This window comes from Saimiri boliviensis, chromosome 8, assembly GCF_048565385.1.
Source record: "Saimiri boliviensis isolate mSaiBol1 chromosome 8, mSaiBol1.pri, whole genome shotgun sequence".
Lineage (NCBI taxonomy): Eukaryota > Metazoa > Chordata > Mammalia > Primates > Cebidae > Saimiri > Saimiri boliviensis.
The window spans coordinates 128,912,596-129,200,953 of NC_133456.1; the positions used below are offsets into that span (position 1 = coordinate 128,912,596).

A 288,358-nucleotide genomic window follows, 5' to 3' on the forward strand; every position below is an offset into this window, starting at 1 on the left:
GAATAACAGAAGTTTTAAGTTAACACACTTGGTAGATAATTAACATGGTTGAAAGAGTGGTTTTGAATGATAAAAGCTTTTGGTTTTGGGCCCAGAGAAAACACCCTTCACTTGTAATTTCCCTTTGACCTCCTGCTGATAGGGCTGTTCAGCATAGGGTTTACATGAGTGAATAGTTAGAATAGAGACAAAGGGATGTGGGTAAACAGGCCACTGGGGAAGCTTGATTGTCCCTATCTTTCACCCTACGACTTTTACAAATTTTACGCTAAAATTTTAGCGTAAAGAACTGGTTGCCTTTAGCCCATTCCATTAAAACCTTTCGGCCTGCCAAAAGGTTTGAGACTATAAATTTCTAACTTTTCCTAATATTTTCCTTCTATTTTGCCAGCCACCCCGGGTAAATCCCAAAGCATGGTGAAAACCACATTTGGAATATTTTAGCTGCTGGCTGTGTGGAAAATCACTTGCATCCCCAGTGTTCAACTATAAAAGGGCAAGTATTTATACTGAAGGGCACAGAATTTTGCGACTATAATAAAAGATAATATGAGAGACTCCTGGCAAGATTTGATGCATGAAAGTGCTCATACATAGATTGCAGACAAACATCTGTACATGTTAATGGAAGTGCCAGCCACACTTTGGATCTTGTAATCAGGAGGCCGTCATCGCACCCTGTGAACGTGAGAACCTAGTTCCAATTCAGCTACTGCTGACAAAGCTTGGGTCATGTGCTTGGTCACAGTCTCCGCTAGCCTCATAATCTTTGTCTTTTATTTTTATTTTTGAGATGGAATCTCACTCTGTTGCCCAGGCTGGAGTGCAGTGGAGCGGTCTCGGCTCACTGCAACTTCTGCCTCCCAGGTGTTGAAAATTCTCGCTTTGTGCTGGGCGCGGTGGCTCACGCCTGTAATCCCAGCACTTTGGGAGGCTGAGGCGGGTGGATCACAATGTCAAGAGATGGAGACCATCCTGGTCAACATGGTGAAACCTCGTCTCTATTAAAAATACAAAGAACTTAGCTGGGCATGGTGGCACATGCCTGTAGTCCCAGCTACTCAGGAGGCTGAGGCAGGAGAATTGCTTGAACCCAGGAGGCGGAGGTTGTGGTGAGCCGAGATCGCGCCACTGCACTCTAGCCTGGGTAACAAGAGTGAAACTCCGCCTTAAAAAAAAAAAAAAGAAAAGAAAGAAAATTCGCACTTTGAATGAAGAGACTCCCCAGACAGGCTTTGTGTGGGCAATGCAGCTGTTTATTCACCTGGGTGCAGGTCGGCTACGGCTGAAAAGAGCGTTAGCAAAGGGCAGTGGGATGGGAGTTGGTTTTACAGGTTTGGGGCGGGCAGTGGAAAGTCACAGAGTAAGATCAGTTACAGCGGTGGGGTAGGGGCAAGGAGTGTACATGACCCCAAGTTCAGGTACAGTGGCGGCTGGGTGTGAGGCAGAAGAGCAGTTAAGATGACGGGATGGGTGAGAGGCATTCACATTATCATCAGAACAGTTGAGATGGCAGGGTTGGGTGAGGGGCTTGTCTGGGGAAGCTCCGCTGGGCACTCAGAGACAATGGCAAATGCAGGTGAGGGGGTGGGAGACGATCAGCCCAGGCCGGTAGGACTTCAGGCTTGCACATGGAGACCTGACATACCTGTCTTTTTATATATAGAGAGAAAGAATTAGAGAAGAGGGGGTGAGCAGATGTGCCTGACAGGGGACTGTGGGGGCACGTAAAATATTTTTTTTTTTGAGCGGGGGAGACAGGCTGGAAATGGGAACAGGAGAGGTGTGCAAATAAGGAAGGTCTGGACAATACATTCTGCCTTACGAACGCTTAAGCTGCTGGGGGACTTAGAGGCACTGCGCGGTTCTGTGGGTCGTCCAGAGCAGCATCTGCCAACTTGTGATCGCCTGCATGCGGTTTTGTATGAATTGGGAGACTAAACAGAAGATATAGGGTCTGAACAGTAGAAGAAGAAAGATGGGTTTAAAGGAGTAAGGATTGGGAGGAGCCGTGACTCCAGTTAGGCAGTGTCCAGCCCATCCAGCCAGGTCCAGAATAACCATTTGCCTGATTTGTGCACTTTTGGGTTCTGTCTCTTCATTTATTGATGGCATTAGATACAAGGCCAGGCTGCTTTACATAAAAACATTTTTTCTGGAGCTTTGAACCCGAAAGCCAAGGGAACCAGCAAGGGCTGCTGCTGTTACAGGGCTCGGTGGGGTAACTGTGTGGAGCGAGAGCTTTTGTTTTCATGGTGTGTGAGGAAGCGTGAGGTATCTATAAGCAATTGCTCACTTTCATTAACAAGATTGTGTTTGAGAAGAGAACGGGAGCCAGATGAAGAGTGAAATGTCAGCTGTAATTGCCTGGAGGAAACGTGTAAACCGGCAACTTAAAGAAAAGCAGGGCATGTAAAGGTAAATGAGTGCTGTGAATTTGGGCTCAGTGAGGAATAACAGAAACAGACATTTTGAGGTGTGGTTTAAGCAGTAGGGGCGACTGCTTAAAGCTGGAGAAGGCGAGGGGCTGAAGGTAAGTGTGTGAGGTGTAAAGACAAAACTTTGGAGGGGGTGACAGCTAGAGGGTAAGTGGGGTGGAGCCTGTGATTTTGAGGGATTCTAAGAGTATCAGGGCAGCAGCTGCTGCTGTATCTTGTCATGAAGGCCTGCCCAGGGCTGTGAGGTTAAGTTGTTTGGATAAAAAGGCTGCAGGCCATGGGCCCGGCTCCTACGTGAGAATCCTGACCGCACAGCCCTGGACTTTAGCAGTATAGAATGAAAAAGTGTTGAGACAGGTTGGGGAGAGCTAGGGAGGGAGCTGCTTTTAGAGCTGTTTTTTAAGGAGCAAAAGGAGGAGTGAGGAAAGGATTTAGGATTAATAGGGTTGGATAAGTTTTCTTTAGTGAGTTTATACAATAGCTTAGTTAGAATAGCCAAACCTGGTATCCTGAGGTGAAGTAGCAACCACACCCAGACAGGAGATAAGATGTTGTTTGGTGGAGGGGGTTGGGGTTTGGGAAATTTACTGGATGAGGTTAGCAGGGGGAGCGCTTGTATGCTGGTGAAGGATTAGAACAGATGGGAAGAAATTTGGGCTTTGGAAGAGGATACGTGTTGCCCCTTTGAGTACAGATGCCGAAGAAGCAGGAGGGTGAATTAAAAGGCCGTGTTTCAATAGACAGGTGATAACAGGCTTTACTTTTAAAGGCTGGGGTGGGATGGGGTACAGGGCTAGGCAGGGTAAAGGTGGTTAGGTTCTAAGGGGATGAGGGTGAGTGACTTGTAGCAACGGATGGGAAGGTGGTGTTTTACACCATAGGCTTAAGGTTGGGGGACATAAGGGGAGCTGCTGAGGGAGGTACGGGTTTGGGGAGCAGGGCAGCAATGAGGCGTGGCTGTAGCCCAGGAACAGTCAAGGAGGCAGACAATTTCCCCAGCATATCCCGGCCTAACGGGGAACCGGACAGGTGGGGCTGATTAGGAAAGAACGTGGAAGGGAGTGCTGGCCTGATGGACACCAGACGTGGGGAGTTTTGAGAGGCCTGGAGGCCTGGCGGTCAATTCCCACAACAGCACGGCGGCCAAGGAGCCAGGTCCTTAAAAAGAAGGCAGCGTGGGGTGGATGCCTCCGTGCTGATTAAGAAGGGGATGGACTTGCCCTCCACGTAAGAGTTACCCGAAGTTTGGCATCTGTGAAGGTCCAGGGGGCTTCTGAGATGGTCGGGCAGCGTCAGTCTTTAGCTTCGAAGCCGAGGGTTGGAGCTTCAGGAGCTCTGGGAGCAGCGACCTGAGTTGGACAGTCGACTTTCTGTGGGGGCCCCACACCGACGGGGCAAGGCTCACGAGGAGTCCCAGGCTGCGGGCATTCCTGGGCCCAGTGGCCAGGTTTCCGACACGTGAAGCAAGGTCTGGGGGGTCGGCTGGATGCGCTGCAGTCTGGGTGCTCTGAAGTCTCTGTGAGCCGGTGGCGTGGCTCGAGTTTGTCTTATGGAGGAGGCAGCGTCTGCAGTTCTGAGATGTGCAGCCGGGCAGATTTCTCCGTGTTATTGAACACTTTGAAGGTAAGGTTGCCTAATTCCTGTAGCGGGGTTTGAGGGCCAGATTTTAATTTTTGTACCTTTTTGTAATGTTGGGGTTTACTGGGTGATAAAATGCATATTAAGCGTTTTTAGGGGTGAGAGTGGAAGTAAGGATGGCATTTAAGTCACTCCTGTTGAGATTATTGGACTGGGTGAAGGATCTGATGAAAAGGAGCCTAACCAGTGGTCGATTTGGGAAAGGTCAGATAAAGGGAAGAAACGTCACCCTAACTGTGCCTTTGGCTCCAGCCACCTCTGGAAGGGGGATTGTCGAGCAGGGGTGCAGGAGGCAGCTGCAGGACTAACTGTAAGCCGGCCGCGTACGAGGTGGGGAGGTAACAGGAGGGGCATGAGGAGGCGGGTTGTGGGCAGAGGAAGAACTCCTGACCTCATGATCTACTGCCTTGGTCTCCCAGAGTGCTGGGATTACAGGTGTGAGCCACCGTGCCTGACCACCTCATAGTCTGTCTGAAATACAGGGGCAGAAGTATTCTTCCCCGGGCAGTCCAGGGTCCAGTGAGACGAGTTATCAGGTCCCTCAGCAGAGTGACTTGGACAAGGGAGAGGCTCCACAGCTGTCCTCTTTCCACAGTTGCTCAGAGCGATTGTGAGTGAGACTGGAAAGTAGCCCAGGTGAGAGAGTGGCCGTGTGCAGGGAGGAGGTGACCTGGTGAGAGACCTAAGCATCTAAGATCAAGGCCCCCTCGACTTCCAAACTGCATTTCAATAGAAGTAAAGGCTGGCTGACCGGGCGCCACCTTATAGATAGCAGGCATGGCGTGGGGGAATCTTTCCGGAGGCGTTGTTTTGACTTAAACGAGTTCAAGTCCCCACCTCACACCTACTCCATGGACCAAGACCCTTGGAAGTTGTCTTTCTTTCTTTCTTTTTTTTTTTTTTTGAGACAGAGTTTCACTCTTGTTACTCAGGCTGGAGTGCAATGGCGCGATCTCGGCTCACCGCAACCTCCTGGGTTCAGGCAATTCTCCTACCTCAGCCTCCTGAGTAGCTACGATTACAGGCACGCACCACCATGCCCAGCTAAGTTTTTTTTATTCTTAGTAGAGACGGGGTTTCACCATGTTGACCAGGATGGTCTTGATCTCTTGACCTCGTGCTGCAACCACCTCGGCCTCCCAAAATGCTGGGATTACAGGCTTGAGCCACCGCGCCCGGCCTGGAAGGTGTCGTTTTAACTTACACGAGTTCAGGCCTCCACTCCACACCTAGTCCATGGACCGAGACCCTTGGCAGGTGTCGTTTTAACTTAAATGAGTTCAAGCCCCCACCTCACACCTAGTCCATGGACCAAGACCCTTGGCATGTGTCGTTTTAACTTACACAAGTTCAAGCCCCCACTCCACATCTACTCCATGGACCAAGATCCTTTCCCATGTAATTTCCAGAACTGTAACCCCAAGACCCTTTCACGTGTCGTATCTGGAGTTGTCAGCCTCTGTAAAGCCGGGCTTCTGATTGTTAGACGAGCTTGGCCATCAGGCAGTTACGCCGCCTTGCTCCAGCACGCCCTCTGCTGGTGGCCGGGGCACTTCAGGGCCCTCGCACTCACAGCGCTGGCCGAGGCCGCGCGCCCTCTGGTGGCCGTCCCGCTGCACCACTTGAAGTCGGAGCGCGGAGTGTTCGGCGCCCTCCTTCTGGAAATGCAAACTGACGCGGAGCCCACTAGCCCGTGTGTTTCCAAAAAGGAAGAAGGGACAATTAACTGGAAACCATAGGAATGAGATAAACATGGATGCACGTTTTACAACTGACGGAAAAATTCACTCAACATAGTCTTTGCACTTAAAATGCAAAACCGTCAGAGGCATCTTAACCACAGTGACTTTATTTTAAATAAAAGCTTTAGAAAAAGCTAAATCTGGGCAGGGTGCGGGGCTCACGAATGTAATCCCAGCACTCTGGAAGGCCAAGGCGGGAGGATCACTTGAGATCAGGTGTTGAAGACCAGTCTGGGAAAATATTGAGATCCTCATGCCTACAAAAAATATAAAAATTAGCTGGCGTGGTGGCTCCTGCCTGTGGTCCCAGCTACCCAGGAGGCTGAGGTGGGAGGATCGCTTGGGCCCGGGAGTTTGAGGCTACAGTTAGCCAGCCATGATCACACCACTGCACTCAAGCCTGGGAGACAGAGTGAGACTCTCTCTCTCTCTCTCTCTCTCTCTCTCTCTCTCTCTCTCACACACACACACACACACACACACACACGTTAAATTTGTTGGGTTATATATTTAGGGATTGAGCACCTTTGGTTATAAAATGTTTATGGTTGCAGGAACAAGTTAATAACTAAATAAAAACCCAAAACTTATAAATATATACCAGTACTTTAAGCAAAAAGCATTCTTAATTTAAAAATAAGTTTTACTTTAAAGATAATAGTACACTCACAAATTATTGTTAAAATCAATAGTGACATAGAAAACTAACAATACTAATAGCCTGACACAAACTGATCACAATCCTTTATAAGAGACAACACTGTTCTTAATAACCCATATAAACAAACATTAAGTAATCCTATTTGTACGTTAATGTGCTGGCATCACAGGTGTGATTACTTAATCCCAGCACTCTGGGAGGACAAGGAGGGCAGATCACTTGAGGCCAGGAGTTGGACAGCAGCATGGCCAACATGGTGAAACCCAGTCTCTACTAAAAATACAAAAATATAGCTTCGCACAGTGGCAGTATCGTAGCCAATGAGGTTTATCCAAGGAGCGATTATTGCTAATTGAAAACTTTTCCCGATACCTCGCCATGATGACTGGAAATGTAGTCGGCATTGGCAATTTTTGGCAGTCTCTATGGGGATGGAATAAAATAAATTCAATAACAAAAATAAATTAAAATGGAATAGAAATACAAAAAAATTAGCCGGGTGTGGTGGTGCACACCTGTAATCCCAGCTACTTGGGAGGTTGAGGCAGAAGAGTTCTTAAACCCAAGAAGCAGAGGTTGTAGGGAGCTGAGATCGTGTCATTGTGACTAGAATAAAACTCCATCTCAAAAAAAATTTCTTTTCTTTGAAACAGGTGCGTTCCTCCTCTTGCTTTCTGAGAACTCCCTGCTCTGTCACTTAGTAGTGGCTAATAAACTCTCTTAATGTCACTAGACTCTGTGGGTCACCATAAATTCCATTTCGTGTGAGATTCAAAATCCTGTTGTTGGGGTCTGGGACAAGACCCCTTTGCTGGTGACAAAACTATACTAATTCTTTTGTTTTCTTTCTTTCTTTCTTTCTTTTTTTTTTTTTTTTTTTTTTGAGACAGAGTCTTGCTCTGTTGCCCAGGCTGGAGGGAAATGGTGTGATCTCAAATCACTGCCTCCTGTGACTCCCAGGTTCAAGTGATTCTCCTGCCTCAGCCTCCCGAGTAGCTGGGATTACAAGCACCTGCCACCACGCCTGGCTGATTTTTGAATTTCTAGTAGAGACAGTGTTTTCCAGTGTTGGCCAGAGCAGTCTCGAACTCTTGACGTCAGGTGATCCACATGCCTCAGCTGCCTAAAGTACTGGGCTTACAGGTGTGAGCTACCTTGCTTGGCCGGCTTGTATCCTTGGTGATCGCTTGGATATGGAGGGTGGAGGAGGAGGGGTGTCGCTTGGATATGGAGGGTGGAGGAGGAGGGGTGTCACTTGGATATGGAGGGTGGAGGAGGAGGGGTGTCGCTTGGATATGGAGGGTGGAGGAGGAGGGGTGTCGCTTGGATATGGAGGGTGGAGGAGGAGGGGTGTCGCTTGGATATGGAGGGTGGAGGAGGAGGGGTGTCACAGATATCGCTCTTGGATTACCACCTGGGATATTAGGCTCAAGGCTCTATTATTGGTTCAAACCCTGAGAGCGCCAGCAAACAGCTCAAGGTGGTGTGGAGCAACATGCTGTTTTCATGAGCACCTGGCTGCAGATGGGCTGAGGCCTAAAACGGTGTCAGCCCCAAGTGAGGGTGAGGCTGGGGTTTTCTAGTCTCCTGTAAATGGGACGTGTTCCAGTCTGATGTAACTGCTCCGTGGTACCTAGACGGCCTCTATCCTGATCTTCAGGGGCTCCTTGTCTTCCGGCCTGCCCTTTTCTGGCTTCTGCTCACTTGCTGACCCATGCTGCTGGTGCATGTGGTCTTGTACCTTGGGACCAAGCCTGAGGAGGGAGGAGTTACCCCCAAGTTTTTGGGCCCCGGGGAGAATCTTTCATTAGGGAGAGTAGGCTGGCTGATTCTTCTTTGTTAGGCACAACTTGGTTTTGCAGGTGCAGTGGGGTGCTTCAAGCTGAAAGCCTGACTCCTTGTATGGGCCAGACCCCACGTGGCCATTCCTGTGACTGCCGGGCCACTTTGAGGCTGAGAGACAGTTTTATCTGGCCTCTGTCCTGCACATGTCTATGGATGCCTTCTCTGTGTTGGCAGATCTGGGGGTCCCCCAGATAGGATCCCGTGAAGAGATCTCAAGGGTCGTTAGTCCATTGTGTTTATCACATCACTTCCACAATCAAAGATGAATAAAATATAGAGGAGTATTTAGTGATAAGTCTGACAGTGCACCTGTGCTAGGCAGTGTTTTAGTTCTTGAGACACCAAGGAGTTGAGACAATCCTTTGCCTTAGAGTTTTGCCTCTGTAAGTCCTGCTATCGAGAGCTGTGTGTGTTAAAATGCCTGATTTATCAGGCGGGATCTGGGCTGTCTGTAAGCTTAGGTGAGGGCAGGCTGGTGTCCAGCAAGTATCCAGTACCCCTCAACATCCCAGTTCTTCTCCACCAATCTTCCAATTCTAGGACTGATGCGGAGGCCCTCAGAGCTACTTAAGAGGGGAAGTAGTCAGTGTGCTCTGTGGCTAGCTTGTTTGGGAGCATACATTGTAAATCCTCTGCCGACAAAACGTTGGAAACAAGTAGTGTTTCAGCTTGAGTTTCTCGTAAATGGCTTGCAGTCGTACAAACCAGAGCATGCATCCACAGGGCAACATGAGGGTCCCTCTACCACCCTTTCTCCCAGCGGCCTAAGTGGGCATCTACACAGAATAATGTGTGCAGCCTCACTATGTGGAAGTCCAGTGCTTTGTGCTTGGAGTGTCATCAGGGAAGGCCACTTACTTGGAAGGTTGCCGAGCTGCCGCGGAGGGAAGGAGGGGGCGTGCCGTGCTGCTGGGTCTGCGTCTCGCTCTGTGACAGGAGGTGTGATGGCCTAGAATTAGAGCCTAAACAACACCATTGTATAAAAGAAAAAGCTGATTTTCAAAAATAAGTTGTAAAGGCTGCCCCATTCTCCTCACAGTGACTGCGGGCCTTGGCCTCTGTAAATACAGCTGCTAGTTTACTTTGCAAAATGCAAAAGGTAAAGCTGCTTATCAGTAACTGCCAGAGTTGCTAGTCTTTGCTTACCGGTAATAACCAGAATAAGCATCCCCATCTAATTCCATCCTGGCTCCTGCAGCTTGTAATAAGTGAGTAAGATCTGTTATTTCTACCTTAACTCAGACAATGTGCAAACTAATGCTTATCTTGACTTCTGTAAGCCACTTAGGTAACAATCGAAGTGACAACAAGTCCTCTGGCCCTCAGAATGTCTGAATCCCTTCACCTCCACCCCTGCCCCACACTCTCACCCCCAAAGGTGGGCATAGAAAGGTCTTGTCACCCTCCTTTCATTGCCACAGGTTAGAGAGATGTGAGTCCTCCGTGGTCGCTGGCATAATAAACCCTGTAATTTGGCATAGTTTTGTCTTGGTGTTGACTTTCTGTGCTCAGTCCAGTATAACAGAGGCATGAGAGAGCCTTGGTCTTATGAAGACCTTGGGTATCCCAGCTCACTTCATCCCTGATCAGTGTGATGCAGGCACTGGGCCCTGGCTCTGGAGGTGAGAATACACCCTGGGCTTCCACTGCATGGCTGGCACAGTGGGCATTCAGGTGCCTATTTGGGGACTGCTATGGAGTCCTGTGCCAGATGCAGTGGTGCACAGCTGGGAGCCAAGGGTCCCTGCTTCTGCTGGAGAATCTGGGCAGATGTAAAGGGTTAAGGTTAGTGGTAGGGTTAGGGGTTAAGTTTAGGGTCGGTGTTGGGGTTTTGGGGTTGGGGTCAAGGATCAAGGGTCAGGGTTAAAGAGTAGGATGAGGGATTAGGGTAGGGTTAGTGTTTAGGGTTAGAGGTTAAGGGGGTGAGGGTGAGGATAATAAGCAGATTACTAACAGCAATTCTGCTTTACTTCAATAACAACATTCTCCAACTCATTTTGTCTTGACAAACTTATTTTTCCAAGAATTCCAGGCTTCTTAAAGCACCCAGGGACTTTTCACACCTTAAATCTGTGAAATTCTGTCTTCTTCTGCCGTATGCATAGTTCAAACATACAAGGAGAGACAAGGCCAGACGCCTTCCTGAAGGGACCCAAGAAATTCTTCTCTTTCTCTCTCTCTGGAACGAAATGAATTCTCTGGACCATCAGTGCTAACCTTCAAAAGCCAAACCCGGGGTGGGCGCAGTGGCTCGATCCTGTAATCCCAGCACTTTGGGAGGCCAAGGCGGGTGGATCATGAGGTCAAGAGATCGAGACCATCCAGGTCAACATGGTGAAACCCCGTCTCTACTAAAAATACAAAAAATTAGCTGGGCATGGTGGCGCACACCTGTAGTCCCAGCTACTAGGGAGGCAGAGGCAGAATTGCTTGAACCCAGGAGGCAGAGGTTGCGGTGAGCTGAGATCGCGCCATTGCACTCCAGCCTGGGTAACAAGAGGGAAACTCCGTCTCAAAAAAAAAAAAAAGTCAAACCCATTTGTGAGATCTCCTTTAAAACTACTGTAGACCCAAGTGTTTATATTTATATGACATTAATTTAGTATTTATATTAATATAAGGGAGAACACTTAAATCTGTCTACGCCACATGTGCCTCTGGCTCATTGCCCAGTTAATTGTCACTTCAGGCTAAACTTTGGTTTCTGTCTCTAATTTTTGTCGGAAAGAATATAACTGATCTCAAAACATCTGCTATTATTTTAGGGACTCGTGCTGCCATCTCCATTCCTCCCTCTTTTCTTGCAGTCTGTGTGGAAGTTCTTTAATTGAACATTTTGACCACCTTCACGCTCCCATGTCCACTGTGAGCACATTCAGACTTACCCAGCCAAGGCTGTCATCTTAGGCCAGGGATTTTTTAGGGATCTTTATTTTGCTGTGATACGGTTGGCATTCCTTTGACTCACTGTATCAGCCTGGAGGTCTTTTCATTTTAGGAGCCCAAGAGGGCAGAAAAAGAAGCAGGTGAGGAATTAAACCTTCTGAGTCGCGAGAGAGTCCCGTTGTGTTAAGCAACATTGCAGAGCATCGTATGTAGTAATCTAGCAGATGAGCCACGTGGCTGCTGAGCACACATGCCCGCTTGCTGCTGTGAGCTCAGACTCCCTCATCATTAGTCTTTTCTATTTCTGGAGGGAATTATAAGGGCCACTTGTTAACCTGTAAGTCAGAGAGAGTTAAAGGTGTTTCCCCAAAACACTGAGGACAGAATGAAAGATGAGGAGTGTTAGCCACAGCTCAGAAGTGCAGGAAAGTCAGTGTGGGTTGTTGGAGAAATGCAGGTCTTTTTTCTTTTGGAAGTCTCCCTAGAATGGGGTCAAGGACTCTGCCCATTCTAGGATGAATAATTGGTATATTAGACACCCTCGGATGTTTATCCCAAGCCTTCATTTAGGGATCTTAATGAGTTTGTTCAGCCATCACAGTCTCAAATGCTAAGGAGGACATTGGAATCTCTCCACAGTCCAAACTGGCACTGTCTTTTAACGTTGAGTCTCTCATTATTCTCACCTGACATACCTTATGTATCCCACACTCATGCTAATAACACATCGTGCTCACTGTTACCTTTGCAACAAGACTTGAACTTTACTTAGCCTGGAGGAGTGCACTTCACATGTCCAGACCCAGTTCTGACTCATTCTTCAGCCCTGCATCAGTCAGTGGGGGCTGGTTAAACCACGGTGACAAACAACCTCCAAGTTTCAGTGGCTCAAAAATCTTCTTCCTCATTTATTTGCATCTCATCATGGGTCAGGTGAGTGGTCGCTCTGTGCTGTGTCGTCCTAACACAGGAATCGAGGCTGAAGGAGGTACCATCAGTAAGATCCCCATTGCTCTAGAAAAGACAAAAAGCATGCTGGATAGTGTTTCTTGGAGATTTCTCCTGAAGAAGTCACATATTATGTCTTCTAACCTCCAATGGCAAAAAAAAAAAAAAAAAAAAAAAAAAAAGTCACGTGGCCATGCAAACATTTAAGTAGGTGGGATGGAACAGTCAGAATGCGTTGATAAAAAATGAACTGAAAATATGTGGAGAACAGCGCCAATGACTATTGTGAATGCCAGCATGCATTCCTGACAACCCAGTGCTGCTACCCTTCACACTTCTTCTGTCTTACAAAGTGTTAGAACTTCTTATCTGAAGCCATACCACTCAGAGGGACTGCAGAATACATAATGACATCTCCTTTAGGATGTCCTTAGAGAATTCAAGGAAAAGAAGTTAAATAATCAAAAAGTACTTTTGGGTACAGCTGTTTGGCACTAGAGGGTAAGATTAGAGAGAGATTGTAGTGATAATAATAGGGTTAGAATTGGGGTCTGGGTCTGGGTCAGGGTCAGGGCTGGAAGAATGGTTAGAGGTGGGGTCATGGTCAGGGTCAAGATGAAAGTCAGGGTCAAAGTTAGGGTCAGAATTATAGACCAGGGTATGGATCAGGGTTTAGGGTCAGGGTCAAAGTCTAGGGATGAGGTTAGGATTAGAAGCAGAGCTTTGTTCTCCTCAGGACCCACCTGAGGAGAGACCATGTCTTTGGAGCACCTGGTAGCATGTCCACCGTGAAGACCAAAGTTTTATTCTCCTCAAGTCTGACCTGGGGAGACGTGACTGCAGGCCACATGAGGAAGGTGAGGCAAAAGCTTCCTGTCTGCTCCCCGTGTGCAGAGGAAGGAACTCTGACACTGGCTTTACTTCCACACATTATATTCTACAAATCTTGTTTTCAGAAACATCCCTTGCCTGAGGCTTTGGCTGCTCATCATCTTCGCGTGCCCTAACATATTGTAAGATTTGGGTTTGTTTTTGGGGTGAGGTCTTCATATAGAGAAAGGAGAAATGCTTAGAGCCACCATCAGGACAGCTGGGATGAAAGCTGGGGATGGGCAGGTGCCTTTCAAGTCACCCCGATCCTGAGGCCGGAGGAAACATGTCCACTCCCTGTAAACACTTTTATTCATGTTTTAATTACTCATTTTTCTTGTAGCATTAAAGTAGTCAAAACAGGCATATTAAATAATAAAATGTAGGCATATGAAAACTTGCAACATGATTTAAATGTCAATATATTATTTGTACCTCAACATTTTTATTTTGTTGAGAAAGTCTAAGGTTAATTGGCAGTATAGTTTTAATAGTAGATAGAATAATGTGTGTTTTACAAACATTAACAACCTACATTACATGTATGAACCCCAAACATCTGAGACAGGTCTTAGATTTCTTAGGGAGTTAATTTTGCCAAGTTTGAGGATCCCCGCCCCTGTGATGTATCCTCATGAGGTCCCGACAACATGTGCCCCAGGTGGTAGGAGCACAGCTTGGTTTTATACATTTCAGGGAGACATGAGACTTCAATCATTATGTGTAAGATGTACATTGGTTCAGTCCAGAAAGGTGAGACAACTTAGAGAAGGCCAGACAGGGGGCTTCCAGATCGTAGATAGATAACGATGAATGGTTTCATTCTTTTGAGTTGCTGATTACCCTTTCCAAATGAGGCAACCAGATATGCATTTATGTTGGTGAGCGGATGAGTGACTTTGGATAGAACGGGAGGCAGGTTTGCCCTAAGCAGTCCCCAGCTTGACTTTTCCCTTTAGCGTAGTGATTTTGGTTCCCCAAGATTTATTTTCTTTTCACAAGGTCAAACGTGTTTTCCTATGAGCATTAATTATTCATTGTTTATTTTATTACACAAATAAGGCAGAGATTTAAAAAAAAAGTATCAACTTCATGACTAGCTAAATAGACAGAATTACATAGAAGTTCAACTAAATTTGGAAACATTCCAGAGTTTGGGTTTCCAGTAATTCTTTGTGATTATTTTAAATGTAAAGTATTTTTTTCCCTATAAAACATAGAAACATCTAAAATCACCCATAGGGTGTCCTGACAATTTTGTTTCTCTAGTTTCCTCATTTTCTGCAAAGCCTTATTGAGGAAATTGACTTTGAATATCCTTTTAAACTTTTCTGTTTTAGGAAGTGTTGCGGTGAGACATTGAATTATCATGGTCACAAGTTCAGTTCACATTCTTTTTTTCTTTAAATATTTTTTCCCAGTGGCCAATATTTGATTCTGGTGTATTATGGCTAAAAGGTAGACACTGGAAAAAACAGACAAGAAATATTTGGAAAAGTGATCCAGTCACAATGAGTCAATCAGCCATTGGAGCATATTTTTACAAAGTCACTCTTGTTAAAATATCCTTGAATTGAAATAGAATCTGTAAGGTTATTATTTTTTTTTTCCTGGTCTAAGGTGAACAGCATTTTAGAGGATGAACCCAGGACACATCCACAGCACAAGAAAAAAAATGTGAAAAATAAGTTCACACATATGTAAAGCCCGTATTCAAGGAGTGAGGCGTTAGCTCCACCTTCTTGATGGCTGAGTGTCTACATTAAGTATTTGGAATTCGTTTGCAAAGGAGATTTCTATTCAACCCCATTTGCTTATTCATCTACACATACAAATGGAGACACCTAGATAATTACTTGAAGCTTTAGTTAGTATTAAACACTGCAGCAGTATGTTGAACAGTTCATTCCTGTGTTGGCCAGTGGTAGCTCTTTTTATTGGCTCCAATTTTCCTTTGACATATTTCAATTTTGTTTTAGTACTTACTTTCTGATACTTCAAGATTATCCTGGCTCATATATTTACCTTCCCGGTTCTAGTATCAGACATTCCTTCAATGAGCCTGATTCCTTTCAGAATGGTAGGAAAACTTGTATCTGGCTGCTGAATGAGCACATTGTGTCTTGTCTCTCATTAGCAATGCTAGGAAGTATGCGTGTGTATGTCACCTACCTATACACACCTAGTTAGGAAGGTTTTGATGTGGAACTGTATGTATCTGTATTAAACTAAACACAAGTTTATGTTGATGTCTTCACCTCTGATCTACTATCACATGAATCTACCCTTCTCCCTTTGCTAATTTATAACCTCCCACTTCAACAGTGAGGGACCTGGTTCCTACCATCTGCGACTTATATAACTCATTGTTTGATTCCAGATACAGATACTGTGGTTTTACAATTGTTCACCATTACCCTGTTGGAAAGAACTTTATAAAATGGAATCCAATGATGAAGTATAGTTTATTTTCCTTCAGCCTACGGATTCTGATCATTGTTAAAGAGACTTAGGTCAGTACCGTTTTCGCTACACCTTCAGAGAGTTGTTTCCCACATTTGTGTCTTAGTCCATTTTTTGCTTCTGTAACACAATACCTGAGGCAGGGTAATTTGTTTTTTTTTTTTTTGAGATGGAGTTTTGCTCTTGTTACCCAGGCTGGAGTGCAATGGCGCGATCTCGGCTCACCGCAACCTCCGCCTCCTGGGTTCAGGCAATTCTCCTGCCTCAGCCTCCACAGTAGCTGGGATTACAGGCACGTGCCACCATGCCCAGATTATTTTTTGTATTTTTAGTAGAGACGGGGTTTCACCATGTTGACCGGGATGGTCTCGATCTCTTGACCTCGTGATCCACCCGCCTCGGCTGCCCAAAGCGCTGGGATTACAGGCTTGAGCCACCGCACCTGGCCTTCATTTATTTTTTGAGACAGAGTCTCACACTGTCATCCAGGCTGGAGTGCAGTGGTGCAGTCTTGGCTCACTGCAACCTCTGCCTATCAGGTTCCAGTTATTCTCCTGCCTCAGCCTCCCGAGTGGCTGGCATTACAGGCATGAGCACTGGGTAAATTTTGTATTTTTAGTAGAGATTGGGTTTTACCACGTTGGCCAGGCTGGTCGTGACCTTTTAACCTCAGGTAGTCTGCCTATATCAGTCTCATAAAGTGCTGGGATTACAGGCATGAGCCACTGTACCTGTCATATTTATTTTTATTTTTATTTTTGGAGGTAGATTCTGGCTCTGTTGCCCGGGCTGCAGTGCAGTGATTCCATCTTGGCTCACTGCCTGCAACCTCTGCCTCCCGGGTTCAAGCACCCTACCACACCTACCTAATTTTTGTATTTTTAGTAGAGACAGGGTTTCACCATGTTGTCCAGGCTGGTCTTGAGCTCCTGAGCTTAGGCAATCTGCCCACCTCAGCCTCCCAAAGTGCAGGGATTACATGTGTGAGCCACCCTACTCGGTCCGCAAATGCATGTAATACACCTACCCTGCCAAGCATTGGATGTTAGCCCAGCCGACTTTAGGTTGAGAACAAACCGAGCAGTACTAAAAGGAGAACAAAACCCACTCACCCTTCCCCACCTTGGATCATGACTTTGACATTTCAGGGGTCCAGCCTTCATGAATGTTTGTAGAAATAGATAATAAACTTGGATAAATGTACCACCTTTAAGTGTACAATTCAGTGGCGTTTGGTAGCTTCACAATATTGTGCAACAATCACTACCATCTGTTTCTATACTTTCTCATCATCCCAAACAGAAATGCTGTCCTTGTGAAGCAATAGTTTACCTACTTTTAAATTTTTATTTACTTATTTATTTATTATGAGACCGAGTCTTTCTCTGTCTCCCAGGCTAGAGTACAGTGGTGCAATCTCGGCTCACTGCTACTTCCACCTCCCACGTTCTAATCAATTCTCCTGCCTTAGCCTCCGGAGTTGGGATATTACAGGTGCATGCCACCACATCCAGCTAATTTTTGTATTTTTTGTAGAGATGGAGTTTCACCGTGTTGGTCATGCTAGTCTTGAACTCCTGACCTCGTCGCGATCCAGCCACCTCAGTCTCCCAAAGTGCTGGGATTACAGGCATAAGCCAAAATTTTTTATTTTTTAAGAGATGAGGTCCTGCTCTGTTACCTAGGCTGGAGTGCAGTGGCATGATTATAGCTCACTGCAGCCTCAATCTCCTGGGCTCAAGTGATCCCGCCTGCCTCGGCCTCCCAAGTAGATGGGACTACAGGTGCACACAATTGCATGTGGCTAATTTTTATCTTTTTTCTAGAGACAGGGTGTCACTATGTTCCCAGGCTGGTCTCAAACTCCTGGGTTCCAGTGATCCTCCCACCTCAGGCTTCTGAAGTACTGGGATTAAGGGCATGAGCCACTGTGCCTGGCCCTCATGTAATTTATTGAATACTATGCTAACAGTGAAAAACAGATTGTATGGGTACTGGAAGCACAGTTTCTACTGAATGTGATCATTTTTGTGCCATTGTAAAGTCAAAAAGTTGTGTGACCATCTGCACTTGCAAGTACTGGTAGGCTTAGACACTTGGATTTTAGATCCAGAAACATCCAAACACCTCCTGCTGGGTGGGAGAAGGCTGTAGGGGTCAGAGCTCTTAGCTGCTAGTGAGAGAAGCTCACTCAGGCTGAGTTTAAAAACTGAGGCTGGGCACTGTGGCTTATGCCTGTAATCCCAGCACTTTGGGAGGTCGAGGTGGGTGGATCACCTGAGGTCAGGAGTTTGAGACCAACCTGACCAACATGATGAAACCCTATCTTACTAAAACTACAAAACTTAGCCCGGCATAGTGGCACGTGTCTGTAGTCCCAGCTACTTGGGAGGCTGAGGCAGGAAAATTGCTCAAACATGGGAGGCAGAGGTTGCAATGAGCCAAGATCATGCCATTGCACTCCAGCCTGGGTGACAGAGCAAAACTCCATCTCAAGAAAAAAAACAAAAGAAAGAAAAGAAAATGAATTTGTGGGCAGCTGAGAAAAATCGAGGAGACACAGAGACTAAAGATGACAGGCAGCCAGCTGGACAGCCACAGCCTCCTCAAGCCCAAACATGCAGAGGCTGGCCTAGGGGGATGACACATAAAATGGCCGGGCATGGTGGCTCATGCCTGTAATTCCAGCGTTTTAGGAGACCTAGGAGAGCAGATCACTTGAGACCAGGAGTTCAAGACCAGCCTGACCAATATGGTGAAACCGTTTCCACTAAAAACACAAAATTAGCCCGGCATGGTTGCAGGTGCCTGTAACTCCAGCTACTTGGGAGGTTGAGGCAGGAGAACTGCTTGACCCTGGGAGGTGGAGGTTGCAGTGAGCTGAGATCACACCATTGGACTACAGCCTGATCAACAGATCGGCTCTTTCTCAAAAAAAAAGAAAAAAAAGACACATAGAGACAATTTCTATGCAGAATTGTGAGTGAGTGTCTCTCCTTTTGGGGGCAATGTCAGGGGATTTCTAGAATCTAGGAGCGGGCACCGAGCATGTGGCTGAGAATCCTGGACAGCTGCAACATCCAGATGTACTTAGCAGAGGAATCCGGGATGTGCCTGACTGGGGTATCAAAAAAGCTGTCAATTCCAGCTGGCTGTGGATGTTGATGCTATACATCCTGTATATGAATTCTCCCATCAGAAGCTCTATCTAGTTAGAAAGGCAAAGAAGAAAGAAAATCATGGTCCCGTTCCCCAAAGGAAAGGGCAAGGAGGCGGGAAGGTGGAAGGGAACTTCCTGGTGCTGTGGCCTGAATCTCCACTTGTGCTGCTGTCTTCCCCACTAGACTCTGTACTTCCAGAAGGGGCTGGAGATGGGCACAGTGCCAGCCCCTCCCTTCTCTCCAGAAATGTTCCGCAACCCTGACATTCACAGTAATTGCTTCTTTCTGTTTGTCTTTTTTTTGAGGCAGGTTCTTGCTCAGTCACCCAGGCTGGAGTGCAGTGGTGTGATCATGGCTCACTGCAGCCTTGACCTCTTGGGCTCAAGTGGTTGTCTCCCCTCAGCCTCCTGAGGCCAGGACTATAGGCGTGCACCACCATTCCTGGTTAATTTTAAAAAAGCTTTTTTTTTTTTTTTTTTTTTTTTTCCTGTAGAGACAGGGTCTTACTATGTTGCCAGGCTGCTCCCAAACTCCTGGGCACAAGCGATCCTCCCTTCTCGGCCTCCCAAAGTGTTTGGCATTACAGGTGTGAGCCACCACACCTGGCGTCTTTGTGTTTCTTTAGAGTAGAGCCGTCCTAGTATGCATCTCTAGCCCATAACTGTTCCCCAGCATTGTTATGTCTTTTAAGCCTCTTTCAATCTCCCAAGTTTGTTGGCTGGGTGAGTGCTCACACCTGTAATCCTGATGTGATAGGATCATTTAAGTTCAGAGGTTTGAGACCAACCCGGACAACACAGGGAGACTTCTGTCTCTACAAAACCTAATTTTCTTCTTTTTTTAAACTCTACCCAGGCTGCAGTGCAGTGGTGTGATCTCACCTCACTGCAACCTTCGCCTCCTGGGTTCAAGTCATCCTTCTGTTTCATCCTCCCAAGTAGCTGAGATTACAGGCACATGGGACCATGCCCAGCTAATTTTTGTACTTTTAATAGAGCCGGGGTTTCACCATGTTGGCCTGGCTGTCCTCAAACTCCCGACCTCAGGTGATCTGCCCACCTCAGTCTCTCAAAGTGCAAAGATTGGGATCATAGGTGTGAACAACCGTTCTTGGCCAAAAACTAAAATTTTAAAAAAGACAAAATCTCAAGTTTCTCCTCTATTCCTTTTCCTTTTTTGTTTTTTTTTTTTTTTTTTTGAGACAGAGTCTTGCTCTGTCACCCAGGCCAGAGTGCAATGGCACAATCTCAGTTCACTGCAACCTTCGACTCCCAGGTTCAAATGATTCTCTTGCTTCAGCCTCCTGAATAGCTGGAATTACAGGCATGTGCTACCACACCTGGCTAATTTTGGTATATTTGGTAGAGATGGGGTTTCTCCATGTTGTCTGGCTGGTCTCAAACTCCTGACCTTGTGATCTGCCCACCTTGGCCCCCCAAAGTGCTGGGATTACAGGCGTGAGCCTCCTTGCCTGGCCTATCCCTTTTCTTTTCTATGGATTTTGGAAGACTCCACACTGTGGAGCCTGTAGCATTTCTCAAAGTCTGGATTTCCCTGGTGCAGGTGAACCCATTCTCTGTCTTTTGTATTTGTGGCATATTTGCAGCTGGATTTATGCTCACCCCATTAGATTAGAGTTTGATCGTGTTGGCAAGATTCAGTGGGTGATGTGATTGATCTCTGATTGGTGATGAATACTATCCTATTGTCTCTCTTATTTTGTTAATTTTTTATATTAGTTTTTTAGAAATAGGGGTCTCATTTTGTCACCCCGTCTGGAGTGCAGTGACTCCACCATAGCTCCCTGAAGCCTCAAATTTCTGGGCTCAAGTGATCTGCACACTGCAGCCTCCTAAATAGCTGAGACCACACACCACCACACCCAACTTTTTTTCTTTTTTGAGATGAAGTCTTGCTCTGTCGCCCAGGCTGGAGTACAGTGGCATGATCTCAGCTCATTGCAAACTCTGCCTCCCAGGTTAATGCAATTCTCCTGCCTCAGCACTCTGAGTAGGTGGAATTATAGGCAACTGCCACCACACCCAGCTAATATTCATATTTTTAGTAGAGATGGGCTTTCACCATGTAGGTCAGGCTGGTCTGGAACTCCTGACCTCAAGTGATCTGCCTGCCACAGCCTCCCTAAGTGCTAGAATTACAGATGTGTGCCATCACACTGTACCTGGCCAATGCCCAGCATTTTCTTTTTTTAGACTGAGTGTTGTTTTGTCACCCAGGCTGGAGGGCAGTGGCGCAATCTCGGCTCACTGCAATCTCCAGTTCCTGGGTTGAAGCGATTCTGTTGCCTCAGCCTCCTGAGTAGCTGGAGTTACAAGCACCCACCACCAGGCCCAGCTAATTTTTGTATTTTTAGGGGAGATGGGGTTTTGCCATATTGGCCAGGCTGGTCTTGAACTGATCTAGTGATCCACCCACCTCAGCCTCCCAAAGTGCTGGGATTCCAGGCGTGAGCCACCACACCTGGTACCTAATTCCTATTCACTGGTCATGGATGGGAGCTATGGAACCTTTCCCCAGAATACATGCTGGCCCCATCAGAATTTCAGGGTTTGGTCTCCTAAGAGATGTTCCTCTGTTTGTGCTACACACCCAAATAATCCATCTCAGTCCACTGTCAGACAACTTCCAGGAATGACAGTGGCTGTAGTCTAGCTGAAGAAACACTGAAGTAGGAGTCAGCAGACCCCAGGACTCTTTTGACTCAGCCACTAACAACTTAATGTGGCCTTGGGAAAAAAAAAAAAGCTGGAGCGACTATGCCTGTAATCCCAGCACCTTGGGAGGTCGATGTGGGAGGATTGCTTGAGCCCAGGAGTTTGAGAGCAGCCTGGGCAACATAGCAAGACCCTATCTCTACAAAAAATTTCAAAAATTTTTCCAGGTGTGGCAGTGTCCCCCCTGTAGTCCCAGCTACTCCGGAGGCTAAAGTGGGAGGATCACTTGCGTCCCGGAGGTCAAGACTGCAGTGAGCCAAGGTCATGCCACTGCACTCAAGCTTGGGCTTCAAAGTGAGACACTGTCTCAGAAAAAAAAAGCTGGAGCTTTTGTTTCACATTTGTAAAAGGTAAATGATATTATCTCCTTCATGGAGTTACTGTGAGGATGGAAATACAATTATTTTTCTTCCCTTTCCTTTTAGAAATGAGATAGGCATAGTGGCCAGGTGAGGTGGCTCATGCCTGTAATCCCAGCACTTTGGGAGGCTGAGGCAGGTGGATCACCTGAGGTCAGGAGTTCAAGACCAGCCTGGCCAACATGGTGAAACCCTGACTCCACTAAAACTACAAAAATTAGCCCAGCGTGGTGGCATGTGCCTACAATCTCAGCTACTCCGGAAGCTGAGGCAGGAGAATTGCTTGAACCCGGGAGGTGGAGGTTGTAGTGAGCTGAGATCATCCCACTGCACTCCAGCCTGGGAGACAGAGCAAGAATCCATCTCAAAAAACAAACAAAAACCAAAACCTGGTGTGGTAGCTCATCCCTGTAATCTCAGCACTTTGGGAAGCCAAGTTGAATGGATCACCTGAGGTCAGGAGTTCAAGACCAGCCTGACCAACATGCAGAAACCCCACCTCTACTAAAAATACAAAATTAGACAAGCATGGTGGCATGTGCCTGTAATCCCAGCTACTTGGGAGGCTGAGGCAGAAGAATTGCTTCAACCTGGGAAGCAGAGGTTGCAGTGAGCTGAGATTGCACTCCAGTATGGACAACGAGAAGGAAACTCTGTCTCAAAAATAATAATAATAATTAGATAGGCATAGGCCCTGCGCTTCGGTGGGATTCGAACCCCTGCGCCTTGGGCGGGGGAGACACTTGGAGAGAAAAGCTGAGTCCCAGGCTTCGGGACCTCCGGAGACTGAAACCTGTCCTGTGGGTTATTGGGCCAGGTTGGGGAAGCAGTGCTCGGAGGCCTCCCGCCAGGGTCCCGGAAACAAAGGCCAAGTGTTTGCTCTGTGGCTGAAGGGACAATGGCCTCGCGGATCTGTCACCGCGGGGGGGCGGGTGTGCGCTCCTCCCCAGCGCGTTTCCTGGTTCTCTGGCCAAGTCTTCTGAACTCTGAAGTAGACCCTCGTTAGGAGGGGCCAGGGGACAGCACGAGCTCCCCGTGGGGTGTCTGCCAGCCCTGGGTGCCATGTCCTGTGGGGTGTCTGCCAGCCCTGGGTGCCATGTCCTGTGGGGAGTCTGCCAGCCCTGGGTGCCATGTCCCGTGGGGTGTCTGCCAGCCCTGGGCGCCATGTCCTGTGGGGTGTCTGCCAGCCCTGGGCGCCATGTTCTGTGGGGTGTCTGCCAGCCCTGGGCGCCATGTCCTGTGGGGTGTCTGCCAGCCCTGGGTGCCATGTCCTGAGCAGCTGTGCTGTCAGTTACTTAAACGTGTGTGGCACTTTCTGGTTGCCAGGCGCTCAGCAGCATGCAGATAACCGAAACGGCTCCGTAAACGGCCTGTGAGGGAGGGGCAGCCGCGCGGAGTCGCCTGCTGGAGGCCGCACAGCTGGGAGGTGCCGCCGGGGTGGGGTTGGGTGTGGCTGCTACGTGCCAGGGGTGGCGGCCAGGCCGAGGGCACCTCCATCTGGAAGCTACGGCCCGTCACGGTGCAGTCCACAGGTTCCAGACGGGGCTGTGGGGGCAGCGTGAGGGCGGGAAGGCTCCCGGGGGTCAAAGGAAGAGAAGGTGCCTGTTCCGGGGACCCCAGGGTGAGCTCTCCAGGCAGAGGGAAGCCCGGGGCGGTTGTCATGGGGGTGTCTGAGTCTCTAGCTGGAGTTACTGGGGCAGGGAGGTCGGAAACGGAGGCCAACCGGTGTGAGGTTCCGCCTGCTGAGAGCCGCGGGGAGGGGCTGGTGTCCTGTGACCCTGACCTTCCACCGCGGGGCAATTGCAGGAGCCTCCTCCTTGGTCTCTGCCGTCACTCACAGCGGCGCCAGCCGCCCTTGCGCCCCAGCAGAAGCTGGGCTCTTACAAGGCATCCCGCTCTGCCCCAGCGCTCGCCTCTCCAGGCACCGTCCCGGCTCTGGGCCCCTGCGCTGCCCGTTCTGTTCTGCATTCCCTCCGCCTTTTCTGCCCTGTGAGGAGCTCTGCTGTCTTCACTGCTTTATTTCCCCAGACTCAGCCAGCATCGAAGGCGTGCCGTGTCCTAGGACCCTTGCAGCTGGCATGCAGGGAGGAGTGTGAGGCTCCCTGTCCCTCCTCAGACTCTCAGAATTCAGAAAAGCCACGCTTTTTTGTCCTTGCCCTGCTGGGCCAAAGACGCCCTGCCTTCGTTATTCTCTGGGGTAGACACCCTGCGCTTTTGTTGTGCACCTGCCCTGTGGAACAGGGAGCTGCCCCGGGTCCTGCCCTCTGTAGCTGACTCCGGCTTCCCTGGCCACCCTCAGCTCAGCAGGGCCCCGGGAGCCCCAGTGCTGTGTGACACCTTCCGCAAGTGTGGAATTGAGAAGAATGTGCTTTTCGTCCCTGAGTTACCGTGTGGCTGGCATGTGCCCTGGCACGAGGGTCAGTGGCGGGCAGAGGTGAGCATGAAGGCACCTCCGCTGTGCCCCTGCTTTTGCCTTTCCTGAATTCTCTGGCCAGCTCTTAGGTTGAAATAAGTCCTGCCTGTTTTAACAGATGTTTATTAAACATCTGCGCTGGCCAGGTTCTGAGCAGCCTCCAGGGTCTCTGTCCTGAATACAATAGGCCCCTCCTGGTGCTGGCGGGTGGAGGCGGGGAGATTAAGTCCAGCGTCCCACAGGTGACTGCGTAATTCCACATGGGGCAATAGGGAGAAAGAGCAGACCTTCCTTCTTATTTTTATTTATTTATTTTCTTTTAATAAATTGAGACAGAGTCTCGCTCTGTTGCCAGACTGGAGTGTAGTGGCACGATCCCGGATCACTGTAACTTCCATTTTCCGGTTTCAAGCAATTTTTCTGCCTCAGCCTCCCGAGTAGCTGGCTTACAGGCACACGCCACCACGCACGGCTAAACAGACCTTTCCTTTTGTGAGAGGGATGCTGGTGGGGACAGCCGGGAGGGGAGATGAAACTGAGCGGAAGTGAGAGTCACTTTGGTGCCCGGCACGTTGTCTCACACCTGTAATCTCGGCACTTTGGGAGGCTGAGGTTGGGGGGTCGCTCTAGCCTGGGAGTTTGTGACTGGCCTGGTCAGCATCAGACTCCAGTCTGTACTTTTAAAAATAAAAATAAGATATTCTGGGCAGAGACAAGTCCCTGTGCAAAGGCCCAGAGGTGAGTGTTTGCCCAGTTTTTTTTTTTTTTTTTTTTTTTGAGACGGAGTTTTGCTCTTGTTACTCAGGCTGGAGTGCAATGGCAGGGTCTCCGCTCACTGTAACCAACGCCTCCTGGGTTCAGGCAATTCTCCTGCCTCAGCCTGCTGAGTAGCTGGGATTACAGGCACGCACCACCATGCCCAGGTGATTTTTTTGTGTTTTTAGTAGAGACGGGGTTTCACCATGTTGACCAGGATGGTCTCGATCTCTCGACCTCGTGATCCACCCGCTTCGGCCTCCCAAAGTGCTGGGATTACAGGCTTGAGCCACCGCGCCCGGCCTTGCCCGGTTTTTCAAGGAGCAGAGGGAGGGTGTGAGGGGGCGAGGGCCTGGGGAGTTCGTGCTCATCTGAGGGTGATGGGAAAGGAGTGTCGCTTGGGCCTCCCACGTGCTGTGAGAGAAGCTCTTCCTTGTTGGTGGGAGCAGGCCTCGAGGCCAAGGCGGGTGTGGGGGCCCCATGGCCCAGCTGGTTTGAGAACCTCACAGCTCCCAGGCCCTTCTCCCCCTCCAGCCTCCCTGTCCTTCCTTTGCTGTCCTGTCGCTGGTGAACACCCCGTATAACCGAGGATTTGACTGTGGGGATGACTCCATCCGGTACCCCTACCGTCCAGACACCATCACCCTTGGGCTCTGGCCGGGGTCACCATCACAGCCACCGTCTTCCTTGTAAGGCAGGAGGGGTTCAGAGGGACAGGGAGGGGAACAGGATGGGGTACAGCCTAACCCTGGGTTCCTGATGGGGGCCTGGAGGTCTGTGGGGGGCTGGGGGACACAGCCTTGCCCCGAGTGATACTTGTGGGCAATAGGAACCCCCTTTTGTGTTTTGAGATGGAGTTTTGCTCTTGTTGCCCAGGCTGGAGTGCAATGGCAGGATCTCCGCGCACTGCAACCTCCGCCTCCTGGGTTCAAGTGATTCTCTTGCCTCAGTCTCCCCAGTAGCTGGGACTACAGGCGTGCTAATTTTTGTATTTTTGGTAGAGACAGGTTTCACCATGTTGGTCAGGCTGGTCTTGAATGCCCGACCTCAGGTGATCCTCCCGCCTCAGCCTCCCACAGTGCTGGGCTGGCAGGTGTGAGCCACTGAGCCCAGCTAGGGCACCTTTAGAGTCCCCAGCTCTGCAGCAGCCTTGGGGAGGCCCATGGGGAGGACTGAGGCCCACTAAGGGCCCATGGGCTGACCAGGACCTCCGCTGGTCGCTGCGGCTGCCCCACACGCAGGTCTCGGCGGGAGAAGCCTACCTGGTGCCCACAGACCGGCTCTATTCCTGCTCTGACTTCAATAATTATGTGGCTGCCGTGTACAAGGTGCTGGGGACCTTCCTCTTTGGGGCGGCTGTGAGCCAGTCTCTGACGGACCTGGCCAAGTGCACAATCGGCTGCCTGCACCCCAACTTCCTGGCCATCTGTGACCCCGAGTGGAGCTGGGTCAACTGCTCGGTCTACGTGCAGCTGGAGAGCGTGTGCAGGGGAAACGCTGCTGGCGTCACCGAGGCCAGGTGAGTGTGGACGAGCAGCCTTCACTCTGGGGGCAGTGGGAGCTGAAGAAGCCACAGAAGCCAGATGATTAGGAGCCAGCAGGCAGGGGTCAGGCAGGAGCGGGGCCTCAGGGCTCCAGGCACCCCACAGACAGCAGGAGGCCGCGGGGAGCGTGCTGTCTCCCTTGAGTCTCAGCCCTGCCCTCTTCTGCGCTGTCTTCTTCTTTTTTTTTTTTTTAAAGATGGGTTTTCACCATGGTGGCCAGGCTGGTCTTGAATTCCTGACCGCAGGTGATCCACCCACCTTGGCCTCCCAAAGTGCTAGGATTACAGGCGTGAGCCACCGCACCGAGCCATGCGCTGTCTTCTTACCATTTCTACTGATAGGTCCTTACACGTTTCAACTCATCATTGTCCTTTTTAAAAAATCAAAATATTGACTGACAAGCCTAGAGGCATGTCAGACCAGAAAAAATCAATCAATCAAAATAAAATTTGTATAAGTCACCATTTCTTCCATTGTAATGTGTACAGTTCATTTTTAGTACATTCACAATGCTGTACAGCCATCTCCTCTACCTAATTCCAGAATATTTTCATCTCATCAGAAGGAAACCCCGCAGCATAGGTAACATGGCAAAACCCCGTCTCTATGACAAATCAAAAAATTAGGCCGAGCTAGGTGGCTCATGCCCATAATCCCTGCACTTTGGAAGACTGAGGCGGGCAGATTACCTGAGGTTGGGGGTTCGAGACCAGCCTGGCCAACATGGGGAAATCCTGTCTCTACTAAAAATACAAAATTAGCCAGGCATGGTGGCACACACTTGTAATCCCAGCGAATACCACACCATGAGCGAGAGAACCCTGCAGTGCTCTAGTTCCTGTCACGGGAGTGTTGCCAGGACGCTATGGGCAAGAGGGTCTTGCAGTGCCCCAGCGGCCAGCCGGGGGTGTGACCCCACTCCACCGAGAGTAAGAGTGCCCAGCAGCACAGGCACCACACTGTGAGCAAGAGGATGTAGCACTGCGCTGTTTGCCAGCAGCGGGCATATTGCCACTACACTGAGCAAGAGGGCCCTGCAGGGCTCCAGCTGCCAGCAGGTGATGCCGGTCACCACACTGTCAGAGGGCCCTGCAGTGGACCTAGCCAGAAGGGGGCGTGGGCACAGCATCGTGAGCAAGAGGGCCCTGCAGTGCAGGCCCCCAGTAGGGGCCCCCACACCCACCTTTCAGATTCTTGAGGCTCCTCCACCGGTGTGCATCCTGTCACACCACCAGCGTGCATTGAGTCACAGCGGTCTGCAGAGTTGCGTTCTCCTCCTTACAGAACTGGGGGGCATTGTGAGGGAACTGCGTCCTCCTCAGCACACACCTTGGGGCGGGGTTCTTACTGCAAGAGGGGCTTGCGGTGGCCCCAGCTGCCATCAGGGGGGTGCAGACACAGGACCATGAGCAAGAGGGTCCCGCACCGCCTGGCCACCAGCAGGGGGCGCCCGAGCGTGCCTTTTCAGTGGGCGTCAGGGCGCCGGCGTGCATCGCGTCAGGGCAATCTGCGGAGCTGCGTTCTCCACGGCACAGACGTAGCGGGCACGGCCTCGGTTTGGGACAACTCTGGGCCGTGTCCACGGTGAGTAAAATCCTTCCTGTTTGCATTCCTGACTGCTGAGGGTCAGAGACTAGTACGAAGAGCTCTGTGTGGGAAACTGGACACGAAAAGCCCCTCTGAACCCTGCGCACCTGGGTTCTCCCGCCCAAGGCCAGGCGGCTGCGGTGTGAGGGGCACCCAGCAGCCTCAGAAGACAAATGGAGCGTTCCCGAGGCAGAGATGGCCTCTGAAATACGGATACAATAAGCCCAGTGCTCAGGTAGGAAACACCGAATGCTGATGCAAGGCCTCAGTCCAAACATGTTGCTATAAAATCCGCACTAGTCATACGGCCCTGCCAGTACCGCAGTTTCAATACTCAACACGGACATATCAGTGCAAACGTAGAAACTAACGTATGGTTAGGGTTTAGGGTGAGGATTAGGGCTAGCGGGTAGGGTTAGAGTTCGGGGTTACCAGTTAGGGGTTAGGATACAGGGGTTAGAAAAATTTTAGGCAAACTTGAAGGAATGAATGGTGCATGAATCACACCTGAAGCACCAGAACGGAAAACAGGGCTTGGGGCTTCGAGCTCTTAGCGGTGGCAGCTGAGTGAGGTTTCTCATGGGCTCCACCTGGGCGACCGCCGGTTGTGGGGATGGTTCCCTCAGTGTAAGTCATACAGCCAGCTGGCAGCTGGGCTTTCTCTCATTGACTAATTGGTTTATTCATGTTTTTAAGTCAGTTTACATGCCTCGAAGTTCGGTTTCCGTTTGCTTAGGCAAGACCTCAGGGTAACGGCTTCCTCCTTTTTTGCTTTAACATATCAAAACCATAATTCGTTTTCATTTTATTTTCCTGGCATTAATAAAAGTAAGTTCACATTTTTGTTGTCATTCAGAAAGTCAGTTTAATTGGCAGCCTATTTGTGATGTTGCATAAAATGATGTCTGTTAATTATTAGCATCTTAGATTAGATGAGATATGTTAACTCTATTAAGCTTTGTTATGAAACCATCACAGGAGTTCAGTTGCTTTTTTTTCCTCCTAGGCTTTAACCAATTAAAATACACTCAAGCATCTCCTAACAATGTGGATACTGTCTGAGAAATGTGTCCTTAGTGATTTCATCTTTGTGCAAACACCATCGAGTGTCCTTATAAAACCTGGATGGTGTAGCCCCCTTCACACATAAGTGATCTGGTATAGCTTCTTGCTTTCAGGCTACATACCATTCCTTCATAGCTCATCTCTGTACTGAATGCTGTAGTCAAATGTCACACCATGGTGATTGTGGATTGTGATCCCAAAATATCTGAGTCAGGTCTCAGTCAAGTAGAAAGCTTATTTCGCCAAGGTTAAGGACATACCCATGACACAGCCTCAGGAGGTCCTGACAACATGGGCCCAAGGTGGTCAGGGTAGAGCTTGCTTTTATATCTTTTAGAGAGACATGAGACACCAATCAATATGTGCAAGATGTAAAGTCATTTGGTTCAGTGAGGTGGAACAACTAGAAGTAGGAAGGCGGGGTGGGGGGTGGTTCTAGGTCAGAAGTAGGTAAAACAAAAGTTGCATTCTTCTCAATTTTTTGATCAGCCTTCCACTGAATACAATTTAGTCTGGTTCAGTGAAGTTGCATTTTTACATAGACAGTAGGGCAGAGGAATGGTGTGATCTTGGCCCAGCATACCCGCCTCCGCCCTGGTTTAAGCAATTGTCTTGCCGCATCCTCCCCAGTAGCTGGGATTACAGGCGTGCACCACCAAGCCTGGGTAATTTTTGTATTTTTAGTAGAGATGGGGTTTCTCTGTGTTTGTCAGGTGGGTCTTGAGCTCCTGACCTCTGGTGATCTGCCTGCTTTGGCCTCTCAAAGTCTTGGGATTACAGGCGTGAGCCACCATGCCTGGTCAGGAAGCTTATTTTGATTCTGATATTGTCAACTGTATTTCAGGTATAACTTGTTTTCCTTGGAGCGTTAAATACTGCGTTGGTATTGTATTACACAAATAAAACAGAGATCCCTTTTTATCACATTCATTGCTAGTGATATTGACAACTAAATTTAGATACATTCCAGAGTCTGGGCTTCCAGTAATTCTTAGCGATCCTCTAAAGGTAAATTACTTTTTCTCACAAGACACGGTGACACCTAAAGTCACATTGATTGTCCTGCCACTTTTGTTTCTCTAGTTTCATCGATTTCTTCAAAGCATCTTTGGGGGAATAACTTTGACTATCCCTTTAAACTTTTCAGTATTAGAAAGCATCGTCATGAAACATTGAATAATTGTGGTCACAAATTCCCTTTACAGTCTTCCTTTGAATATTTTTTCCAATGGCAAATATTTGCTTTTGTTGCATTGTAGCTAAAAGGAATGCTGGGAAACAAAACAAAGAGAAGCATTCATTATAATAAGTGATTCAGTCACAATCAATTGCTATTTTAATTTTTTTATTTAATATATATAAATTAAATTAATAAACCGGTCACCCCTCATTGGGCCACCCATGGAGGCACTCAGGGACACCTGGGAAAGGGAGGGGTGGTCTTTGGCAAGAGGAGGAAAACCAGAGGCGCCCCTTTCCCTGCGTGGGAGGGGTGCACCTTGCTTGACCACCTCGACGACCCCCCGTCCGACGAGCTGAGCTCCTCCTCAGGACCCACACGCAGACCCCACGGCAGCAACCGGAGGAGGGGGTCCCAGGGGCTGGAACAGCACCACCGCTCGGCCTCGGGCACCTGAGGGACAGCCCAGAGCGCTCCAGGAGCACCGCAAAGGCCCAAGCAGAGCCAACGCTCACACCACCCCGGCAAGGGCAGCACTGGGGGCTGGCGGGACAGCCCCCCACCGCCGCGGAGAGGGGCCCGCCCCCGCAAGGCAATAACCACAGGAGGCAAGAGCGAGGGATGCCTGCCGCATCAGATGACCCCGCCGCCACCGCCCCCGCCAGGCAGAGGATCGGGGAAGCACAGTGAGGTCGAGCCGGATTCCGTACCCCCACACCTCTCCCAAGGCAAATCCCACAGGCAGGGAGACGAGAGGCAAGGGGCCCCCGCGGGCAGGACGAGAAGAGCGGTCCCATTCACCATGAATGGCCGTCCCTCGTCTGCCACGGATCGGTCACGGCCCGGGAGAGCATGACGTCACCACATCGATCGGAAGAAATTTTTTTTTTTAAAAGTTATATTTTTGAAAACGTCCTGCTGTAAATTGAAATAGTCTCCAAAATCTGAATTCTTTCCTTGGTTCTAAGGTGACCAGATTTCCTAGAGAGTGAACCACACCACAAGAAAAAAGATACGATAAATATGTTTACATGGATGTGTTATTTTAACATAAATCTTGTAAAATAGGCATTTCATTGAAATTATATGTTTGCATAAATTACTTTGCAGCATCATGAATGCCCTTGTTTTGAAAAGTAGTAGTGTCAATTACTACTTATTATTAGTACAAATAAGTAAGCAGATATTTTAAAAAATTTATAATTTTTAAATAAAGTTTTTATTTTAAATTGGTTTTAGATTCACACTGAAATTGGGAGGAAAATGCAGATTTCCTGTGTAGACCCAAACTAGTTTCCCCTCATATTAACATATCAACATGTGTCAGATACATTATTAACATTTTTTTTTTTTTTTTTGAGATGGAGTCTTTCTTGCTCTGTAACCTAGGTTGGGGTGCAATGGCACGATACTGGCTCATTGCACCCTCTAGCTCCCATGTTTAAGTGATTCTCCTGCTTCAGCCTCCCAAGTAGCTGGGATTACAGGTGCCCACCAGCACGCTTGGCTAATCTTTTGTATTTTTAGTAGAGATGGGGTTTCGCCATGTTGGCCAGGCTGGTCTGGAACTCCTGACCTCAGATTATTTACCCATCTAAGCCTTCGAAAGTTGTGGGGTGACAGGCATGAGCCACCATGCCCAGCCTACTATCAGTATATTTGCTTTGGTTAGGTATCTGTTCAGATATTTACCCAGTTTTAAAATCACGTATGTATTTTGTAATTATCTTCTCACATCTCTCTTTTCTTTTTGTTCTCTGAATAGTTTTGCACAGTAGAATACTTAGTTTTATAAAGTCTGTGTTATCAATATTTTCATGAATTGGCATTTGATGTTTTATGTTACAAGTCAACACCAAACTCAATGTCATATAGATTTTCTTTTAGATTTTTTATAGTTTTGCATTTAAAATTACAGTCTCTGGGCCGGGCGCGGTGGCTCAAGCCTGTAATCCCAGCACTTTGGGAGGCCGAGGCGGGTGGATCACGAGGTCAAGAGATCGAGACCAACCTGGTCAACATGGTGAAACCCCGTCTCTACTAAAAATACAAAAAATTAGCTGGGCATGGTGGTGCGTGCCTGTAATCCCAGCTACTCAGGAGGCTGAGGCAGGAGAATTGCCTGAACCCAGGAGGCGGAGGTTGCGGTGAGCCGAGATCGCGCCATTGCACTCCAGCCTGGGTAACAAGAGCGAAACTCCGTCTCAAAAAAAAAAAAAAAAAAAAAAAAAAAAAAAAAGAAATTACAGTCTCTAGACTATTTTGAGTAGGTTTTTGTTTTTCTTAATTTGTGTATTTATTCATTTTATTCTACATGGCTTCCAAAGTCTTCCATCACCGTCTTTGGGAAGGAATGGCTACAGCAGGCTTCATTTTGGTTTGAATTTCTAAAATTATTACATTGCATAAACTCAATATTGAATTTTATAGGTATTTCAGGACAGCCAGGTGGGGTTGCACGTCCACCTAGAAACTGAGCAAGAGTGTCTGTGCTGAGCTCTGGCATCACCAGAGGGTGCACGAACCCACCCCTGACCAACTTCCCTCTGAGGTGCCAGAAGTGGCAAGGAGCTTTATCTTCCTCAGGGCAGCATGAAGGTCGTGTCAACTTGGTGTTATTCATTGGTGAGTAACAAACTTCCTGTCCAAAGCCCTGACTGCAGAGGAGAGAGTCTTTAGAGAGTACTCAGCAGAGGAAGGAATTCAGCTAGACAAAGGAAACCATCAAATCTACTGTTTTGACTACACTCTGATCTTGTCAGTGTCCAAGACACAGTGGCTGCTAATAAGTATTCTCACAGTGGTCTCTAATATAGTAATCACACCATGCCCTAACACCAATATAATATTCACAACATGCCCTAACACTGATATCCACATCATGCCGTAACACTAATATATCCACACAGTAGCTTCTAATACTAGTAAACACAGTAGTATCTACTAAGTGAACTCTGTTGACATGGAGACTTTTATAAGGATTTCACAGCTTCGGTTGAACTATAGCCTCTATAATGGATTTTGATGAGGTCTTTGCTTTCCTGGCATGGTATTGATATGGTTGTTCTAAAAAGTAGTTTGCTTTCCAATAATGTCATACTTCTAGGAATCTTCCAATAGCAGTACAAAGTATAACCTGTTTCTTCTCTTAGATTTTGCAGCAGTTGTTGCTGTACCAGATTTACAATGTCCCAGAAAATACTTCAGTATATTTTGCCCAAAGTACACTCTCCCAGGTAACCACCACATAACCCCTAGATCAGGAAATTAGCATGGTTACTACATGATAATTCAGTCTACAAACTCATTTCACTTTTACCTTCTGCACCACCTGGGAGTATGATGTGTTTTTCATTGTTCTGATCCAGTTTTCTTTTCCTGGCACTGTTCCCCAGACTTTCCTGCATATTTGTCACTTTGACACACTTAAAGAGCATACAAGTTTTTGTTTGTACACCTGTCTTCAGTTCTTTGCAGCATATGCTGAAGAATGGAATCATTGAGTCATATGGCAAATCTATTTGCAAGTGTTTGAAGAAACACCAAATGATTTTACACATAGGCTGGACCGTTTAATACTGTCAGAAGCAGTGTTTATGGGTTCAAGTTTCTGCACATCTTTGTCAACTCTTTTTTTTGTTTTGTTTTTTAGTATAACTATTCTAGTGTGAAATTATTTGAATTTTTTTTTTTTTTTTGAGACGGAGTCTTTCTCTGTCGCCCAGGCTGGAGTGCAGTAGCACCACCTCGGCTCACTGCAAACTTCACCTCCCTGGTTGAAGTGATCTTCCTTCCTCATCCAGCTGAGGAGCTGGGATTATAGGCACATGCCCCTATGCCCAGCTAATTTTTGTATTTTCCATAGAGACAGGTGTTCTTCATGTTGGTCAGGCTGGTCTTGAACTGCTAACGTCAGGTGCTCTGCTCACCTCAGCCTCCCAAATTGCTGGGATTACAGGAGTGACCCACTGCACCCTGCCACTCCCAGACATTTTGGTTTTTTTTCTTTTTTTCTTTTCCAGATGGAATCTTGCCGTTTCAGCCAGGCTGGTGTGCAGTGGCTCGATATCAGCTTACTGCAGCCTCCACCTTTTGGGTTCAAGCAGTTCTCCTGCCTCAGCCTCCCAAGTAGCTAGGATTCCAAGTGCATGCTAGCAGGCCTGGGTAATTTTTGTATTTTTAGTAGAGACAGGGTTTTGCCACACTGGCCAAGCTGGTCTAGAACTCCTAACCTCAGGTGATCTGTCTGCCTCGGCTTTCGAGGTGGGTGGATCACGAGGTCGAGAGATCGAGACCATCCTGGTCAACATGGTGAAACTCCATCTCTACTAAAAACACAAAAAATTAGCTGGGTATGGTGGCACGTGCCTGTAATCCCAGCTACTCAGGAGGCTGAGGCAGGAGAATTGCCTGAACCCAGGAAGCGGAGGTTGTGGTGAGCCGAGATCGCGCCATTGCACTCCAGCCTGGGTAACAAGAGCGAAACTCTGTCTCAAAAAAAAAAAAAAAAAAAAGAATTCAAATATAACTTAATCCGTTATTACTAAAAGAATGCTCATCTCAAGGGGACACAGGTCACTCATTTTGACTTTATCAGCTGTGGCACTTAGAGACAACTTTTTGAAAATACACAGCTTCAACAGTCCGTGCTTTAAGTGCTAGATAAGTTTTTAAGAATACAGAGCTAAAATGGTCCCCGCTTTAAGTGCTTTAGGAAAATGGATTTCCGGCAAGGGCAGGCACGTCGATTTCAGAAAAGTCGATTTCAGACAAGGCATGTCGATTCCAGAGAAATTGATTTCAGGCAAGGCCAAGCAAGTCGATTCCCAAAAAAATGTATTTCAGGCAAGGAAAGTCAATTCCAGAAAAATTGATTTCAGACAAGGGGAGGCAAGCAGATTTCAGAAAAATCGATTACAGGCAAGGCTAGGCAAGTCCATTTCAGAAAAATCGATTTCAGACCAGACAAGTGGATTCCAGAAAAGTCGATTCAAAAAAAAAAAAAAAGGCAAGTCAAATCCAGGAAAATAGATTTCAGGCAAGGCCAAATAAGTCGATTCCTGAAAAATCAATTTCAGGCAAGACAGGTCGATTCCAGAAAAGTCTATTTCAGACAAGGCACATTGATTCCAGAGACATCGATTTCAGGCAAGGTAGGTCTATTCCAGAAAAGTCGATTTGAGAAAAGGCAAAGCAAGTCGATTTCAGACCAGAGAAGTAAATTTCAGAAAAATCGATTTCAGGCAAGTTGATTCCAGAAAAGTCAATTTCAAAAAAAGGCAAGGGAAGTCGAATCCAGGAAAATGGATTTCAGGCAAGGCCAAATAAGTTGATTTTAGAAAAATGGATTTCAGGCAAGTCCAGGCAAGTCGATTTTGGAAAAGTCGATTTCAGACCAAGTAAGTGGATTCCAGAATAATCGATTTCAGACAAGGCATGTCGATTCCAGAGAAATGGATTTCAGGCAAGATCAAACAAGTCATTCCAAAAAAAATCGATTTCAGGCCAGGAAAGTCAATTCCAGAAAAATCGATTTAAGACAAGGGGAGGCAAGCTGATTTCAGAAAAGTCGATTTCAGGCTAGGCAAGGCAAGTCAATTTCAGAAAAGGTCGATTTCAGACCAAACAAGTGGATTTCAGAAAAATCGATTTCAGACAAGGCAAGTGGATTTCAGAAAAATCGATTTCAGACAAGGCAAGTCAATTCCAGAAAAGTCGATTTGAGACAAAGCCAGGCAAGTCGATTCCAGAGAAGTCGGAATGTAATATCACAGGATGGGTGTACAGCCCCAGTCACATTGTGAGTAGTATTATCTGTAATCCCTTAGTTATTAGGAACAATATCACTGGGGGTTTGTGCGCTTCCTGAGATACTTGGAGTAATATCCTCTCCGTTTTTGGATGTGTTAGAAACAATATTACAGTGGTGGTGTACACTTCCTGTGATATTCAGGGTACTCTCCCCAGGATATTAGTAACTACATCACAGAAGCGTTGTACACCGCCTGTGATAATGGAACAGTCACAGAGTGTACACTTGCTTTCACAATGAGAGTAATACCTACTTAGGATATGATGGATAATATCACAAGATATACACACATGGGTGTATAACCACCCTGCTATTAGGAATAATTTTTTATCTATTTACTAAAAATAATATCCCAGAATATACTCATAATGTGTACGTTTATTGGGATATTACAATAAATGTATATAATATGTACCATATGTACCTTTACTGTGATGTACATATGTGTACACAAGACATATGTACAATAAATGTACATAATCTGTACAATATGTACATTTATATGCACATGTGTATGATATATACATTGTAATATCAAAATGATATATGTAATTACAATAATATATATACAATATGTAATATCATGGTAAATATTACAGATTGTACACATTATGTACTTTTAATTTATTTTGGTATTACAATATGTAACCATGTACATAATGTACATATGTACTATATGTACATGTGTACATATGTGTGCACATTATGTACATTATGTACAGCTGTACAATATATACACGTTTACGTAATGTGCACATTATGTAAGGATGTACAACATGTACACATATACGTAATGTACACATGTTCACATATACATAATGTACACATTATGTACATATGTACTATATATCCACGTGTACATAATGTGCACATTAGGTAGAGAGGTACAGTATGTGCACATTTACATGTTTACCTTATGTACAGATGTACAGTATGTATGCATGTACATATAGGCGCACATTGTGTACATATGCACAGCCCCCTAGCTCAGTGAGCCAGAGGATGCTGCATTGCCCTAGTTGCCAGCAGGGAGCATGTTGCCACTGCAGTGTGAGCAAGAGGGCCCTGCATTGGTCTGCTGCCAGGAGAGGGCGCCCAAGCCCGCCTTTTCAAAGTCCCGAGGCTCCGCCCCCCGAGGAGCATCACGCTGCCCACGCGGTCTGCAGAGTTGTGTTCTCCTCAGTGTTGACCTGGGGGCACTTGGAGGTGGAGCACAGACCCTGGGGCTCGGGTCTCACTGTAGTAGGGCCCTGCCGTGGCCCTCGTCGCCGGAAGAGGGCGCGGGCACATCACCGGGAGCGAGAGGGCCCCGCACTGCCCGGCGGCCGCCAGCAGGGGGCGCCCGGGCCGCCTTTTCTGACGGCGTCACGGTCCCGGCGTGCCTTGCGTCATGGCGGCCTGCGGAGTTCCGTCGTCCTCAGTGCAGACCTGCGGGGCCCCGTGAGGGCGGAGCTGCGTTCTCCACAGCACAGACCTAGCGGGCACAGCCTCACCTGGGGACGACTCTGGGCCGCATCCGCAGTGAGTAAAATCCTTCCTGTTTGCAGCCTGACTGCTTAGGGTCGGAGACTAGTAGGAAGATCTTGGTGGGGAAACCTGGACACCAAAAGCCCCTTGGAGTCCTGCGCGCTGAGGTTCTCCCGAGCCAAGGCCACGTGGCGGCAGTGCGAGGTGCACACTGCAGCCTCGGAACACAATGGCGCGTTCCTAAGGCAGCTGTGACATCCGGAATGTGAATACGACACCTGCAGTGCTCGTGTAGAAAACAGCTGTGATGCTGATGCAAGGCCTCCGTCCGCGCGTTACTCTAAAGTCCGCGCTGCTCCTGCGGCCGCCACACAGCAGTTTGAATCATCAACAGTGACGTATCAGTGCAAACGCAGAAACCAATGTATGCTTAGGGCTTTGGGTGAGGATTACGGCTACGGGTTAGGGTTAGAGTTTGGGGTTACCGGTTAGTTGTTAGGATTTAGGGGTTAGAGAATTTTAGGCAAAATAAATTTAGTTTATTTAAGCAAAGGAATGATTCGCGCATCACACCTGATGCACCAGAACGGAAAACAGGGCTTGGGACTTCGAGCTGTTAGTGGTGGCATCTAAGTGAGGTTTCTCCTTGGCTCCAGCTAGGCCACTGCCTGTTGTGGGGATGGTTCCCTCAGCATCAACAGTCATGAAGCCAACTAGCAGCTGGGTTTATTGTCATTGACTGGTTGGTTTGCTCCTGTTTTAAAGTCAGTTTTAAAGCCTCCAATTCGGTTTCCATTTGCTTTGCAAGACCTCAGGCTAACGGCTTCCTCCTGTTTTGCTTTAACATGTCAAAACCGTAATTCATTTTCATTTTACTTTACTGGCATGAATAGCAGTAAATTCACATTTTTGTTGTTATTCAGAAAGTCAGTTTAATTGGCAACCTATTTGTGATGGTGCATAAAATAATGTTTGTTAATCATTAGCATCTTAGATTAGATGAAACATGTTAACTCTATTAAGCTTTGTTATTAAACCAAAACAGGAGTTGAGTTTCTTTTTTTTTTTCTTCTAGACTTTAACCATTTAAAATACACTCAAGCATCTTCTATTGATGTGAATTCTTTCTGAGAAATTTGTCCTTGGTGATTTCATCCTTGTCTGAACACCATAGAGTGTCTTTTTAAATCCTAGATGGTATAGCCCACTCCACACATAAGTTATATGGTACAGCCTATTGCTCCCATGCTACAAACCTGTATAGCACATCTCTGTAATGAATGCTGTAGTCAACTGTCATACCATGGTGACTGTGGATTGTGATCCCAAAATATCTGAGTCAGGTCTCAGTCAAGTAGAAATCTTATTTCGCCAAGGTTAAGGACATGCCCATGACACAGACTCAGGAGGTCCTGACAACATGGGCCCAAGGTGGTCAGGGTAGAGCTTGCTCTTATACACTTTAGAGAGACAGGAGACACCAATCAATATGCGTAAGATGTACAGTCATTTGGTTCAGTGAGGAGGAACAACTGGAAGTAGGAAGTGGGGGTGCTTCTAGGTCAGAAGTAGATAAAACACAAGGTTTCATTCTTTTGAATCCTTGATCAGCCTTCCAGTGAATGCAATTTAGTCTGGTTCAGTGAATCTGCATTTTTACATATACAGTAGGGCAGAGGAATAGTGTGATCTTGGCCCACCACAACCTCCGCCTCCCAGGTTCAAGCGATTGTCTTGCCTCAGCCTCCTGAGCAGCTAGGATTACAGGCATGCACCACCATGCCTGGGTAATTTTTGTATTTTTAGTAGAGATGGGCATCCACCATGCCCAGCCTACTATCAGTATATTTGCTGTGGTTGAGTATCTGTTCAGATATTTAACCAGTTTTAAAATCACCTATGTATTGTGTAAATATCTTCTCACATCTGTCTTGTCTTTTTGTTCTCTGAATACAATTTTCCACAGTAGAATATTTAGCTTTATAAAGTCTGTTATCAATATTTTCATCAATTGGCATTTGATGTTGTGTGTTAAAACTCAACACCAAACACAATGTCATCTAGATTTTCTTTTAGATTTTTTTATAGTTTTGCATTTCATATTACTGCCTCTGGACTATTTTGAGTAGGTTTTTGTTTTTTTTTTATTTTGTGTATATATTCATTTCATTCTACATGGCTTCCAAAGTCTTCCATCACTATTTTTGGGAAGGATATGGCTACAGTGGGCTTCATTTTGGCTTGAGTTTCCAAAATTATTACATTGAATAAACTGAATATTGAATTTTATAGGTATTTCAGGACAGCCAGGCGGGGGGGAACATCTGCTGAGAAACTGAGTAAGAGTGTGCTGAGTTCTGGTGCCACCAGAGGGTGCGTGAACCCACCCCTGACCAACTTCCCTCTGAGGTGCCAGGGCAGCACGAGGGTTGTGTCAACTTAGTCTTGTTCATTGGTGAGTAAAATGCTTCCTTTCCATGGCCCTGAGTGCAGAGAAGAGAGTCTTTAGAGTACTCAGCAAAGGAAGAAATTCATCTAGAAAAATGAAATCCCCAAATCTCATCATTATGACTACACCCTGATATCATTGTCAATATCCAGACACAGTGGCTGCTAAGATATGTTCTCACAGTGACCTCTAATATAATAATCACAGCATGCCCTAACATTACTATGATATCCATACCGTGCCCTAACACCAATATATTCACACCATACTCTAATGCTAATCTGATATCCACACCATTGCTTCTAATACTAATGTAATACTATCCACATGGTTCCCTGATGTTAATGTAATATCTGCACTGTTCACCAACACCAATATAGTATGTACACCATGTCCTAACGCTAATATCCACACTGTGCCGTAACACTAATGTATCCACACAGTAGCCTCTAATACTAATAAGTATAATAATATCTACTAAGTGGAGTCTGTTGACGTTGAGGCTTTTATAAGGGTTCACAGCTTTGGATGAAGCATAGCCTCTATAGTGGATTTTGGTGATGTCTCTGCTTTTCTGGCGTAGTATTGATATGGTTGTTTTAAAAAGTAATTTACTTTTTTTTTTTTTTTTTTTTTTTTGAGATGGAGTTTCGCTCTTGTTACCCAGGCTGGAGTGCAATGGCGCGATCTCGGCTCACCGCAACCTCTGCCTCCTGGGTTCAGGCAATTCTCCTGCCTCAGCCTTCTGAGTAGCTGGGATTACAGGCACATGTGACCATGCCCAGCTAATTTTTTGTATTTTTAGTAGAGATGGGGTTTCACCATGTTGACCAGGGTGGTCTCGATCTCTTGACTTCGTGATCCACCCGCCTCGGCCTCCCAAAGTGCTGGGATTACAGGCTTGAGCCACCACCCCTTCAGTAATTTACTTTTTAATAATGTGATACTTCTAGGAAACTTCCAGTAGCAGTGCAAAATATAACCTGTTTCTTTTCTTAGAGTCCCCAGCAGTTATCACTGTACCAGATTTGCAGCGTCCCACAAAATATTCCGGTATACTTTATCCAGAGCATGGAAACTCTCCTAGGTTACCACCACATAACCCCTAGATCAGGAAATCAGCATGGTTTCTACGTGATAATTCAGTTCACAAACTCATTTCACTTTTACCTCCTGCCCCGCTTGGGAGTATAATGTGTTTTTTCATTTTGATCCAGTTTTCCTGTCAGTGTTCCCAAGACTTTCCTGCATGTTTATGATCTTGACACATTTAAAGAGCATACGAGTTTTTGTTTGAACACCTGTTTTCAGGTCTTTGGGGTATATAGCTAGGAATGGAATCACTGAGTCGTATGGTAAATCTACTTGCAACTGTTTGAAGAAACTCCAAATTATTGGACACATATGCTGCACCATTTCATATTGTCACAAGCAGTGTTAAATAGTTCACGTTTCCACACATATTTGTCAACACTTGTTTTTTTTCTTAGTATGACTATTTTAGTGTGAGTTAAGGGGTATCTCTTTCTGGTTTGAATGAGGACAATGATGTTAAGCATCTCTCAAGTGCTTACTGGTGAAGTGTGTATTAAAGTGCTTCATTAGTTTTTAGATTGGATTGTCTTTGTTGTTGAATTGTAAAAGTTATTTATACATTCTGGATAACAGACGCTTAGGAAGAATCTACTGTGCAGATTTTTTCTTCCATTCTGTGGGTTACTGGAACATAATAAGTGTTTGTGTGTGGTCTCTGCCCCAGTGTCCTGAGTGTAATGTATGAAATGATGTGTCTTTTGTATGCTAATGAGATGACTGATGGCTGGGGGCACCTGGACAGCCTCAGTGGGGCTTGTTGCCAAAGAAACCAACCTTGCCATTAGAAGATTTGAAATTTCAGCCTCCCTCCCATCTCTGTGAAAGTTAGAGGTGCTGATGGTTGAGTAGAATACCTGAGGCACTGTTGGGAACATGCTAACACAGTGGTCTGCAAGCTTTTTGGCACCAGGGACTGGTTTTCTGGAAGACAGTTTTTCTATGGCCCAGGGTGGGCTGCATGGATTTGGGATGATTCAAACACATTACGTTTATTGTACATTTATTACACTGTAACATGTAATGAAATAATGATTTCAGATTGCTTCTTGCAACTGGACGGTCCCATCTGGGGGTGATGGAAGACAGTGACAGATCATCAGACATGAGATTCTCATAAGGAGCATGCAGCCCAGATATCCCACATGTGCAGTTCACAATAGGGTTCATGCGTCTATGAGAATCTAATGCCACTGCTGATCTGTCAGGAGGCGGAGATCAAGTGGGGACGCATGTGATGTGGAATGGATATGAACACAGGTGACACAATGCTCGCCTTTCCTCCTCTCACCTCCTGCTGTATGGTCCAGTTCCTGAGGCTGCAGACTTGTACCAGTCTGTGAGCTGGGGGTTGGGGGGACTCCTCCTCGAACAGACCAGGTCTTGTCCTCATGCAGAAAGTCCAAGATGATAAGCATGGCAACATTTTGGTCAAGCTAGAAAAAAGTATCACTGCAAGCTCAGCACGGTGACTCATGCTTGTCATCCCAGCACTTTGGGAGGCCGAGGTGGGTGGATCATGAGGTCAAGAGTTTGAGACCAGCGTGGCCAAACTAAAATACAAGTATTAGCCAGGTGTGATAGCGTGCACTATAATCCCAGCTACTCAGGAGGCTGAGGCAGGATAATCACTTGAAGCTGGGAGGCGCAGGTTGCAGTAATCCAAGACCATGCCACTGCACTCCAGCCTGTGCTACAGAGTGAGATTCCATCTCAGAAAAAAAAAGAAAGAAAGAAAGAAAGGAGAAAAGAAAATAGCATCATTGCAAGCCTTATTGCATGATGAGACTCTCCAAACTCAAGTCACTTGGGCTTGCCCCTCCAGCCCATCCTTTTGTCACCCCACAGACCAAGCCACTCTCCCCCTTGTTGTACTGAAGAACCTGGGTAAACTGTGTACCTGGAAAACACTCACCTAGTGGTAAAAACCTAGCCGATGGCATTGGACTGCCCAGGTCCAAATCTCAGCCCCAGCACTGACTAGCTGGTTGATCCTGACAAGTAGATCATCTCTCTCAGCCTCTGTGTTTCCATCTGCAAAATGGGCATATTGATCATCACAGCAGCTGGTTGTGAGAATGGATTTAATGGATCTGGGCTGAGCCATGAGAGCTTTGATTTTTAGAAAATCTTTCAGGAGATTCTATTTGTTAAGGATCAAGAACCACTAATCTAATTACACTTGTCACAGTGAAATATTTATTACCGATTATAATGGTTATGATAATTATTGCAGTTATGTAATTAAAAATAAATATATAATATATATTCTAATAAGTATTTGCTATTATTTGAGATGGAGTCTCGCTCTGTCTTCCAGGCTGGAGTGCGGTGAATGGTGCAATCTTGGCTCACTGCAACCTCCCGGGTTCAAGCAATTCTCCTGCCTTAGCTTCTTGAGTAGCTGTGATTACAGGCACCCACCACCACACCTGGCTACTTTTCATACTTTTTGGTAGAGATGGGGTTTTGCCAAGTTGGCCAGGCTGGTCTGAAACTCCTGGCCTCAAGTGATCCACCCACCTCAGCTTCCCAAAGTGCTGAGATTACAGGCGTGAGACACGCGCCCTGCCACAGTGAAATTCATGGCACCCGACTCTCCGGGAAGACTGATGTAGATGATAATTTATATCAGAAGTTCATTAACTTTTTCATAAATGACCAGTTGTGTATATTTTAGGCTAGTGGGCCAGACAGTTTCTGTCACAACTGCTCAAAACATGAAATATAGAAATAAATGGATTTGGCTGTGTTCCAATAAAACTTTATTGATAAGAGTAGGCAGTAGGCAGGATTTGGTCTTTGGGTCATGCTTTGCCTTCCCCTGGATTATTAGCTGTGGGACATGTAAAGAACAAGATCCCTGCAGGGTCACACAGGAGCCAGCGAGCAGCAGGACGGTTTGTTCAGTAGGAGAGATTTCCTGTTGCAGCTTCTGCCTCTGGCCTCCCCGATGCAGAGGCTGGCCAGGTCAGGGGGCTCCTGTAACTGGCTCCTTGTGCCCCGCAGCTGCCAGGAAGGATTGCATCATGATACACAGTGCCACCTCTGCCTGGTTCCAGGAAAGCCCTCCCTGCCTCCACAGGTACAGAATGACACCCATGGAAACCAGCCTCATGTTTTCAGGGAGAAGCTGTGTAGGGCTCCAGCTGACTTCCACCTGAGGGGTGGTGCAGGTTTCCAGCCTGGGATGGGAGGGTAGGTTAGGTTGGGCTGGGCCTCTGCCAGGAAGGCTCCCAGGATGCTCCTGTACCTCCTGCAGGTGGGGACCTGGACAGCATAGACCTGCACTTCCTGCAGATGGGGACAATGGCATTTGCTTAATCGGCTTTGCTCAATTCTGTGCCACATATATCAGTCCCAGATCATTATCATCTACAGCCCCCGATTCCATGGCTTGGTCTTTGTGGCCAAAAAATCTCAGCCAGGCCTGAAACTCCATAAGAAGGGAGAGAATATGTCCTGGGCAGTATTTGCATTGGCTGTCACTCAGTCACTTCATTGATGGAGCACTAGCTCTGGGCCATGCTCTGTTCTGGGTACTGGGGATTGGGTGAAAGAAACAGACAAGGGCCCTGCTCTCTTGGGGTGATGTGCTGGTAGAGGTGAGGCCCAAACAGGAATCCAGGGCAAAGGGACAGAGCACGATGGCATGCCTAGTGAGGGAAGGCTTGGCATTCAAGCTGAGACCATAAGGAAAGACAGTGAGCCGTGCCGTTGTCTGGGAGAACAGTTTTGGGGTTTTTTTGGAAACAGTCTTGCTCTGTCACCCAGGCTGGGGTGCAATGGCATGATCTTGGCTCACTGCAACTTCCACCTTTGGGGTTTAAGCAATTCTCTTGCTTCAGCCTCCCGAGTAGCTGGGATTACAGGTGTGCCCCACCACACCCAGCTCATTTTTGTATTTTTAGTAGAGATGGGGTTTCACTATGTTGGCTGTGCTGGTCTCCAACTCCCAACTTCAAGTGATCCACCTGCCTCATCTCCCATAGTGCTGGGATTACAGGCATAAGCCGCCATGGCTGGCATGGGAGAAGAGCCTTCTAGGCAGTGGGAATGGCATATGCAAAGGCCCTGGGTCAGGACTATGCCTGGACTTGGGTTTTCCAACCTCAGCATGGTTGATATTTTGGGCTGAAACTTCATTGTTGGGTTCTGTCCTGTGCATTACGGGATGTTTAGCAGACTCCCAGTCTCTACCCACTAGATGCCAGCAGCACCCCCTACCAGTTGTGACATCCAAAAATATCTAGATCTTGCCAAATGACTCTTGGGGGATGCAGTCATCCACAGTTGAGAACCACTGACCGATTATGTTCAAGAAACAGCAAGGAGGTCAGCATGGCCAAGAAAGAGCAGCTGAGGCACAGAGTGGACGGAGACGGGATGTTGTTCATGATCATCAGGACTTTAGCTTTGACCCTGAGTGAAATGGGAGTGCTGATGGGTTTAGCTGGGAAGTGTTAAGAGCTGACTTGGGTTTTTTATTTGTTTGTTTGTTTTTTGAGATGGAGTCTCACTCTGTTGCCAGGCTGGAGTGAAGTGGTGTGATCTCAGCTCACTGCAACCTCCACCTCCTGGTTCAAGCAATTCTCTTGCCTCAGCCTCCCAAGTAGCTAGGACTACAGGCATCTACCACCACACCCAGCTAATTTTTGTATTTTTAGTAGAGATGAAAGTCCTCCATATTGGTCAGGTTGATCTCAGGCTCCCAACCTCAGGTGATCCACTCACCACAGCCTCCCAAAGTGCTGGGATTACAGGCATGAGCCACTGCTGACTTGGGTTTTAACAGATCCCTCTGGTCACGGGGTGGAGGATGGGCTGTGGGATAATGGACAGGAGTGGGGCGGGACCAAGAGCAGGGGCAGGGAGGGGAGGAAAGAGCCTATTTATTGCAGGAGCCAAGGCAGGAGGCCAGGCTGGTGAAACCCTCAGGCTACTGCCAACTCTGTGTGCACGTGAGTGGACGTGCATGCATGTGTGTGCACACATGTATGCATGTGAGCATGGATTGCTTGGGTATGCGCATGTGCGTGTGTGCATGGATGTGTGCCTACATTGTGTGTGTTGCTGTGCATGCTAACATGCTTGTATGAGTGTGCAAATGTGCATGCATGTGTACCCACTTTGTGTGTATGCGTGTGCACATGCACAGATGTGCACAGGATGGTTGCTCAAATAGCCAGACAAGGACTGGGAAAGGAACAGCCCCACAGGTGCTCTTAGAGTCCTGGAGCAGGAAAGCTCGTCTCCATCTGAGGCTCACCCTTCCTCAAAGATGAGGGCTGGGCCCTAACCAATGTCATGTCTCCTTTCTTGCACTCAAAGAATAAACCTCACCATGCCCCAGGGCTGTTTCCTGGCTTTAGTCAGTTCAGTGGGGACAGGGAAGTCCTCCCTGCTGTCCATCCTCTTTGGGGCGCTGTCAAAGGTGGAGGGGTTTGTGAGCATCAAAGTAAGGCCACCCCCTGCCTGTGTGCTAGGATGTCCCCATCATCCTGAAAGTCCCCCTTCCTCACTGCCTTTCCACCCCTCCCCATCTCAGCCAAGCTCACTTTCATTCTCTCAACCACCCACCCACCGAGAGCCCAGCTCCCACTGCTCCTCAAAACCTGTCATACGTCTTTCCCCATCATCCTTCTGTGACCAAAGTAAGTCGTGCTTTAGTGTTCAGTGACCTATATGCTCCAGGAGACCTGGGTGCAGAACACCTCTGTGGTGGAGAAAGTGTGCCTCAGGCAGTAGCTGGACCCAGCCTGGCTGGGGAGAGTCCTAGAGGCCTGTGCCCTGTGGGCCAGATGTGGATAGCTTTCCTGGGGGAGTCCACACTTCAATTAGGGAGAAGGTGAGAGTCTCAGGGTCTTTTGGGTCAGGGAGGCATTGCAGTTGGGGGTCATTTGGGTCTCTGACTCATCATGGGCACCGTGATGGAGAAATGCAGGGAGTGGTCAGGGAAGTGGGGAAGAAGAAGGGCTCAGCTCATGGTCAAGCACATACTAGGTGCTCAATGAATAATCACTAATCAGGAAATAGAAATGGACACAGAGAGACTCAAGGAGTCGTGGTAGGGATTGGCTGTGAGGGTCTGTTCGGCAACTGAGAGTGAGATGACTAGAGTCCTGTCTTACTCTGCCCTGCCTTGCTGGATGACATTGATCTAATTGCTTCCCCTCTCTGGGCCTCACCAAAGGGTCTGGACAGAGATGTCCAAGACACAGAATATATGCATCTGGAGCTATGGCTTGGGCAGGAGCTGGCAAACTGTGACCCCCAGGCCAAATCCAGTCCTCCACTTTTGTGTGCGTGTGTGTGTGTTTGAGATGGAGTCTGTTGCACAGGCTGGGGTGGTGCAATCTTGGCTCACTTCAACCTCCCCCTCCCACATTCAAGAAATTCTCCTGCCTCAGCTTCCTGAGTAGCTGGGATTATAGGCGCATGCCACCACACTTGGCTAATTTTTACATTTTTAGTAGAGACAGTGTTTCACCATGTTGGCCAGGCTCATCTCGAACTCCTGACCTCAGGCCATCTTCCCATTTTCCTCAGAGTCAAAGCCCAAGTCGTGATGATCCCTGGCAAGGTCACTGTCACCTTGCTCTGGTATCTGTCATCCCCATCTTCCTTCATCATCTGGCTTCACTCCAGCCTCCAGAGTCTGTGATGTTCCCTGATCCCCTGCAGCACACTCTGTCCCCAGGGCCTTTACAACTGCTGTTCCCACTGTGGGAAATCTCTCCCCAGGAGTCCCCAGGACTCATCCCTCACTTCTGTCACATTCGCAGAGAAGGCTTCCCAGATTACCTTATCCACCACCACCACTGCAACCCTGCTCATGCTAGTGCGCCTTACACCCACACCTGCTTCCCCTCCCCTCCCCTCCCCTCCCCTCCCTTCTCCTCCCTTCCCTTCCCTTTCCTTCCCTTCCCTTCCCTTCTCCCCTTCCCTTTCCGAGACAGAGTCTTGCTGTGTTCCCCAGGCTGGAGTGCAGTTGTGCAATCTCGGCTCACTGCAACCTCCGCCTCTCAAGTTCAAGCAATAGTCCCGCCTGAGTAGCTAGGATTAAAGGCAGGTGCCACCATTTTTGTACTTTTAGTAAAAATGGGGTTTCACCATGTTGGTCAGGCTGATCTCGAACTCCTAATCTCAAGCGATCCACTCACCTTGGCCTCCCAAGGTGCTGAGATTACAGGCGTGAGCCACCGCACCTGGCCGCACCTACTTTAGAATTTATTCTTCATAGCGCTTTCCACCTAATGTGCTGTCTGTGTTACTGGTTTGTTTGTGGATTGCCTGTCTCTCTCCCTCTCATTAGAGTGATGGATCCATTCAGATAGCAGAAACTTTGTTTCGTTCACTGCTGTTTCCCCAAAGACTAGAACCCTGACAGGGATATGATAACCAGGCAGTAGTTAATGGAATAAATTAATGTAAGAATGAATGAATGTGTCATCCGAGTCTAGATTATAGACAGAAAAAAAAGAATGAATGAATGGCCGGGTGCAGTGGCTCATGCCTGTAGTCCCAGCACTTGGGGAGGCTGAGGCGGGCAGATTGCTTGAAGTCAGGAGTTCAAGACCAGCCTGGCCATCTCTACTAAAAATACAAAAATTGGCCAGGCATGGTGGCACACCTGTAATCCCAGCTACACAGGAGGCTGAGGCAGGAGAATCGATTGAACCCAGGAGGTGGAGGTTGGAGTGAGTTGAGATCACGCCACTGCACTCCAGCATGGATGGAAGAGCGAGACTCTGTCTCAAAAATAAATAAAAATAATTTTAAAAAGGAATGCATGAAAGACAAGAAGTCCTAGATATAAGGAATAAGTGATAGTAATCAATACTATACAAGGGAAATCATAGTGAATGAGAATTTATTTGTAAATTTCAAGACAGCTAGAAGACAAGGATTGTGGTGTACTCAATACAAAAGATAAATATTTGAGGTGATGACTATCTCAGTTACCCTGATATAATCATTACATACGCTCTACATCAGGGGTCCCCACACCCTCTGGCCACGAATCAGTACCAGTCTGAGGCCGCTTAGGAACTGGACAGACAGCACAGCAGATGAGTAGGGGGCAGGTGTGTGAGGCTTCATCTGTGTTTACAGCCACTCCTGTTTGCATCACCACTTAAGCTCCACCTCTAGATCAGTGGCAGTGTTAGATTCTCATAAGAGCACAAACCCTAGTGTAAAGAGCACATGTGAGGAATCTCGGCTGCGTGCTTCTTCTTCTTCTTCTTTTTTTTTTTTTTTTTGAGATGCAGTCTCACTCTTTGCCAGGCTAGAGTACAGTGGCACATGCTTGGCTCACTGCAACCTCTGCTTTTTGGGTTCAAGCCATTCTCCTGCGTCAGTCTCCTGAGTAGCTGGGATTACAGATACATACCACCACACATGACTAATTTTTGTATTTTTTTAGTAGAGACAGGGTCTCACCATGTTGGCCAGGCTGGTATCAAACTACTGACCTCGTGATCCACCCACTTTGGCCTCCCAAAGTGCTGGGATTACAGGCATGAGCCACCATGCCCTGCAGCTGCATGCTTCTTATAAAAATCTAATGCCTGATAATCTATCACAGTCTCCCATTACCCCCAGAGGGACCATCTAGTTTCAGCAAGACTAGCTGAGGCTCTCGATGATTCTACATTGTGGTGAGTTGTGTAAGTATTTTGTCATATTTTACAATATAATAATAATAGGAGCAGGCCAGGCACAATGGCTTATGCCTATCATCCTAGCACTTTGTAGGGAATGAGGCAGGCAGATAATCTGAGGTCAGGGGTTCAAGACCAGCCTGGCCAACATGGCCACTAATTCAATTCACGAGGAAGCTCTTCCCTAACGACTTAATCAGCTCCTAAAGACTCCACCTCTTAGTACTGTCTATATTGGAGTTTAAGTTCCAGCATGAATTTTGGAGGAGATACAAACATTCCAACCATAGCGAATATACTTTACTAAAAAAGGAGAAAAAAAGGAAAATCCTGTCTCTAAACATGGTATTTTAAGAGTTATTTGTAGCCCCATTTTCTGCTTGCTTAGCTTCATATTTGTGACCATGAGTGTCAGCTGAGAAGTTTCAGCAAATTTAAAAAGTTTCATACTATCTATTAATATCTTATTCAGATAAGATCAAATTTCTAACCTAGATTTTAGGTTAAGACAGAGACCCATAGTAATTTATTGCAATGTGAAACTGACAGAGAGATATTAACTAGCAGAATCCAGCTATAAAAATAAATTTAAGGGCACAGTTCTCTGCTAATGACTCTCCCAGACAAATCATTCTTTGGATATCAATGAATCAACTAAAAATGGAAGTGAGAACAGTTTGAGTTCTTTTTGCAGTGGATGGATGTTTATGAGACTATTAAGTGAAGAGGTTCCAAAACAAGGGGATAAATGGCATGCTAATTTGGGGTTGAATGGAGTAACGGGATGATCTTGAAATATAAGAATCCTGCTTAATGGGGCTTGTCTACTTGCAGTTCGATAAACTAATATACGTCAATTCAAAGAGACAAAGGCCAGGAGCACTCAGAACAAAATTACAGAAATGCATTTAGCAAAGAGGCACCCCAGTTGAGGCAAGGGTCACTGTGCCACGTCTGATACTTTTAATTCCCGAGTCCTGGGGATGGTAAGCTGGGGAGCAGAGTCTTCCGACTGGAAGCTAAATCTACCTGGGGTGGGTTCAGCGCGCCTGTTCAGGCTCAAGAAGCGAAACAGATGTTGTGTGGTTGAAAACATCCCGATGGCAAGGGCGTTTTCAAAGACCATGGTGCTTGGGGAAAACAGAATGCTGCGTGTTTTTTAGTAAATAAAAAGAATTAAAAGGAAGAATGGGACAAGGAAGGAAAGGCGACCAGCGGGCAGGGCGACCACGTGTTCTGGTTTGCAAGGTGCAGCTGAGGTTACGTCTGCGTCCCGGTGCAATTACGGTAGTGCCCGTTTCGCCCTCCGAAGTGTCTGGATTTGGACGATCAACCTGCTGGAGAGGAAACCAGCCGGAAGGCCCCGCGTCCACCGCGGGCGCTGTGCACCGACCCGCAGCCCCGCCGCGCCCCGCGCCCCGCCGCGCCCCGCGGGGGTCTCCGGCAAGGCCGGGCGGGCGGACCCTCGGCTCCCGCGCCGCTCTGCTGCCGCCTGCAGGTCGTGCGCGGAACTGCATCTCTCCGCCCCGCCCCGCCCCGCCCCGCCCCGCCCCGCCGGGGTCTCCGGCAAGGCCGGGCGGACCTCGGCTCCCGCGCCGCTCTGCTGCCGCCTGCAGGTCGTGCGCGGAACTGCGTCTCTCCGCCCCGCCCCGCCCCGCCGGGGTCTCCGGCAAGGCCGGGCGGACCTCGGCTCCCGCGCCGCTCTGCTGCCGCCTGCAGGTCGTGCGCGGAACTGCGTCTCTCCGCCCCGCCGCCCGCCCGGACCCTGCGCAGCGCTGGGCTGGACCGAGAGCCGCTCCGGGAGCGGGAAGCCGGGGCTGGGGCGTGCGCTGGACCCGGCCGTGAAGCCCGCATGGCGCGATCAGACGCGCCCAGCTTGAACCAACAGACGCGCCTCCTCTTCCTGCCCGCTCCTGTCTGGGCTCACGTTGCGGACGGGAAACTGAAGCCGGATTCAGAATTTTCGTTGACAGCTTGTGAAGCGCGCAGCTGGAGTCTCCCAGGCGCCCTTCCCCACGTGCCTGTCTTCCCCTAATACATCTGGATGGCGGAAGCAGGAGAAGTTAAGCTTGCTAAGCTCCTACTGTGGGCGCTTTTCTCTGCGGCCCCCCGACTGGTGGAACGTAGGTGATCATCCACCGGGGACACAGGATCCGAGTGGGCTGGTGGCGTGCTCACGGTCTCTCAGCTGAGACCGGAACCCCGGGGCCTAAGGCTAGTGCTCTTTTAGGATCTCCAGCTTGAGGAATAGTTGCAAAATGCAAAGAGCACCATGAAAATCTAATACTGATCCATGTAAGACTACATTGCAAACCAAAACATGGAGTGTCTGTGAGCGTGGCAGCGAGGTCGGGAGATTATCTCAATTCTGTGTGACCTGGGAGCTCTCCAAGGAACAGGAACGAAGCACGAGGGAGTGCAATTTGTCTGACAAACAACATCTGTCAGAACGTGGGGCCCTGTGGGTCCCGGGTCGTGCAGAGGAGAAACCACGGTGCCGGAATTTCCTGAAGTCTTCTTTATGAAATTACTCAGGGCCTCGGGGCCTCCACTTTCTGCGTGACCCCTAGGCAGTTTCCCCTCTGTCTTCATCCGACCGCCTGCCCTCCTAGTCGTCAAACTGTTGGAGTTATGTCTCGATAAAATAAAAATCACGGTGGAAGTCATTTACACCCGATGAGAGTTTGTGAGACTCCCCTTTCTTCGCAGACCTTTCAGCTGAAGTTGGTTATGAGAGAGGACGGGGCGGGGAAAAGGGTTGCGGTGAGCACTCTTGGGACTTGCACTGTTTCTTGCGGCCGCCCTGGCTCAGTGTGAATGTCAATCTGAGTGGAGAGCGCTAGGGATGTTCCTCTCTATTCCCTTTGTCGCCAGTGCTGATTCCCAAGGCAGATCCGGGAGGGCTGGACTGAAGAACCTGGCGGTAACAGACAAGGCTTGGCTTTGGATTTCAGGTCAAGTTCTGCCCGTGACTTGCTGCGTGAGATCAGACAAGTCGGTTCACCTCTCTGTACTTCACTGACCTCATCTGCAAAAGGCTGGTCTGAACTAGATTATTAATTATTTTAGGTTTTGCAACTTTTTTGGTCTTAACATTATATTCAATTCTTCCCTCATTTTTATTAAAGTATAATTGACAACTAAAAATTGTTTATATTTATGGTGTTCAGTGTGATGTTTAGATACATGCGAACATTGTATAATGATTAAATCAAGTTAATTAACATTTTAATCACTTCACATACATTTATTATTATTGTTTTCGTGTTAAGAACATTTAAGATCTGTTTGCTTCTAATAGTGTTTACTAGAGGTGAGGAAGGGTAAGGGGGAGAGGGTAGCCGAAGGTTGGCCAATAGGTTAACAGATACAAAAGCACATGGCTGAGGATAGTGGCTCATGCCTGTAGTCCTAGTACTTTGAGAGGATGACTTGATCCAGGAGTTTGAGACAAGGCTGGGCAACATAGGGAGATCCAATCTCTACAAAAAAAAAAAAAAAATGAAAAATTAGCCAGGCATGGTGGTGCATGCCTGTGGTCCCAGCTACTTGGGCGGCTGAGGTGGAAGGATCACTTGGGCCCAAGAGGTCAAGGCTACAGTGAGTTGCGATTGCACAACCGCATTCCAGCCATGCGGACAGATTGAGACTCTGCCCGGGGAAAAAAAAACAAACCAAAAAACAGAGTACAGCTAGATAGGAGGAACAGTTCTGGTGTCTTTATAGCACTATAGGGCGACTATAATTAATTACGTTTTATTATATATTTTTAAATAGCTAGAAGAGTGGATTTTGAATGCTCCCAGAACAAAGAAATAATAAATGTCTGAGGTGGTGGAGATTCTAATTACGATTTGATTATTACACATGATATACATGTATAAAAATATACTGTACCCCATAAATATATACAATTATGTGTTGATTAAAAATAATAAAAGCAGGCCTGGCGCGGTGGCTCATGCCTGTAATCCCAGCACTTTGGGAGGCCGAGGTGGGCAGATCACGAGGTCAGAAGATTGAGACCAACCTGGCTAACACAGTGAAACCCCATCCCTACTAAAAACACACACACACACAAAATAGCCAAGCGTGCACCTGTAGTACCAGCTACTCGAGAGGCTGAGGCAGGAGAATTGCTTGAACCCAGGAGGCAGAGGTTGCAGTGAGTTGAGATCACACCACTGCACTCCAGGCTGGGCCACAGAACGAAACTCCATCTCAAAATAATAATAATAATAATAATAATAACAAAAAATCTACTGTCTTGACAATTTTCAAGTATACATTATTATTAGCTATAGTCATCATGCTGTACAAAGGTCTCCAGAACTCACAACATTATATTTAATTCCGATCAAAATCATAGATACAGAGTTAAGAACAAAATTGTATCTGGAGCAAGAAATTCTCAGTAAAACAAGAAGAAGAAGTAACAAAATGGAAATAAGAGGTTTATATCAAAAAGCATTTCCTCCGCCCGTTCCTTTCTTGTCTCTGAGTTCTAATTCCCAGAGGCCGTCACTTTAAACTCATTTGCTACTTCCTCTGGTATTTATCAGCTTTTTTTTTTTTTTTTTTACCAATTACCGACTTTTTCAGATGCTCCAATCAATTTATCAAATGCCTAGTGGTCATTATCCAAAGGCTAAGAGGCCCTGGGTGCTCTTTCGGCTCTGTGTTTTCCCCGGAGGCTTCCTTCTCTCCCTTGCCCTCCATCCTTCCGCTCCAAACTGGACTCAGCTCTCAGCCCGCGGCAGGGCTGGCATCCTGGCACGTCTGCACCGCCCTGTGAATTTCCTGCTGCCCCTGCTGCGTGCATTTCCTGTTCCCCGGCCCCAGGTGGTCTTTCCCTGCTCTACTCTCTCAGGCACTGCAGCGGGTCTTCCAGTGGCTTCCAGAGAAAGAGTGAAGGGAAGTCAAGCTATCTGACCCCTCTCGTATTTTAGAATGTCGTTGTTCTGCCCCTACTCCTGATGAATAGTTTGGCTGGAAATCATGCTCTAATTTACACGTAACTTCTCCTCACTTGGGAAATGTTGCTCTATTATTTTCTAGCTCCCAGTGTTGTTGGGAAGAAGTCGGTGTCATGCTGAGTCTTGATTCTTTGTATATGACCTGTCTTTTCTCTCTGGAAGGTTTCAGGATTTTCTCTCTATCCTTAATCCTTTTCCGCAATTTCCTGATGTGCCTTCTTGTAGATCTGTCTTCATTCGCTGTGCTAGTCACTTGGTAGACTCTTTTGAACTAGAAAATTATAGCCTTTTATTGTAGGAAGCCACCAGCAGGTTTGTGTGAGCTGCGTCATCGCATTCTGTTCTTGCAAGGACAGAGGTCGGGAACCTTATAAGTGGATGGCGGGGAAGCGGGGTCTGAGGTGAATTCAATAAAGCGGCAGCACCCACTGAGCTCATGTCCCAGGGCCAGGCTCTGCCTGAGGACAGTAGACGTGGGTGAGACCCACTTCCTGCCCAGTCCCATGTGGGGCTCAGGACACACATGGTCCAGGAGGCCCCCAGCCCCCGGCTACATTTACATGCATCTACCTGCACCCAGCATTCAGTTTCATTCAAATTGAACCCAGAAGGAGACTGCGGCTTCAGTCTTGGCTGCCTGGAAATTGGGCTATGTAGAGTGTTTGTGTGCTGGAAATTGTCAGACATGTGCAGACTGACCCAGTAGATACAGCAAGTACACACAGGGTGTGTATTTCTTGATGTACATGTGCACACACACACACACAGCATACAGCAAGTACACACAGGGTGTGTATTTCTTGATGTACATGTGCACACACACACACAGCATACAGCAAGTACACACAGGGTGTGTATTTCTTGAGGTACATGTGCACACACACACAGCATACAGCAAGTACACACAGGGTGTGTACATGTATACACACCAGTGTGCACATGTATGCACATGCACACACACACACACACACACACACAGCAGAAAATCTAGAAATAAACTATTTTAATTTCAGCTGTCATGGAAATTTTATGTCATTTTCCCAAAAAACACAACTTTTATTTTATGATTTAATCTTTTTTTTTTTTAAGAATTATTTAAGAAAAGGGGGAGCTGAATGTGATGGCCCATATCTGTGATTCTAGCAGTTTGAGAGGCTGAGGCAGGAGGATTGCTTGAGCCCAAGAGTTCAAGACTAGCCTGGGCCACATGGCACAACCCCATCTCTACAAAAACTACAAAATTAGCTGGATAAGGTGGTGCACGCCTTTGGGAGGGATGCCTTCCTCAGGCAGGGGCTGCCCCTACTGCAGACATCAGGACACGGAGCTGGGCCAGGTGTGGTGACAGAGATGGGTCTTTGGACGGGAGCTCTCTCACCCACTCCTCATTTCGGAGTCCTAAAGGCAGGGGATGGTGGAACGTTATAAAACCCCACCGCACCACGCCACTCTCCTGCCCTAAAACCCTTGTGGCTTCTCCTTGGCCAACAAGGCATAGGCTGTGGGCTTCATTTTGCCATTTAAGGCTTCCGTGCTCCAGCCCAGTGGCTCTCCCTGGCCTGTGCTTGAAATATGCCTCCCAGCCAGGCTGCTGGCCTTCCTGTCTCAACACCCCTCTGCTTACGCCCACCTGGTGCCTCTGAGTCAGTGCCCCTGCTTGGAGTACTGACTCCCTTCCCATCCACCGACGCTCGGTTCCAGGACCACTCTGTGTCCCACCCCAGCGTGCCCCTGACTTTCTCCCCGTGGTACTTTCCATCCGCATCTTTGCTGTTTGAGATCAAATTTGCCTTTCTGCCTCCTGAATGAGCCTGAGTTGAGCCTCTCGATTTCCTCGTGCCCCTGAGAGTCCAGCACCATGACCGCGTGTTGTCGGGGCTGAGAAGGGATTTGGGAATGGCTCTCAGTTGAAGCCCAGGGAGGTGGGAGCGTTGGAATCCCTCCTTGGCTGGAGGCTGGGCCTGGATGAGCTGACCGCCCCGGTCACCCTGGTTGCTCCCTTCCCATCTCCCTGGAGGCCCAGCCCTTCCCTCAGGCCCTGAAATCTTAGGGGATCTGGTCCCTGCAGACAGGAACGGGGAGCCTGGGGATCCAGCACTGATTCACCCCGGGGGGTCCTCCCTTGACTCACTTCCCTTCCAGGAACCCCGTGATGCCCTCTCTGAGAGCAGGCTGCTCCATCTGAAGGGGAGAAGGGTGTGGCCTGGGCCCCGGTGAAGGAGGCTCAGGCCCGTCCTCGCTCCACGTTGCTCTTGGGAATGGTCCCCAAGAGGAAGCTGAGGCACTGAATCACGCATGGGAGGTGATGGCGGGTGCGCCCTGAGGCCGCAGTTCTCACGGCATAACTGGAGCTGCCTTGGCTGAAGGAAGAAGGCTGTCATGTGGGGTTTCTGGCATCGGGACAGAGAGGGGATGTATCCCTGCACCTCTCCGAAAGCAAACTCCTGGGGTTGGAGGTGGGGACCCAGCAGGCCCCAAGGACCATGTAGGGAAGGTGAGACCAAAGTCAGCTCTTAATTAACCCAGAGTGTCCCAAGGGTGGGGGTGGGGAGGGTCCACACCCCAAAACCCTACAATTCCTTCTCACAGCATTGCTGTGGAGTGAGAAGGGGGCTTTCACCCTCTTAGGGGGCTCCGTGCACCAAGGCCCCTGACTGCCAGGGAATCCACACCCACAGTGCCCTTCTTTCTGAATGCTGGCCCTTCCACAGCCTGGATGCTTGAGCCTGGGCAGAGGGGTAACGACCCCAGGACTATCTTCACAAGCAGAGAGGCTACTTGCCACCAGGCTCTGACTCCTTGGGCTGAGCTCAGCAGCAGGCATGTCACCAGCACCCCCTGGACAGAAGGGGCTCAGCCCTGAGGACCTAGCACTCCCCACACCTGCATGTCCCTGCTGGGCATCCACCCTGGGGACCCAGGTTCAAGCAATTCTCCTGCGTCAGCCTCACAAATAGCTGGGATTACAGGTGTGCACCACCAGGCCTGGCTAATTTTTGTATTTTTAAGTAGAGACGGGGTTTCCCCATATTGGTCAAGCTGGTCTCGAACTCCCGAACTCGTGAGCCTCCCACCTCATCCTCCCAAAGTGCTGGTTTAAAGGCGTGAGCCACCCAGACCAGCTGTTTCTGCATCTTTTCTCTGGAGCTCACTTGGGTGGGAGGGGCTACAGACTCCTGCAGCCCACGCCCCCAGCTCCCTGGCTGAGCGAGCTTTCTTCTCAGGAGTCTGACTGCAGGCTGGGACCGCCTGTCACAGAGGCAGGTCTGAGTAGTCCAGGCCCGTTCCTGCTCTCCAGCAGGGCCCCTCCTGTTCATTTGTGCAGCTGCCTTTGCCCAAAGCACAGATGAAGTCTGTGTGGACTGTGTCCCTTGTTCCCAAGGGGAGCGTGGCTCCAGCCCTGGCCTGGAACTCGGATGCCTTAGAATTAGAGGTCACATGTGGCAGGGAGGAGCAGCGTGGTCTGCCCATGGCCAGGGCAGGTACCACGTTGGCAGCCCCAGACCTGACACCACAGCTCCCGTGTCCCCTCTCCACTTCCGCCCAGCGCATCACCTACACCACGTGCTGCCCCTGATGAATCCGGACTGTCAGCTTCCCCAGCTCAGCCGGGAAGTCCCGCCGACCCTAAGGAGAACAGTGTCTCCTGAGTTGGGGGCTGTGGGAATGGGCCTGGTGTGGGGTGGGGGAGGTCGGGGTGAGGCAGGTGTCCAGCGCCGCTCTGCTTACCTTCCCTTCTCCTTTGCCCACAACGGAGGCATCTTCTCCATGTCCCTCTGCCACCCTGAGGACATAAAATACTTCCCCAGGTCTGTCTTCCCTTGGACATGGCCCACCTACCTTCCTGTGGGACTCGGGGCTTTGTTTTGTCCTGTGGCCCACATGAGAAGCAATTATCCCTACTCTGCTTAGCTGAGAGAGGTAAACTGAGGCAGAACCGGGGAACAACTCTGTCGTAGTCTGGATGTTAACGGCACAGTCAAGAGCAGCCATTCCCCGAGTGATCAGGTCCAGTGGACCCCAAGCGTGGAGGCTGTATCAGTCCGTTTTGCATTGCTCCAGAGGAATGCCTGAGACAAGGTCATTTATTTATTTCTTTCAAGGGGTTGGCAGGGCCACTAGGCTGAGGGTTGGAGCCCCGTCTCCTAGTCCCAGCCGGGGTCTCCATCACTGGCTAGCCAGCTCTGCTGGCTGCATTCTCTCTACACCTGCCTCCTGCAGCCCAGTGGTCAGTCTGGGTGCCAGCCTGGGAAAGGTCCAGGAGCAGATTCTGCCCCCAGCTCATGCCTCCTGTGCACCAAGGCCGCCAAAATGCAGCAGCAGAGCCAGGAGCGCTGGCTTGTCCCTGTATCCCAGTGTCTTGGGAGGTTGAGGTGGAAAGTTCACTTGAGACCAGGTTGCACAACATAGCAACACCCTGTCTCTACAAAAAATACAACCAGGCATGGTGGCATGTGCCTGTAGTCCCAGCTACTCAGGAGGCTGAGGTGGGAGGACCGCATGAACCCAGGAGGTCGAGGCTGCAGTGAGCTATGATTGCACCACTGCACTCCAGCCCGGGCAACAGAGCAAGACCCTGTCTCTAAAACAAGAAACGAAGTGCACCCGTGTGTGGAATCCAGCTTCTGGCATGTGGAGTTGACCTCACTCGGTCCCATCAGTGAGTGGGAGGCTGCCTGCTGTCTTCCAGAACATTCCCACCACTACACCTGTGTCCCTCCTGTGTTCCCTGGCAGGCTTTGTGAGGGGTCCTCTCACCTACCCCTCTGGCTTCTCTAAGGCACAGCTGAAACCTTCCTCGCCACTGAGAACCTTTTCCTGAAGAGTCTTACCCTCACCCACAGGCCTCCTCATTTCAGAGCTTTCGGTGTGGTGAGTACCAGGATTGACTCACTGCTACCAGCTGGGAGGAATTGTCCCTAGGGTTGGTCTCTGGATGTCATATGAGGATCTAGACGAGGACCCAGATGCCTGTAACCTGAAGGGCAAGGGCCTCGGCTGCCCAGGCTTCACACAGCCCCTCGTCCAGCCTGACCTTCTGGGACAGGCCAGACCCCTCCATCCTTTGGTCTTGGTCCCTACTGGGAACTCTGGTTTCCCCGGATTACCGACTTTGACGCCAAGGTAATAATGCCGACATCCCCATGAGACAGAGTGACAGACTGAGACTATGGTAAGGTTGCCTGGCTCAGAGTCACCATAGCCAGGCAGAGATCAGGTCCTGGCCCTGTTCACGGTTTCCCCAACGCCTTCTAGCTCTGGTACCTGGGTTCTTCCTCACCCAGCTGCAGCTCCCCCGCCCCTTCAACCTGGTGACAGAGAACCTGGCAGTCTGTGACCCATAGAAGGCTTCACTTTCCTTCTGATGAGGCATGAGAACCTGCTTGGGGCGATAGGGAAGAGGGGTCTGGGGGCCCTCCCAGCCCTGCCTCTGGCATTTGAAGGATGGTGTCTGGGCAGCAGCATGGTTTCAGCTAGACATGAGCTGTGGGCTGATGTCCCTAGGTTTATAACCTGGCCTCAGACAGCTGCTGCCATGTCACCTTCTCTTCTGCACGTGCTGACCTGGCATCCCACCTAGTTAAAGGTCCTCACACCTCCTGCCTCTGGGCATTTCCCCCACTCCCTGCCCAGGCACAGCTGTCCTTGTCCTGGACTCATCTTCAGAGATTCTTGTCCAACACACAGCTTTGCTGGACATCGCAGGCTGGGCCGGGCCCCCTGCCCTGCACTGACATTTCTTTATGAGTCTCAAGTAGACTGAGCTGCAGCTTCAGGATCAGGACAGGATCTGACTTAATTGATGTGACACAGGACAATGGGGTTACATCTGCTTGAGTTCTTGGCCTCTATGGTCTCTTTGGGGCACAATTCCCCTCTGTGTCATGCTTAGGTGCCCACATGTGGCCAGAAGTGCTTTTCCTACCACCATCTGTACTTCAGGCCACTGTCCAGGCACCTGTGGCTCCAGGCAGAAGTGTGAGTGCAGAGCCAGGCCTGGGCGGATGTTCGGCAGGTGCTGCAGGAGCTGACAGCCTTGGCCACGCCGCCCATGTCCCTCCGTTCCCCGTCACTGTGGCTGCCCCCAGTCCGCCATCTTTCCAGGGCCAGGCCTGGATCCAAACTGACTTCTGTCTGGTCGTGACAGGTTCTCGGCTGAGCAAGACGGTCTTGCCCATTTCATTAATTATTCTCATTAAAAGGATTATAGAGCCACTTAGGGACCTCACATCTGACTACCAGGTCCTCACCAGAGCCATGACTGCCTTGGGCCGGGCCTGGGACAGTCAGGGGTTACACCTGCCTGTTGGGACCCAGATTCAGTGGCTTCAATCTAGCCAGTGGGCTGATGGGCAGCTGGCACTTCTCTGCTTGGGGGAGGCAGGAGAGGACGGTCAGGCAGGAGACGTGCTTGGCGCCCACCTGTGCCTGTCTCACCTGGCTGCAGGTGCATTGGAGGCTCAACGCCCCTTCCTCATCTCCTGCGGGTGTGGATTTCAGGTTTCCGATGGGTGTCAGGGTGCGCTCCAGCGCTCTCCTGGCCCTAGGGAACCCTGGGCTCCATGAGGCCTCGGCCTAGGCAGGATAGTTTCCCACACTGTCATCTCCCCATACAGTCGCCTCCCCAAACACTGGGCTGCAGGCTCTGGTAGATTGAAAAGTTGAAAAGCAAAAGCCCGCCCCTCCCCTCTCCCGGAGTGGGGGGCCCCTCCCCTCTCCGAGTGGGCGGGGACAGGGGTTACCGGGGACGCTTTCCTTGGGATGCCGCAGGTGTCTCCGGAGCTGCCTGGCCACGCCCCCTCTCCCTTTCATCTTCCTCACTGACCAATGGGCTTGCAGCATGCAGGCCACGCCCCCATTCCACGTTCCAGTGCGGCCCTGGTTACGCCTCCTCTGGCTCAGTCAACACAGCCGCCTGGCAGGAGAGCGGAGCTGCTCACCAGTGCTCCCCTGAATTGTGTTGATGTGGCCCCAACCCGACCCCCCTCCCCAACCCCCCCTCCCTCCCCAGCCCCCCCTTCCTGCCCACCCCACCATGGCGATGTCAGAAGAAATTCGCAAGATGAAATTAGCCTCGGCTAGGAAGAAGGTAACACGCACACAGATGCCCTCCGACGGCAAGACCGCTGCCAGAGTCCATAACACTTCCGAGACACGCCAGGCTGGGCGGGCCCCCAACCCCGGGCCTCTGGGCTCCCCTACCAACGTCTTGTCAGTCAGCCCCACCCCTTCAGCAAGGAGCCCAGCCCCTGCCCTTGCCAGTCACCCCAGGGTGACATTGCATGTGTAACCGCTGAGGCTCCCCGCTCCCTACTTGGACCTCACCTTTTCCTGCCCCAAGCCGGACCTCCCTGGGCTCTGTGGGCTCCTGTCTCTGAGGACCTGGGTCTCCCAGCCCCCGCCCTCACCAGTCATTTCTGGGTGACTTTGGGCTGCTGACTCCTGGGGCTCCTGCTGCAGACTCTGCCCTCCCCTCCTGCTCCCCCAGTGGGACCTCCCTGTGCTCTTTGGGCTGGCGTCTCCAAGGACCTGGGTCCCAGCCCTGCATCCCCTCCCCCATCAGGGAGCAGTGACCGAGGCATCTCCTTGATGTGGTCCCCTCCCACAGGAGGAGTGGAATGTAGTGATGTCACCGTTCCCCTAGGAACCATCAGTGCTGCTACAAGACCAGCCTTTGACCTTAGGACCCAGTCCCCTACGCATTCTCATCCCATTTCTGGCTCCTCTGGTCCCAGCACACATTTCCAGCAGAAGGGGGAATGCAGCAAGAGGTTTCAGGCTGCCTCACTCCCTTAACATAGACATTGACAGTGTGGAAAGCCTACACTTCCCCCGTGAGCTCTAAACGTTGACAGTGTCTCTGGGTGGCAGTGGGAGAATGGGTTTGGTTTGGTTTTCTCTCAGGCTTCTACTCTCCAGAGAGACTTTCATGTTTCTTTCTGAGTTCTCCACCTCATATTCGAATTCCCCATGGTTCTGGGACCAGACTGCTCTTCAGTCAGTGGCCTCTGGAGTGAGGTCTGCTCATCTTCTGTGGAACAGATCTTGGGAAATTGAACTTGACAGCTTGAATCTTCCTTCCTCATATCATCTCAACCTGGGCTACTTTGAATGCCACGGGATAAACATGGGACATCTTTCTGAAGCATCGGTTTCCCTTGAGTCTCTTGAGACAGCAAAAACATTAATGTTCTTAGGGATGACAGTCACATCGGTTTCTAACAGCATACCAGACTTCTCTCTGAAATGAGACTTGGGTTGTCCTCTTTCTGGTGAATTCCCAGATTTAACAGAAAGGCTGCCTTCTGCCATGGGGACACATTGATATAAAAGTGTGAGAGGTGCTGGTGCTCTTCTTAACACTAACAGACGTGTGAGGCCGTATGACTAAACCACACGGCGTACAGTTCCTGCCTACTTAATGGTGACTTTTCTGCCTCTGCCTGTGGTTTTGGTCTCTGGCAGTTGCTGATTCGTGGCAAAACCCCAGAGCTTGGAGTCAGAGGAATGAGTTTAAGGTCTAGTATTGCTTTTTCTTCTTTTTTCTTTTTTTTTTTTCTTTTTTGCCATGATATCAGTCCCTCTCAGTCACTAAGTGATTGTCACAGCACTTTATAGAGTTGTTGGTGGCATTAAATCAGGTGGCGTATAACAGTATTTTGTAAAAACTGTAAGGTAGGTTGTGACCATAGGGGTTTGTAGTTCTCATGGGCATTACTGCTCTTTTTCCCCCCAGTTAAAAGAATTTCAACAAAGAAACAGCCCTGCTGTTCCAACACGAGTGAGAAGACGAAAGAAAAGAAACAACAATTGCCCTGAGACAGCCGCTTCTGATGGTGGCCAGTCACCATGCCATGTGAGTCTTGGCTGGCCAGGCTTCCTGGGAAAAGGGGTCCAAGGGGCAGTAGATGGTAATTGTTAAGATTGTGGAAGAACTTCTGGGTACTGGTTAAGAATTCTGGGTTTGAGGCCAGGCGCGGTGGCTCAAGCCTGTAATCCCAGCACTTTGGGAGGCCGAGGCGGGTGGATCACGAGGTCAAGAGATCGAGACCAACCTGGTCAACATGGTGAAACCCCGTCTCTACTAAAAATACAAAACATTAGCTGGGCATGGTGGCACGTGCCTGTAATCCCAGCTACTCAGGCGGCTGGGGCAGGAGAATTGCCTGAACCCAGGAGGCGGAGGTTGCGGTGAGCCGAGATCGCACCATTGCACTCCAGCCTGGGTAACAAGAGTGAAACTCTGTCTAAAAAAAAAAAAGAGTGCTTGCTTCGGCAGCACATATACTAAAATTGGAATGATACAGAGAAGATTAGCATGGCCCCTGCGCAAGGATGACACGCAAATTCTTGAAGCGTTCCATATTTTTAAAGTTCAAAAAATAAATCACATTTTATAAACTAGAAAAAAAAAAAGAAATCTGGGTTTGAATCTAGCCTCTCAATCTGCTAGGGATATTATTTAGGGCAAGCTGCTGGAGCTTTTTGGGCCTCTCCTTTCACATCTGTAAAATAGAGGTGGTGTTGTCTGACTTCCATTAGTGAAGGTGAAATGAGATTCGTTATTGCTGTTGTTTTTTTGTTAATCCATAGTACATGGCCCGCTGTAAACACCCAGGACACCCAGGAAATGGTCCTTGCTGTTTGGTTTTCCTCATCCCCAGGCTCAAGGGGAAGCCAGCCCAATGAGCACAGCCATTTGCTGTCAGGCTGTCCCTTTAAGAGTCACTGAAGGGGCCCCAGGGTGGGATGGTGGGAGATAAGAACCATGAGCGGAGCTGGCACAAGGAGTTTTGGGACAAAGGGTCCGAGAGGCAGAACAGAAAATGCTGCCAGCTGACGGGGAGGGCAGGAAGTCAGAGGCTTGGACACTGAGGGGACAGAGCGTCTCCATGTGCACTCTCGTCTCTTGTAGTCAGCCGCAGGTGGTCACAAGGAGGGCCCTGCGCCATGTGCCTCCATGAAAGATCCAGAGGTAAGAGGCCCTGAGCTGAGGTACAGTGACCCTGCAGGCCAGCCCTCCACCCTCTTCCCACAGTGGCGGCTGGGTGCCCCTCTGCCAGCCGAGACAGCCCCCACACACCCCAACCCTAATGATTGTTCTCTCTACCTCTCCCCCGACCCTCCCCCAACTCCTCCTCTCTGCATGTGCCTCAGAGCGCACACCAACCTCAAATAGCCCTGGACTCGAGCTCCGTCACAACCAGTGAACTGAATAACACCGTCAACGTATTGGTAAGAGTCCGGTGGGGTCCCCTGATTCCACGCCGCCAGTCCTGGGCTCCAGTTTCCCCTTGGGGCTGCTGTGGGTGAGTTGAAGGGCGCTATGGGGAGCCAGCACTGGACGCAGAGCTCAGAGGCCAAATGCCCGTCCTGCCCTCACCTGGCTGTGGCCTTGGCCAAGTCCTAGGTGGGGGACTGGGAACTTGGACAGTGAAGGTACAGAAGAGGAGCTTTGGGATGTTACGATTTGTGTAGAGAGAGGAAACGTGTGTGTGTGTGTGTGTGTGTGTGTGTGCGCGTGTGTGTGTACATACTATGATAATATACATAAAACATGTCTGCAAGGATTTGTGAAAAACTCAGGAGAGCACGGGTGGCTGGGAGATACTTCCCTTCTGTACCTTCTGAGTTTTGGACTATGTGAATGTATCATCCTTTCAAAAAGTGAGCAGAAGGTTAATTTCCCCCTTCCTGTCTGTGCCCCCACCCCTGGCAGGGAAAAAAAATGGACTTAGAGGATCAGATGGACCTGGGTGTTCAAGTCCCAGCTCTGTCTAATGATCTTAGGCAACCACCTAACCTCTAATGCTCCCTGTTTTCCATCTACACAATAGAGGTAATCGTAGTGACTGCCTCACATGGTGGTTGTGAGCTTAAATGGGATCATTACCATGCTACCTGGTGACCCACTCGATAAAGGTTCCAACAGCGGTAGTAATAACAGGAATAACAATAGAATATGATCTGATCTCTCTGGGCCTCTGTGAGCCAGCTGTAAATTTGATCTCTTTGCCTGTCCCTTCCAACTTTACTGAGTTCTTTTAAAATCCAGGCCATGGGCCTTGATCTTTACTGACCGAGTTGTGTATTAAGCCCAGCCCTAGCCCTTTTAAGGGGCACCGTGTGGAATGGCCCAGGCTCAACAGATTGAAGCTTCTCCCTCTCCACCCTCCAGCCCTCGAGCCGCTGTGAAGCAGTCCTTGAGCAGCAGTTACAGCAGTTTCTACAGGAGCGGGAACTGCTCAAAGCACAGGTGGCGGAGGTGAGACTTTGCAGAGGGAGGGATGTGGAGGGAAAATGACCCCAGGTGGCCAGGAGCAGGTGAGGACCCGTGACAGCCCTTCCTAACTTCCGGGCCCATTCCTGCAGGTGACGGAGTGTCTTAAGAAAGTTCAGCTAGAAAGAGACGCATACGCTCAACAACTCAAAACAGAGAAGGCGCGGTGGCAGCAGCAATTGCTGAAAATGGCAGGAGAAGTGAGAGCTGACCCTTCAGCCCCGCTCCTTAGATAGCTCACTGGATCTTCCTGGGCATCTGTAAAATGAGAATAGTCCAGCCAGGGGTGGTCACGGGACTGGGCTTTGTGGAGCTGGGGGCGGAGAGGGCGATGGTAGCCTGTCCAGCCACCAGCCCCTCTCTCCAGGGCCCTTTCCCCCTGTGCTTTGGGCAGATGGAAATATTCAAAATGGAGAAAAGCCAGGACGCAATTAAAATCGAGGAGCTGAAGAGGAGCCTTGCCCACCTACAAAACCATCTGGGTAAGATGGGGCTGGCATGACCTGGGAGCAGGACTGGCATCAGAGGGCTGTGGGGGTGGCTTAGGGTGCCCCAGGGAGGTGGGTGTCTGGAAGGGCTTTGAGGCAGAGGGAAAGAGGTCTGTGCCAGGAGGCGGCAAGTCTCGTAATCGCCACGAGCCTCAGTGTCCACATCAGAAAGAGGGAGGGGTTCCCGTTTTCAGCCACCCACGGTGCTCTCGATCTGAAAGTGGCTCGGAAGACTGGCTACCATTTGGGGTTGAGGAATCATGAGCAGTGAGGGCAGGTTTGGGGAGCCTGAGAGGAGCTGTGCACCCAGAAGAGTTTTTTTTTGTTTTTTGTTTTGAGAATCCAGAGGCCCTTATCGTCTGCTTCCTTTCTCAGCTGAACCCCCAATCCTGAAGCACACAGCAGGGCCCTCTGACTTGGAGAAAAACCTAAAAACTGAAACCAAGTACCTGAGAGACAAGCTGCAGGAACAGGAGAGACTGCAGGAGGCGAAAATGAGGCTCCGGGAGCAGGAGGTGAGGCTGAGAGAACAGGAGGAGAGGCTTCTTGAGCAGGAGGGGCTTCAGGAGCAGGAGGAGGAGCTGGTGTGTTGCCCACCTGGGGAGCCTGCCCTCCTCCCCAGCCCTCCAGGACTTTGTTTTCCCACCTGTGAAATGGGGGAGTGTATGAAATGGGGCTCCTAAAGCCACCTGTGAGCCACAGCCCTGCTCTGATGGCTGTGGGAGAAAGGAGACAATTTTTCTAACCTGACTCCACCCTTCCCGGTGCCATGGGAGGCAGACACCAGGTTCTGGGGTCTCCAGCGCAGTGGGTGGCCGCTGATTGCTTCTCTCTGTCCAGAAGAACGAGAACAGGAGCGCACTGCATTTGGAGCAGGCAGTAAAGGAGCTGCAGGAGAAGCTTGAAGAACAGGAGACAGTAACTTCCGCCCCATCCAGGAGGGCTGGGAGGCAGGCACCGGCCTCTGGGGAGGGGAGGTGCAAGGCCACAGGCAGCTCCACCCTGGGGGCAGGTGACCCCACACCCTCCAGGACAGTCCTGTGACCGTTTCTGGCTTCGTGCCCTCTGAGTTTTAGAGGCAGGTAGCCCTGGGCTCCTCCCAGGTCTGGACATCATCATCCCAGCTCGAGGCATGGAGCCCCCCAGTCATAGGGCAAGAGACAGTGGTGTGAGAGGCTCTTTGTGCTGGGTGCGGTGGCTCACCCCTGTCATCCCAGCACTTTGGGAGGCTGAGGCAGGAGTTTGAGACCAGCCTGGCCAATATCGCAAAGGCTCACCTCTACTAAAATTACAGCAACAACCACAACAACAAAGCTGGGCATTGTGGCGCACACCAGTAATCCCAGCTACGCAGGGGGCTGAGGCATGAGCATCGCTTGAGCCCGGGAGCTGGAGGTTGCGGTGAGCTGAGTTTGCACCACGAATCTCCAGCCTGGGCCACAGAGTGACACTCTGTCTCAAAACAAAACAAATCAAATCAAATCAAAACAAAACGAAAGTCTCCTTAGATCCAAACTGGATTCCAGCCTGGGTTCCACTGGTCACCATTCGATGACTTTGCATCTCTAGTCTCTGTTTCTTTAACTTCCAAAGGAAGTTAGCGTTTTCCTCGTGTGGGTGCTGAGGATTAAATGAGATGATGCGTGGAAAGCATTAGGCACGTAGCACACTTGGCAGATGGTAGTCGGCTCCCTCTGCTTTTCCACCAGTCTGTGGCCTACAGTTTAAATGGTGGAAGGAAGGACGTGAGATTTGAGGCTGGGGAAGGAGGCGTGGGGTTCTAGGCAAGGGAGGCAGTCTCTTAGGCTGGAGCCAGGGGCCAGGCGCCTGGGCGGGGCACCTTCCTCTGTGGTCCCTCCCAGACCCCCTTATGCTCTTGGTTTCTCCACTTTCTGATTCCTCTGGACCCTCACCCCTTCCAGGAGCGGTGGTCAGACACCTTCGTGACTGACAGGTGCACTCTCTGAGGCCCCAAGGGAAGGGGCTGCGCTCCACCTCCCTGCCCCGTCTGTCCTGTGTATGCCCCTACAAGAACACTCCCCTCTTGCCTTCAGGTGCCATTTCTGGACGCTGCTGGAGCCGGTGCCCAGGAGGAGCAGGCACGGCTCTGTGAGCAGCTCCAGCAACAACAGGTGTGCTGCCAGCAGCAGGCTAACCCGGTGGCCTCGGCCCTGAGGGAGCCAGAGGCAGCGGCCGTGGCCACAGGGACTGGGAGCAAGTGTGGGTGTGGGGAGACCCAGCGGGCCCTGCAGGAAGCCATCGACAAGCTGCAGGTGAGTGAGTCCTGCAGGGGCCATGAAGGCTGGGGGTGGGGCAGGTCGCTGCCGAGATGTGACCCCATTATTTTGGCTCCAGCGAGACTTCGTGGCCATCATGAAGGAGAATGAGGACCTCAAGGAGCGGGTGGAAAAACTAGAACTCGGACTGATCCAGCTCTCCAGAGAGAGAGACACGATAAGTGAGCAGGAGGCCAGGGCAGGGCAGGGGAGCTGCAGGGTGGTGGAGGGGCCCAGCCTCTGAGCCTGTCCTCCCGCAGGAAAGTCCGTCAAACCAAATGACCATCAGAGGGCAGTGGCCAAGACCCAGCACCAGAAGAAGAAGGATGTTAGCATGCTGTCCCAGGCCGAGGAGGGGATGAAGGTAAGGTGTACAGCCTCTCTGCGGGGGTGAGGGGATGGGGGTGGGCGTGAGCATGGGTGCCGGCACCAGCATGGAAGCTGAGCACCCCTATCTCCAGGTGGAGCTGCTGGAGCTGCAGGGGCCAGTGATGCCGCTTATGATCGACCACGACGTCCAGCACCCTGCTCATGAGTCCACTCCAGGGGCCACAGCCCCCCAGGGGCTCAGTGCTGCTGACAGGGATGGTGAGCAGAGCCCTCAGGCGGGGTGGGCGGGCAGGAGCAGGGGAGGCTGGCACTGTGCTCAGACCCCCACCTCCCTCTCTCCAAAGAATTTTGTGAGGTGAGCCTGGACGACGACAGCGACAGCCTGGAGCCTGCAGGAGGGAGAGTGCAGCACAACCCCACTGCACAGCAGATGGCACCTGGCTTTGTGAGCTGCGGGACGGCCAGCAACACCGGCCCTTGGGCAGCAGTCCCTCTATGCCACGCTTTCACCGGGCTGCAGCGAAGGAGGAAGTAGACATCACCGTCAGCTAAGAGGTGGCCAAGAAATTTACAAAGGAACGAAGTTATAGGGTTAGTCTTCTACACGTTTACTTTATTTGAATGTTAGGGCCACTCATGATGATTTGTGTTTCTAATTTATAGTTTATTTGTAAAAAGTTAAAGGATAGTGGGTCTTCGTGTGGCTTCCACTGATGTTCACTCCGGCATCCTTTAGCGTTTTTCCTTTTTAATTTGAGAATCATAGATCATTAGCATGCCTATCGAGTTTGCCCTTACGTGGTGAGAGTTCAAACACACAAAGACCCACTATTGGCACAAAACCATTCTTGCCAGTTTGGAATAGGCTGCTATGGTTTTTTAATGTTATTGCAGCATGTATAGTCATTACGGAATTCAGATACAATTTGCTTATGTTCTGCTATGATATTTGATGGAATCCTGATCGCAGTGACCTCTTAATTAGCTCAATATGTGCTTTGCCCTCACGTGCACACTGTTTATTACCCTGTAAGATGCCACTATGAGTACTGAGATTTAGAGCTGTTGAAAGGCCGAGAACTGGAAACAGCCTTTCTTCCATGTTCTGTGCATTGCAAATGAGAGTAATAACATTTCTGGGAGCTTTTAAAATCTCACAAAAGAGGAAAGTGGCCTGCTCTGGCAGGTATGTGCAGAATAGAGTATTCCATTCGTTCCCATGCCGAGAACGAGCGCTGTGCTATGGCAGTTCTTTTAGGATTTTTCTGTGCTCTGGGCTCATGAAGATAGTGCATCATGAGCTGCGGCAGCTGTACTCTTTTTTGATGACCTAAAAAAGGATGATTTCTGAGGAATAAAAGGCTCCCATCTTTGACAGTGGATGTGGAAAACCTTTCCTAGCCTAGAGCATTTGTATCTATAATACATTGTAAAGTCAGAGTTCATGTTACCTGTTTTAACACATGAGTCTAAGTCTCAGTACACAAAAGGGCACTGGTTGGCATTCTTCTTAATGTATTTAGTAAAGATCATAAGAAATCCTTTAAGATAAAGTGTAATATATATATTTATATGTATCTATGAATGGAAATTTGTATCATAGAGTGGAAAGGCACTAAATATTGATGACTCAACAGTTAACGTTTTAGGACACTTGGTATAGTGCCTTGTACACAGAAAGAGACCAATGATGATATTATCCTTTTGTATCATTTCAGTTTTAAAAATTGCTATTGATTACAGTTCATATAGCAACTTGCCGATAAAATATCCATTTTTTTTAAAACATCTCCAAGAAAAAAGAAGTCCTTTAAGAGTTTAAATGTCCAGAAAAAAAAGAAAATTAAAAAAAATTTTTTTAAGTTTAAATGTCCCTAGAACAGGCATACAGGTTCTAGTCAAGAATGAATTAGAGCGCAGGAAAGCCGTGTGACACCTGGCATCCCTCTGTGTTCATGGAGCTTCTTTGAGGCAACAAGACTGATTGACCGTCCAGACTCCTCTGGCTAATACCTATTCTTCAACCACCGTGGTTACTCTGACATAGGAATTGCCTTCATTTTCTTCAATAAAAAGGACTTTAAACAATGATCACAAACAAAAAATAATAATCACAAACCTTATTATAAACTAATACATGTGAGAGTGCTTGGCTGAAACAAAAAGGAGTTTCAGTAGAGAGAATTGTACTGTATTTTAAAATCAAGGAGAAGTTTGTGCAACTTAAAATGTTTATAGACTGCATGCCATCTACCGTATGTGAATGTCAGCGTATTATCAGGAAAAGTGTCTGTACAATCACAGAGTTCTATTTCCTCACCAAGTTCTTTACCAAGAGGGAAATATGTTTTTACACCTTTCGGTTTCAGTTAGAGGCATATTTTGTGCAAGATTTATGTTAATGTGCCTCTACATTATGAATGAATTCTTTCAGTCAGACATTGCCTAAGTCACAACCTTATGATGCTTGGGAAAGAATCAACAGTTGAAACTTCATCAAGTTCTAATGTCTGTGGGCCAAAACACGTCCCATTGTTAGGATGGAGGGAGATATGCATGTGTGCTCCCTGAAGTGGAGATTCCTAGTTCCTGACCGTGTCCATGTTTAGCATTTGGCATCCTCATACTTTCATAAATATGACATTAATAGGAGAGCACTAATATGATTTACAGATGGAATAACACATTTGCCTGCATTCCCTGAAAGAGTATAAATATTGGGTCCTGGTAACTTGAACTGACTCTTCCAAATTATAGAAATTTATCAATTTATCAGATAAACCCAGTTTCAGAATGATCAAGGAAAACTGTTAGACCAAATAATGCGGCAGATTGACAGTGGTACGATTTCTAGCCTGGGGGTTTAAAATGGACTTAAAGTTCTGTTTTGTGTTTTATTTCTGAACTTAACTGCTTTTGCATTCTTTGAGTTCAGTTTAAAGACAGTTACTCTTAAGCCCATTTTCAGCCCTCGGGCTAGAAATCATACCACTGTTAATCTGCCACATTATTTGGTCAAACATTTTCCCTTGATCATTCTGAAACTGAGTTTATCTGATACGTTGATAAATTTCTATAATTTGGAAGAGTCAGTTCAAGTCACCAGGACCCAATATTTATACTCTTTCAGCGAATGCAGGCAAATGTTTTTCTTAATCATTCTGAAACTGGGTTTATCTAATATATTGATAAATTATTTCAAAGGGATTTTGATAGTTCAAATCACTTCACTTTTACCCTAAGAAATATAAATGACTAGCAATGACCTTGACATAGTGTTTAGCATCTGTACCCAATCTGACAAGAATGTGTTCATCAGGTACCTATGGAGTAAATCACATACAGACATATTTAGCTGAATGTCAGTCTGGAAAATACATTTACTATAGTAACCGAAATATCACTCTGTGTAGGCATTTTGTCATCTATTTAAGAAAAATGTAAAAAGAATGGAAATTATATGACAGTGACTTAAGTCTTTCTTCAAAGTGCATGCGAGTCTTTTGCAGTACTTCATTCAGCCAAGTATCTGTTCTCTGCCTCATTCAGTAGAAGGCAGCTTTCAATTTGCTTAGAAGGCAACATCAGAAGGTTAGCATTCATCAAAAACACAGAATTTTATTTTTTTCATATTTGTGTATATTTATTTTAGATAAATGAAACTTCACAGAATTTAACAGCAAATAAAGTTTAAAAAATTTTCATTCTGTACTTTAGCTCCAACTATCTCTATTTTACAATCTATAAGGCTATGCTGTAGTTCAGCACCAACAAGATCCACACAAAACTGTTTAAGAATCTTCTTATCCATCCTGTGCGATAGTTTTTGTTTGTTGTTGTTTTTAAGGTAAAAGTCCTACTTTCAGACCTTGAAGGGCAATCCCTCTAGTCAGAGTACAAAACTTGGGTTGTACGTTCTTATTTTCATTGAACAGATACAAAGGAAAAAAAAAAAAAAAAAAAAGGAAAAGAACCGTGTTCCACCATTGATTTCGGTTGTCAGTCCATATGTTGAATTTATAACACTGATGCATCAGACGTAACATAACAATGCCCTGCCTCTATTCTTCCCCTCCATTTTAAAGTTTTAAAAATGCAACCAGAAAAATGTTTCATTTATTCTTTAAAATAAGGTGCAAAGAAGGATTACAACAACAAACGTCCTCATCCACACCTCCAGCAACATCTCACTATTTAGCATAATCTACCATGAACGGATTCAGGGGCTCACCTAGAGCTATATTCACAGCTCCTGAATGGAGCATGTTTGCTATACCAGAGGCCTGATCAATGGCAGCGTCTCTCTGCTCAGAGGTCATTACAAAAATACATAGAATTTTCAAATGTGGGTTCAACTGAATAAATTTGAATTTCTGTAGGAAGAATCAAAATACCTATTTAAAGATTGCGATATATGATAATCATTTTAAAGGATTTTATTAAACCTGATAGGTTTTCCAGAAATGAATAAAAATCAGTTCTGAAACCAAAGCTGATTTTAAGAAAATTTGAAAATGTAAATCAGTCCTATCCTACCCAAAATATAGCTGCTCCAAAACTTTATCTTAAAAAGTCATTTTAAAATAACTATTAAAACATGTAACTGCTATCTTAATGTTTTGGAATTACTTAAAACATTTTAAAATATGAATGTCATAGTTTAAAAGAAACCAGGGGAAGGAAAAATAGAAAAAGAAATGCCAATTCCAGTCCAAAGCTTTAGTTGCCAGGTTTTCTAAGAATGACTTTTACCAATGTATGAACTCTTGCGAACAGAATGTAAGATGTGAATCCTGAGCCTTTTGTGTAAAGCGGCATTATTGACTGCTGCTGTGATGCTCCAGTAATGTAATAAATTATTCAATTGCTGCAAAGCGCTGTTTTTGCCTTAAAATTTTGTGCGTCTTGACAACTATAGTATTAAAGATATTGAGACTCTGCCAGTGCTGGGCACACTTGGCATGAGATAGTGTGTTTTTATTTTTATGAAATTGTAATATAGCTATGCAAGTGTATTTATTAAAAGAACACAAACTAATAAAAATTACGGGATTAAAAGTTATGGGATAAAAAAGGTGGAAAAGTTGTGGTAAAAAAAAGTGGATAAAATATAGAAAAATTTTATGAAAAGTATAAAATTTATGAAAAGGAAGTTATGAGATTTTTAAAAACCATCATGGGGAAAAATATAAAAATAAATAAAAGCAGGCCCGTGTCAGCAAGGCCTGGAGAAGGGGGGCTGGAGTCTCCGCCCCCACCATGTCCCTCCCACCCCTTCCCAGTCACCCCTTTATTATTAGCGTAGCAAGACAAGACCCCTGTCTAATGGGGGGAGACAAACAGACCCTTTGCCACCTTGACCAGGGCTGAGTCCTCAAATCTCTGGGTGATGATGGTTGTTATTGAAGAGCCAGAGGCTGCTGGAGTTGGTTGGTTTGGAGGAGGCCAGATGGCCTCATTCCTCTCACCAAAGGAACTCTTCCCTCAGGGGGCTCCCATCTTCTTACTCAGAGAGGCAGCTGAGGCAGGACAGTGGCGCTGACTGTGGACCAGGCGAGGGCACGGGCTGCTGGGGTGACCCCATTCCCCAGTGTACATATTGTATCCGTGTAACGTTTTGTATATTTTAGGGGTTTGGGGTGCCCTGTGTATCTGACCTGGCAGAGGTTGGAGTGGCACTTGGGGAGGAGGTTCAAATAATTATTTGCAGCTGGAAAACTTATTTATTGATAGCAGAGGACAGAGGAAGGAGCCGGGGATGGGGTCGCGGCTCCCTGGTGATGCAACTCCTGTTTATTTTGCCTTTTATTTTGGAATAAATGGATTTAGCCACACTGCTCGGCCTGCTGTAGTCCCGTTTCCCTCACTGGATCCTGGAGTTTGTGCCCCTGAACGAGGAGCCCCAGAGTGTCTGAGCGTGTCCAGCCGGGCTGTTGGGGACCTTCCAGGCCTGTTACCTGTGTGCCGCCTGGTGACACCTGGGGGACTTCCCGGGGACTGCGGTGGCGCGTCCGGCCCTGACAGCCAGCAGGCTCAGAAGCCTGATCAGCGGTGGCCGGGAAGGCAGGTACCGGCACCCAAGGGCGCTGACTCCCGCCCACCCCCGGCGTCTGTCTCCCACCCCCCGCCTCCCTCTCCTGTCTGCGCCTGGTGGCCTGCGCTGTCTGTCCCTCCAGAGCGCCGGCTGCCCCGCGGGCTCCCTCCAGGCTGAGTGCGTGGCCCTCCTGCCCCCTCGTGGCCAGAGCCGGCTGCACGGGACGAGACCAGCTGCGCTCCGGGGGCTTTCCGGGAACAGTGGCCCTTGGAAAGGGTGGGGCCTTTTCACCGCGCCCGACAGCACCCCAGAAGTGGCTTGGCCTTTCCCCTCCCCTGAGCTCCACAGAGAACACAGTCAGCAGAGGGCACATTCCCCGTCGTCCAGAAATGGGTTTGACGCTCAGCCGAGGGACAGCAGGACGGGTAGAGACGGTCAGGCCACAGGGCCGCCTGCACGGCAACCCCATGCTTGGCGGGGACAGGAGGGATGGTGGGGCCCGGGTGACAGGGAGGCTCACTGGAGGTGGCGCACTTTGGAGGGGCAGTGCCAGGGGACGGCTTTCTCTTGTTGGGCCACACGGCTCCACCACAAGGACATCACGGTGACTGATTCCCAGTGCCAGAGGCGAGGCGGTCGGCCACGTGGAGGTGTGTGTACATATGTGAGTATTTATAGCTATTTCTAGAACAGAGCAGGGGCGTGCCACAGAGGGGACGGTCACACCTGGATGTGTCACCTCACCGCTACCACAGAGTAAGTCACAGATGAAGGGGGCTGCCTTCGGGGCTGGGGAGTCACAGAACAGCCGCCCAGGCCGGCATCGCACCACATGGTAGAGCAGGAGCCGGGGGCCGCCCCGGCGCTGGAGCTGGCTCTGAGGCTCTGGCTGCTGAGCGGCTGCACGGACCCTGCCGGAGGCAGAAGAGACCGTCAGCCTTTGGGACCCAGGCCCAGGCCTGTGGCTGCAGAGCGGCAGCGTCACCCTGGCGTGCGACCTTCAGCTCCTCCCGGGCTCCCAGCAGCCAGGAAGCCCACGGTCAGCACAGGCACCTGGGCGGACGGTGAGGGTCCGGCTGCCCTCCAGCGGGAGGAGCACCTGCTTCTGGGCTGTCACTCGGAAGAAGGGTCCGGAGGAAGCGTGCTCGCCGTCAGGGAGGCCGAAGCGGAAGCCTCCGTCCAGGGCTCCTGGGGATGGGGGCACTGGGTCCGCTGGCCCGAGCTGGCTCCCCACCCCGGGGCTCCCCCGTGGGCAGCAGGAACCCGGGGCCCGCCCTCAGCACCCACCTCTGTGTGAGAACAGCACGAGCCCGCCGTCCAGCTGGGCCTGCGTGAAGCTGCGCACCTCGGTGCCCGGCGCCGCCCGCAGCGCCACCCGCCCGTTGCTGGGCTGCTCGATGGTGTAGACCAGGTCCTCAGGCCCGGAGTCACCGTCCGTGCTCCTCGGAGCCTCCGCAGGGATGGGCGCCGTGGCCCCCTCCCACATCTGGGGACACGGGCCTGTGACGGTTCTGCCCTGCCACGCTCACCCACCCCCTTGTCCCCAGCCTGGGCGGCCACCAGGACTCCAACCCCACTGCAGCCCAGGCCTCAGCTGGCATCGAGGCTGGCACCGCTCCGGCTCCCCTGCACAAAGGGCCCTCCCCGAATTCACCTTCCCTGTCACCCCAGGGAAGGCCCCAGGGAAGGCCACCCTCCAGGCCCAGCGTCCCTGCTCTCCATCCGGCCCAGTCCGCGTGTCCCTCAAGGCCAGCTTGTGTCCCCTGCCCAGGAAGGCCCCAGCTCTCACCCTCACCAAGGTCTCACCCCCAGGAACCCCCGACCCTGACCAACAGTGCCCCCTAATTTGCCCCGCTGATGGCGCCGGGGTCTCCTTTCAGGCCCTCCATGTGTGTCTGGCAGGGGCTGGGCACGGTGGGAACGGTGATTTTGGACATGGGCCCTCCTTCCAGCTGAGGGAGGGGTGGGACGCGCGGAGAGTGGGGGCCGATGGCTGGCAGTGTCCTCGGCACAGAAGCAGCGCTGGGACGGGCCAGGTGCTTCCAGAGCAGTTCCGGGCCCTGCTCATGCTGGGCGAAGGGGACCCCGCTTCAGGCCTCCCACGTGCAGGCAGAGCCGGCGCCGGTTCCTGAGCTCCTGAGGGCTGGTCTTGCTGGGCCCATTATTTGTGGGCAGAGCTGGCATGGGGCTCCTCACATGCCCGGAAAATGGAGCCCTTTGGCAGTCCTGGGCCCTCTCCCCCGGCCCCAGGGAGCCCTCAGGCCCAGCCCTGGCAGGAGGGGCCTTAATGTGGGGGGCAGGGCCCCAGCGCTGGGCTCCTGCAGCAAACGCGGGTGGATGGCCCCACCTGGTGGCCGCGCTGCCACACGGCCGTCCCGGCCCGCGGTTCCTGAGCGCTGGGTCCCACTCACTCTTCAGCGGCCTCCCCACCACCAGGCCGCCCTCCACGGGCACATCCTAGACCACCAAAGCCCCCCAGTGCCCCACATCAGAGACAGCCCGAGTCGGCCCTGGGCGGAGCCTTCAGTGGCTCCCGGCCGGGGAGGCTGCCCCCCAGAAGCCGGCGTTCAGAGCCCCGCCACGTGGGCTTAGTCCACGCAGGCCCCTCCCGTTCCAGCAGAGCCACCTGTGCAGCCACGGCAGGTTCCAGCCCACGTCCGGGCCTCCACCTCCACCCCTGCCGAACGGGGGCCCTGCTCTGCCGGGGCACGAGGGCAGGAGTTTGGGCAGCCAGGCCGCGCCTTCACTTGCCGGGGCGAAGGTGGGAAGCTTACCGGCTCCGCCCTGGCGCCCGCCCTTAGGGGCCTGTCCGTGATTCCGGCAGGTGTCTGGTCCTGAGCCGCAGGAGAAGCGGCCGCAGAGCCGCGCGGGGCCGCCCAGGAGTCCGCCCGCCGTGCCCGCGAGCGCCCGGCGGCAGAACCTCCCGCCCTGTTCCGTGCCCAGGAGTCCGCCCGCCGTGCCCGCGAGCGCCCGGCAGCAGAACCTCCCGCCCTGTTCCGTTTCGGCGCCGTCTCGCATCGCTCCTTCCCGCCACCGCGGGAGGCACGCGGCAGCGCCCCGTTCGCAGAGGAGGAAACTGAGGCTCAGAGAGGGGGAGCTCTGCGCCGGGAGGGAGGCGACGCTGGCCTCTCTCGAAGCAGCCATGGGGGTGGTCGCAGGGACGCTCTCACCTGCAGGCCGGTGTTTGTGCTGAGGACGGGGGTTGGTCGTTGCCAGGCCGGACGGTGACAGGGAAGGCCACAGGCGGCTCTGGCGGTCCGTCTCGGAGGCGTTCGCCGTCAGGACGAAACTGTCCGTCGGTGTCTCGCTCCCTCGTGCACGTAGCGGACGAGCTGCTCTTCCACCTCGGGGCAGGCCCCGGGCTGGCGGTCAGGCCCCAGCGGCACCTCCGTGTCCTGCCTTTGGGGGCAGGAGACCGACTCTTTCAGGGCCCCCGTTTCCACTGTGGAAATGGGGAGAACGGGCTCCAGCTCCCGGAGGCGTCGTGCGGAGGAAAGCAGACGCGGTGCGGAAAGCAGAGGTGCTTCCACGTGCGGCTCCCGACTCCTCTGCGCAGACCCCAGATGGGGGTCCCGGGGCTCCCTTCACTGGCGCCCGCCGCTGGCTGCAGCCCTGGGCCTGTCGCAGCCGCAGCTCTCTCCGGGAGAAGGCGCGGAGGGTCCCGGCTCGAGGTCCGTCCTCTTCTGCAGGGCCCCGCAGGCCGAGGCCAGGAGCGCAGGGACGGGACCCTCTCAGGGATTTGCCTGAGAATCCCCGGTTGGCTCAGAGGTCTCTACACCCCTCTGGGGGCTGGGCTGCGAGCCTACAACATGGGGAGACCCCTGAGAACGGCAGGTGGGATGTCTGCTCCTGGGGAGCTGTGGGTCCCGGGGGTGAAGCTTCCACCCAAACCAGGGACACAGCCCCACCCCCAGCCTGCTGAGGACTTACTGTGTGACTCGGAACGAGCAGGCTCCTCTCTCTGAGCCCGGGCTTTCCCCAGGATCCATGGGGGTCTGACGCAGCTCAGGGGTTTCTGCAGTAAGTTCCGGGAAGGGAGGCAGCCTCGCTGACACACCCAAACCGTTAGGCCGCGGGAGATCCGCACGTGGACGTGCTGAAGCAATGTTGCACATTATCAGCAGATGAAACAAAATAGATAAACATCTGTTTCCCTTCCCCCTTTATTAACAAGTAAGTAATGCATTCTTACTAAGATGCAATAAATTTTTATTCATACTTGAAGGCAGTATTTTTCAATCTTTTCCTTGTTAGTAGCTCAGAGCTTTAAGGACAGAGGATACATATTAAGGGCAGCTTGTATTCTTAATCCTAAGTGGCTTTCTGATATATTAGGTTCCTTATTTCCTATTTGTGAATAAAATTGCTCCAGTAGTATGAGCCTGTTTACTTTGTGACTCCCTCACTGATCTGTTGCTTTATGTCCCAGTTTTTAGAAGCAGGCTGATTCTATTACCTGAATTAAAATGCTTTTGAAACCAAAACATAGTACCTTAAAAAGAAATGTGTGAAAACCATGAATTTTAAGCGTTCTTTCATATAAAAAAGTCTCTCTTTATAATGTAAATTTAAATTTGAATTCTGTCTTCCTGGAGTTCTTTTGATATTTGACAAGAATGAGAAATTATTCTTTTTAAGACCCTAAATTTTAGTTTTTAACAAAACTGAATAGCATCACCGCGAACAAGGATATTTACATTCTAGATAAATCCATTCTGACTTCTGACAGCACCAATAAATAACATTATTAATTGGGTTTATTTTTGCTTTCCAGTCAAAAAAGATTGGAATATCAAAATTCCTAAGCTACAGAAACAAGTGGAAGAGATTTTTAATCTGAAATTTGGTAAGTAAAATCCAGTATCTATGTCTTTAAATTAATAACATCAATGAATGGCCATTCCTGAATGAATGAGAAGTTCAGAACCTTAAGAAGGAAGGTGCCAGAAACTGGGTTTTGTTTATTTTTCTACCACTACACTTGGTACTGAAACCAAGCAGATGACTTCATTTCTCTTGGATTCAGCTTTCTCATATGTCAGAATGGGTGACAAATGTTGGGATAAGTCTCCGTTCCACTGTTTGTACTTCGGATCTGGGTGGCACCCATGGGGCAAGTAGGTTTTATCATCTGTGTCTGCTTAGATTTGTTGATGGCAGTCTTCTGGAGCGGTGTCTTGAGAATAATTCTGAGGAGGCTCAGCAAGGTAGAGTGTTTTTTCAGTTGACTGGGTGTCTCTGTCATGGAAAAGAAAGTTAGAAGTGGGCAGTGGTAGCACTATTTATGGGGCATTCCTATCCATTATCTCAACCTGGTGTTGACATTTGCTGTCCCAGATTAGGAATCCTGATGACTCTGCCTCTGACCATTCAAACTTACTGAGTGCTGCTTAGATGCATGGTAGACATTGCCTGTCTTTGAACAGCCACCCTGCCTCTCAATAATAACCCAAAGGTACCAGGGGCTACTGCTGTGTGGAATGGCCTCTGGTTATTTTGGCACAGAGATCATTTTGACTAATAACATAACTCTTCTTTTGACTGAAAATGTTAAAATGTTCCTCCTAAAAGTACTTATTTTTTATACTTGTTTTCAGATTTGCCCACTATTCTAAGCAAAATACCTTCAATGTGAAGTTGAATGTTACTCGATTTTAGGGAACTTGTCTGTAATGTGCTTGAGAATGCAGATACAAACAAAATAATACCTGTGTCAAATTTTATCTTTCACAAGTTATGTTGTCTTGCACTTTCAGCTTAAAGTGCTTGGACTCACTGAGGCAGTAAAAGTACCATATGGTATGTTTGAATCAAACCCCGAGTTATATGTAGAAGGCCTGCCATAGGGTTATTTCTAGAATTTAAACAAGGAAATGTCATTTCTCTTAATTTTTTTTCTAGCTAGAGGTGGCAGGTGTGGGCCTAAGTCTTCAATGGAAAGGCCTAGATCTGAGCTGCAGTCCTGGTACTGTCCTGTGCCCCTGCAGTCCCTTGTCCTGTGTTCGGTCATTTGTCTTCAGTGCAAAAATAGTGACAACAGTCTCCACAGTGCTCAGAGGTGCTGTGGGGCTTGCAGTATGCCTAAAGACTTGCATGGACGTTTAATTTGCAGGATTTTATCTGTTCTGTTATTTCTGGTCAATCTTGCGAGTGACTAAATAAAAGTGAGTTTCTTACATATATTTCTACAGAATTTTAGTAGCTGAAGAAAGTACACTAGTGTTGATTTTCTTTTTCATGAAAAAAGTTATTTACTCTTTGTAAAATTACTTACCAGTCATGGGCAGGAAAAATCAGGATTTATAGCTAACCATGATAGTAATTATCATAGGTTAAAGGATGGTTCTGTGAATACCTTTAGAAAAAAACCCTGGTCATGTCATGACCATTGTCCTAGCCGTGAGACCACCATCATACTGGCTACACAATACGATCATACTTTGGTTTTCTTTCTAGACCTGAACTAGTTTTACTTCCCTCCTGGAATGGGTAATAAAATAAACACTAAGGGTAAGAGATTATGTATACTCCATATTATATTTCAGTGCATTAAGACATTCTTATCAGCACTGCCTAAATCATACGGAATCACCGGCCAGTATCTTTGCAGGAATTGCAGTTAGTTAGTTTGTTTTTAAATGTATTTTATTTAATGGACTTTTTTTTTGAGACGGAGTTTCACTCTTGTTACCCAGGCTGGAGTGCAATGGCCCGATCTCGGCTCACCGCAACCTCCGCCTCCTGGGTTCAAGCAATTCTCCTGCCTCAGCCTCCTCAGTAGCTGGGATTACAGGCACGTGCCACCATGCCCAGCTAATTTTTTGTATTTTTAGTAGAGACGGGGTTTCACCATGTTGACCAGGATGGTCTCGATCTCTCGACCTCGTGATCCACCCACCTCGGCCTCCCAAAGTGCTGGGATTACAGACTTGAGCCACCGCGCCCGGCCTAATGGACTTATTTTTTTTATTTTATTTTTTTTTTTTTGACACGGAGTTTCGCCCTTGTTACCCAGGCTGGAGTGCAATGGCGCGATCTCGGCTCACTGCAACCTCCGCCTCCTGGGCTCAGGCAATTCTCCTGCCTCAGCCTCCTGAGTAGCTGGGATTACAGGCACGTGCCACCATGCCCAGCTAATTTTTTGCGCTTTTAGTAGAGACGGGGTTTCACCATGTTGACCAGGATGGTCTCGATCTCTCGACCTCGTGATCCACCCGCCTCGGCCTCCCAAAGTGCTGGGATTACAGGCTTGAGCCACCACGCCCGGCCTATTTTTTTAAACAATTAATTGAAAATGTTACATTTGCAATTTTCCTTCATTTATGTTTCTATAGCTTTCTCGAGCCCCCTGTGGAGGATTAGACTACATGTTTAATTCTGCAGGTTTTTTTTGGAAAGAACGAAACTGTATGAATTACAATATTCTGCTCTTATAAAACATTTCATTCTGTATCATTTTCTCTTCAATATACAAAGGAATTCATTGTTTATTTCACGGCTTTGCAGTCCCCCAAAAGACCACAAAGCTCTGGGAGTAATTCAAAGGTTTCTAAAATTCGGGCCACTGTGGAAGGTAAGAGCCAAAAATTGGCATATTTCTATAGATTCTTTAGTTTATTCATTTTGTCATTTCATTAGCTGTATGTTTATACTGATGAAGTTAATGAAACTAGTTTTACATTTGAACAGCTGCTTGTAATAAGGCTAAATTTCTCAATATTTGTAAGTAAAATTTTGAAAATCATTAACAGGAGACATATAACATGGCTCACATCATAAACTGCTCTGAAGAAAATCTGTGAAATGCTCTTTATTATAACATATAAGGGTACAGAGACATGGACTATTCCTTCATCTTTTTTTTTTCTTTCTCTTTTTTTCTATTCTTTTAAGGAAATAAAGTTTAGGGTTGGTTTAAACAGGCCGTGCATTGAATTAAAGTATTTTCTACTACACCTTCAAATGTACTTTCTTCTTTCCACCCACAATGGGTCAGCAAAATTCTTCTCTTTTCAGGTTCACAGTATTAAAATACTTCATACAATACGAAAGACAACTCCCAACCATCAAGTGGATATTTCTTCCCTCTTTTCATAAATGTGGAAGGAAGTAACTGCATTAGGATCATTCTTTGTCTCTTAGTTTTCAAGTTTTGTGGGTTTTTTTTTGTTTGTTTGTTTTTGGTTTTTGAGATGGAGTTTTGCTCTTGTTACCCAGGCTGGAGTGCAATGGCGTGATCTCGGCTCACCGCAACCTCCGCCTCCTGGGTTCAAGCAATTCTTCTGCCTCAGCTTTTTGTGTTTTTAGTAGAGACGGGGTTTCACCTTGTTGACCAGGATGGTCTCGATCTCTTGACCTCGTGATCCACCCGCCTCGGACTCCCAAAGTGCTGGGATTATAGGTGTGAGCCACCGCGCCCGGCCCTAAGTTTTTTGGTAAGAGTTTGCTGTACCGGTTTTTAGTGGCGCAGTAGTCTTCATTTAGTCATCCGGTACACTCAGTCTCTTTAAAAGGATCTTGTTAAATGGAGACTAGAGTGAGTTTTCACATTCTTCATTCATTGATTCTGTTAAAGCAAAGCTTACTTAATGGAAACTCTTGATTATCAATTAGAAGTTAGAAAAAATAGAACAATGAAGTGCTAATGTAATGTGTTAAAAGTATCCGGGCTATTGGAGAAATGTTACCAGGTATAACTTTGATTGTTTGCTGTGGCAGCCAGCAAACAAATAGGGAGATGCCTATTTTTCTCACACAAAAATAATTGAGTAGGTAGGCTGAGGCTGATGTTAGTGCATCGGCTCAAATATGGTAAGACTGGCTTCCTTGTGACTTTTTGCTTGTGGACTCTTCAGCCTGATGCTTGCCAAAGATCATGTACAGAGGAAACACAAATCGATGGTTTATCACATCCTCACTCTGACAAGTTTAAATTCATGCGTGATTTTACCATACCATTGGCTAGTTTTCATGTTTTAAAAGACTAATTGTGAGGCTTGCTGAAAGGTTTGTGTAGGAAAGATCACTTCTTTTTTTCCTCTTCATTTTAAGCAGCAGCACTAGTTGGCATGACAACCTGCAGTATTAAAAATAAAGCAACAAGCACCACTGACTCTGTTTTTTAGAACAAACCCAAGCTGCTATGGAGGTTTGTTTCTTGAATTTGACTATTAATGGCTTCATTTTGACAGGATATTGTGGGGTTCTTTTAGAAGGTTGTGTGTTTCCCCTCATAGGCAAGGCAGCTTTAAAGACAGTATGGTATTTTTATTTTTTTCTGATGATCTCATATTCATGTGCTTTTGGTAAATCTCAACAGGACCGTAGTTCTGTGGGTGTAACTGTCTGACTAGTGATTGTACCAAACACACCTCCCTAACCTAAACTCTTATTTCATCAGGGAGCAGTGTGAAAAGCATTGCATGTCTAACTATGTCTGCTTGCCAGGCCTACCATTTGTTAAAGCTCAGCATTTCATGCAGTACCACTTGCACTGAAGCAACCCAACCCTGAGATAAGGGGGCAAGGTTTCTAGAAGGCATCAGTGGGCTTGACAAAAATGAACCCCTAGACTTCAAGAAAGCAAGGGAGGGTGTTTGGCTCATGGTAGGTGGTTGGTAAAAACTTGCTGAATATGCCAGTGGTTCGAAGCCAGTGGGCACCGTCATTGTGCCCCCTTTTCTTTGGTTTTAGAGGTCCCTAGATGTGCAAAGAGTGCATCTTCCCCAGGTAGACCTGAAGGTTAAAGGTCATTTCTTTGCTGGGAAATGGACAGCAGAGGAAGGGATGGGCCCAGCTTGGGGCAGAGCATCTGGACAGTTCCCAGCTCTGGTTCATCTTTGGAGTTTGCTCAATAGGGACCATTTGCATGATTTTTGCCTGGTGGCCTGCCCCGAAGTATCTCAGTCTCTGACATGGCCCTTGGGATCTCCATTCTCACCATTACAGAAATGCCCTTTTGAATTAAGCATTGATTGCTTTTGTAGTCTGCAACTGAAAATGCCAATAGTCCTGGGAGGAATGGAAGGAGTTTAAACTCTTAGAGGAGCATAATTTAGAGACACGGTATTCAGGTATATACCTCATAGTTTTGTTTTTATTATGACATTTCAGCATTTTTAAAGCATAAAATTCAGTGGCATTTAATTACATTCACAAGGTTCACAACCATCATCACTATGTATTTCCAAAATTTTCCATCGTCCCAAACAGAAATTCTTTACCCATTAAGCAATAACATTCCATTTTCTCCTTCCTGATACCCTAGTAACCTCTTAGTGTAATTTTTGTTTTTATGAATTGGCTTATTTGGGTATGTCATATAAAATGAATCATGCGATACTTGCCCTTTTATGTCTGGCTTACTTCACTTAGCCTAAGGTTTTCGAGGTTAAGCCAGGTTGTAACAATATATCTGACAGCATTGATCAGAACTTCATTCCTTTTCACGGCTGAATACATTCCATTGCATGTAGTATGTTACATTTTGTTTATCCCCCATCTATGGCATGACACCTGGGGCGTGTCCATCTTTTGGCTATTGTGATCAATGCTGCAGTGGAAGCTGCCCTTCTCTTGTCGCCAACCGACATCAACACTTGCGCATCAGCACACAGCACATTCTGTGAGTTCATTTTTTTTCTGTTCTTTTGGGTATACACCTGGGAGTGGAAATGCTTAGTCTTATGGTAATTCTGTGTTTAACTTTTTGAGTAACTGCCAGACTTTTTCAGTGACTGTACCATTTTACATTCCTACCAAGAATATTCAAGGTTTCTAATTTCTCTACTTCTTCATCAACACTTGTTATGTTTTTAGGTATTATTTTTAGCTATAATAATAACTGCAAAGATCTCATTGTGGGATTGATTTTCTTCTTTCTAATAACTAATGATGTTGAACATCTTCTTATGTGCTTCTTTGGTGAAATTACTATTCAATTCTTTTTTTTTTTTTTTTTTTTTTGAGACAGAGTCTTGCTGTCACCAGGCTGGTGTGCAGTGGTGCAATATTGGCTCACTGCAACCTCCGCCTCCTCTGGGTTCAGGTGATTCTTGTGCCTCATCCTCCCAAGTAGCTGCAATGACAGGTGCATGCCCCCATGCCCAGCTAATTTTTGTATTTTTAGTAAACACAGGGTTTTACCATGTTGGCGAGCATGGTCTCTGTCTCTTGACCTCATGATCCGCCTGCCTCGGCCTCCGAAAGTGCTTGGATTTCCTTTATCCAGTCTATCATTGATGGGCATTTGGGTTGGTTCCAAGTCTTTGCTGTTGTGAACAGTGCCACAATAAATATACATGTACATGTGTCTTTATGATAGAACGATTTATAATCCTTTGGATATATACCCAGTAATGAGATTGCTGGGTCAGATGGTATTTCTATTTCTAGATCCTTGAGGAATCACCATACTGTCTTCTGCAATGGTTGAACTAACTTACACATACCTCTGTAACAAACCTGCACATTCTACAACATGCACCCCAGAACTTAAAAGTATAAAAAAAAAAAGAACTGGGATCATAGACATGAGCCACCATGTCTGGCCTACTATTCAAGTTTTTGCCTATTTTAAAGTTTAAATAATAAACTCTAATCAGGTATATGATTTCTAAATATTTTCTTACATTCTGTAGATTGTCTATTCTCTTTCTTCTTTTTCTTTTTAAAGATAGAGTCTTGCTTTGCTGCTCAGGCCAGAAGGCAGTGGTGCAATCATAGCTTACTGTAATCTCAAGCTCCTGAGCTCAAGCAATCTTCCCATCTCACGTCTCCTGAGTAGCTCGACCTATAGGCGCACACTACCATGCACAGCTTAATTTTTTTTTTTTTTTTTTTGGTAGAGACAGGTGCCTCATTGGGTTGCCCAGGCTGGTCTCCCTCCTATAGTGCTAGGATTACAGGCATGAGCTACCATGCTCATCCTCACTTTCTTGAAATATCCTTTGATATGCAAAAGTTTCACATTTTTATTGAGTTTAGTTTATCTATTTTGTTGTTGTTGCTGCTTATGCTCTGGGTGTCATATCTAAGAATCCATTGCCAAACCCAAGGTCTTCAAGGTTTACCACTCTGTTTTCCTTTAAGGGTTTTACACTTTTGCTCTTACATTTGAGCTGTTGTTCTATTTATAGTTTTTTTTTTTTTTTTTTTTTTTTTTGTATATCGTTTGAGATAGGAGTCCAGCTCCATTCTTTTGCATATGGAAATCCAGTTGTCCTAGCACCATTGCACCATTGATTGAAAAAACTATTTTTTCCCTGTTGAATGGACTTGGCACCCTTGTCAAAAATAAACTGGCCATAAATGTGTGGATTTTTTTTTCTGGAATCTTTATTCCAGTGGTCCATATATTTATCTTTATGCAATACCATACTCTTTTGATTTCTGTAGCTTTGAAACTGGAAAGTATAAGTTCTCTAACTTTGTTCTTTTTCAAGTTAGTTTTGAGTATTCTGGGTCCCTTAAAATTTCATATGAATTTGAGGATTGGCTTTTCCGTTACTGCAAAAAAAAGTTTAAATTTTGATGGGGAAGTGCTGAATTTTAGATCCCTTTTGATGACATTGCTGTCTCAACAACGCCTCATATTTTAACATCAGATCTGTGTTATAATCTCAGTTCTCCTACTTTAGGTGCAGAATATTAAATTGAACAGATTCCTTTACCTCTCTGAACTTGTCCACTAATGCGGAAAATACAGATAATAATAGGATCTACCTTGGAGGGTTATTGTGAAGATTAAGGAGATAATGTATGCAAAGTGCATGTTACTATTAGTTGTATTAATAATCTGCTTTCTAATGTGAAAATCTTTTTTTGTTAAATAACTCTGGCAGATGATCCTTGACCCTTATTGTAGAAAAGTACCCATTGTATAGTGAAAAAATTTACTGCCCTTTCCTAGCTGTGAGACTTGGAGAAAGATACTTGACCATTGTGAGCTACTGTCTCAGAGACTTTCATGAAGCTCAGTAAGATAATGGCTAAAATGTAGCCAGCACAGTAATTGATGGGTAATATATACCATTCCATTTCTCTTTGGTTTTTAGAAAGGCTTGATTTAAACTGTGTCTCCTTGTAAATTCTACCTATTCAGTGTTTTTGGAGCAATAGGACAAGTCCAGTCTCACCTCGATGACAGGTTGCCAATTTTTTGGAGGGGTTGGTCTTGTCACCTATTTTGAGCTGGTGATGTATGCACAAGGGAAGCATTACAACAGAGCCAAGGGGAAACACGAAGAGGAAGTGACTTTTGTATTCTTCTAGAGACAGATTATGAATCTACAAGCCTCTGTGCATATGAGTGTGTCCCTCTTCAATGCAAAAGTAGCATGCCCCAGGACATAACATCTATGTTTTATACAATCAGTTATACATCCTGAAGATTGTACCAGATCTGTGTGTCTAGAACTGCCTCTTTCTTCACAGGTAGGAGAGTGTTTCATAATAAAGATGCCCTGGTGATGGATGGATCCAGCTCCCTATTGAGTCCACCAAATGTTTGAAGACAGTTTTCGTATTGTCTTCTTTCTTCCAGTCTAAAGTGCCCCCAGCTCCTTTACTCCCAGGGTCAGTAGATTAAAGGACCAGATGCTAAATATTGTAGGCTTCAAAGGCTAAGAGACAAAACCATAAATAGCATAAAGGTATAACAAAGAAAACAAATTTTCATAAAATTTTAATGAATAAAAATCTAAATATAATACTTAAGTACAACTTTTTGTAACAGAGCTCTATTAAGAAGAACGGGATTGTTTGCAGGGGTAGAGGGTAGGGGGTAGGGTAATGAATAGTGGGTAGGGTGATCTGCAAGAGGATCTTTTCTAGAAACTTAGGACTAAGAACAAATATTAAAACAAAGATGCTCCTATCACCTCTATCATTGCGAACTTTGTAAGAGCTTTAGAAGCTCTGTGCCAGGACCAGGGGCAGAGACCAAATGTGACTCTGTTATTTTATATTTTTGAGACAGAGTCTCACTCTATCACCCAGGCTGGAGTACAGTGATGTGATCATAGCTCACTGCAGCCTCAACCTCCTGGGCTCAAGCAATCCTCCCGCCTTAGCCTCCTGAGTAGCCGGGACTATAGGTACACGCCACCCACGCCCAGCTAATTTTTGTATTTTTTATAAAGATTCAATTTTGTTATGTTGCCTAGGCTGGTCTCAAACTCCTGGGTTAAAGCAATTCTCTCATCTTGGCCTCTCATGTAGCTGGGACTACAGGTGCACACTACTATGACTGGCTAATATTTATTATTATCATTTTTGTCAAAGTAGAGTCTCACTGTGTTGCCCAGGCTGGCCTTGAACCCCAGGCCTCAAGCATCCCTCCCGCCTTGGGGTCCCAGAGTGTCGGAATTATAGGTGTGAGCTACCATGCCCAGAAATTACAAGGGTCTTTATAAGCGCAAGAAGGAGGTAGAAGAGTCAGAACTGGAGGAGATGTGATGATGGAAACAGAGGAGAGAGAGGGATATTTGAAGATGCTACATTTCTACCTTGAAAGAGGGAGTTAGGAGCCATGAGCCGAGGAATGAGGGTGGCATGAAGCTAGAAAAGGCAATGGAACACATTCTCTCTCGGCCCTCCAGAAGAAGAGCAGCCCTGCTGACATCTTGACTTTAGCCCTGATACACCTGTTTTGGACCTCTGAGCTTCGGAACTGTCAGATAGTGGACTTGTGGTGTTTTAAGCCATTCAATGTAGGGTAGTTTGTAAAAGGAGCAAGAAGAAATGAACACAAAGCCAGGAGCAGTGGCTCATGTCTGCAATCCCAGCATTTTAGGAGGCTGATGTGGAAGGATCAGTTGAGCCCAGGAGTTCAAGACCAGTCTGTACAACATAGTGAGACCCTGTCTACAAAAAATAAAGCCAGCCATGGTAGCATGTATCTGCAGTTTTAGCTACTAAGGAGGCTGAGGTGTGAGGATTGCTTGAGCATATCAGTTCAAAGTTGTGGATAGCTGTGATAGCACCACTGAACTCTAACCTGGGTGACAGAGGTCTTGTCTCAAAGAGAAAAGAAAAAAGAGTGAGCATGGTGGAAATGGGGACAGATAGCAATATTAAATAGATTGTCAGGGTCGTCCTCATGTGTGAAAATTAGCAAAGGCTTGAAGAAGGGAAAGGAGCTGGCCAATTTGCTTAGGGAAGAGCAATGCAGCCAGAAGCCACAGAATCAAGGCGCTAGGAGGGAGCTCCTTGTGTGTCTGAGGCTCAGGATGGAGGCCAGTGCAGCAGAGAGAGAGAGGGAGAGAAGTATGGAAGAAGGCCAGGGAGCTGCTGGGCTGGAATCAGCACACATTTTGCAAACCCTGGGAGGTTATTGCTGGGGCTTTGACTTTTACTCTGACTGAGACGGTAACTGCAGGAAGGTTCTGAGCAAAGGTGACATGATCTGTCTCCCTATTTAAAAGCACCTCCTGTCTGCTGAGTTGAGAAAGACTGTGGGAAGACTTGGGTAGAAGCAGGGAGGCCAAGCTGTCACTAAAACCGGGTGGGAAATAATAATGGTCCTGACCAGGGTCATGGCGGTCATCAAGGTTGAGTTTGATTCAAATTGAATTATTAATTAAAAAAAAAAACACAACTATCTTCCCCAGTCCTACCAAGTAAAGGATGCTAGATTATAGCAATCTCAGGCCAGGCCAGGTGCAGTGTCTCACATCTATAGTTCCAACAATTTTTGAGAGGCAGACATGAGAGTATCTTTTGAGACTAGGAGTTTTAGAGCAGCCTGAGCAACACAGCAAGACCTCCTCTCTACAAAAATAAAAGAAATTTAATAATAAATATAGCCAGGCATGGAGATGTATGCCTGTGGTTCCAGTTACTCAGGAGGCTAAGGTGGGCAGATCTCTTGAGGCTAGAAGTTTGAGGCCAGCTTGGGCAACATAGCAAGACTTCTCTCTACTAAAATTTTTTTAAAAATAGCCTAGCATGGTGGCACTTGCCTGTATTCCCAGGTGTTGGGGAGGATGAGGCAGGAGGATTTCTTGAGGCCAGTTGGTCAAGGCTGCAGTGAGCTATGATTATACTACTGCACTCCAGCCTGGGTGACAGAGCAAAACCCTGTCTTAAAATACAAATACAAATAAAATCACAAGTTGGACCAGTCCTGTCTGGGCTATGCAGGCCTTGCAACCACATAGCTGCATGATTGGGTTGTGTTACTGTGGATGAGGAGACCCCTGCCCAGTTGTTGTTGGCTATATAACTAGTTTATTTTTAAATACAGTAATCAAATCTATTTCATCGTACTTGATTATCTCAGGTGCGGGTTTGGAATTCTCCTTGGAACAGTTGTAACATCTTATTGGTTCCATCATTCCATAATTTTTTTATCTGATTTTTTTTTTAAATTGAGACAGAGTCTCACTTTGTCACCCAGGCTGGAGTGAAGTGGCACCATCTTGGCTCACTGCAACCTCTGCCTTCCAGGTTCAAGCAATTCTCCTGTGTCGTTCTCTCAAGCAGCTGGGGTTAGAGGCGTGTGCCACCACACCTGGCTGATTCTGTATATTTTTGGTAGAGACAGGGTTTTACCGTGCTGGCCAGGCTAGTCTCAAACTCCTGACTCAAGTGATCTGCCCCCTTGGCTTCCCAAAGTGCTGGGATTACAGGCATAAGCCATTGTGCCCAGCCTATATTTGATCAGTTTTTAATAAAATCAGAATTGATATTAGACTACTTAAGCTGTTTTGATTAACATAAGATGAAATTTTGTTGTTTGCATTTTATCTTGCACTTCATCCAAGATTGACGTCATGCTGGCTACATCAAATCAATACTTGAACAAATGCAAAATCAGAACTTTTTTTTTTTTTGAGACGGAGTTTCGCTCTTGTTACCCGGGCTGGAGTGCAATGGCGTGATCTCGGCTCACCGCAACCTCCGCCTCCTGGGTTCAGGCAATTCTCCTGCCTCAGCCTCCTGAGTAGCTGGGATTACAGTCACGTGCCACCATGCCCAGCTAATTTTTATTTATTTATTTTTTTATTTTTAGTAGAGACAGGGTTTCACTATGTTGACCAGGAAGGTCTCGATCTCTTGACCTCGTGATCCACCCGCCTCGACCTCCCAAAGTGCTGGGATTACAGGCTTGAGCCACCGCGCCCGGCCGGTCGCCAGCCACTCTTATTGAACGTCCTGCCTTCCTCCTCAAAGGGTCAGTTTCTAAGCATCCCTTCACCCCCTGAGCACAGTCACGCTCAGACTTTTGAATTCTGCATGTCCACATACCTTCTGGGTGTTGAGGGAGGGTGATATATACGTATAATTCATTTGCCCCAAACTTCATAAAAGTTATCCATTTGAGCTCTTTGAAAATGCGACATCAACTTTTGTTCGGCAGACTTTTAGAAGAGGAATGGCACGGGAGGGTTCCTAACTCCCCTTGGGAGCTCAAGACTGAAGGGTTTGTCAGTTTGTAATTGGGTAAAAATAGTGTTTACTGGGAGTTTAACCGCATGTTTTAATACTTTTCGTAGAATAGCTCAATAATCCTCACAATTACGCCGTGAGATAGATACTATTATACACCATCTTTCAAATAAATTGAGGCACAGAAAAGTTACGTAATTTGTCCAAGAACACACGACTAAGTAGGTTGGAATTCAAGTAACCTACCTCCAGAGCTGACGTTGCCACTAGACTTTTGTCTTCCTCGCAAAAGCCCTTATTGATTGTATATGTGTCATAAAGATATAAATACTCCTGTATATTTCTGAGTAACCATAGTTTCTTACACATCATAGTTTGTAAGATCTGTGTAGGTCTGTGTCCTAGTCAGCACAAATCTAAGCCAGCAGAAAGTTATTTGCCCCCTCCTTCAGAAAAATCAGGTGGAATGCTTTAAACACCCGGCATTTGAAATTGTGTCATCTATTTGTGTATGTTTACTGATTTGCTGTCTGCAACCTGACCCACAAAGTGATAACTGTATGAGTGCAGGGGCTCTGTCTACCACTGAAGCACCAGCACCTAAAATAGTGCCTAGTGGATACAGGTGCTTCACAATATTTATTAAACAAAAAGAAAGGGAATCGTCCCACATTAAGACAGTGCATAATATAAAAACTTCACCCTAAATCATCAATGAATCTTTGAAACCACAATGTTTATTTTCAATAGTCATTTAATTGTGTCAAGTTTGTTTTATTAGCCAAAGTTTGTAGTATCATACTGACCTTTTATGCTATTTGGTGCCTGGAAAATATGCAGCAGAGGCTTTTCTTTTTCTTTCTTCCTTTTTCTTTTCTTTTTTCTTCTTTTTTTTTGAGGCAAAGTTTCGCTCTCGTTACCCAGGCTGGAGTGCAATGGCACGATCTCGGCTCACCGCAACCTCCGCCTCCTGGGTTCAGGCAATTCTCCTGCCTCAACCTCCTGAGTAGCTGGGATTACAGGCACGCGCCACCATGCCCAGCTCATTTTTTGTATTTTTAGTAGAGACGGGGTTTCACCATATTGGCCAGGATGGTCTTGAACTGACCTAGTGATCCACCCACCTCAGCCTCCCAAAGTGCTGGGATTCCAGGCATGAGCCACCACGCCTGGTACCTAATTCCTATTCACTGGTCATGGATGGGAGCTATGGAAACTTTCCCCAGAATACATGCTGGCCCCATCAGAAGTTCAGGGTTCGGACTCCTAAGAGATGTTCCTCTGTTTGTGCTACACATCCAAATAATCCATCTCAGTCCACTGTCAGACAACTTCCAGGAATGACAGTGGCTGTAGTCTAGCTGGAAAAACACTGAAGTAGGAGTCAGCAGACCCCAGGACTCTTTTGACTCAGCCGCTAACAACTTAATGTGGCCTTGGGAAAAAAAAAAGCTGGAGCGACCATGCCTGTAATCCCAGCACCTTGGGAGGTCGATGTGGGAGGATTGCTTGAGCCCAGGAGTTTGAGAGCAGCCTGGGCAACATAGCAAGACCCCATCTCTACAAAAAATTTCAAACATTTTTCCAGGTGTGGCAGTGTCCTCCTGTAGTCCCAGATACTCAGGAGGCTAAAGTGGGAGGATCACTTGAGTCCCGGAGGTCAAGACTGCAGTGAGCCAAGGTCATGCCACTGCACTCAAGCTTGGGCTTCAAAGTGAGACACTGTCTCAGGAAAAAAAAGCTGGAGCTTTTGTTTCACATTTGTAAAAGGTAAATGATATTATCTCCTTTATGGAGTTACTGTGAGGATGGAAATACAATTATTTCTTTTCCCTCCCCTTTTAGAAATACAATGAGATAGGCATAGTGGACAGGTGAGGTGGCTCATGCCTGTAATCCCAGCACTTTGGGAGGCTGAGGCGGGTGGATCACCTGAGGTCAGGAGTTCAAGACCAGCCTGGCCAACATGGTGAAACCTTGACTCCACTAAAACTACAAAAATTAGCCCAGCGTGGTGGCATGTGCCTACAATCTCAGCTACTTGGGAAGCTGAGGCAGGAGAATTGCTTGAACCCGGGAGGTGGAGGTTGTAGTGAGCCGAGATCATCCCACTGCACTCCAGCCTGGGAGACAGAGCAAGACTCCATCTCAAAAAACAAAAACCAAAACCCGGTGTGGTGGCTCATGCCTGTAATCCCAGCACTTTGGGAGGACGAGGTGGGTGGATCATGAGGTCAAGAGATCGAGACCATCCTGGTCAACATGGTGAAACCCTGTCTCTACTAAAAATACAAAAAATTAGCTGGGCATGGTGGCGCGTGCCTGTAATCCCAGCTACTCAGGAGGCTGAGGCAGGAGAATTGCTTCAACCTGGGAAGCAGAGGTTGCAGTGAGCCGAGATTGCACTCCAGCATGGACAACGAGAAGGAAACCCTGTCTCAAAAATAATAATAACTGGGGCCGGGAGCGGTGGCTCATGCCTGTAATCCCAGCACTTTGGGAGGACGAGGTGGGTGGATCATGAGGTCAAGAGATCGAGACCATCCTGGTCAACATGGTGAAACCCTGTCTCTACTAAAAATACAAAAAATCAGCTGGGCATGGTGGCGCGTGCCTGTAATCCCAGCTACTCAGGAGGCTGAGGCAGGAGAATTGCTTGAACCCAGGAGGCGGAGGTTGCAGTGAGCCGAGATCGCGCCATTGCACTCCAGCCTGGGTAACAAGAGCGAAACTCCGTCTCAAAATAATAATAATAATAATAATAATAATAATAATAACAACATAGGCATAGGCCCTGCACGTCGGTGGGATTCGAACCCCTGCGCCTCGGGCAGGGGAGACACTTGGAGAGAAAAGCTGGGTCCCAGGCTTCGGGGCCTCGGGAGACCCAAACCTGTTCTGCGAGTTTTCAGGCCGGATGGGGGATGGACCCCCTCCCCCGCCAGGGTGCCGGGAACAAAGGCGGAGTGTTTGCTCTGTGGCTGAAGGGACAATGGCCCCCCGCAGTTCTGTCACCGCGGGGGCGGGGGTGCGCCCCTCCCCAGCAGGTTTCCTGGTTCTCTGGCCAAGTCCTCTGGCCTCCGAAGTAGACTCTCGTTGTGGGGCGGCAGGGGACAGCACGAGGTCCCCGTGGGGTGTCTGCCAGCCCTGGGCGCCATGTCCCGTGGGGTGTCTGCCAGCCCTCGGCGCCATGTCCCCTGGGGTGTCTGCCAGCCCTGGGCGCCATGTCCCGTGGGGTGTCTGCCAGCCCTGGGCGCCATGTCCCGTGGGGTGTCTGCCAGCCCTGGGCGCCATGTCCCGTGGGGTGTCTGCCAGCCCTGGGTGCCATGTCCCGTGGGGTGTCTGCCAGCCCTGGGCGCCATGTCCCGTGGGGTGTCTGCCAGCCCTGGGTGCCATGTCCCGTGGGGTGTCTGCCAGCCCTGGGCACCATGTCCCGTGGGGTGTCTGCCAGCCCAGGGCGCCATGTCCCGTGGGCTGTCTGCCAGCCCTGGGCGCCATGTCCTGTGGGGTGTCTGCCAGCCCTGGGTGCCATGTCCAGTGGGGTGTCTGCCAGCCCTGGGTGCCATGTCCTGTGGGGTGTCTGCCAGCCCTGGGTGCCACGTCCTGAGCAGCTGTGCTGTCAGTTACTTAAACGTGTGTGGCACTTTCTGGTTGCCAGGCCCTCAGCAGCATGCAGATAACCGAAACAGTTCCGTAAACGGCCTGTGAGGGAGGGGCAGCCGCGCGGAGTCGCCTGCTGGAGGCTGCACAGCCGGGAGGTGCCGCCGGGGTGGGGTTGGGTGTGGCTGCTGCGTGCCAGGGGTGGCGGCCAGGCCGAGGGCACCTCCATCTGGAAGCTGCCGCCCGTCACGGTGCAGTCCACAGGTTCCAGACGGGGCTGTGGGGGCAGCGTGAGGGCGGGAAGGCTCCCGGGGGTCAAAGGAAGAGAAGGTGCCTGTTCCGGGGACCCCAGGGTGAGCTTTCCAGGCAGAGGGAAGCCCGGGGCCGGTTGTCATGGGGGTGTCTGAGTCTAGCTGGAGTTACTGGGGCAGGGAGGTCGGAAACGGAGGCCAACCGGTGTGAGGCTCCGCCTGCTGAGAGCCGCGGGGAGAGGCTGCAATCCTGTGACCCCGACCTTCCACGGCGGGGCAATTGCAGGAGCCTCCTCCCTGGTCTCTGCCCTCACTCAGCGGCGCCAGCCGCCCCTGCGCCCCAGCAGAAGCCGGGCTCTTACAGCGCATCTCCCTCTGCCCCAGCGCTCGCCTCTCCAGGCACCAGCCCGGCTCTGGGCCCCTGCACTGCCCGTTCTGTTCTGCATTCCCTCCGCCTTTTCTGCCCTGTGAGGCAGATCTCTGCTGTCTTCACTGCTTTATTTCCCCAGACTCAGCCAGCATCAAAGGTGTGCCGTGTCCTAGGACCCTTGCAGCTGGCATGCAGGGAGGAGTGTGAGGCTCCCTGTCCCTCCTCAGACTCTCAGAATTCAGAAAAGCCACGCTTTTTTGTCCTTGCCCTGCTGGGCCAAAAACGCCCTGCCTTCGTTATTCTCTGGGGTAGACACCCTGCGCTTTTGTTGTGCACCTGCCGAGTGGAACAGGGAGCTGCCCCGGCCCCTGCCCTCTGTAGCTGACTCCGGCTTCCCTGGCCACCCTGAGCCCAGCAGGGCCCCGGGAGCCCCAGTGCTGTGTGACACCTTCTGCAAGTGTGGAATTGAGAAGAATGTGCTTTTCGTCCCTGAGTTACCATGTGGCTGGCATGTGCCCTGGCACGAGGGTCAGTGGCGGGCAGAGGTGAGCAGGAAGGCACCTCCGCTGTGCCCCTGCTTTTGCCTTTTCCTGACTTCTCTGGCCAGCTCTTAGGTTGAAATAAGTCCTGCCTGTTTTAACAGATGTTTATTAAACATCTGCGCTGGCCAGGCTCTGAGCAGCCTCCAGGGTCTCTGTCCTGAATACAATAGGCCCCTCCTGGTGCTGGCGGGTGGAGGTGGGGAGATTAAGTCCAGTGTCCCACAGGTGACTGCGTAATTCCACATGGGGCAACAGGGAGAAAGAGCAGACCTTCCCTTTTATTTTTATTTATTTATTTATTTATTTATTTATTTATTTTCTTTTAATAAATTGAGACAGAGTCTCGCTCTGTTGCCAGGCTGGAGTGTAGTGGCACGATCCCGGCTCACTGCAACTTCCATTTTCCGGTTTCAAGCAATTTTTCTGCCTCAGCCTCCCAAGTAGCTGGATTACAGGCACACGCCACCACGCATGGCTAAACAGACCTTTCCTTTTGTGAGAGGGACGCTGGTGGGGACAGCCGGGAGGGGAGATGAAACTGAGTGGAAGTGGGAGTCACTTTGGTGCCCGGCACGTTGTCTCACACCTGTAATCTCGGCACTTTGGGAGGCTGAGGCTGGGGGGTCGCTCTAGCCTGGGAGTTTGTGACCGGCCTGGTCAGCATCAGACCCCTGTCTCTACCTTTAAAAATAAAAATAAGATATTTTGGGCAGAGAGAAGTCTCTGTGCAAAGGCCCAGAGGTGAGTGTTTGCCTGTTTTTTTTTTTTGTTTTTTTTTTTTTTTGAGACGGAGTTTTGCTCTTGTTACTCAGGCTGGAGTGCAATGGCAGGGTCTCCGCTCACTGTAACCTCCTCCTCCTGGGTTCAGGTAATTCTCCTGCCTCAGCCTGCTGAGTAGCTGGGATTACAGGCATGCACCACCATGCCCAGCTGATTTTTTGTATTTTTAGTAGAGATGGGGTTTCACCATGTTGACCAGGATGGTCTCGATCTCTTGACCTCGTGATCCACCCGCCTCGGCCTCCCAAAGTGCTGGGATTACAGGCTTGAGCCACCGCGCCCGGCCTTGCCCGGTTTTTCAAGGAGCAGAGGGAGGGTGTGAGGGGGAGAGGGCCTGGGGAGTTCGTGCTTATCTGAGGGTGATGGGAAAGGAGTGTCGCTTGGGCCTCCCACGTGCTGTGAGAGAAGCTCTTCCTTGTTGGTGGGAGGCCTCAAGGCCAAGGCTGGTGTGGGGGCCCCATGGCCCAGCTGGTTTGAGAACCTCACAGCTCCCAGGCCCTTCTCCCCCTCCAGCCTCCCTGTCCTTCGCTGTCCTGTCACTGGTGAACTCCCTTTATAACCGAGGATTTTACTGTGAGGATGACTCCATCCGGTACCCCTATCATCCAGACACCATCACCCTTGGGCTCTGGCCGGGGTCACCATCACAGCCACCGTCTTCCTTGTAAGGCAGGAGGGGTTCAGAGGGACAGGGAGGGGGGCAGGATGGGGTACAGCCTAACCCTGGGTTCCTGATGGGGGTGGCCTGGAGGTCTGTGGGGGGCTGGGGGACACAGCCTTGCCCCGAGTGGTACTTGTGGGTAATAGGAACCCCCTTTTGTGTTTTGAGATGGAGTTTTGCTCTTGTTGCCCAGTCTGGAGTGCAATGGCAGGATCTCCGTGCACTGTAACCTCCGCCTCCTGGGTTCAAGTGATTCTCTTGCCTCAGTCTCCCCAGTAGCTGGGACTACAGGCATGCTAATTTTTGTATTTTTAGTAGAGACAGGTTTCACCATGTTGGTCAGGCTGGTCTTGAATGCCCGACCTCAGGTGATCCTCCCGCCTCAGCCTCCCACAGTGCTGGGCTGGCAGGTGTGAGCCACCGAGCCCAGCTAGGGCACCTTTAGAGTCTCCAGCTCTGCAGCAGCCTTGGGGAGGCCCGTGCGGAGGACTGAGGCCCACTAAGGGCCCATGGGCTGACCAGGACCCCCTCTGGTCACCGCGGCTGCCCCACACGCAGGTCTCGGCGGGAGAAGCCTACCTGGTGCCCACAGACCAGCTCTATTCCTGCTCTGACTTCAATAATTACGTGGCTGCTGTGTACAAGGTGCTGGGGACCTTCCTCTTTGGGGCGGCTGTGATCCAGTCTCTGACGGACCTGGCCAAGTACACGATCGGCCACCTGCACCCCAACTTCCTGGCCATCTGTGACCCCGAGTGGAGCTGGGTCAACTGCTCGGTCTACATGCAGCTGGAAAGCATGTGCAGGGGAAACGCTGCTGGCGTCACCGAGGCCAGGTGAGTGTGGATGAGCAGCCTTCACTCTGGGGGCAGTGGGAGCTGAAGAAGCCGCAGAAGCCAGATGATTAGGAGCCAGCAGGCAGGGAGTCAGGCAGGAGTGGGGCCTCAGGGCTCCAGGTGCCCCGCAGACAGCAGGAGGCCGCGGGGAGCGTGCTGTCTCCCTTGAGTCTCAGCCCTGCCCTCTTCTGCGCTGTCTTCTTCTGTTTTTTTTTTTTTTAAAGATGGGTTTTCGCCATGGTGGCCAGGCTGGTCTTGAATTCCTGACCGCAGGTGATCCACCCACCTTGGCCTCCCAAAGTGCTAGGATTACAGGCGTGAGCCACTGCGCCCAGCCATGCGCTGTCTTCTTACCATTTCTACTGATAGGTCCTTAAACGTTTCAACTCATCGTTGTCCTTTTTAAAAAAATCAAAATATTGACTGACAAGCCTAGAGTCATGTCAGACCAGAAAAAATCAATCAATCAAAATAAAATTTGTATAAGTCACCATTTCTTCCATTTTAATGTATACAGTTCATTTTTAGTACATTCACAATGCTGTACAGCCATCTCCTCTACCTAATTCCAGAATATTTTCATCTCATCAGAAGGAAACCCCACAGCATAGGTAACATGGCAAAACCCCGTCTCTATGACAAATCAAAAAATTAGGCCGAGCTAGGTGGCTCATGCCCATAATCCCCGCACTTTGGGAGGCTGAGGCGGGCAGATTACCTGAGGTTGGGTGTTTGAGACCAGCCTGGCCAACATGGAGAAATCCTGACTGTATTAAAGATACAAAATTAGCCAGGCATGGTGGCACACGCTTGTAATACCAGCGAATACCACACCATGAGCAACAGAACCCTGCAGTGCTCTAGTTGCCATCACGGGAGTGTTGCCAGGATGCTATGGGCAAGAGGGTCTTGCAGTGCCCCAGCCACCAGCCGGGGGCGTGACCCCACTCCACCGAGAGTAAGAGTGCCCAGCAGCACAGGCACCACACTTTGAGCAAGAGGATGTAGCACTGCCCTGTTTGCCAGCAGCGGGCATATTGCCACTACACTGAGCAAGTGGGCCCTGCAGGGCTCCAGCTGCCAGCAGGTGATGCTGGTCACCACACTGTCAGAGGGCCCTGCAGTGGACCTAGCCAGAAGGGGGCGTGGGCACAGCATCGTGAGCAAGAGGGCCCTGCAGTGCAGGCCCCCAGTAGGGGCCCCCACACCCACCTTTCAGATTCTTGAGGCTCCTCCACCGGTGTGCATCCTGTCACACCACCAGTGTGCATTGAGTCACAACGGTCTGCAGAGTTGCGTTCTCCTCCTTACAGAACTGGGGGGCATTGTGAGGGTGGAACTGCGTCCTCCTCAGCACACACCTTGGGGCGGGGTTCTTACTGCAAGAGGGGCTTGCGGTGGCCCCAGCTGCCATCAGGGGGGTGCTGACACAGGACCATGAGCAAGAGGTCCCCGCACGCCTGGCCACCAGCAGGGGGCGCCCGAGCGTGCCTTTTCAGTGGGCGTCAGGGCGCCGGCGTGCATCGCGTCAGGGCAATCTGCGGAGCTGCGTTCTCCACAGCACAGACGTAGTGGGCACAGCCTCGGTTTGGGACAACTCTGGGCCGTGTCCACGGTGAGTAAAATCCTTCCTGTCTGCATTCCTGACTGCTGAGGGTCAGAGACTAGTACGAAGAGCTCTGTGTGGGAAACTGGACACGAAAAGCCCCTCTGAACCCTGCGCACCTGGGTTCTCCCGCCCAAGGCCAGGCGGCTGCGGTGTGAGGTGCACCCAGCAGCCTCAGAAGACAAATGGAGCGTTCCCGAGGCAGAGATGGCCTCTGAAATACGGATACAATAAGCCCAGTGCTCAGGTAGGAAACACCTAATGCTAATGCAAGGCCTCAGTCCAAACATGTTGCTATAAAATCCGCACTAGTCATGCGGCCCTGCCAGTACCGCAGTTTCAATACTCAACACGGACATATCAGTGCAAACGTAGAAACTAACGTATGGTTAGGGTTTAGGGTGAGGATTAGGGCTAGCGGATAGGGTTAGAGTTCGGGGTTACCAGTTAGGGGTTAGGATACAGGGGTTAGAAAAATTTTAGGCAAACTTGAAGGAAGGAATGATGCATGAATCATGCCTGAAGCACCAGAACGGAAAACAGGGCTTGGGGCTTCAAGCTCTTAGCGGTGGCAGCTGAGTGAGGTTTCTCATGGGCTCCAGCTGGGCGACCGCCGGTTGTGGGGATGGTTCCCTCAGCGTCAATAGTCATACAGCCAGCTGGCAGCTGGGCTTTTTGTCATTGACTAATTGGTTTATTCATGTTTTTAAGTCAGTTTGCATGCCTCGAAGTTCGGTTTCCGTTTGCTTAGGCAAGACCTCAGGCTAACGGTTTCCTCCTTTTTTGCTTTAACATATCAAAACCATAATTCATTTTCATTTTATTTTCCTGGCATTAATAAAAGTAAGTTCACATTTTTGTTGTCATTCAGAAAGTCAGTTTAATTGGCAGCCTATTTGTGATGTTGCATAAAATGATGTCTGTTAATTATTAGCATCTTAGATTAGATGAAATATGTTAACTCTATTAAGCTTTGTTATGAAACCATCACAGGAGTTCAGTTGCTTTTTTTTCCTCCTAGGCTTTAACCAATTAAAATACACTCAAGCATCTCCTAACAATGTGGATACTGTCTGAGAAATGTGTCCTTAGTGATTTCATCTTTGTGCAAACACCATCGAGTGTCCTTATAAAACCTGGATGGTGTAGCCCCCTTCACACATAAGTGATATGGTATAGCTTCTTGCTTTCAGGCTACATACCATTCCTTCATAGCTCATCTCTGTACTGAATGCTGTAGTCAAATGTCACACCATGGTGATTGTGGATTGTGATCCCAAAATATCTGAGTCAGGTCTCAGTCAAGTAGAAAGCTTATTTCGCCAAGGTTAAGGACATGCTCATGACACAGCCTCAGGAGGTCCTGACAACATGGGCCCAAGGTGGTCAGGGTAGAGCTTGCTCTTATATATTTTAGAGAGACAAGAGACACCAATCAATATGTGCAAGATGTAAAGTCATTTGGTTCAGTGAGGTGGAACAACTGGAAGTAGGAAGGCGGGGTAGGGGGTGGTTCTAGGTCAGAAGTAGATAAAACAAAAGTTGCATTCTTCTGAATTTTTTGATCAGCCTTCCACTGAATACAAGTTAGTCTGGTTCAGTGAAGTTGCATTTTTACATAGACAGTAGGGCAGAAGAATGGTGTGATCTTGGCCCAGCACACCCGCCTCCTCCCTGGTTTAAGCGATTGTCTTGCCGCATCCTCCCCAGTAGCTGGGATTACAGGCATGCACCACCAAGCCTGGGTAATTTTTGTATTTTTAGTAGAGATGGGGTTTCTCCGTGTTTGTCAGGCGGGTCTGGAGCTCCCGACCTCTGGTGATCCGCCTGCTTTGGCCTCTCAAAGTCTTGGGATTACAGGCGTGAGCCACCATGGCTGGTCAGGAAGCTTATTTTGATTCTGATATTGTCAACTGTATTTCAGGTATAACATTGTTTTCCTTGGAGCGTTAAATACTGCGTTGGTATTGTATTACACAAATAAAACAGAGATCCCTTTTTATCACATTCATTGCTAGTGATATTGACAACTAAATTTAGATACATTCCACAGTCTGGGCTTCCAGTAATTCTTAGTGATCCTCTAAAGGTAAATTACTTTTTCTCACAAGACACAGTGACATCTAAAGTCACATTGATTGTCCTGCCACTTTTGTTTCTCTAGTTTCATCGATTTCTTCAAAGCATCTTTGGGGGAATAACTTTGACTATCCCTTTAAACTTTTCAGTATTAGAAAGCATCGTCATGAAACATTGAATAATTGTGGTCACAAATTCCCTTTACAGTCTTCCTTTGAATATTTTTTCCAATGGCAAATATTTGCTTTTGTTGTATTGTAGCTAAAAGGAATGCTGGGAAACAAAACAAAGACAAGAATTCATTATAATAAGTGATTCAGTCACAATCAATTGCTATTTTAATTTTTTTAATTTAATATATATAAATTAAATTAATAAACCGGTCGCCCCTCATTGGGCCACCCATGGAGGCGCTCAGGGACACCTGGGAAAGGGAGGGGTGGTCTTTGGCAAGAGGAGGAAAACCAGAGGCGCTCCTTACCCTGCGCGGGAGGGGCGCACCTTGCTTGACCACCTCGACGACCCTCCCTCTGAAGAGCTGAGCTCCTCCTCAGGACCCACACGCAGACCCCACGGCAGCAACCGGAGGAGGGGGCCCCAGGGGCTGGAACAGCACCACCGCTCGGCCTCGGGCACCTGAGGGACAGCCCGGAGTGCTCCAGGAGCACCGCAAAGGCCCAAGCGGAGCCAACGCTGACACCACCCTGGCAAGGGCAGCACGGCGGGCTGGCGGGACAGCCCCCCACCGCAGTGGAGAGGGGCCCACCCCTGCAAGGCAACAACCACAGGAGGCAAGAGGGAGGGATGCCTGCCGCGTCAGATGACCCCGCCGCCACCGCCCCCGCCAGGCAGAGGATCGGGGAAGCACAGTGAGGTCGAGCCGGATTCCGTACCCCTATGCCTCTCCCAAGGCAAACCCCACAGGCAGGGAGAGGAGAGGCAAGGGGCCCCCGCGGGCAGGACGAGAAGAGCAGTCCCATTCACCATGAATGGCCGTCCCTTGCCCGCCACGGATCGGTCACGGCCCGGGAGAGCATGACGTCACCACATCGATCGGAAGAAATTTTTTTTTTAAAAGTTATATTTTTGAAAACATCCTGCTGTAAATTGAAATAGTCTCCAAAATCTGAATTCTTTCCTTGGTTCTAAGGTGACCAGATTTCCTAGAGAGTGAACCACACCACAAGAAAAAAGATACGATAAATATGTTTACATGGATGTGTTATTTTAACATAAATCTTGTAAAATAGGCATTTCATTGAAATTATATATGTTTGCATAAATTACTTTGCAGCATCATGAATGCCCTTGTTTTGAAAAGTAGTAGTTAGTGTCAATTACTACTTATTATTAGTACAAATAAGTAAGCAGATATTTAAAAAAATTTATAATTTTTAAATAAAGGTTTTATTTTAAATTGGTTTTAGATTCACACTGAAATTGGGAGGAAAATGCAGATTTCCTGTGTAGACCCAAACTAGTTTCCCCTCGTATTAACATATCAACATGCGTCAGATACGTTATTAACATTTTTTTTTTTTAAGTTGGAGTCTTTCTTGCTCTGTAACCTAGGTTGGAGGGCAATGGCACGATACTGGCTCATTGCACCCTCTAGCTCCCATGTTTAAGTGATTCTCCTGCTTCAGCCTCCCAAGTAGCTGGGATTACAGGTAACCACCAGCACGCTTGGCTAATTTTTTGTATTTTTAGTAGAAATGGGGTTTCGCCATGTTGGCCAGGCTGGTCTGGAACTCCTGACCTCAGATTATTTACCTATCTAAGCCTTCGAAAGTTGTGGGATGACAGGCATGAGCCACCATGCCCAGCCTACTATCAGTATATTTGCTTTGGTTAGGTATCTGTTCAGATATTTACCCAGTTTTAAAATCACGTATGTATTTTGTAATTATCTTCTCACATCTCTCTTGTCTTTTTGTTCTCTGAATAGTTTTGCACAGTAGAATACTTAGTTTTGTAAAGTCTGTGTTATCAATATTTTCATGAATTGGTATTTGATGTTTTATGTTACAAGTCAACACCAAACTCAATGTCATATAGATTTTCTTTTAGATTTTTTATAGTTTTGCATTTAAAATTACAGTCTCTGGGCCAGGCGCGGTGGCTCAAGCCTGTAATCCCAGCACTTTGGGAGGCCGAGGCGGGTGGATCACGAGGTCGAGAGAGAGAGACCAACCTGGTCAACATGGTGAAACCCCGTCTCTACTAAAAACACAAAAAATTAGCTGGGCATGGTGGTGCGTACCTATAATCCCAGCTATTCAGGAGGCTGAGGCAGGAGAATTGCCTGAACCCAGGAGGCGGAGGTTGCGGTGAGCCGAGATCACGCCATTGCACTCCAGCCTGGGTAACAAGAGCAAAACTCCGTCTCAAAAAAAAAAAAATTACAGTCTCTGGACTATTTTGAGTAGGTTTTTGTTTTTCTTAATTTGTGTATTTATTCATTTTATTCTACATGGCTTCCAAAGTCTTCCATCACCGTCTTTGGGAAGGAATGGCTACAGCGGGCTTCATTTTGGTTTGAATTTCTAAAATTATTACATTGCGTAAACTCAATATTGAATTTTATAGGTATTTCAGGACAGTCAGGCGGGGTTGCACGTCCACCTAGAAACTGAGGAAGAGTGTCTGTGCGGAGCTCTGGCATCACCAGAGGGTGCACGAACCCACCCCTGACCAACTTCCCTCTGAGGTGCCAGAAGTGGCAAGGAGCTTTATCTTCCTCAGGGCAGCATGAAGGTCGTGTCAACTTGGTGTTATTCATTGGTGAGTAACAAACTTCCTGTCCAAAGCCCTGACTGCAGAGGAGAGAGTCTTTAGAGAGTACTCAGCAGAGGAAGGAATTCAGCTAGACAAAGGAAACCATCAAATCCACTGTTTTGACTACACTCTGATCTTGTCAGTGTCCAAGACACAGTGGCTGCTAATAAGTATTCTCACAGTGGTCTCTAATATAGTAATCACACCATACCCTAACACCAATATAATATTCACAACATGCCCTAACACTGATATCCACATCATGCCGTAACACTAATATATCCACACAGTAGCTTCTAATACTAGTAAATACAGTAGTATCTACTAAGTGAACTCTGTTGACATGGAGACTTTTATAAGGATTTCACAGCTTCGGTTGAACTATAGCCTCTATAATGGATTTTGATGAGGTCTTTGCTTTCCTGGCGTGGTATTGATATGGTTGTTCTAAAAAGTAGTTTGCTTTCCAATAATGTCATACTTCTAGGAATCTTCCAATAGCACTACAAAGTATAACCTGTTTCTTCTCTTAGATTTTGCAGCAGTTGTTGCTGTACCAGATTTACAATGTCCCAGAAAATACTTCAGTATATTTTGCCCAAAGTACACTCTCCCAGGTAACCACCACATAACCCCTAGATCAGGAAATCAGCACGGTTTCTACATGATAATTCAGTCTACAAACTCATTTCACTTTTACCTTCTGCACCACCTGGGAGTATGATGTGTTTTTCTTTGTTCTGATCCAGTTTTCTTTTCCTGGCACTGTGACCCAGACTTTCCTGCATATTTGTCACCTTGACACACTTAAAGAGCATACAAGTTTTTGTTTGAACACCTGTCTTCAGTTCTTTGCGGTATATGCCGAAGAATGGAATCATTGAGTCATATAGCAAATCTATTTGCAAGTGTTTGAAGAAACACCAAATGATTTTACACATAGGCTGGACCGTTTAATACTGTCAGAAGCAGTGTTTATGGGTTCAAGTTTCTGCACATCTTTGTCAACTCTTTTTTTTGTTTTGTTTTTTAGTATAACTATTCTAGTGTGAAATTATTTGATTTTTTTTTTTTTTTTTTTGAGACGGAGTCTTTCTCTGTCACCCAGGCTGGAGTGCAGTAGCACCACCTCAGCTCACTGCAAACTTCACCTCCCAGGTTGAAGTGATCTTCCTTCCTCATCCAGCTGAGGAGCTGAGATTATAGGAACATGCCACTATGCCCAGCTAATTTTTGTATTTTCCATAGAGACAGGTGTTCTTCATGTTGGTCAGGCTGGTCTTGAACTGCTAACGTCAGGTGCTCTGCTCACCTCAGCCTCCCAAATTGCTGGGATTACAGGAGTGAGCCACTGCACCCTGCCACTCCCAGACATTTTGGTTTTCTTTCTTTTTTTCTTTTCCAGATGGAATCTTGCCGTTTCAGCCAGGCTGGTGTGCAGTGGCTCAATATCAGCTTACTGCAGCCTCCACCTTTTGGGTTCAAGCTGTTCTCCTGCCTCAGCCTCCCAAGTAGCTAGGATTCGAAGTGCATGCTAGCAGGCCCGGGTAATTTTTGTATTTTTAGTAGAGACAGGGTTTTGCCACATTGGCCAAGCTGGTCTAGAACTCCTAACCTCAGGTGATCTGTCTGCCTCGGCTTCCGAGGTGGGTGGATCACGAGGTCGAGAGATCGAGACCATCCTGGTCAACATGGTGAAACCCTGTCTCTACTAAAAACACAAAAAATTAGCTGGGCATGGTGGCACGTGCCTGTAATCCCAGCTACTCAGGAGGCTGAGGCAGCAGAATTGCCTGAACCCAGGAGGCGGAGGTTGTGGTGAGCCGAGATCGCGCCATTGCACTCCAGCCTGGGTAACAAGAGTGAAACTCCACCTCAAAAAAAAAAAAAAAAAAAAAAAAAAAGAATTCAAATATAACTTAATCCGTTATTACTAAAAGAATGCTCAACTCAAGGGGACACAGGTCACTCATTTTGACTTTATCAGCTGTGGCACTTAGAGACAACTTTTTGAAAATACACAGCTTAAACTGTCCATGCTTTAAGTGCTAGATAAGTTTCTAAGAATACAGAGCTAAAATGGTCCCCGCTTTAAGTGCTTTAGGAAAATGGATTTCAGGCAAGGCCAGGCACGTCGATTTCAGAAAAGTCGATTTCAGACAAGGCACGGCGATTCCAGAGAAATTGATTTCAGGCAAGGCCAAGCAAGTCGATTCCCAAAAAAATCTATTTCAGGGAAGGAAAGTCAATTCCAGAAAAATCGATTTCAGACAAGGGGAGGCAAGCAGATTTCAGAAAAATCGATTACAGGCAAGGCTAGGCAAGTCCATTTCAGAAAAATCGATTTCAGACCAGACAAGTGGAATCCAGAAAAGTCGATTTCAAAAAAAAAAAAAAAAAAGGCATGGCAAGTCAAATCCAGGAAAATTGATTTCAGGCAAGGCTAAACAAGTCGATTCCAGAAAAATCAATTTCAGGCAAGACAGATCGATTCCAGAAAAGTCTATTTCAGATAAGGCAAGTCGAATCCAGGAAAAATGGATTTCCAGCAAGGCCAAACAAGTAGATTCCAGAAAAGTCGATTTCAGCCCAAGTAAGTGGGTTCCAGAAAAGTCGATTTTAGACAAGGCACGTCGATTCCAGAGACATCGATTTCAGGCAAGGCAAGTCGATTTCAGACCAGAGAGTAAATTTCAGAAAAATCGATTTCAGGCAACGCCAGGCAAGTCGATTTTGGAAAAGTCAATTTCAGACCAAGTAAGTGGATTCTAGAAAAATCGATTTCAGACAAGGCATGTCGATTCCAGAGAAATGGATTTTAGGCAAGATCAAACAAGTCGATTCCAAAAAAAAAAAATCGATTTCAGGCAAGGCAAGGCAAGTCAATTCCAGAAAAATCGATTTACGAGAAGGGGAGGCAAGCTGATTTCAGAAAAGTCGATTTCAGGCAAGGCAAAACAAGTCGATTCCAAAAAAATCGATTTCAGGCAAGGCCAGGCAAGTCAATTTCAGAAAAGGTCGATTTCAGACCAAACAAGTGGATTTCAGGAAAATCGATTTCAGACAAGGCAAGTCAATTCCAGAAAAGTCGATTTGAGACAGGCCAGGCAAGTAGATTCCAGAGAAGTCGATTTCAGACAAGGCCAAACAAGTTGATTCCAGAAAAGTCAATTTGAGAAAAGGCCAGGCAAGTTGATTACAGAAAAGTCGATTTCAAAAAACGGTTAGGGTTAGGTTTCGGGTTCAGGTTCGTGATTAGGGTTAGGTTTAGGGCTAGGGCTAGGGCTAGGGCTATAGCACTTAAAGCAGGAGCAGTTTTAGCTGTGTATTTTGAAAAAGTTGTGTGCTCTACAAAGAAAAAACAACCTTTGTTGTTCCTTTTGGTCCCCAGGAGAATTGGGAGTCTTTTTCAGAGAGCACAGGAGACAAGTGAGTCCTTTGCAGTCCTCTTGTCTGCCTCTAAGGGTGAAATGAGAGTGTGAAGCACTTTGGGAGGTGGCCAGGAACACAGCTTGGATGGCTGCAGAGCAGAGCTTCTCCCTGGAGGCGTGGTCCCAGTCATCATGAGCCATGTCTGAAAGAATTAATCACATTTTATATGCAAGCATGTTCTCCATTTGACTGTGCTGTTATTTTTAATGAGAGCATCATTGACAATGCTTTAACCTGATAGCCTTGCCTAATTTTGTTCTACGTAGTAATGCGTGGGCTTCAGGGGGAGGCAGCATTGGGGGAGAAGGAGGGAGAATGGACATGTGAATTAGGGAAAGGTGTCTCTTCCTTTGCAACATGGATGACTTCAAAGCCCTCCTCATACTGCTAAGTATCTGGCTGGACACTACCAGTTGTGTGTTTAGACTGTGTGTGTGTGTGTGTGTGTGTGTCTGTGTGTCTGTGTGTCTGTCTTCAGGAGTGAACAGCATCTCCTTCCTGTGGTAGCATGTTACTCAGAATCTTGGATAACCCCCAGCCCTCTGAAAAACACAATACATGTATGTTTTAAGAAATTTTATCTTGATGATTAGTGAGAGGGTGGTAATTGAAACGAGCTCATTTCCTATTGACCACTGAGGTCAGCTCACCTTTGCTGAAAATGGTTCTTGACTCTTACTTTGTAGCAGGATCTCCTAAGTTAATCAATCCTTTTCAAGAGTTTCAGGCTGAAAGTCCAGATCTCTCAGGTTAGACCCAGTGTTAAAATATTACCTGGGCGAATTCTCGTTAGAGACAAGGGGCCAAAGACTATTCCGATATCTTTTAATGTTGACTTCAATCCAGTAAAGCCCTTGTTAAGCTATTTACCTGTGAAACTGGGCCTTGGGGAGGCAGTGCACCCTTTGAAATTAGAGGTCAGGAGATTTGGATTTGATTTCCAGCCCTCTGCTAGTCAGCCAGCCACTCACTTTCAAGTGACAAGCCTTAGGTGAGTCCCTTTCTGTCTCTGTTTCTCAATTTCTGTGCAGGGATTTATGTGGGCCTTAAGGCCCACTGGGAAAAGATCCCTCTTCCAGCTCAGTACCTGGTTTGTTGAGTATACTTGTCAATCTGGACTTTAATACACCTATGGTTTTGGATTAACTCTATTACCTCTGCTAGAAATTAACACAGAAAATTCACAGTTGACTGACAAGAATGAGAGTCAGTTCTAAAGAATTCAAATAGAACTTAATCCTTTATTACTAAAAGAAAGCTCAACTCAAGTAGACACAGATCACTCATTCTAATTTCATCAGCTATAGCACTTAGAGACAACTTTTTCAAAATACACAGCTAAAACCGTAGCAGCCCCCCAGGCCACCCTGGCTGCTAGGGATTCCTTGGCTAGGAGTCTGTGCCCACACACAGCCCCTGGCCCACCCTGGCTACTAGGGACCCCCTGGCTAGGAGGCTGTGCCCGCACCCCTCGCCAGAGGGCCCATAGCAGCCCCCAGCCCACCCTGGCTATTAGGGACCTCCTGGCTAGGGGGCTGTGCCCACAGCCCCATCCAGAGTGCCTGTAGCAGCCCCACAGCTCACCCTGGCTGCTAGGGTCCCCCTGGCTATGGGGCTGTGCCGACAGACCCCGGTAAAGGGCCCGTAGCAGCCCCCCGGCCCACCCTGGCTCCTAGGGACCATCTGTTTTGAAAATGTTGTGTAATATGATACTAGAACCATATCATAGGGAAATATCATAATGTTATTCTGGTTTTTTTTTTAATATATTAAGCACAATAACACTAGTTCTAGTTACATCTCTTTGATATTGACAAAAATGTCATCCTTACCTTCCTTGACATTAGGATTGACAGCACAGGGGGTTTTCACCCCTTGCAATGTTTAATTCAATATAATTGTTTTTTTGTGTGTGTGGACAATAGTGACCATATCAGAGCTTGATGTACATCTCTTGCCATACAGAGAGTATTTCCCTATGGGCAGTAACATCATCCTCTCCTTCCCTGGATATTAGGAACAACATCACAGGACGGGTGTACAGCCCCAGTCACATTGTGAGTATTATTATCTGTAATCCCTTAGTTATTAGGAACAATATCACTGGGGGTTTGTGTGCTTCCTGAGATACTTGGAGTAGTATCCTCTCCGTTTTTGGATGTGTTAGAAACAATATTACAGTGGTGGTGTATACTTCCTGTGATATTCAGGGTACTCTCCCCAGGAGAGTAACTACATCACAGAAGCGTTGTACACCGCCTGTGATAATGGAACAGTCAGAGTGTACACTTGCTTTCACAATGAGAGTAATACCTACTTAGGATATGATGGATAATATCACAAGATATACACACATGGGTGTATACCCACCCTGGTATTAGGAATAATTTTTATCTAATATACTAAAAATAATATCCCAGAATATACTCATAATGTGTACGTTTATTGGGATATTACAATAAATGTATATAATATGTACCATATGTACCTTTACTGTAATGTACATATGTGTACACAAGACATATGTACAATAAATGTACATAATCTGTACAATATGTACATTTATATGCACATGTGTATGATATATACATTATTGTAATATCACAATGATATATGTAATTACAATAATTTATATACAATATGTAATATCATGGTAAATATACAGATTATACACATTATGTACTTTTAATTTTGGTATTACAATATGTAACCATGTACATAATGTACATATGTACTATATGTACATGTGTACATATGTGTGCACATTATGTACATTATGTACAGCTGTACAATATATACACGTTTACATAATGTGCACATTATGTACGGATGTACAATATGTACACATATACGTAATGTACACATGTTCACGTATACATAATGTACACGTTATGTACATATGTACTATATATACACGTGTACATAATGTGCACATTAGGTAGAGATGTACAGTATGTGCACATTTACATAATGTTTACATTATGTACAGATGTACAGTATGTATGCATGTACATATAGGCGAACATTGTGTACATATGCACAGCCCCCTATGTCAGTGAGCCAGAGGATGCTGCATTGCCCTAGTTGCCAGCAGGGAGCATGTTGCCACTGCAGTGTGAGCAAGAGGGCCCTGCACTGGTCTGCCGCCAGGAGAGGGTGCCCAAGCCCGCCTTTTCAGAGTCCTGAGGCTCCACCCCCCGAGGTGCATCATCGCTGCCCACGCGGTCTGCAGAGTTGCGTTCTCCTCAGTGTTGACCTGGGGGCACTTGGAGGTGGAGCTCGACCTCCTCAGCACAGACCCCGGGGCTTGGGTCTCACTGTGGGAGGGCCCTGCCGTGGCCCTCGTCGCCGGAAGAGGGCGCGGGCACATCACCGGGAGCGAGAGGGCCCCGCACTGCCCGGCGGCCGCCAGCAGGGGGCGCCCGAGCCGCCTTTTCTGACGGCGTCACGGTCCCGGCGTGCCTTGCGTCATGGCGGCCTGCGGAGTTCCGTCGTCCTCAGTGCAGACCTGCGGGGCCCCGTGAGGGCGGAGCTGCTTCTCCACAGCACAGACCTAGCCGGCACAGCCTCACCTGGGGACGACTCTGGGCTGCGTCCACAGTGAGTAAAGTCCTTCCTGTTTGCAGCCTGACTGCTTAGGGTCAGAGACTAGTAGGAAGATCTCAGTGTGGAAACCTGGACACCAAAAGCCCCTCGGAGTCCTTTGTGCTGAGGTTCTCCCGAGCCAAGGCCACGTGGCGGCAGTGCGAGGTGCACACCGCAGCCTCGGAACACAATGGCGCGTTCCTAAGGCAGCTGTGACATCCGGGATGCAAATACAACACCCGCAGTGCTCGTGTAGAAAACAGCTGTGATGCTGATGCAAGGCCTCCGTCTGCGGCGTTACTGTAAAGTCCGCGCTGCTCCTGCGGCCACCATACAGCAGTTTGAATCATCAACAGTGACGTATCAGTGCAAACGCAGAAACCAATGTATGCTCAGGGCTTTGGGTGAGGATTACGGCTACGGGTTAGGGTTAGAGTTTGGGGTTACCGGTTAGTTGTTAGGATTTAAGGGTTAGAGAATTTTAGGCAAAACAAATTTAGTTTATTTAAGCAAAGGAATGATTCGTGAATCACACCTGAAGCACCAGAACGGAAAACAGGGCTTGGGACTTCGAGCTGTTAGTGGTGGCAGCTAAGTGAGGTTTCTCCTTGGCTCCAGCTAGGCGACTGCCTGTTGTGGGGATGGTTCCCTCAGCATCAACAGTCATAAAGCCAACTAGCAGCTGGGTTTATTGTCATTGACTGGTTGGTTTGCTCATGTTTTAAAGACAGTTTTAATGCCTCCAATTCGGTTTCCATTTGCTTTGCAAGACCTCAGGCTAACGGCTTCCTCCTGTTTTGCTTTAACATGTCAAAACCGTAATTCATTTTCATTTTACTTTACTGGCATGAATAGCAGTAAATTCACATTTTTGTTGTTATTCAGAAAGTCAGTTTAATTGGCAACCTATTTGTGATGGTGCATAAAATAATGTTTGTTAATCATTAGCATCTTAGATTAGATGAAATATGTTAACTCTATTAAGCTTTGTTATTAAACCAAAACAGGAGTTGACTTTCTATTTTTTTCTTCTAGGCTTTAACCATTTAAAATACGCTCAAGCATCTTCTATTGATGTGAATTCTTTCTGAGAAATTTGTCCTTGGTGATTTCATCCTTGTCTGAACACCATAGAGTGTCTTTTTAAATCCTAGATGGTATAGCGCACTCCAGACATAAGTTATATTGTATAGCCTATTGCTCCCATGCTACAAACCTGTATAGCACATCTCTGTACTGAATGCTGTAGTCAACTGTCACACCATGGTGACTGTGGATTGTGATCCCAAAATATCTGAGTCAGGTCTCAGTCAAGTAGAAAGCTTATTTCACCAAGGTTAAGGACACGCCCATGACACAGCCTCAGGAGGTCCTGACAACATGGGCCCAAGGTGGTCAGGGTAGAGCTTGCTCTTATACATTTTAGAGAGACAGGAGACACCAATCAATATGCGTAAGATGTACAGTCATTTGGTTCAGTGAGGAGGAACAACTGGAAGTAGGAAGTGGGGGTGCTTCTAGGTCAGAAGTAGATAAAACACAAGGTTTCATTCTTTTGAATCCTTGATCAGCCTTCCAGTGAATGCAATTTAGTCTGGTTCAGTGAATCTGCATTTTTACATATACAGTAGGGCAGAGGAATAGTGTGATCTTGGCCCACCACAACCTCTGCCTCCCAGGTTCAAGTGATTGTCTTGCCTCAGCCTCCCAAGCAGCTAGGATTACAGGCATGAACCACCATGCCTGGGTAATTTTTGTATTTTTAGTAGAGATGGGCATCCACCATGCCCAGCCTACTATTGGTATATTTGCTGTGGTTGAGTATCTGTTCAGATATTTAACAAGTTTTAAAATCACCTATGTATTGTGTAAATATCTTCTCACATCTGTCTTGTCTTTTTATTCTCTGAATACAATTTTCCACAGTAGAATATTTAGCTTTATAAAGTCTGTTATCAATATTTTCATGAATTGGCATTTGATGTTGTGTGTTAAAACTCAACACCAAACCCAATGTCATCTAGATTTTCTTTTAGATTTTTTATAGTTTTGCATTTCATATTACTGCCTCTGGACTATTTTGAGTAGGTTTTTTTTTTTTTTTTTTTTTTTTTTTTTTTTTGTGTGTGTATATATTCATTTCATTCTACATGGCTTCCAAAGTCTTCCATCACTATTTTTGGGAAGGATATGGCTACAGTGGGCTTCATTTTGGCTTGAGTTTCCAAAATTATTACATTGAATAAACTGAATATTGAATTTTATAGGTATTTCAGGACAGCCAGGCGGGGGTGAACATCTGCTGAGAAACTGAGTAAGAGTGTGCTGAGTTCTGGTGCCACCAGAGGGTGCGTGAACCCACCCCTGACCAACTTCCCTCTGAGGTGCCAGGGCAGCACGAGGGTTGTGTCAACTTAGTCTTGTTCATTGGTGAGTAAAATGCTTCCTTTCCATGGCCCTGAGTGCAGAGAAGAGAGTCTTTAGAGTACTCAGCAAAGGAAGAAATTCATCTAGAAAAATGAAATCCCCAAATCTCATCATTATGACTACACCCTGATATCATTGTCAATATCCAGACACAGTGGCTGCTAAGATATGTTCTCACAGTGACCTCTAATATAATAATCACAGCATGCCCTAACATTACTATGATATCCATACCGTGCCCTAACACCAATATATTCACACCATACTCTAACGCTAATCTGATATCCACACCATTGCTTCTAATACTAATGTAATACTATCCACATGGTTCCCTGATGTTAATGTAATATCTGCACTGTTCTCCAACACCAATATAGTATGTACACCATGTCCTAACACTAATATCCACACTGTGCCGTAACACTAATGTATCCACACAGTAGCCTCTAATACTAATAAGTATAATAATATCTACTAAGTGGAGTCTGTTGACGTTGAGACTTTTATAAGGGTTCACAGCTTTGGATGAAGCATAGCCTCTATAGTGGATTTTGGTGATGTCTCTGCTTTTCTGGCGTAGTATTGATATGGTTGTTTTAAAAAGTAATTTACTTTTTTTTTTTTTTTTTTGAGATGAAGTTTCGCTCTTGTTACCCCGGCTGGAGTGCAATGGCGCGATCTCGGCTCACCGCAACCTCCGCCTCCTGGGTTCAGGCAATTCTCCTGCCTCAGCCTTCTGAGTAGCTGGGATTACAGGCACACGCCACCATGCCCAGCTAATTTTTTGTATTTTTAGTAGAGATGGGGTTTCACCATGTTGACCAGGGTGGTCTTAATCTCTTGACTTCGTGATCCACCCGCCTCGGTCTCCCAAAGTGCTGGGATTACAGGCTTGAGCCACCATGCCCGGCAGTAATTTACTTTTTAACAATGTGATACTTCTAGGAAACTTCCAGTAGCAGTGCAAAATATAACCTGTTTCTTTTCTTAGAGTCCTCAGCAGTTATCGCTGTACCAGATTTGCAGCGTTTCACAAAATACTCCGGTATACTTTATCCAGAGCATGGAAACTCTCCTAGGTTACCACCACATAACCCCTAGATCAGGAAATCAGCATGGTTCCTACGTGATAATTCAGTTCACAAACTCATTTCACTTTTATCTCCTGCCCCGCTTGGGAGTATAATGTGTTTTTTCATTTTGATCCAGTTTTCCTGTCAGTGTTCCCAAGACTTTGCTGCATGTTTATGATCTTGACACATTTAAAGAGCATACGAGTTTTTGTTTGAACACCTGTTTTCAGGTCTTTGGGGTATATAGCTAGGAATGGAATCACTGAGTCGTATGGTAAATCCACTTGCAACTGTTTGAAGAAACCCCAAATTATTTGACACATATGCTGCACCATTTCATATTGTCACAAGCAGTGTTAAATAGTTCACATTTCCGCACATATTTGTCAACACTTGTTTTTTTTTTTTCAGTATGACTATTTTAGTGTGAGTTAAGGAGTATCTGTTTCTGGTTTGAATTAGGACTAATGTTAAGCATCTCTCAAGTGCTTGCTGGTGAAGTGTGTATTAAAGTGCTTCATAAGTTTTTAGATTGGATTGTCTTTGTTGTTGAATTGTAAAAGTTATTTATACATTCTGGATAACAGACGCTTATGAAGAATCTACTGTGCAGATTTTTTCTTCCATTCTGTGGGTTACTGGAACATAATAAGAGTTTGTGTGTGGTCTCTGCCCCAGTGTCCTGAGTGTAATGTATGAAATGATGTGTCTTTAGCTGGGCATGGTGGTGTATGCCTGTAACCCCAGCTACTCAGGAGGCTGAGGCAGGAGAATTGCTTGAACCCAGGAGGCGGAGGTTGCGGTGAGCCGAGATCGTGCCATTGCACTCCAGCCTGGGTAACAAGAGCGAAACTCCGTCTCCAAAAAAAAAAAAAAAAAAAAAAAAAAGAAATGATGTGTCTTTTGTATGCTAATGAGATGACTGATGGCTGGGGGCACCTGGACAGCCTCAGTGGGGCTGGTTGCCAAAGAAACCAACCTTGCCATTAGAAGATTTGAAATTTCAGCCTCCCTCCCATCTCTGTGAAAGTTAGAGGTGCTGATGGTTGAGTAGAATACCTGAGGCACTGTTGGGAACATGCTAACACAGTGGTCTGCAAGCTTTTTGGCACCAGGGACTGGGTTTTCTGGAAGACAGTTTTTCTATGGCCCAGGGTGGGCTGCATGGATTTGGGATGATTCAAACACATTACGTTTATTGTACATTTATTACACTGTAACATGTAATGAAATAATGATTTCAGATTGTCTTCTTGCAATGGACGGTCCCATCTGGGGGTGATGGAAGACAGTGACAGATCATCAGACATGAGATTCTCATAAGGAGCATGCAGCCCAGATATCCCACATGTGCAGTTCACAATAGGGTTCATGCTTCTATGAGAATCTAATGCCACTGCTGATCTGTCAGGAGGCGGAGATCAAGTGGGGACACATGTGATGTGGAATGGATATGAACACAGGTGACACAATGCTCGCCTTTCCTCCTCTCACCTCCTGCTGTATGGTCCAGTTCCTGAGGCTGCAGACTGGTACCAGTCTGTGAGCTGGGGGTTGGGGGGACTCCTCCTCGAACAGACCAGGTCTTGTCCTCATGCAGAAAGTCCAAGATGATAAGCATGGCAACATTTTGGTCAAGCTAGAAAAAAGTATCACTGCAAGCTCAGCACGGTGACTCATGCTTGTCATCCCAGCACTTTGGGAGGCCGAGGTGGCTGGATCATGAGGTCAGGAGTTTGAGACCAGCCTGGCCAAACTAAAATACAAGTATTAGCCAGGTGTGATAGCGTGCACTATAATCCCAGCTACTCAGGAGGCTGAGGTAGAATAATCACTTGAAGCTGGGAGGCGCAGGTTGCAGTAATCCAAGACCATGCCACTGCACTCCAGCCTGTGCTACAGAGTGAGATTCCATCTCAGAAAAAAAAAAAGAAAGAAAGAAAGAAAGAAAGAAAGAAAGAAAGAAAGAAAGGAGAAAAGAAAATAGCATCATTGCAAGCATTATTGCATGATGAGACTCTCCAAACTCAAGTCACTTGGGCTTGCCCCTCCAGCCCATCCTTTTGTCACCCCACAGACCAAGCCACCCTCCCCCTTGTTGTACTGAAGAACCTGGGCAAACTGTGTACCTGAAGAACACTCACCTAGTGGTAAAAACCTAGCCGATGGCATTGGACTGCCCAGGTCCAAATCCCAGCCCCAGCACTGACTAGCTGGTTGATCCTGACAAGTAGATCATCTCTCTCAGCCTCTGTGTTTCCATCTGCAAAATGGGCATATTGATCATCACAGCAGCTGGTTGTGAGAATGGATTTAATGGATCTGGGCTGTGCCATGAGAGCTTTGATTTTTAGAAAATCTTTCAGGAGATTCTATTTGTTAAGGATCAAGAACCACTAATCTAATTACACTTGTCACAGTGAAATATTTATTACCGATTATAATGGTTATGATAATTATTGTAGTTATGTAATTAAAAATAAATATATAATATATATTCTAATAAGTATTTGCTATTATTTGAGATGGAGTCTCGCTCTGTCTTCCAGGCTGGAGTGCGGTGAATGGTGCAATCTTGGCTCACTGCAACCTCCCGGGTTCAAGCAATTCTCCTGCCTTAGCTTCTTGAGTAGCTGTGATTACAGGCACCCACCACCACACCTGGCTACTTTTCATACTTTTTGGTAGAGATGGGGTTTTGCCAAGTTGGCCAGGCTGGTCTGAAACTCCTGGCCTCAAGTGATCCACCCACCTCAGCTTCCCAAAGTGCTGAGATTACAGGTGTGAGACATGCGCCCTACCCCTGCAGGGTCACACAGGAGCCAGCGAGCAGCAGGACGGTTTGTTCAGTAGGAGAGATTTCCTGTTGCTGCTTCTGCCTCTGGCCTCCCCGATGCAGAGGGTGGCCAGGTCAGGGGGCTCCTGTAACTGGCTCCTTGTGCCCCGCAGCTGCCAGGAAGGATTGCATCATGATACACGGTGCCACCTCTGCCTGGTTCCAGGAAAGCCCTCCCTGCCTCCATAGGTACAGAATGACACCCATGGAAACCAGCCTCATGTTTTCAGGGAGAAGCTGTGTAGGGCTCCAGCTGACTTCCACCTGAGGGGTGGTGCAGGTTTCCAGCCTGGGATGGGAGGGTAGGTTAGGTTGGGCTGGTTCTCTGCCAGGAAGATTCCCAGGATGCTCCTGTACCTCCTGCAGGTGGGGACCTGGACAGCATAGACCTGCACTTCCTGCAGATGGGGACAATGGCATTTGCTTAATCGGCTTTGCTCAATTCTGTGCCACATATATCAGTCCCAGATCATTATCATCTACAGCCCCCAATTCCATGGCTTGGTCTTTGTGGCCAATCTCAGCCAGGCCTGAAACTCCATAAGAAGGGAGAGACTATGTCCTGGGCAGTATTCGCATTGGCTGTCACTCAGTCACTTCATTGATGGAGCACTAGCTCTGGGCCATGCTCTGTTCTAGGTACTGGGGATTGGGTGAAAGAAACAGACAAGGGCCCTGCTCTCTTGGGGTGATGTGCTGGTAGAGGTGAGGCCCAAACAGGAATCCAGGGCAAGGGGACAGAGCACGATGGCATGCCTAGTGAGGGAAGGCTTGGCATTCAAGCTGAGACCATAAGGAAAGACAGTGAGCCGTGCCGTTGTCTGGGAGAACAGTTTTGGGGTTTTTTTGGAAACAGTCTTGCTCTGTCACCCAGGCTGGGGTGCAATGGCATGATCTTGGCTCACTGCAACTTCCACCTTTGGGGTTTAAGCAATTCTCTTGCTTCAGCCTCCCGAGTAGCTGGGATTACAGGTGTGCCCCACCACACCCAGCTCATTTTTGTATTTTTAGTAGAGATGGGGTTTCACTATGTTGGCTGTGCTGGTCTCCAACTCCCAACTTCAAGTGATCCACCTGCCTCATCTCCCATAGTGCTGGGATTACAGGCATAAGCCGCCATGGCTGGCATGGGAGAAGAGCCTTCTAGGCAGTGGGAATGGCATATGCAAAGGCCCTGGGTCAGGACTATGCCTGGACTTGGGTTTTCCAACCTCAGCATGGTTGATATTTTGGGCTGAAACTTCATTGTTGGGTTCTGTCCTGTGCATTACGGGATGTTTAGCAGACTCCCAGTCTCTACCCACTAGATGCCAGCAGCATCCCCTACCAGTTGTGACATCCAAAAATATCTAGAACTTGCCAAATGACTCTTGGGGGATGCAGTCATCCACAGTTGAGAACCACTGACCTATTGTGTTCAAGAAACAGCAAGGAGGTCAGCATGGCCAAGAAAGAGCAGCTGAGGCACAGAGTGGACAGAGACAGGATGTCGTTCATGATCATCAGGACTTTAGCTTTGACCCTGAGTGAAATGGGAGTGCTGACGGGTTTACCTGGGAAATGTTAAGAGCTGACTTGGGTTTTTTGTTTGTTTGTTTTTTGAGATGGAGTCTCTGTTGCCAGGCTGGAATGAAGTGGTGTGATCTGAGCTCACTGCAACCACCTCCTGGTTCAAGCAATTCTCCTGCCTCAGCCTCCCAAGTAGCTGGGACTACAGGCATCCACCACCACACCCAGCTAATTTTTGTATTTTTTAGTAGAGATGAAATTCCTCCATATTGGTCAGGTTGATCTCAGACTCCCAACCTCAGGTGATCCACTCACCACAGCCTCCCAAAGTCCTGGGATTACAGGCATGAGCCACTGCCGACTTGGGTTTTAACAGATCCCTCTGGTCACGGGGTGGAGGATGGGCTGTGGGACATGGACAGGAGTGGGGCAGGACCAAGAGCAGGGGCAGGGAGGGGAGGAAAGAGCCTATTTATTGCAGGAGCCAAGGCAGGAGGCCAGGCTGGTGAAACCCTCAGGCTACTGCCAACTCTGTGCACGTGGGTGGACATGCATGCATGTGTGTGCATGGTGTGAGTGTGTGCACACACGTATGCGTGTGAGCATGGATTGCTTGGGTATGCCCATGTGCTTGTGTGTGTAGATGTGTGCCTACATTGTATGTGTTGCTGTGCATGCTAACATGCTTGTATGAGTGTGCAAATGAGTGTACATGCATGTGTACACACTTTGTATGTGTGTATGCATGTGTACATGCACAGATGTGCACAGGATGGTTGCTCAAATAGCCAGACAAGGACTGGGAAAGGAACAGCCCCACAGGTGCTCTTAGAGTCCTGGAGCAGGAAAGCTCGTCTCCATCTGAGGCTCACCCTTCCTCAAAGATGAGGGCTGGGCCCTAACCAATGTCATGTCTCCTTTCTTGCACTCAAAGAATAAACCTCACCATGCCCCAGGGCTGTTTTCTGGCTTTAGTCAGTTCAGTGGGGACAGGGAAGTCCTCCCTGCTGTCCATCCTCTTTGGGGCGCTGTCAAAGGTGGAAGGGTTTGTGAGCATCACAGTAAGGCCACCCCTTTCCTGTGTGCTAGGATGTCCCCATCATCCTGAAAGTCCCCCTTCCTCACTGCCTTTCCACCCCTCCCCATCTCAGCCAAGCTCACTTTCATTCTCTCAACCACCCACCCACCGAGAGCCCAGCTCCCACTGCTCCTCAAAACCTGTCATAAGTCTTTCCCCAACATCCTTCTGTGACCAAAGTAAGTTGTGTTTTAGTGTTCAGTGGCCTACATGCTCCAGGAGGCCTGGGTGCAGAACACCTCTGTGGTGGAGAAAGTGTGCCTCAGGCAGTAGCTGGACCCAGCCTGGCTGGGGAGAGTCCTAGAGGCCTGTGCCCTGTGGGCCAGATGTGGATAGCTTTCCTGGGGGAGTCCACACTTCAATTAGGGAGAAGGTGAGAGTCTTAGGGTCTTTTGGGTCAGGGAGGCATTGCAGTTAGGGGTCATTTGGGTCTCTGATTCATCATGGGCACTATGATGGAGAAATGCAGGGAGTGGTCAGGGAAGTGGGGAAGAAGAAGGGCTGAGCTCATGGTCAAGCACATACTAGGTGCTCAGTGAATAATCACTAATCAATAAATAGAAATGGACACAAAGAGAGACTCAAGGAGTCGTGGTAGGGATTGGCTGTGAGGGTCTGTTCGACAACTGAGAGTGAGATGACTAGAGTCCTGTCTTACTCTGCTCTGCCTTGCTGGGTGATGTTGATCTAATTGCTTCCCCTCTCTGGGCCTCACCAAAGGGTCTGGACAGAGATGTCCAAGACACAGAATATATGCATCTGGAGCTATGGCTTGGGCAGGAGCTGGCAAACTGTGACCCCCAGGCCAAATCCAGTCCTCCACTTTTGTGTGCGTGTGTGTGTGTGTGTGTGTGTGTGTGTGTGTGTGTGTGTTTGAGATGGAGTCTCACTCTGTTGCACAGGCTGGAGTGGTGCAATCTTGGCTCACTGCAACCTCCCCCTCCCACATTCATGAAATTCTCCTGCCTCAGCTTCCTGAGTAGCTGGGATTATAGGCGCATGCCACCACACTTGGCTAATTTTTATATTTTTAGTAGAGACAGTGTTTCACCATGTTGGCCAGACTCATCTCAAACTCCTGACCTCAGGTCATCTTCCCATTTTCCTCAGAGTCAAAGCCCAAGTCGTGATGATCCCTGGCAACGTCCCTGTCACCTTGGTATCTGTCATCCCCATCTTCCTTCATCATCTGGCTTCACTCCAGCCTCCAGAGTCTGTGATGTTCCCTGATCCCCTGCAGCACACTCTGTCCCCAGGGCCTTTACAACTGCTGTTCCCACTGTGGGAAATCTCTCCCCAGGAGTACCCAGGACTCATCCCTCACTTCTGTCACATTCGCAGAGAAGGCTTCCCAGATTACCTTATCCACCTCCACCACTGCAACCCTGCTCATGCTAGTGCGCCTTACACCCACACCTGCTTTGCCTTTCCTTTCCTTTCCTTTCCTTTCCTTTCCTTTTTCCTTTCCTTTCCCCTTTCCTTTCCTTTCCTTTCCCTTCCCTTCCTTCCCTTCCCTTCCTTCCCTTCCTTCCCTCCCCTCCGCTCCCCTCCTCTCCCCTCCCCTCTCTCCTCCCCTCCCCTCCCCTCCCCTCCCCTCTCCTCTCCTTTCTTCTTGAGACAGAGTCTTGCTGTGTTCCCCAGGCTGGAGTGCAGTTGTGCAATCTCGGCTCACTGCAACCTCCGCCTCTCAAGTTCAAGCAATACTCCCGCCTGAGTAGCTAGGATTAAAGGCAGGTGCCACCATTTTTGTACTTTTAGTAAAAATGGGGTTTCACCATGTTGGTCAGGCTGATCTCGAACTCCTAATCTCAAGCGATCCACTCACCTTGGCCTCCCAAGGTGCTGAGATTACAGGCATGAGCCACCGCACCTGGCTGCACCTACTTTAGTATTTATTCTTCATAGAGCTTTCCACTTAATGTGCTGTCTGTCTTACTGGTTTGTTTGTGGATTGCCTGTCTTTCTCCCTCTCATTAGAGTGATGGATCCATTCAGATAGCAGAAACTTTGTTTCATTCACTGCTGTTTCCCCAAAGACTAGAACCCTGACAGGGATATGATAACCAGGCAGTAGTTCTTAATGGAATAAATTAATGTAAGAATGAATGAATGTGTCATCTGAGTCTAGATTACAGAGAGAAAAAAAAAGAATGAATGAATGGCCGGTTGCAGTGGCTCGTGCCTGTAGTCCCAGCACTTGGGGAGGCTGAGGCGGGCAGATTGCTTGAAGTCAGGAGTTCAAGACCAGCCTGACCATCTCTACTAAAAATACAAAAATTGGCCAGGCATGGTGGCACACCTGTAATCCCAGCTACACAGGAGGCTGAGGCAGGAGAATCAATTGAACCCAGGAGGTGGAGGTTGGAGTGAGTTGAGATCATGCCACTGCACTCCAGCATGGATGGAAGAGAGAGACTGTCTCAAAAATAAATAAAAATAATTTTAAAAAGGAATGCATGAAAGACAAGAAGTCCTAGATAGAAGGAATAAGTGATAGTAATCAATTCTACACAAGGGAAATCATAGTGAATGAGAATTTATTTGTAAATTTCAAGATAGCTAGAAGACAAGGATTGTGGTGTACTCAATACAGAAGATAAATATTTGAGGTGATGACTATCTCAGTTACCCTGATATGATCATTACATACTCTCTACATCAGGGGTCCCCACACCCTCTGGCCACGAATCAGTACCAGTCTGAGGCCGGTTAGGAACTGGACAGGCAGCACAGCAGTTGAGTAGGGGGCAGGTGTATGAGGCTTCATCTGTGTTTACAGCCACTCTTTTTGTTTGCATCACCACTTAAGCTCCACCTCTAGATCAGTGGCAGTGTTAGATTCTCATAAGAGCACAAACCCTAGTGTAAAGAGCACATGTGAGGAATCTCGGCTGCGTGCTTCTTCTTCTTCTTCTTCTTTTTTTTTTTTTGAGATGCAGTCTCACTCTTTGCCAGGCTAGAGTACAGTGGCACATGCTTGGCTCACTGCAACCTCTGCTTTTTGGGTTCAAGCCATTCTCCTGCATCAGTCTCCTGAGTAGCTGGGATTACAGATACATACCACCACGCATGGCTAATTTTTGTATTTTTTTAGTAGAGACAGGGTTTCACCATGTTAGCCAGGCTGGTATCAAACTACTGACCTTGTGATCCACCCACTTTGGCCTCTCAAAGTGCTGGGATTACAGGCATGAGCCACCATGCCCTGCAGCTGCATGCTTCTTATAAAAATCTAATGCCCGATAATCTATCACAGTCTCCCAGTCTCCCATTGCCCCCAGAGGGACCATCTAGTTTCAGCAAAACTAGCTGAGGCTCTCAATGATTTTACATTATGGTGAGTTGTGTAAGTATTTTGTCATATTTTACAATGTAATAATAATAGGAGCAGGCCAGGCACAATGGCTTATGCCTATCATCCCAGCAATTTGGGGGGTGGGGTGAGGCAGGAGATAATCTGAGGTCAGGGATTCGAGACCAGCCTGGCCAACATGGCGAAATGCCATCTCTACTAAAAATACAAAAAATCAGCCAGATGTGGTGGCAGGCACCTGTAATCCCAGCTACTTTGGAGGCTGAGGCAGGAGAATTGCTTGAACTCAGCAGGCAGAGGTTGCGGTGAGCCCAGATCATGCCATTCCACTCTAGCCTGGGTGACGAGAGCAAAAATCCATCTCAATTAATAATAATAATAATAGAAGTAAAGTGCACAATAAATGTAATGTGCTTGAATCATCCTGAGAGCACCCCCCTGCCCCCAGGCCCATGGGAAAGTTGTCTTCTACAAAACCGATCCCTGGTGCCAAAAAGGTTGAGGACCACTGCTCTACAGGTGTCAAAATATCACCTGTGCCCCTCAAATAGGTACAACTATTACATATCAATAAAAACTAAAAGAAATCAATTAAAATTTAAAATAAAAATAAGTAGGACTGAAAAGTTACCACTGGATCATCGAATAGGGAAATGAATGGTGTCCTCATTAAAGGTGGTCTCAGTGGAGAAAGGGAACAGAAGTTGGACTCAAATGGATACAGAGAGTGAGTAGGAGACAGAGTAGCTTGGGAAGCACAGGTAACCCCTCCAGGAAGTGTGCTGGGAAGGGGAGAAGCGAGGCCGGTAAGGATGCAGGGAATGCTGGCTTGGGAGTGAGTGCCTTTGAAGCTGAGCATGTCCCCAGGGGACAGACATGGGGAGCTACACCTCACCCTGATGGGCAGTTGCACCCCAACCTGCTTCTGCGTGGGCTCCCCAGTTTCACCCTGTAGATGTCCCTTTTGTGGCCACAGGGCATGAATCTCTCAGGGGCCCGAAGCAGCAGCTGAGCCTCGCCCAGGCTGTGTACAGAAAGGCAACTGTGTACCTGCTGGATGACCCCCTGGTGGGTTTGGATGCCCACCTCACTTGGCACATCTTTAACCAGGTCATCAGGCCAGGTGGGCTACTCCAGGGAACAGTAAGTTTGGGAACATGTGTCAGAGGGCACAGGGCAAAGGCAGAGGATGCCCTCAGCATTCTGTCCTAACCCAAGTTTCTCTCACTGCCACCTTCCACTTGAGTCCAATTTTCCTCTTTATTGGTCAGCTTTTGCTGTGATGATGCTACATAACAAACAACCCCTCCGATTCCATCAGCTTACAACAACAGCTGTTTCTTGCTTATGCATCTGTGGTTTAACTACTACAGCTCTGCCTTGGATGATTGTCCTGCGTCAGATGGACTCCTTGTTTTCTTGAGGTAGGCTGAAGGAGTCCCCTCTGTTTCTCTATTTGGAAATGCTATTTTCAAGAAAGATAGTAGGAGCACAAGAAGGGGAGCTCTCCCCACTCGGAGTCCAGGGACAATACTCCCACCCCTACCCCCTGCTCCAGAGGTTGGCCAAGCACATGTTTATGACTTTTCTTTTCTTACTTTCTTTCCTCTTCCTTTCATTCCTCTTTCCCTTCCTCTCTCTCCCTCTTTCTCTCTCTTCCTCTCTCCTCTCTCCCTCCCTTCCTTCCTTTCTTTTTGATGGAGTCTTGCTCCATCACCTAGGATGGAATGCGGTGGTGCAATTTTAGCCCACTGCAACTTCCACCTCCTAGTTTCAAGTGATTCTCATGCCTCTGTTTCCCAAGTAGCTGTGACTACAGGTGTGTGCCACCATACCAAGCTCATTTTAGTATTTTTAGTAGATACAGGGCTTAGCCACAGTGACCTGGCTGGTCTTGAACTCCTGGCCTCAAGTGATCCACCTGCCTTGGCCTCTCAAAGTGCTGGGATTACAGGCATGAGCCATGGAACGTGGCCACACATGTGTTAACTCCTAACCCTTCCCTGCCCAGACACAGACTCTTGTGACCCACGCACTCCACATCCTGCCCCAGGCTGATTGGATTGTGGTGCTGGTGGGTGGGGCCATTGTAGAGATGGGTTCCAACTAGGAGTTTCTTCACAAGAAGGGGGCCCTCATAAGTCTTCTGGATCAAGCCAGACAGCTAGGAGATAGAGGAGAAGGAGGTACTAGGTGTGCTCTGCTGATTCTCTGTGACTGGCTTTTGCCAACCTTCAGGAAAAAGACTCAAAGGGTCCTACTGGCAAGAGTGGATTGCTCTGGTCACACCCTCCCTGCAAACTGATGCCCAGAAGCAGATGGCTCTCCAATAGGTCACCTCTCTCCAAGAAGAGCCAATAACACCGTCTGTGAGCCAGGGGCTGTGCTAAGTACTTCTGTAAAAAATACACTATTTGCATTTGATTCTCACCATACCCTCAGAGGCATGTGAAATTACTGCTATCATTTTATGAGCAAAGAGAGTTAAATCAGTTGCCCAAGGTCACCAGATTAGAACTTGAGTGTGTCCGACTCCAGAGTCTATGCTTGCAGTTGCTATGGAAACAGCACAAGAAGGTTTTGGTGCCTAGAAAGCTACAACATGCCAGCTAGAGTTTCTAATAATCCAAAGAACACAAAGTGCACTGGATACATGACAAGGTTCTAGAAGTAAAGTTGCCAAGCCAAGCTCACCCACAATGACTGAAAAGTAGCGACTCATAGCACATCACATATATTAGCTTACTGAATCAACTTAATGCCCTCATGAAGCTGGTACTTGAATCATTTCCATTTCACAGATGAGGAAACTGAGGCCCAAAAGTTAAGAAACTAGTACCAGGTTACATAGCTTATAAGCAGCAGCACTGGGATTTGCACCCAAGCAACTTGATTCCAGAGAATGTGTTTTTTAATCAATAGGCTTTTTACTACCCCTGCATGACAAAGCAAAGACTCACACCCAGATTTCTCTCAATCTCAGATGTTGTCTCTTCTGAGAACATCTGCTTAGCATTGGCCCACCCTGTCTAAAAACACTAAGTGTTGATTCACAGTGTCCCAGTCCTGAAACTTGAAGCTAGAATTTGCCTGTTTGTATTGGTCAGCTTTTGCTGCAATGATGCTGTGTAACAAATAGCCCCCCAACTCTCAACAGCTTACACTAGCAATTATTTCTTGCTTACAGGCCTGTAGTTAAACTTCTATAGCTCTGCCTTCAGTTATTGGCCATATCTGGGGGATAGTCGTGGGCAGGTGCCCTTCCTGGCAGAGATGGTACCTGAGGGTTGGTGGGAGTTAGCCAGAAAAGAGCATTCCAGACACAAGGAACTGCTTGAGCAATGCTGTCAAGAGAAACAGAGATAACGTTATACAGTGTTCACTACTGTTTTTCCAACCTCAAGTTCACAGCAGGTGCTCCATTATATTCACTGATTGAAAAAATGAATGAGTGAGTGAATAGCCTGAATGATGTTCCTGGAAGAACTCAGAGTGGGGTGTTGAGGTTGCTGGAGAGGTGGCAGGAGGCAGGACAGGGAAAATGGATGGTCAGAGCAGTTAAGGCCACATGGTCAGTGGGTGTCAAAGTGAGTATCTGAACCATGTTGTGTGACAGGACTCTCTTGACCTTTTATCAGATTGTGAAAACAATCTGATAAAAAGAGATGACAAGATAAAATTTAAAGTGATATGCAGAAAGAAATCAGCATGAGGCAATTTAGTTGGGAAGGCCTAAGCCTTAGCTTTTTGGATATGGACTGATTCAAAAGAAATATGCAACTACCCTTTGACCCCAAATTCCTCAAACATATTGTTGAGAGTAATTGATTTTCACTCATTTCTCTTTAATATGGCTCCTAGTCCTTGTACTTTACTGTAAATGTCTTTCCTGAGCTTATCAGTGACTTCTTTCTTGCCAAATTTAAGAGACCTTTTTTTTTTTTTCAGTCTTCCTATTGCCCAATCGTTTAATTATATTTTGGAAGGGTTATCTTACATTTCTCTCATTTTACTTTTGGTGTTATAAATATTCCAAAGGTAATATGTATTATTTGCAGTGAAATAGAACATACAGATTTGTTGATTTGTGATCATCCAGGCTAAGGTGTTAGTAGAATTTTTCCTGGCTTTTAAGTACATTTTTATATGTTGTATATGTATTCTAAATAAAGTCAATTGAGAACAGAGACAGGAATCATTATTACATTAATACTCAGATGTCAGTGGCTTTTGCTCCCCGTGCTTGCAGATGACATTAGCTACTTCTACAATGTTTGTCAAGTTTTTCTGGGGATCCCTGGAGGTGTATCTTGTTTACTTATAAATAAGTCTTATCTTAAAGGTACTGTTACTGCTCTGTCAAATATCTACCTCCACCAGACATCATAGACACTGCTCAACACCAGCACTAGCTCTCTAGAGCCCCTTAATTGTAAAGGCAAGGTTGATCTCTCAAAGCAAAAAGGTGGGGAAAAGATATACCAACAAAATTAAAAGACTGTCATATTAGTTATATTTATGTCAGGTAGCACTGACAACCAAAAAGCATTACTAAAGATAAAGAGATTATTACATAATAATTAAAAAGTTCAATTCACCAGCATTTAAACCTTGTTTCCTTCTATCACATTTTCGTTCTTAGATGTACATTTTTTTCACATTTTAATGTATCTGAAGTCAGAAAGCATCTTATAGTCATGTAAGCAGCAAAAGTAATATGATCACCATTGCTTGAACATTTACATCAAAACTTGTAGAATGGGTGTTAGAGGCATGGAAGAAAATTCTGGAGAAAATAGTGATGCACTTTTAATAATGGCTGAACAACAGTTGATGATACAGGAAACTACCGTATGAAGAAGGGTGGACATGGATGACTCAGTCAAAAAATGACTCAAGTAAGTCAAACTGAATTCAAGGAAGGTTGAGGAATAATTTAGCCAATTCACTTTTCCCTAGTTTGATTGAGGAATAATTTCCATGCAATAAAATTTACCTATTTTAAGTGTAACATTTAGTAAGCTTTGGAGTTTACACACAGTCATGTATCCATGACCATAATCAAGATATAGATCATTGCCAGAAGTTCCTCATGGCCCTTTGCAGTGAGTGCCTTCCTCCAATTCCCAGTTCTAGGCAACCATCTATCTAGTTTCAGTCACTATGGTTTTACCTTTTCCAGAATTTAGTATTACTGAAATAATACAGTATATGGTCTTTTGTGTTTGTCACAGTCTTCCATTTGTTTGGGTAATTACCTGGATTGCTGTGTTGTACTGTAAGTATATGTCTATGAGAAAGTGTCAAATTACTTTCTATATGGTGTGATATATGGATCAAGATTAGCTTTTTAAAAATATGGATTTACAATTATCCCAGCAGTATTTGTAAAATACCTATTCTTTCTCCATTTCATTATATTAAAAATTTCGGGTCTACATCTGGACTGTCTCTGATTTATCTGTCTGCATTTTTTTTTTTATCAGCAGTACACTGTCTTAAATACAGTACTATTGAAATTGGATATTGTGAATTCTTCAACATTGCTATTATTATTCTTTCTCGAAATTCTTTTGGCTAGTTTTAATCTATTGTCTTTCCACCTAATTTTGGAATCAGCTGATAAATTTCTAATTTTGCTCAGATATTGATTGGAGAGAACTGACATCTTAAGAATATTGAGTTCGGCCGGGCGCGGTGGCTCAAGCCTGTAATCCCAGCACTTTGGGAGGCCGAGGTGGGTGGATCACGAGGTCGAGAGATCGGAGACCATCCTGGTCAACATGGTGAAACCCCGTCTCTACTAAAAATACAAAAAATTAGCTGGGCATGGTGGCACGTGCCTGTAATCCCAGCTACTCAGGAGGCTGAGGCAGGAGAATTGCTTGAACCCAGGAGGCGGAGGTTGCGGTGAGCCGAGATCGCGCCATTGCACTCCAGCCTGGGTAACAAGAGCGAAACTCCATCTCCAAAAAAAAAAAAAAAGAATATTGAGTTCACCAATCCATGAACACAGTATATCTTTCTGTTTATTTAGTTATCTGTGATATTTTCTGATAATGTTTTGCAGTTTTCAGCATACAGATTTTGTACATGTTTTGATTGATTTATACTTAAGCATTTCATATTTTGGTGCTATTGTAAATAGTGCTTCATGTTAAAATTTGATTTCCAATTGCTCATACTAATTATGAATGTACTAATTATGAACAATTGGATATCAGATTTTATAGTATATAAAGCTATGATTAATTTTATAGAACAGAATTTTATATTATAGTATATAGAACTATAATTAATTTTTGTATATTGACCTTGCATCCCAAAACTTTGCTAAACTCACCAAATAGTTTCATTAATTTTTTGCAGAGTCTTTGGTATTTTTGAAGTACAAATCATGTCATCTATGAAGAGAATGTTTTATTTCTTCATTTCCAAGATTATTTATTGAATGATTGACCTCATTATACAAGGTGGAACCTTCAGTTCTTCAGTATAATTATAAATTCTGGTGACAGTGGAAATGCCTGTCTTGTTTCTGACATTAAGAGAAAAGCATTTGATTTTTTTATCATTAAATATGATGTTTGATATAGGGTTTTTTGAGATGCCCTTTATTAGGTTGAAGAAGTTCTCTTCTGTTCTAAGGTGGATGAGAATCCAATGTTTTAGTCTTCCTTTTTGATAAACTCCACAAACTAGACATTATTATTAGTAGGACTTTTAGAGAAATTTTTTTTCCTTTTTTTATTGCATTTTAGGTTTTGGGGTACATGTGAAGAACATGCAAGATTGTTGCATAGGTACACACATGGCAGTGTGATTTGCTGCCTTCCTCCCCATCACCTATACCTGACATTTCTCCCCATGCTATCCCTCCCAACTCCCCAATCCCCACTGTCCCTCCTCTATTTACCCTGACAGACCCCAGTATGTGATGCTTCCCTCCCTGTGTCCATGTGTTCTCATTGTTCAACACCTGCCTGTGAATGAGAACAGGTGGTGTTTGATTTTTTGTTCTTGTGTCAGCTTGCTGAGAATTATGTTTTCCAGGTTCATCCATGTCACTGCAAAGGACACGAACTCATCATTTTTAATGGCTGCATTGTATTCCATGGTGTATATGTGCCACATTTTCCCTGTCCAGTCTATCATCGATGGGCATTTGGGTTGGTTCCAGGTCTTTGCTATTGTAAACAGTGCTGCAATGAACATTCGTGTGCATGTGTCCTTATAGTAGAATGATTTCTAATCCTTTCGCTATATACGCAGTAATGGGATTGCTGGGTTAAATGGAATTTCTATGTCTAGGTCCTTGAGGAATCGCCACACTGTCTTCCACAGTGGTTGAACTAGTTTACACTCCCACCAACAGTGTAAAAGTGTTCCTATTTCTCAACATCCTCTCCAGCATCTGTTGTCTCCAGATTTTTTAATGATCGCCATTCTAACTGGTGTGAGATGGTATCTCAATGTAGTTTTGATTTGCATTTCTCTAATGACCAGTGATGATGAGCATTTTTTCATCTGTTTGTTGGCCTCCTGTATGTCTTCTTTTGAAAAGAGTCTGTTCATATCATTCACCCATTTTTTTTTTTTTTTTTAGACAGAGTTTCACTCTTGTTACCCAGGCTGGAGTGCAATGGCGCGATCTCGGCTCACCGCAACCTCTGCTTCCTGGGTTCAAGCAATTCTCCTGCCTCAGCCTCCTGAGTAGCTGGGACTACAGGCACGTGCCACCATGCCGGGCTGATTTTTAGTATTTTTAGTAGAGATGCGTTTCACCATGTTGACCAGGATGGTCTCGCTCTCTTGACCTCGTGATCCACCCGCCTCAGCCTCCCAAAGTGCTGGGATTACAGGCTTGAGCCACCACTCCCAGCATTCACCCACTTTTGAATGGGCTTGTTTTTTTCTTGTGAATCTGTTTTAGTTCTTTGTAGATTCTGGATATTAGCCCTTTGTCAGATGGGTAGATTGCAAAAATTTTTTTCCCATTCTGTTGGTTGCCGATTCACTCTAATGACTGTTTCTTTTGCCGTGCAGAAGCTTTGGAGTTTGATTGGGTCCCATTTATCTGTTTTGGCTTTTGTTGCCAATGCTTTTGGTGTTTTGGTCATGAAGTCCTTGCCTATGCCTATGTCCTGGATGGTTTTGCCTAGATTTTCTTCTATGGTTTTTATGGTATTAGGTCTTCTGTTTAAGTCTTTAATCCATCTGGAGTTAATATTAGTGTAAGGTGTCAGGAAGGGGTCCAGTTTCTGCTTTCTGCACATGGCTAGCCAGTTTTCCCAATACCATTTATTAAACAGGGAATCTTTTCCCCATTGCTTGTTTTTGTCAGGTTTGTCAAAGATCGGATGGTTGTAGATATGTTGTGTTGCCTCCGAGGCCTCTGTTCTGTTCCATTGTTCTATATCTCTGTTTTGGTACCAGTACCATGCTGTTTTGATTACTATAGCCTTGTAGTATAGTTTGAAGTCCTGTACTGTGATGCCTCCTGCTTTGTTCTTTTTGCTTAGAATTGACTTGGCTATGCGGGCTCTCTTTTGGTTCCATATGAAGTTTAAGGTGGTTTTTTCCAGTTCTGTGAAGAAGGTCACTGTTAGCTTGATGGGGATAGCATTGAATCTGTAAATTACTTTGGGCAGTATGGCCATTTTCACGATGTTGATTCTTCCTAATCGTGAACATGGAATGTTTCTCCATCTGTTTGTGTCCTCTCTTATTTCATTGAGCAGTGGTTTGTAGTTCTCCTTAAAGAGGTCCTTTATGTTCCTCATTAGTTATATTCCTAGGTATTTTATTCTGTTTGTAGCAATTGTGAATGGCAGTTCGTTCTTGATTTGGCTCTCTTTCAGTCTGTTATTGATGTATAGGAATGCTTGTGATTTATGCACATTGATTTTGTTTCCTGAGATTTTGCTGAAGTTGCTTATCAGTTTCAGGAGATTTTGGGCTGAGACGATGGGGTCTTCTAGATATACAATCATGTCGTCTGCGAATAGAGACAATTTGACTTCCTCCTTTCCTATTTGAATACCCTTTATTTCTTTTTCTTGCCTGATTGCTCTGGCTAGAACTTCCAATACTATATAGAATAGGAGTGGTGCGAGAGGGCATCCTTGTCTAGTGCCAAATTTCAAAGGGAATGTTTCCAGTTTTTGCCCATTCAGTATGATATTGGCTGTTGGTTTGTCGTCAATAGCTTTTATTATTTTGAGATACATTCCATCAATACCTAGTTTATTCAGAGTTTTTAGCATAAAGACCTGTTGAATTTTGTTAAAGACCTTCTCTGCATCAATTGAGATAATCATGTGGTTTTTGTCTTGGTTCTGTTTATGTGGTAAATTATGTTTATAGACTTGCATATATTGAATCAGCCTTGCATCCCCAGGATGAATACTACTTGATCGTGGTGGATAAGCTTTTTGATGTGCTGTTGCAATTGGTTTGCCAGTATTTTATTGAAGATTTTTGCATCTATGTTCATCATGGATATTGGCCTGAAGTTTTCTTTCTTTTCTTTTTTTTTTTTTTTTTTGAGATGGAGTTTCGCTCTTGTTACCCAGGCTGGAGTGCAATGGCGTGATCTCAGTTCACCGCAACCTCTGCCTCCCGGGTTCAGGCAATTCTCCTGCCTCAGCCTCCTGAGTAGCTGGGATTACAGGCATGTGTCACCATGCCCAGCTTATTTTTTGTATTTTTAGTAGAGACAGGGTTTCACCATGTTGACCAGGATGGTCTCGATCTCTCAACCTTGTGATCTACCCGCCTCGGCCTCCCAAAGTGCTGGAATTACATGAAGCTTTATTTTCTTGCTGAGTCTCTGCTGGGTTTTGGTATCAGGGTGATGTTGGTCTCATAAAATGATTTGGGAAGGATTCCCTATTTTGCATAGCTTGGAATAGTTTCAGAAGGAATGATACCAGCTCCTCTTTGTATGTCTGATAGAATTCAGCTGTGAATCCATCTGGACCTGGACTTTTTTGGGGTTGTAGGCTCTTAATTGCTGCTTCAACTTCAGATCTTGTTATTGGTCTCTTCAGGGTTTTGACTTCTTCCTGCTTTAGGCTTGGGAGGATGCAAGTGTCCAGGAATTTATCCATTTCTTCCAGGTTTACTAATTTTTGTGCATAGACTTGATTGTAATAATCTCTGATGATGGTTTGTATTTCTGTGGAATCTATGATAATATCCCCTTTATCATTTGTTATTGAATTTATTTGATTATTCTCTCTTTTCTTTTTTATTTATCTGGCTAGTGGTCTATTTTGCTGATGTTTTCGAGAAACCAACTCCTAGATTTGTTGATTTTATGAAGGGTTTTTTGTGTCTCTATCTCCTTCGGTTCTGCTCTGATCTTAGTTATTTCTTGTCTTCTGCTAGGTTTTGAGTTTTTTTTTTAGCTTGCTCCTCTAGCTTTTTCAATTTTGACTATAGGGTGTCGATTTTAGATCTCTCCTTGCTACTCATATGGGCACTTATTGCTATATATTTTCCTCTAGAGACTGCTTTAAATATGTCCCAGAGATTCTGGTATGTTGTGTCTTTGTTCTCATTGGTTTCAAAGAACATCTTTATTTCTGCCTTCATTTCATTGTTTATCCAGTCAACATTCAAGAGCCAGCTGTTCAGTTTCCATGAAGCTGTGTGGTTCTGTTAGTTTCTGCATTCTTGGTTCTAACTTGATTGCACTGTGATCTGAGAGACTGTTTCTTATGATTTCCGTTCTTTTGCATTTGCTGAGGGTGATTTACTTCCAATTATTTGGTCAATTTTAGAGTAGGTGCAATGTGATGCTGAGAATAATGTATATTTTTTGGATTTGGGGTGGAGCATTCTGTAAATGTCTATTAGGTTTGCTTGGTCCAGGTCTGAGTTCAAGTCCTGGATATCCTTATTTATTTTCTGTCTCGTTGATCTAATATTGACAATGGGGTCTTAAAGTCTCCCACTATTATAGTGTGGAAGTCTAAGTCTCTTTGTAAGTCATTAACGACTTGTCTTATGTATCTGGGTGCTCCTGTATTGGGTGCATATATATTTAGGATCATTAGCTCTTCTTGTTGCATTGATCCTTTTACCATTGTGTAATGTCCTTCTTTGTCTCTTTTGATCTTTGTTGGTTTAAATCCTATTTTATCAGAGATGAGAATTGCAACTCCTGCTTTTTTTTTTTTTTCTCTCTCCATTTGCTTGGTAAATATTCTGCTGTCCCTTTATTTTGAGACTTTGTGTATCCTTACATGTGAGATTGGTTTCCTGGATACAGCACACCAATGGGTTTTGGCTTTTTATCCAGTTTACCAGTCTGTGTCTTTTGATTGGAGCATTTAGCCCATTTACATTTAGGGTTAATATTGTTATGTGTGAATTTGATCCTGCCATTTTGATGCTAGCTGGCTGTTTTGCCTGTTAGATGATGCACATTCTTCATTGTGTTGATGCTCTTTACCCTTTGATATGTTTTTGGAGTGGCTGGTACTGGTTGTTCTTTTCTATGTTCAGTGCCTCCTTCAGGACCTCTTGTAAAGCAGGCCTGGTGGTGATGAAATCTCTGAGTACTTGCTTGTTCACAAAGGATTTTATTTTTTCTTCACTTATGAAGCTTAGTTTGGCTGGATATGAAATTCTAGGTTGAAAGTTCTTTCCTTTAAGGATGTTGAATATTGGTCCCCACTCTCTTCTGGCTTGTAGGGTTTCTGCTGAGAGATCTGCTGTGAGTCTGATGGGCTTCCCTTTGTGGGTAACCCAACCTTTCTCTCTGGCTGCCCTTAGCATTTTCTCCTTCATTTCAGCCCTTGTGTATCTGATGATTATGTGCCTTGGGGTTGCTCTTCTTGAGGAATATCTCTGTGGTGTTCTATGTATTTCCTGGATTTGGATATTGGCCTGCCTTGCTAGGTTGGGGAAGTTTTCCTGGACAATATCCTGAAGAGTATTTTCCAGCTTGGATTCATCCTCTCCATCACATTCAGGTACACCTATCAAATGTAGATTAGGTCTTTTCACATAGTCCCATGTTTTTTGGAGACTTTGTTCATTCCTTTCTACCCTTTTTTCTCTATTCTTGTCTTCTCATTTTATTTCTTTGAGTTGATCTTCGACCTCTGATATGCTTTCTTCTGCTTGGTCAATTTGGCTATTGAAACTTGTGTATGCTTCATGAAATTCTCTTGTTGTGTTTTTCAGCTCCATCTATTCACTTATATTCCTCTCTAAGTTGTTTATTCTTGTTAGCATTTCATCAAATCTTTTTTCAAAGTTCTTAGTTTCTTTGCATTGAGTTAGAACATGTTCTTTTAGCTCACAGAACTTTCTAATTACCCACCTTCTGAAGCCTGATTCTGTCAATTCATCATATGTATTCTCCTCATCCAGCCTTGTTCCCTTGCTGGTGAGGAGTTGTGATCCTTTGTAGGAGGAGAGGCATTCTGGTTTTGGGTGTTTTCATCCTTTTTGTGCTGGCTTCTTCCCATCTTTGTGGATATATCCACCTGTTGTCTTTGTAGCTGTTGACTTTCAGATTGGGTCTCTGAGTGGATGTCCCATTTGTTGATAATGAAGTTATTTCTTTCTGTTTCTTAGTTTTCCTTCTAACAGTCTGGCTTCTCTGCTGTAGGACTGCTGAGGTCCACTCCAGGCTCTGCTTGCCTGGGGGTCACCTGCAGCAGCTGCAGAACAGTAAGGGTTGCTGCCAGTTTCTTTTTCTGCTATCTTTGTCCCAGAAGGATACTTGCCAGATGTCAGTCTTATCTCTCCTTTATGAGGTGACTCTTGGCATATACCGGGGTCAGGGAGCTGCTTGAGGAGACAGTCTTTCCTTTATAGGAACTCAAGTGCTGAGCTGTGAGCTCCACTGTTCATTCAGAGCTGCTAGGCAGGTACATTTAAGTCTGCTGCAGCAGAACTCGTAAATCTCACCCTTTTTTTTTCTTCCCAGGTTCTTTGTCCCAAGTAGTTAGGGCTTTATTTATGAGTTTCTGTTGTGCTGCTGGCTTTTTTTCAGGGCTGCCCTACCCAGGGAGGAGGCAGCCTTGTCACTGTCTGCCTGCCAAGGCTTTGCTGAGCTGCTGTGGGCTCTGCCCAGCTGCCGTGTGAACTTCCCTGCAGTCCTGTTTCTATGGGTGTAGTTAGAACTTCCTTGGCATTGGTGGCCCACCTCTATAATGGCTGACTCTCTCTGTAATGGTGGACTGCCTCAGGAATGGCAAACTACATCCGTAGTGGTGGACTGCCTCAGTAATGGCAGATGCCCCTCCCCACAGAGCTGGACCTTCCCAGGTTCAGCTGTGCTTGCTGTGAAACTCTCAATCCAGAGTGTTTCGGGTTGCTTTTTTTTTTGTGGAGGTGGGACCAGCTGAGCCTGATCACCTGGCTCCCTGCCTCAGAGCCCCTTAAAATAAATTTTTTTTCTTTAGTTAATGGTAGACTGTCTCCCAGGTGTTCCAGTCACCTGTTGAAAAGGCGCCGGGATCTGTGTGATTTCCCATGCGGTGACCCACTGCGCCAGCTGAAACAGCGGCACTGAGATTCGTGGTGCTTTTTTGCCTGAGACTCTCCTGGCCTGGATCCCTGTTTCAGTACCCTTTTTAATCAGATGAATGGGTGACTTTGCCTTCCCAGAGCTCCAATCACCAGCTAAAATGGCATCCAGACCTGTGTATTTTGTATAGAGAACCGCCATGCTGGGGCACCAGCAAAACAGTTGCACTGGCAAAAACAGCCATGCAGGCCAAAACAACTGCGGGGGCCAAAACAGGCATGCTGGCCACCCATGGGGCTCCTCTGCTTGGGAATCTCCTGGTCTGTGGGCAATAAAAAATACATCTGGAAATGCAGCATCCACTCACCCTCCATGCTTTTGCTGAGAGCTGCAATCCTGAGCTGCTCCTAATTGGTCATCTTGGATGCCCTCTCTAGATAACAGTCGAGAAGAGATTTGATTGTTTACCCTTGGGTAGATGAAGCGTTACTGAAACATACTGTCATTCACTCCAAGTTTCAAAACCTCTTTGTAGTGCTTCAGTTTCTTGTCATGAAGGAGGTTCAATAAGTTTTTATTAAGAATTAGGTTTGAGGCTGGGCGCGGTGGCTCAAGCCTGTAATCCCAGTACTTTGGGAGGTCAAGGTGGGTGGATCATGAGGTCAAGAGACCAAGACCATCCTGGTCAGCATGGTGAAACCTGTCTCTACTAAAAATACAAAAAAATTAGCTGGGCATGGTGGCACGTGCCTTTGGTCCCAGCTACTCAGGAGGCTGAGGCAGGAGAATTGCCTGAACCCAGGAGGCGGGGGTTGCAGTGAGCTGAGATCACACCCTTGCACTCCAGCCTGGGTAACAAGAGTGAAATTCCGTCTCAAAAAAAAAAAAAAAAAAGAAAAAAGGTTTGATATGAATAATGCACTAATACAAAGGTGAGATATAGCTTTTCCCTGTGAACAAGATTTTCATGTATTATTTTAAAAATGAAAGATTTTTGTCTGACCTTTTGAATAAACTGGAGCAACAGGAAAGGGAAAAAATATATTATTTGGAAAGTGAAGTCATCGCTCTATTAATGAGTAAAGGTTTTTGCCTTTTTGCAATTTTCGAGTTATCACTTTGGTTAATGAGTGACTTAAGATAACCTGGGATTTGATATCTGACAAACTTGTAAAAATCAAATTATAAATTACTTATTTTTCTTACATACATATCTTTTAGATATTATATCCCCTAAAGTACATAAATGACATTTGGCTTATTTGGTATAAAAACCATAGAGGAAGAATTGTCAGAAAGCATTGTCAGGTCAGATACAGTGGCTCCCATCTGTCATCCCAGCACTTTGGGAGGCGAGGGAGGGTGGATCATCTGATGTCAGGAGTTAGAGATCAGCTTGGCCAATATGGTGAAACCCCATCTCTACTAAAAATACTAAAAGTTAGCCAGGTATTGTGGCAAGCACCTATAATCCCAGCTACTCAGGAAGCTGAGGCCGGAGAATCACTTGAACCCAGGAGGTGAAGGTTTCAGTGAGCAGAGATTGCCGCATTGCACTCCAGTTTGGGCAACAAGAACAAAACTCTATCTCAGGAAAAAAAAGAAAGCATTGCCAAATGTGAAATGGTGTTTCATTTTCCTTGGACTGTATTTGCATAAATATGTTATCCTAAGACTTCTTTGTCATCCACAGACATTTGTTGTCTTGTTTTAATCCTCTTTGAAAGGTGATTCATAATCTGCTATAGGACATTGACAGGTGCTCTTAAATGCAGTTTTCTGATAACTTTGGAAATTTTATCATTAGCATAAAGAAAAAACTTTCAGGACTCTCATGGAGACCTGAAATGTTCAAGAATATAAAGCAGAACAGGAGATAACTGCATGGAGTGAACTAATATAGACTGAAGTAATCTTTTTGGCTTTGCTTAAAATATTACTGATCCTTTGTTTTGTTTTTCAGAGTTCAGGAAGCTTATTTTGAGCTATTTACAGCTTTTAGCAATTGAGTAAACTATACTCCAATTGAGTAAACAAAATTAGGAGCATATTTGTTTCTCTCTATCTGTTTTCTCCAGAATTTAGAATCTATTTGTGAGTATTCTTAACTTACAGAAATATGATTTGCATAAGTGCAAAAGAGTGTTTTCTTCTGCAACAGGTCACAATTGGAGAAATTAGTTAGCTTGGCAAGGCTTTGACTAGAATGGCATGCTTTCCCGAAGGAATCAAACTTGATGTATAGAGTCAATAAAAACGCTTTGGGAAAACTGGCTTCATACCTTGTCTACACATTCCCTGTAAGTAACTTGTGGTAAGTAAATAATGTCACTTCCTGACTGGCTTATGAGACCCAAGTTATCCTGTGACCTCAAAAGAGAAATTTATGCAACTCATGTAGTTATTTGAGGGGACAGACCCATAGCTGGGTTCAGCTTTAAAAAGTCTTATCTGAGATTCACTTTATGAAACCAAGTTTTATGAAATCCGATTTTGAAAACCTATGTAAAAATAATTATTCTTGCTATACTTTATACAAATATTCAGGCCAGGTATAATAGAGACATTTGGTCATATCATGATTTTTCTTTAGTAAAAATGGGAGACTGGAGAGAGAAAAAAATTATACTTTAAGAACTAAGGGCCGGTAGCGGTAGCTCATGCCTATAATCCCAGCACTTTGGGAGGCTGAGGTGGGCGGATCACAAGGACAGGAGATTGAGACCCTTCTGGCCAATATGGGGAAACCCTGTCTCTCCTAAAAATACAAAAAAATTAGTTGGATATGGTGGCATACACCTGTAGTCCCAGCTACACTGGCAGCTGACGCAGGAAAATCGCTTGAACCCAGGAGGTGGAGATTTCAGTGAGCCAAGATTGCACCGCTGACAGTGTGGGACTCCATCTAAAAAAAAAAGAGGTCCAGGTTCAACCTCCAAGGGTTGGCCTCTATCTGCAGGAAACCTGGAACCCCCATCTAACAGAGGAGTCCCCAGGCTGGAGTCAGGAAGCCTTCAGAGTCACCAGGTGAGTGGATCAGAGCTGGAAACATAGAGCAGGTGGAAGCCCTGGACTCTTCTAGTGAGGGCTGAGAAGCTGGGGTAGGAACACATTCCATGGGCAAATGCACACAAGGGGTCTCTGGGCCCCTTCCCCTGCCCAGTGACTGCCCAGTTCCTAAGGAACTTCTGAGGCCTGAGACCCAGGGACATACTACCTGATCATCACCCCCACACCTTTCTGCCAAGATGAGACAATGCCCAGTGCAGGCAGGTGGTCTGGGATTGGGGTCTGGGGTGGGGTACATGTTCTTAACTAGCAGGTGCCCTTACATAAAGCTGCCTGAGCTGGTTGCACCATCACTTGTTAGTCTGCCTATGTGTGGCCTAGATTCAAAGGCCCAGTTGTCCATTCTGACTATACCATTCCCTGGATCCTCTGCCAGGCCCAATTGTGTATAAGGAGTTTGAATAACTTTGCTTTTAGATACTGAATAAGAAGCTTTATTGTTACTAGATTTTATCTGTAAAAACATTTTCTGCATTTTCAATGAGATTTGACTTAATAATTTTGGATAAAATCCAATTGGTTAATTTTAAAAATTCAAAAATTTTTGTTTTTTAGATAATGATTTTCTAAAGTGCCCACAAAACTTAGCAAATAGGTTTGCCATGTTACAGTATTAGTATAGGCTTGCTGAATTTGAATTTTTGTAAGAGGCACTATTATTCTTATGGTATTAAATCCATGCACTTTTACAACTTGGGACCTCCCCATTCCAATCAAAGTTGCAATTCAGTCCAAATACAGAGTAAGAGTGTGAGTGCTATTATGAAGTAAAAACAGCCACTCCACTAAGTCCTGATTTTGAATAATAACTCCTAAGAGATTATTACTAAGAGAGTGTAAGACAGTGTTAAATAGGGAAAATTAATAACGTTAAAGGCTTGTTATGATTAATTTTACTTACTTGAGCCTTATGCATTTTTTTCTTCAATTACTTGCAATTCCATTTTAGCTTTTTAAGTTAATTCTTTAGGACTATGCAGACTGGAATCTTCTCAAAGAATAGAAAACAAATTACTCATAGCATAAGTTGAAATGGCTAAAGTAGGTCTTATCTAATTGATATTTCAAAGTAACTTCTGGAAAGTATTTAGAGTTTTTAAATTATCTCTTCTGATGAACACCTTTTGAAGTGACATAGTGTTTTTTTTTTTTTTTTTTTTTTTTACCAACATGCACAAATACAAATAAGGAGTTGTAGTTTGAATTTTATCTGGAGCTACTATTAACCTAGTACATTGAATGAATTTCTTTTTTTAAATGGTTATAGCATTGTATAAGTAACTCTTTATTTGGTGCAGTACAAAGAATATTATATAATGAATAATATAACACTGAGGAAATTTTTTTCTAGTGGGCTTAATAGCTGTGTCCACATAAGTTTGACAAACTGTGGAACTGTTTAACATCCCTTGGGGAAGCACTTTTCAATAATATTTTTAGGCAGGTTTTTGATTAGTATAAAAGGAAAAATGAAGGCAAATTGCTTACAGTTCTTTTCTGCCAAAGGAATTGTAAAAAAAAAAAAAAAAAAAAGGCCTTCAAATCAATAATAGTTAGTAGTAGACAATTTTTTTGAATCATAGTGGGTAAAAGTAGTATAGCCGCATTAATTGCTCTAAGATCGGTTAACATTTTTTATTTTTTAGATTTCCTTTTTATTACAAAAATAGGACAGTTTTAAGCTAAAAATGTGGGAACTATATGTTCTTTTTCTAATTGTTTAGCAACTACATTTAAAAAAATCTCCAGTTTTTGTAAGTGGCCATTGTTCTATCAAAATTGGTTTATTATCTAACCATTTTCAAGCTATTAGTTTTGGATGTTTAACAATGGCTGTGATTAAAAATGATATTCTACCCATGTTGAGAACTTTGTCCCTTAACTTCTAATGATTTTTTTAGACCCTGTAAATTTTTTTCTATTCCCATTCCAGGCACACAGCCCATGGCCTTCATTATTTGTTGATTTTGGGAGCTATACGATTGTTCAGGTATTAAGACTTTGGTTCCCCACTGCTGTAATAAGTTTCTTCCCCACAAGTTAATAGGAATCTGAATTACAATAGACTGAATGGGTCCAGGCTGTCCTTCCAGCCCTTTACATGGTAAGATAAGACTGCATTGATAAACTTCTGAGGCCCGCCCCACTCTGACTATATTAGAGTGAGCATTTTATACAGGCAAAGAAAAGGGTCAGTGCTGAACAGAAATAATTGAGACATTTGTGCTAGTATTAACTAAACCTTTAAAATTTTTTTCTATGAATAGTGACTTTACATGCTGGGTGTTTATTTGTAATTTGATATATCCAGTATGCAGCTCTGCCCTGCTTATTTGTACTTCCAAATCCTCCAATTCTTTCATCTTTGCTTTGACCTAATTTGATGTAAGGTAAAAGTAAGATTTGTGCTATGTGTTTTTTAGGTTTAGCACTGCAAGTATTGGAAAACGACATACAATTTGCATTTCCCCTGTAAAATTACTATTAATAGCTTCTGTATGAAATTTTATCCCTTTAGTATTAAGGCTAGGTTTTCCTAAAAGCAAAACCACTGTTTCTATAGGTAAGGGTTTACAAACTCCTGCTGGTATTTTTTCGTGGAGGCTCCCCAGGTAAAATATTTACTTTCTGAGTGCTACACAAATTTGCTGCTGAGCTTTTATTGGTGGCAGGGGACAAACATTGTACAGAGATAAGAGAGTAACTTAAGCAGGATAGGCCCCAGTTGGAATCGGGTTCCCTTCCTTATTAAATTTTGAATGACATTGATTAGCCCAATTATTTTTCTTTATTTTTTTACACTTAGGGCAAATGCCTGGTTTAGTACTTTTTGTTGTTACCCTCAGCTGAGGTCCTGTTCTTAGATTTTGTCTGCAGTCCTTTTGGTGTGTTCCTTTTTTCCAGAATGGAAACAAGCTCCAGGAAATGCAGCAGTCCCTTTGTTTACCCTCAATCCTGCCATAGTTTGCACTAATAATGTAGCCTCATGTATGAGCCTTACTGTAGTCCATTAAATGAGCTATCCCATTAAATGAGCTATCCCTTTTTTTTTTTTTTTTGAGACGGAGTTTCACTCTTGTTACCCAGGCTGGAGTGCAATGGCACGATCTTGGCTCACCGCAACCTCCGCCTCCTGGGTTCAGGCAGTTCTCCTGCCTCAGCCTCCTGAGTAGCTGGGATTACAGGCATGCGCCACCATGCCCAGCTCATTTTTTGTATTTTTAGTAGAGACGGGGTTTCACCATGTTGACCAGGATGGTCTCGATCTCTCGACCTCGTGATCCACCTGCCTCGGCCTCCCAAAGTGCTGGGATTACAGGCTTGAGCCACCGCGCCCGGCCTGAGCTATCCCTTTAAAAGGCTGCTTAGCAACATGACATTTTGTATTAGCATTATTGATTGCTTCTTTAAGTTTCTTTAGAAATTTAAATGGCATTTAAATGGAAAAGGCTTCAATGTTACCTAAAACTGTCCCTGCTCATTTTGAGGGTGCATTATAACTGGAAACTGCTATCCCTCTAAATTTTCATCTTTACCAGCCTGCTGAATCCCAGCCTGAATAGACAATTACTGCTGTGGAAGGCCGGTATAGAGCCACTGGAGCAGCAAGCTTTGCTTTCTGAACAACGTTTAAGTTTTCCAACAGGGAAATATCAGGTAGGTTTGGCCATTTTACTTTTTGAGAATGGGCTTAACAGTTTTACTTTTTAACTTAACTGATATTACTTCCATTTGGTTTAAAGCTTTTCTTTAAAGGGTGTAGTTTTACATGCTTAGCTTCTACTTGCTTTTTAACTAATTCATGGGCTAGATGTAATTTCTTCCCCTTTAGAGGCTACTGCTTTACTTAAATCAGATTTTAAAAGAGTTATCTCAGAGATAACAAAGAAATTATTATTAGAATTTAAATGTTACTTAAACCTTAGCAGAGAATTACAATTTTGGATGTTACTTGTTTACAAAGAACACACAAAATTTTGCTGTGGAACACCTGCGGAGAGCAGCACGCAGCTATTTGGACCTGGCCCCACACGGCTGCTGCTTGCTGCGTTCTGCTTGTGTTCTGCTTGTGGTACTCACTACCGAGCCTGGGCCACAGTTGTGGCCTTGGGCTGAGTCTGTTCGCTTGAACGCTGCTTTGACCTTTCTTTGCTGCTGAGCTGTTTCCATTTTTGTCTTTTTCTTCCCCACCCCCCACCCCTGTAATGCTATTAAGGTTAGAAATATAGCATATGAAAGGTTAGAAATATAGGTTAGCATATTGAGGTTAGAAATATAGCATATGAAAATCTGTTGATTCTTAAAAATGTATTTTAAATTTCTGGGCTTAAATGTGTAACAACATAAACATTTGACTAATTCTGCTGCCATAATTAATATGGAAGCTTCAGTTTAATATGGTTACACAGATCTGAAAAAACAATTGCTCTAAAGCTAACAACGACAATGAGAAAATTATCAGAATAATTACCGTAGCGTTTATATCTGCACACAAAGTATTTAGAATAGTAAGCTAGGATTTGAACCTAGGCAATTTGGTCTCGGAGAGAAAAAGTGTTCTGTTCCCAGTGAGTTCATGGTCAAATAGGTGCTGGGAGAGGAGGAAACCAAAAATGAAGTCACACAGATGAATGCATGCTGTAATTCTGGACAATTTTAGGAAGGAGAGGTATATGCTACTAAAAAAGCCTGAGGTTGCAAGATTTGACTAATCTAGAGGAAGATGAAGGCTTGGCTGTTGCCTGACTTGTGAAGAATGCATAGGCCTTTTTAACTAGATAAAGCTGTAGGGTGGGGGCCTGGAAGAGCTTTCCAAGCAGAGGACTGAGCTTCTGCAAATGGCCTGTGGCAGTCTGTTTGCTTAGCCTGTATGAACAGAGGGAAAGAAGGCTATCTTGGCCAGATGATAGGAAGTAAAGGGAGCTGAGTCCTGAATGAGGTGGGAAAAGGTGGAAGCCAGACCAAGGTGTGAACATGTTGTACTGTATTTACATAAGAGCTCTGGGCAATATGCTAAGCTCTGGGTGACTTGATAAGATTGATGTTCCAAATGAAATGTCTGGCTCTAATGGAGAAAACAAGTTGGAGTAAGGCAAGAGTAGAAGCCAGTGACCTGGTGTGAGAATGAGATACTGGAGTAGACTGAGGTTTGTTGTTAGGCTCTTAGGTGACAGGTGTGATGAGGGGTAATGGAGGTAAGTAGAGATATTTCACATGTATTAGGAGGTAAAAGTTTAAAAAATGATGCTGCATTGAATGTTGGTATGAGAAGGTAAGAGATTGAAAGACCCCAATGTGTCTATATATTCTTTATCTTTTCCAACCTCTGGGATTGATTATAATGTCTTTGGAATCTTGTGAAATAGTGCTTCTTAAGCTGAAGCTCTTGATTCTCCTTACTTCTGTGGAGATCCTGACTCAGCAGGTTTTGCTTGAGGATCTAAAATTTGGAAATTCAGAGCCATTTGTCTTGTTTTGGATTTTTGAGGTATCTTGTTTGAACATTCTTACATTCAAGCACATTTGGAAAATGCCAATATAGACAGTGTGTAAGATAGTCAGTGATTCTCAATATTGGCTACACATTAGAGTTGCCAGGGATGCTTTTAAAAATATGTATGCCAGGGCCCTACCTGAAACAATTAAATCAGAATCTGTGAGTTGAGACTGGATGTTGGTATTTTAACAGGTGATTGGGATATGCAGCCAGTATGAACCTCTGAGTTAAATTATAATTCTAGAAAGCATGTGGAAAAAAAAACTGGGATAATATGAAGATAGAAGCATGCCAGGCATCTATTAAAAATGATTTGTAAAGCACAACATGGACAAATTACTCAAAATAAAATCAATAAAGTAGTAAAGGTACTGAATTATGCTGTATCCACTGGGATATTTTCAACCTTTTCCAAATGACTATATAAAATTATTCTTCCATCTTCCAGCAGGAATTATTAAATAGTGTATATAGTACTTGATATACTTCTCTAAATTGGACATAAAGCAAATGTCTTAAATTGAAAGAAACTCTTCATGAAAAGAATCAAAGTATTCAAATGAAGATAAAGTAACTTTGGCCATTTAGCATGATCTGAGGTTATTTATAAAATAAACCAGGCAGAACTATCATTTCTATACTCATAAGCTTTGTATTTTTACTTCTCAGTAAATTTTATGTTAAAAGACATTAATACTTGCTGTTTGTTATTGGATACTTATGTCCATTGTTGAGAATGCTTTGCATTTAAAGCAAAGCACAAATAAAAATATAACTACAAAAATGATTTCTATAATAATTAAGTTAAAATATTAGAATGCCTGAGACCTAAAAGTTATTCTCATTCACAGGTGATATAAAGAGAACAACTTAGTTAGGTGACCCAAGCTTTAGAAATGCAAAGGTCTCTAGAGGGATTCCTGGCTTTACATTTCTATCAGTCAATCGATCTAGCTATCATTCATCTATCAAACAATCAAGTTATACACAATCCTCAAAAACTGCATATTTAAAAGTTAAATATATATATATTTAAATCATAGAATGTAATGTTTTGACATATTTATAAACTTGTGAACCCCTTGCAACAAAAATAATGAACATATCCTTCAGCTCCCAGAGTTTACTCATGTATCTCTGCAATACTTTGCTCCCACATTTCCTCATTCCCCATTCTTCATACATACAGAATATACTCCTTTTTTGTCCTGTTTTTTATTTCATCCAGAAAAAATATTTTGAGATTCATCCATATTGTTGCTTATACTAATAATTCATTTCTTGTTATTGCTACGTAGTAGTCCATTACATATAATCACCTTAGATTTTCTATATTTCTTGATGGATATTCAAAGCATTCCTAGTTTTTGGCTATTACAAATAAAACTGCTATGAACATCCATATACAATGTTACAAGGTTAAAGGAGCGCAGTTTCAGAAAGAATATTTTCTTTCAGAACTTTGGAGTAGAATGGCTGAATCAAATGGTAAGTGTATGTTTGACTATTTAAGAAAATGCCAAAATATTTCATGAAGCAGCTGTATCATTGCACATTCCCACCAATGTTTTTTCCATAGACAAACCCTCCAAAGGCCTGGATGGATAAACCTGTCTGGAAATATTTCAGAATTCATGTGAGGGAGGGAGACTGGATCTGGTACTCTCAGTAAACCCTGTTTCTAGCATGGCACCTCACTTCAGTTTTTACTGTGCCTCCACAACCTGGATTCTGACACTCTTTGACCCAGTTTCTACAGAGAATAAATTAATTATCTCCTGAGACATAAAAAAGAGGAAATTACTTGGTTGCATGAAGTCAGAGAAAGAGACACAGAATCCAGTTGTCCTTTTACAGACATCTAGGCAATGCTTCATTTTCAGTGTCATGATCCCTAACCCCCTATAACCTCAGAAATACCTGGCATCTCCGATGTCTGAAATTTTCCGGAATTCTAAAAGATAAGTTAGCTTATTTCTCATTGGAATCTTGCTTAGCTTCCACTTAGGCAACACCTTTCTCCTTTCTGTAAAGTCAGCTATCACCTAGCAATTTTTCCTCTTCCAAAAGTTGGTTAACATCTCTTGCTCTGTCACTTAATATGGTATTATATTTCTCTTATTGCTTAGCTGACACTTCAGCAATGTTTGGAGAGGGAGCAGACATAAACAACTGTATTGTTAAATCTATGCAAAGTAAAACAGCGAAAACCTTTCATGCATGTTGGTTATTAGACTTGGCTACTCCAAGTCTCCTCCCCCTTCTAAGATCTCTGAATGTCTCCCATGATTTAGCAACGAATGAGGTAATGTCTTATGTAATAGGGGGGCTTCTAGGCCCCTGCTCTAGCACTTAGCTGTTTATTTTGATTGGGTGGCATGTGTTGTGATTGATCTGTAAGTTTCTTGAGTAGTTGGCATCTGGTTCTGATTAATCCTGTCCATAATATACTCTGCTAAATAATTTTGATATCACTCTTGAATAAAGGAACTCTAACCCATATCATCTGAGGAGGAATTGAATGAAATGAAGTATGAGGTTAAGAGAGTAGAGTTAGGAAGGATATTTTAATTATTTTAAAATACAGTAGGACTTAGTGACATGTTCAAAATAAACCACAGATTTAGATCTAGGGAAGAATTAATTTCAATATGAACATGAAACTTCTAAGGTTAAACCTTATCAAAGTTCAAATGAGCAGTTCTGTTTTTTCCCTAACTTTGGGAAGAATAATGTAGCTACAATTATTATCTATCTCTAATATGTTACATACAACATAATACATGATTTTAAAATATAACATATATTCTACGTTTAGACTGTAAGAGCAATGCAACCTTTTACAGCAGCATGTGCTGAAAAACTTAGTATAGGAAAGTCTGAATAAGAGGCTGGGCATGGTGGCTTATGCCTGTAATCCCAGCCCTTTGGGAAGCTGAGGTGGGTAGATTACTTTAGCCCATGATTTTGAGTGGACAACATGGTAAATCCCCGTCTCTACTAAATAATAATAATAATAATAATAATTAATAACAAGTAGCTGGGCGTGGCAGCCTGCACCTATAATCAGAGCTACTCAGGAGGCTGAGGTACAAGAATTGCTTGAGCCTGGGAGGTGGAGGTTGCAGTGAGCTGAGATCATGCCACTGCACTCCAGCCTGGGCGACAGAGTGAGACTGTCTCTCAAACAACAACAACCAAAAAAAAAAAAAAGGAAAGAAAGAAAGAAAAAAAGTAGGAATAAGAAAACAGAAAACTCTGTCATTTTATAACTGAGAAATGATGATATATTATTTCCATGTAATTAATTTTTTTTAGTAAAATAAATTTGTCCTTTGAGGTTTTCCTACCTTATGTATTTGACATTTGAGACCTTATTTAAAATATCTACATTATAATGATTTTCGATCACAGGAGGCAGTCCATTCTTTTATCCAAGAAAATTCTGGAAATCCCTAAAATGTATATATACAATATGCATAACATGTACTGCAAATTGACCCATTGGCTGTGTTTGGGAGTTGTTTTGTTGGATTGTATTCTGATTTTGTTTTAAATCTGTGGAATTCTTAGAGTACTTCACTAAATCCACTGGTTTCTCTGGGTCATACTCTTCCTCCATCAGTTTACTTACAGGATGATTATAAACCCCTCATTTAATTTCCCCAAATTATATTTCAGGCGAGGCTATGCTGTGTCATAGAACTTGAGTAAATGCAGATACATAGAGCACAATAGAGGAAGTATATTCACTGCTATTAGAAATACTTTCTCTTAGTGGGTAGATACTAAACAAACCAGAGAGTTCATGCCTTCCTCCTGGTAGGTTGCTGCTCAGTCAGGGACATCTCAGCTCCATCAGAAAGTAACTTCTGCCATCTGGTACCACGTATACAAGGAGACAATCTTCCTGGATACCAGAAAGAATAGCAGGTCCCCTCCCCTGTAGTCCAAGGAAGTCGTGCTTATTTAATGATCTTGTATGTTTGACAGTGATAGTAGCCATTCCTTCATAAAAACCGCATACCCCACCTATGATGATGTGGTTAGGCTTTCCTGACCCAAGAAACACATTCATGATAGTTGCTATAAATTTCTAAAAGATAAAACTATTTAGTCTTAACTTCATATATAATACCAACATACGACTAAACATAGTTCATACTATGTTTAGTTTGGACTGAATATATTTATGTGGGGATGGGGGGAAGAGGATCTAACTTTCCAAAGGCAAGTGATCCTAAAAGTAAAAATACTCAATTTACATTCATATACAGGATATATAATATTTCAACTTGCAGCTTCTGCACTGAAAATTGTTGAGATTCCATAGTTTTTCAAAGTCCATATACTTGCTTTATATTTGTGTAACTAAAGAATCTAGTCCTGTGAGTTTTTTTTTCTAAAACACTCTATTACAGAAGTAAACTAAAGTTTTTTCCAAGGAAAAGAAAGCTGCTAGAAATGTGTTATTTTTTATTTTTTTAAAAAAATATGTTTATTGAGTTATAATTCATATATCATGCAATTAATTCATTTAAAGCGTACAGTAATAGCTTCTAGTATATTAATAGATGTGTACAACTATCACTACAGTCAACTGTAGTTTTCATAATCTGAAAAAAGTTTCCATGCCCTTTATTTATACACTCCCATTGCCCAATGCCTCCATCCCTAAGCAATCCCTGATATATTCTCTGTCTCTGTAGAATTGCCTATGCCAAACATTTCAGTAAAAATATTGTATAGTGATGTATATTAGTTCATTCTCACATCTCTATAAAGAACTACCCAAGACTGGGTCATTTATAAAGGAAAGATTTAATTGACTCACAGTTCTGCATGGCTTGGGGGGGGGCGCTCAGGAAACTTAGAATCATGGTTGAAGGGGAAGCAAACACGTGCTTCTTCACACGATAGCAGGTAAAAGACTTGTCAAGCAAAAGGTGAAAAAGCTCCTTATAAAACCTTCAGATCTCATGAGAATTCACTCACTATCACTAGGACAGCATGAGAGTAACCATCCTCATAATTAAATTACCTCCCACCAGATCCCTCCCACCACAGAGAGGGATTATAAGAACTACAATTTAAAATGAGATTTGGGTGGGGACACAGCCAAACCATATCACAATATAAGGTCTACTTGAGTGACTCCTTTCACTTGGAATTATGTTTTCAAGGTTAAATAATTTTGTGGTGTATATCACTACTTTTTTATGGCTGATAAGCATTGTATGGCTACCACATTTTAAAATTCATCAAGGTGACATGTGGATGGTTTCTAGCTTTTGACTACTGTTAGTAATGTTGCTATATAAATGTATGTACAAATATTTGTGTGATCACAGATTTTTATTCTTTTGGGTACATACATAGGAGTGAAATTTTTGGGTCATATGTAAGTGGTAGCATAAGTTTCATTTTTCTTTTTCTTTTTCTTTTTCTTTTTTTTTTTTTTTTTGAGACGGAGTTTCGCTCTTGTTGCCCAGGCTGGAGTGCAGTGGCGCGATCTCGGCTCACCGCAACCTCCACCTCCTGGGTTCAGGAAATTCTCCTGCCTCAGTCTCCTTGTTCTTCTTTTTCTAGTACCTTTTGGTGTAATGTTGAGGTGTTTATCTGTGATCTTTGTTCTTTTAGATGTACATGTTTATTGCTATAAACTTTGCTTTTACAGCTGCTTCTGCTGTGTCCCGTAAGTTTTGGTATGCTTTGTTTCCATTTTTATCTCTGTATATTTATAAATTTTCCTTGTAATTCCTTTTTTTTTTTTTTGGCACATTGGCTGTTCAGATGCATGGTTTTTTATTTCTTATATTTGAGAATATTCCAGGTCTTTTTTTCCTGTTATTAATTTCTACTTTTATACCATTATAATGAGAAAAGATTTTGATATATTTTTAATCTTAAATTCATTAATCTTGTTTTGTGATCTAACATATGATCTATCCTGGAGAATGTTTCATTTGGGCCTGAGGAGCATATGTATCCTGTGAATGTTCTACATATATCTCTTAGGTCCATTTGATTGAAAGTATAGGTAAACCAAAAAAGTATAGGTGAAGTCCAACATTTTCTTATTAATTTTCTCCTTAATCATCTTCCTATTGCTGAAAGTGTAATATTGAAATCTCCTTCAATTATTGTATTGCTGTCTATCTCTCCCTTCATATCTGTTAATATTTGCTTTATACATTTAGGTGCTCTGATGTTGGGTGGTGCATATGTATTTATAATTGTTTTCTTTTCTTACAGTTTTGATTATAAAGCCTATTTTATCTGATAAATAGCTACTCCTGCTCTATTTTGATTTCCATTTGTATGGGAATTGTTATATTTTCTTTTTTTTACAGTTTTGAATATAAAGGCTATTTTATCTGGTAAACAGCTACTCCTTCTCTATTTTGATTTCCATTTGTATGGGATATCTATTTTCATCATTTCATTTTCAGTCTACGTGTTTCTTTACAAGTGAAATGAGTCTCTTTTAGGCAGCATGTAGTTTGGTCTGTTTTAAATTTATGTAGCTGCACTGTATATTTTATTAATTTTAGACCATTTACATTTAAAGTAATTATTGATTGGTAAAGATTTACTATAGATATTTTATTTATTGTTGCCTTGATATTTTATAGATTATTTCTTTCTTCTTGCAGTCTTTCTTTGTAATTATGTAATTTTCTGTAGTAGTATGCTTTGATTATTTTTCTCTATTTTGTATCTACTGTAGATGTTTGCCTTGGGGTTACCATGAGGCTTATGTGAAACATCTCATAGTTATATCCAACTTAACTGCACTCACATAGAAGAGGTGGAAATTTCTAAATGAAGCTTACAACTGGGAGTTCAGGTGTTTATGTTTTAGGAACCTTCAAAATTTATGAGATCTCTAGAGCTGTAGCTGCCACTGTAATGAGCTGCAAGGATTCATTTCCTGCCAAAGGGTAGCTAAATCACCTCTCTTATGGAACCCAACAGTGACTCAGACATTCAATCATTTCTCTGGTCATTCATTTACAAAAGATCGATTAAACTACTCAGAGTCAGACACTGCTCCATGGCTTAGTGATACCAGTGTAAACAAAGCACATTTGCTCCATTGTAGCAGTTGTATGGTGTTATAAAAGCTAAACGTGATATTGGAAGCTTTTCAGAATTAAAACTGTGACCTTGGGCAAATCTAAACCTATCTCATATTAGTATCTTCAACTATAAATTGGGATAATATCTGTCCAAATAAATTGTCTTTAGATAATCAGATATGCTAATGTATGCTAATGCATGTGAGAATACTTTTTAATGTTTTAATGGGCTTTTTTTTTTTTAATTTGTTTTTTTTTTAAAAAAAAACACAGACAACTGGTTAAATAGCATTTCTTTTCAAGTGTCCAACTTGGTAAAGAAACATGATGACCAGAATGTCAAAGGGTTGAGCATGTCTTACGTGTTTTAAAACTAGATTTATCACTAGAACTGTTCCCAAAAGAAAGCACATTGACAATAATGAATTTAAGGTCTGTCAAAACACAAGTGATAGAAATTCATTTTCACATTTTTAGTGCTCTTATTAGGAACTTTTATTTTTCCCAAATAAAACATGGCTTTACATTTTTATAGCTGTTCCAATTTTTAAAATTATCCAGCATGTTCCTGAATTTAACAGGTTTTAATTTTTAAGTTACTCTCTACCTTTCCATGCATTGCAACCTGGAAACAAATATGAAATCTGTGAATACACAGTAATATTTTCAGCCATTTATTTGTTTACTGACTAACTTGTTCTCTGATCGGTAACATATTAAAGTAATATATTTTAAAATACTTGTACAGCTTGGTAAATGAATGAGTATGAATATATCTGACCCCAGGGATATTCTTACAAATGTCCTGTAGGCTAGGAAGAAATACGCTGAGAGAAAAGTATGCTGGTATAAGTTATCTGGTTATGATTTATTACAACCTTCTTGTCTGGATTAATTATTGTGTGAACAAATTTTAAAATGTCACATAAGTAATGTGTCATGATGAAACTGTATAATTAAAATGTGGTTTACCAGTTCCTTTTCTCAGATTATGAATTACTGACCTTGTGATTGTATTAGTGCAGCTTTGTTAATTTTTCTCATGTTTAATGTCTGCCCAGAGGAATAGATTTGTTTATAATATTAATGAACCAAAAGATGGATGGTGAGAGTTCATTGCCATGGTTGATCTGATTTGTAAAAGGCTAATACAGTTATGTGAATTCAATGTTATGTTTATTTCTCTATACTGTATCATCATCTAGTAGCTAAACAGATTGGAAGTCCCTTTTGGGGTCATCGCTCACATAGAATAGCAAAGCTGAAAATCAGTCGTGCAGTGAGATTAAAATGGAGTGGTTAGGAACATGAAAGTGGGGGGAAATATGTAAACAGAAAGAGTATGAAAGAGTGGAAACAGAGTTAGTCACATGAAAGTCGTTCTGGAGGAAGTGTTCAGGAAGATATGGCATTTGCATAGGTCAGGTCCTGCCACTTCCCAGGGTTAGTCGATCTCATAGTTATCATATCCCTGCCTAACTGACTGGGTTGTATTGTATGTGTGTTTTTAATTTATAAGAATTAAAGTATAAATGGTCAACAGGTCTATAAAAATATTCTCAGCATCACTAATAATCAGGGTTGTCATCTTCCCCAGTTAGGAGAGCTATTATTAAAAAGACCATAAATTCTTGCAAGAATGCTGAGAAAAGGGAACTCTTACATACTGTTGATGGGAGTGTAATTTAGTACAGCTATGAAGGTAAACAGTACAGAGATTTCTCAAACAACTAAAAATGGAACAACCATATGATCCAGAAATCATATGGTTATAACTCCTGGTTATTTCTCCAAAGAAAAGGGAATCAGTATATCAAAGGGAGACCTGCAACCCCATGTTTATTGCAGCACTGTTCACAATAGCTAGAATATCGAGTCAACCTGCGTGTCCATCAACAGATGAATGGTAAAGAAAATGTGGTATCTATACACAAGGGAATTCCATTCAGCCATAAGAGAGAATAAAAATCTTTTCATTTGCAGCAACATGGATGACACTGGAGGCCATTAAAGTAAGAGAAATAAGGCAGACCCTGACAAGTAACACATGTTCTCACTCATATGTTGGAGCCAAAAAATGCTGACATCATGAAGGTAGAGTGTAAAATGGTGGTTACTAGAGACTGGGATGGGTTTATGTGTGTTGGAGGGGATAAAGAGAGGTTAGTCAATGGTTGCAAACATTAGTTAAAAGAAATAAATACCTGTGTTCGATAGCACAGTAGGGTGACTATAATTAACAATATGTATTTCAAAATAGCTAGAAGATTTGAAATGTTCCCGACACAAATAAATGATAAATATTAGAGGTGATGAATGTCCTAAATACTTGATCAATAACCTGATTTGATCCATTATACATTCCATGAGTGTATCAAGGTATCTCATGTATGCCATAAAAATATACAAATATTATTGGCAAATAAACTACAAAGAATTATGTATAATAACCAACAAAAATAAAAGATCAAGGAAAAGTAATACTTTAAATCATGCAGGGGAATCTTCCAGTGAGTTCCTTCAATGAACAGGAACAGCCTTTCCCTCATGCCTTTTAAAATGTCAGCATCTTGCTAAGCTAAGTGGAACTTTTGTATTTAAACACAGCACTGATTTGAATAATGTATTACGTTAAATGAAAACCAAACATTTCATAGTGATTGAGGCATTTTTGAGATACATTTCCTTTTTTCTTATCTGATAAGATTTGCAAGAGTGTTACCAGTGATCTACATTTTTTTCTTCACCTAATAGACTAATGTTAGAACCTAACCCAGGAGTAAGCTGTGACTCCATTGCATTCTCCATTAAGAAAAAATAAAATTTACGCAGGCCAAGGAGTCCAAGGCAGATACTGGACACTGCTAGATACTTCAGGACTAGGCAGCAGCTGCCTCAAGTCAGCAGATAGCTAATAAAGGGTCAGGCACATCCAGGATGGTAGACAGGTTTCAGAGACAAATAACAGTGGGTAGGAAAGTACAGCTACTGGGATTTCAGGCTTAAAAACATTCCAGAGATAAAGAGATGAGCAAATAAAGGGAGAAGAAAACGAGAAAGAAAGCCTAGTAAATGGTATTACAATCTGATCAGAGTGTAGAAGTCACTTGATTTCTGATATATTGGATCAGTCTCAGGTTATATGCCAATTAAGTACAATTAACATTTTAGCCATTTCTTTGTTTCAAATACCCAAATATTTTATTCCATAATCAAATTTTCTTTTTTTCTGTTTGTCTTAACATTGTTTGGCCATGTTAAACATGTATTTATATTGGAGGAATCAAAGATATCTTATATATTTAAAAATAATTTTGTATAGTACAGCTCTTGTTAGGGTATAAACACATTTGATTGAAGAATTTTCTTTGCTCTTAGATGACACTAAGATAAAAAATACTGCAAAGTGATAAAAAAAATTATGGTGCAAGTAAAATAGCAATATTAACCTTTTGCTGTTAGTATGCCAGGGATACTTAAAGTTTGTTGTAGATTGACTACCGCAGAAAACAGACTCAGATGGAAATGAGTGTAAAGGATGTTTCTTAGGGAGTGGACTTGGGCTCAGCACTTGGGGTGTGGGGAAAGGAAAGAATTAGGGTTGGGCAGAGGAAGAATTGGAGCTGTGATGCATTGCAACAGGATGCAGCTGACTCCAAAGGGAGCCCTGAAGCTTGGGTAGCCTCACAGAGTTGTTCCTCTTTGGGGAGAGGAGCTTATTGTTTATCTCCAGTACTTGGGTAGGGATTCACTGGAGAAGAGGTAATCTCTTTCAGCGAGGTCATACCCAGCTCGGGGTACATGTCCTTGAGTCTTTTTTTTTTTTTTTTTTTTTTTTTTTTTTTTTTTTGAGACAGAGTTTCGCTCTTGTTACCCAGGCTGGAGTGCAATGGCGCGATCTCGGCTCACCGCAACCTCCGCCTCCTGGGTTCAGGCAATTCTCCTGCCTCAGCCTCCTGAGTAGCTGGGATTACAGGCACACGCCACCATGCCCAGCTAATTTTTTGTATTTTTCGTAGAGACGGGGTTTCACCATGTTGACCAGGATGGTCTCGATCTCTCGACCTCGTGATCCACCCACCTCGGCCTCCCAAAGTGCTGGGATTACAGGCTTGAGCCACCGCGCCCGGCCTAAGTCCTTGAGTCTTGAAGGAAATAGGGCAGAGAGATCTGGGCACTGCAGTATTTATGACAATTCCTCCATATTTCTATGGCCATTTGTTTCATATAATTTCTCAGGGTGGCTCGTTTAGGACTCTGGTGGGACTTTCTCTTTGAAGAAACTTGTAAGGTTATAAGGGAAAAAGGTTAGTAGGAGAAATTGCAGCCCCAGCTGCTACTGGGGAGGCAGAGTTCTAGGCTAAACTCTCTGATTCATTCTAGAGCCCGTCACTTTAGATCTTATAATGGTAGAAGGATGCTAACTTTGTGGGTAGCCCAAAGCTTCCTTCCTATGGGGACCAAGTTCATGTTTACTCTTCTTAGGCTATGGCTATGGCAATTATGGGTTTATGATTAAAATTAGATGATGAAATACTAATGTCTGCTAACCACCTTAGTGTTAAACTGATTGCTCACTTCTCAAATGTGTAATAGCAGCTTTCCTCCTGATGACTAGGCCATGTACCGTTTCCAGGATGGCAATTATTCCTATTCTGTTTGTTGTTGTTGTTGTTGGCCCCGAACACAAAGTGTCCAAAATGTTAAAGGGGCAGCTGTATTTTCTATCTGCTGGTGGAAGAGTTCTCGACACCTGTGGTGCCCAGAATTGTGGAAATGGGAAGCACGCATTCCAGAAGTGGGTTACTGGGGGTGATAGTAACAGAGCCATTGTGGCTTCCATGCCTTAATTCTGAGACCCATATATTTTTTCTTTGTGGGATAGTGCATCAAATAATGGTCATTGATTTAGCATGCACATTGTATACTGGAGGATGGGGCCCTATTGTTAATTTCTAATAATGTTTAGAAATTTTACAAATGTTTCTAAACATTATTAGAAATTAATGTCAATGCCACTCAGAGTTTGTGAACACTGCTCTGTGTACATATCGTCTAATGGAAGAACACTAGGAAAAACTCCTGGGAGCATAAACATCTTAAACAGAACTTGCCGTTGTGTATCAAAGACTCTACTAATGATGCAGTCTCCCAGTACAAACAATACATATGACTTGTCCTCAACTTCTCAATCTGGGTTTGCTCTATAGCAGAATTAGAATTTAAAACACCATGTCAGCCAACTCAGTGAAGTTCAATTGTGAGTAGAATTTCTGCTTCTGAATTCTTGTAGTTTAAATGATGGCCAGTGTGTTGTAAGCTCCAGAAACTTCTTTGAAAATGTGTGGGCAAAAAAAAATCTTTCTCTAATAGCTGTTGAAAGAATGCAGTCTCACTAAAGGGAATTAGACTAGGGGATATAGATTTAATTTCATTCACTTTGATTTAAAGCAAAATATGGTAAGAATTTGATAAATTTATAAACCCAAACTAACCAGAATCCTCAACTTAATTTTTGTTGTTGTTGCTACACTCATATTTCATGAGAAGGAGAAAAAGAGTAGAAACTAGTTCACACTCGAGATTTATGTCCCTCCAAAAATCACCTTCCAGGGATGCATGAATCCTGTACAGATTTTAATCCAGTGTTCACATCCCATATTTACAATCCCTATTCAGAGGTAATAATGTTTAAAATAATGACTCAGAAATATTATAAAATGTAAAATGATCAAAGGAAGATTCAGTAACGTTCTGGAGACTGTGCCTATTTAGGAAAGAAAATTTGCCTATGTACTTAAAAAATCACACATACACACACAACTGAATAGATTGATAAGTGTTCTAAATTAACTCCGAGTTAATCTAATAATCAATTTCCAAAGCATTCTACTCACCTATGGTCTTACTCTGCTTGATTTAACCCATACCTCACTTGGTGGCATCTATGTCCTCAGTAGTTTAGGCAATTTTTTCTTAAAGCCCCATGTCACCAGCAGTGCAAGGTTAGAGGTATCCTGGTTCATACATGTGTGTGTCTTTCCACACGTCAGACTTCTATTGAAGAAGAACTCATCCTAATTCTCTTAGTTCTCCAGAGAATTTCTAATCACAAAAGCCAGGAGCTACAAGGAGTTCCCAAGGAGACAGTTCTCCTTAGCACTTCTCATTCACTCTGTAGTCAGAGCCATGGGCAACAGAGTCTCAATCCATTCGACAAGTCAGTCTATATTGCATACCATACATAATAGTATATTTAACCAATATATAAATATTATAGGTTAAATATTCCACAACAAACAAAGTAGCACTTAACATTGAGAGGACAAAGAGATAGGAGAAAGGGTAAATGAGCAAGTCCCAGTGGGAGTGAAGAAGACAAAAGGATTCCTGGTCTGGTCCATTGGTCTCCCAAGGAGGAGACTTTGATGTGGAAGAGCATTTAGAGGTTATACATACATATATATATATATATATATATATATATATATATATATATATGGCACCTCTAAAGTTTAGAGCTCTGCTTTGGAAGCAGAGCTGAAGCCATCACTCTGGTCTTCCTCCTCTTAGGCCAATGCCCCTATCTACATGTGTCATTTTTTGCTTCATTCCAGATTGGCAAGATTGTAATAATGAAAGATGACAGGGTTGCTTATGCACCTTGTATTCTTGTCTATTATAACTATAAACCTGAGTATATGTTTCCCAGAATAGTTAATCATCTAGTAGAAGAAGACAGTGTGATTTCTTGTCCTGTAAATCATGAAAACACACCTCCTATACCTTCTCTTAATGTTTGCCATATTGTTTTTCAGGCTACAAAGAATTGGTCTCAGTGTCATTGTGTATAAATACTGCCCGTTGGTCTCTCCTTATTAGTAGATGCTGAGTAACATTACAAGGTAATAATTGGTTATACTGTATGAGGAGAATAACAGTTTATAACAATATTACTTGCAATAAACTTCATACTTTCTTTTCCTATTCAGTGAAGCAATTGTTTGGCTTTATGGCTATACAGACAGTTTTTCTTTCATAGCTAAGTTTATTTTGTCATAAGGCAATCAGGTGGCACAAAAGTATTAACAACTACAGGAAACCAACATCTAGCAAAGAAATTTGAAAATCATGTTCACCCTGAATAAACAAGTGCCTTTAAAAAAATTCTTCCAAGTTTTAACATCAAACAGAAAAGTTGACAAAGAAGTACTGTAAAGACACATGTGCCCTTTATTTAGATTCACAGATTAACATTTTCTGGGATTGGCTTTGTGTGTCTCTTTGTCTCTTTTCTTCTTCACATACACACTCATTTTCTCTCTCTTACATACACGTACATATACATGCACACACACATTTTGGGGAGCTCTGAACTGCTTGAAAGCAAATTGCAAACATCAAGATTATACAAAAATACTTAAGGGATTTTTCGCAAAATGAGCACATTCTTTTATATTACTAAAATAAGAATCACAAGACATTTGCTACTGATAGTTAATATTATGTAGTATACAGTCTAAATTTAAATGTCTCCACTTGCTCTCAAATATTCTTTATATTAGTCAGGGATCTTATGTTGGATTTTTTTGTCATATTTATTATTTTCATCAGTCTAGAATATTGCTTCCCCTCCACCCTTTTCCCTCATCTTTTACAGCCTTGACATTTTTGAAGAGTCCAGACCAATTGTCTCATAGAATATTTCTCAAACTGGATTCATCTAACTGTTCTTCTGGATTAGACAAAATGTTTAGGCAAATATTATGTTTCCCATTGCATTGTATTGGGAAGTTTATAATGTCACTTTATCTCAATATTTGTGAAGCTAAGTTTCATCTCTTCGATTTAAATTCCATACTTAATAAACATTTGATGGATAATAGAGATATATGAATGTCCATTTCCTAACAATATGTTAGTGTATAGTGCTAGGAGTAATTTCATGCCAGAATCTCATACTACCTTGGTGGTATTTGCAAAATGGTATTTTTAAAATTCAGACACTTTTCCAGCTCAGGGGCCAGTAGATTTTTCCAGTAAAGAGCCACATTCTAAGTCTTTTAGGCTTTGTGGGCCACATATGGTTTCTGTTACATATTCTATTTCTTCTTTAGCTGTGTAAAAATTATTAGCTCATGGACTGCAGGAAAATGGTCTGCAGCAGGATTTGGGCCATGAGTAGTAGTTTGTCAAAGTCCTGTTCTGTGTTATAAAGAAGAGCTTTCCTTTTCCTTGTAACACCTGTGTGCGTGCATGTGTGTGTGTGTGTGTGTGTGTGTGTGTGTGTCTGTGTCTCTCTTTCTGTGTGTGTGTCTGTGTCTGTGTCTCTGTGTGTGTGTGTGTGTGTTTGTGTCTCTCTCTCTGCATGTGTGTGTGTATGTGTGTTTGTGTGTGTCAGGGAGAGAATGAGACTCTTTAATAACTTTATTTCTTTTATAGAGTTGGTCTCTTTAAGCTTTTTGTTTTTTAAATAAATACTCTTTGGATTTAACTTAGGTAAATAACACTGTCTTAAGAAAATTTCAATTTCATTTTCTTCTATGCTTTCTGATACAATAGCCACTAGCTGCATGAGACTGTTCAAATTTAAACTAATTATAATAAAATTACGATAGAAATTAAATTAATAATTAGAAAAAATTTAGTTTCTCAGTCACATGAGCCACATTTAAGTGTACAAGTATTCACTCAACACACGTAGCTAGTGGCTACATATTGAACAGTGCAGATGTAGGACATTTTTATAATTTAGAAGTTGAATTGGATAGTAATAAATGCAGATTTCAAATGTATTTGCACAGAGTTGTGCAAAATAGTACCTCATAATTAGAGATAACATAATTTTTTTCTTGTCTTTTTTTGCTTTTATGCTTATTTCCCTTCTTTCTAATTTGTCTATTTCCTTTTTTTTAAGGTACCAAAGTATTTATTATATCTACAATTTTTCTGTTTTTATCTCACATTCTCCTTTCCTTATGCTTCCTTTGATTTAGTTTATCAGTTTTTTTTTTTTTAACTTTTATTTTAGGTTCAGAGGTACCTGTGCAGGTTTATTATATAAGCGTCACTGGGGATTGTAGTACAGATTATTTAGTCACCTATGTGGTAGGCACTGTACCTTATAGGTAGTTTTTCAGTCCTGATCCTCCTCTTTTCTTCATCCTCAAATAAGTCCCAGTGTCTATTGTGTCCATGTGTACTTAATGTTGAGCTTCTACTTGTGAGAACATGTAGTATGTGGTTTTCTGTTCCTCTGTTAGTTTATGTAAGATAATGGCTTTTACCTTCATCGCTGTTGCTGCAAAGGACATGACCTCCTTCTGTTTTATGGCTCCATCATATTCCATGGTGTATATGTACCACATTTTCTTTATCAGTCTACCATCAATGGGCATTTAAGTTGGTTTCATGTCTTTGCTATTGGGAATCATGCTGCAATGAGCATACGCGTGCATGTATCTTTTTCTTTTCTCTGTTATCTTTCTTCCCTCCCTCCCTCCTTCCCTCCCTCCCTCCATCCCTTCCTCCCTCCCTCCCTTTCTTCTTTCTTTCCTTCCTTCCTCTTTTCTCTCTTCCTGTTTTTCTCTTTCTCTCTCTTCCTCTGTTTCTTTCTCTCTTATCTTCCTTCCTTCCTGTCTTTCTCTCTTTCTTTCTCTTTCTTTTTTCTTTCTTCTTCCCTCCCTCCTCCCTCTCCTTCTTTCCCTCCTTCCCTCCCTCCCTCCCTCCTTCTCTCTGCTTCTGTCACCCTGGCTGGAGCACCATCTTGCCTCATTGCAAGCTCCATATCCCAGGTTCAAATAATTCTCCTTCCTTAGCCTCCCAAGTAGCTGGGACCACAAGCACCAGCCACCAGATCCAGCTAATTTTTGTATTTTTTATTAGAGGCTGGGTTTCTCAGGTTATCAGGCTGGTCTTGAGCTCCTGACCTAAGGTTATCTGCCCACCTTGGCCTCCCAAAGTGCTGGGATTGCAGGTGTGAGCCACACACCTGGCCTTCACCACTCCCTTTTGTATACCCCAACTCACACCTTGCCCATGCTATTCATGCATAGCCCCTGCCTTTCCCCAAGGTCATTTGTGAGTCCTGCACTAAATGGCCTTCAATCGAGAGACCAGACATCAGACAGCAATCTGGACCTCTTCCTCTGAAACCTCCAAAAGAGGAAAATGCCTGCTATGGAGCCTGCAGGCTGAACACAGTGACTCTCCAGGCAAACAGTTAGAACCGTACTGAGTAAAATCTCCAGCTAGAAAGAAAACTTCCCAATCAACTCTTCCCTGATCCCATTTTACAGATGGAAACATTAAGGCTCAGAGGAGAGGAGGCAGAGCAGGCATTGGAACCATAGTCTCCTGGCTCCAAAGCCAAGTTCTGTCCACCCAGCCAGGCTCCATCCTTCCTTCTATAAATGTTTATAACAGTATGTGCTGGGCACTCTCGTTAGGCACTTTTACACATATCACTCAGTCTGCTTTTCCCATTCATTTGACAAGTGTTTACTGAGCTCCTACTGTCTGTCGGAGCTGAACTTGATACTAGGGACATCTTGGTAAAAAAAACTCAGGCAAAGTCTACCCACCTGGGGTTCTAACAAGACAAAGAGAGGGTTGGCACCATGGGCAAGGCTGTGAATGTAAAGAATAAAATGGTGGGGTCAGACAGAAAGGGTGGTCAGGGATGCTCTCAGCATGGAAAGGGCATCTTCTTGGCTTTGAGACCCAAATGCCAAAATACCTGTGAGCAGCAGGCCATGCCCATTCAGTAACAGAGCTGAGCCACAACCCTCCATAGATGCCAAACCAAACACCAGATCAGGTCAGCAATGAGGGACAAAGACCATGGCCGGCAAAGGTCTTGCCACCTGAGCTCACAAGGGGATTTTTGTTATGCTTCTTTTGTTATTATTATGGTGGGGTTGGGGGTCCTTAGTGCACAAGACACACTCTAGGAACCATAAGTCAGGATCGAGGCTGCAATCCCTGCTCTGCCCTTGCTGTGTGACCTCAGGCTGCTATCGCCACCTCTCAGAGCCTCAGCTTCCTTCCTCTTCTGTAAAATGGAGAGTCTAATAATACCCACCTGGCAAGGGTGTCCAGGGAAGTCAGTGAGCTCCTTCATGTAAATAGCCGATGTCTGCACGTGGCCCCGGGTCAGAGGTTTGTAATGGGGATTGAAATTACTGATAAGTGGCCAGGCATGTTGGCTCACACCCTTAATCCCAGCACTTTGGGAGGCCAAGGCAGGTGGACCACCTGAGGTCAGGAGTTTAAGATTAGCATGGCCAACGTGGTGAAACCCCATCACTACTAAAAATACAAAAATTAATCAGGCATGGGGGTGTGTCCCAGCTACTTGAGGGGCTGAGGCAGGGGAATCGCTGGAACCCGAGAGATGGAGATTGCAATTAGCTTAGATCATGCCACTTCACTCCAGCCTGAGCAACAAGAGTGAAACTTGGTCTCAAAAGAGCAAGCAAGCAAGCAATTACTGATAACCTTACACATTGTCAGGGGTACACAAGGGACTCAGAGGTGGGGACCACACTCATCTTCTCACACACAGAGAGGGGAGCAGCCTACCTCCCCAAGACAACACGGCGTCCGGCTGTCAGCAGCTGCATCACCGCAGGCTCTCCATTATGGCCCAGGGCTTCTGATGTGCCCTGGAGGGGCCCTTGGGCCTCCCACTACCACCTCCTCTTCGTTCCTCACTTTTTTTTTTTTTTTTGAGACGGAGTTTCGCTCTTGTTACCCAGGCTGGAGTGCAATGGCGCGATCTCGGCTCACCGCAACCTCCGCCTCCTGGGTTCAGGCAATTCTCCAGTCTCAGCCTCCTGAGTAGCTGGGATTACAGGCATGTGCCACCATGCCCAGCTAATGTTTTGTATTTTTAGTAGAGACGGGGTTTCACCATGTTGACCAGGATGGTCTCAATCTCTTGACCTCGTGATCCACCCGCCTTGGCCTCCCAAAGTGCTAGGATTACAGGCTTGAGCCACCGCGCCCGGCCCGTTCCTCACTTTAGCTCTTCTCTGTGGCCCCTGGTTATGGCCAAAGGCTGGGTATCTTAAGAGTTTGAGGCAGCCTGAGCATCTGTCTGTGCTTTCACCCAGAGCCAGAGCACCAGGCCCCATGCACATCAGCTGCGATTCTCCACCAGTTCAAAACTACCTAAGGGCTGGCTGGTTGTGCATGTGGAAGAGGGGGTGCTGTTCTTCCTCCAGGATGACAACATGATAGATTGAAAAGTACATGGGAGCCTGGGTGCAGTGGATCAGGCCTGTAATTTCAGCACTTTGGGAGGCTGAGGCTGGTGGATCACCTGAGGTAGGAGTTCAAAACCAGCCTGACCAACATGGTGAAACCCCATCTCCTAAACATACAAAAATTAGCTGGGCGTGGTGGCATTTGCCTGCAATCCCAGCTCTTCGGGAGGCTGAGGTGAGAGAATCACTTGAATCCAGGAAGCAGAGGTTGCAGTGAGCCAAGATCACACCACTGCACTGACGCCTGGGTGACAGAGTGAGATTTCATCTCAAAAAAAAGAAAAGAAAAGTACATGGGCTCTGGAGGCAGAGATGGAATTGAATCCCAGCTTTTACTTCTCAGCTGTGTGCCCTTGGACAAGTTCACTTCTCTGAGCTTCGGTTTTCTCATCTGTGAAAAGGGAACAACATTTGGCTTGCCAGGGGTCTTAGGATGACTGGGAAGTGTCTGGCACGTAGTAGGTGCTCAACGTGTGTGCTTTCCCATGGCCAACTAAGAGTCCTCAGGGCTGCTCTCCTGCCCTTCTCCCACAACTCCTGTGCCTGCCTCTTAAATGGGTACTCAGGGTGATAAGAAGGCACAGGTGAGGGAGCCAGGCTGGATCCACATCCACGCATGCCCATTGTTAGGAAAACAAGCTTCTAATGCCTGGTCCTGCGGCTGGTGGCTGAGTATAAAATGGGACCCAGAGCCAGCCTCTCCCTTCCTCTAAGGCACACCAAGGCAATAGTGTTTTAAAGGAAAGGAGGCAGTGGCATGGAGGCTCCAGAGACTGAGCCATTCCTATGGAATAAGGGAAGCAGTGGGGCCCACTGCTGAGGGCCATCTGGCAGGTGTTCCATTCTACCTTCCTCCTGGGACCCACAGCCTCTTCATCAGTGATGTCTTCAGGTTCACTGTCCCCAAGCTGCTTAGGTGAGTCCAGACTTCAGGAGCTCTGCTAAGGCTGGTGGTCTCTTAATGGTATCCCTCCAGAGTCAGAGGGCTTCAGCTCTCATGCCTCTGCCTGTAGATCTGGTACTCAGGATACTGGAGGGTGGGTGAGAAGGATACTGAAAAAGGGAAATGATTAATGAGAAAGTGACTGTGCCCCAGAAGGGCAAATAAGCTAGCTCTTACATGACCGCGTCAATTAGCTTTTGTTGTTAAAATGCCCCAAGAGTGGCTTAAAATGATAAGTGGCTTCATTTATTTAGTTCATGGTAATGTGGGTCAGTAACGTGGACTGGGCTCAGCTGGGTGGTGCTTCTTTTCTTGGCTGGGTTGTGCTTCTTTTCTTGGCTGGGTTTTCTCATGTGACTGCAGTTGTGTGTCTGAATCTGGGATGGCTTTCTGTTCCATGTGGGTTCCCATCCTCAGACTTGTTCATGTGGCTGCTTCAGAGGCTTCTAAGCAATAGGCCAAAAGCCACTCTACCCTGTTGGTCAAAGGTGGTTTTGTGGCCAGCCCAGATTCAAGTGGTGTCTGCTCAGCTGCTGTAACAGAGCATCACAGACCGAGTAGCTTCAACAACAGAAATGTATTTTTCTCATGATTCTGGAGGCTGGAAATTCCAGATCAGGTATCCACAAGTTGGTTCCATCTGAGGCCTCTGCCTTTGGCGTGCAGTTGGCCACCTCCTCCCTGTGTCCTCATATGGTCTTTCCACTGTGTGTGCCCTGGTGTCTCCCTGTGTGTCTACATTTTCTCCTCTTGTAAGGACCCCAGTCAGACTGGATGAGGGCCCAGCCTAATGACCTCGTTTTAACTTTATTGCCTCTTTAAAGGCCCTATTTCCAAATACAGTCACATTCAGACATACCGGGGGTTGGGGCTTCGACCTACAAATTTTGGGAGGACACAATTTAGCCCATAACAAGGGGGAAGAAAAACACCATCTCTTGATTTTGAGGAGCTGCAGTAAGATTGAAAAGAAGCATGGACAGTGGGGGACATAACCGAGATCATGATTGTGAAAAAGCTGACTCATCCCTCACACCTGGCCTGGTTTGCGCAAAAGCAACACACATGGGCACCTCCTCTCACCAGCTGTACCTTCTCCCTCCTTCCCCTGCAAGCCTTTTCCTGGAGTTTATTGGTGATTCCCAAGCCTCCGGCCTGGAAGCGCTACCTCCTTGCAGTGCTGATGTTCCTCTCGGCCTGCCTGCAAACGCTGTTTAAGCAGCAGAACGCGTACTGGCTCAAGGTGCTGCAGATGAGGCTGCAGTCGACCTTCACTTGTCTGGTGTACAGAAAGGTGAGCCCTGGGGGACAAGTGCAGGTCTTCCCAGCTGGGAAAAGGAACATAACTGAACTGGTTGGTAGTAATGCTATCAGCAGCTGAGAATGCTTTCATTCCTTACTTATTAGTCACTCACAATATATTCTCACTTCCTTTGTTATTTCTCTTTATTTGTATGTATTTGTTTTTTCGGGACAGAGTCTCTACCCACCGTGACTTCCCAGAGTGCTGGGATTACAGGCGTGAGCCACCTCGCCCGGCCTCCCTTCCTTCTTAAGTCTGAGTCATATTCTGCTGTGCGGATGGATCACACTGTGTTTATCTTTTCATCTAATGGTGGACCCGTCGGTTGATTTTGCCTTTTGGCTGTTATGAATAGCACCGCTGTGAGCACAGGTGTGCAAATACCTCCCTGAGTTCCTGCTTTCTATTCTTTTGGAATGGATGGCTGTGGCTTTGTTAGAGCAAATGGTAATGCTGTGTGTAAGTGTTTTGAGGGACCACCATTTGTAAAGTGTTTTGTCATTGTTGTTGATATGGAGTCTCACTGTGTCACCCAGGCTAGAGTGCAGTGGCATGATCAGGCCTCACTGCAACCTCCTCCTCCCAGGTTCAAGCCATTCTCATGCCTCGGCCTCCTGAGTAGCTGAGATTACAGGCACTGGCCACCACACATGGCTCATTTTTGTATTTTTAGTAGAGACAGGGTTTTACCATGTTGGCCAGGCTGGTCGCAAACTCCTGGCCTCAGGTGATCCGCCCACCTCAGCCTCCCAGAGTGCTGGGATTACAGGTGCGAGCCACATCACCTGGCTCTTGTAAAGTGTTTTAATCATCCTGTTTTACTGTTCTTCAGCTGGGGTTGTGATCTCAGCCCTGTTTCTCTCTGCTCCTGCTAAGGAACTTCCCATAGGCAGCCCAGTCCCCACCTCTGTCCAGGAGTCAGCATACCTGGAAGTGAAGTTGGGTCGGTCCTGCCTCAGTGCTGCTTCTGTTTTAGGTAAATATCCTGTGGGGTCAGGAAAGAAAATCCCAAGTGCACCTGGGGAACACCATGGGCATCCCCCAACTCAGGACTGTGGGAGAGATGGGGTGTTGGAGGAGAGGTAAACCTGGAAGCCACTTAGCCCGACTCTGTCCCCTGCTCCTACCTTTTTTTTTTTTTTTTTTTTGAGATGGAGTCTTGCTCTGTCACTCGCTCCTGGAGTGCAGTGATGCAATCTTGGTTCACTGCAACCTCCACCTCCCAGGTTCAAGAGATTCTTCTGTTTCATCCGCCTGAGTAGCTGGGACCACAGGTGAGTGCTGCCACACCTGGCTCATTTTTGTATTTTTAGTAGAGCTGGGGATTCACCATGTTGGCCAGGCTGGTCTCCAACTCCTGAGCCTAGGCCATCCACCCACCTTGGCCTCCCAAAGTGCTGGGATTCCAAGTGTGAGCCACTGCCCTCAGCCAAGCCCTGCTGCATTCTAATCCCACTGCCTGTGAAAGGCTTCTGGAAGCTCACAGAAACAATGGCCCCAGTATGATGGCTCCCACTCACTTGCTCCCAGAGTTCTGGGGACACACAGTGAGGAGTGATTGTTTTTCTCACTCATCTAGATGTGATGAGCCTGGTCAAAGAAGTTTGCTGTTGCTGACTTGCAGCTGGTTAGGCCCCTGCCCCATGGAAATTGCCCCCACTAAGTCCTTATGCTTCAGTTTGCTAACTCAGATCTCCATCCCTGCCTCAGGCTGGGTTAGGCTCCTCCCTGTCATGCCATGCAGGAATCTCCCATGTGATACTTACTTACTTATTTGATTGATTGATTGATCGAGATGGGATCTTACTCTATCACCCAGGCTGGAGTGCAGTGGTACAATCTCAGCTCACTGTAACCTCTGCCTCCCGGATTCAAGTGATTCTCCTACCTCAGCCTATTGAGTAGCTCAGATTATAGGGACATGCCACCACGGCCTGCTGATTTTTTTATTTTTAGTAGAGATGGGGTTTCTCCATGTTGGTCAGGTAGGTCCCAAACTCTTGACCTTGTGATCCGCCTGCCTCAGCCTCCCAAAGTGCTGGGGTTACAGGCTCACATACGCCTGACCTGTGTGACACTTTAATGAAGTAAGGTGTGTAGGTGATGGCTGCCTGATCATCTTCCCACCACAGGGCAGGGCTAGGGGCTATGTTGTCTGGAAATTCCTCAGCTCTTTAAGCTGGTAAGGGAAGAAGAAAGAGGGAGCTCTCGGGGACATGCGGTAAGGTTTGGTGGGGACATAGCTCACCAGATTGTATCTGGTGTTTCCACGTAACTTGTAACGGCTCTCATGGAAGGTGGCCTAGAACCTCAGGGAGTGGGGGTTGCTCACTATCACCTAGGGGTTGGGGGAAGAGAAGCTGAGGCTGTACCGAGCCAGCAGGCAGGTCAGAGAAACTAGGGCCAGGCGCGGTGGCTCATACCTGTAATTCCAGCAGTTTGGGAGGCGGAGGCAGGTGGACCATTTGAGGTCAGGAGTTTGAGACCAGCTGGCCAACATGGTGAAACCATCTCTACTAAAAATACAAAATTAGCCACGCTTGCTAATGCATGCCTATAATCCCGGTTACTCAGGAGAGTGATGCAGGAGAATCACTTGAATATGGGACGCTGAGGTTGCGGTGAGCCGAGGTCATGCCATTGCACTCCAGCCTGGGCAACAAGAGCGAAACTTCATCTCAAAAAAAAAAAAAAAAAAAAAAAAGAAAGAAAAAAGAAAACGAACTTGCTCTGCCATTGTGGCTGCAGGTGCAACCCCTGATGTGTCCCTTCTACCCTGCTCCTGCTCCAACATCATCCACAACCCCCAGCTGTGGATTTGAAGTCCTGCAGTGCAGACAACGTGGATTTGCAGAGCTGCAAGCCTGACGTCTGTCCTGCAGCAGGAGACAAAGAGGAGGGAGCCCTGAGTTTGAGCCAGAGGCAGGCTATGGTGTCCCCCTGCAGGCCCTGGTTCCCTTGTGTTTTGACACTCCCCCATATCCTCACACAAGCCACCCCCATTTTCAGTATGATTACAGATGCTCCTTGACTCATGATGGGGTCATGTCCCCATAAATCTGTTATAAATTGGTAATAGCAGCCAAATGCAGTAGCTCATGTCTGTAATCCCAGCACTTTGGGAGGTCAATGTCGAAAGATTGCTTGATCCCAGGAGTTCAAGACCAGCCTGGGCAACACAGAGAGATCCTGTCTCTGAAAAAAAAAAAAAAAGTGAAAATATCTTAAGTTGAAAATGCATTCATTTATTTTTTGAGACAGAGTCTCACACTGTCATCCAGGCTGGAGTGCAGTGGTGCAGTCTTGGCTCACTGCAACCTCTGCCTATCAGGTTCCAGTGATTCTCCTGCCTCAGCCTCCAGAGCGGCTGGCATTACAGGCATGAGCACTGGATAAATTTTGTATTTTTAGTAGAGATTGGGTTTCACCATGTTGGCCAGGTTGGTCGCGACCTTTTGACCTCAGGTAGTCTGCCTATATCAGTCTCCTAAAGTGCTGGGATTACAGGCATGAGCTACTCTACCTGTTCTATTTATTTTTATTTTTATTTTTGGAGGTGGAGTCTGGCTCTGTTGCCCAGGCTGCAGTGCAGTGATTCCATCTTGGCTCACTACCTGCAACCTCTGCCTCCCGGGTTCAAGCGATTCTCTTACCTCAGCCTACCGGGTAGCTGGGACTACAGGCACCCTACCACACCCAGCTAATTTTTGTATTTTTTGTAGAGATGGGGTTTCACCGTGTTGGTCATGCTGGTCTTGAACTCCTGACCTCATCGTGATCCAGCCACCTCAGCCTCCCAAAGTGCTGGGATTACAGGCATAAGCCAAAATTTTTAATTTTTTAAGAGATGAGGTCCTGCTCTGTTACCCAGGTTGGAGTGCAGTGGCATAACTATAGCTCACTGCAGCCTCAATCTCCTGGGCTTCACTATGTTCCCAGGCTTGTCTCAAACTCCTGGGTTCCAGCAATCCTCCCACCTTAGGCTTCTGAAGTACTGGGATTAAGGGTATGAGCCACTGTGCCTGGCCCTCATGCAATTTATTGAATACTATACTAACCGTGAAAAACGGACAGATTGTATCGGTACTGGAAGCACAGTTTCTACTGAATGTGTTCATTTTTGTGCCATTGTAAAGTCAAAAAATTGTGTGACCATCTGCATTTAGAACTACTGGTAGGCTTAGACACTTGGATTTTAGATCCAGAAACATCTAAACACCTCCTGCTGGGTGGGAGAAGGCTGTAGGGGTCAGAGCTCTTAGCTGCTAGCGAGAGAAGCCCACTCAGGCTGAGTTTAAAAACTGAGGCTGGGCACTGTGGCTTATGCCTGTAATCCCAGCACTTTGGGAGGTCGAGGTGGGTGGATCACCTGAGGTCAGGAGTTTGAGACCAGCCTGACCAACATGATGAAACCCTATCTTACTAAAAATACAAAACTTAGTTCGACATGGTGGCATGTGTCTGTAGTCCCAGCTACTTGGGAGGCTGAGGCAGGAAAATTGCTCGAACATGGGAGGCAGAGGTTGCAATGAGCCGAGATCATGCCATTGCACTTCAGCCTGGGTGACAGAGCAAAACTCCATCTCAAGAAAAAAACAAAAGAAAGAAAAGAAAATGAAATTATGGGCAGTTGTGAAAAATCAAGGAGACACAGAGAATAAAGATGACAGGCAGCCAGGTGGACAGCCACAGCCTCATCAAGCCCAAACATGCAGAGGCTGGCCTGGGGGGGGGGTGACACAGAAATGGCCAGGCATGGTGGCTCATGCCTGTAATTCCAGCGTTTTAGGAGGCTAGGAGAGCAGATCACTTGAGACCAGGAGTTCAAGACCAGCCTGACGAATATGGTGAAACCGTTTCCACTAAAAATACAAAATTAGCCAGGCATGGTTGCAGGTGCCTGTAACTCCAGCTACTTGGGAGACTGAGGCAGGAGAACTGCTTGAGCCTGGGAGGTGGAGGTTGTGGTGAGCTGAGATTGTGTCATTGCAGTCCAGCCTGGGCAACAAGAGTGAAACTCCATCTCAAAGAAAAAAAAAAATTAGCCAGGCCTGGTGGTGTGCACCTGCAGTCCCAGCTACTGGGGAGGCTGAGGGGGGAGCATCACTTGAACTCAGGAATTAGAGGTTTCAGTGAGCCAAGATTGTGCCTACCCCAGGCTGGGTGACTGAGTGAGACCCTGTCTCAAAAAAAAGGAAAGGAAAGGAAACAAAGAACCCTTGTACCCATTAGCTGTCACTCCTCCTCCAGCCCCTGGCAACTGCCACTATCCTATTTTCTGTCTGTAGATTTGCCTGTTCTCAATGTTTCATATAAACAGAATCATGCACTATGTGGTCTTTGGTGTCTGCCTTCTTTTTCTTTTTCTAATTTATGTATTTATTTTTGAGATGGAGTTTTGCTCTTGTTGCCCAGACTGGAGTGCAATGGTGTGATCTTGGCTTACCGCAACCTCTGCCTCCTGAGTTCAAGCGATTCCCCTGCCTCTGCCTCCTGAGTAGCTGGGACTACAGGTGCCCACCAACGTGCCTGGCTGATTTTGTATTTTTTACTAAAGAGGGGGTTTCTCCATGTTGGCCAGGCTGGTCTCAAACTACTAACCTCAGGTGATCTGCCCACCTTGGCCTCCCAAAGTGCTGGGATTACAGGCGTGAGCCACTGTGCCTGGATTCTTTTTCTAATTAAAAAAATTTGGGGGTGGGGGGTGTGCTGTGCAATATGGTTCACACCTGTAATCCTAGCACTTTGGGAGGCTGAGGTGGGCAGATCACCTGAGGTCAGGAGTTGGAGACCAGCCCAGCCAACATGGTGAAAACCCATCTCTACTTAAAATACAAAAATTAGCTAGGTGTAGTGGTGCATGCCTCTAATCCCAGATGCTCAGAAGGCTGAGGCAGAGAATCAGTTGAACCTGGGAGGCAGAGACTACAGTGAGCCGAGATGGTGCCATTCCACTCCAGTCTGAGTGAGAAAGTGAGACTCTGACTTAAAAAAAAAAAATTGGCCAGACGTGATGGTTCACACTTGTAATCCCAGCACTTTGGGAGGCCGAGGTGGGAAGATCACTTGAGGCCAGGAGTTGGAGACCAACCTGATCAACATAGAGAAATCTCATCTTTACTAAAAATACAAAAATTGTTTTTGTTTTGCTCAAAACTATAGGAAAAAAAATAAAAGAAAAAAAGAAAAAAGAGGATAAGTGAAAAGAATAAAAACAAAATTGTTTTTGTATGTTTTTACTGATTGAACACAGTTAGTGCATTCTTGTGTTTTGGAAGTTCATGTTGTAACGTTCTGTCCATTTTTGCTTTTTGTATTTTGGAGTTTTGTGGTTTACTACATTTACCTTTATAATTGCTATATCTTTTTGATAGATTGACCCTTTAATCATCATAGAATGATACAAATGAGTTTTGTCTCAACAATTTTTGTCTTGATGTCCATTTTGTCTGATATTAATATAGCTATTCTGGCTCTCTTTTCGTTACTGTTTGCATGGAATTTTTTTTTCCAATCTTGTACTTTCAACCTGTTTACGTCTCTGGCTGTAAAGTAAGTCTCTTATACCTCACATAAAATTGGGCCGTGTTTTTTATGTATCATCCAGTCTCTGATTTTTTCGAGACAGAGGCTCACTTTGTCACCCAGGCTGAAGGACGGTGATCTCAGCTCCCTGCAGCCTTGGACTCCCAGCCAAGCCATCTTCCCACCTCAGCCTCCTGAGTGGCTAGGACTGGTGTTTATTTATGTTTTTTTTTTTTTTTTTTTTTTTTTTTTTTTTTTGTAGAAACAGGGTTTTGCCATGTTGCCCAGGCTGGTCTTGAACTCCTTAGCTCAAGTGATCCACCCTCTGTGGCCTCCCAAACTGCTGGGATTATAGGTGTATGCCACCATGCCCTGCCAGATCTCTGACTTTTTATTTTTTGTGTTTTTTTTTCCAGCATATGTTAATCTTTTTATTGAATTAAGGCATTTAACGAATCTCTGACTTTCAGCTGGAGTGTTTAATCTATTTATAGTCAGTGTAATTACTGATAAGGAAGGCCCTCTGTCATTTTGTTTAGGGTTGCCTAGGTTATGTCTTCCTTTTTCAGGTCCTTGTCACAGTCTTCTTTTTTTTTTTTTGAGATGGAGTTTCACTCTTGTTACCCAGGCTGGAGTGCAATGGTGCAATCTTGGCTCACCACAACCTCCGTCTCCTGGGTTCAAGTAATTCTCCTGCCTCAGCCTCCCGAGTAGCTGGGACTACAGGCGTGCGCCACCATGCCCAGCTAATTTTTGTATTTTTAGTAGAGACGGGGTTTCACCATGTTGTCCAGGATGGTCTCGATCTCTTGACCTCGTGATCCACCTGTCTCAGCCTCCCAAAATGCTCTGATTACAGGCGTGAGCCACCGCGCCTGGCTGTCACTGTCTTTTTTTTTTTTTTTGCCTTTAATTTTTTTTTTTCTTTTAGTGATGAGGGTCTTGCTATCTTGCCCAGGACTTGAACTCCGGGGCTCCAATCATCTCTGCCTTCCAAGTAGCTGGGACTACAGGCATACATTACCACATCTGGCTTGTTTTTACATTTTTTTTTTTTTTTTTTTTTTTAGAAATAGGGTTTCACCATGTTGCCTAGGCTGGTCTAGAATGCCTGGGCTCAAGCAATCCTTCCGCCTTGGCCTCCCAAAGTGCTGGGATTACAGGCGTGAGTCCCCGAGCCCATTCATGCTAAATCATCTTTTTCTCTCTTTTTTTTTTTTTTTTTGAGACAGAGTCTGGCTCTGTTGCCCAGGCTGGAGTGCAGTGGTTCGATCTCAGCTCACTGCAACCTCCACTTCCTGAGTTAAAGCAATTCTCCTGTCTGAGCCTCCCCAGTAGCTGGAATTGCAGGTGTGTACCACAACACTTGGCTAATTTTTGTATTTTCATTTTTATTATTTTTATTTATTTTATTTTTTGAGTCAGAATCTCACTGTGTCACTCAGGCTGGATTGTAGTGTACAGTGGCATGATCTTGGCTCAGTGCAACCACTGTCTCCTGGGTTCAAGTGATTCTCCTTACTCAGCCTCCCAAGTAGCTGGAATTACAGGTGCGCCACCACACCCAACTAATTTTTTGTATTTTTAGTGCAGATGGGGTTTCATCATGTTGGCCAGGCTGGTCTTGAACTCCTGATCTCAGATGACCCACCCACCTTAGCCTCCCAAAGTGCTGGGATTATAGATCTAAGCCACTGTGCCTGGTCCGGCTGAATAATTTTGACTGACCTATTTTCTTTTTCTTTTTTTTTTTTTGAGATGGAGTCTCACTCTGTCACCCAGGCTGGAGTGCTGTGGTGCAATCTTTGTTCACTGCGACCTCCGCCTTCTGGGTTTAAACATTTCTCCTTCTTTAGCCTTCTAAGTGCTGGGATCACAAGCATGCGCCACCACACCTGGACAAGTTTTGTACTTTTAGTAGAGACAGGGTGTGCTATAGCTGGCCTAGAGTTAGAACCTGAGCAATGCTATCTTATACAAGAAAAGGCTGTTTTCCAAAATTAAGTTGTAATGGCTGCCCCATTCTCCCACAATGACTACTGGCCTTGGCTTCTGTAAATAAGAATAGTTAGCTTGCTCTGAAAAATGACCACTGTGTAAAGCTGCTTACCTTTTGCTTATCAGTGACTGCTTTCTGTGACCCTAATGTGACAGGCAAGCAGTCGTAACCCATGCCATCTTGGCTTCTGCCACTTGTAATAAGTAACTAAGGTCTGTAATTCACAATGTATAAACTAACACTTATCTTGACTTCTGTAAACCACTTAAGTAACAATCGGAGTGACAGAAGTCCCCTGGCCCTTGGAATGTCCAGAGCCCCCCACCCTCATCTCCGTACAGGAGGTGATTTACAGAATCCACTAGCCCTCGGAATGTCTGAAGCCCTTCATCCCCATCCCCGCTCCTCACCCCCACTCCCAAGATGGTTTTATGGGTATAAAAATGTCTTGACATCCTCATTTCGAAGCCACGGGTTGGAGAGACGTGAGTCCTCCTTGGCCACCAGCAATAAAGATCCTACAATTTGGCATACTTTTGTCTTAGTGTTATTTTAATCTCGAACTGAAATACTTCAACGGTTTCGCCATGTTGGCCAGGCTGGTCTCGAACTCCTGACCTCAGGTGAGCTGCCTGCCTCAGCCTCCCAAAGGGCTGAGATCACAGGCGTGAGCCACCACGCCCTACCTGTTTTATTTTGTTTTAAACTGTGTGTTTAGAATATTATAATGTGGCCACTCTGGAAATAGGAGTCTCCCTCCTCCCCGGGGTGTGTTCTTGCTGTTTGTTGCAGTGGTTATTTATTTAATGACTTTTCTGACTGTGATGAGTGGCCATCTCCTCCTGTTCTTTTAGCCTGGTGGTCAGCTAGTGATAGGACATGAATGTCTTGAAACATCTGGAACCAAAACAACAACAACAACAAAAGCCCACAACACCCTCCCAAGTTTGTAGAAGGGGTCTGAGTGCCTGTGGGGTCAGCCCTTCCATTGTGAAACAGGTTTTCTCTGCCTTCACTTTCATGTCCTGCTTGTGCAGAGCTGGAAGGCCAGCCCAAAGTGAGTGCAGGGCCCTCGCCGGCCTCTTCCAAGCTCCTGCACCACTCTGGTCTTGTAGGTTCCAAGCCTTCATTTCCCAGAGCGTTTTATTCCCCGGCCTTTCCTCCTATGATGTTTGGCTCCTCTATTTTTTGCCTCATCTGCTCTCGTGGCCCCAGGCAGCAGAGACTAACAAATTTGTTGTAAATAGTTTCCTACAAATGTCCTCCAGGTAGTACCTCGGCACTGGGAGAATGTCCAGTCAGGTGAGAGCCATACCCCTGTCCGCAGTTGCAAATAAGGCCCCTTCTTGGAATCTGTGCTGGGTGTGTGGTCTGTTACCCTCAGGCCACCACAGTCTAGGCAGTGGGAGAGGGACCAGGATGAGTTAAAATGCCACAAAGCTGTTTGTTCTGAGATCCAACTGGATTATCTTTTTTTTTTTTTTTTTTTTTTTTGATGGAGTCTTGCTGTGTTGCCCAGGCAGTGGCGTGATCTTGGCTCACCCCAACCTCCACCTCCCAGGTTTTCAAGTGATTCTCCTGCCTCAGCCTCCTGAGTAGCTGGGATTATAGGTATGTGGCACCACGCCTGGCTAATTTTTGTATTTTTAGTAGAGACGGGGTTTCACCGTGTTGGTCAGGCTGGTCTCAATCTCCTCACCTTGTGATCTGCCTGCCTCGGCCCCCCAAAGTGTGGGGATTCCAGACATGAGCCACCGTGCCCAGCCTCAACTGGATTATATTAATCAAGTGTTCCTCTGTTCCCTGCAAGCTTTTGATTAGGTCCAAAAAAGTTAATTGTAGCCAGGTGTGGTGGCTCACACCTGTAATCCCAGCACTTTGGGAGGCCCAGATGGGCGGAGCACCTGAGGTCAGGAGTTCAAGACCAGCCTGACCAATGTGGAGAAACTCCCCCCCAAAAAAACATACCAAATTAGCTGGGCGTGGTGGTACATTTCTGTGATCCCAGCTACTTGGGAGGCTGAGGCAGGAGAATCACTTGAACCTGAGAGGCAGAGGTTGCAGTAAGCCGAGGTCACACCATTGTACTCCCGCCTAGGTGACAGGAGAGAAACTACATCTCCAAAAAAAAAAGATGACTTATCTGTAATTCTGAGGCCCTCTGCCCTCACCTGGAATCAGGACAGGAAGGATGACAGGTGTGGATGGGAGGGCATCGCTGCAGGTGCTCACCTGTCTGGCTGGAAACCCCATGTGGACAGGCAATGCAGCTACAGCAGCTGGTGTGCTTCCCTCCTTCAGGGGTTTCCTGAGTCTGGGGCCACACCATAGGCCGCACCTCAGGGAATCCAAAATGCAACACGAGGAACGTGTCATCACAACTGAGCAATATGTACAGCAGTGGACGTATCTAACAGGAAAGGCAGTTCTATGCTTTTGGAGGGGTTTGGGTGTTTTTCTTTTTTGAGACAGGGTCTCACTCCACTGCCCAGGATGGAGTGCGGTGGTGCAATCACTGCTTACTGCAGCCTCGACCTCCCAGGCTCAAGCAATCCTCCCGCCCCAAGCTATCGAGTAGCTGGAAGTACAGATGTGTGCCACCACACCCGGCTCATTTTCTTTCTTTTTTTTTTTTTTGTAGAGACGGGTTCTGCCATGTTGCCCAGGCTGGTCTTGAATTCCCGGTCTCAAGCAGTCCTCCTGCTAGCCTCCCAGAGTGCTGGAATTACAAGCCTGAGCCCCTGCACCTGGCCAGTAGAATGGGTAGTCTTTTTTTTTTGTTTTTTGTTTTTTTGTTTTTTTTGAGACAGCATCTTGCTCTGTCACCCAGGCTGGAGTGCAGTGGCACAATCTTGGCTCACTGCAACCTCTGCCTCATGGGTTCAAGCAATTCTCCTGCCTCAACCTCCTTAGTGGCTGGGATTACAGGCATCCACCACCACGTCCAGCTAATTTTTGTATTTGTAGTAGAGACAGGGTTTCGCCATGTTGGTTGGGCTGGTCTCGAATTCCTGACTTCGTGATTCACCTTCCTCGACCTCTGAAAGTGCTGGGATTACAGTCGTCAGCCACCGTGCCTGGCTAGTATGGTTTTTCGAAAGACAAAATGGTTTTCAAATCATCAATCAAAAGAACAGTAGCTAAATAAAATTAAAGTCCATGTTAGTAAGGAAATGTCACATGCCAATGCTTCCTGTGAGGCAGATGGCACAACTGATCTTCAAAGGCTCATGTGGAATTGATATTACCTTGCTAAGTTCTCCAGCCCTATTTCAGATTCAAAGATTTACATTTTTGGAATCTACCAATTAATTGATAAAACATCCTAGTCCACATCCTGATCTATTATAAATATTTGAAAGCACCTTCATCTAGACATTGGACAATTAGTTGAAAATCCTAGACAGTTAAGCAGATGATGTATAATATTTGTGGACATTGAGATGCAGGGAAGGGCCAGGTATGGTGGCTCAAGCCTGTAGTCCCAGCACCTTGGGAGGCTGATGCAGGTGGTTTACCTGAGGTCAGGAGTTTGAGACTAGCCCGGCCAACATGGTGAAACCCTGTCTCTACTAAAAATACAAAAATTAGCCAGGAATAGTGGCACACATAGTCCCAGCTACTCAGGAGGCTGAGGCAGGAGAATTGCTTGAACACAGGAGGTAGAGGTTGCAGCATTGAGCTGAGATCATGCCACTGCACTCCAGCCTGGGTGACATAGCAAGACTCTATCTTAAAAAAAGAAAAGAAAAGAAAAGAAAAAAAGGTCTGACATTGGCTCATACCTGTAATCCCAGCACTTTGGGAGGCTGAGGTGGGTGGGTCACGAGGTCAGGAGTTCAAGACCAGCCTGGACAACATGGTGAAAGCCCATCTCTACTAAAAATACAAAAGTTAGCTGGTGTGGTGGTATGTCGCTGTAGTCCCAGCTATTCAGGGGGTTGAGGCAGGAGAATCATTTGAACCCAGGTGGTGGAGGTTGCAGTGAGCTGAGATTGCACCACTGCACTTCGGCCTGGGCAACAGCAAGACTCCATCTCAAAAGAAAAAAGAAATATCCAGGGAGGGTGTGACTTTCAGAGCTTAGAGCAGGCACACGTTCAGTATTAACGTCACCCAAAAATCCAGTGGCTCCCTGTCACCTCCTGCTATGCAGCAAATTCTGGACCCCATGGAGATGGAGACACAAACTGCCACCTTCAGAAACTTTAGTTCCCCCAAAGTTCTGGCACTTCAGAATGTCACATCCTGCCATGTGTTTTCTTCTCCTTCGAGACTTGCTTCTGGTGGTATTGTTAGCCCAGCTGCCTCTCAAGTGGGAGTGAAGCTGGGAGAGATGCATGCTCACGTCACGCAACATGAATTCAAACAATAAAACAGCCACACTACCTGTGGAGGTTTGGTTTGCAGACCCTGACTTAGGCACAGATGAATGAATGCACTCACAACCAGTACAGTGATTTCGAATGGGGTGGGGATGTTTGTTCACTTTCTTTAGAGGGAGGTTTTAGCAAACCCGGCTGTGACTCTCTGTACCTTCTTACGTTTATTTGGTATAGACTGAATAACAGAAGTTTTAAGTTAACACACTTGGTAGATAATTAACATGGTTGAAAGAGTGGTTTTGAATGATAAAAGCTTTTGGTTTTGGGCCCAGAGAAAACACCCTTCACGTGTAATTTCCCTTTGACCTCCTGCTGAGAGGGCTGTTCAGCATAGGGTTTACATGAGTGAACAGTTAGAATAGAGACAAAGGGATGTGGGTAAACAGGCCACTGGGGAAGCTTGATTGTCCCTATCTTTCAACCTATGACTTTTACAAATTTTACGCTAAAATTTTAGCGTAAAGAACTGGTTGCCTTTAGCCGATTCCATTAAAACCTTTTGGCCTGCCAAAAGGTTTGAGACTATAAATTTCTAACTTTTCCTAATATTTTCCTTCTATTTTGCCAGCCACCCCGAGTAAATCCCAACGCATGGTGAAAACCACATTTGGAATATTTTAGCTGCTGGCTGTGTGGAAAATCACTTGCATCCCCAGTGTTCAATTATAAAAGGGCAAGTATTTATACTGAAGAGCACAGAATTTTGTGACTATAATAAAAGATAATATGAGAGACTCCTGGCAAGATTTGATGCATGAAAATGCTCATACATAGATTGCAGACAAACATCTGTACCTGTTAATGGAAGTGCCAGTCACACTTTGGATCTTTAATCAGGAGGCCGTCATAGCACCCTGTGAACATGAGAACCTAGTTCCAATTCAGCTCCTGCTGACAAAGCTTGGGTCATGTGCTTGGTCACAGTCTTCGCTAGCCTCATAACCTTTGTCTTTTATTTTTATTTTTGAGATGGAATCTCACTCTGTTGTCCAGGCTGGAGTGCCGTGGAGCGATCTCGGCTCACTGAAACTTCTGCTTCCCGGGTGTTGAAAATTCTCGCTTTGTGCTGGGCGCGGTGGCTCACGCCTGTAATCCCAGCACTTTGGGAGGCCGAGGCAGGTGGATCACGAGGTCAAGAGATCGAGACCATCCTGGTCAACATGGTGAAACCTCATCTCTACTAAAAGTACAAAAAATTAGCTGGGCATGGTGGCACGTGCCTGTAATCCCAGATACTCAGGAGGCTGAGGCAGGAGAATTGCCTGAACCCAGGAGGCAGAGTTTGCGGTGAGCCGAGATCGCGCCATTGCACTCTAGCCTGGGTAACAAGAGTGAAACTCCGCCTTAAAAAAAAAAAAAAGAAAATTCCCACTTCGAATGAAGAGACTCCCCAGACAGGCTTTGTGTGGGCAATGTAGCTGTTTATTCACCTGGGTGCAGGTCGGCTATGGCTGAAAAGAGCGTTAGCAAAGGACAGTGGGATGGGAGTTGGTTTTACAGGTTTGGGGTGGGCAGTGGAAAGTCACAGTAAGATCAGTTACAGCGGTGGGGTAGGGGCAAGGAGTGTACATGACCACAAGTTCAGTTACAGTGGCGGCTGGGTGTGAGGCAGAAGAGCAGTTAAGATGACAGGATGGGTGAGAGGCATTCACATTATCGTAAGAACAGTTGAGATGGCAGGGTTGGGTGAGGTGCTTGTCTGGGGAAGCTCCGCTGGGCACTGAGAGACAATGACAAATGCAGGTGGGGGGTGGGAGACGATCAGCCCAGGCCGGCAGGACTTCAGGCTTGCACATGGAGACCTGACATACCTGTCTTTTTATATATAGAGAGAAAGAATTAGAGAAGAGGGGGTGAGCAGACGTGCCTGACAGGGGACTGTGGGGGCACATAAAATATTTTTTTTTTGAGCGGGGGAGACAGGCTGGAAATGGGAACAGGACAGGTGTGCAAATAAGGAAGGTCTGGACAATACGTTCTGCCTTACGAATGCTTAAGCTGCTGGGGGACTTAGAGGCACTGCCCGGTTCTGTGGGTCGTCCAGAGCAGCATCTGCCGACTTGTGATCGCCTGGATGCGGTTTTGTATGAATTGGGAGACTAAACAGAAGATATAGGGTCTGAACAGGAGAAGAAGAAAGATGGGTTTAAAGGAGTAAGGATTGGGAGGAGCCGTGACTCCAGTTAGGCAGTGTCCAGCCCATCCAGCCAGATCCAGAATAACCATTTGCCTGATTCGTGCGCTTTTGGGTTCTGTCTCTTCATTTATTGATGGCATTAAATACAAGGCCAGGCTGCTTTACATAAAGACAACATTTTTTCTGGAGCTTTGAACCCGAAAGCCAAGGGAACCAGCAAGGGCTGCTGCTGTTACAGGGCTCGGTGGGGTAACTGTGGAGGGAGAGCTTTTGTTTTCATGGTGTGTGAGGAAGCGTGAGGTATCTATAAGCAATTGCTCACTTTCATTAACAAGATTGTGTTTGAGAAGAGAACGGGAGCCAGATGAAGAGTGAAATGTCAGCTGTAATTGCCTGGAGGAAACGTGTAAACCGGCAACTTAAAGAAAAGCAGGGCATGTAAAGGTAAATGAGTGCCGTGAATTTGGGCTCCGTTAGGAATAACAGAAACAGACTTTTTGAGGTGTGGTTTAAGCAGTAGGGGTGACTGCTTAAAGCTAGAGAAGGCGAGGGGCTGAAGGTAAGTGTGTGAGGTGTAAAGACAAAACTTTGGAGGGGGTGACAGCTAGAGGGTAAGTGGGGCGGAGCCTGTGATTTTGAGGGATTCTAAGAGTATCAGGGCAGCAGCTGCTGCTGAGCTGTCATGAGGGCCTGCCCAGGACTGTGAAGTTAAGTTGTTTGGATAAAAAGGCTGCAGGCCATGGGCCTGGCTCCTACGTGAGAATCCTGACCACACAACCCTGGACTTTAGCAGTATAGAATGAAAAAGTGTTGAGACAGGTTGGGGAGAGCTAGGGAGGGAGCTGCTTTGAGAGCTGTTTTTTAAGGAGCAAAAGGAGGAGTGAGGAAAGGATTTAGGATTAATAGGGTTGGATAAGTTTTCTTTAGTGAGTTTATACAATAGCTTAGTTAGAATAACAAAACCTGGTATCCTGAGGTGAAGTAGCAACCACACCCAGGCAGGAGGCTCACAGCGCTGGCCGAGGCCGCGCGCCCTCTGGTGGCCGTCCCGCTGCACCACTTGAAGTCGGAGAGCAGAGTGTTCAGCGCCCTCCTTCTGGAAATGCAAACTGACATGGAGCCCACTAGCCTGTGTGTTTCCAAAAAGGAAGAAGGGACAATTAACTGGAAACCATAGGAATGAGATAAACATGGATGCACGTTTTACAACTGATGGAAAAATTCACTCAACATAGTCTTTGCACTTAAAATGCAAAACCGTCAGAGGCATCTTAACCACAGTGACTTTATTTTAAATAAAAGCTTTAGAAAAAGCTAAATCTGGGCAGGGTGCAGGGCTCACGAGTGTCATCCCAGCACTCTGGAAGGCCAAGGTGAGAGGATCACTTGAGATCAGGAGTTCAAGACCAGTCTGGGAAAATAGCGAGATCCGATCCCCATGTCTGCAAAAAATATAAAAATTAGCTGGCGTGGTGGCTCGTGCCTGTGGTCCCAGCTACCCAGGAGGCTGAGGTGGGAGGATCGCTTGAGCCCAGGAGTTTGAGGCCGCAGTGAGCCAGCCATGATCACACCACTGCACTCAAGCCTGGGAGACAGAGTGAGACTCACTCTCTCTCTCTCTCTCTCTCTCACACACACACACACACACACACACACGTTAAATTTGTTGGATTATATATTTAGGGATTGAGCACCTTTGGTTATAAAATATTTATGGTTGCAGGAACAAGTTAATAACTAAATAAAAACCCAAAACTTATAAATATATACCAATACTTTAAGCAAAAAGCATTCTTAATTTAAAAATAAGTTTTACTTTAAAGATAATAGTACACTCACAAATTATTGTTAAAATCAATAGTGACAGAGAAAACTAACAATACTAATAGCCTGACACAAACTGATCACAATCCTTTATAAGAGACAACACTGTTCTTAATAACCCATATAAACAAACATTAAGTAATCCTATTTGTACGTTAATGTGCTGGCATCACAGGTGTGATTACTTAATCCCAGCACTCTGGGAGGACAAGGAGGGCAGATCACTTGAGGCCAGGAGTTGGACAGCAGCATGGCCAACATGGTGAAACCCAGTCTCTACTAAAAATACAAAAATATAGCTTTGCACAGTGGCAGTATCGTAGCCAATGAGGTTTATCCAAGGAGCGATTATTGCTAATTGAAAACTTTTCCCAATACCCCGCCATGATGACTGGAAATGTAGTCAGCATTGGCAATTTTTGGCAGTCTCTATGGGGATGGAATAAAATAAATTAAATAACAAAAATAAATTAAAATGGAATAGAAATACAAAAAAATTAGCCGGGTGTGGTGGTGCACACCTGTAATCCCAGCTACTTGGGAGGTTGAGGCAGAAGAGTTCTTAAACCCAAGAAGCAGAGGTTGTAGGGAGCTGAGATCGTGTCATTGTGACTAGAATAAAACTCCATCTCAAAAAAAAATTTCTTTTCTTTGAAACAGGTGCGTTCCTCCTCTTGCTTTCTGATAACTCCCTGCTCTGTCACTTAGTAGTGGCTAATAAACTTTCTTAATGTCACTAGACTCTGCAGGTCACCATAAATTCCATTTCGTGTGAGATTCAAAATCCTGTTGTTGGGGTCTGGGACAAGACCCCTTTGCTGGTGACAAAACTATACTAATTCTTTTGTTTTCTTTCTTTCTTTTCTTTTCTTTTTTTTTTTTTTTTTTTTGAGACAGAGTCTTGCTCTGTTGCCTAGGCTGGAGGGAAATGGTGTGATCTCAAATCACTGCCTCCTGTGACTCCCAGGTTCAAGTGATTCTCCTGCCTCAGCCTCCCGAGTAGCTGGGATCACAAGCACCTGCCACCACGCCTGGCTGATTTTTGAATTTCTAGTAGAGACAGTGTTTTCCAGTGTTGGCCAGAGCAGTCTCGAACTCTTGACGTCAGGTGATCCACATGCCTCAGCTGCCTAAAGTACTGGGCTTACAGGTGTGAGCTACCTTGCTTGGCCGGCTTGTATCCTTGGTGATCGCTTGGATATGGAGGGTGGAGGAGGAGGGGTGTCGCTTGGATATGGAGGGTGGAGGAGGAGGGGTGTCGCTTGGATATGGAGGGTGGAGGAGGAGGGGTGTCACTTGGATACGGATGGTGGAGGAGGAGGGGTGTCGCTTGGATATGGAGGGTGGAGGAGGAGGGGTGTCACACAGATATCGCTCTTGGATTACCACCTGGGATATTAGGCTCAATGCTCTATTATTGGTTCGAACCCTGAGAGCGCCAGCAAACAGCTTGAAGTGGTGTGGAGCAACATGCTGTTTTCATGAGCGCCTGGCTGCAGATGGGCTGAGGCCTAAAACAGTGTCAGCCCCCAAGTGAGGGTGAGGCTGGGGTTTTCTAGTCTCCTGTAAATGGGACGTGTTCCAGTCTGATGTAACTGCTTCGTGGTACCTAGACGGCCTCTATCCTGATCTTCAGGGGCTCCTTGTCTTCCGGCCTGCCCTTTTCTGGCTTCTAATCACTTGCTGACCCATGCTGCTGGTGCATGTGGTCTTGTACCTTGGGACCAAGCCTGAGGAGGGAGGCGTTACCCCCAAGTTTTTGGGCCCCGGGGAGAATCTTTCATTAGGGAGAGTAGGCTGGCTGATTCTTCTTTGTTAGGCACAACTTGGTTTTGTAGGTGCAGTGGGGTGCCTCAAGCTGAAAGCCTGACTCCTTGTATGGGCCAGACCCCACGTGGGCGTTCCTGTGACTGCCAGGCCACTTTGAGGCTGAGAGACAGTTTTATCTGGCCTCTGTCCTGCACATGTCTATGGATGCCTTCTCTGTGTTGGCAGATCTGGAGGTCCCCCAGATAGGATCCCGTGAAGAGATCTCAAAGATCATTAGTCCATTGTGTTTATCACATCACTTCCACAATCAAAGATGAATAAAATATAGAGGAGTATTTAGTGATAAGGCTGATGGTGCACCTGTGCTAGGCAGTGTTTTAGTTCCTTGAGACACCAAGGAGTTGAGACAATCCTTTGCCTTATAGTTTTGCATCTGTAAGTCCTGCTATCGACAGCTGTGTGTGTTAAAATGTCTGATTTATCAGGCAGGATCTGGGTTGTCTGTAAGCTTAGGTGAGGGGAGGCTGGTGTCCAGCAAGTATCCAGTACCCCTCAACATCCCAGTTCTTCTCCACCAATCTTCCAATTCTAGGACTGATGCGGAGGCCCTCAGAGCGACTTAAGAGGGGAAGTAGTCAGTGTGCTCTGTGGCTAGCTTGTTTGGGAGCATACATTGTAAATCCTCTGCCGACAAAACGTTGGAAACAAGTAGTGTTTCAGCTCGAGTTTCTCATAAATGGCTTGCAGTCGTACAAACCAGAGCATGCATACCACAGGGCAACATGAGGGTCCCTCTACCAGCCTTTCTCCCAGTGGCCTAAGTGGGCATCTACACAGAATAATGTGTGCAGCCTCACTGTGTGAAAGTCCAGTGCTTTGTGCTTGGAGTGTCATCAGGGAAGGCCACTTACTTGGAAGGTTGCCGAGCTGTCGCGGAGGGAAGGAGGGGGTGTGCCGTGCTGCTGGGTCTGCGTCTCGCTCTGTGACAGGAGGTGTGGTGGCCTAGAATTAGAGCCTAAACAACACCATTGTATAAAAGATAAAGCTGATTTTCAAAAATAAGTTGTAAAGGCTGCCCCATTCTCCTCACAGTGACTGTGGGCCTTGGCCTCTGTAAATACAGCTGCTAGTTTACTTTGCAAAATGCAAACGGTAAAGCTGCTTATCAGTAACTGCCAGAGTTGCTAGTCTTTGCTTACCGGTAATAACCAGAATAAGCATCCCCATCTAATTCCATCCTGACTCCTGAGGCTTGTAATAAGTGAGTAAGATCTGTTATTTCTACCTTAACTCAGACAATGTGCAAACTAATGCTTATCTTGACTTCTGTAAGCCACTTAGGTAACAATCAAAGTGACAACAAGTCCTCTGGCCCTCAGAATGTCTGAATCCCTTCACCTCCACCCCTGCCCCACACTCTCACCCCCAAAGGTGGGCATAGAAAGGTCTTGTCACCCTCCTTTCATTGCCACAGGTTAGAGAGACGTGAGTCCTCCGTGGTCGCTGGCATAATAAACCATGTAATTTGGCATAGTTTTGTCTTGGTGTTGACTTTCTGTGCTCAGTCCAGTATAACAGAGGTATGAGAGAGCCTTGGTCTTATGAAGACTTTGGGTATCCCAGCTCACCTCATCCATGATCAGCGTGATGCAGGCACTGGGCCCTGGTTCTGGAGGTGGGAATACACCCTGGGCTTCCACTGCATGGCTGGCACAGTGGACTTTCAGGTGCCTCTTTGGGGACTGCTACAGAGTCCTGTGCCAGATGCAGTGGTGCACAGCTGGGAGCCAAGGGTCCCTGCTTCTTCTGGAGAATCTGGGCAGATGTAAAGGGTTAAGGTTAGTGGTAGGGTTAGGGGTTAAGTTTAGGGTCAGTGTTGGGGTTTTGGGGTTGGGATCAAGGGTCAAGGGTCAGGGTTAAAGAGTAGGATGAGAGATTGGGGTAGGGTTAGTGTTTAGGGTTAGAGGTTAAGGGGGTGAGGGTGAGGATAATAAGCAGATTACTAACAGCAATTCTGCTTCACTTCAATAACAACCTTCTCCAACTTATTTTGTCTCGACAAACTTATTTTTCCAAGAATTCCAGGCTTCTTAAAGCACCCAGGGACTTTTCACACCTTAAATCTGTGAAATTCTGTCTTCTTCTGCCGTATGCATAGTTCAAACATACAAGGAGAGGCAAAGCCAGATGCCTTCCTGAAGGGACCCAAGAAATTCTTCTCTTTCTCTCTCTGGAATGAAATGAACTCTCTGGACCATCAGTGCTAACCTTCAAAAGCCAAACCCAGGCTGGGCGCGGTGGCTCAATCCTGTAATCCCAGCACTTTGGGAGGCCAAGGCGGGTGGATCACGAGGTCAAGAGATCAAGACCATCCTGGTCAACATGGTGAAACCCCATCTCTACTAAAAATAAAAAAAATTAGCTGGGCATGGTGGCGTACACCTGTAGTCCCAGCTACTAGGGAGGCAGAGGCAGAATTGTTTGAATCCAGGAGGCGGAGGTTGCAGTGAGTCGAGATCGTGCCATTGCACTCCAGCCTGGGTAACAAGAGTGAAACTCCGTCTCAAAAAAAAAAAAAAAGTCAAACCCATTTGTGAGATCTTTAAAACTACTGTAGACCCAAGTGTTTATATTTATATGACATCAATTTAGTATTTATATTAATATAAGGGAGAACACTTAAATCTGTCTACGCCACATGTGCCTCTGGCTCATTGCCCAGTTAATTGTCGCTTCAGGCTAAACTTTGGTTTCTGTCTCTAATTTTTGTCGGAAAGAATATAACTGATCTCAAAACATCTGCTATTATTTTAGGGACTCGTGCTGCCATCTCCATTCCTCCCTCTTTTCTTGCAGTCTGTGCGGAAGTTCTTTAACGTGAACATTTTGACCACCTTCACGCTCCCATGTCCACTGTGAGCACATTCAGACTTACCCAGCCAAGGCTGTCATCTTAGGCCAGGGATTTTTTAGGGATCTTTATTTTGCTGTGATACGGTTGGCACTCCTTTGACTCACTGTATCAGCCTAAAGGTCTTTTCATTTTAGGAGCCCAAGAGGGCAGAAAAAGAAGCAGGTGAGGAATTAAACCTTCTGAGTCGCGAGAGAGTCCCGTTGTGTTAAGCAATATTGCAGAACATCGTATGTAGCAATCTAGCAGATGAGCCACGTGGCTGCTGAGCACACATGCCCGCTTGCTGCTGTGAGCTCAGACTCCCTCATCATTAGTCTTTTCTATTTCTGGAGGGAATTATAAGGGCCACTTGTTAACCTGTAAGTCAGAGAGAGTTAAAGGTGTTTCCCCAAAACACTGAGGACAGAATGAAAGGTGAGGAGTGTTAGCCACAGCTCAGAAGTGCAGGAAAGTCTCTCAGTGTGGGTTGTTGGAGAAATGCAGGTCTTTTTCCTTTTGGAAGTCTCCCTAGAATGGGGTCAAGGACTCTGCCCATTCTAGGATGAATAATTGGTATATTAGACACCCTCGGATGTTTATCCCAAGCCTTCATTTAGGGATCTTAATGAGTTTGTTCAGCCATCACAGTCTCAAATGCTAAGGAGGACATTGGAATCTCTCCACAGTCCAAACTGGCACTGTCTTTTAACGTTGAGTCTCTCATTATTCTCACCTGACATACCTTATGTATCCCACACTCATGCTAATAACACATCGTGCTCACTGTTACCTTTGCAACAAGACTTGAACTTTACTTAGCCTGGAGGAGTGCACTTCACATGTCCAGACCCAGTTCTGACTCATTCTTCAGCCCTGCATCAGTCAGTGGGGGCTGGTTAAACCACGGTGACAAACAACCTCCTAGTTTCAGTGGCTCAAAAATCTTCTTCCTCATTTATTTGCATCTCATCATGGGTCAGGTGAGTGGTCGCTCTGTGCTGTGTCGTCCTAACACAGGAATCGAGGCTGAAGGAGGTACCATCAGTAAGATCCCCATTGCTCTAGAAAAGACAAAAAGCATGCTGGATAGTGTTTCTTGGAGATTTCTCCTGAAGAAGTCACATATTATGTCTTCTAACCTCCAATGGCAAAAAAAAAAAAAAAAAAAAGTCACGTGGCCATGCAAACATTTAAGTAGGTGGGATGGAACAGTCAGAATGCGTTGATAAAAAATGAACTGAAAATATGTGGAGAATAGCGCCAATGACTATTGTGAATGCCAGCATGCATTCCTGACAACCCAGTGCTGCTACCCTTCACACTTCTTCTGTCTTGCAAAGTGTTAGAACTTCTTATCTGAAGCCATACCACTCAGAGGGACTGCAGAATACATAATGACATCTCCTTTAGGATGGCCTTAGAGAATTCAAGGAAAAGAAGTTAAATAATCAAAAGGTGCTTTTGGATACAGCTGTTTGGCACTAGAGGGTAAGATTAGAGACAGATTGTAGTGATAATAGGGTTAGAATTGGGGTCTGGGTCAGGGTCAGGGCTGGAAGTATGGTTAGAGGTGGGGTCACGGTCAGGGTCAAGATAAAAGTCAGGGTCAAAGTTAGGGTCAGAATTATAGACCAGGGTATGGATCAGGGTTTAGGGTCAGGGTCAAAGTCTAGGGATGAGGTTAGGATTAGAAGCAGAGCTTTGTTCTCCTCAGGACCCACCTGAGGAGAGGCCATGGCTTTGGAGCACCTGGTAGCATGTCCACAGTGAAGACCAAAGTTTTGTTCTCCTCAAGTCTGACCTGGGGAGATGTGGCTGCAGGCCACGTGAGGAAGGTGAGGCAAAAGCTTCCTGTCTGCTCCCCGTGTGCAGAGGAAGGAACTCTGACACTGGCTTTACTTCCACACATTATATTCTACAAGTCTTGTTTTCAGAAACATCTCTTGCCTGAGGCTTTGGCTGCTCATCATCGTAGTGTGCCCTAACGTATTGTGAGATTTGGGTTTGTTTTTGGGGTGAGGTCTTCATATAGAGAAAGGAGAAATGCTTAGAGCCACCATCAGGACAGCTGGAATGAAAGCTGGGGATGGGCAGGTGCCTTTCAAGTCACCCCAATCCTGAGGCCGGAGGAAACATGTCCACCCCCTGTAAACACTTTTATTGATGTTTTAATTACTCATTTTTCTTACAGCATTAAAGTTGTCAAAACAGGCATATTAAATAATAAAATGTAGGCATATGAAAACTTGCAACATGATTTAAGTTTAAATATATTATTTGTACCTCAACATTTTTATTTTGTTGAGAAAGTCTAAGGTTAATTGGCAGTATAGTTTTAATAGTAGATAGAATAATGTGTGTTTTACAAACATTAACAACCTACATTACATGTATGAACCCCAAAAATCTGAGACAGGTCTTAGATTTCTTAGGGAGTTAATTTTGCCAAGTTTGAGGATCCCCGCCCCTGTGATGTATCCTCATGAGGTCCTGACAACATGTGCCCCAGGTAGTAGGAGCACAGCTTGGTTTTATACATTTCAGAGAGACATGAGACTTCAATCATTATGTGTAAGATGTACATTGGTTCAGTCCAGAAAGGTGAGACAACTCAGAGAAGGCCAGACAGGGGGCTTCCAGATCATAGGTAGATAACAATGAATGGTTTCATTCTTTTGAGTTGCTGATTACCCTTTCCAAATGAGGCAATCGATATGCATTTATGTTGGTGAGAGGATGGGTGACTTTGGATAGAATGGGAGGCAGGTTTGCCCTAAGCAGTCCCCAGCTTGACTTTTCCCTTTAGTGTAGTGATTTTGGTTCCCCAAGATTGATTTTCTTTTTACAAGGTCAAACGTGTTTTCCTATGAGCATTAATTATTCATTGTGTATTTTATTACACAAATAAGGCAGAGATTTTTTAAAAAGTATCAACTTCATGACTAGCTAAATAATTACACAGAAGTTCAACTAAATTTGGAAACATTCCAGAGTTTGGGTTTCCAATAATTCTTTGTGATTATTTTAAATGTAAAGTATTTTTTCCCTATAAAACATAGAAACATCTAAAATCACCCATAGGGTGTCCTGCCAATTTTGTTTCTCTAGTTTCCTCATTTTCTGCAAAGCCCTATTGAGGAAATTGACTTTAAATATCTTTTTAAACTTTTCTGTTTTAGGAAGTGTTGCGGTGAGACATTGAATTATCATGGTCACAAGTTCAGTTCACATTCTTTTTCTCTTTAAATACTTTTTCCCAGTGGCCAATATTTGATTCTGGTGTATTATGGCTAAAAGGTAGACACTGGAAAAAACAGACAAGAAATATTTGGAATAAGTGATCCAGTCACAATGAGTCAATCAGCCAATGGAACATATTTTTACAAAGTCACTCTTGTTAAAATATCCATGAATTGAAATAGAATCTGTAAGGTTATTATTTTTTTTCCTGGTCTAAGGTGAACAGCATTTTAGAGAATGAACCCAGGACATATCCACAGCACAAGAAAAAAATGTGAAAAATAAGTTCACACATATGTAAAGCCCATACTCAAGGAGTGAGGCGTTAGTTCCACCTTCTTGATGGCTGGGTATCTACATTAAGTATTTGGAATTCTTTTGCAAAGGAGATTTCTATTCAACTCCATTTGCTTATTCACCTACCCATACAAATGGAGACACATAGATAATTACTTGAAGCTTTAGTTAGTATTAAACACTGCAGCAGTATGTTGAACAGTTCATTCCTGTGTTGGCCAGCGGTAGCTCTTTTTATTGGCTCCAATTGTCCTTTGACATATTTCAATTTTTTTTTTTTTTTTTTTTTTTTTGAGACGGAGTTTCACTCTTGTTACCCAGGCTGGAGTGCAATGGCGCGATCTCGGCTCACCGCAACCTCCGCCTCCTGTGTTCAGGCAATTCTCCTGCCTCAGCTTCCTGAGTAGCTGGGATTACAGGCACGTGCCACCATACCCAGCTAATTTTTTGTATTTTTAGTAGAGACGCGGTTTCACCATGTTGACCAGGATGGTCTCGATCTCTTGACCTTGTGATCCACCCGCCTCGGCCTCCCAAAGTGCTGGGATTACAGGCTTGAGCCACTGCACACGGCTGACATATTTCAATTTTTTTTTAGTACTTACTTTCTGATACTTCAAGATTATCCTGGCTCATATATTTACTGTCCCACTTCTAGTATCAGACATTTCTTCAATGAGCCTGATTCCTTTCAGAATGGTAGGAAAATTTGTATCTGGCTGCTGAGTGAGCACATTGTGTCTAGTCTCTCATTAGCAATGCTAGGAAGTATGTGTGTGTATGTCACCTACTTATACACACCTAGTTAGGAAGGTTTCGATGTGGAACTGCATGTATCTGTATTAAACTAAACACAAGTTTATGTTGATGTCTTCACCTCTGATCTACTATCACATGAATCTACCCTTCTACCCTTGCTAATTTATAACCTCCCACTTCAACAGTGAGGGACCTGGTTCCTACCATCTGTGACTTATATAACTCATTGTTTGATTCCAGATACAGATACTGTGGTTTTACAATTGTTCACCATTACCCTGTTGGAAAGAACTTTATAAAATGGAATCCAATGATGAAGTATAGTTTATTTTCCTTCAGCCTACAGATTCTGTTCATTGTTAAAGAGACTTAGGTCAGTACCGTTTTCGCTACACCTTCAGAGAGTTGTTTCCCACATTTGCGTCTTAGTCCATTTTGTGCTTCTGTAACACAATACCTGAGGCAGGGTAATTTGTTGTTGTTTTTTTTTTTTTGAGACGGAGTTTCGCTCTTGTTACTGAGACTGGAGTACAATGGCGCGATCTTGGCTCACCGCAACCTCCGCCTCCTGGGTTCAGGCAATTCTCCTGCCTCAGCCTCCTGAGTAGCTGGGATTACAGGCACGTGCCACCATGCCCAGATGATTTTTTGTATCTTTAGTAGAGACGGGGTTTCACCATGTTGACCGGAATGGTCTCGTTCTCTTGACCTCGTGATCCACCCACCTCAGCTGCCCAAAGTGCTGGGATTACAGGCTTGAGCCACTGTACCTGTCATATTTATTTTTATTTTTATTTTTGGAGGTAGATTCTGGCTCTGTTGCCCGGGCTGCAGTGCAGTGATTCCATCTTGGCTCACTGCCTGCAACCTCTGCCTCCCGGGTTCAAGCGATTCTCCTGCCTCAGCCTACCGGGTAGCTGAGACTACAAGCACCCTACCACACCTAGCTAATTTTTGTATTTTTAGTAGAGACAGGGTTTCACCCAGTTGTCCAGGCTGGTCTTGAGCTCCTGAGCTTAGGCAATCTGCCCACCTCAGCCTCCCAAAGTGCAGGGATTACATGTGTGAGCCACCCTACTCAGTCTGCAAATGCATGTAATACACCTACCCTACCAAGCATTGGATGTTAGCCCAGCCAACTTCAGGTTGAGAACAAACCGAGCAGTACTAAAAGGAGAACAAAACCCACTCACCCTTTCCCAGCTTGGATCATGACTTTGACATTTCAGGGGTCCAGCCTTCGTGAATGTTTGTAGAAACATAATAAACTTGGATAAATGTACCACCTTTAAGTGTACAATTCAGTGGCGTTTAGTAGCTTCACAATATTGTGCAACAATCAGTGCCATCTGTTTCTATACTTTCTCATCAGCCCAAACAGAAATGCTGTCCTTATGGAGCAATAGTTGACCGACTTTTAAATTTTTATTTACGTATTTATTTATTATGAGACTGAGTCTTTCTCTGTCTCCCAGGCTAGAGTACAATGGTGCAATCTCGGCTCACTGCTATTTCCACCTCCCAGGTTCTAAGCAATTCTTCTGCCTTAGCCTCCGGAGTTGGGATATTACAGGTGCATGCCACCACACCCAGCTAATTTTTGTATTTTTTGCAGAGATGGGGTTTCACCTTGTTGGTCATGCTGGTCTTGAACTCCTGACCTCGTCGCGATCCAGCCACCTCAGCCTCCCAAAGTGCTGGGATTACAGGCATAAGCCAAAATTTTTTATTATTTCAGAGATGAGGTCCTGCTCTGTTACCCAGTCTGGGGTGCAGTGGCATAACTATAGTTCACTGCAGCCTCAATCTCCTGTGCTCAAGTGATCCCTCCTGCCTCGGCCTCCCAAGTAGATGGGACTACAGGCGCACACAATTTCATGTGGCTAATTTTTATCTTTTCTATAGAGACAGGGTGTCACTATGTTCCCAGGCTGGTCTCAAACTCCTGGGTTCCAGCGATCCTCCCACCTCAGCCTCCTGAAGTACTGGGATTAAGGGCATGAGCCACTGTGCCTGGCCCTCATGCAATTTATTGAATACTATACTAACCGTGAAAAACGGACAGATTGTATCGGTACTGGAAGCACAGTTTCTACTGAATGTGTTCATTTTTGTGCCATTGTAAAGTCAAAAAGTTGTGTGACCATCTGCACTTGCAAGTACTGGTAGGCTTAGACACTTGGATTTTAGATCCAGAAACATCCAAACACCTCCTGCTGGGTGGGAGAAGGCTGTAGGGGTCAGAGCTCTTAGCTGCTAGTGAGAGAAGCCCACTCAGGCTGAGTTTAAAAACTGAGACCGGGCACTGTGGCTTATGCCTGTAATCCCAGCACTTTGGGAGGTCGAGGTGGGTGGATCACCTGAGGTCAGGAGTTTGAGACCAGCCTGACCAACATGATGAAACCCTATCTTACTAAAAATACAAAACTTAGCCTGGCATGGTGGCACGTGTCTGTAGTCCCAGCTACTTGGGAGGCTGAGGCAGGAAAAATTGCTCGAACATGGGAGGCAGAGGTTGCAATGAGCCGAGATCATGCCATTGCACTCCAGCCTGGGTGACAGAACAAAAACTCCATCTCAAGAAAAAAACAAAAGAAAGAAAAGAAAACGAATTTGTGGGCAGCTGAGTAAAATCAAGGAGACACAGAGACTAAAGATGACAGGCAGCCAGGTGGACAGCCACAGCCTCATCAAGCCCAAACATGCAGAGGCTGGCCTGGGGGGGTGACACAGAAATGGCCAGGCATGGTGGCTCATGCCTGTAATTCCAGCGTTTTAGGAGACCTAGGAGAGCAGATCACTTGAGACAAGGAGTTCAAGACCAGCCTGACCAATATTTCCACAAAAAACACAAAATTGAGGCCAGGCACGGCGGTTCAAGCCTGTAATCCCGGCACTTTGGGAGGCCGACGCGGGTGGATCACGAGGTCAAGAGATCGAGACCATCCTGGTCAACATAGTGAAACCCCATTTCTACTGAAAATACAAAAAGTTAGCTGGGCGTGGTTGCGCATGCCTGTAATCCCAGCTACTCAGGAGGCTGAGGCAGGAGAATTGCCTGAGCCCAGGAGGCAGAGGTTGCTGTGAGCCGAGATCGCGCCATTGCCTGGGTAACAAGAGCGAAACTCCGTCTCAAACAAACAAACAAACAAAAAACACACAAAATTAGCCAGGCATGGTTTCAGGTGCCTGTAACTTCAGCTACTTGGGAGGTTGAGGCAGGAGAACTGCTTGAGTCTGGGAGGTGGAGGTTGCAGTGAGCTGAGATCACACCATTGGACTACAGTCTGATCAACAGAGTGGTTCTCTCTCAAAAAAAAAAAAAAAAAAAAAAAAAAAAAAAGAGAAAAAAAAGACACATAGAGACAATTTCTATGCAGAATTGTGAGTGAGTGTCTCTCCTTTTTGGGGCAATGTCAGGGGATTTCCAGGATCTGGGAGTGGGCACTGAGCATGTGGCTGAAAATCCTGGACAGCTGCAACATCCAGATGTACTTAGCAGAGGAATCCAGGATGTGCCTGACTGGGGTATCAAAAAAGCTGTCAATTCCAGCTGGCTGTGGATGTTGATGCTATACATCCTGTATCTGAATTCTCCCATCAGTAGCTCTATTTAGTTAGAAAGGCAAAGAAGAAAGAAAATCATGGTCCCGTTCCCCAAAGGAAAGGGCAAGGAGGCGGGAAGGTGGAAGGGAACTTCCTGGTGCTGTGGCCTGAATCTCCACTTGTGCTGCTGTCTTCCCCACTAGACTCTGTACTTCCAGAAGGGGCTGGAGATGGGCACAATGCCAGCCCCTCCCTTCTCTCCAGAAGTGTTCTGCAACCCTGACATTCACAGTAATTGCTTCTTTCTGTTCGTCTTCTTTTTGAGGCAGGTTCTTGCTTAGTCACCCAGGATAGAGTGCAGTGGTGTAATCATGGCTCACTGAAGTCTTGACCTCTTGGGCTCAAGTGATTGTCTCCCCTCAGCCTCCTGAGTAGCCGGGACTATAGGCGTGCACCACCATTCCTGGTTAATTTTAAAAAAAAACCTTTTTTTTTTTTTCCTGTAGAGACAGGGTCTTACTGTGTTGCCAGGCTGGTCCCAAACTCCTGGGCACAAGCGATCCTCCCTTCTCGGCCTCCCAAAGTGTTTGGCATTACAGGTGTGAGCCACCACACCTGGCCTCTTTGTGTTTCTTTAGAGTAGAGCCATCCTAGTATGCATCTCTAGCACATAACTGTTCCCCAGCATTGTTATGTCTTTTAAGCCTCTTTCAATCTCCCAAGTTGGTTGGCTAGGTGAGTGCTCACACCTGTAATCCTGATGTGATAGGATCATTTAAGTTCAGAGGTTTGAAACCAACCTGGACAACACAGGGAGACTTCTGTCTCTACAAAACCTAATTTTTTTCTTTTTTTAAAACTCTACCCAGGCTGCAGTGCAGTGGTGTGATCTCACCTCACTGCAACCTTCGCCTCCTGGGTTCAAGTCATTCTTCTGTTTCATCCTCCCAAGTAGCTGAGATTACAGGCACATGGAACCATGCCCAGCTAATTTTTGTACTTTTAATAGAGCCGGGGTTTCACCATGTTGGCCTGGCTGTCCTCAAACTCCTGACCTCAGGTGATCTGCCCACCTCAGTCTCTCAAAGTGCAAAGATTGGGATCACAGGTGTGAACAACCGTTCTTGGCCAAAAAACTAAAATTTTAAAAAAGAAAAAATCTCAAGTTTCTCCTCTATTCCTTTTCCGTTTTTTTTTTTTTTTTTTGGAGACAGTCTTGCTCTGTCACCCTGGCCAGAGTGCAATGGCACAATCATTTCACTGCAACCTTCGACTCCCAGGTTCAAGTGATTCTCTTGCTTCAGCCTCCTGAATAGCTGGAATTACAGGCATGTGCTACCACACCTGTCTAATTTTGGTATTTTTGGTAGAGATGGGGTTTCTCCATGTTGTCTGGCTGGTCTCAAACTCCTGACCTTGTGATCTGCCCACCTCGGCCTCCCAATGTGCTGGGATTACAGGCGTGAGCCTCCTTACCTGGCCTATCCCTTTTCTTTTCTATGGATTTTGGAAGACTTCACACTGTTGGGCCTGTAACATTTCTCAAAGTCTGGATTTCCCTGGTGCAGGTGAACCCATTCTCTGTCTTTAGAATTTGTGGCATATTTGCAGCTGGATTTATGCTCACCCCATTAGATTAGAGTTTGAGCTTGTTGGCAAGATTCAGTGGGTGATGTGATTGATCTCTTATTGGTGATGAATACTATCATATTGTCTCTCTTATTTTGTTAATTTTTTAAATTAGTCTTTTAGAAATAGGGGTCTCATTTTGTCACCCAGTCTGGACTGCAGTGACTCTACCATAGCTCCCTGAAGCCTCAAATTTCTGGGCTCAAGTGATCTGCACACTGCAGCCTCCTAAGTAGCTGAGACCACACACCAACATACCCAACTTTTTTTCTTTTTTGAGATGAAGTCTGTCTCTGTCACCCAGGCTGGAGTACAGTGGCATGATCTCAGCTCATTGCAAACTCCGCCTCCCTGGTTAATGCAATTCTCCTGCCTCAGCATTCTGAGTAGGTGGAATTATAGGCAACCGCCACCACACCCAGCTAATATTCATATTTTTAGTAGAGATGGGCTTTCACCATGTAGGTCAGGCTGGTCTGGAACTCCTGACCTCAAGTGATCTGCCTGCCACAGCCTCCCCAAGTGCTAGGATTACAGATGTGTGCCATCGCACTGTACCTGGCCAATGCCCAGCATTTTCTTTTTTTAGACTGAGTGTTGTTTTGTCACCCAGGCTGGAGTGCAGTGGCGTAATCTCGGCTCACTGCAATCTCCACCTCCTAGGTTGAAGTGATTCTGTTGCCTCAGCCTCCTGAGTAGCTGGAATTACAAGCACCCACCACCAGGCCCAGCTAATTTTTGTATTTTTAGTAGAGACGGGGTTTTGCCATATTGGCCAGGCTGGTCTTGAACTAATCTAGTGATCCACCCACTTCAGCCTCCCAAAGTGCTGGGATTCCAGGCTTGAGCCACCGCGCCTGGTACCTAATTCCTATTCCCTGGTCATGGATGGGAGCTATGGAACCTTTCCCCAGAATACATGCTGACCCCATCAGAACTTCAGGGTTCGGTCTCCTAAGAGATGTTCCTCTGTTTGTGCTACACACCCAAATAATCCATCTCAGTCCACTGTCAGACAACTTCCAGGAATGACAGTGGCTGTAGTCTAGCTGAAGAAACACTGAAGTAGGAGTCAGCAGACCCCAGGACTCTTTTGACTCAGCCACTAACAACTTAATGTGGCCTTGGGGAAAAAAAAAGCTGGAGCGACCATGCCTGTAATCCCAGCACCTTGGGAGGTCGATGTGGGAGGATTGCTTGAGCCCAGGAGTTTGAGAGCAGCCTGAGCAACATAGCAAGACCCCATCTCTACAAAAAATTTCAAAAATCCTCGTATAACCGAGGATTTGACTGTGGGGATGACTCCATCCCGTACCCCTATCGTCCAGACACCATCACCCTTGGGCTCATGGCCGGGGTCACTGTCACAGCCACCGTCATTCTTGTAAGGCAGGAGGGGTTCAGAGGGACAGGGAGGGGGGCAGGATGGGGTACAGCCTAACCCTGGGTTCCTGATGGGGGTGGCCTGGAGGTCTGTGGGGGGCTGGGGGACACAGCCTTGCCCTGAGTGGTAATTGTGGGTAATAGGAACACCCTTTTGTGTTTTGAGATGGAGTTTTGCTCTTGTTGCCCAGGCTGGAGTGCAATGGCAGGATCTCCGTTCACTGTAACCTCTGCCTCCTGGGTTCAAGTGATTCTCTTGTCTCAGTCTCCCCAGTAGCTGGGACTACAGGCATGCTAATTTTTGTATTTTTAGTAGACAGGTTTCACCATGTTGGTCAGGCTGGTCTTGAATGCCCGACCTCAGGTGATCCTCCCACCTCAGCCTCCCACAGTGCTGGGCTGGCAGGCGTGAGCCACCGAGCCCAGCTAGGGCACCTTTAGAGTCCCCAGCTCTGCAGCAGCCTTGGGGAGGCCCATGGGGAGGACTGAGGCCCACTAAGGGCCCATGGGCTGACCAGGACCTCCGCTGGTCGCTGCGGCTGCCCCACACGCAGGTCTCGGCGGGAGAAGCCTACGTGGTGCCCACAGACCAGCTCTATTCCTGCTCTGACTTCAATAATTATGTGGCTGCCGTGTACAAGGTGCTGGGGACCTTCCTCTTCGGGGCGGCTGTGAGCCAGTTCTGCCCGCCTGTGTTTTCGCTGTGGCCTGGGACTTCACTGAAGGGGTCTATCTCGGAAGCCACCAAATGCCATCGCTTCCTGAAGGCACCCCAGCTCACCTAAGCAGGTTGGGACTGGCTGGGGCTTGGACGGTAAAAAGCCTGAGGAGGTAAGGGCCTGAAAGCTGGCAGCTTCCCACTCTTTTCCAAGTTCTGCTTGTCATAAAGTTTCCCAACAGACCCCTGACTCTCTGGTCCCTTCATTCTTATCCCTGTGCAACCATGCTGCAGGTCGGGACCTCCCCGTGGGGTCATTTTCAACAGGTGCCGGGCACCATAGCAGCCTGAGGGCTCCCCAGCGCAGAAGCTAAGCAGGGTCAGGCCTTGCTGCACCTTGCGTGAAGGACCCCCTGGAGAGAACGGGCGCGGGACGCTTTTGGCTTCCGGCTCTTTTTCCACTCTCCCAGCTTGCCGAAGGGCTTCCCAACCGCCCCCTTACATTCTGGCCTTCAGTTTCCCGCCCGGATTTGGCCCGCCACGGAGCCTCCCTTTGGGGCTCCGTCTAGGCAGCCCACGAGCACCACAGCAGTCTGAGAGTCGGGGTGGTGAGAACCGTGCGACCACGGGAAAAAGGGAAAAGGGCAGGAAGCCAGGAGCCGCCAGGGCTGGCCTTCCCAGGCAGTTCCCCATCCAAGCACAGCCAGGCGCGACCCTGCTTAGCTTCCAGGCTGGGAAGGCCTCAGGCTGCGGCGGTGACTGGGGGCTGCCAGGGCGGGGGCGCGGGCGAGCAGGGAAGGGGCTGAAGAGAGTCGGGGGGGGGTGGGATGCGAGCAAGAGGCCGCGAGCCTGCAGCCCCCGCGCGGCCCCTCGTGTAAGCCCCGGCCACGCTCTCGCCGTCTCGGCGTCAGTGCTGGGCGCCCTCAGGCTGCTGTGCTGACCCGGGTCCGCCAACACGGACCCGCGCGGAGACGTCCTCGTCCAAGTTGGAGGTGCAGGTAGGCGGGAAACGGGGTCCCCAGAGCGGCGGTGGTTAGGAAGTGTTGGGACACGTGGGAGAAAACAGGAAAACAGCGGGAAGCCAAGAGCCTCCGGGCCCCCATCACTGTGGCTTCCGGCCGGCCCGGGCGCCCGCGGACTGCTGCAGCCCACGGAACCTTCCAGAAGAAACTCCCACAAAAAGACCCCGGGCTGCAGCGAGAACACGGGCGGGCGGAGCCGGGCGCTGCGCGGGGTCGAGCCTGGAGCGTCTGGGGCCGGGCGCTTCGTCTTTCCGCGTCCTTCAATCTGCCCCACACCCGGCCCCGACTCTTCCCGGTCACCCTGACTCTTCCCGGTCACCCCGACTCTCTGTCCTCTCTTTCGCCCCCGCTGGGTTTGTCTCAGGCCCTTGGCCGCCAGAGCAGCTCTCGGGCCCGCGCCCGGAGGAGGCTGAGCCCGGTTGGGCCTGGCTGCGGCCTGAAAGGGGGCTGCGCGGGGGGACCGGGACCGGAGGGTTTCGGCTTTCCGCCTCATTCCCGCTGTCAAAACAGTTTTCAACACCGTCCGAGTCTGTCTCCGCTTTCCCGCTCCTGCCGCGGCCAGGGACCTCCCTGGAGGGTCTCTCTAGGCCGACCTCTGGCGCCCCAGTCTGGGAGCTAAGCAGAGTGGGGCCCGGCTAGGGCTTGGATGGGGGACCGCCTGGAGAGTCCCTGGCTGGTGGCTTTTGGCTTTTGGCTCCCTTCCTGCTTTCCCCCACTGGTTACAGTGCTTTTCAGCCACCCCCTGACTCTTTGGAACCCCTTTGTCCTGCACACCTGCCACCTTGGACCTCCTGCTGGGGGTCGGACCCGGCAGCCCGAAGTCATCATAGCAGCCTGATGAGCAAAGCAATGTCGGGTTTGGATAAAGCTTAAAATGAGGACCACCTGGAAAGTCCAGAGGCTGGAGGTGTTTGGCTTTCTCCTTCCTCACCGTTTTTCCTTGCTTTTGGAATCGCTTCCCTGGTGCCCCTGACTCTCTGGTTTCCCCCTCCTTTTTTTTTTTTTCCTTAATTTTACTTTAGGTGTATACTATATCCAGCATTTCTCCCCATGTTATCCCTCCCCACCCTCCCCATCCCCCACTGTCCCTCCCCTACCCCCACCCCACAACTGCCCCCAGTTGTGATGCTCCTCTCCCAGAGTCCATGTGTTCTCATTGTTTAACACCCAGCTAGGAGTGAGCACATGCGGTGTTTGGTTTGGGGAAAGCGCGGTTTTCCTTTATTATCTGACTGCTCCTTTGCCGGGATCCAGGGCCTCCACTTGGAATTCCGTTTTGGCAGCCAAGGGTGGCCATAGCAGCCTGATAGTATCCTAGCTGGAAATTAAGCAGGATCAGGCCTGGCAGGGGCTTGGATGACAGACCACGTGCGGAGAGTAGGGGATGAAGGCTCCTGGCTTTCCGCTCCATTCGCGCTTTTCCCCAGTTGTAGCAACGTTTCCCAACAGCCCCTGACTCTGGCTGATCCTTTTTTGCCCCTATGGCTGTGGGGGAACCACTCTTGTGGAGCCACCCCAGCAGCCCTTGGGGCTGTAGCAGCCTGAGGGTGCCTCAGTTTTGAAAGTAAGCAGGGCTGGGCCTTCCTGGGGCTTGTATGAGGTCCGTCTGGGGAGACGGGGTGCTTGAGGCTTTTGTCTTCTCGCTCCCTTTCCGCTTTCCACCGCTTATTGCAACGCTTTCCAACTGCCCCCTGACTCTCTGGCCCACTTTTCTGCCAACTTGCACCCCAACAGCAGCCCAGGACCTTCTTTTTGGGGTCTGCCTGGCAGCCCTTGGGTGTTGTAGCAGCCTGAGGGCACCTCTGGCTGGAAGGTAAGCAGGGTCAGATCTGACTGGGGCTGGGATGGTAGACCACCTGGGGAAACTGAGGGCTGCAAGCTTCCGGCTTCCTGCTTCCTTCCCACTTTTCACTGCTTGACACGATGCTTCCTAACTGCCCACTGACTTTCTGTCCCACACTTGCCCACCTGCACCCCAACCACAGCTTGGGGCTTTTTTATGGGGGTCTGCCCACAGCCCCCGGGCACCATAGACGCCTAAGGCACCCCTGCTCCCAAGCTAAGCAGGGTCAAGCCTGGCAGGTTCTTGAATGAAAGACCACTTGGGAAGGTGGGGGGCGGGAGGGTTTTGTCTTCCTGCTTTCCCCCACTTGTCAATGCTTTCCAACCCCCGCTGAGTTTCTGTCCCCCATTTCTAGCCTGAATGCTTCACCACCATGGACAGGGACCTCCCCGTGGATATCTGTCCCGGCAGCACCCTGGCACCATAGCAGCCTGAGGGCGCCCCAGTCCGGAAGCCAAGCGGTGTTTGGCCTGGCGGAGACATGGATGGCAAATCGCCTGGGGAGACCGGGAGCTGGAGGCTCATGGATTTCTGTTACCTTCTTGCTCTCTGCTGCTTCTTACAGTGCTTTCTAACTGAGACCTGACTCTGGCTACATTTCCTGCCACCCTGCCACGGCCTGAAAATTTCCCATGTGGGTCAATTCCAGCAGCCCAAGGGCCCATGACAACCTGAGGACTCCCAGGCCAAAATGCTAAGGAGGGTTGTGTCTGTCTGGGGCTCGGATGGAGGACTGCAGGAAGACTGGGGACTGAAAACTTTTGGCTTCCTGCTTCTTTCCCACCTTTCCCTGCTGGTCATGATGCTTCCTGACCATCCGCTGGCTGTGCCCCTCCCCTTTCTGGCCTGCCTTCACCCATGCTGCTGCGACCCAGGACCTTACCAGGAATGTCTGTCCAGGCAGTCCTCCGTCACGCTAGCAGCCGGAGGGCCCTCAAGCCTGGAAGCTAAGCAGCGTCTGGCCTGGCTGGGGCTTAGATAGGGGATGGTCTGGGAAAACAGGGGCTGGAGGCTTTTGGCATCCTCTTTCTTCTGCTTTGCCCCACTTTCCCCAACGCTTTACAATGGCCCCCTGACTCACTGGCCCCCTTTCCACTGGCCTGTGCTCCCACGGCAGCCTGGGATGTTCTTGTAGGGGTTTGTCTGGCAGCCCTTGGATGCCATAGCACCCTGAGGGGGCCCCAGCATGGAAGCTAAGCAGGGTCGAGTCTGGCTGGGGCTTGGATAGAGAGCTGTCTGGGGAGACTGGGGGCGGGAGGCTTTTTCCTTCCCTCTCGCTTTTCGCTTTCCCTCCCTTGTTGCAACACTTCCCAACCACCCCGACTCTGACCCCATCTTTGCTGACAGCCTGCAAGCCTGTCTCAGCCTGGGACCTTTCTGTAACAGTAGCAGCTTGAGGGTGCCCCAGTCCATGAGCTAAGCAGGGTCGGGCCTGGCTGGAGCTTGGATTGAGGACCCTCTGAGAGTACAGGGGATGGGAGGCTTTTGGCTTCTTGCTCCATTCCCACATTCACTCTCTTGTCGCAAGGCATCCCAGCAACACCTTGACTCTCTGGCCAGCCTCAGCCTTGCCTTGGCCCAGGACCCCCCTGAAGGGGGCTGTTTCCGAAGTCACTGAGCACCATCACAGCCTGAGCGGCCCCAACCTGGAAGCTAAGCAGTGTTGAGCCTGGCTGGGGCTGGGATGGGAGACCACCTCGGGAAACCAGAGACAATAGGCTTTTGGCTTCCCAATCCTTTCCTGCTTTATTCCACTTGTTCCAACAGTTTTTTAACCTGCCTTTGACTCTCAGGTCCCCCATTGCCTGCCCACCTCTGCCACTCCGCAGCCCCTGACCTTTTCTTAGGGATCTCTTGTGGCAGCTCCCAAGTGGCATAGCAGCCTGAGGGCCACCCATTCCTAAGGCTAAACAGGTTTGGACCTGGCTGAGGCTTGGATGAAAGACCACCTCGGGGAAAAGAAGGCTGGAAACTTTGGCTTCCCTCTCTTTTTCTGTGTTCTTCTGCTTGTCACAGCGCTTCCCAACCTCCTCCCTACTCTCTGGTCCCCTCTTTTGTACCAGCCTGCACGTGACCTCCCTGTGGGATTCGTGCCAGCAGCCCCTGGTGCCATAGCAGCCTCAGGGCACCCCAGCCCAGAAGCAAAGTAGGGATGGGCCTGGCTGGAGCTTGATGGGGGACAGCATTGAGAGACCGAGGGCTGGAGGCTTTGGGTTCGCGCTCCCTTCCTGCTTTCCCTCGCTTGTCACACTGCTTCCAAACCTCCCCGACTCCCTAGCTCTCCCTTTCCCCTATGCCTGGCTCATACCAGATACCTCCCTGTGGTTGGCCATCCTGGCAGCCTTTGAGTGCCATAGCAGCCTGAATGTGCCCCTTCCTGGAAGCTAAGCACGGTCAGTTCTAAGACTTGGATTGGGGACTGCCTGGGGAGACCGGAGGCTGTAGTATTTTGCCTTCCTACTCTTTTCCTGCTTTCTGCCATATGTTGCAATGCTTTCCACCAGCCCCCTTATTTTTTGGCCATCTGTTTCCCATTCCCCTGCTCCCCCATTTTCACAGGAGCCTCCTGTGGAAGTCTGATGCAGCAGCTTTCAGATGTCATAGCAGCCTAAGGGTGCCCCAGCATGGAAGCTAACCTGGGTCAGGCCTAGCTTGGGGTTGAATGGGGGATTACCTGGAAAGACCGGGGGCTGGAGGTTTTGTACTTTCTGTTGCCCTCCTGCTTTCCCCCATAGCAAACACAGGTCCCAGTGGGTCAAAAAATCTACATGAGGAAAGGAGGCTGAAATAATGTGGGACACCAGGGGGGGACTGTAGCAAACTGCAAGGTATTCACTTCAAAGATTTTCCAATACTGTGATGGGCAAACCAAACACAGAAACGGGAAGCCCAGTTCAGTCACCAGCAGCTAATGTGGGATATCTGATGTACATGCTACAGGGCAAACTGCGTGGGATGAAAGATCTGGTCTCCACCAACCTGTTCTTCAAGTCCAGACACTCCTGCGCAAGTCCCCACACTCTAGTGGGGACTGACACCTTTGCTTGTTGAGTCTTCTTGTTACCCTTTATTTTTTTAACCCAACAAATATATTTTTTTCATTTTTTCTCCTTGTTTTGAGACAGAGTCCACCTCTGTCACACAGACTTTGGAGTACAGTGAATTACGAGTCATTGCAGCTTCTATCATTTGGGCTCAAGTGATCTTCCCACCTCAGCCTCCCAAGTAGTTGAGATTAGTCATGTGCCACCATACCCAGCTAAGTTTATTATTATTATTATTATTAAGACAGTCTCACTCTATCGCCGAGTCTGGAGTGCCTTGCAATGTTGGCTCACTGCAACCTCTGACTGCTGGGTTCAAGCATTTCTCCTGCCTCAGCCTCCCAAGTAGCTGAGGTTACAGATGTGCACCATCAAGCCCAGGTAATTTTTGTATTTTTAGTAGAGACAGGGTTTGACCATGTTGTCCAGAATGGTCTCAATCTCTTGACCTCATGATCTGCCCACCTTGGCCTTCCAAAGTTCTGGGATTACAGGTGTAAGCCATCATGCCTGGCCAACCTTTTTTCTTTATAAGCTACCCAGCCTGATGTGTTTTCTTATAGCAATGCAAAATGGACCAATATAGGAATCATATACCAATACTTACCATACTGTGATGAGCACAATGACAGAAGTACACAGTGGGGTGGAAACACTCCCAAGAGGCTTCTTGTTGTATCATAGAGAGTGAGGTGAGACACCTCAGCTGAGGCTAAAGAGGAACAAAGATGAGAATGAAAGGGTGATGATGAGGGTAGGGGAGTGTTTCCTGAAAGACCAGTAAAGTCCCCCAAGAAAACTGACATTTCATGTGACTGGAGGGTAGGGATATGGGGAGGGTAGCACAGAATAAAACTCAGAAAGTGAGCCAAGGCCAGCTCTTACCAGGCCCCATGGCCAAATTCGTTTGGACTCTATCTTAAAGGCAATAAGCAGTCACCAACAGGTTTTAGTCAAGGACCATTTCGACCCAAATTTGCCTTTTAGAAAAATTCCTCTGGCTTCATTGAACAGGTTGAAGTGAGCAAGCCTAGAAGTCAGGAAGACAGTTGGGGGTCCTCACAATAAATCAGTGTAAAAGAAAATAGGGCCAGGAATGGTGGCTTCTGCGTGTAATCTCAAAACTTTAGCAGTCCAAGGTGGGTAGATGGTTTGAGCCCAGAAGTGTGAGACTAGCCGAAGCAATGTGGTGAAACCACATCTCTCCAAAAACACAAAATATTATATGGGTGTGGTGGCTCGTACTTGTGGTCCCAGCTACCCCAGAGGCTGAGGTGGGAGGATGGCTTGAGCCTGGGAGGTTGAGGCTGCAAGTAAGCCAAGATCACACCACTGTGCTCCAGCCTGGGCAACAGAGGGAGACTGCCTTAAAAAAAAAAAAAATCCCATTCTTACCTATAGTACCCTAATGTTCTCATGAGAACCTTGGTGGCACAGTGAATCCAACTGTCATTATAATTCAGCAACCCACACATTTAAGTTTGTGTTTCATTTTCTTTTTTTTGAGATGGAGTTTCGCTCTTGTTACCCAGGCTGGAGTGCAATGGCGCGATCTCGGCTCACCGCAACCTCCGCCTCCTGGGTTCAAGCAATTCTCCTGCCTCAGCCTCCTGAGTAGCTGGGATTACAGGCACGCACCACCATGCCCAGCTAATTTTTTTGTATCTTTAGTAGAGACGGGGTTTCACCATGTTGACCAGGATGGTCTCGATCTCTTGACCTCGTGATCCACCCGCCTCAGCCTCCCAAAGTGCTGGGACTACAGGCTTGAGCCACCGCGCCCGGCCTGTGTTTCATTTTCAATAATATCAGCCCTGTCGATACAAGAAATAAGGAATTGTGTTTGGGCTATCATGGAAGCTCTCTTGATCTTAGACCATGACTTACGCTGAGACGTAAAGACTTGAGTTTTTTGTATTTCTCTCTGTAAGTGCTCAAGTGCAGTGGTCCCCAATATTTTTTGCACCAGGGACCAATTTTGTAGAAGGCAATTTTTCCACAGACTTGGGGCAGGGGATCAGTTTTGGGATATTTCAAGCACATTAAATTCATTATGCACTTTGTTATTATTACATTGTAGCATATAATGAAATAATTATATAACTCACCATGAAGTGGAATCAGTGGGAGTCCTGAGCTTGTTTTCCTGCAACTAGACGGTCCAGTCTGGGGGTGATGGAAGACAGTGACAGATTATCAGGCATTAGATTCTCCTAAGGACAGACTAATGTAGATTCCTTGCATGCACTGTTACACAATAGGGTTTGTGTTCCTATGAGCATCTAATGCTGCAACTGACCTGGTGGGAGGCGGATATCAGGCAGTGATGAGGGGAGTAGCTGTAAATACAGATAAAGATTTGCTCTCCCACCCAGTGCTCACTTCCTGCTGTGTGGCCAAGTACAGGCCTGTGACCCAGGGATTAGAGGCCCCTGCTCAAGTGCATCCAAAAGAACTCTTCCCACACCCGTCTTTATACTGGTCAAGTGCAGAAGCCACTTAGCTCCCAAGGCATGTGCCTCAGCTGGTATTTCATCACAATTAACAGTAAGGGGTAGCTTACTGTTACCAGTTTTTATTCAACCACTAATCAGTTTATGACCATTATGGGTTTGTTTTATATTTTGGCTATTATGAATAATCCTGCTATAAACATTTGTATGTATACTTTTCGTGTGCATTATGTTTTTATTTTGCTTGCATGTATACTTAGTGGTGGTTGCTGGATTATGTTGTAACTCTGTATAAACTATTGAAAAATGGCTAGACCATTTTTCACAGGGGCTGTGCAATTTTCACATTCCTACTAACAGTTTATGAGGGTTTGAGTTTCTCTGCATCCTTCTCTACACTTGTTATTGTCCGTCTTTTTATTTATATGTGTATTTATTTGGGATGGTCTCCCTCTGTCACCAGGCTGGAGTGCAGTGGTGTGATCTCTGCTCACTGCAACCTCTACCTTCTGGGTTCAAGTGATTCTCCTGCCTCAGGCTCCTGAGTAGCTGGGATTACAGGCATGTGCCACCATGCCCAGCTAATTTTTTGTATTTTTAGTAGAGACTGGGTTTCACTACGTTGGTCAGCCTGGTCTCAAACCCCTGACCTCGGGTGATCCACCTGCCTTTGCCTCTCAAAGTGCTGGGATTACAGGTGTGCCACTGCACCTGGCTGTCCATCCTTTTGGATGGCCATTTTAGTGGGTGTCAAGTGGGATTTAATTTTGGTTTTAATTTTCATTTCCTTGAAGACTAACAATATTGAGCATCTTTTCATTTTCTTTTTGGCTATTTCTGTATGTTCTTTGGAGAAATTCCTATGTAAGATTCTTTGCCTTTTTTTTTTTTTTTTGTGAGACGGAGTTTTGCTCTTGTTACCCAGGCTGGAGTACAATGGCGCGATCTCGGCTCACCGCAACCTCTGCCTCCTGGGTTCAGGCAATTCTCCTGCCTCAGCCTCCTGAGTAGCTGGGATTACAGGCACACGCCACCATGCCCAGCTAATTTTTTGTATTTTTAGTAGAGTCGGGGTTTCACCATGTTGACCTGGATGGTCGCGATCTCTTGACTTTGTGATCCACCCTCCTCAGCCTCCCAAAGTGCTGGGATTACAGGCTTGAGTCACCGCGCCCGACCTCTTTACCCGTTTTTAACACGGGTTGTCTTTTTTATTTTATTTATTTATTTTGAGAAAAGGTCTCAGTCTCACCTAGGCTTGTGTGCAGTGGTTTGACCATGGCTTTCTGCAGCCTTGATCTCCCAGGCTCAAGCGATCCTCCTATCTCAGTCTCCTGAGTAGTTGGGACTATAAGCATGTACCACTAGACCCAGCTAATTTTTATTATCTATTTCTTTCTTTCTTTCTTTTTTTTTTTTTTTTTTTTTTTTTTTTTTTTTTTTTTTTGTAGAGATGTGGTCTCGCTCTGTTACCTTGGCTGGTCTAGAACTTCTGGGCTCAAGTGATCCTTCTGGCTCTAAAGTGCTGAGATTATAGGCACCAGCCACTGTACCCACCTGTTTTTGAATTTTAATAGTTCTTTATATAGTCTAGACACAAGTTATTTATCAGATGTATAATTTGCAAGAATTTCCCCTCTTCCTGTAGTTTGTCTTCTTTATGGTATTTTATGAAACAAAAGGTTTTTAGTTTTGATGTCTAGTTTATCTATTTTTCTTTTCTTTTCTTTTTTTTTTTTTGGGTAATGCTTTTGGTTGTCATAGCTAAGAATCCATCAAAAACTCTTAGAATTGTAAATTCAAGGTCATAAAGATTTAAACCAACAGTTGTTTTTTTTTGTTTTTTTTTTTTTTGTTTTTTTTTTTTGTTTTTTTTTTTTTGAGGCGGAGTTTTGCTCTTGTTAACCAGGCTGGAGTGCAATGGTGAGATCTCGGCTCATCACAACCTCCGCCTCCTGGGTTCAGGCAATTCTCCTGCCTCAGCCTCCTGAGTAGTTGGGATTACAGGCATGCACCACCATACCCAGCTAATGCTTTGTATTTTTAGTAGAGATGGGGTTTCACCACGTTGACCAGGATGGTCTCGATCTCTTGACCTCATGATCCACCCACCTCGGCCTCCCAAAGTGTTGAGATTACAGGCTTGAGCCACCGCGCCCGGCCTCACCAACAGTTTCTTTGAAGAGCTTTAGAGTTTTAGCTTCTAAGTTTAGGTCTTTGAGCCATTTTAATTTTGTATGTGATGTGAGGTAAGGATGTAGCTGTGTTCTTTTGCACTAGGATATCCAGTTGTCTCCCCTCTGTTGAAGATGATTCCTTTCCCATTGAATGGTCTTGCGCCCTTACTAAAGATCAGTTGACCATACACACATGAAGGTTTATTTCTGGACGTCCATTTTATTCCAAAACAATTGGAATTATTAACTGCTTACGTGTTTCAGGCATGATCATAAGCACAAATTCATTTGCTTCTCACAGTAACTGTAAAGTGGGCACTATTCTCATTGCCATTTGACAGATGAAGTGGCCAAGATGCGGAGTGTTTTGCCCAAGGCCACATAAGTAACTACTAAGTGGCAGTGCCAGTGTAAGAATTTAGGTTGAATAACTTGAGAGCCTGAGATCTTCGCCGTGCATGCTGTAAACAGAAGTTAGAAATCAGAACTTCAGAATTCCACTGAAGAGTTCACTTTAAGCTAATAGAGTGAGTGTCAGATTAGCCACTAAGGGTTTGTAAAGCAAAACAGAGAGGGTCTTCCTTCCCAGCTTGCTTTCTGCGGAGCAGCGGCAATGAACCTGCCTTTTTTGGTTGAAACTCCTACATTCCCCCCCCCCCGCCCCCGCCTCAGGCTGATAATTTGCACTTAATTACCGGGGCAGTGCTGAGTGGAGCGAGCTAGGGTGGGGCCCGCTGCAAAGGCCTCGCACGGCTCCGCCCAGACCCTGGGAGTGGGAAGGCCCAAGGCCGGGAAGCCCTCCTGTGAAGGTGCGTGGTTGCCGCGGTGACCAAGTGCTGAAGCTGGCAGGGCGAGGTCGGGCTCCGTCAGTTCAACTCCCGGCACCTGGGGAGGGTCTGGGCTCCGGCCACCAGGATGCCCAACCTCCTTCATCTTCGGGTCCCAAACGCTCTGCCTCCTGCAGAGAAGCAGTGTTCCGGGGACCCCGCGCCTGCCGCCGGTTCAGCGACCCGCCCTTCTCGCTTTGGAGAAAGAAAGTAAGTCCGAAATCCAGCAGCCGAGCCCTCCTTCCTTCTTTCGTCTAAGTGAGGCTGCTTAGAAGTCCTTTTTCTGAAGGCTGGCTGCATCTTCAGGCGCATCCCCTCCCTGTCAGCTCGTTTACTCGCCTTTGATTCTTTCTCTTCCACCTGAGTAGTTAGCCCGCGTCTTAGAAGATATTTGAACTGGGCGAAAATTTAGCCCAAGTAAACAGCAGTAGGATTTTGGAAGTTATTTGAGCAGCAGGAATTGGCACGAATAGTTCAGTTTCTAGTTTAGGCCATTTCGCTTAGTAGCAAGTTTATAGAGTTTACCTTGTGTACATTTCCTTTACATTGGTTTCTAAATTGAAAGCATGCCTCCCAGTGCAGTCGGAATTACCTTTCTCGTTCAAATTTTCCTGATCTGGTCTCAGTGTAATTACAAGTATCTTGACAAAGTTTCATTCTTGGCCCATTCCACTCATCATCCCAAAGTTTTCACATAGCAGCCATGTAATGCTATTAAGTTGATCGTGTAATTCCTCTGCTTAAAACTCTGCAGTGATTTCCTGTTGCACTTTAAAAGCTCCTCCTGTCCCCTTTTCACTTGATCTTATGCGCACTCCCATTTCCCCACCTAAACTCTTCAGCTTAACTGGACTTTTAGTCTGAAAACTCCTTCAGGTTTTCTTTCTGTCTCAGGAAAAAGACCGTTCACACACGCCTTCAGCCTGTATTGGCAGTGGCCTTCCTTGACCATGCTAAGTAGGCTCCCTTGTTGGTCTTTTTCATCGTCTTAGCGATTATCCTTTCTAATTAGCATGATTTGTTACAATAAATTTGTTAATTTCTTTTTTTTTCTGTCTTTTCCACTGGACTGTAAGTTTCAAGGGCAGAGACCATGTCTGTTTTATTTGCCATTGTGCATACCCTTATAAAAAAAGTGTCTTTTAACAGCTTCCTTTCTTTTTAATTAATTAATTTATTTATTTTATATATTTATTTATTTTTTTTTTTTGAGATGGAGTTTCGCTCTTGTTACCCAGGCTGGAGTGCAGTGGCGCGATCTAGGCTCACCGCAACCTCCGCCTCCTGGGTTCAGGCAATTCTCCTGCCTCAGCCTCCTGAGTAGCTGGGATTACAGGCACGCAACACCATGCCCAGCTAATTTTTTGTGTTTTTAGTAGAGACTGGGTTTCACCATGTTGACCAGGATGGTCTCGATCTTTTGACCTTGTGATCCACCCGCCTCGGCCTCCCAAAGTGCTGGGATTACAGGCTTGAGTCACCGCGCCCGGCGTCTTTTTAATTTAATATAAAATAACTAGTTTAAAATTTGGAAATCGTTGGGAGTTTACATCAGAGGGTTAAACAAGAGTTACTGTATGATCTACATATGATGTATATTTACAATTAAAGCATATTTGAAATTAAAACTGAAGAGTACTATGTTTAGATAAACCATACACCAATTTACCACAGCAAGTAGGAAGATAATCATATCTTCTTCTGTCTGATCAAATGGGCCCATTATCTCAGTTCACAAGTGTACTTAAGCAACTTAATCTGTTGTCTATATATACTTATCAGCTGTGTGTGAATCAAAAACGGTTTTCATATAATTATACATATAGTATTAAATACCTGGATTAGGTTTGTCAGTTATTTGAGAGTATATTTTGCACCTGGCTCTGGTGCATCGTTAGGGATATAGTCCTGCTTAAAATAAGAAATATACAGGGACTATTATTCTAGCATGAGTTGTTTTATAAAGCGAGATGGCTAAACAGTATTACATGGTGTCCAGTTGTTACTTGTTCTGTTGTCTGTACTCTGAGTTGTGTACATGTGAAGCATATGAATGGAGTAACTTTTTTTTTTTTTTTTTTGAGACAGAGTTTCACTCTTGTTACCCAGGCTGGAGTGCAATGGCATGATCTCGGCTCACTGCAACCTCCGCCTCCTGGGTTCAGGCAATTCTCCTGCCTCAGCCTCCTGAGTAGCTGGGATTACAGGCACACACCACCATGCCCAGCTAATTTTTTGTATTTTTAGTAGAGATGGGGTTTCACCATGTTGACCAGGATGGTCTCGATCTCTCGACCTCGTGATCCACCCGCCTCGGCCTCCCAAAGTGCTGGGATTACAAGCTTGAGCCACCGCGCCCGGCCCATTGAATTTCTTTTAGGAAGCTCTGTGAAGTTTTCCAAGGTGGCCAACTAAATCTGCATTCCTACAAACAGTTTACAAGTCTTTCCTTTTCTCTACACCTTCAGCACCACCTATCTCTTGTCTTTTTCATAATAAGCATCCCAGCAGATGTTAGGGGATAAATCAGTGTGGTTTTGATTTGTATTTCCCTGATGACCAGTGATGTTGAGCATCCTTTCATATACTTGGCCATTTTTATGTCTTCTCTGGAGATAAGTCTGTTCAGGTCCTTTACCTATTTTTTAATCAGGTTATCATATTGTTTTGCTATTGGGTTGTTTGAATTCCTTACATATTTTAGGTATTAACCTTTTAGGAGAGACTATGGTTGGTAAATCTATTCTCCCAGTATTTAAGTTGTCTCTTTAGCCTCTTTACCATTGTTTCATGGTAAAAACAGTGTTGAGACAGGGATAAATCCAACTCGGTCACTATGTGTAATTTCTCTGATGTGTTCTTAAGTTCATTTTGCTGGTGTTTTCTTGATTTTTCGATCTATGTTCATCTTAGATAGTGGTCTTTAGTTTTCTTATTGTGTCTGACTTTGACATAGGAATGATGCTGGCCCCAAAAATGGGTTTGAAAGTATTCCCTCTAGTTCTCAACTTTAGAAAAGCTTAGGCCGGGCGCGGTGGCTCAAGCCTGTAATCCCAGCCCTTTGGGAGGCCGAGGCGGGTGGATCAAGAGTTCAAGAGATCGAGACCATCCTGGCCAACATGGTGAAACCCCGTCTCTACTGAAAATACAAAAATTAGCTGGGTGTGGTGGCGCATGCCTGTAGTCCTAGCTACTTGGGAGGCTGAGGCGGAAGAATTGCTTGAACCCAGGAGGCCGAGGTTGCAGTGAGCCGAGATTGTGTGTCACTGCACTCCAGCCTGGAGCCTGGCAACAGAGTGAGACTCTGTCTCAAAAAAAAAAAAAAAAAAAGTTTAAGAAGAATTTGAGATGTTCCATGGATATCTAGTTCATTGTGCGTTTTTAACATGAAGGGATGTTAAATTTTATCAAAGGCTTTTTCCGCATGTATTGAGATAATCATGTGGTTTTTCTCCTTGGTTCTGTTTATGTGGTTTGTTTATCGATTTGCATATGTTGAACCAGCCTTAGATCCCAGGGATGAAGCCAACTTGATCGTAGTGGATAAACTTTTTGATGTATTGCTGGATTCAGTTTGCCAATATCTTATTGAGGATTTTCACATTGATGTTCATTAGGGATATTGGCCTGAAGTTTTCTATTTTTTGTCTGTCTGCCACGTATTTGTATCGGATGATGTTGGCATCATAGAATGAGTTAGAAAGAAGTCTCTCCTTTTCAGCTGTTTGGAATAGTTTCAGAAGGAATGGTACAGGCTCCTCTTTGTACCTCTGGTAGAATTGGTCTTTGAATCTGTCTGTTCCTGGGTTTCTTTTTTGGTAGGTAGGCTATTAATTACTCCCTCAATTTCAGAACTTGTTATTGGTCTATTCAAGGATTTGACTTTTTCCCAGTTTATTCTTGGGAAGATGTATGTGTCCAGGAATTTATCCATTTCTGGTAAATTTTCTAATTTATTGGCATAGAAGTAATATAGTGTTCTCTAAGTTTGTATTTCTGTGGGGTCAGTTGTGATATCTCCTTTAATAACTTTTTACTCTGTCTGTTTGATTCTTCTCTCTTTTTTCTTCATTAGTCTAGCTAGGGTTTATCTATTTTGTTATTTTTTTCAAAAAACCAGCTCCTGGATTCATTGATTGTTTTGGAGGGTTTTTTATGTCTCTATCTCCTTCAATTCTTGTCTGATCTTAGTTACTTCTTGTCTTCTGCTAGCTTTTGGATTAGTTTGCTCTTGCCCATCTAGTTCTTTTAGTTGTGATGTTAGTTTGTCAATTTGAGATCTTTCTAACTTTCTTATGTGGGCCTTTAGTGCTATAAATTTCCCTCTTAACACTACTGTAGCTGTATCCCAGAGATTCTGGTATGTTGTCTCTTTGTTGTTGTTTTCAAAGAACTTTTACAAGGAGAATAATTGGTTATACTGTATTAGGAGAATAACAGTTTGTAACAATATTACTTGGAATGAACTCCATACTTTCCTTTGTTTTTTTTAAGACAGAGTTTCGCTCTTGTTACCCAGGCTGGAGTGCAATGGCGCGATCTCGGCTCACCACAACCTCCGCCTCCTGGGTTCAAGCAATTCTCCTGCCTCAACCTCCTGAGTAGCTGAGATTACAGGCATGTGCCACCATGCCCAGCTAATTTGTTTGTATTTTTAGTAGAGACGGGGTTTCACCATGTTGACCAGGATGGTCTCGATCTCTCGACCTCGTGATCCACCCACCTCAGCCTCCCAAAGTGCTGGGATTACAGGCTTGAGCCACCGCGCCCAGCTCATACTTTCTTTTACTATTCAGTGAAGCAATTGTTTGGCTTTATGGCTACACAGGCAGTTTTTCTTTGATAGCTAAGTTAATTTTGTCATAAGGCAATCAGGTGGCACAAAAATATCAACAACTACAGGAAACCAACATCTGGCAAAGACATTTGAAGATCATGTTCACCCTGAATAAACAGGTGCCTTTAAAAAAAAATTCTTCCAACTTTTAACGTCAAACAGAAAAGTTGAAAAAGAAGTACAGTAAAGACACATGCGCCCTTTATTTAGATTCACAAATTAACATTTTCTGGGATTGGCTTTGTGTGTGTTTCTGTCTCTTTTCCTCTTCACATACACACTCATTTTCTCTCTCTTACACACGCGTACATATGCATGCACACACTCACATTTTGGGGAGTTCTGAAATGCTTGAAAACAAATTGCAGACATTAAGATTATTTAAAAATACTTAAGGGATTTTTTCCCAAAATTAGCACATTCTTTTATATTACCACTATAACAATTACAAGACATTAGCTACTGATAATTAATAGTATGTAGTATACAGTCTAAATGTCTCCACTTGCTCTCAGATATTCTCTATATCAGTCAGGGATCTTATATTGGAATTTTTGTCATGTTTCTTATTTTCATCAGTCTTGAATATTGCTTCCCCTCCACCCTTTTTTCTCATCTTTTACAACCTTGGTATTTTTGAAGAGTCCAGACTAATTGTCTCATAGAATGTTTCTCAAACTGGATTTATCTAACTGTTCTTCTGGATTAGGCAAAATGTTTAGGCAAGTATTATGTTTCCTATTGCATTGCATCGGGAAGTTTATAATGTCACTTTATCTCAATATTTGTGAAGCTAAGTTTCATCTCTTCGATTTAAACTCCATGCTTAATAAACATTTGATGGGTAATAGAGATATATGAATGTCCTTTTCCTAACAATATGTTAGTATATAGTGTTAGGAGTAATTTCATGCCAGAATCTTATATTACCTTGGTGGTATTTGCAAAATGGTGATTTGAAAATTCAGGCATTTTTCTAGCTCAGGGGCCAGTAGATTTTTCCAGTAAAGAGCCACATTCTAAGTCTTTTAGGCTTTGTGGGCCACATATGGTCTCTGTTACATATTCTATTTCTTCTTTAGCTGTGTAAAATTATTAGCTCATGGACTGCAGGAAAATGGTCTGCAGCAGGATTTGAGCCATGAGTAGTAGTTTGTCAAAGTCCTGTTTGTGTTATAAAGAAGAGCTTTCCTTTTCCTTGTAACACCTGTGTGTGTGTGTGTGTGTGTGTGTGTGTGTGTGTGTGTGTCAGAGGGAGAGAATGAGATTCTTTTTTGTTTGTTTGTTTGTTTGTTTTTTGAGACGGAGTTTCGCTCTTGTTACCCAGGCTGGAGTGCAATGGCGCGATCTTGGCTCACTGCAACCTCTGCCTCCTGGGTTCAGGCAATTCTCCTGCCTCAGCCTCCTGAGTAGCTGGGATTACAGGCACGTGCCACCATGCCCAGCTAATGTTTTGTATTTTTAGTAGAGGCGGGGTTTCACCATGTTGACCAGGATGGTCTTGATCTCCTGACCTTGTGATCCACCCGCCTCGGCCTCCCAAAGTACTGGGATTACAGGCTTGAGCCACCGCGCCCGGGAGAATGAGATTCTTTAGTAACTTTATGTCTTTTGTAGAGTTGGTCTGTTTAAACTTTTTTTAAAAATAAATACTCTTGGATTTAACTTTGGTAAATAATATTGTCTTAAGAAAATTTCAATTTCATATTCTGTGCTTTCTGATACAATACCACTAGCTGCATGAGACTATTCAAATTTAAACTAATTATAATGCAGTTATAATTAAAAATTAAGTAAATTAATAATCAGAAAAATTCAATTTCTCAGTCACATGAGCCACATTTAAGTGTACAAGTATTCACTCAACACACGTAGCTAGTGGCTACATATTCAACAGTGCAGATGTAGGACATTTTTATGATTTAGAAGTTGTATTGGATAGTAATCAATGCAGATTTCAAATATATTTGTATATTTGAAAGTTGTGTAAAATAGTCCCTTATAATTAGAGTTAACTTATAATGTTTTTCTTGCCTTTTTTTTTTTTTTGCGTTTATGCTTATTTCCTTTCTTACTAATTTGTTTTTTTTTTTTTTCAAGGCACCAAACTATTATGTCTACTATTTTTTGGTTTTTGTCTCACAATTTCCTTTCCTTATGCTTTCTTTTGATTTAGTTTATCCATTATTCTTGAAATTTTAGGTTCAGAGGTACTGTGCAGGTTTATTATATAGGTGTCACTGGGGATTTGTGTACAGATTATTTATTCACCTATGTGGTAGGCACTGACCTCTTGGGCTCAAGTGATCATTTCCCCTCAGCCTCCTGAGTAGCTGGGACTATAGGTGTGCACCACCATTCTGGGCTAATTTAAAAAAAAGTTTGTTTTTTCCTGTAGAGACAGGGTCTTACTATGTTGCCAGGTGGTCCCAAACTCCTGGTCACAAGCTATCCTTCCTTCTTGGCCTCCCAAAGTGTTTGGTGTTACAGGTGTGAGCCACCACACCTGGCCTCTTTGTGTTTCTTTAGAGTAGAGCCGTCCTAGTATGCATCTCTAGCCCATAACTGTTCCCCAGCATTGTTATGTCTTTTAATCCTCTTTCAATCTCCCAAGTTGGTTGGCTGGGTGAGTGCTCACACCTGTAATCCTGATGTGATAGGATCATTTAAGTTCAGAGGTTTGAGACCAACCTGGACAACACTGGGAGACTCCTGTCTCTACAAAACCTAATTTTCTTCTTTTTTTAAACTCTACCCAGGCTGCAGTGCAGTGGTGTGATCTCACCTCACTGCAACCTTCGCTTCCTGGGTTCAAGCCATTCTTCTGTCTCAGCCTCCCAAGTAGCTGAGATTATAGGCCCATGGGACAATTCCCAGCTAATTTTTGTACTTTTAATAGAGTCGGGGTTTCACCATGTTGGCCTGGCTGTCCTCAAACTCCTGACCTCAGGTGATCTGCCCACCTCAGTCTCTCAAAGTGCAAAGATAGGGATCACAGGTGTGAACAACCATGCCCGGCCAAAAACTAAAATTAAAAAAAAGACACAAGTTATAATTTTCTCCTGTATTCCTTTTTCTTTTTCTTTCTTTCTTTTTTTTTTTTTTTTGTGAGACGGAGTTTCGCACTTGTTACCTAGGCTGGAGTGCAATGGCGCCATCTTGGCTCACCGCAACCTCCGCCCTCTGGGTTCAGGCAATTCTCCTGCCTCAGCCTCCTGAGTAGCTGGGATTACAGGCATGCGCCACCATGCCAGCTAATTTTTTGTATTTTTAGTAGAGACGGGGTTTCACCATGTTGACCAGGATGGTCTCGATCTCTTGACCTTGTGATCCACCCGCCTCGGCCTCGCAAAGTGCTGAGATTACAGGCTTGAGCCACAGCGCCCGGCCCTTTTCCTTTATTTATTTATTTATTTTTTTTTTGTTTTGTTTTGTTTTGTTTTGTTTTTGTTATTGTTGAGACAGAGTCTTGCTCTGTCACCCAGGCCAGAGTACAATGGCACAATCTCAGTCCACTGCAACCTCTGACTCCCAGGTTCAAGCGATTCTCTTGCTTCAGCCTCCTGAATAACTTGAATTACAGGCATGTGCTACAACACCTGTCTAATTTTGGTATTTTTAGTAGAGATGGGGTTTCTCCATGTTGGTCAGGCTGGTCTCAAACTCCTGATCTTGTGATCTGCCCACCTTGGCCTCCCAATGTGCTGGGATTACAGGCCTGAGCCACCTTGCCTGGCCTCTCCCTTTTCCTTTCTATGGATTTTGAAAGACTCCACACTGTTGGGCCTGTAGCATTTCTCAAAGTCTGGATTTCCCTGGTGCAGGTGAACCCATTCTCTGTCTTTTGTATTTGTGGCATATTTGCAGCTGGATTTATGCTCACCGCATTAGAGTTTGATCATGTTGGCAAGATTCAGTGGGTGATGTGATTGATCTCTTATTGGTGATGAATACTATCCTATTGTCTCTCTTATTTTGTTAATTTTTTAAATTAGTTTTTTAGAAATGGGGGTCTCATTTGGTTACCCAGGCTGGAGTGCAGTGACTCCACCATAGCTCCCTAAAGCCTCAAATTCCTGGGCTCAAGTGATCTGCACACCTCAGCCTCCTGAGTAGCTGAGACTACACACACCACACTCAACTTTTTTTCTTTTTTGAGATGAAGTCTGTCTCTGTCGCCCAGGCTGGAGTACAGTGGCGTGATCTCAGCTCATTGCAAACTCCGCCTCCCAAGTTAATGCAATTCTCCTGCCTCAGCATTCTGAGTAGGTGGAATTATAGGCACCCACCACCACACCCAGCTAATATTCATATTTTTAGTAGAGATGGGCTTTCACCATGTCAATCAGGCTGGTCTGGAACTCCTAAACTCAAGTGATCTGCCTGCCACAGCCTCCCCAAGTGCTGAGATTACAGATGTGCCATTGCACCGCACCTGGCCAATGTCCAGCATTTTCTTTTTATAGACTGAGTGTTTTTTTGTCACCCAGGCTGGAGTGCAGTGGTGCAATCTCGGCTCAGTGCAATCTCCGCCTCCTGGGTTCAAGCGATTCTGTTGCCTCTGCCTCCTGAGTAGCTGGAATTACAGGCACCCACCACCACGCCCAGCTAATTTTTGTATTTTTAGTACAGACGGGGTTTTGCCATATTGGCCAGGCTGGTCTTGAACTGACCTAGTGATCCACCCACCTCAGCCTCCCAAAGTGCTGGGATTCCAGGCTTGAGCCACCACGCCTGGTACCTAATTCCTATTCACTGGTCATGGATGGGAGCTATGGAACCTTTCCCCAGAATACATGCTGACCCCATCAGAACTTCAGGGTTCAGTCTCCTAAGAGATGTTCCTCTGTGCTACACACCCAAATAATCCATCTCAGTCCACTGTCAGACAACTTCCAGGAATGACAGTGGCTGTAGTCTAGCTGGAAAAACACTGAAGAAGGAGTCAGCAGACCCCGGGACTCTCTAGACTCAGCCACTAACAACTTAATGTGGCCTTGGGGAAAAAAAAGCTGGAACAACCATGCCTATAATCCCAGCACCTTGGGAGGTCGATGTGGGAGGATTGCTTGAGCCCAGGAGTTTGAGAGCAGCCTGAGCAACATAGCAAGACCCCATTTCTACAAGAAATTTCAACAAATTTTCCAGGTGTTGCAGTGTTCCTCTGTAGTCCCAGCTACTTGGGAGGCTAAAGTGGGAGGATCACTTGAGTCCTGGAGGTCAAGACTGCAGTGAGCCAAGGTCATGCCACTGCACTCAAGCTTGGGCTTCAAAGTGAGACACTGTCTCAGAAAAAAAAAAGCTGGAGCTTTTTTTTCGCATTTGTAAAAGGTAAATGATATTATCTCCTTTATGGAGTTACTGTGAGGATGGAAATACAATTATTTCTTTTCCCTCCCCTTTTAGAAATACAATGAGATAGGCATAGTAGACAGGTGAGGTGGCTCATGCCTGTAATCCCAGCACTTTGAGAGGTTGAGGCGGGTGGATCACCTGAGGTCAGGAGTTCAAGACCAGCCTGGCCAACATGGTGAAACCTTGACTCCACTAAAACTACAAAAATTAGCCCAGCGTGGTGGCATGTGCCTACAATCTCAGCTACTCGGGAAGCTGAGGCAGGAGAATTGCTTGAACCCGGGAGGTGGAGGTTGTAGTGAGCCGAGATCATCCCACTGCACTCCAGCCTGGGAGACAGAGCAAGACTCCATCTCAAAAAACAAACCAAAACCAAAACCCGGTGTGGTGGCTCATCCCTGTAATCTCAGCACTTTGGGAGGCCGAGTTGAATGGATCACCTGAGGTCAGGACTTCAAGACCAGCCTGACCAACATGCAAGAAACCCCACCTCTACTAAAAATACAAAATTAGGCAAGCATGGTGGCATGTGCCTGTAATCGCAGCTACTTGGGAGGCTGAGGCAGAATTGCTTCAACCTGGGAAGCAGAGGTTGCAGTGAGCCGAGATTGCACTCCAGCGTGGACAACGAGAAGGAAACTCCGTCTCAAAAATAATAATAATTAGATAGGCATAGGCCCATTGCATCGGTGGTATTCGAACCCCTGTGCCTCGGGCGGGGGAGACACTTGGAGAGAAAAGCTGAGTCCCAGGCTTTGGGACCTCGAGAGACCGAAATCTGTCCCGCGGGTTATTGGGCCAGGTGGGGGAAGCAGCTCCCGAGGCCTCCTGCCAGGGTCCCGGAAACAAAGGCCAAGTGTTTGCTCTGTGGCTGAAGGGACAATGGCCTCGCGGATCTGTCACTGCAGGGGGGCGGGTGTGCGCTCCTCCCCAGCGCGTTTCCTGGTTCTCTGGCCAAGTCCTCTGAACTCCAAAGTAGACCCTTGTTGGGGGGCCAGGGGACAGCACGAGGTCCCCGTGGGGTGTCTGCCAGCCCTGGGCGCCATGTCCTGTGGGGTGTCTGCCAGCCCTGGGTGCCATGTCCAGTGGGGTGTCTGCCAGCCCTGGGTGCCATGTCCAGTGGGGTGTCTGCCAGCCCTGGGTGCCATGTCCTGTGGGGTGTCTGCCAGCCCTGGGCGCCATGTCCTGAGCAGCTGTGCTGTCAGTTACTTAAACGTGTGTGGCACTTTCTGGCAGCCAGGTGCTCAGCAGCATGCAGATAACCGAAACGGTTCCGTAAATGGCCTGTGAAGGAGGGGCAGCCGCGTGGAGTCGCCTGCTGGAGGCCGCACAGCCGGGAGGTGCCGCCGGGGTGGGGTTGGGTGTGGCTGCTGCGTGCCAGGGGTGGCGGCCGGGCCGAGGGCACCTCCATCTGGAAGCTGTGGCCCGTCACAGTGCAGTTCACCTGCCTGTCCTGGTGATGGATGCCTGTAATCCCAACTACTCAGGAGGCTGAGGCGGGAAAATTGCTGGAACCCGGGAGGTGGAGGTTGCAGTGAACTGATTGTGCTCCAGCTCGGGAGACACGAGACTCTGTCTCAAGAAAAAAAATTGTTTTTGTTTTGCTCAAAACTATAGGAAAAAAATAAAAAGAAAAGGAAAAAAAAAGAGGATAAGCGAATAGAATAAAAACAAAGTTGTTTTTGTGTGTTTTTAGTGATTGAACACAGTGTATTCTTGTGTTTTGGAAGTTCATGTTGTAACATTCTGTCCTCTTTTGCTTTATGTATTTTGGAGTTCTGTGGTTTACTACATTTACATTTATAATTGTATTATTATTACATTTATAATTATAATTATTACATTTATAATTGCTATATCTTTTTGATAGATTGACCCTTTCATCATTATAGAATGATACATATGAGTTTTGCCTCAACAATTTTTGTCTTGATGTCCATTTTGTCTGATATTAGTATAGCTATTCTGGCTCTCTTTTCGTTACTGTTTTGCATGGAATATTTTTTTTTCCAATCTTGTACTTTCAACCTATTCATGTCTCTGACTCTAAAGTAAGTCTCTTATACCTAGCATAAAATTGGGCCATTTTTTTTGTATTGTCCAGTCTCTGATTCTTTTCAAGACAGAGGCTCACTTTGTTGCCCAGGCTGGAGTACGGTGATCTCAGCTCCCTGCAGCCTTGGACTCACTCCCAGACCAAGCCATCTTCCAGCCTCATCCTCCCGAGTGGCTAGGACTGGCCACTACATTCAGCTACTGTTTATTTACGTTTTTTGTAGAAATAGGGTTTTGCCATGTTGCCCAGGTTGGTCTTGAACTCCTCAGCTCAAGCGATCCACCCTCTGTGGCCTCCCAAACTGCTGGGATTACAGGTGTGTGCCACCATGCCCAGCCAGATGTCTGACTTTTTATTTTTTGTGTTTTTTCCCCCCCGCATATGTTAATCTTTTTATTGAATTAAGGCATTTAACGAATCTCTGACTTTCAGTTGGAGTGTTTAATCTATTTATAGTCAGTGTAATTACTGATAAGGGAGGCCCTCTGTCATTTTGTTTAGGGTTGCTTAGGTTATGCCTTCCTTTTTCAGTTCCTTGTCACTGCCTTTTTTTTTTTTTTTTGTCTTTAATTTTTTTTTTTCTTTTAGTGATGAGGGTCTTGCTCTCTTGCCCAGGGCTTGAACTCCTGGGCTCAAACCATCTCTGCCTTCGAAGTAGCTGGGACTACAGGTATACATTATCACATCTGGCTGGTTTTGCCATTTTTTTTTTTTTTTTTTTTTAGAAATAGGGTCTCACCATGTTGCCTAGGCTGGTCTAGAATGCCTGGGCTCAAGCAGTCCTTCTGCCTTGGCCTCCCAAAGTGTTGGGATTACAGGCGTGAGCCACTGAGCCCATTCAGGCTAAATCATCTTTTTCTCTCTTTTTTTTTGAGACAGAGTCTGGCTGTGTTGCCCAGGCTGGAGTGCAGTGGTTCGATCTCTGCTCACTGCAACCTCCACTTCCTGAGTTCAAGCAATTCTCCTGTCTCAGCCTCCCTAGTAGCTGGAATTACAGGTGTGTACCACCACACCTGGCTAATTTTTGTATTTTCATTTGTATTATTTTTATTTATTTTATTTTTTGAGACAGAATCTCACTCCGTCACTCAGGCTGGAGTGCAGTATACAGTGGCATGATCTTGGCTCAGTGCAACCTCTGCCTTCTGGGTTCAAGTGATTCTCCTGCCTCGGCCTTCCAAGTAGCTGGAACTATGGGCATGTACCACCACATCCAGCTAATTTTTATTATTTTCAGTAGAGGATGGGGTTTCGTCATGTTTGCTAGGCTGGTCTCGAACTCCTGATCTCAGATGACCCACCCACCTTGGCCTCCCAAAGTGCTGGGATTACAGATGTAAGCCACTGTGACTGGCCCGGCTGAATATTCTTAACTGACCTATTTTCTCTGGTTTTTTTGAGACAGAGTCTCACTCTGTCACCCAGGATGGCATGCAGCAGTGCGATCTTTGCTGTCCGCCACCTCCATCTCCTGGATTTAAACACTTCCCCTGCTTTAGTCTTCTGAGTGCTGGGATCACAGGCGTGCACCACCACACCTGGACAAGTTTTGTACTTTTAGTAGAGACAGGGTTTCACCATGTTGGCCAGGCTGGTCTCAAACTCCTGACCTCAGACGAGCCGCCTGCCTCAGCCTCCTAAAGCACTGGGATCACAGGCGTGAGCCACTGCACCTGACCTGTTTTATTTTTTTTTAAACTGTGTGTTTAGAGTATTATAAGGCTACTCTGGAAATAGGAGTCTCCCTACTCCCCGGGGTGTGTTGTTGCTGTTTGTTGCAGTGGTTATTTGTTTAATGACTTTTCTGATTGTGAAGTCTCTATCTTTTGTCATGGATGGCCATTTCCTCCTGTTCTTTTAGCCTGGTGGTCAGCGAGTGATAGGACAGAGATGTCTTTAAACATCTGGAACAACAACAACAACAAAACCCCACAACACCCTCCTAAGTCAGTAAAAGGGGTCTGCATGCCTGTGGGGTCAGCCCTTCCACGGTGAAACAGGTTTTCTCTGCCTTCATTTTCACTTCCTGCTTGTGCAGAGCTGGAAGGCCAGCTGGATGTGAGCGCAGGGCCCTCGCAGGCCTCTCGCAGGCCTCTTCCAAGCTCCCGCACCGCTCGGGTCTTGTAGGTTACAAGCCTTCATTCCCCAGAGCGTTTTATTCCCTGGCCTTTCCTCCTAGGCAGTTTGGCTCCTCTGTTTTTTGCCTCATCTGCTCTCATGGCCCCAGGCAGCAGACATTAACAAATTTGTTGTAAACATTTCCTGCAAATGTCCACCAGGTAGCACCTCAGCACTGGGAGAATGTCCAGTCAGGTGAGATCAAGATCAGCCCTTGAGCCATACCCCTGTCCACAGTTGCAAATAAGGCCCCTTCTTGGAACCTGTGCTGGGCGTGTGGTCTGTTACCCTCAGGCCACCACAGTCTAAGCAGTGGGAGAGGGACCAGGATGAGTTAAAATGCCACAAAGCTGTTTGTTCTGAGATCCAACTGAAATACCTCTGGTTTTTATTTGAGATGGAGTCTCGCTCTGTCGCCCAGGTAGTGGCATCATCTTGGCTCACCCCAACCTCCACCTCACAGGTTTTCAAGTGATTCTCCTGGTTCAGCCTCCCGAGTAGCTGGGATTATAGGCATGTTGGCACCATGCCTGGCTAATTTTTGTATTTTTAGTCGAGACGGGGTTTCACCATGTTGATCAGGCTGGTCTCAATCTCCTGGCCTCGTGATCCCGCTGTCTTGGTTCCCCAAAGTGCAGGGATTACAGGCGTGAGCCACCGCGCCCGGCCTCAACTGGATTATGTTAATCAAGTATTCCTCTGGTTCCTGCAAGCTTTTGATTCTGTCCAAAAAAGTTGATTGTGACTTTTTTGCCAGTTTTTTGTTGCTTCCTGTTTTCTGTGTTTCATTCACGTCCTTCACGGGATCTCAAATTTATATAAAAAGAAATCTTCCCTCAGATCCACAGATGGGAGAAAATCGTGAGAAGAAACGCACTGAAAACGAAACCGGTGTTGCCTGCTTGCTGGACACTACCGTCCACCCTGGGTGTTGGGTTCAGGCCTCAGAGTCTTCACGGGGGAGGCGTCTCATGCCACAGCCCCAATTGGAGACTCTGATCCATCATCAGATAACTGGAAAGGACAGAGGGAACAGCCTCTGCTCCTGGGATTTGCTGGCCTGTAACGTCGGCAGCTCTCGTGTTGAACCCTCCCTTCTGCAGGAGGGGCGGTGGTGAAGGGAGGTTGGAAGACGCTGACTGAGCCGCCAGCCCTCCGACCTGCTGCCTCTCCTTCCCCAGGTTGTCTTTCTGCTCGGGACACACCTCCTTTGGGATGTACTGCGTGGTGTTCCTGGCGGTGAGTCCATTTTTCTAGGGCTCGCCTGTCAAGTCACTCCCTTCCCTGGACCTCAGTTTTCCCAGCTGTAGAATGGGTGGGTCGTGGTGGTGATGGGCACACTCACTGACTTGTTTGTAAAGACAGGAGGCCCTGGGCTGGCCAGTTTTGTGCCTCCGGCCTCGGAGCTGCCATCTGTGCAGTGGGTGTGGGAGGGCCTGGCAGGGCACAGGCTGAGGCACCCTCTCCCGTCCCAGCTCTACGTGCAGGCGCGGCTCTGCTGGAAGAAGTGGGCACGGCTGCTGCGCCTCACGGTCCAGTTCTTCCTGGTGGCCTTCACCCTCTATGTGGGCTACACCTGCGTGTCTGATCACAAACACCCCTGGAGTGACGTCCTTGCTGGCCTCCTGCAGGGAATACTGGTGACTGGCCTCACTGCGAGCTTCTGACCTTGACTCACCCCCTGTGCTGTCCAGAGACCACTCCCTGCCCAACCCTGGTCCTGCCCTGCACACTCTTGCCCCATGGAGTCCTCTCCTGGGACCCCTTCCTCCAATCCTGGTCCTTCCCTGGGACCCCTCCTTCCCCCGGTTTCTCCCCTGGGACCCCTACCAAAAACTCCAGTCCTTATCTGGACCCCTCCTTTTCCCCCCATCCTCTCCTGGGACCTCTTCCCCCAACCCCAGGCTTTTCTGAGGGCCCCTCCCTTCCCCCATTCCTCCCCTTGGGACCCTTTTCCCCAACCCCAGTCCATCCCTGGGACCCCTCCTTCCCCCATTCCTCTGCTGATACTACTTCCCCCAACCCCAGTCCTCCCTTAGATCCCTCCCTTCCTCCCCCACATCCTACCCTGGGACCCCTTGTCCCAACCCCAGTCCATTCATGGAACCCCTCCTTCCCCCATTCCTCCCCGGGACCCCTCTCCCCAAAGCCAGTCCTTCCCTGGACACCTTCTTCCCCCAGTTCCTTCCCTGGGTCTCCTCCCTGCACACCGCAGCCCTTCCCTGGGCTCATCGGTGCCCCAGTGTTCTCCACTGGTCCTCCACTAAGAGGGCTCTCTTCCCCCACAGGCACTCTTCCTCTCATTGCCCACCTGAGACCCTTTTCCTCCCCCTCCTACTCATGCCCATGACCCTGGTGCCTGCCCAGCCCCTGCCCAGTCTCACCTTCCTCCACTCTGCCAGGTCTGCTCCATCTCGGACTTCTTCAAAGCCCGACCCCCACAGCACTGCCCGAAGGAGGAGGAGCTGGAACGGAAGCCCAGCCTGTCACTGACAGTGACCCTGAGCGAGGCTGACCACAACCACTATGGGTACCCGCACTCCTCCTCCTGACGCTGTACCCCGCCCGGCAGGGAGTGCTGTGAGTCCAACTGAGGCCGGCCCCCCAGGTGGTCCCTCTGGCTCTGGGTAGGCAGTGAGGGCTCCGGACAGGCTCCAGGAACCCTGAGTAGGCTCTGCTGCCCCCTGCCCTGCACTGGACCAGGGGTCTGGGGAGGCCTAGGTAGCCGTGAGCATTTGGAGGGGGACCTGTTTCTGTAGCTCCCCAAATATCCCCATTCTTTTATGGGGTTAAGGAAGGGACTGTTTTGTAAAATGTAATGTACATGTGGTTTTTAGTAAAATGGGGCATTGGTTTGATGAGTGGTCTCAGTGCCTCTGTTCCTTATGGCCGTTCTGGGATGGTGTTCCTCCTGTCAGAGGGCTCCATGGAGCTCAGGCATCAGGCGAACTCACCGGCTGTGACGGTGGAGGGCAGCAGCCAAGCCCGCCCCTTGCGTTTCTCCCTGCAGGGCGCTGGGGTCAAGGGTCATATGGGTCAGCACACCCTTCCCCTCTGCTCATGTCCACCCTGTGCACCTGGGGGCCACACTTCTGAAATGGGTAATTCAGGGGCTGGTTTCCCTGAAGTGATGGTAGAACACGCAGAGCTTACTTTTTCAACAGGAGGGTAAAGGGTACATTTGGTTTTTGTGCAGGTGGTAACTCAAGTGTCTGCTGATGTTTTGTTTGCACCTGAAACCTCTCTTATTCCCTCACCCTGCAGGGTGTTCCTATCAGGCCTTAGCCTTCAGGAAGGGTGGTGTAGCCCTGGGGGCAAAAGTGCAGCCTGGGAGCCCCACCCAGGGTGCCTCTGTGGAGACCTGCTCTTGGTGGATGGGAAGGAAGGTGACGCAGACCCTGCAGAACTCCAGCTGGACGTCAGGGACTTGCCTCCATGCAGGTGTCAGATGGGATCCTGGCCGGGAAAGTCACACTGAAGCCTCCCAGGTATCCTAGGGTGCCACAGCAGGCAGTGACACCCGAGGACTAAGGAGGCTGTGTCTGGGCTCAGAATGGGTGGGAGAGAGGTTCCCAGCCAGATCCCACAGGGACAGTCACTGCATCAGGAGCAAATGGGAATGAGCCAGGTGCCCTGACAGCCGCCGACACCTCCGTCTCCTCCCAGGCACAATGGCCTTGAAAGCCAGGACCGCAGTGAGGGTTGAGTGCGAGTCTGTGGGAGCAGCTGCAGTGCACAGGACACTGGTGTAGTCTGCTGGGAGCAGGTGGCCGTGTTGGGATGAGTTGTGAAGACTGAGGAGTGGAGGAAGTTTGGAGTGAGGGAGAGGACATGGCTGAGTCCGGCGGCTGGCCTCGGCAGGGGGGGTCTTAGTGCTTCAGAAAGAGCATGTGCACCCCACGGCTATGAGAGCGGAGAAAGAAAGGGCTGTACTGACCAGAGCCATCCCCCGAAGGTCCTCAGGAGCCAGGAGGGCCCAGCTCTGGGAGCCGGTGGCCTGTCTCGCCATTTGGATGCTGCCCAGCTGGGCTACACATGCACTGCTCTGCATCTGTTGGAAAAAGGCGGGACGCAGGGTGTCGGGCTCGGAAATTCTCACAGGTTCCCAGTACCAAGATGGCAGACAGAGCGGCAGTTAGGACACATTTCTCCACCCACACGGAGCTCTGGGGAAGCTCTCATGCATAATTTTGGGTTTACACTGCCCACACCCTTATGGTTTCATGGAAAAAAATAGTATTTTCTCTTGTTGTACAAGGAGGATTTTTTTTTCTGTTGTTTCTCACAGGAAACTCAGATTCTTAGCCATGTAAATATCAATTCCCATGGCTGTGTCCTCGTGGCCTGGCATTTCTCCCACCTTCTGAGGTTAATTGGTTTCTGAAGACCTCCTCCTGGCCGGGCACAGTGGCTCACACCTGTAATCCCAGCACTTTGGGAGGCTGAGGCGGGTGGATCAAAAGGTCAGGAGATCGAGACCATCCTGGCAACATGATGAAACCTCGTCTGTACCAAAAATGCAAAGCTTAACCGGGCATGGTGGTGGACCCCTGTAATCCCAGCTATTCGGGCGGCTGAGGCAGGAGAATTGCTCAAACCCAGGAGGCAGAGGTTGCAGTGAGCTGAGACTGCACTACTGCTCTCTGGCCTGGCGACAGAGTGAGACTAGGTCTCAAAAAAGAAAAGAAAAGAAAAGAAAAGAAAACTCCTGAGTATTTGATGATATGCAGGGTTTTTTAATGTGTCAGCTACCATATGTTATTCTGGTTTTGTAGGAAACCATACATACTTTGTTTTTTAGACACAGGGTCTCATTCTGTCACCCAGGTTGGAGTGCAGTGGTGCAATTACTGCTCACTGCAGCCATGACCTCCGAGGCTCAAGCGATGCTCCTTCCTCAGCCTCCTCAGTAGCTGGGAGTACAGGTGCTCACCACCACACCCCACTTTCATGCTTACTTTTTTTTATAAGTGCATACTGAAGTATTTAGGAGTGAAATTTTGTGAGATCTGCAAATTACAATATTTCATAATATAAAAACATGAAGCAGACATGGCAACATATGAGTAACTGTTAAATCTGTTTTGTGTATGTGGGTATCATTATGCCATGCTCTGGACTGCATCTGGAAATGTTTTAAGTCAAAAAAGTAAAACTCTGCCTGAGAAAATTTTCCTAAGTTCCAAATGTCACTACCTTTACTTTTAGTGAGACAATATTTCTTCTTCTTTTTTTTTTTGGAGGAGTCTTGCCCTGTTGCCCAGCCTAGAGTGCAGTGGTGTGATCTTGGCTCACTGTAACATCCACCTCCTGGATTGAAGCAATTCTCCTGCCTCAGCCTCCCAAGTAACTGAGATAACAGGCACCCTCCACCATGACCAGCTAATTTTTGTATTTTTAGTAGAGATGCTATTTTACCATGTTGGCCAGGCTGGTCTCAAACTCCTGACGTCAGGTGATCCACCTGCCTCAGCCTCACAAAGCGCTGGGATTACAGGTGTGAGCCACCATGCATGGCTATTAATTTCTCATCTGAATTTCTGTTTGAATTGAAACAACAAAAAATCCTAATTTCGATAACATTATTTACATTTTTTACGTTAGCTGATAGAACCTGATGAGAGAAGGCAGCGTTTCCTCAACCTCACCCAGCAGTGGTGTGGCCTGCGACCTTCTGGACAGCATTGGGGGTGGGGATTTGCGAGGGTGTGAGTCCCCGGGCTGGCTCAGCAGTGTGGTTGGAGCCTTTTCCCAGAGGCTTCTTAGCTCCAAGCCTGATTGTCCACCCCAAGTCTCCTCAACAGCGAGAGGCACATTGTCTTGCTGTGTAGAGAATCTTAGCTCTTCTGTCTCCTGTCACATATTTTCAGGAGCTGGACAGCTCCCAGGTCTCATCCCCTGTCTCAGATATGACTTCTCAAGTCATACCCTGCTGCAGCATTTTGTTAGCCTGTTTTGTTGTTGTTGTTTTGTTGTTGTTCTTTGTTTGTTTTGAGATAGGGTTTCACTCTTCTTGCCCAGGCTGGAGTGCAGTGGCACAACCTCGGCTCACTGCAACCTCCGCCCTTCAGGTTCAAGCAATTCTCCTGCCTCAGCTTCCCGAATAGCTGAGATTACAGGCACCTGCCACCATGCCCAGCTAAGGTTTTTGTATTTTTAGTAGAGACGGGGTTTCACCATGTTGGCCAGACTGGTTTCAAACTCCTGACCTCAAGTGATCCACCCGCCTCAGCCTCCCAAAATGCTGGGATTACAGGCGTGAGCCACTGCACCCTGCTGAGCCTCTTTTTTGACAGTTGTGATTTGTTGGATCTAAGCCCAGTTTTGTTTTTACTCTGACTTGCTGTTTTATAAGCCGGCGGACTAGTTTAGACATTTTAACGGCATTACAGGGATGGGAAATCCCTGAGAAGAATTAGCCAACCAGGCAAGGTGTGTGGTAAGGGCATTGCATGGCATGTGGAAGTTTAGGTTATTTGGGATTACTAAGTTACAGCAATGGAATTTAGGAATGAATTAGACGAGTGAATGAATAAATGACTGATTAAAGAAGACTTACCTGAGGCCGGGTGCAGTGACTCACACCTGTAATCCCAGCACTTTGGGAGGCCCAGGTGGGCAGAGCAGGAATTTGAGACCAGCCTGACCTACATGGAGAAACCCCGTCTCTACTAAAAAAAAAAAAAAAAAGAAAAATACCAATTTAGCCTGGAGTGGTGGTACATTTCTGTGATCCCAGCTACTCGAGAGGCTGAGGCAGGAGAATCAGTTGAACCTGAGAGGCGGAGGTTGCGGTGAGCCGAGGTTACGCCATTGTACTCCCTCCTGGGTGACAGGAGGGAAACGCCATCTCAAAAAAAAAAAAAAAAAAAAAAAAAAAGACTTATCTGTAATTCCGAGGCCCTCTGCCCTCACCTGGAGTCAGGGCAGGAAGGATGACAGGTGTGGATGGGAGGGCATCGCTGCAGGTGCTCTTCCATCTGGCTGGAAACCCCGTGTGGACAGGCAATGCAGCCACAGCAGCTGGTGCGCTTCCCTCCTTCAGGGTCTTCCTGAGTCCAGGGCCACACCATAGGCCGCACCTCAGGGAATCCAAAATGGAACATGAGAGACGTGTCGTCACAACTGAGCAATATGTACAGCAGTGGAGGTATCTAACAGGAAAGGCAGTTCTATGCTTTTGGAGGGGTTTGGGTGTTTTTCTTTTTTGAGACAGGGTCTCACTCTGCTGCCCAGGCTGGAGTGCGGTGGTGAAATCACTGCTCACTGCAGCCTCGACCTCCCAGGCTCAAGCAATCCTCCTGCCTCAAGCTCCCGAGTAGCTGGAAGTACAGATGTGTGTCACCAAATCCGGCTCATTTTTGTATTTTTTGTAGAGACAGGGGTTCTGCCATGTTGCCCAGGCTGGTCTAGAATTCCTGGTCTAAAGCAGTCCTCCTGCCAGCCTCTCAGAGTGCTGGAATTACAAGTGTGAGCCCCCGCACCTGGCCAATAGTATGGGTCGTCTTTGTTTTGTTATTTGATATAGATTGAATAATAGAGGCTTTAAGTTAACACACTTGTGGATAATTAACATGGTTGAAAGAGTGGTTTTGAATGATAAAAAGTTTTTGGTTTGGGGCCCAGAGAAAACACCCTTCACATGTTATTCCCCTTTGACCTCCTGCTGAGAGGGCTGTTCAGTACAGGGGTTACAGGAGTCAACAGTTAGAATAGAGACAAAGGGATGTGGGTAAACAGGCCACTGGGGAAGCTTGATTGTCCCTACCTTTCACCCTACGACTTTTATGAACTTTACGCTAAAATTTTAGCGTAAAGAACTGGTTGCCTTTAGCCCATTCCATTAAAACCTTTTGGCCAGCCAGGCATGGTGGCTCAAGCCTGTAATCCCAGCACTTTGGGAGGCTGAGGCAGGTGGATCACGAGGTCAAGAGATCAAGACCAGCCTGGTCAACATCGTGAAACCCCATCTCTACTAAAAATACAAAAAATTTGCTGGGCATGGTGGTGCGTGCCTGTAGTCCCAGCTACTCAGGAGGCTGAGGCAGGAGAATTGCCTGAACCCAGGAGGCAGAGGTTGCAGTGAGCAGAGATCGCGCCATTGCACTCCAGCCTGGGTAACAAGAGCGAAACTTCATCGCAAAAAAAAAAAAAAAAAAAAAAAAAAACAACACCTTTCGGCCTGCCAAAAGGTTTGAGACTATAAATTTCTAACTTTCCCTAATATTTTCCTCCTGTTTTGCCAGCCACCCCGAGTAAATCCCAACGCATGGTGAAAACCACATTTGGAATATTTTAGCTGCTGGCTGTGTGGAAAATCACTTGGATCCCCAGTGTTTAACAATAAAAAGACAAGTATTTGTACTGAAGAGCACAGAATTTTGTGACTATAATAAAAGATAATATGAGAGACTCCTGGCAAAATTAGATGCATGAAAATGCTCATACATAGATTGCAGACAAACATCTGTACATGTTAATGGAAGTGCCAGTCACACTTTGGATCTTGTAATCAGGAGGCCATCATCGCACCCTGTGAACGTGAGAACCTAGTTCCAAATCAGCTACTGCCAACAAGCTTGGGTCAGGTGCTTGGTCACAGCCTCCGCTAGCCTCGTAATCTTTGTCTTTTATTTTTATTTTTGAGATGGAATCTTGCTCTGTTGCCCAGGCTGGAGTGCAGTGGAGCGATCTCGGCTCACTGCAACTTCTGCCTCCCAGGTGTTGAAAATTCGTGCTTTGAATGAAGAGACCCCCCCCAGACAGGATTTGTGTGGGTAATGTGGCTGTTTATTCACCTGGGTGCAGGTCGGCTATGGGTGAAAAGGGTGTTAGCAAAGTGCAGTGGGATGGGAGTTGGTTTTACAGGTTTGGGGCGGGCGGTGGAAAGTCACAGAGTGAGATCAGTTACTGGTGGGGTAGGGGCAAGGAGTGTACATGACCCCAAGTTCAGTTACAGTGGCCGCTGGGGTGAGGCAGAAGAGCAGTTAAGATGACAGGATGGGTGAGAGGCATTCACATTATCATAAGAACAGTTGGAATGGCAGGGTTGGGTGAGGGGCTTACCTGGGGAAGCTCCGCTGGGCACTCAGGGACAATGGCGAACACAGGTTGGGGAGTGGGAGACAATCAGCCCAGGCAGGCAGGACGTCAGGCCTGCATATGGAGACCTGACATACCTGTCTTTATCTATATAGAGAGAAAGAATTAGAGAAGAGGGGGTGAGCACAGGTTTCTGGGGGTGAGGATGAAGTTTCTTAAGGTTACTTTGTGCCTGACAGGGGACTGCGGGGGCACGTAAAATATTTTTTTTGAGCGGGAGAGACAGGGTGGAAATGGGAACAGGACAGGTGTGCAAATAAGGAAGGTCTGGACAATACATTCTGCCTTACGAATGCTTAAGCTGCTGGGGGACTTAGAGGCACTCCGCGGTACTGTGGGTCATCCAGAGCAGCATCGGCTGATTTGTGGTCACCTGGATGCGGTTTTGTATGGTTTGGGAGACTAAACAGAAGATATAGGGTCCGAACGGGAGAAGAAGAAAGATGGGTTTAAAGGAGTAAGGATTGGGAGGAGCCGTGACTCCAGTTAGGCAGCATCCAGCCCCACCAGCCAGGTCCAGAATAACCATTTGCCTGATTTGTGTGCTTTTGGGCTCTGTCTCTTCATTAATTGATGTCATTAAATATGAGGTCATGCTGCTTTACATATTAACAACATTTTTTCTGGAGCTTTGGACCTGAAAGCCAAGGGAACCAGCAAGGGCTGCTGCTGTTACAGGGCTTGGTGGGGTAACTGTGTGCAGCGAGAACTTTTGTTTTCATGGCATGTGAGGAAGCATGCGGTATCTATAAGCAAACACTCACTTTTATTAACAAGATTGTGTTTGAGCAGAGAACGGGAGCCAGATGAAGAGTGAAATGTCAGCTGTAATTGCCTGGAGGAAAAGTGTAAACCGGCAACTTAAAGAAAAGCAGGGCATGTAAAAGTAAATGAGTGCAGTGAATTTGGGCTCAGTTAGGAAATAATAGAAACAGACATTTTGAGGTGTGGTTTAAGCAGTAGGGGTGACTGCTTAAAGCTGGAGAAGGCGAGAGGCTAAAGGTAAGTGTGTGAGGTGTAAAGACAAAACTTTGGAGGCAGTGAGAGCAGGAGGGTAAGTGGGGCAGAGCCTGTGACTTTGAGGGATTCTAAGAGTATCAGGGCAGCAGCTGCTGTTGCATGTTGTCATGAGGGCCTTCCCAGGGCTGTGAGCTTAAGTTGTTTGGATAAAAAGGCTGCAGGCCATGGGCCTGGATCCTGTGTGAGAATCCTGACCACACAGCCCTGGACTTTAGCAGTATAGAATGAAAAAGTGTTGAGACAGGTTGGGGAGAGCTAGGGAGGGAGTAGTTTTTAGAGCTGTTTTTTAAGGAGCAAAAGGAGGAGTGAGGAAAGGATTTGGGATTAATAGGGTTGGATACGTTTTCTTTAGTGAGTTTATACAATGGCTCAGTTAGAATAGCAAAACCTGGTATCCTGAGGTGAAGTAGCAACCACACCCAGGAAGGAGATAAGCTGTTGTTTGGTGGAGGGGGTTGGGGTTTGGGAAATTTACTGGATGCGGTTGGCAGGGGGAGCATGTGTATGCTGGCAAAAGATTATAAAAGATGGGAAGAAATTTGGGCTTCGGAAGGGGATATATGATGCCCCTTTGAGTACAGATACCGAAGAAGCAGACGGGTGAATTAAAAGGCCATGTTTCAACAGACAGGTGATAACAGGCTTTACTTTTAAAAGCTGTTGTGGGATGGGGTACAGGGCTGGGCAGGGTAAGGGTGGTTAGGTTCTAAGGCGATGAGAAGGGGTGAGTGACTTGTAGCAACGGATGGGAAGGTGGTGTTTTACACCCAGGCTTAAGGTTGGGGGACATAAGGGGAGCTATTGAGGGAGGTATGGGTTTGGGGAGGAGGGCGGCAATGAGGTGTTGAAGAGGGAGCCCCAGGCATCTCAGATCAACTTCCCTTTTCCTAAGACTGTAAACTTCACCTTTTCATTCCCAAGACTGTAAACTGAAGCCCTTTTCATATATAATTCCTTAGACTGTAAACTGAAACTCTTTTCATATGGAATTCCTAAGAAGGTAGACTGAGACCCTTTTCATATGTTAAGCTATAAACCTAAGATTCTTCCAGGTAACATCTAAAGTATAAGCCTATATAAAGAGGGAAACTTCTTTTGTTAGGCGAGCTTGGATATTAGGCAAATATGCCACCTGGCTTCTGGCCGAATAAACTCCTTCCTCCAATATTCGGTGTTCAAGAGATCTGTTTCCTGTGGCCGCTCCTGCAACAGTGTAGCTGTAGCCCAGGAACAGTCAAGGAGGCAGACAATTTCCCTAGGATATCCCGGCCTAACAGGGAAGCCGGACAGGTGGGGATGATTAGGAAAGAACGTGGAAGGGAGTGCTGGCCTGATTGACACCACATGTGGGGAGTTATGAGAGGCCTGGAGGCCTGGCCGTCAATTTCCACAACAGCATGGCGGCCAAGGGGACAGATCCTTGAAAAGAAGGCAGCATGGGGTGGGTGCCTCGGTGCTGATTAAGAAGGAGATGGACTTGCCCTCCACGTAAGAGTTACCCTAAGTTTGGCATCTGTGAACGTCCAGGGGGCTTCTGAGATGGTCGGGCAGCATCAGTCTTTAGCCACCAAGCCGAGGGTTGGAGCTTCAAGAGCTCTGGGAGCAGCGACCTGAGTTGGACAGTCGACTTTCTGTGGGGGCCCCGCACAGACGGGGCAGGGCTCAGGAGGAGTCCCAGGCTGCGGGCATTCCTGGGCCCAGTGGCCAGGTTTCCGACACGTGAAGCAAGGTCTGGGGGGTCGGCTGGAGCCGCTACAGTCCGGGTGCTCTGAAGTCTCTGTGAGCCGGTGGCGTGGCTGGGGTTTGTCTTACTGAGGAGGCAGCGTCTGCAGTTCTGAGGTGTGCAGCTGGGCAGATTTCTCCCTGTTATTGAACACCTTGAAGGTAGGGTTGCCTAATTCCTGTTGCTGTGTTTGAGGGCCAGATTTTAATTTTTGTACCTTTTTGTGATGTTGGGGTTGACTGGGTGATAAAATGCACATAAAGCATTTTTTAGGGGTGAGAGTGGAAGTAAGGATGGCATTTAAGTCACTCCAGGTGAGAGTATTGGACTGGGTGAAGTATTGGAGGATCTGAAGAAAAGGATCCTAACCAGTGGTCGATTTGGGAAAGGTCAGATAAAGGGAAGAAATGTCACCCTAACTGTACCTTTGGCTCCAGCCACCTCTGGAAGGGGGATTGTCAGGCATGGGTGCAGGACAAAGCCGCAGGACTAATTGTAAGCTGGGTGGGGAGGTGGGGAGGTGACAGGAGGGGCATGAGGAGGTGGGTTGTGGGCAGAGGAAGAGGAGGAAGGCTCTGGGGTGGGGTTAGGTCCTGGATGAGGGCCTGGTTCACAGGCAGGAAGGAGAAAGGTTGGAAGGTTGATGGACAGGGAGGATTTTGACTAACCTACAGAGGAAGGAGGGGCAGACGGAAGGGAAGAGAAGTAGACTAGAGATTAGGGAGGGATTGGTGTGTAAAAAAAATGCCTGAACTTAGGGAATTTCAGACCATTTGCCCATGTTGTGATGAAAATTGTCTTAATTTCATAAAATAGAGGTGAAAGGTGCCAATTTTTTGCCAGTTGGAGCCATTGTTTCACTTGTATTGCGACCATGCAGTGGCCCAGTAAAGAGAACGCAGTGTTTACAGAGACGTTTGGGTTTTAAGTTACGGCACAGTTGGAGAGGTTTGAGGTTCTTTAAACACAGGCCAGTGGAGAGGAGGGAGGGTTAGAGGATGGACGATTGCCCATGGTTCTGGAAAGATGGCAGAGACAAGGAGAACAGGCATGCATCCCAGCCGCTCAACAGGCGTCCCTCAGTGAGCCTGCGTTGAACCTCGTCGTTGGTGAGCAGTCAAAAAAAGCATCTTGAATGTTGACCTGCCACCAATATCGGCCCTGAGCCTGGTGGGTGAGTGACTAGGGTGAACGTCTCCATGATAGTCAAACTCCTGGGGAAACTGGGTACAAGGATCCATGACCTACATAGGGTTTTTTGGGTCCCAAACCTCATGGAAGAACCTGGTTTACCTGATTTTCCTTGTGTTTGTGGTGGAAAAACGATGAAACTGAAAGGGGGAGGAAGTGGAAAGGAAAAGATAAAAGAATGAGAAAGCAAAAAAGTGTGACTGCTTACCAAAACAGCCAGTGGTGTGTGTTTGGGCTGGTCTGATGACTGGGGTCGGGTTGGTAGGCCAATCTCTTCATGGAAGGAGCACAAGAGCAGGGACAGGGGTTTGGTCTCCTGTAGGAGTTCCTCCATCCTGGGTTTTGGTACCAAAATGTTGAAAATTCACGCTTTGAATGAAGAGACCCCCCAGACAGGCTTTGTGTGGGCAACGTGGCTGTTTATTCACCTGGGTGCAGGTCGGCTAAGGCCGAAACAGCGTTAGCAAAGGGTAGTGGGATAGGAGTTGGTTTTACAGGTTTGGGGCGGGCAGTGGAAAGTCACAGAGTAAGATCAGTTACAGCGGTGGGTAGGGGCAAGGAGTGTACATGACCCCAAGTTCAGTTACAGTGGCGGTGCGGTGAGGCAGAAGAGCAGTTAAGACGACAGGATGGGTGAGAGGCATTCACATTATCATAAGAACAGTTGAGATGGCAGGGTTGGGTGAGGGGCTTGTCCGGGGAAGCTCCGCTCGACACTCGGACAATGGTGAACACGGGGCGCAGGGGTTGGGAGACGATCAGGAGGTAAGCAGGACTTCAGACTTTCAGGTTTCAGGTTTACCTATGGAGATCTGACACCGGGTTTAAGCAATTTCCTGCCTCAGTCTCCCGAATAGCTGGGATTATCAGTGCCCGCCACCACGCCCGGCTAATTTTTGTGTTTTCAGTAGAGACTGGGTTTCTCCATCTTGGCCAGGCTGGTCTTGAACTCCTGACCTCATGATCCACCTGCCTCAGTCTCCCAGAGTGCTGGGATTACAGGTGTGAGCCACCGTGCCTGACCACCTCATAGTCTTTGTCTGAAATACAGGGGCAGAAGTATTCTTCCCAGGGCGGTCCAGGGTCCAGTGAGACGAGTTATCAGGTCTCTCAGCAGAGTGACTTGGACAAGGAAGAGGCTCCACAGCTGTCCTCTTTCTACAGTTGCTCAGAGCGATTGTGAGTGAGACTGGAAAGTAGCCCAGGTGGGAGAGTGGCCGTGTGCAGGGAGGAGGTGACCTGGTGAGAGAGCCAAGCATCTAAGATCACCGCCCCCTCGACTTCCAAACTGCATTTCAATAGAAGTAAAGGCTGCCGACCGGGTGCCACCTTATAGATCGCAGGCTTGGCGTGGGGGAATCTTTCCGGAGGCATTGTTTTAACTTACACGAATTCAAGTCCCCACCCCACACCTACTCCATGCACCAAGACCCTTTCCCATGTAATTTCCAGAACTGTAACCCCAAGACCCTTTCACGTGTCGTATCTGGAGTTGTCAGCCTCTGTAAAGCCGGGCTTCTGATTGTTAGATGAGATTGGCCACCAGGCAGTTACGCCGCCTTGCTCCAGCGCGCCCTCTGCTGGTGGCCGGGGCACTGCAGGGCCCTCGCGCTCACAGCGCTGGCCGAGGCCGCGCGCCCTGTGGTGGCCATCCCGCTGCACCACTTGAAGTCGGAGCGCGGAGTGTTCAGCGCCCTCGTTCTGGAAATGCAAACTGATGCAGAGCCCACTAGCCCGTGTGTTTCCAAAAAGGAAGAAGGGACAATTAACTGGAAACCATAGGAATGAGATAAACATGGATGCACGTTTTACAACTGATGGAAAAATTCACTCAACATAGTCTTTGCACTTAAAATGCAAAACTGTAAGAGGCATCTTAACCACAGTGACTTTATTTTAAATAAAAGCTTTAGAAAAAGCTAAATCTGGGCAGGGTGCAGGGCTCAGGAATGTAATCCCAGCACTCTGGAAGGCCAAGGCGGGAGGATCACTTGAGATCAGGAGTTCAAGACCAGGCTGGGAAAATAGCGAGATCCCCATGCCTACAAAAAATATAAAAATTAGCTGGCGTGGTGGCTCGTGCCTGTGGTCCCAGCTACCCAGGAGGCTGCGGTGGGAGGATCGCTTGAGCCCAGGAGTTTGAGGCCGCATTCAGCCAGCCATGATCACACCACTGTACTCAAGCCTGGGAGACAGAGTGAGACACACACTCACTCTCTCTCTCTCTCTCTCTCTCTCTCGCGCTCTCTCTCTCTCTCTCTCTCTCTCTCTCTCTCTCACACACACACACACACACACACACACACCGGTTAAATCTGTCGGATCATATATTTAGGGATTGAGCACCTTTGGTTATAAAATATTTATGGTTGCAGGAACAAGTTAATAACTAAATAAAGACCCAAAACTTATAAAAATATACCAGTACTTTAAGCCAAAAGTATTCTTAATTTAAAAATAAGTTTTAAAGGTAATAGTACACTAATAAATTATTGTTAAAATCAATAATAACAAAGAAAAGTAGCAATACTAATAGCCTGACACAAACTGATTATAATCCTTCATAAGAGACAACACTATTCTTAATAACCTATATAAACGAATATTAAGTAATTTTGTTTGTACGTTAATGTCTGGCCATCAGCATGGCTAACATGGTGAAACTCAGTCTCTACTAAAAATTAAAAAAAAAATAGCTTTGCACAGTGGCAGTATTGTAGCCAATGAGGTTTATCTGAGGTATGATTATGGCTAATTGAAAACTTTTCCCAATACCCCACAATGATGACTGGAAATATAGTCGGCATTGGCAATTTTTGGAAGTTTCTACAGGAATGGAATTTAAAAATTAAATAAAAAAATAAAAATAAAATGGAAAAGAAATACAAAAAGATTAGCTGGATGTGGTGGTGCACACCTGTAATCCACCTACTTGGGAGGTTGAGGCAGGAGAATCCTTAAACCCAGGAAGCAGAGGTTTTAGTGAGCCGAGATCATGTTTTACAAGAGTAAAACTCCGTCTCAAAAAAATTTTTTTTTCTTTAAAACAGGTGTGTTCCTCCTCTTGCTTTCTGAGGACTCCCTGCTCTGTCACTTAGTAGTGGCTAAGAAACCCTTTTAACGTCACTAGACTGTGCGACTTGCCATAAATTCCATTTCGTGTGAGATCCAAAATCCTGTTGCTGGGGCCTGGGACAAGACCTCTCTTCTGGAGACAAAATTATCCTAATTCTTTTCTTTTTTTTTGAGACAGTCTTGCTCTGTTGCCCAGGCTGGAATAAAATGGTGTGATCTCGGCTCACTGCAGCCTGTGCCTTCCAGGTTCAAGTGATTCTCCTGTTTCAGCCTCTTGAGTAGCTGGGATTACAGGCGCCTGCCACCACACTGGCTAGTTTTTGAATTTCTAGTAGAGACAGGCTTTTCCAATGTTGGCCAGGCCAGTTTCGAACTCCTGACCTTAGGTGATCCACATGTGTCAGCTGCCTAAAGTACTGGGCTTATAGGTGTGAGCTACCTTGCCTGGCCGGCTTGTATCCTTGGTGATTGCTTGGATATGGAGGGTGGAGGAGGAGGCGTGTCATGCAGATATCACTCTTGGATTACCACCTGGGATATTAGGCACAAGCCTCTATTATTGGTTCGAACCCTAAGAGTGCCAGCAAACAGCTTGAGGTGGTGTGGAGCAACATGCTGTTTTCGTGAGTGCCTGGGTGCAGACGGGCTGAGGCCTAAAAGGGTGTCAGCCCCAAGTGAGGGTGAGGCTGGGGTTTTCTAATCTCCTGTAAATGGAACGTGTTCCAGTCTGATGTAACTGCTCTATGGTACCTAGACAGCCTCTCTCCTGATATTCAGGGGCTCCTTGTCTTCCGGCCTGCCCTTTTCTGGCTTCTGCTGGCTTGCTGACCCATGCTGCTGGTGCACGCGGTCTTGTACCTTGGGACCGAGCCTAAGGAGGGAGGAGTTACCCCCAAGTTGTCAGGCCCCGGGGAGAATCTTTCATTAGAGAGAGTAGGCTGGCTGATTCTTCTTTGTTAGGCACAACTTGGTTTTGCAGGTGCAGTGGGGTGCCTCAAGCCAAAAGCTTTACTCCTGGTATGGGCCAGACCCCAGGTGGCCGTTCCTGTGACTGCCAGGCCACTTTGAGGCTGAGAAACAGTTTTTATCTGGCCTCTGTCCTGCATATGTTTACGATGCCTTCTCTGTTTTGGCATATCTGGGGGTCCACCAGATAGGATCCCATGAAGAGATCTCAAAGGTTGTTAGTCCACTGCGTTTATCACATCAGTTCCACAATCAAAGATGTATAAAATATAGAGGAGTATTTAGTGATAAGGCTGATGGTGCACCTGTGCTAGGCAGTGTTTCAGTTCCTTGAGACACCAAGGAGTTGAGACAATCCTTTGCCTTAGAGTTTTGCCTCTCTAAGTACTGCTATTGTGAGCTGTGTGTGTTAAAATGTCTGATTTATCAGGCGGGATCTGGGCTGTCTGTAAGCTTAGGTGAGGGGAGGCTGGTGTCCAGCAAGTATCCAGTACCCCTCAACATCCCAGTTCTTCTCCACCAATCTTCCAATTCTAGGACTGATACGGAGGCCCTCAGAGTGACTTAAGAGGGGAAGTAGTCAGTGTGCTCTGTGGCTAGCTTGTTTGGGGGCGTACATTTTAAATTCTCTCCCGAAAAAACGTTGGAAACAAGTAGTGTTTCAGCTTGAGTTTCTCATAAATGGCTAGCAGTCGTATAAACCAGAGCATGCATACCACAGGGCAACATGAGGGTCCCTCTACCAGCCTTTCTCCCAGTGGCCTAAGTGGGTATCTACACAGAACAATGTGTGCAGCCTCACTGTGTGAAAGTCCAGTGCTTTGTGCTTGGAGTGTCATCAGGGAAGTGTCAACTTGGAAGGTTGCCGAGCTGCTGCGGAGGGAAGGAGGGGGCGTGTAGTGCTGCTGGGTCTGCGTCTCGCTCTGTGACATGAGGCATGAGATAGCCTTGGTCTTATGAAGACCTTGGGTGTCCCAGCTCACTTCAGCCCTGAGCAGCCTGATGCAGGTGCTGGGCCCTGGTTTTGGAGGTGACAATATAGCGTGGGCTTCCACTGCATGGCTGGCACAGTGGGCATTCAGGTGCCTATTTGGGGACTACTATGGAGTCCTGTGCCAGATGCAGTGGTGCACAGCTGGGAGCCAAGGGTCCCTGCTTTTGCTAGAGAATCTGAGCAGATGTAAAGGGTTAAGGTTAGTGGTAGGGTTAGGGGTTAAGTTTAGGGTTGGTGTTGGGGTTTGGGGGTTGGGGTCAAGGGTCAGGGCTAAAGAGTAGGATGAGGAATTGGGGTAGGGGTAGGGTTAGGGTCACAGGGTTAGGGTTTAGGGTTAGAGGTTAAGGAGGTGAGGGTGAGGGTAATCAGATTACTAAAAGCAATTCTGCTTCACTTCAATAACAACCTTCTCCAACTCATTTTGTCTCCACAAACTTATTTTTCCAAGAAGAATCCCAGGCTTCTTAAAGCACCCAGTGACTTTTCACACCTTAAATCTGTGAAATTCTGTCTTCTGCCATATGCATAGTTCAAACATACAAGGCAAGGCAAAGCCAGACGCATTCCTGAAGGGACCCGAAAAATTCCTCTCTTTCTCTCTCTGGAACAAAATGAATTCCTCTGTTTCTCTTTTTGGACAAAAATGAATTATCTGGACCATCAGTGCTAACCTTCAAAAGCCAAACCCATTTGTGAGATCTTTAAAACTACTGTATACCCAAGTGTTTATATTTATATGATATTAATTTAGTATTTCTATTAATATAAGGGAAAATGTTTAAATCTGTCTACGCCACATGTACCTCTGGCTTATTGCCCAGTTAATTGTCGCCTCAGGCTAAACTTTGGTTTCTGTCTCTAATTTTTGTCGGAAAGAATATAACTGATCTCAAAACATCTGCTTTTTTTTTTTTTTTTTTTTGAGGCGGAGTTTCGCTCTTGTTACCCAGGCTGGAGTGCAATGGCGCGATCTCACCTCACTGCAACCTCCGCCTCCTGGGTTCAGGCAATTGTCCTTCCTCAGCCTCCTTAGTAGCTGGGATTACAGGCACGAGCCACCATGCCCAGCTAATTTTTTGTATTTTTAGTAGAGACGGGGTTTCATGATGTTGACCAGGATGGTCTCGATCTCTCGACCTCGTGATCCACCCGCCTCAGCCTCCCAAAGTGCTGGGATTACAGGTTTGAGCCACCGCACCCGGCAAAACATCTGCTTTTATTTTAGGGACTCATGCTGCCATCTCCATTCCTCCCTCTTTTCTTTTGGTCTGTGCAGAGTTCTTTAATGTGAACATTTTGACCGCTTTAATGCTCCCATGTCCACTGTTAGCACATTCAGACTAACCCAACCAAGGCTGTCATCTTAGGCCAGGAATTTTTTTAGGGATCTTTATTTTGCTGTGATACGGTTGGCACTCCTTTGACTCACTGTATCACCCTAGAGTTCTTTTCATTTTAGGAGCCCAAGAGGGCAGAAAAAGAAGCAGGTGAGGAATTAAACCTTCTGAGTCGCGAGAGAGTCCCGTTGTGTTAAGCAATATTGCAGAACATCGTATGTAGCAATCTAGCAGATGAGCCACCTGGCTGCTGAGCACACATGCCCGCTTGCTGCCGTGAACTCAGACTCCCTCATCATTAGTCTTTTCTATCTCTGGAGGGAATTATAAGGGCCACTTATTAGCCTGTAAGTCATAGAGAGTTAAAGGTGTTTCCCCAAAACGCTGAGGACAGAATGAAAGGTGAGGAGTGTTAGCCACAGCTCAGAAGTGCAGGAAAGTCTTTGGATGTGGGTTGTTGGAGAAATGCAGGTCTTTTTTCTTTTGGAAGACTCCCTAGAATGGGGTCAAGAACTCTGCCCATTCTAGGATGAATAATTGGTATATTAGACACCCTCGGATATTTATCCCAAGCCTTCATTTAGGGTTCTTTTTTTTTTTTTAACAATGGTTTATTAAATGAAAGGAAGTAGCACTTTGCTTATCCAACATAGATCATTTTACACTGTGCCCTAGTAGACAGAACATCAGCTTTGTGACCACAGACCTCAGTTTAAGGCCTGGCTCTACCACTTTTTGCCTGGAAAATTTATGGCAGCTTCTTAACTCCCAGTACTTGCCTCACAGTAGTATTTGGGTCCGTGTGTGACAGTAACCTTCTGTTTGACTTTGGGAAACTTAACCCCTAAGCCTCAGAGGCTTCATTTCTTAAATGCATTTAGGGTTCTTAATGAGTTTGTTCAGCCATCACAGTCTCAAATGCTAAGTAGGACATTGTAATCTCTCCACAGTCCAAATTAGCACTGTCTTTTAAAGTTGCGTTTCTCATTATTCTCACCTGACATACCTTATGTCAGGTATGACATGCTAATAACACATCGTGCTCACTGTTACCTTTGCAACAAGACTTGAACTTTACTTAGCCTGGAGGAGTGCACTTCACATGTCCAGACCCAGTTCTGACTCATTCTTCAGCCCTACGTCAGTCAGTGTGGGCTGGTTAAACCACAGTGACAAACAACCTCCAAGTTTCAGTGGCTCAAAAATCTTCTTCCTCATTTATTTGCATCTCATCATGGGTCAGGCGAGTGGTCGCTCTGTGCTGTGTCGTCCTAACACAGGTATCGAGGCTGAAGGAGGTACCATCAATAATATCCCCATTGCTCTAGAAAAGACAAAAAGCATACTGGATAGAACTCTTTCTTGGATATTACTCCTGAAAAAGTCACATATTATTTCTTCTCACCTGCGATGGCAAAAAAAAAAAAAAAAATTATGTGGCCATGCAAAAATTTAAGTAGGTAGGATGGAACACTCAGAATGCATTAATAAAAAATGAACTGAAAATATGTGGAGAACAGCGCCAATGACTCTCGTGAATGCTAACATGCATTCCTGACAACCCAGTGCTGCTACCCTTCACACTTCTGTCTTGCAAAGTATTAGAACTTTTTATCTGAAGCCATGCCACTCACAGGGACTGCAGAATACACAATGACATCTCCTTTAGGATGTCCTTAGAGAATTCAAGGAAAAGAAGTTAAATAACCAAAAAGTGCTTTTGGGTACAGCTGTTTAGCACTAGAGGGTAAGATTAGAGAGAGATTGTAGTGATAATAATAGGGTTAGAATTGGGGTCTGGGTCAGGGTCAGGGCCGGAAGTATGGTTAGAGTTGGGGTCAAGGTCAGGGTCAAGATAAAAGTCAGGGTCAAAGTTTCAAAGATAGGGTCAGAATTATAGACCAGGGTATGGATCAGGGTTTAGGGTCAGGGTCAAAGTCTAGAGATGGGGTTAGGATTAGAAGCAGAGCTTTGTTCTCCTCAGGACCCACCTGAGGAGAGGCCATGGCTTTGGAGCACCTGGTAGCGTGTCCACAATGACGACCAAAGTTTTGTTCTCCTCAAGTCTGACCTGGGGAGACATGACTGCAGGCCACGTGAGGAAGGTGAGGCAAAAGCTTCCTGTCTGCTCCCCGTGTGCAGAGGAAGGAACTCCAACACTGGCTTTACTTTCACACATTATATTCTACAAGTCTTGTTTTCAGAAGCATCCCTTGCCTGAGGCTTTGGCTGCTCATCATCTTAGCGTGCCCTAACGTATTGTAAGATTTGGGTTTGTTTTTTGGGGTGAGGTCTTCATATAGAGAAAGGAGAAACACTTAGAGCCACCATCAGGACAGCTGGGATAAAAGCTCAGGATGGGCAGTTGCCTTTCAAGTCACCCATATCCTGAGGCTTGAGGAAACATGTCCACCCCCTGTAAACACTTTTATTGATGTTTTAATTACTCATTTTTCTTACAGCATTAAAGTAGTCAAAATAGGCATATTAAAAAAATAAAAAGTAGGCATATTAAAACTTGCAACATTATTTAAATTTAAATATATTATTCATACCTCATCAACATTTTTATTTTGTTGAGAAAGTCTAAGGTTAATTGGCAGTATAGTTTTAATAGTAGATAGAATAATGTGTGTTTTACAAACATTAACATCCTACATTACATGTATAAACCCCAAAAATCTGAGCCAGGCCTTAGATTTTTTTAGGGAGTTTATTTTGCCAAGTTTGATGATGCACGCATCTCATGAGGTCCCGACAACATGTGCCCCAGGTGGGAGGAGCACAGCTTGGTTTTTTTTTTTTTTTTTTTTTTTTTTTTTTTTTTTTGAGACGGAGTTTCGCTCTTGTTACCCAGGCTGGAGTGCAATGGCACCATCTCGGCTCACCGCAACCTCCGCCTCCTGGGTTCAGGCAATTCTCCTGCCTCAGCCTCCTGAGTAGCTGGGATTACAGGCACGTGCCACCATGCCCAGCTAATTTTTTGTATCTTTAGTAGAGACGGGGTTTCACCATGTTGACCAGGATGGTCTCGATCTCTTGACCTTGTGATCCACCCGCCTCGGCCTCCCAAAGTGCTGGGATTACAGGCTTGAGCCACCGCGCCCGGCACACAGCTTGGTTTTATACATTTCAGGGAGACATGAGACATCAATGATTATGTGTAAGATGTACATTGGTTCAGTCCAGAAAGGTGAGACAACTTGAAAAGAAGGCCAAACAGGGGGCTTCCAGATCATAGGTAGATCAAGATGAATGATTTCATTCATTTGAGTTGCTGATTTCCCTTTCCAAATGAGGCATTCAGATATGCATTTATCTCGGTGAGCAGATGGGTGACTTTGGATAGAATGGAAGGCAGGTTTGCCCTAAGCAGTTCCCAGCTTGACTTTTCCCTATAGCTTAGTGATTTTGGGTCCCCAAGATTTATTTTCTTTTCACAAGGTCTAACATGTTTTCCCATGAGCATTAATTATTCATTGTGTATTTTATTACACAAGGCAGAGATTTTTAAAAATACATCAAGTTCATGACTAGCTAAATAATTACATAGAAGTTCAACTAAATTTGGAAACATTCCAGAGTTTGGGTTTCCAGTAATTCTTTGTAATTATTTTAAAGGTAAAGTATTTTTTCCCCATAAAACATGGAAACATCTAAAATCACCCATAGGATGTTCTGCCAATTTTGTATCTCTAGTTTCCTCATTTTCTGCAAAGCCTTATTGAGGAAATTGACTTTGAATATCTTTTTAAACATTTTTGTTTTAGGAAGTGTTGTGGTAAAACATTGAATTATCATGGTCACAAGTTCGGTTCACATTCTTTTTTTCTTTGAATATTTTTTCCCAGTGGCCAATATTTGATTCTGGTGTATTATGGCTAAAAGGTAGACATTGGAAAAAAATAAAGACAAGAAGTATTTGGAATAAGTGATCCAGTCACAATGAGTCAATCAGCCATTGGAACATAATTTTACAAAGTCGCTCTTATAAAATATCCATGAATTGAAATAGAATCTGTAAGGTTATTATTATTTTTCCTGGTCTAAGGTGAAAAGCATTTTAGAGAATGAACCCAGGACACATCCACAGCACAAGAAAAAAGCCCACACTCATGGAGTGAGGCGTTAGCTCCACCTTCTTGATGGCTGAGTGTCTACATTAAGTATTTGGAATTCTTTTGCAAAGGAGATTTCTATTCAACTCCATTTGCTTATTCACCTACACACACAAATGGAGACACCTAGATGATTACTTGAAGCTTTAGTTAGTATTAAACACTGCAGCAGTATGTTGAACAGTTCATTCCTGTGTTGGCCACCAGTAGCTCTTTTTATTGGCTGCAATTTTCCTTTGACATATTTCAATTTTTTTTTTAGTTCTTACTTTCTGATACTTTGAGATTATCCTGGCTCATATATTTACTGTTCCAGTTCTAGTATCACATATTTCTTCAAAGAACCTGATTTCTTTCAGAATGGTAGAAATAAATCTGGCTGCTGAGTAAGCACATTGTGTCTTATCTCTCATTAGCAATGCTAGGAAGTATATGTGTGTATGTCGCCTACCTTTACACACCTAGTTAGGAAGGTTTCGATGTGGAACTGTATGTATCTGTATTAAACTAAACATAAGTTTATGTTGATGTCTTCACCTCTGATCTACTATCACATGAATCTTTCTACCCTTCTCCCCTTGCTAATTTATAACCTCCCATTTCAACAGTGAGGGACCTGGTTCCTACCATCTGCGACTTTATGAAGTGGAATCCAATGATGAAGTATAGTTTATTTTCCTTCAGCCTACAGATTCTACTCATTGTTAAAGAGACTTAGGTCAGCACCGTTTTCGCTACACCTTCAGAGAGTTGGTTCCCACATTTGCGTCTTAGTCCATTTTGTGCTTCTGTAACACAATACCTGAGGCAGGGTAATTTGTAAGTAAAGAAGGTTCATTTGGCTCACAATACTGCTGGCTGGAATGTCCGAGATTGGGCAGTTGCATCTGGCGGGGCCTCAGTCTTTTTCACCTCATGGTGAAAGTGGAAGGGGAGCAAGGGGTGCACCAGAGATCACAGCAAGAGTGAAAGCACGAGGGAAGCCAAGGAACCAAGACTCTTTTTGACAATCTACTCTGGCAGGATTTAATCCATTTATGTCAGAGCAGACAGAACTCACCCCCATGGGAGAGCATAAATCTATTCATGAGAGATCGATCTACATAATCCAAACACCTTCCACTAGGCCCCACCTCCCCACACTGCCACCTTGGGGGTCTAATTTCAACATGAATTTTTGCAGGGACAAACAACATCCAAACCAGTGTAATTTGTAACATAGTTAAATTATTTTTTACATTATGGATTCTGTGCTGGGATACTCCACATCCTGAATAATATTTAATTTGAATAGAGTTTGATTTACCCATTTAGCTGTAAATTCTGCATGTTTTGACAAATGGATAGTGGCCGGTATATACTATTAAAGTATCATATAGAACACTTAAAACCCCCTCCCCACGCAGCCAATGGCTTCCCATCTGTGTAGTTTCCCTTCTCCAGAATCTCATTAAATGAGGTCACACTGTGTCGATTCTCCTCACACTGTGAGGATTCTCCTTCCACTTAGCAATGTGCATGAAAGATCACTTGTGTCTTCATCTGAGTTAATAGCTTGTTCCTTTCTATGGTGAAATAGTATTCCATTGCATAAATGTATTACAATTTGGTTATGCATTTCGGGGACCAAACCTTCCTCTCCTTTGTTCCAGGGTTGGAGGCCTGCAAGTTGTCTAACAATAGATACATTAATAGAGGAGACAATACTTGGTTGCTTTTTCCACCTGTATCATCATGTGACAAAATTCATGAGATGGCAGGATCCAGTTTACAAAGAGGTAAAAATAGCCCAAAGAAAAGAAACAAGACTAGAATCTGATAACCCACAAGGGCTGTAGTTTTCCTATTAAAAAAAATTTTTTTTTAGACAGGGTCTGGCTCTATGGCCGAGGCTGGAGTGCAGTGGTGCAAGTTCAGCTCACTTCACCCTCTATCTCCTGGGTACGAGAAAGCCTCCCTCCTCAGCCTCCTGATTAGCTGGAACCACAGGCACATGCCATCATGCCCAGCTAATTTTTGTACTTTTAGTAGAGACGGGGTTTTGCCGTGTTGCCCACACTGGTCTTGAACTGCTGGCCTCACAAAGTGTTGGAATTATAGGCATGTGCCACCATGCCTGGCTGAGTTATAGTTTTTCATTGAAACATAAAATTTCTCTCTTTAGTAACCTTAATTTTTGATCATAATCACAGATTATTCTTGTTTTAAAATAAGTCTAGTTTTGTTAGATTTTGCCTGATTATTTATGTAAGTGAAGCAAGAAAAGGAGCTGACCACATAGGTGCTTTCAAGCTTCTTTGCTGCAAGTTTTCCTACAGAATCTCAGATTGGAGTTTTAAAGGCCTTATTGAGGCTAAAAGCCAAGCCCAGAACATACTATCAAATTTCAGCTGCAGTCCTAATAGCTTTGAGTGAATTCCTCTCTTCTATAGGCTCCCAAACTATCCCCAAATTTCTGGGCCTACAAGAAAGGACCTTTCTTACTAACCTGTAAGGATGTGAATCCTGTAATCTAGGTATCAGGCTGGCTTTTCTCAGACTGCTTTGTAAGGATTGGGTCCATAAAAATCAACCTTAGTTCCTTAAAATTGCTGGTCATAGCTGATCTTAGGTACACTATTGCTAAATATGATATTCCAGTAAAAGCCTTGATAATATAAACAAAGTTTCCAATTATGTCCTGTTCTAAGGTGAACAGATTCTTATTGGACTTCTGCTAACAACTATATTGTCATGAAAATAAGAGTGTTCAGTAAGAATTTCAAAATTCTGGAGAAATCAGTCAAGAAAAAAGATAAATGCTTCATTTCTATTTAAATAAATGTAATCTACTAAATTGTTGTGAGTTATAGTTAGCTTAAGAGAAAGAGATTTCTTAAATCCAGAAACTATAACATTAAAGAATCAGCAATGCTTAAAATAAGCTATAAAATTATAATCAATTTTCATCAGTTTATTCAATGCCATGTACTCAATTCCAGTTTTGCTGAATCTTGGGTTAGCTGTGTCATGAACCCATCAGTTTCTCAACTAGACTTCTGGACATCTTCACTGAGTCTAGTGTATGGTCTTAAAGTTATTTGAGCAATATCATCAGAAAACTGTAACCAGAGTACCTGTCACAGTCTTTTATGTGAGTCTCAGAGGGAGTCCTGTGTTGGAGACGAACATTCTGATCCATAGCTGATTGCAGGAGCTTTTCAGAAAGCATCAGGGTTAAATAATATCTAAATGACAAAGAGCATGAAATGACTATGACAGAAGACCTGATGAGAATTCATTATACCACAATTGACAAGGATATTCAATTTTGTCTGTGGCACATGACATTTAAAATAATAATTGAATATATGACTCATAACACTATACCAGCAGATAGCATAAATAAGGAAGACATTGACAAATTTCCAGGAATTTTATATAATTTTTGAAAACATAACATTTTACCAATTCAAATATAACCCAGGGAAGGTTAGATATCTCTTTTTACTTGTGTATTTGGTATAGTTTTTCTTATAAAAAATACAACGTACTTTATTTGCATAACTTGCTATACTTTTCCTGCATACTTTGCATAGAGTTTCTAGTTATTCTGTTATTTCTAGTAATTTTATTTATGTATAGATTATATTTTAAACACTTAATCTTTATTTTCCAGAGTAAACTAGGAAGTAGACAATTTTTAATTGTCATATATTAACATTCTATAGTAGATTAGAAAATGTATGAGGAGCTGGGCACAGTGGCTCAAGCATGTAATCCCAGCACTTTGAGAGGCTGAGTGGATCACGAAGTCAAGAGATTGAGATCATCCTGGTCAACACGGTGAAACCCCGTCTCTACTAAAAATACAAAAAAATTAGCTGTGCATGGTGGCATGTGCCTGTAATCCCAGCTACTCAGGAGGCTGAGGCAGGAGAATTGTCCGAACCCAGGAGGAAGAGGTTGCGGTGAGCTGAGATTGCGCCATTGCACTCCAGCCTGGGTAACAAGAGCGAAACTCTGTCTCAAAAAAAAAAAAAAGGAAAATGTATGAGTATATGATCTCTCCCGACATCTAGAGTGATGTTTCCTCATAGTATAATTTCTCAGTGTTGTATAAAAAAAAAAATTATTAACAGGCCAAAATATCTTTATTCTCTCCATAAAAATACGGGACAAAAGTATATAAAATTGAATTAGCTATGCTCAGTAATTAATGTTTTAGTATAGTATCTTATTTATAAATGATTAGATATGAGAACCATGGTTAAGCCTCACACCATGGCATTCCTATAACAAGAGTCACCTTTGCTAATTCAGGGTAACTTGTTGGCTGCAAACTATAACCATAGGCAACTTCTTTAGCAATATAAACCTCTAGATGAAAGAAACACTCGACAATCATAATAGAAACATATATGGTCAATGAAATATCTTTATGGGAACATGTGTTTTACAGCCTCAAAATAATATTTTCACCTAGACTGCACTAAAAGAACAAGATAAATCTGAAACTGAAACTTAAAACGGCCTTTATGAACAGAAACACTTTGACCCCTCAGGTAAAGGGCTACATATTTCCCTCTATATTTTCATATCTTAGCTTTAAGATGAAATGACATTGTCCTTTTACTTATAATAGGAGAACCTAGGAATAGGAGAACTTAAATAACATGGTCATTTTACTTAAAATAGGACAACCTAGAAACTTGATTTCCGCTTATTAGTGCAAACCAAAGGGGTTATTTCCAAATATTTTCAGTTTAGTTTTTGTTCATGTGTAATATAAATGATTTAAAAGCCAGGTTTCGGGGGAAGCTGTCACAAATGTGTTTAATAGTTGCTGCCTCAGCATCCAGTTTCAGACCTGACCTAAGTTGTCTGAAGCCCAGTCTCACTGTATCCCCTCCGATCTGGGTAACCCTCCCACTCCCCGAGTGGTTGTGATGTGGCCCATTTGCTCTTCATCCCACTGCGCCAGAACCCACCCATCACAGAGCTGCTGATCATGATAAAACCTAAAGGTCAACACCAGAACCCTGTAAATAAGCCCAGCTCCACGTGTTCTCTTAAATCAGCAAAGCCACACCCTCACAGGAAAGCCCGAGAACAAAGCTTCAGGCCCTCCCTCTGCTCTCTGGTTCCTCACGGCCTTCAGACTACCCCTCGGGCTCCAGATGCTCCCCGAACTTCTCCAGGATGTATAAAAGTTAGAGATTTCTTCTGTTCCTGTGTTTTGATGTTGCCTCCTCCTCATGCCTTACCTGACTGACACCCCAGAGCCTGCCTTTCCCCCTGGCCAGGGCTCTCCTGGAGATGGGCTGGTTTCTAGCCTCCTTTAAAGAGAGACCTCAAGACCAAATTAGAGAGAAACCTAAATAAATAAATCACAACAGAAAGCTTGGTTGTTTACTTACAATACATATTTATAATGTAAAGTGTGTTTATGCTAGATTTAGAACACACTAGGCCTGTTCTATCTCTAAATTGCACTGCTATCTTGTAGTATGCAGTTATTCCTCATTTTATTTTCCACTTGAAGTCATTGTATTCCCTCAGTTTATAAACACCTTGAATTCTTTAGCTGAAAAGACAAGGTAACTTGATAGGGCAACCCCCTTAGGAACCATAACCCTCAATGGAGAACAAATTAAATGTGCAAAACTGTGAGCACCATATCCTATGTTATTAAAGAAAGAAAACAATGCTGAAAGGCAGGAAAGTCTTTATGAAGAAGTTTAAAGGAGTAGAAGAATGGACAGATGAACTGGAAATGGAAAATCAGTTTTCCTTTCCTTTAGGAGTAAGCCCCTTTGGAAACTAGCTGGTAAATGTCACAGTCCCTTTAGATGGCAAGGTTAGTGAATACCAAGAAAGCACTAGGGTACAAGTGTTCATCACGCAAAGCACACCTGTAATATTTCATCTGGTCTCTCAGTGACCCTATAAGAAACAAGAGACGTTTAGGCCGGGCGCAGTGGCTCAAGTCTGTAATCCCAGCACTTTGGGAGGCTGAGGCGGGTGGATCACGAGGTCAAGAGATCGAGACCATCCTGGTCAACATGGTGAAACCCTGTCTCTACTAAAAATACAAAAAAATTAGCTGGGCGTGGTGGCACGTTCCTGTAATCCCAGCTACTCAGGAGGCTGAGGCAGGAGAATTGCCTGAACCCAGGAGGCGGAGGTTGCGGTGAGCCGAGATCGCGCCATTTGCACTCCAGCCTGGGTAACAAGAGTGAAACTCTGCCTCAAAAAAAAAAAAAAAAAAAAAAAACAAAAACAAAAAAACAAGAGACGTTTTCAGATGAGGAGATTGGGCTTCACGGTGAAATTAGGAGACTGGTATGACTCACATAGTCAGTGGTTGAACGGAGTTCAGATCCCATTCTTCCAACTGCAAGTACAGGGCATTTTCCACTAATCAGCGCACTAACCCAAGAAATCTAATTTTTCCAAACATTTAAAATGATGCTATGGCCATTTGAGTAAAACCAGTTTTGGCCTATACCTCTGATTTCTCATTATCAGACTACCATTGTTCATCTGATACGGGCAGCAGAATTAAGATTTAATGAAGTCTAACAGAACCCCTCATTATCTGTGTAGATACAGTAGTAACAGAGATGATGATATCGTTTGGATGTTTGGCCCCTTCAAATCTCATGTTGAAATGTGATCCCCAGTGTTGGAGGTAGGGCCTGCTGGGAGGGAGGTGTTGGCTCATTGGGCAGATCCTTCATGAATGGCTTGGTGCCCTCCTCACGGTAATGGCTGAACTCCTGCTCTCTTCACTCACTGAGATCTGGTTGTTAAAGTGTGATACTGCCCCCGTCTGTCTCTTGCTTCCTCTCTCACTATGTTAGGTGCCAGCTCCCCTTTGCCTTCTGCCATGATTGTAAGCTCCCTGAGGTCTCACAAAAAGCAGATGCTGGTGCCATGTTTCTTGGGCAGTCTGTACAACCATGAGTCTAATCACCCTCATTTCCCTATAAATTACCCAGCCTCAGGTATCCCTTTATTACAGCAATGCAAATTGGACTAATACAGATGAAGAGATAAAATACTAATTTAAAAGATGTTTATATATATATATATATATATATATATATATATATATATATATGTTTAATATTCTCACTGAGACTGGGAGGTGTTAGAGACAAATAATTGAAAACAAAATTTCCTCCCAACCAAGGAAACTTCTCCACAAAAGTAGAAGAGAAAGAAATACTATTATTACACTTTAATTTCCAGGGTACATGTGTAGAACGTGCAGGTTTGTTACATAGCTATCCACGTATCTTGGTGCTTTGCTGCAACTGATCCTCCCGTCAACTATACTAGGTATTTCTCCTGTTATCCCTTCCCAATCCCCCACCCCTGCCTGTTCCTCCCCACCCCTCCCCAACCACCCACAGGCCCCAGTGTGTGGTGTTCCTCTCCCTATGCCCATGTGTTCTCATTGTTCACTATCCACTTATTTTTTAGAAAAATTTATTGTGTTTTAAGTTCTGCAATACATGTGCAGATCATGTAGGCTTGTTCAATAGGTATACACATGCCATGGTGGTTGTTACTGCATCCATTGCCCCATCATCTACATTAGGTATTCCTCCTAATGCTATTCCTCCCTGGCCCCTCAACCCCCTGGGCCCCAGTGTGTGATGTTCCCCCACCTGTGTCTGTGTGTTCTCATTATTCAACACCCACTTATGAGTGAGAACATGCAATGTTGGGTTTTCTGTTCTTGTGTCAGTTAGCTGAGAATGATGGTTTTCAGCTTCATCCATGTTGCAGTAAAGGACATGAAGTTATTTTTTATGGCTGCACAGTATTCCATGGTGTATATGTGACATATTTTCCTTGTCCAGTCTATCTATGATGGGCATTTGGGTTAGTTCAAAGTCTTTGCTATTGTAAACAGTGCCACAATAAACATACGTGTACACGTGTCTTTATAACTGAATGTTTTATAATCCTTTGGGTACATATCCAATAATGGGATTCCTGAGTCAAACGATATTTCTATTTCTAGATCCTTAAGGAATCACCACACTGTCTGCCACAATGGTTGAACAATTTACATTCTCAACAGCAGTGTAAAAGCATTCCTGTTTCTCCACATTGTCTCCAGCATCTGTTGTCTCCAGATTTTTTAATGATTGCCATTCTAATTGGCATGAGATGGTATCTCAAAGTGGTTTTGATATGCATTTCTCTAATTATCAGTGATGATGAGCTTTTTTTTCATGTTTGTTGGCTGCATGAATGTCTTCTTTTGAAAAGTGTCTCTTCATCTCTGTCACAAAATATTTTGCCCATTTTTGGTTGCCAGTTCACTCTAATGCTAGTTTCTTTTGCTGTGCAGAAGTTCTTAAGTTTACTTAGATCTCATTTGTCTGTTTTGGCTTTTGTTGCCATTGCTTTTGCTGTTTTAGTCATGAAGTCCTTGCCTATGGTTATGTCCAGAATGGTATTGCCTAGGTTTTTCACTAGGCTTTTTATGGTGTTAGGTCTTATGTTTAAATCTTGAATCCATCCAGAGTTGATTTTTGTATAAGGTTCAAGGAAGGGATCCAGTTTCAGCTTTCTGCATATGGCTAGCCAGTTTTCCAACACCATTTGTTACCTGGGGTATCCTTTCCCATGGCTTGTTTTTGTCAGGTTTGTCAAAGATCAGACAGTTGTAGCTGGGTGGTGGTACTTTCAAGGCCTCTGTTCTGTCCCGTTGGTCTATATATCTGTTTTGGTACCGGTACCACGGTGTTTTGATTACTGTGGCCTTGTAGTATAGTTTGAAGTCAGGTAGTATGATGTCTCTATAATTGTGTGCTTAGGATTGTCTTGGCTATGTTGGTTCACTTTTGGTTCCGTTTAAAGCTTAAGGTGTTTATTTTCCAATTCTGTGAGGAAAGTCATTGGTAGCTTGATGCGGATAGCACTGGATATGTAAATTATTTTGGGCAGTATGGCCATTTTCACAATATCAATTCCTCCTAACCATGAGCATGAAATGTTTTTATATCTGTTTCTGTCCTCTCTTATTTTCTTAAGCAGTGGTTTGTCCTTCTTTTTGAGGAGGTCCTTCACATGTTTTGTTAATTGTATTTCTAGGTATTTTATTCTCTTTGTAGCAACTGTGAATGGGAGTTCACTCATGATTTGGCTCTCTGTGTGTCTGTTGCTGGTGTATAGGAATGCTCATAATTTTTACACATTGATTTTGTATCCTGAGACTTTGCTGAAGTTGCTTATCAACTTAAGGAGATTTGGGTTAAGACAATGGGGTCTTTTAAATATACAATCATGTCATCCGCAAATAGAGAAAATGTGACTTCCTCTTTTTCTAATTGAATAACCTTTATTTCTTTTAGCATTAAACAACAGAGTAAGATGCACTTCTCAGGAAATCAGCTCAGAAATTGCAAAGACAGAAAAAAAACCCTCACCTTTTTATATAACAGGCAGATACAACATTTAACATACTAATTCTCAAGGTAAGCAATAACTTGTCCTCAAGAGGACTTTACATTCCCATTTGTCACACACCTTTCATTTTAAATTTTCTTAGTAATTGGGGTAACCATCTCTTTTAGACAATTGGCTTTTCCAAGAAAAAATAAACTTCTTATGTCTTTATAAAAGGAGGTTTCTTGCAACTTGGAGTAAGATACCTGCTGAACTTACCCTCCCAGCCTCCTACTGAACCTGAGAAATGGAGGTGTTATCTTCCTTGATAATTTTCAAAGTGATGATTCCCAGGCTTTCAGAACAGCATCCTTGGGTCTTAAAACTAATGAGACTAAGTTATCTTTTAAGAATATTTACATACATTTCAAAATGACAAAGATGTACAAGCTCTCTAAAGTAAACACCCAAAGCAAAAGGTACTTCTTTTCTTATTTTTAACATGGAGAATATATTATTCAGTTAGTAATTATAGGCTTCCTAACAAAATACTACAGATTGGGTAACTTAAACAACAGATATTTATTTACTCACTGTTCTTGAGGCCGAAAGTCCAAGATGAAGGTGCCAGTGGGGTTAGCTTTTGGTGAGACTGCTCTTCCTATCTTGGAGACAGTTACCTTTTCACTCTCTCCCATGTGGCCTTTTCCGCATGCACAGGGAGAGAGATCTCTTGTGTCTCTTTCTCCTCTTAGAAGAATACCAGTCTTATCAAACTGAAGCCCAATCCTTGTCATCTCATCTAACCTTAATTAACTCTTTAAAGGCCCTCTCTTCCAATAAAGTCACACTGGAGGGTGGGACTTCCACATACAAATTTAGTGTGGGGCACAATTCAGTCCTTTACACAGAGTTGAGCTTCTTATTTTTAGTTGTCTTTTGTCCTTATGGGAATAACAAGCCAGGCTGAGTCCTTCTCATCATGGGGCATGTATTGGAAGAAGAGATGATGAAAAGCAAGTACATTTTTTTTTTTTTGAGATGGAGTTTCGCTCTTGTTACCCAGGCTGGAGTGCAATGGTGCGATCTCGGCTCACCGCAACCTCCGCCTCCTGGGTTCAGGCAATTCTCCTGCCTCAGCCTCCTGAGTAGCTGGGATTATAGGCACGCACCACCATGCCCAGCTAATTTTTTGTATTTTTAGTAGAGACAGGGTTTCACCATGTTGACCAAGTTGGTCTCGATCTCTCGACCTTGTGATCCACCCGCCTCGGCCTCCCGAGGTGCTGGGATTACAGGCTTGAGCCACCGCGCACGGCCGAAAAGCAAGTACATTTATCACTTGCAAGTAATAATCAAGGAAAGAAATAGTGATGAGTGAAGGCCCTTGGCTCAAGGATGAGAAGATACCTGTGAAGCTCCTGGTTAGTCAGGCAGTAAATCAAGCATTCCTGATGATTTGGAAAGAATGGAGCTAGAAAAACCAATTCATAGAAGCAGAATCATCTAGATAGTCAGTGATATAACTAAGTTGTATGTACTATTTAGGCCATCAATCTATAATTAACTCATTTATTTATGCACTCAACATTTAATCACCCCTAGATTCATTGTACACATCAGTATGGCTGAAAATTACCCAGATAATTTTTTCCTTCCTGCAATCACTCACTACCACTGTAGATTTTATGAAACTATTAATCAGGTTTGAACTTAGATTTCAATTTTAAGCTATTGTCATGTTGATTTTACACAAACAGTTATGAGGTGATATGACAGAATTCTCCTCCTACCAGTACAGTTCACAAAACCCATGAAACATTTATATGGCTTGAAGCATCATATGTACTCAGTTTATGGTGAGAAAACAGTTATCTGCATTTCTTCCCTGTTTTAAAAAAGAACCATCAACTAATTGAAAAAGCATAACTCACTCAAAATAACTAAAAGACGGTCTGGATAAATTTACAAGATTATGTAGTCTGATAACATCCACAGATAGATAGTAAACTTACATCTAAGGAGTTTGGGACGAGTCTTCACTCATGAAGTACTGAGTTTCAGAACTCAGTACTTCACTCTTCTCAATTTATGGCCGTTCTGTTGAGAGGGTGGATTTTCATCACTGGAGGCAGATGTTACACTGCTCCTCCCCTCAGGCAATCTGGCTTAGAGGAAGGCAAGCGAAGGCCCGATGAGGCTGAGCCTGCACCCAGCTCCCCATGCCCATCCAACCCTCTGATTCTCTGCCCTGTGAATCTTGAAGTCAAGTTAGATATGTTTTAATGACTGTGTCATATTTTAAAGAGATGAAAGAGATGATGATTCATTGTGCATTTGTTAAACCAAGTTTCAGACATGATTAACATGGTCCCTGGACACCAACCATGGGTGAATCATTTTAGTCTCAGGTAGACAGGTTTTGTACTGTATTCTGTATTAGGCAGAATCAGAAAGTAGAGAGATTGGAGAGTCCTAGATAAGCTGATAGAGAATGGGTAGGACACCACTGGCACTTTCTCACCCTTCTTCTGACCAGCAGACTGCTGGTTAACCCCGACTTTGGCCTCACCTAGCTTCCCACATGGTTCATCAGTAGCAGTGGGGCACAATGCGTTATCTGCTGAAATGCAAAGGAAACACTGATGCGTTTTAAATTTATTTCCTCAAGTCAATTGAGTTTTCCCCTGAAATATGGTCACATTATTAATTACTTTAAATCTTGGCTTTGCCACGTATTATGTGTAACATTGAGTAAGTAATTTAACTTTTCTACGTCTCATTCCCTCATCTGTAAAATGAGGTTGACAATAGTGTCCCCTGAGGGTGGTTGGTGAGAATATTAAATAAATCAACATATGTAAACCTCCTAGAACGATGCCTAGTGCATAACAAATACTTCATAAGAAGATTCTTGGTTACTTTATTTTCCACAAGTTATTGGCGTGCAGGTGGTATTTGGTTACATGAGTAAATTCTTTAGTAATGTGTGAGATCCTAGTGCACCCATCGCCTGAGCAGTATACACGGCATTGTATTTGTTGCTTTTGTCCCTTGTGCCTCCCCCCCTCCACCAAGTCACCGAAGTCCACTGTGTCACTCTTAAGCCTTTGTGTACTCATAGCTTAGTTCCCGCATATCAGTGAGAACATACAATATTTGGTTTTCCATTCTCGAGTCGCTTCACTTAGAATAAGTCACCAATCTCATCTAGGTTATGGCAAATGCTGCTGATTTATTCCTTTTTTGGCTGAGTAGTATTCCATCATGTATATGTATGCCAGTTTCCTTATCCACTCATTTATTGATGAGTATTTGGGTTGGTCCCATGATTTTGCAGTTGTGAATTGTGTTGCTATAAACATGCATGTGCAAGTATCTTTTTTCAAATAATGACTTTTTTTCTGAGTAGATATCCCATAGTGGTATTGCTTGATCAAATGGTAATTCTACTTTTAGTTCTTTAAGGAACTCCACCCTGTTTTCCGTAGTGGCTGTACTAGTTTATATTTCTTCTAGCAGTGTTGAAGTGTTCTCTAATTGTCGCAACCACACCAACATCTACTGCTGTTGTTGTTGTTTTTGTTTTTAAATTCTTTGATTATGGCCATTCTTGCAGGAGTAAGGTGGTATTGCATTGTAGTTTTGATTTGCATTTCCCACATCATTAGTGATGTTGAGCATTTTTTTAACTTTTTGCTAGCCATTTGCATGTCTTCTTTGGAGAATTGTCTATTCATGTCTTAGCCCACTTTTGGATGGGGTTGGTTGATTTTTTATCACTGATTTGTTTGAGTTTGTTGTAGATTCTGGATATGAGGAGTCCTTTGTCAAAAGTATATATTGTGAACATTTTCTCTCACTCTGTGAGTTAACTGTTTATTCTGCTGACTGTTATTTTTGCCATGCAAAAGCTCTTTAGTTATCTCCCAGCTATTTATCTTTGTTTATATTGCAATTGCTTTTGGGTTTTTAGTCATAAAATCTTTGCCTAAGCCAATGCTTAAAAGGGTTTTTCTGGTGTTATATTCTGGAATTTTTATAGTTGCAGGTGTTTGGTTTAAGTCCTTAATCTGTCTGAGTTGATTTTTGTATAAGGTGAGAGATGAGGATTCAGCTTTATTCTCCTACATGTGGCTGGCCAATTATCCCAGCACCACTTGTTGAAAAGGGTGTCCTTTTTGCACTTTATGTTTTTGCTTGCTTTACTGAAGATCAGTTGGCTGTAAGTATTTGGGTTTATTTCTGAGTTTTCTATTCTGTTCCCATTGATCTATGTGCCTGTTTTTATACCAGTACCATGCTGTTTTGGTGACCATGGCCTTATAGTTTGGAATTAGGAAGTGTGATGCCTCCAGATTTGTTCCTTTTACTTAGTCGTGCTTTGGCTATGTTGGCTCTTGTTTGTTTCCATATGAATTTTAGAACTGCTTTTCCTGAACTCCCGACCTAAGGTGATCCACCCGCCTTGGCCTCCAAAGTGCTCAGATTACAGGCGTGAGCCACCATGCCCAGCCTTAGAACTGTTTTTCTAACTCCGTGAAGAACGACGGTGAAGTTTTGATGGGAATTGCATCGTGTTTGTGCATTGCATGTATTTGTACATTGCAGTATGCTCATTTTTACAATATTAATTATACCCATCCAGGACCATGTGATGTGTTTTCATTTGTTTGCATCACCTATGTTTTCTTTCATCAGTGTTATGTAGTTTTCCTACTAGACGTCTGTCCACCCTTTCGTTAGCTATATTCCTAAGTTTGTTTTTTTTTTCTTTTTTTTTTTTTTTTTTGGCAGCAATTGTGAAAGGGTTTGAGTTCTTGATTTGGTTCTCCTTTTTGTCGTTGTTGGTGTATAGAAGAGATGATTTGTGTACATTAATCTCGTATTGGGAAATCTGCTAAATTCTTTTATCAGTTCTATGAGCTTTCTGGAGGAGTCCTTTGGGGTTTTCAAGGTAGATGATCATATTGTTAACAAACAGAGTCAGTTTGACTTCCTCTTTACTTGTTTGGATGCCCTTTATTTCTTTCAATTGTCTGTTTGCCCTGGCTAGGATTTTCAGTACTATCGGGAAGAGGAATGGTGAGAGTAGCCATCCGTGTCTTGTTTCCATTCTCAGGGGGAATGCTTTCAACTTTTCCCCATTCAGGGGAAAGTATTATGTTGGCTGTGGGTATGACATAGATGGCCTTTATTAAATTAAGGTATGTCCCTTGTGTACCGAATTTGCTGAGAGTTTTAATCAGAAAACGATGCTGGATTTTGTTAAATGCTTTTTCTGCATCTATTGAGATGATCATGTAATATTTGTCTTTAATTCTGTTAATGTGTTACAGCACATTTATTGACTTGTTTATGTTACCCCATCCCTGCATCCCTGGTATGAAAGTACTTGATCTTGGTGGATTATCTGTTTGATATGTTGTTTGATTGGCTTAGCAAGTATTTTATTAAGAATTTTAGCATGTATCTTTATCTAGGACATTGCTGTGTAGTTTTCTTTTTAGTTGTGTCCTTTCCTGGCTTTGGTAACAGGGTGATGCTGGCTCCATAGAATGAATTAAGGAGGGTTCCTTCTTTCTCTGTCTTGTGGAATAGTGTCAAAAGGATTGCTGCCAATTCTTTGAATATCTGGTAGGATTCTGTGATGAATCCATCTGCTTCTGAACTTCTTTTTATTGTTGGTAACTTTTAAATTCCATTTCAGTCTTGCTACTTGTTATTTGTTTGGGGCATCTAATTCTTTCTGATTGAAGCTAAGAGGGCTGTATATTTCCAGGAATTCATCCATCTCTTCTAGCTTTTCTAGTTTGTTTCTGTCAAGGTGTTCATAATATCTTCGGTTGTGCTTCTCAGTGAGGTTATTGGGATGTTTCTCTCTCTCAGGTAATCTTGTTAATGGTCTCTCAGTTTTATTTATTTTTTCAAAGAACCAGCTCTTTGTTTCATTTATCTTTTGTTTGTTTGTTTCCATTACATTTAGTCTGGTGTTGGCTATTTCCTTTCTTCTGGGTTTGGGTTTGGTTTGTTATGTTTTTCTTCTCATTCCTTGAGGCACGACCTTAGATTGTTTGTGCTCTTTCTTTTTTTTTTTTTTTTGAGACGGAGTTTCACTCTTGTTACCCAGGCTGGAGTGCAATGGCGCGATCTCGGCTCACTGCAACCTCCGCCTCCCTGGTTCAGGCAATTCTCCTGTCTCAGCCTCCTGAGTAGTTGGGATTACAGGCATGCGCCACCATGCCCAGCTAATTTTTTGTATTTTTAGTAGAGACGGGGTTTCACCATGTTGATCAGGATGGTTTCGATCTTTTGACCTCGTGATCCACCCGCCTCGGCCTCCCAAAGTGCTGGGATTACAGGCTTGAGCCACCGCGCCTGGCCTGTTTGTGCTCTTTCAGACTTTTTGACGTAGGTGTTAAGGGCTATGAAGTTTTCTCTTAGCACCTCCTTAGTTGTAGCTCAGAGGTTTTGATAGGTTGTGTAATTTAAATAGGTCATTGAGTTTGATAAATTTTTACATTTCTATCTCAATTTCCTTTTGGACCCAGTGCTCTTTCAGGAGCAGGTTATTTAATTTCCATGTATTTGTGTGGTGTTGAAGGTTCCTTTTGGAGTTTATTTCCAGTTTTATTCCACTGTTGGTATGATGGAATGCTTGATATAATTTCAGTTGTCTGAAACTTCCTGGAGGTCGTTTTATGGCCTATCATATGGTCTATAATGGAGAAAGTTCCATGCATTGTTGAACAGAATGTGTATTCTGTGGTTGTTGGATGAAGCATTCTGTATATATCTGTTAAGTCTATTTATTCCAAGGTATAGTTTAAATCCATTGTATCTTTCTTGACTTTCTGTCTTGATGACCTGTCTAATGCTGTCAGTGGAGTATTGAAGTCTCCCACTATTATGATGTTGCTGTCTATCTCATTTCGTAGGTCCATTAGTAATTGTTTTATGAATTTGGGAACTCCAGTGTTAGCTGCATATATGTTTAGGATCGTGGTATTTTTCTGTTGGACAAGGCCTTTTACCATTATGTAATATCTCTCTTTGTCTGTTTTAACTGCTGTTGCTTTAAAGTTTGTTTTGTCTGATCTAAGAACAATTATCCCTGCTCAGTTTGGTGTCCTTTTGTATGAAATGCCTTTTTCCAGCCTTTTACTTTAAGTTTCTGTGAGTCCTTATGTGTTAGGCCAGACTCCTGAAGGCAGCAGATGGTTGGTTGGTGAGTTCTTTCCCATTTTGCAGTTCCGTATCTTTTAAGTGGAGCATTTGGGCCATTTACATTCGATGTTAGTATTGAAATGTGAGGTATCATTGCAGTCATCATGCTCTTTGTTGCCTGCATACTTTGTATGGTTTGTTTTGTTTTGTTTTTGCTTTTTACCTTGTATTTTTGTTTTATTGGTTTTGTGTGATTTATGCGTTAAAGAGATTCTGTTTGCATGTGATTCCAGGATTTTGTTTCAAGATTTAGAGCTCCTTTTATAGCGGTTCTTGTAGTGGTGGTTTGGTAACGGTCAATTCTGTCAGTGTGTGTTTGTCTGAAAATGACTGTATCTTTCCTTCTTAAATAATGCTTAGTTTCACTGGATGCAAAATTCTTGGCTGCTAACTGTTTTGTTTGAGGAGGCTGAAGATAGGGCACCAATCCCTTCTAGCTTGTAGGGTTTATGCAGGTAAATCTGCTTTTAATCGGGTAAGTTTTGTTTTACAGGTTACCTGGTGCTTCTCTCTCACAGCTCTTAAGAGTCTTTCTTTCCTCTTAACTTTGGATAATTTGATGGCAATATGCCTAGGCAAAGACCTTTTTCTGATGAATTTCCCAGGTCTTCTTCATGCTTCTTGTATTTGCATGCCTAGGTCTCTATCTAGTCCAGGGAAGTTTTCCTCAGTTATTTCCCAAAATATGTTTTCCAAACTTTTAGAATTTTCTTCTTCCTCAGGAATACCAATTATTCTTAGGTTTAGTCATTTAACATAATCCCATAATTTGTGGAGGCTTTGTTCCTAATTTCTTATTCATTTTTCTTTGTCTTTGTTGGGTTGGGTTAATTCAAAGTCCTTATCTTTGAGCTCTGAATTTCTCTCTTCTACTTGTTCAATTCCATGGCTGAGACTTCCCAGAGCATTTTACATTTTTAAAAGTATGAACAAAGTTTCCTGAATTTTGGATTTTTTTTTTCTTGAAGCTGTCTGTTTCCTTTAATATTTCTCCATTCACTTCTAGTATCATTTTTTGGATTTTTTTTTCCCCACCCCCACAGGGCTTTGCCTTTCTCTGGTCCCTCCCTGAGTAGCTTAACTAACCTCCTGAATTCTTTTTCAGGGGAATCAGGGATGTCTTCTTGGGTTGAATCCATTGCTGGCAAACTAGTGTGATTTTTGTGGGGTGTTGACATGCCTTATTTTGCCATATTACCAGGGTTGGTTTTCTGGTTCTTTCTCATTGGGCTAGGCTGTGTTAGAGCAAGGTCTAGGGCTGAAGGCTGTTCTGATTTTTTGTCCCATGGGGTGTTCCTGTGGTGTAGTATTCTCCCCATTCTCCTGTGGATGTGGCTTCCTGTGAGCTGACTGCAGTGATTGTTGTCTCTTCTGGATCCAGCCACCCGGTGAGTCTACCTGGTTCTGGGCTGGTACTGGAGATTGTTTGCACAGAGTCCTGTGATGTGAACCATCTATGGATCTCTCAGCTGTGGATACCAGTGCCTGTTCAGGAGTAGGTGGTGTAGGGTGCAGTGAACCCATGAGGGTTCTTAACTTTGTTGATTTAGAGGTCTATTTTTGTGCGGATTGGCCTCCTGCAAGGAGGTGGCACATCCCAGAAAGCATCAGCTGCAGTAGTGTGGAGAGAAACCATTGGTGGGTGGGGCCTTAGAACTCCCAAGATTATATGCCCTTTGTCTTTCCCTACAAAGGTGGGTAGGGAAGGACCATCATGTAGGGCAGGGCTAGGTGTGTGTGAGCTCAGACTCTCCTTGGGCAGGTCTTGCTGTGGTTGCTGTGGTGGGTGGGGATAAGACTCCCAGGTCACTGGCATTGTGTACCTAGGATTATGGCTGCCTCTGCTGGGTCTTGCAGGTTGTCAGGGAAGTGGGGGAAAGCTGGCAGTCTCAGGCCTCACCCAGCTCCCAGGAAACCTGAAGGGCCAGTCTCACTTCCACGATGCCCCCTGCAGCATCCCCGAGTCTGTTTCCAGGTGAATGACGAATCGGGCTCAGAAACTTGCCAGAGGGTTTCTTTCTTTCAGCTTCAGCTTCTCCATTGGGGACGTTTTCCACTTCCAAAGCCGGGTCTCTCATAGTATTCGGGGTGTCTCCGGGTTCCTGGGAAAGGAGTCTGTTTTCTTCAGAGGGTCTGTCAGTCATCTCAGTATTGCTGGTTTGTTCTTGGAGTCAATCTGGAGCTAAAATTCACAGTGGAAGCCTCCACATGCTGCTCTGACTGGAGCTGCCACCTACTACTGACTCTCGTTTGCGTTGATCCATAAGTAGATTCCTAATCATGGAATTTGTGATTATTTTAAGTTATTTAAGGCAATTGTGTTCAGATCTTATTTTGCCACTAAAATTGCCTTGGAAATACATTCTCTACCACTCATGCTAAGAGTGGTTATAGTGACGCAATTGCATAACAGTTTCTACAGAAATAATTCCAAATTCTCGAACAGTTTTTATTTGTGTCATTCTTTGGTTTATTTGGACAGATTCCGTTTTCCCATGAATTATACTTGACCTTGTACAGAAATGTAACCACATAATTGAAAAGTAATTTTCTATTCATTATACTAGTTATTTAATCTCTTAAATGATTATATAAAATAAATTTCTTCAGAGCATAAGAAATTGCACATATAAAAATGCCTTTAAGAACTTGAAAAAAAAAAATGTTTTCAAGAGGAGTTTTGGTTGTCTGCTTTAGCTTGGTTTGTTTTTACTAAGCTCATTGGTAATTTCTGTCCAACACCCAGGATGACTGAGTCTAGTTGAGTTGGACAGGGTTTGTGTACTGAGTCTGAAGGTTAAAATCAAAAATACATGTTGAATTCCATCTCAGAGGTTATATTTACCAGAAAGTTGTATGTTTTTCATGGCATATAATATGAATGTCCCAAGTGTGGGTATTCTTTCTACCAAAAGCACTACATTAAAAAGGATCATTTCTATATCCCATGCCAAACATGCCTCCCTGTGAATTTTAGATAACTCATTTCCCACAAGGGAGGTGGCTATGGAGGTCAGCTTTGTTGTTTTTAGTTTCATGGGATTTTCTTCCAGGAACTGGAATATAAAGAGTATGGCCATGATGCGAACTTAAATGACGATAAGTCCCAGGCTTGCTTTGAGGAGTTACCACTGATATGCATATGCACACACCCACATGCAACAAAAACTTCAGAGGCCGAATGACAGCACCAGCAGCTTTATGTATGACCCTGATTGGAGGCACTGCACAGGTGTGAGAACTGGGGATATTGTTTGGATGTTTTATCTTTTCTGACTCTCATGATGACACGTGATTCACCCAGTGTTGGAGGTGGGGTCTAGCGGGAGGTGTTTGTGTTATGGGAGCAGATCTCTCATGAATGGCTTGATGCCCTCCCCATGGAAATGAGTGATTTATTGCTCTATTAGTTTAGCTGGTTAAGAGTCTGGGACCTCCCTCTTCTCTTGCAATGTGAAACACTGGCTTCCCCTTTGCCTTCCACCATGAGTAAAAGCTCCCAGAGGTCTGACCACTAGTTGAGAGGGTGGTGGTGCCATGCTCGTATTGTCTGCAGAACTGTGAGCCAAAGAAACCTCTTTTCTGAATAAGTTACTCAGTCTCAGATATTCCTTTAGAGCAATACAAAATGGACTAACACAACTGGGAAGTCCCGTCCTTGGGAAGAGCTGTCCCTAATCTTTTTGACAACAGAGACTGGTTTCCATCTTGGGCAGCTTTATCCCAAAACCAGTTGGGATGGTTTTTGGATGAAACTGTTCTACCTTGGATCATCAGGTAATAGTTAGATTCTCATAAGGATTGCACAAACTAGATCCCTCACATGTGCAGTTGACAACAGAGTTTATGCTCCTGTCAGAATCTAATGGTGGCTGATGTAACAGGAGGCAGGTCTCAGGTGGTAATGCTCACTTGCCTGCCACTTACCTCCTGCTGTACAGCCCAGTTCCTAGCAGGCCGCAGACCAGTCTCAGTCCACTGCCTGGGGGTTAGGGACCCCTGCTCAGGAAGGTAAGAGCCAAAGGCAATTGTAGTGCCAGCAAAGAATTCTACCAGGTGCATTAGGAGATGGCCTAACACCTTTGGAATCCAGGGTCCTCTGGTAGAAGGACATTCTACCGAACCTGCAGGCCAAAGTTTCTGTGCTTGTAAGGGGTTTATTTTAGGTAGCCCAAGGGTTGTGGTCCTCCACTTATGAACCCCAAATATGTCTGGGGTAAGACATGGAAGGAGAGGGAAGATTGTTGGGCATGGAGAATTGTCTGAGATGCTGCAGAAGAGGCAAGAGAGTCACCCCTGTGTAACACATAAGAATTACAATAAAGAATTGAATTTTGATCTTTTTCATGGACTGGTAATCTACACGACATATACTAAGAATGTAAAATATTTGAGTAAATTAATTAGTAAATACTGTATTAACATAATGTAAGAGATGAGGAGACTACTAACATTAGTGATAATTTCGGGCGTTAAAAAGCAAATATGTACGTATTTTATTCTGAGGGTCTAAAAATACATTAAGTCCAGCTAATAATTTAAAAAATTTTCCAGTTCTACCTAATTTTGATGGAGGACAATAATGACTTTTTTTTTCAAAATTGAGGCATTAAATATGTTCCAGGAATATGGACTTTGTCTTAATATTTTACCAATGAAATAATCGTTTGGGCTACCTAATGAAAGAATATGATGCTTTTTTTTTTAGATGTTTACATAATAGAAAGGAGTCTAGCTTTAAGACAGGTCAAAATTGTCCATGAATATTTTATAAGACTCCTAGAATGAGTGGAAGATTTTAACCTGTAAGGTCCTTTTGTAATTCTAAAATTCCATGATATTGAAGTGGGATTTAAAAATTGAGTGAAAAGCTGTTCGTGTACAGGGAGAGTTTGATGCTCTCCAGAGGCACATCCAGGCCCAGCACATATGATCTGGGTGGATTAAAGTTCTGTTGAATCAACCTGAAGGAAGCAACACTAGTAAGGGTTGAAGTTTTCTCAAAAGAATTCAATCAATATTGATTCAGTTCAAGCACTGTAAAGTTTAAGTGGTAAAAACTGAGTCAATTTCTATTAATTTGATGTCATAACTTTTACTAAGCATTCTAAATTTTTTATCTTTTTGAAAGAAAACCTGGGCTCTTTCCATGTCAGAAAATAGTTTAAGCAAAAAGATTAAGCTCTGAGTGTTTGTATGGAAACATTTATGCACTTGTTGTCTAGCCGGCAGTCAGGAAATGTTAGCTATATTGTACTGAGGCACAAACATGTATTTGACAAGAGTTTGCTTTCCTTCAATCACTGCAGGAATATTTGTTTTGTTTATTTCTCTACCCTGGGAACCTGGTGCTCAACAAGTATTAAATGGAAAATCGGCAATTGTGCTGTGGTAAAATAATAATAATATAGTAAAATGCTATTCTAATCATATTCTACTTTCCCCACCAAATTTCCCATAATAATCATACATTTCAGTAATAGCTCACTTTACTTTAGCAAATATGTTCATATTCATGACAGCATCTGGTCGCACCTATATAGGTAGATAAGTATTCTCATTCTCATCTTATCAATGGGGGAAAAACAGAGGTTCAGGGAGATTAAATAATCCCATTAGTGACTAGGATACACATCCCTGCTTCAGGATTCCCTGTTCAGAACATTTCTAATAAACATGAGGGTTTATGCCAGCTTCAGAGGTACAGATCAAGAAAAGAGAAAGGCTGAATAATTTCTTCTCCATTTGATGACTTTTTGCTTGCTTTTGCTTTGACTTTGTGTCTTCTATAAACCTGCAGTGTCATCTCTATTTCTTCAGTATCTACTTGCAATCATTGTTACATTTTTATGTTATTTGTGGATAAAAATGGTAAGAACTATTTCTTTCACTCCAGTAAGACTATCCAACTTTCTAAATGTAAGATTTTTCCAAAGACACTTGTTCATGATGGATCTAGGGCAGGGGGAGGAGAGTCAAGAAAGCGATTGTTCCTATAGCAGTAAAATGTTCCAACGAATTGAAACACATCGTTGTCTACATGGTTTTTGAAATTTCCTTTAAGAAGCTTCCTTCAGTGGTTAGCTGTGCAGTGAAAAATTCTTCCTCACATATAAACAAATTTACTTGGGGTCTGTGTGAAGCCTGTTACATCACATATTTCTGGTCTGTATGGAAATGAAGGACATCTGCTTTTTTGCTTCTTGAGTAGTACTTAGAACATTAAAAAATTGCATTGTCCTCACTCGTCTTTCCTCCGACCTCTTCCGAAGAATTGCACTTAAACTTGAAGATAATAGTAATTACCTAGGCCACTTAAAATAAAGACATTATGAAGATTAACCTCTTCTCTTGCTTTTGTTGTAATTGTTTTAAGTACTTTGTTTTTTTAGGAAGAAATTTTTTAGGTCTAAAATAGCAAGTATATGACCATTTATTAACCTCTTATTCAACCAGGTGATTTGGAACAAAGAGAACAATGGACACCATTCTTACTCCAGAATAGTTTATGATCTAATTTGGCAGGACACAATAAACAAGTGTGGTACAGTGAGAGAGTAATTTCATGGTAACACATATTTGTGTGAGAACGTGGCAGGTCCGGGACTGTTTCTTGATCTTATCTAAGTGAGTCCTCTCTCAATTCGGCAAGAATAGTATTGTTATGTAGGGAACACTGTGAGGAAAAGGTGTATCTAGGGAAGGATTTTAATGAGGCATGTGATTTAGGGATTAGAGGATTTTTCCATGAACATCAAAAGGTGTCACCAAAGGCAAAGATGTATGAATGAGCAAGCTGTATTCAGAGTACAGGGAAATGGGCCAGATAAGCTGGAGTCAAAGGTCCAATTTGAGAACAAGATGAACTCAGCTAGCTTATGTTAGATGATAGGGGGTCTTTGAGATTCCTTTGCCCCTGTGGTACTGTCCTATTGCTAAATGCACAATAATTGTCAGATTGTAATATTCCCTGTAACTCACTTTTTTGTACCTTATTTTTCAGATATTTATCGACCAATAACATGTCTGAATTATGGATTATTCTCACAAATCAGTGTTTGGTTTCTATCTTTTCTATAAAAAAATGTGTTTTACCTTTGAAAACAAGTCTTTTTTGCTCTGCATTGATTCTTTTATTTTATTTATTTATTTATTTTATTGTACTTTAAGTTCTGGGATACACGTACAGATCTTGCAGGATTGTTGTAAAGGTGCACACGTGCCATGGTGGTTTGCTGCCCCCATCCCCCCATCACCCACATCAGGCATTTCTCCCAATGTTATGCTTACCCAGCCTCCCCACTCCCTGTTGTTCCTCCCCTAACTCTGCACCCCCCAACAGAACCCAGTGTGTGATGTTCCCCTCCTGTGCCCATGTGTGCTTATTGTTCATCACCCACCTGTGAGCGAGAACATGTGGTGTTTGGTTTTCTGTTCTTGTGTCAGTTTGCTGAGAATGATGGTTTCCAGATTCATCCACGAACATATGTGTGCATGGGTATTTATAATAGAATGATTTATAATCCTTTGGGCATATTCTGTTGTCTCCAGATTTTTTAATGATCAGCATTCTAAATGGCCTGAAATGGTATCTCAGTGTAGTTTTGACTTGCATTTCTCTAATGACCAGAGATGATGAGCATTTTCTCATATATTTATTAGTCTCATCTATGTCTTCTTTTGAAAAGTGTCTGTTTATATCCTTTGTCCACTTTTGAATAGGTTCGTTTTTTCTTGTAAACCTGTTTTAGTTCTTTGTAGATTCCGGATAGCAGTCCTTTGTCAGATGGGTAGGTTGCAAAATTCCTTTCCCATTCTGTTGGTTGCCAGTTCACCCTAGTGATTGTTTCTTTTGCTATGCAGAAACTCTTCAGTTTAATTAGATCCCATTTGTCTATTTTGGCTTTTGTTGCCAGTACTTTTGGTGTATTAGTCATGAAGTCCTTGCCTGTGCCTATGTCCTGAATGGCTTTGCCTAGGCTTTCTTCTAGGGTTTTTATGGTGTTAGGTCTTATGTTTAAATCTTTAATCTAACTGGAGTTAATTTTTGTATAAGGTGTAAGGAAGGGGTCTAGTTTCAGTTTTCTGTGCATGGCTAGCCATTTTTCCCAACACCATTCATTAAACATGGAATCCTTTCCCCATTGCTTGTTTTTGTCAAGTTTGTCAAAGATCAGATGGTTGTAGATGTGTGGCATTACTTCTGAGGTCTTGGTTCTGTTCCATTGCTCTATATCTCATTTTTGGTACCAGTACCATGCTGTTTTGATTACTGTAGCTTTGAGAATGGTTTGAAGTCAGGTAGTGTGATGCTTCCAGCTTTGTTTATTTTGCTTAGGATTGTCGTTTTGTGGGCTCTTTTTTTTTTTGGTTCCATATGAAGTTTAAAGTGTTTTTTTTTTTTTCTAGTTCTGTGAAGAAGGTCAGTGGTAGCTTGATGGGGGATAGCACTGAATCTATAAATTACTTTGGAAAGTAGGGCCATTTTAATGATACTGATTTTTCCTGACCAGAAGTATGGAATGTTTTTCCATCTGTTTGTGTCCTCTCTTATTTCCTTGAGTAGTGGTTTGTAATCCTCCTTGAAGAGGTCCTTCACAGCCTTTGTTAGTTGTATTCCTAGGCATTTTATTTTCTTTGTGGCAATGGTAAATGGGAATTTACTCATTATTTGGCTCTCTGTCTTTTACTGGTGTATAGGAATGCTTGTGATTTTTGCACATCAATTTTGTATTGTGAGACTTTGCTGAAGTTGCTTATCAGCTTCAGGAGATTTGGGGCCGAGACAATGAGATCTTCTAAATATCCAATCATGTCATCTGCAAATAGAGACAATTTAACTTCTTTTTTTCCTAATTGAATATGCTTTATGTCGTTTTTCTTGCCCGATTGCTCTAGCTAGAACTTCCAATACTATGTTGAATAGAAAGGGTGAGATAGAGCACCTTTGTCTCGTGCCAGTTTTCAAAGGGAATGCTTCCAGTTTTTGCTCATTAAGTTAGATGTTGGCTGTGGGTTTGTCATAAATAGCTTTTTTTATTTTGAAATATGTTCCATTGATATCTAGTTTATTGAGAGTTTTTTTTTTTTTTTATCATAAAGGGCCGTAGAAGTTTGTTGAAGGCCTTCTCTGCATCCTTTGAGATGATGTGTTTTTTTTCTTTGTTTATGTGATGGATCACATTTATAGATTTAAGTATGCTGAACCAGGCTTGCATCCCCACGGTGAAGCCTACTTGATTGTGATGGATAAGCTTCTTGATGTGCTGTTGGATTCAGTTTGCCAGTATGTTATTGAAGATTTTTGCGTCAATGTTCATCATGGATATTGGCCTGAATTTTTTTCTTTTAGTTGTATGTCTGCCAGGTTTTGTCTGAGGATGATGATGGTGTCGTAAAATATGTTAGGGAGTATTCCTTCTTTTTGTATTGTTTCGAAGAGTTTCAGAAGGAGTGATATGAACTCCTCTTTGTACATCTGGTAGAATTCTGCTGCGAACCCATCTGGGCCTGGACTTTCTTGGTTGGTAGGCTATTAATTGCTGCCTCAACTTCAGACCTTATTGTTGGTCTATTAAGGGATTTAACTCCTTCTTGATTTAGTCTTGGGAGGGTGAAAGCGTCCAGGAGTTTATCCATTTCTTCCAGATTTACTGGTTTATATGCATAGAGTTGTTTGTAGTAATCTCTGATGGTAGTTTGTATTTCTTTGGAATTGGTGGTGATACCCTTTTTATCATTTTGTATTGAATCCATTTGAGTCTTCTCTCTTTTCTATGTCATTCGTATGGCTATCTTGTCTATTTTGTTGATCTTTTGAAAAACCAGCTGCTTGATTTACCGATTTCTTGAAGAGTTTTTCTTTGTCTCTATCACCACTTCTGCTCTGATCTTAGTTACTTCTTGTCTTCTGCTAGGTTTTGAATCTTTTTGATCTTGCTCCTCTAGCTCTTTCTATTTTGATGATAGGGTGATGATTTTAGATCTTTCCTCACTTCCAATGTGGGCATTTATTGCTATAATTTTTCCTGTAGTCACTGCTTTAAATGTGTCTCAGAAATTTTGGCATGTCATGTTTTCATTCTCATTGGTTTAGAAGAACATCTTTATTTCTGCCTTCATTTCATTGTTTATCTTGTTGCTGTTCTGGAGCAAGTTGTTCAGCTTCCATGTACTTGTGTGGGTTTGAGTGACTTTCTTAATCCTGAGTTCTAATTTGATTTCACAGTGTTCTGAGAGATTGTTAGGATTTTCGTTCTTTTGCATTTGCTGAGGAGCGACTTACATCCAATTATGTGGTCAGTTTTAGACTAGGTATCACGCAGTGCTGAGAAGAATATATATTCTGTGGATTTGCTGTGGAGATTTCTGTAGATGTCTGTTAGGTCCACTTGGTCCAGATCTGCGTTCAAGTCCCAGATACCCTTGTTGATGTTCTGTCTTGTTGATCTGTCAAATAGTGACAGTGGAATGTTAGTCTCCCACTGTTATAGTTTGGGAGTCTGTCTCTTTGTGGGTCATTAAAAACACCGCATGTTCTCACTCATAGGCTACTGTTGAACAATGAGAACACATGGACACAGGGAGGGGAGCACTACACACTGGGGTCTGTCGGGGGCAAATAGGGGAGGGACAGCAGGGGGTGGGTAGTTGGGGAGAGATAGCATGGGGAGAAATGCCAGATACAGGTGAAGGGGAGGAAGGCAGCAAATCACACTGCCATGTTGTACCTATGCAACAATCTTGTATGTTCTTCACATGTACCCCAAAACCTGAAATGCAATTTTTAAAAAAGGGAGTATTCCTTCTTTTTGTATTGTTTCAAAGAGTTTTAGAAGGAGTGATATGCTTTATGTATCTGGGTGCTTCTGTATTGGGTGCATGCATATTTAGGATAGTTAGCTCTTCTTGCGTTGATCCTTTTACCGTCATGTAAAAGACCTTGCCTGTTTTGATCTTTGTTGGTTGAAAGTCCATTTTATCAGACCAGGATTGCAACCTCTGCTTCTTTTTGCTCTCCATTTGCTTGGTAAATCTTCTTCCATCCCTTTATTTTGAGTCTATGTGTGTACTTGCACATGAGATGAGTCTCCTGAATACAGCACAACAAAGGATCTTGACTGTTTATCCAGTTTGTCTGTGTCTTTCAATGAGTGCATTTAGACCATTTATATTTAATATTAATATTGACATGTGTGAATTTGATCCTGCCATTTTGTCACTGGCTGGTGGTTTTGCCCGTTAGTCGATGCAGTTTCTTCATTATGTCCTTGGTCTTTACCTTTTGATACGTTTTTGTAGTGGCTGGTAGTGGTTGTTCCTTTCCATGTTTAGTGCTTCTTTCAGGAACTCTTGTAAGGCAGGTCTGGTGGTGATAAAATCTCTCAGCAGTTGCTTGTCTGTAAAGGATTTTATTTCTCCTTTACTTATGAAACTTAGTTTGACTGGATATGAAACTCTGGGTTGAAAGTTCTTTTCTTTAGGGATGTTGAATATTGGGCCCCACTCTCTTCCGGCCTGTAGGGTTTCTGCTGAGAGATCCACTGTGAGTCTAATGGGCTTCCATTTGTTGGTGACCCAACCTTTCTCTCTAGCTGCGCTTAACATTTTTTCCTTCATTTCAACCCTGGTCAATCTGATGGTTATGTGACTTGGGGTTGCTCTTTTTGAGAAATATCTTTGTGGTGTTCTCTGTATTTCCAGAATTTGAATGTCGGCATGCCTTGCGAGGTTGGGGAAGTTCTCTTGGGTAATATTCTGAAGTGTGTTTTCCAGCTTGGATTCATTCTCCCCACCACATTCAGGTACATCGATCATGCATCGATTTGTTTTTTTCACATAATCCCTTAGGTCTTGTAGTCTTTATTCATTTCTTTTCACTCCTTTTTTCCTCTAATGTGGCCTTCTCATTTTATTTCATTGAGTTGATCTTCAATTTCTGATATTCCTTATTCCACTTTATTTATTAAACTATTAAAACTGGCATGTGCTTTGTGAAGTTCTCCTGCTGTGCTTTTTAGCTCTATTAAGTCGTTTATGTTCTTTTCTAAGCTGGTTATTCTAGTTAGAATTTTGTCAAACCTTTTTTCAAGGTTTTAAGTTTCTTTGCATTGGATTAGAACACGTTTCTTTAGCTCGGTTGAAGATAGTTATTACCCACCTTCTGAAGCCTGCTTCTGTCAGTTCATCAAACTCATTCTCCAGCGTGATTTGTTCCCTTGCTTGTGAGGAGTTGTTTGCTTGTTTGTCGAGTATACTTGTCAATCAGGACGCTCATACACCTATGGTTTATGATTTTTTTTTTTAATTGCATTTTAGGTTTTGGGGTACATGTGATGAACATGCAAGATTGTTGCATAGGTACACACATGGCAGTGTGCTTTGCTTCCTTCCGTCCCCTCACCTGTATCTGTCATTTCTCCCCATGCTATCTCTTCCCACCTCCCCACCCCCCCGCCCCTCCCCCATTTCCCCCCAACGGATCCCAGTGTGTGGTGCTCCCCTCCCCTCCCTGTGTCCATGTGTTCTCATTGTTCAACACCCGCCTATGAGCGAGAATATATGGTGTTTGATTTTCTGCTCTTGTGTCAGTTTGCTGAGAATAATGGTTTCCAGGTTCATCCATGTCCCTACAAAGGACGTGAACTCATCGTTTTTGATGGCTGCATAATATTCCATGGTGTATATGTACCACATTTTCCCTATCCAGTCTATCATCGTTGGGCATTTGGGTTCGGTTCCAGGTCTTTGCTATTGTAAACAGTGCTGCAATGAACATTTGTGTGCACGTGTCCTTGTAGTAGAATGATTTATAATCCTTTGGATATATACCTAGTAATGGGATTGCTGGGTCAAATGGGATTTCTATTTTTAGGTCCTTGAGGAATCGCCACACTGTCTTCCACAATGGTTGAATTAATTTACATTCCCACCAACAGTGTAAAAGTGTTCCTATTTCTCCACATCCTCTCCAGCATCTGTTGTTTCCCGATTTTTTAATGATCGCCATTCTAACTGGTGTGAGATGGTATCTCAATGTGGTTTTGATTTGCATTTCTCTGATGACCAGTGATGATGAGCATTTTTTCATATGTTTGTTGGCCTCCCATATGTCTTCTTTTGTAAAGTATCTGTTCATATCCTTTGCCCATTTTTGAATGGGTTTGTTTGTTTTTTTCTTGTAGATCTGCTTTAGTTCTTTGTAAATTCTGGATATCAGCCCCTTGTCAGATGGGTAGGCTGCAAAATTTTTTTCCCATTCTGTTGGTTGCCGATTCACTCTACTGACTGTTTCTTTTGCCGTGCAGAAGCTGTGGAGTTTGATTAGGTCCCATTTGTCTATTTTGGCTTTTGTTGCCATTGCTTTTGGCATTTTGGTCATGAAGTCCTTGCCTACACCTATGTCCTGAATGGTTTTGCCTAGATTTTCTTCTAAGGTTTTTATGGTATTAGGTCTGATGTTTAAGTCTTTAATCCATCTGGAGTTAATTTTGGTGTAAGGTGTCAGGAAGGGGTCCTGTTTCTGCTTTCTGCACATGGCTGGCCAGTTTTCCCAACACCATTTATTAAACAGGGAATCCTTTCCCCATTGCTTGTTTTTGTCAGGTTTGTCGAAGATCAGATGGTTGTGGGTATGTTGTATTTCCTCTGAGGCCTCTGTTCTGTTCCATCGGTCTATATCTCTGTTTTGGTACCAGTACCATGCTGTTTTGATTACTGTAGCCTTGTAGTATAGTTTGAAGTCCGGTAGTGTGATGCCTCCCGCTTTGTTCTTTTTGCTTAGAATTGACTTGGCTATGCGGGCTCTCTTTTGGTTCCATATGAAGTTTAAGGTGTTTTTTTCCAGTTCTGTGAAGAAGGTCATTGGTAGCTTGATGGGAACAGCGTTGAATCTGTAAATTACTTTGGGCAGTATGGCCATTTTCACGATGTTGATTCTTCCTAACCATGAACATGGAATGTTTCTCCATCTGTTTGTATCCTCTCTTATTTCGTTGAGCAATGGCTTGTAGTTCTCCTTGAAGAGGTCCTTTACGTTCCTTGTTAGTTGTATTCCTAGGTACTTTATTCTCTTTGTAGCAATTGTGAATGGCAGTTCATTCTTGATTTGGCTCTCTTGAAGTCTATTACTGGTGTATAGGAATGCTTGTGATTTTTGCACGTTGATTTTGTATCCTGAGACTTTGCTGAAGTTGTTTATCAGTTTCAGGAGATTTTGGGCTGAGATGATGGGGTCTTCCAGATATACAATCATGTCATCTGCAAATAGAGACAATTTGATTTCCTCCTTTCCAATTTGGATACCCTTTATTTCTTTTTCTTGCCTGATTGCTCTGGCTAGAACTTCCAGTACTATATTGAATAGGAGCGGTGAGAGAGGGCATCCTTGTCTAGTGCCAGATTTCAAAGGGAATGCTTCCAGTTTTTGCCCATTCAGTATGATATTGGCTGTTGGTTTGTGGTAAATAGCTTTTATTGTTTTGAGATACGTTCCGTCAATACCTAGTTTATTGAGGGTTTTTAGCATAAAGGGTTGTTGAATTTTGTCAAAAGCCTTCTCTGCATCAATCAAGATAATCATGTGGTTTTTGTCTTTGGTTTTGTTTATGTGGCGGATTACGTTTATGGACTTGCGTATGTTGAACCAGCCTTGCATCCCCGGGATGAATCCTACTTGATTATGGTGGATGAGCTTTTTGATATGCTGTTGCAATCGGTTTGCCAGTATTTTATTGAAGATTTTTGCATCTATGTTCATCATGGATATTGGCCTGAAATTTTCTTTTCTTGTTGAGTCTCTGCCGGGTTTTGGTATCAGTATGATGTTTGTCTCGTAAAATGATTTGGGAAGGATTCCCTCTTTTTGGATAGTCTGGAATAGTTTCAGAAGGAATGGTATCAGCTCCTCCTTGTATGTCTGGTAGAATTCAGCTGTGAACCCATCTGGACCTGGGCTTTTTTTGGGTGGTAGGCTCTTTATTGCTGCCTCGACTTCAGACCATGTTATTGGTCTATTCAGGGTTTCGGCTTCTTCCAGGTTTAGGCTTGGGAGGTTGCAGGTGTCCAGGGATTTATCCATTTCTTCCAGGTTTACTAGTTTATGTGCATAGAGTTGTTTGTAATAATCTCTGATGATGGTTTGGATTTCTATGGAATCTGTGGTGATATCACCTTTATCGTTTTTTATTGCATCAATTTGGTTATTCTCTCTTTTCTTTTTTATTAATCTGGCTAGTGGTCTGTCTATTTTGTTGATCTTTTCAAAAAACCAGCTCCTGGATTTATTGATTTTTTGAAGAGTTTTTTGTGTCTCTATTTCCTTCAGTTCTGCTCTGATCTTAGTTATTTCCTGTCTTCTGCTAGGTTTTGAGTTTTTTTGATCTTGCTCCTCTAGCTCTTTCAATTTTGATGATAGGGTGTCAATTTTCGATCTCTCCTTTCTTCTCATGTGGGCACTCATTGCTATATATTTTCCTCTAGAGACTGCTTTAAATGTGTCCCAGAGATTCTGGTATGTTGTGTCTTCGTTCTCATTGGTTTCGAAGAACATCTTTATTTCTGCCTTCATTTCATTGTTTATCCAGTCAACATTCAAGAGCAAGTTGTTCAGTTTCCATGAAGCTGTGCGGTTCTGAGTTAGTTTCTGCATTCTGAGTTCTAACTCGATTGCACTGTGGTCTGAGAGACTGTTTGTTATGATTTCTGTTCTTTTGCATTTGCTGAGGAGTGATTTATTGCCAATTATGTGGTCAATTTTAGAGTAGGTGTGATGTGGTGCTGAGAAGAATGTATATTCTGTGGATTTGGGGTAGAGAGTTCTGTAAATGTCTATTAGGTTTGCTTGTTCCAGGTCTGTATTCAGGTCCTGGATATCCTTGTTGATTTTCTGTCTGGTTGATCTGTCTAATATTGACAATGGGGTGTTAAAGTCTCCCACTATTATTGTGTGGGAGTCTAGGTCTCTTTGTAAGTCATTAAGAACTTGCCTTATGTATCTGGGTGCTCCTGTATTGGGTGCGTATATATTTAGGATCGTTAGCTCTTCTTGTTGCAGTGATCCTTTTACCATTATGTAATGTCCTTCTTTGTCTCTTTTGATCTTTGTTGCTTTAAAGTCTATCTTATCAGAGATGAGAATTGCAACTCCTGCCTTTTTTTGCTCTCCATTTGCTTGGTAGATCTTCCTCCATCCCTTTATTTTGAGCCTTTGTGTATCCTTGCATGTAAGATGGGTTTCCTGGATACAGCACACTGATGGGTTTTGGCTTTTTATCCAATTTGCCAGTCTGTGTCTTTTGATTGGGGCATTTAGTCCATTGACATTTAGGGATAGTATTGTTATGTGTGAATTTGATGCTGTCATTTTGATGCTACCTGGCTGTTTTGTTGGTTAGTTGATGCAGATTCTTGATTGTGTTGATGCTCTTTTACCATTTGGTGTGTTTTTGGAGTGGCTGGTACTGGTTGTTCCTTTACATGTGTAGAGTCTCTTTCAGGAGTTCTTGTAGAGCAGGTTTGGTGGTGAGGAAATCTCTGAGTGCTTGCTTGTTCACAAAGGATTTTATTTTTCCTTCACTTATGAAGCTGAGTTTGGCTGGATAGGAGATTCTGGGTTGAAAGTTCTTTTCTTTGAGGATGTTGAATATTGGCCCCCAATCTCTTCTGGCTTGTAGGGTTTCTGCTGAGAGATCTGCTGTGAGTCTAATGGGCTTCCCTTTGTGGGTAACCCGACCTTTCTCTCTGGCTGCCCTTAGCATTTTCTCTTTCATTTCAACCCTGGTGAATCTGACGATTATGTGCCTTGGGGTTGCTCTTCTTGAGGAATATCTTTGTGGTGTTCTCTGTATTTCCTGTATTTGAATATTGGTCTGCCTTGCTAGGTTAGGGAGGTTTTCCTGGAAAATATCCTGAAGAGTATTTTCCAGCTTGGATTCATTCTCTTCATCACATTCAGGTACACCTATCAGACGTAGATTAGGTCTTTTCACATAGTCCCACATTTCTTGAAGATTTTGTTCATTCCTTTTTGCGCTTTTTTCTCTGTTCTTGCCTTCTCTTTTTATTTCATTGATTTGATCTTCGATCTCTGATATCCTTTCTTCTGCTTGGTCAATTCGGCTGTTGAAGCTCGTGCATGCTTCACGAAGTTCTCGTGTTGCGTTTTTCAGCTCCATCAATTCATTTATACTCCTCTCTATGCTGTCCATTCTCGTCAGCAGTTCGTCCAATCTTTTTTCAAGGGTCTTATTTTCTTTGCGATGGGTTAGAACATGTTCTTTTAGCTCATTGTAGTTTCTTACTACCCACCTTCTGAAGTCTGATTCTGTCATTTCATCACCCTCCTTCTCCATCCGGTCTGGTTCCCTTGCTGGTGGGGAGTTGTGATCCCTTTTAGGAGGAGAGGTGTTCTGGTTTCAGGAGTTTTCATCCTTTTTGTGCTGGGTTCTTCCCATTTTTGTGGGTTTATCCACCTGTTGTCTGTCTCAGTCCCAGGGAGTTGGAGCTTTATGAGTTTCCCTTGCACTACTGCCTTTTTTGATTTTTCTTTCAGGTCTGACCCGCCCAGCTAGCAGCACGCCTAGCCACTGCCTGCCTGCAGGGGCTTTGCTGAGCTGCTGTGGGCTCCGCCCAGCTGCCCTGAGCTCTTCCCTGTAGTCCTTTTTATATGGTCGTAGTTAGAACTGTCTCGGCAATGGTGGCCCCGCCTCTGTTATGGTGGACTCTCTCTGTTGTGGCAGGTTGCCTCGGCAACGGCAGCCTGCCTCCGTAGCGGTGGAGAGTCTCAGTAATGGCAGAAACCCCTCCCCCACTGAGCCGGACCGTCCCGGTTCAGCTGTGCTTGGTTTGAAGGGCTCAACCCAGAGGGTTTCCAATTACTGTTTTTGTTTTCGTTGTTGTTGGGGGTGGAGGGGTGGGACCAACCGAGCCTGATCACCTGGCTCCCTGACTCAGAGTCTTTTCTTTTAAGTTGAACGACCCCGCATTCTGGTCGCTTGTTGAAAAGGCGCCGGGATCTCCCGTGCTGCGACTCACGGAGTCGGCTCGAACTGCGGCGCCGGCTCCTGGCGGATTTTTTGCCTAGGAATCTCCTGGCCTGACTCGCTATTTCAGATGAATGGGCTATTCTGCTATCTCAGGGCTCTGCTCGCCAGCTAAGAGGGCTCCCAGACCAGTGGCTTTTGTATGGAGAACCGCAGCAACAGGGAGTGGTCACAGCATCCGCGCAGGCGGAATCAGCCCCGCGGGGGCCAAAACAGCCGCACCGGCTGGGACTGCGACCCTGGCGACCCCTCTGCCTGGGTATTTCCTGGTCTGTGGGCCATAAGAGTTCGTCTGGAAATGCGGCGTCCACTCACCCTCTGCACTTTCACTGGGAGCTGAAGTCCTGAGCTGTTCCTAGGTGGCCATCTTCCCAGCATTCTCCTATGGTTTATGATTAACTCTTTTACCTCTGCTAGGAATTAACACGGAAAATTTACATTTGATTGACAAGAATGAGAATCATGTCTCAAGAATTAAAAAATAACTGAATCCTTTATTACTAAAAGAATGCTCAACTCAAGTTGACACAGATTACTCATTTTGACTGCATTTAATATCGGACTTAGAGACAACTTTTTCAAAATATGCAGCTAAAGCTGTCCCTGCTGAAAGTGCTAGAAAAGTTTTTCAAAATAGTTTGAAAAAGTTGTGTGCTCTACAAATAAAAAGCCACTTCTGTTGTAACTTATGGTCCCCAGGAGAAATTGGAGCTGTTTGCGGAGAGCATAGGAGACACATGAGTCCTTTGCAGGGCTCTTGGCTGCCTCTGAGGGTGAAATGAGAGTGTGAAGCACTTTGGGAGGTGGCCAGGCCCAAAGCTAGGCTAGAAGCAAAGCAGAGCTTCTTTTTGTTGGTGTGTCCCCAGTCATCATGGGCCATGTCTGAAAGAATTAATCACTTATCATATGCAAGCATGCTCTCTGTTTGACCGTGCTGTTGTTTTTAACGAGAGCATCATTGAAGATACTTTTACCTGATAGCACTGCCAATTTTTTTTCTACCTAATAATGCGTGGGCTGGAGGAGGAGCCAGTGTTGGTCGAGAAGGGGGAAGGATGTACGTGTGTACTAGGGAAATGTGTATCTCCCTTTGGAGCACGGATGGGTCCAAAGCCCTCCTCATACTACTAAATATTTCACTGAACACTATCAATTGTGTGTCTAGACCGTGTGTGTGTGTGTGTGTGTGTGTGTGTGTGTGTGTGTGTGTTTGTTTTTATGTGTGTCTGTCTCCAGGCCTGAGCAGCATCTCCTCCTTTCTGTGGTAGCATGATGGAATCGAATATCTTTTAATGTTGAATTCAATTCAGTAAAGCCCTTGTTAATTCATTTACTGTAAAATTGAGCCTTGGAGAGGCAGTGCACCCTCAGAAATTAGAGGTGAGGCGATTTGGATTTGATTTCCAACCCACTGCCAGTCAGCCAGACACTCACTTTCAATTGACAAGCCTTAGGCAAGTCCCTTTCTGTCTCTGTTTCTCGATTTCTGCACAGGGATTTATGTGGGCCTTAAGGCCCACTGAGAACCAATCCCTCTTCCAGCACAGTGCATGGATTTTTGAGTACACTTGTAAATCAGGACTTTCATACACCTATGATTTTTGATTAACTCTTTTACCTCTGCTAGAAATTAACACAGAAAACTCACATTTGATTGACAAGAATCAGAATCATGTCTCAAGAATTAAAAAATAACCGAATCCTTTATTACTAAAAGAATGCTCAATTCAAGTGGACAGAGATCACTCAAGCTAACTTCATCATCTATAGCACTTAGAGTCAACGTTTTGAAAATACACAGCTAAAGTATTCAGTTTCTGCTGTGTATTTTGAGAGAGTGGAGTGTTCTACAAATAAAAAGCTACTTTTGTTGTTACGTTTGTTTACCAGGAGACAAGGGAGTTCTTTTCAGAGAGCACGGAAGACACATGAGTCCTTTGCAGTCCACTTGTCTGCCTCCGAAGGTGCAATGAGAGTGCGAAGCGCTATGGGATGTGGCCAAGTACACAGGTAGGCTCGATGGATAGCAGAGCTGCTGTCTTGATGATGTGGCCAAAGTCATCATGAGCCACGTCTGAAAGAATTTATCACATTTTATATGAAAGTGCGTTCTCTGATGGTGCGGTTGTTTATACTGAGAGTATCGCTGACAATTCTGTAACCTGATAGCCCTGCCTAATTGTGCTCTATGTAAAAATTGATCGGATTGAGGTGGAAGCACTGTAAGGGGAGAAGACAGGAGAATGGACATGTGAATTGGGAGAACGTGTCCCATCCTTTGGAGCATGGATGGGTTCATAGCCCTCCTCTTACTACTAAGTATTTGGCTGGACACTACCGGACACGTTTCTAGTCTGTGTGTGGTGTTTGTGTGCGCATGTGTGTGTGTGTGTGTGTGTTTCTCTGCCTCCAGACTCAGCAGCAAATCCTTCT

General features: G+C 45.5%; 4 non-coding genes and 2 pseudogenes across 4 annotated transcripts; 5 read left to right on the forward strand and 1 right to left on the reverse strand.

Moving 5' to 3' along the window:
* The first annotated feature begins 6,770 nt into the window (after positions 1-6,770).
* Positions 6,771-6,911, forward strand: LOC141585500 (U4 spliceosomal RNA). Its single transcript, XR_012519053.1, has one exon. It is a non-coding gene; the product is annotated as a U4 spliceosomal RNA (small nuclear RNA).
* Positions 6,912-64,017: 57,106 nt separating this feature from the next.
* LOC141585507 (U6 spliceosomal RNA) lies at positions 64,018-64,124 on the forward strand. Its single transcript, XR_012519059.1, has one exon. It is a non-coding gene; the product is annotated as a U6 spliceosomal RNA (small nuclear RNA).
* An 894-nt stretch (positions 64,125-65,018) lies between these two features.
* On the reverse strand, positions 65,019-65,814 carry LOC141585302 (uncharacterized; annotated as a pseudogene).
* A 31,459-nt stretch (positions 65,815-97,273) lies between these two features.
* On the forward strand, positions 97,274-230,293 carry LOC141585497 (phospholipid phosphatase 2-like; annotated as a pseudogene).
* LOC141585499 (U4 spliceosomal RNA) lies at positions 186,132-186,272 on the forward strand. Its single transcript, XR_012519052.1, has one exon. It is a non-coding gene; the product is annotated as a U4 spliceosomal RNA (small nuclear RNA).
* A 13,178-nt stretch (positions 230,294-243,471) lies between the features above and the next one.
* On the forward strand, positions 243,472-243,612 carry LOC141585503 (U4 spliceosomal RNA). The gene has a single exon (XR_012519056.1). It is a non-coding gene; the product is annotated as a U4 spliceosomal RNA (small nuclear RNA).
* Positions 243,613-288,358: the final 44,746 nt, after the last annotated feature.